This window comes from Oncorhynchus mykiss, chromosome Y (genome assembly GCF_013265735.2).
Source record: "Oncorhynchus mykiss isolate Arlee chromosome Y, USDA_OmykA_1.1, whole genome shotgun sequence".
NCBI classification, from domain to species: domain Eukaryota; kingdom Metazoa; phylum Chordata; class Actinopteri; order Salmoniformes; family Salmonidae; genus Oncorhynchus; species Oncorhynchus mykiss.
This window is the reverse complement of record NC_048593.1, coordinates 393,897-682,254: the sequence shown is the minus strand read 5'-3', so window position 1 is coordinate 682,254 and position 288,358 is coordinate 393,897. Positions and strand designations below refer to the sequence as shown.

General features: G+C 43.1%; 8 protein-coding genes and 1 pseudogene across 16 annotated transcripts; 4 read left to right on the top strand and 5 right to left on the bottom strand.

The window, feature by feature from the left end:
• Positions 1–32,128: 32,128 nt before the first annotated feature.
• LOC110509496 (phosphatidylinositol 4-phosphate 5-kinase-like protein 1) lies at positions 32,129–50,234 on the bottom strand. 2 transcript variants are annotated; one of them, XM_021590391.2, is made up of 10 exons: positions 49,686–50,234; positions 48,453–48,653; positions 46,461–46,511; positions 43,588–43,742; positions 43,287–43,411; positions 36,873–36,907; positions 36,711–36,766; positions 36,494–36,606; positions 34,173–34,335; positions 32,129–33,565 (listed from the first exon to the last, which is right to left on the bottom strand). In XM_021590391.2, the coding sequence occupies exons 1-10, from the start codon at positions 49,698–49,700 to the stop codon at positions 33,103–33,105; spliced, it is 1,377 nt and encodes a 458-aa protein (XP_021446066.2). In that variant the 5' UTR covers positions 49,701–50,234; the 3' UTR covers positions 32,129–33,102. The 2 variants fall into 2 exon arrangements, with proteins under 2 accessions (XP_021446066.2, XP_036824079.1); XM_036968184.1 differs by lacking the exon at positions 32,129–33,565 and adding an exon at positions 33,830–34,055.
• A 3,023-nt stretch (positions 50,235–53,257) lies between these two features.
• Positions 53,258–62,466, bottom strand: LOC100305272 (dolichol-phosphate (beta-D) mannosyltransferase 2). The gene is given in 4 exon segments (NM_001165177.1): positions 53,258–54,607; positions 61,579–61,681; positions 61,891–61,980; positions 62,429–62,466. Coding segments are annotated over 4 exon segments (252 nt in total). The 5' UTR covers positions 62,432–62,466; the 3' UTR covers positions 53,258–54,551.
• Positions 62,467–67,671: 5,205 nt separating this feature from the next.
• Positions 67,672–145,997, bottom strand: LOC110509291 (protein FAM102A). Of its 2 annotated transcripts, none has more exons than XM_036967675.1 (12): positions 145,249–145,997; positions 144,353–144,702; positions 97,687–97,807; positions 96,383–96,412; positions 80,123–80,239; positions 73,991–74,037; positions 73,539–73,711; positions 73,187–73,294; positions 72,318–72,546; positions 71,867–71,991; positions 71,467–71,536; positions 67,672–71,346 (listed from the first exon to the last, which is right to left on the bottom strand). In XM_036967675.1, exons 2-12 carry the CDS (start codon positions 144,496–144,498, stop codon positions 71,301–71,303), a joined length of 1,212 nt encoding a protein of 403 aa, XP_036823570.1. In that variant the 5' UTR covers positions 144,499–144,702; positions 145,249–145,997; the 3' UTR covers positions 67,672–71,300. The 2 variants fall into 2 exon arrangements, with proteins under 2 accessions (XP_036823570.1, XP_036823571.1); XM_036967676.1 differs by lacking the exon at positions 145,249–145,997 and adding an exon at positions 144,900–145,233.
• A 6,159-nt stretch (positions 145,998–152,156) lies between these two features.
• Positions 152,157–154,188, bottom strand: LOC110509495 (nuclear apoptosis-inducing factor 1-like). Its single transcript, XM_036968301.1, has 3 exons — positions 153,591–154,188; positions 153,312–153,359; positions 152,157–153,049 (listed from the first exon to the last, which is right to left on the bottom strand). The coding sequence occupies exons 1-3, from the start codon at positions 153,799–153,801 to the stop codon at positions 152,586–152,588; spliced, it is 723 nt and encodes a 240-aa protein (XP_036824196.1). The 5' UTR covers positions 153,802–154,188; the 3' UTR covers positions 152,157–152,585.
• Positions 154,189–154,522: 334 nt separating this feature from the next.
• On the top strand, positions 154,523–199,629 carry LOC110509494 (calcium-binding mitochondrial carrier protein SCaMC-2). Of its 2 annotated transcripts, XM_021590387.2 has the most exons (10): positions 154,523–155,498; positions 177,182–177,308; positions 177,601–177,688; positions 178,401–178,409; positions 178,817–178,928; positions 180,105–180,263; positions 180,911–181,063; positions 181,333–181,608; positions 186,987–187,137; positions 195,500–199,629. In XM_021590387.2, exons 1-10 carry the CDS (start codon positions 155,142–155,144, stop codon positions 195,682–195,684), a joined length of 1,617 nt encoding a protein of 538 aa, XP_021446062.1. In that variant the 5' UTR covers positions 154,523–155,141; the 3' UTR covers positions 195,685–199,629. The 2 variants fall into 2 exon arrangements, with proteins under 2 accessions (XP_021446062.1, XP_021446063.1); XM_021590388.2 differs by lacking the exon at positions 178,401–178,409 and having other exon boundaries at positions 154,524–155,498.
• A 26,124-nt stretch (positions 199,630–225,753) lies between these two features.
• On the top strand, positions 225,754–236,035 carry LOC110509493 (annotated as a pseudogene).
• A 1,237-nt stretch (positions 236,036–237,272) lies between these two features.
• Positions 237,273–244,118, bottom strand: LOC110509491 (probable palmitoyltransferase ZDHHC12). Its single transcript, XM_021590385.2, has 5 exons — positions 243,613–244,118; positions 240,762–240,901; positions 240,552–240,644; positions 239,703–239,869; positions 237,273–239,501 (listed from the first exon to the last, which is right to left on the bottom strand). Exons 1-5 carry the CDS (start codon positions 243,707–243,709, stop codon positions 239,186–239,188), a joined length of 813 nt encoding a protein of 270 aa, XP_021446060.2. The 5' UTR covers positions 243,710–244,118; the 3' UTR covers positions 237,273–239,185.
• A 689-nt stretch (positions 244,119–244,807) lies between these two features.
• LOC110509492 (D-dopachrome decarboxylase-A) lies at positions 244,808–256,528 on the top strand. Its single transcript, XM_021590386.2, has 3 exons — positions 244,808–245,058; positions 254,644–254,819; positions 255,378–256,528. The coding sequence occupies exons 1-3, from the start codon at positions 244,951–244,953 to the stop codon at positions 255,448–255,450; spliced, it is 357 nt and encodes a 118-aa protein (XP_021446061.1). The 5' UTR covers positions 244,808–244,950; the 3' UTR covers positions 255,451–256,528.
• A 370-nt stretch (positions 256,529–256,898) lies between these two features.
• On the top strand, positions 256,899–283,744 carry LOC110509490 (outer dense fiber protein 2). 6 transcript variants are annotated; one of them, XM_036967659.1, is made up of 20 exons: positions 256,899–257,065; positions 257,299–257,376; positions 268,894–269,007; positions 270,619–270,732; positions 270,927–271,079; positions 271,239–271,429; positions 272,152–272,299; positions 272,532–272,657; positions 272,995–273,069; positions 273,209–273,280; positions 273,391–273,507; positions 275,467–275,652; positions 279,302–279,411; positions 279,553–279,688; positions 280,054–280,164; positions 280,370–280,633; positions 280,806–280,906; positions 281,163–281,325; positions 282,325–282,450; positions 282,659–283,744. In XM_036967659.1, exons 1-20 carry the CDS (start codon positions 257,063–257,065, stop codon positions 282,827–282,829), a joined length of 2,559 nt encoding a protein of 852 aa, XP_036823554.1. In that variant the 5' UTR covers positions 256,899–257,062; the 3' UTR covers positions 282,830–283,744. The 6 variants fall into 6 exon arrangements, with proteins under 6 accessions (XP_036823554.1, XP_036823553.1, XP_036823555.1 ...); XM_036967658.1 differs by having other exon boundaries at positions 256,900–257,065; positions 270,927–271,100; XM_036967660.1 differs by lacking the exon at positions 257,299–257,376 and having other exon boundaries at positions 256,900–257,065; positions 270,927–271,100.
• Positions 283,745–288,358: the final 4,614 nt, after the last annotated feature.

Below are 288,358 nucleotides of genomic sequence, written 5' to 3'. Positions count from 1 at the left end.
AGAGTAACCAAATTTCATGAAGCTTTCAACAAAACTTTGTTGTGCTGGCGTTGCTTCCAGAAGCAGTTTGGAACTCGGTAGTGAGTGTTGCAACAGAGGACAGACAATTTTTACCCACTATGCGCTTCAGCACTCGGCAGTCCCGTTCTGTGAGCTTGTGTGGCCTACCACTTCGAGGCTGATCCGTTGTTGCTCCTAGACGTTTCCACGTCACAATAACAGTACTTACAGTTGAATGGATCAGCTCTAGTAGGGCAGAAATTTGACAAATGTACCTGTTAGAAAGGTGCCACGTTAAAAGTCACTGAGCTCTTCAGTATGGCCATACTACTGCCAATGTTTGTCTATGGAGATTGCATGGCTGTGTGCTTCATTTTATACACATGTCAGCAAAGGGTGTGGCTGAAATAGCCGAATCCACTAATTTGAAAGGGTGTCCACATACTTTTGTGTATACAATACCAGTCAAAAGTTTGGACTCATTCAAGGGTATTTCTTTATTTTTATTATTTTCTACATTGTAGAATAATTTTAGTTATTTATTTTATTTCACCTTTATTTAACCAGGTAGGCAAGTTGAGAACAAGTTCTCATTTACAATTGCGACCTGGCCAAGATAAAGCAAAGCAGTTCGACACATACACCGACACAGAGTTACACATGGAGTAAAACAAACATACAGTCAATAATACAGTATAAACAAGTCTAAATACGATGTGAGCAAATGAGGTGAGATAAGGGAGGTAAAGGCAAAAAAAGGCCATGGTGGCAAAGTAAATACAATACAGCAAGTAAAACACTGGAATGGTAGATTTGCAATGGAAGAATGTGCAAAGTAGAAATAAAAGGAGCAAAATAAATTAATTAATTAAATACAGTAGGGAAAGAGGTAGTTGTTTGGGCTAAATTATAGGTGGGCTATGTACAGGTGCAGTAATCTGTGAGCTGCTCTGACAGTTGGTGCTTAAAGCTAGTGAGGGAGATAAGTGTTTCCAGTTTCAGAGATTTTTGTAGTTCGTTCCAGTCATTGGCAGCAGAGAACTGGAAGGAAAGGCGGCCAAATAAAGAATTGGTTTTGGGGGTGACTAGAGAGATATACCTGCTGGAGCGTGTGCTACAGGTGGGAGATGCTATGGTGACCAGCGAGCTGAGATAAGGGGGGACTTTACCTAGCAGGGTCTTGTAGATGACATGGAGCCAGTGGGTTTGGTGACGAGTATGAAGCGAGGGCCAGCCAACGAGAGCGTACAGGTCGCAATGGTGGGTAGTATATGGGGCTTTGGTGACAAAACGGATTGCACTGTGATAGACTGCATCCAATTTGTTGAGTAGGGTATTGGAGGCTATTTTGTAAATGACATCGCCAAAGTCGAGGATTGGTAGGATGGTCCGTTTTACAAGGGTATGTTTGGCAGCATGAGTGAAGGATGCTTTGTTGCGAAATAGGAAGCCAATTCTAGATTTAACTTTGGATTGGAGATGTTTGATATGGGTCTGCAAGGAGAGTTTACAGTCTAACCAGACACCTAATTATTTGTAGTTGTCCACGTATTCTAAGTCAGAGCCGTCCAGAGTAGTGAAGTTGGACAGGCGGGCAGGTGCAGGTAGCGATCGGTTGAAGAGCATGCATTTAGTTTTACTTGTATTTAAGAGCAATTGGAGGCCACGGAAGGCGTTGAAGCTTGCCTGGAGGGTTGTTAACACAGTGTCCAAAGAAGGGCCAGAATTATACAGAATGGTGTCGTCTGCGTAGAGGTGGATCAGAGACTCACCAGCAGCAAGAGCGACCTCATTGATGTATACAGAGAAGAGAGTCGGTCCAAGAATTGAACCCTGTGGCACCCCCATAGAGACTGCCAGAGGTCCGGACAGCAGACCCTCCGATTTGACACACTGAACTCTATCAGAGAAGTAGTTGGTGAACCAGGCGAGGCAATCATTTGAGAAACCAAGGCTGTCGAGTCTGCCGATGAGGATGTGGTGATTGACAGAGTCGAAAGCCTTGGCCAGATCAATGAATACGGCTGCACAGTAATGTTTCTTATCGATGGCGGTTAAGATATCGTTTAGGACCTTGAGCGTGGCTGAGGTGCACCCATGACCAGCTCTGAAACCAGATTGTATAGCAGAGAAGGTATGGTGAGATTCGAAATGGTCGGTAATCTGTTTGTTGACTTGGCTTTCGAAGACCTTAGAAAGGCATGGTAGGATAGATACAGGTCTGTAGCAGTTTGGGTCAAGAGTGTCCCCCCCCTTTGAATAGGGGGATGACCGCAGCTGCTTTCCAATCTTTGGGAATCTCAGACGACACGAAAGAGAGGTTGAACAGGCTAGTAATAGGGGTGGCAACAATTTCGGCAGATAATTTTAGAAAGAAAGGGTCCAGATTGCCTAGCCCGGCTGATTTGTAGGGGTCCAGATTTTGCAGCTCTTTCAGAACATCAGCTGAACGGATTTGGGAGAAGGAGAAATGGGGAAGGCTTGGGCGAGTTGCTGTGGGGGTTGCAGTGCTGTTGACCGGGGTAGGAGTAGCCAGGTGGAAAGCATGGCCAGCCGTAGAAAAATGCTTATTGAAATTCTCAATGATGGTGGATTTATCAGTGGTGACAGTGTTTCCTATCTTCAGTGCAGTGGGCAGCTGGGAGGAGGTGTTCTTATTCTCCATGGACTTTACAGTGTCCCAGAACTTTTTTGAGTTAGTGTTGCAGGAAGCAAATTTCTGCTTGAAAAAGCTAGCCTTGGCTTTTCTAACTGCCTGTGTATAATGGTTTCTAGCTTCCCTGAACAGCTGCATCTCACAGGGGCTGTTCGATGCTAATGCAGAACGCCATAGGATGTTTTTGTGTTGGTTAAGGGCAGTCAGGTCTGGGGAGAACCAAGGGCTATATCTGTTCCTGGTTCTACATTTCTTGAATGGGGCATGTTTATTTAAGATGGTTAGGAAGGCATTTAAAAAAAATATCCAGGAATCCTCTACTGACGGGATGAGATCAATATCCTTCCAGGATACCCCGGCCAGGTCGATTAGAAAGGCCTGCTCGCTGAAGTGTTTCAGGGAGCGTTTGACAGTGATGAGTGGAGGTCGTTTGACCGCTAACCCATTACGGATGCAGGCAATGAGGCAGTGATCGCTGAGATCTTGGTTGAAGACAGCAGAGGTGTATTTAGAGGGCAAGTTGGTTAGGATGATATCTATGAGGGTGCCCGTGTTTAAGGCTTTGGGGAGGTACCTGGTAGGTTCATTGATAATTTGTGTGAGATTGAGGGCATCAAGTTTAGATTGAAGGATGGCTGGGGTGTTAAGCATGTTCCAGTTTAGGTCGCCTAGCAGCACGAGCTCTGAAGATAGATGGGGGGCAATCAGTTCACATATGGTGTCCAGAGCACAGCTGGGGGCAGAGGGTGGTCTATAGCAGGCGGCAACGGTGAGAGACTTGTTTTTAGAGAGGTGGATTTTTAAAAGTAGAAGTTCAAATTGTTTGGGTACAGACCTGGATAGTAGGACAGAACTCTGCAGGCTATCTTTGCAGTAGATTGCAACACCGCCCCCTTTGGCAGTTCTATCTTGTCTGAAAATGTTGTAGTTTGGGATTAAAATTTCAGAATTTTTGGTGGTCTTCCTAAGCCAGGATTCAGACACAGCTAGAACATCCGGGTTGGCTAAAGCAGTGAATAGAACAAACTTAGGGAGGAGGCTTCTAATGTTAACATGCATGAAACCAAGGCTATTACGGTTACAGAAGTCGTCAAAAGAGAGCGCCTGGGGAATAGGAGTGGAGCTAGGCACTGCAGGGCCTGGATTAACCTCTACATCGCCTTAGGAACAGAGGAGGAGTACAATAAGGGTACGGCTAAAAGCAATAAGAATTGGTCGTCTAGAACGTCTGGAACAGAGAGTAAAAGGAGGTTTCTGGGGGCGATAAAATAGCATCAAGGTATAATGTACAGACAAAGGTATGGTAGGATGTGAATACAGTGGAGGTAAACCTAGGTATTGATTGATGAAGAGAGAGATATTGTCTCTAGAAACATCATTGAAACCAGGAGATGTCATTGCATGTGTGGGTGGTGGAACTAATAGGTTGGATAAGGAATAGTGAGCAGGACTAGAGGCTCTACAGGGAAATAAGCCAATAAACACTAACCAGAACAGCAATGGACAAGGCATATTGACATTAAGGAGAGGCATGCTTAGTCGAGTGATCAAAAGGGTCCAGTGAGTAGAGTAGTTGGTTGGGGGTCACGGCGATTTAGACAGCTAGCCAGGCCATCGGTAGCAAGCTAGCATAGGATGGAGGCCTGTTATTAGCCACCTCTTGCGTTCCGTTAGTAGATTAGTGGGGTTCCGTGTGGTAGAGGGGATTCATCCAAATCACACAACAACAAAAAAACAATAGATATAGTGATAGAGGCCCAAGAAGAAAAAAATAAAATAAAGAAATTCTCCGATTGTCTATTCAGATAGCAGCCGATAAGACAGCTAACGGTTAGCGGGCCGCAGATGGGCGTTCAGCTAACGTCGCAACGGAGGAGCCAGCCGGATAACTCCTTCGGGTAGATAACGTCGGCAGTCCAGTTGTGAAGGCCCGGTGGGGCTCCGCGTAGGCAGTAAAACTGGTCCGGATAGGTGATTGTAGCCCAGGAGTGATTGATGGAACTCTTCAGCTGGCTAGCTCCGGAATAATTGATGTTTGCTCCGGAATCGACGAAAGCTGATAGTCACACGGATAGCAGCTAGCTAGCTGTGAGATCCAGGTATGAATGTCCAGAGTTAGCGGTTGAAATCCAGGGACATGGAGAGAAAAATTGGTCCGGTATGTTCCGTTCCGAGCCGCGCTGCGCCGTACAAAACAGGCGATAGATTTTCGAGCTAAAGGATAGCTGATGACCACAAACCGTGGTTAGCTGAATACTAACGATTAGCCAGTAAAGAAGCTAACTAGCTTCTGATTAGCTTCTGATTAGCTTCTGGGTTAGCTTCTGGCTAGCTCCTGGTTAGCTTCTGGCTAGCTCCTGGTTAGCTTCTGGCTAGTTTCTGTATAGCTTCTTGGAGGATTACAGATCTGAGGTACATAATACTTTTTTTTATAAATATAAATTGGTGAGGCGGGTTGCAGGAGAGTGTTTTGAAGATGAGTTTATGGAAAAATTTTAAAAAATGTATAAAAAGGTATGTGAAAAAAGTTGTATATATATATAGATACGGGACACGACAAGACGAGGACAAAAGACGTCTGAACTGCTATGCAAAGTTTCCTAAGGACTAGAAGCGAGGTAGCCCGAACAAGGAGAGGGACCAACTTCGGCGGAAGTCACGACAGTGGGGGAAAAAACGATTTAATACATTTCAGAATAAGGTTGTAATGTAACAAAATGTGGAAAAAGCCAAGGGGTGAGAGTACTTTCAGAATGCATTGTATGTGTGGCCGATCAGAGGCTGTTATCGCTGGACCACACAGGCAGTAGGACAACCAACAATTTATTTGGCCTATTTGTTGCCTTAAATATATAATAAACCAAATGATCTGAAAAAATATGCCCCGTAGTGATGTAGCCTACACTAGGCTACTTGAGCTGATGCCCAGTGAACCTGCAGTCTATGTTATATAGCCTTCAAACACCGCTTCCAGCTTCCCCCTGACGGCGATTCAAAATATTCAATTTATTCATTATTGCTCCTGCTGCAGGATAATTTTCCTCCTGCGGCGAAATGGGTCAGATTAAGAACTGACATCTGTAATGTAGTGAACGGCGAGCCAGGGAAGCAAACCCTAGTCTCCGGCGTGACCCTGGTTTCCCTACGCATCGCGCCAATAGGGTTAACCCACTTTGTGGGAATTGTATTGTGGCTCATATAGCGAGGGTCGCTACACTGGCCCTCAGAACGGGAAGGCATATCCCCATGTTTTGACTTACTTCACATGTCCAGGCTCTGCGTCCTGATGGCCTCACAGCAGGGCTGCGAATCCCGGGTCTTCGGTGTGAAAGCAAACACCCTACGCATCGGGCCAATAGGGTAAACCCACATAGGAATTGTTACGTGGCTCATATAGCGAGGATCACTACAATCGTAATACTATACTGCAGGTAGTATGTATTACGGATTCAGTATTAATTGTTTATAAAGTGTCCACACTATAACAATGTCCTTGGAAATAATTGCGATAATAGTAATAAATAGCCTAATTTTAGAAGCAATTTGTCAAAGCTCAGTCTATTAGAACCCATTAAGTTTGTCCTCACTTGACCCTCTCCTGGTACAAACTATTATATTCTGGCATAGTGGGAATGCTCCTGTAAAAAAAATTATCTAGTTTCTGTTGCAATCAAAAGATCAGGTTCCTCATGACAGATAATTGCTGACCTCCAGACAACATGATGATTCTAGCCTGTGGAGGGTGATTTTAAGACCACATAAACCTTAATTGCGAAACAGGGTGTTTCAGTGTTTTAATCAGAGATTTGGTAATAGTAAATTTAGTATAGTGTAATTTATGTTTTATCAGCATTTAAACCATTTTGCAAAATCTATCCACCTGGTCCTAGTTGGACAAGCATCAACAGCTTTAAAAATACATAAAATAACTTTAAATAGACTTTAAATAGACATATAATAGTGGTGGCGGTAATCCGTGCATGCAAAGCAGGAACTGACTATGGGGCAAATCCTAACTTCCACTTTCAGGGTATGATGATGACTTTGTTACCATGAGGACATTTTGTCTGCTCAACAATTTGTTGCTTTTTACATGAATAAGATTGCACAAAAGATAATGTATTATGTAGCAATAGGCAGCATATTAGGATTTAATTCAAAATAGGTATGACATTCTACTGACAGGGACATTTAGGTTAGTCACAATGGCATTGCCTTTCTTCACGGGACTCGTAGGTTGGTGTGATGCACCTGAATGGCACACAGGCTATTTTTATATACCTATTCACAATCTTATGTATTTTGTTCAAGTCAAGTAAAAATGTATTTGTCACATACACGTGTTTAGCAGATGTTATTGCGGGTGTAGTGAAATGCTTGTGCAGTAATATCTAACAATTTCACAACAATAGACACAAATCTAAGGTAAAGGAATAGAATTAAGAATATATAAATATTTGGGTGAGCAGTGTCAGAGCGGCATAGACTAAGATACAGTAAAATAGGATAGAATACAGTATATACATATGAGATGAGTGGAGGGCTGGTAGTTTGCCCCTGGTGATGCGTTGGGCAGACCGCTCCACCCTCTGGAGAGCCCTGCGGTTACAGGCGGTTCAGTTGCCGTACCAGGCGGTAATACAGCCCAACAGGATGCTCTCATTGTGCATCTGTAAAGGTTTGTGAGGGTTTTAGGTGTCAAGACAAATTTCTTCAGTCTTACCACACTGTCTGTGTGAGTGGACCATTTCAGTTTGTCAGGGATGTGTACGCCGAGAAACTTGAAGCTTTCCACCTTCTCCACTGCGGTCCTGTCGATGTGGATAGGGGGTGCTCCCTCTGCTGTTTCCTGAAGTCCACGATCAGCTCCTTAGTTGTGTTGACATTGGGTGAGACGTTATTTTCTTGGCACCACACTCCCAGGGCCCTCATCTCCTCCTCATCTCATCTCATCATTGTTGGTAATCAGGTAATTTGTCATCTGGAAACTTGAGGATTTTGTTGATAGAACTTCGGGAGCGTTTTACATAATTTGCTGTAATTTTTTGTAAATTGTATTAGTGGTAGGATTCCAAGACAGTTAATTGTTTATGGCTTTGTCCAAGTAGCCTACAGTACCTACACTTATGAATTGATGTCAATGTGATTTAAAGGGGCAATCTGTGATTTAAAGGGGCAATCTGCGAATGGTTCTAACATTTTTGGACTTTTAAATTAATGATATACAGTATAGTTATATTAATTCTTAAATAATAAAACATAGCTTAGTTCAGCTGTCGTACCATGTCATATTGGCCTAAGCTTGTTTTACTTGTAAAACTCTATTGTTTGTAAATAACGTGAATGTAAACAAACACTGGCTGTGTATAACCTCAAACATGGTTAACACAATAATGTTTAGGTTATGGATGGTCAGTCCTTGCACCCAAAGATCTGTCTATGAATTTGAGTGTGCTTACATTTCTCCAGCCCTATCCAGCCCTATCCATCCCTCAGCTGTTTACCAAAACAGTGGCCAAGTGTCAGCTTAGTTTGTTTGACACTCAGATTTCCCCTTTAAATGGAAGTTAGGGTTGCCACTAACTTCCTGTTTCTAATTATGTGGGCTAAAAGATTGCATAGTGTATACAGTTGTAGCTGCATAGTGTATCCTACAGTTGTAGCAACAGGCCTACATTCTGCAGTCTTGTAGGCATGGCAGCTGTAGAGACGTTTTGTCCATATTATGAGTAATAGACCATGGTAGGGACAAATATAGTTTATTAGATATGCAATACTTCTGATTTTCCCGGGGCACACATGTAGGGAATGGCACTATCAAGGCAACCGAGAAGTGTAGGTGGTACCATAACTGTATAAATTCGGATGCATTACATAAAAAAGTAATTTCGCTACTTTAGTCTTTATAGTTGTGTTCTGATATGGAGACGTGCACGCTGAATAGCAATATCCCCCAAGACGCAGTGATTTCAATATTGCAGCAAGAGTCCATTCTTGTCTTGCTTAAACACTGTCAAGAGATGAGGAGACATGAGTCTCTTGTGTTTTTGGTTCTGGGTTGTGCAGCTGTATTTTTCTTTACGCAACATGTGATCAGAGACTGAATCAGAAGGTAAGCATTGCAGGGGAATCCAGATGCTTGGGTGCTTTGGCATTGGTTTAAGTTTAATTCACTTCTGTCGATCACCATTAATTGATAACTCGTCTCTGTGTTTGTATATATTTCACAGGTATGATATGTGTTCCAGATAGCACAGGTCTGACAGCAAACATGTGCTGATGATTTTGTTTTCCTTTTTTTCTACCAGATCGTCAAGGACAGAATCTGAAGAAGCCAAACGCTCACCTGACAAGTAGGTTAATTTAATTTGGTTTGCATGTACTGTAGGTATTTGCAACTTAGCTACAATGGATTTATTGATGATTAATACCAGTTCTTCTTTTATATAATTTTATTCTCAGGAAGAGAATGATGCCCTCATCTTGCAGAAACCACATGCTTTTTGGATTTCACTGTTCTTCACTTGCCTAATCTAACTTCCTACTGAGTTTGCTAATATGGTGTGGTGTGCCTAGTGTATGTCTGTGGTAATATTGTGTGAGAGCCTCTGTCAGGAAGGTTGTGTTTTTTAAATATTAAGTGTGTATATATTTCTATTTTCTCTGACCCTTTCCATCTTCTCCTACCTCCAGCATCAACAAACTGCAGCAACTCAGTGCCTGCAGACTACATCCAATGGGAACACCAGGAAATCGGCTTGGTGCACATGCAGGATTTCACCTATGACTAGAAGAGGCACTCTCTGGTTGTTCCTCGGGAAGGCCAATACTTTGTCTACGTGGGGATCAACTTTAGAATGCCGGATAAGGTCGAGGTATCTAGAGATGTCCAATTTCTTAGCCTGAAAGTCCTGAGATACTCCAAGAACTACAAAGATTATAACCCTATCATTGATAGTTTACCAGACAATGGGAGAAGAGAGAGAAGGACAGTGTACACAGGACAGGTGGTCACTCTGGATGAAGGGGACCTCCTGTGGGTGTCGATTGATAAAGACAACTATGAACTGATTGACTGTTCGGCAGAGACCACCATGTATATTGGTGCTTTTCTCCTCTAGACAAGGAGAATGTGTCTATGCCAAAAATATGCCGTTTGTGAGGAATTTTATTTTATTTCCATGCATACTTTTAGTAAGATTAGTGCATGTATGTTCCAAGGCACATTTTGAAATCCTTGTGGGTTTAGGGATACAATACACCTGTAACATGCAGGTATTAGTTTGTAAGGTCTTTCCATATGACAAAGCTAAATTTTATAATTCATTTATTAATACATTGATTTCATAGTATGTACCGTTTGCTACACATGTCCCTTCTTTATCAAGATGAATTGTATTGTTGTTCAATATTAAATACTGTATTATGGCTTTATAGAGTGTGGAGTGTATTCAAATCCTAACTAGAGATACAAGCACATCTCAAACTTTTACTTAACTCTTAAATGCAAATTTTGTGCAAGGGTCAATGTAGGATTTGACCTGTAGGCTACAGCTACACAGAGACAAAGGAAGATGTATGAAAATGCACGGGTATTCATTTTCCTTTTTGGTCCATTAAAAGCTTCATTCCAGTCAACTGTTGTTACATGCCCAAAAGATTGATATACTGTGCGTTCTCTGTTGTCCATCACCTGTTAACGGATTACTTCCATAGAAAACCCATTGGCTGTAAGCAGTCTTACCTTAGACTGCTTATAGGGTAAGGAAACCAATATGTATTTTTGTAATTGGGGTGATGTATCCCTTTTAAATATACTGTGTGTTACGAAATCAAAGTTTCATATTGACTTTTCAGTGAATAAAGTATTACATTTTTTTTCAACAATCTTATTTGGGGTATGGGATTCTTCCTTGAATGAAAACAGAAACCAAAGACAAAGCAGTGAAAGTTGGATATATGGCAACTAAACTATCCCTGTGCATGGAAGCCTAAGGGTGAATCCTGACCTGTGTAACGAGTGCCTTGAGAGTCCGGAAGCAAGGTCATGGAGTGAGTGTTTTTAATAAATTAAATTAACACGAAAACACAAACAACGCACCAAAAACACCTGAGGCAAGAACCAAGGGGAGTGGCAGGATGATAATCAAGGAGCTGATGGAGTCCAGGTGAGTGTCATGGGGTGCAGGTGCGCGAGACGATGGTGACAGGTGTGCCGGATAATCAGCAGCCTGATGACCTAGAGAACAGAGAGAGTATATGGGACAGTACCCCCTCCGAAGCTCAGCTTCAGCCGCAGGACGCAATCAAAGGGGACAAACCCAGGGATCAGGAGCAGACCGGTCACCCCCTGCTGATGCGAGAGAACTGGGGAATGGGGAACCAATTATTTGTCTCCACAATGTCTGTGCGCCAGTCACTCCCTCCTTTGGCCTTGGGGAAAAGAAAATACGTGTGGGGTAGTCTGGAACCATTGTATGTCATCTCTGATGTTGAACCTATCCTGGGGTAGTGTATGACCTAGAGGCTCACTCCCCTCAGTGAGCTTGTCCAGGTGTGTGGTCAAGAAGAGGTTTTACTTGAGATGGGAGTATCTGGAGTTGACAATTGATTTATGCCATAAAGTGAATTGGTGTTTCTGTGCTATGAAGTACCAGGAACGAGATCGGAGCCTCGTCTTAGGGGCCAGACTGAACAAAGTCTTCATAGCAAATGCTATCTGGCTGCAGGATACTCCTTTCTCATATATCAACTTTCACCTTGTGACTCATTCCATACGTCTGTTGTTTGTCATGAAGACTAAAAAGGACGTATCTTTTCTATAAAAGATATTTGTATTCTTCGTATGTCAGAGCTACTCGCCACAACACTTGGAAGTGTTGAGCCGACCAGCCTCATCATTATAGAAGCAATTGCTCTATGCTTTCCTTATTAACAAGTTTTGAATCAAATAATAATGATTGACCTTGTCTCTCCTCATTATTGATTAGAATTTCCACGACACTCGCTTGAGGCAAGATGAGCTGTCATCTTGGTATATTGGACTATTCTACTTATCTAACTAGCAACCATAAGCAGTACGAGCCCAGCTGACGCACTGCCAGGTGCTCTCACTGAAATTAAATGAGGAATCATCTGGTAGGTCTACATTTAAATACAGTGCCTTTAGTAAGTATTCACAACCCTTAACTTTTTCCACATTTTGTTGCATTACAAAGTGGGAATAAAATTGATTGAAGGGTCATTTTTTGTCATCGGCCTACACAAAATACTCTGCCAAAGTTAACATTTATGAAAAACGTATGAAAAATAAAACAGTAATATATCTTGATTAGATTAGATTAGAGTATTCAACCCCCTTAGTCAATACATGTTAGAAACCCCTTTGGCAGCGATTACTGTCCTGCTGAAAGGTGAATTAGTCTCCCAGTGTCTGTTGGAGAGCAGGCTGAACCAGGTTTTCCTACAGGATTTTGCTTGTATTCCATTTATTTTTATCCTAAAAAAACATCCTAGTCCTTGCCGATGACAAGCATACCTGTAACATAATGCAGCCACCACCATGCTTGAAAATATGAAGAGGGGTACTCAGTGATGGGTTGGATTTGCCCCAAACAACACTTTGTATTCAGGACAAAAAGTTAATTTCTTTGCCAAATTTTTGGCTGTATAACTTAAGTGCCTTGTCACAAATAGGATGCATGTTTTGGAATATGTTTTGTTCTGTACAGGCTTCCTTCTTTTCACTCTGTCATTTAGGTTAGTATTGGGGAGTAACTACAATGTTGTTGATCCATCCTCAGTTTTCTCCTGTCACAGCCATTAAACCCTGTAACTGTTTTGAAATTACCTATGGCCATGGTGAAATCCCTGAGCGGTTTCTTTCCTCTCGGCAACTGAGTTAGGAGGGACGTCTGTATCTTTGTCGTGACTGTATGTATTGATACACCATCCAAAGCCAAATTAATTATTCAGTGCCTGCATTTTCTTTGTACTCCTGAACTTATTTAGGCTTGCCATAACAAACGGGTTGAAAACTTATTGGCTCAAGACATTTCAGCTTTTCATTTTAGTAGTATGTTTTAGTAAATAGTATGAGCCCGCCTGCAACCAACCGCCTGCAATATAGATGCACTGCTGGGTGGCTTCGCCGAGGTAGTAATCAAATCAAATCAAATGTATTTGTCAAATACACATGGTTAAAAGATGTTAATGCGAGTGTAGCGAAATGCTTGTGCTTCTAGTATGCGCTGTCGTCTTGGTATATATGCCAGAATGTCCACTAGAGCTGTTGCAAGAGAATTCAATTCTCATTTATCTACCATAAGCCACTTCCGTTGTTTTAGAGAATGTGTCCGTACTTCCAACTGGCCTTACAACCGCAGACCATATTTAACCATGCCAGCCCCTCCACGCCTGGCTTCTTTACCTGCACCATTGTCTGAGACCAGCCACCCAGTCAGCTGAGGAAACTGTGGGTTTGCACAACTGAAGAATTTCTGCACAAACTGTCTCAGGGAAGCTCTTCTGCATTTATTTATTTTATTTAAGTAGGCAGGTCAGTTAAGAACAAATTCGTATTCACAATGACAGCCTACCCCGGATGACGCGGGGCCAATTGTGCACCACCCTATGGGACTCCCAATCACAGCCAGATGTGATGCAGCCTGGATTCAAACCAGGTACTGCAGTGATGTCTCTTAGACCACTGTGCCACTTGGGAGCCCATGCATGTGCATCGTCCTCACCTGGGTCTTGACCTGACTGCAGTTTAGCATCGTAACCGACTTCAGTGGTTATGATGCTAAACTCTGTGAGGCATGTGCGAAGGAGATGTGTTGTGCTGCATGAGGCAAATGGTGGTCACACCAGATACTGACTGGTTTTCTGATCCATGCCCCTACCTTTTTAAGGTATCTGTGAAATCCATAGATTAGGGCCTAATGAATTCAGTACATTTTTCAATTAACTAATTTCCTTATATGTAAAAAATTGTTATGTTACATTTCTATTTTTGTTCAGTATACATCTTCAGGGCCAGTTGAAGTGGACAATGTCAGAGGTGATTGTGATTAATGATCGTAGTTTGCTGGAAAAATACTATTTTGTTTGTTTCATTACCTACTTCACATTTGTCCAGGGAAGTGACAGTTGGCCATCGTTACTTTCCCATTGTTAAACAATTATATAAGTGAAAGGCTATAGTAAATGTCTAGTTTTGATAAAAATTTGGCTGAGTTGTGAATTCAAGGGGAAATCAACATATCACTCGATTTAAGTTAAAAGTTGGGTGACAAAAGCACGAAATGCCTTGCCATCAGAGTCCCGGGTTGGATGCGCGCTGTGTTAAGAAGAAGTGCGGCTGGTTGGGTTGTGTATCGGAGGACGCATGACTTTCAACCTTCGTCTCTCCCGAGCCCGTACGGGAGTTGTAGCGATGAGACAAGACAGTAGCTACTACAACAATTGGATATCATGAAATTGGGGAGAAAAAGGGGTAGAAAAATAAATAAAAAAGGTCCTGGAGTGGCCTAGCCAGTCTCCAGACCTTAATCCCATAGAACATCTGTGGAGGGAGCTGAAGGTTGGAGTTGCCAAACGTCAGCCTCGAAACCTTAATGACTTGGAGAAGATCTGCACAGAGGAGTTGGACAAAATCCCTATGTGTGCAAACCTGGTGGCCAACTACAAGAAACGTCATGTTTTGCAGAGGGGTCCAATACTTATTTCCCTCATTAAAATGCAAATTAATTCATAACATTTTTGACATGCGTTTTTCTTTTTTCTTTTGTTATTCTGTCTCTCACTGTTCAAATAAACCATTAAAATTATAGACTGATCATTTCTTTGTCAGTGGGCAAACGTACAAAATCAGCAGGGTATCAAATACTTTTTTCCCTCACTGTATATACAGAGAAAAGAGTCGGCCCGAGAATTGAACCGTGTGGTACCCCCATAGAGACTGCCAGAGGTCCGGACAACAGGCCCTCCGATTTGACACACTGAACTCTGTCTGAGAAGTAGTTAGTGAACCAGGCGAGGCAGTCATTTGAGAAACCAATGCTGTTGAGTCTGCCAATAAGAATACGGTGATTTACAGAGTCGAAAGCCTTGGCCAGGTCGATGAAGACTGCTGCACTGTCTTTTATCAATGGTGGTTATTATATCGTTTAGGACCTTGAGCGTGGCTGAGGTGCACCCATGACCAGCTCGGAAACCAGATTGCACAGTGGAGAAGGTACGGTGGGATTCGAAATGGTCAGTGATCTGTTTATTAACTTGGCTTTCGAAGAATTTAGAAAGGCAAGGCAGGATGGATATAGCTCTATAACAATTTGGGAAGGGAGACGACAGCGGCAGCTTTCCAGTCTTTAGGGATCTCGGACGATATAAAAGAGTGGTTGAACAGACTGGTAATAGCGGTTGCAACAATGGCAGCGGATAATTTAAAAAAGAGAGTGAGGCATGTTTGTCTAGCCCAGCTGATTTGTACAGGTCCATGTTTTGCAACTCTTTCAGAACATCTGCTATCTGGATTTGGGTGAAGGAGAAGCTGGGGAGGCTTGGTCAAGTAACTGCGGTGGGTGCGGAGCTGTTGGCCGGGGTTGGGGTAGCCAGGAGGAAAGCATGGCCAGCCGTAATGAAATTCTTATTGAAAATCTCAATTATTGTGGATTTATCGGCGGTGACAGTATTACCTTGCCTCAGTGCAGTGGGCAGCTGGGAGGAGGTGCTCTTATTCTCCTTGAAATGTACAGTGTCCCAAAACCTTTTGGAGTTAGAGCTACAGGATGCAAATTTCTGTCTGAAAAAGCTAGCCTTTGCTTTCCTGACTGACTGCGTGTATTGGTTTCTGACTTCCCTGAAAAGTTGCATATCGCGGGCCTATTCGATGCTAGTGCAGTCTGCCACAGGATGTTTTTGTGCTGGTTGAGGGCAGTCAGGTCTGGAGTGAACCAAGGCCTATATCTGTTCTTAGTTCTACATTTTTTGAAAGGGGCATGCTTATTTAAGATGGTGAGGAAATTACTTTTAAAGATCGACCAGGCATCCTCGACTGACGGGATGAGGTCAGTATCTTTCCAGGATACCCGGGCCAGGTTGATTAGAAAGGCTTGCTCGCAGAAGTGTTTTAGGAAGCATTTGACAGTGGACCCATAGCGGATGCAGGCAATGAGGCAGTGATCACTGAGATCCTGATTGAAAACAGCAGAGGTGTATTTGGAGGGCAAGTTGATATCTATGAGGGTGCCCATGTTTATGGATTTGGGTTGTACCTTGTGGGTTCCATGATAATTTGTGTGAGATTGAGGGCCTCTATTTTAGATTGTATGACGGCCGGGGTGTTAAGCATATCCCAGTTTAGGTCACCTAACAGAACAAACTCTGAAGATAGATAGGGGGCAATCAATTCACATATGGTGTCCAGAGCTCAGCTGGGAGCTGAGGAGGCTCTATAACAGGCGGCAACAGTGAGCAATTTATTTCTGGAGAGATTCATTTTTAAAATTAGAAGCTCAAACTGTTTGGGCATGGACCTTGAAAGTATGACAGAACTTTGCAGGCTATCTCTGCAGTAGATTGCAACTCCTCCCCCTTTGGCAGTTCTATCTTGACAAAAAATGTTGTAGTTGGGGATGGAAATCTCAGAATTTTTGGTGGCCTTCCTAAGCCAGGATTCAGACACGGCGAGGATATCAGGGTTGGCGGAGTGTGCTAAAGCAGTGAGTAAAACAAACTTAGGGAGAAGGCTTCTGATGTTAAGGGTATGGCTAAAGGCTATCAAAACTGGTCGTCTAGTGCTTTGGGGACAGAGAATAAAAGGAGCAGATTTCTGGGCGTGGTAGAATAGATTCAGGGCATAATGTATAGATAGGGGTATGGTGGGGTGTGGGTACAGTGGAGGTAAACCCAGGCATTGAGTGATGATAGAGAGGTTGCATCTCTGGACACAGTACTTATTCTGGGTGAGGTCACCGCATGTGTGGGAGGTGGGACAAAAGAGGCATGTTGAGTGGGACTAGGGGCTCCGCAGTAAACTAAAACAATGATAACTATCCTGAGCTAGCTAAGACACAACGGGTAAGACAACAACAGCTAATCAGCTAAGACAACAACAACAGGTTAAATGGAGATGAATGGGTGGAGAGGGTCGGTTAACTACACACAGGGCCTAAGTTCGATGACATGCTTGTTCTTGTCGCTCCGATCTCCAAGTCTGTGCACTTGGTGGAAAGCGACATTGTTTACAGTCTCTAGAGTAACTTTCAAGACGGACTGTATGAACTCTTTGACCGTACCCTCTGGATAATTGGATGCAATTTTCACGCATGTGTCGAGTTTGTATGTCCAGTAGCGACTGCTTGGAGTGTGACTAAACTCTTAACTAAACACCAAGCTCCCCCTCAGCCCTGCTACTTCCTTAAGCAACTTTTCAAGTGTTGCATGGATTCCTTCAAGAGCTCGAGCCTCTACTTCAACGGTAAGTACATCCGTTTCTGTTGATGAATCTGTCTTTCTTTTTTTTGTTGGGTTAAAGTTATTTTGTGAGGTAGCGGGATCTATCCACGATGAAAAATGTTGTTCCTCCATAGCATAAAGCTGTTGGTACTCATCGACTACTTCCCTCAGAATCTCCTTAGTATCCAGGTTGGCTCAGAACTGCAAGCAGTTGTTGAATTTTTTTTCTTTTTTAATAATCCTGTTTATTGTTGGAATGGTTATTTTCATCAGAAGAAAATAATTTTCAGCCTCTAGCAGCTTGCCACTATCTTGTTCTTGTTGTCTTCAAATCCGAGAAATGCCCCTGACATTTTGGCCTTGTGTTTTAGATAATTATCCTGCTGAAGGTGAATTTGTCTCCCAGTGTCTATTAGAAAGCAGACTATCCTAAAGAACTCCCCTGTCCTTGCCAACGACAAGCATACTGTTAGATTCTAAATGAACCTATTAAAACTCACAAACGATTAGTAAAGCTTAAACCAAGTTTATTCACCCATTGTGTAACATCTGTTCCTGCTACGCGCTCTTGTGTTCATCCGGTGTCTTCTTGACCTGCAGTTACTCCCCCAGTACACTCTCTCCCTCTCGGTGTGATTGTGTGGTTGGAGACAAGTGTGCTGGAGTCAGAGCAGATCGCTACCAGCTACAACTCGTTCCATAATCAAGACCTCTACAAATACTCAGTCCTGACACTTCCACTCTGCCAGATCGTAATCTCTGCTCAGTCAGTTCATACTTCTAGCTATTAATGATTATTCAAGATCCTGTTACTCTACTGTGCATGTTTCCCTTCCTGACGTTGTTTATCCTCTCATTGCAGTTTACCGCTCTGTCTCTGGCTCCTGTCCCCCGTTCCACATCTCACCACCCTACTGCCCTGTTCTGGATTTAGCTCACCACCACTACTTTGGATTCCCGTCCGGACCTGTTTACCTGGTTTTACCCAGCTCACTCCAACCTCAGTCTCCACATCTGGTTTTATACAACTAATCCGAGCTTCCCCGGATCTGCACTCCATATCTCCCTGTGCTACAATAAATATATTGGTTCATTCATCCCCGTTTCCTCGTCTGAGTCTGCTCTTGGGTTCCCCTGTGTCGCTCCGCCTAACACATTGGGTCATACAGCTGCATAAGACAAAAATAAACATATTCAAACAAGCACTGATATTTAAACCCTTTCTCCTATGCTGAGCCTCTCCTTACACATCTGAACAGCCAATACACGTCTGTTGCTAACCAGAATATTAGTGATATATGTTCTTCCTCACTTCATCTAACCTGACCTCTGCCCCAAAGTGCTCACTCCTCCCCAGCTCACAGCCAGACTGTGTCTCTTCTCCTCCCATAGGATCCCTGATGGCTAACAACATATCCGGACAGAATGTGAAAGTTATACATTCCCCTCTCTCCCTCAGTGACATCATATTTTCAGAACCCAACAATACCCATAACACAATGCTTGAAAATATTAAGAGTGGTACTCAGTGATGTGTTGTGTTGGATTTGAGCCCAATATAACATTGTATTCAAGACATAAAGTTCATTTCTTTGAGAATTGTTTTGCAGTTTAACTTTAGTGCCTTATTGCAAACAGGATGCAAATTTTGGAATATTGTTTTATTCTGTACGGGTTTCCTTCTTTTCACTCTATCATTTAGACTAGTATTGTGGAGTAACTACAATGTTGGTGATCCTTCCTCAGTTATTTCCTATAACAGCCGTTAAACTCTGTAACTGTCTTAAAATCAGCATTGTATAACGGCTGTCTGTGGTGGAAGAAGAAGACCAAGTTGCAGCGTGGTAAGTATTCAGAATACCCTTTAATCAACACGAATACAAAAAACGACAAAACGACAAACAAACAGTTCTGCAAGGTGCAATACACAAAACAGAAAACTACCCACAACCCATAGTGGGAAAACAAGTATGGTTCTCAATCAGAGACAACGATTGACAGCTGCCTCTGATTGGGAACCATACCAGGCCAAACACCTAGAAATATAACACACAGGACAAAACATAGAATGCCCACCCCAAATCACGCCCTGACCAAACTAATATAGAGACATAAAAAAGGAACTAAGGTCAGGACGTGACAGTACCCACGCCCAAAGGTGCGGAATCTGGCCGCAAAACCTAAACCCATAGGGGAGGGTCTGGATGGGCATCTGGAGGCACAGGATAGACCAGGCCGTGGAGGCGCACTGGAGGTCTCGAACTAAGGGCCTGCACAACCTGTCCTGGCTGGATGGTGATTTTAGCCCGGCACGTGCAGGCACAGGACGCACTGGGCTGTGCAGACACACGGGAGACACAGTGCGCAGAGCCGACGCAGGATATCCTGGCCCGAGGAGACACACTGGCTGTCTGGAGAGCAGGACTGGCACCATCTGCCCTGGCTGGATCCTAATCCTCAAAAATTGGGGGGCGTCCTTGCCAGCCGTGTTTGTGTCGCCAACTCCATTCTCTGGTATCGCTCCTCGCACTGTTCTAGAGAATCCCAGGCGGGCTCCGGCACTCTCCCTGGGTCGACCGACCACCTCTCTATCTCCTCCCAAGTTGTCTCATACACATGATAGCGCTGCTCACCTGTCCAGGAGTCCCTTTCACCACGCTGCTTGGTCCATTGGTGGTGGGTAGTTCTGTAATGGCTGTCTGTGGAAGTATTCAGAATACCCTTTAATCAATACGAATACTTGAACAAAAAAACGACAAACGAACAGTTCTGCAAGGTGCAATACACAAAACAGAAAACTACCCACAACCCATAGTGGGAAAACTGGCTGCCTAGGTATGGTTCTCAATCAGAGACAACGATTGACAGCTGCCTCTGATTGGGAACCATACCAGGCCAAACACCTAGAAATATAACACACAGGACAAAACATAGAATGCCCACCCCAACTCACGCCCTGACCAAACTAAAATAGAGACATAAAAAAGGAACTAAGGTCAGGACGTGACACATTGGCCTCATGGTGAAATCCCTGAGCGGTTTCCAGCAACTGAGTTAGGAAGGGCGCCTGTATCTTTGTAGTGACTGGGTGCCTTGATACACCATGCAAAGTGTAATTAATAACTGCACCATGCTCAAGTGAAATTCAATGTCTGCTTTTTTTTACCCATCTACCAATAGGTGCCTTTGTTTGCGAGGCTTTGGAAAACCTCCCTTGTCACTGTGGTTGAATCTTTGTTTGAAAAACACTGCTCGACTGAGGGACCTTACAGATACGTAGATAATTGTATGAGTGGGGTACAGAGAGGAGGTAGATTCAAAAATCATGTTAAACACTATTAGTGCACACCGAGTGAATCCATGCAATTTATTATGTGACTTGTTAAGGACATGCTTTACTCCTGAACTTATATAGGTTTACCATAACAAAGGGGTTGAATAGTTTTTAAAATGTATTTTTTTTCAATCTCAATTTAATCCATTTTAAATTCAGGCTGTAACACAACAAAATGTGGAACATGTCAAGGGGTGTGAATACTTTCTGAAGTTACTGTATGTGCTGTGATTTGTTAATTCAACTCAACAAATGAGAAATGAGCCCCCATCAGTTATCATTTCAATGAATATTCTACGTCACCATGGAAATTGCATCATATTACCAGGACGCCATTGGGAGTCAGTGTACCCTTGAGGTCACCAGGGCTGCCGGATGCTTGGATGCCCTATCTTTAGTTAGTTGTTCTTTCCATAAAACTCCTGAACATCTAATCAAATGGCTACCCAGACTATTTCCACCGATGATGGTCCTCTCCATCTGAGGGAGGCCAGGGAGCGAGCGCTCGACCCCGGTCCCGGCAGGCTGATCCTGGGTGTCATAGGTCTGGTTGTCCCCTGTCTGACCCAGATGCTGGTGGAGGTCTTGTCACCACACACATACAGTGCTTTCGGAAAGAAATCAAACCACTCGACTTATTGCACATTTTGTTGTGTTACAGCCTGAAAATGTTTTTTCTCATCCATTAGAAATGTTTGCTAATTTATTGATAATGAAATACCAAAATATCAAATGTACATAAGTAGTCACAACCCTGAGTCAATGCGTGTTAGCATCACATTTGGCAACAATTACCTACAGCTGTGAGTCTTTCTGGGTAAGTCTGTGAGCTTTGCACACTAGGATTGTATAATATTTGCACATTATTTTTTTATTTCTTCTTCAAGCTCTGTCAAGTTGGTTGTTGATCATTGCTTAACAAGCATTTTCAAATCTTGCCATATATTTTCAAGATGATTTAAGTCAAAACTGTAACTAGTTCACTCAGGAACACTCAACGTTGTCTTGATAACCAACTCCAATGTATATTTGACCTTGTGTTTTAAGCTATTGTCCTGCTGAAGGATGAATTTGTCTCCCAGTGTCTGTTGGAAAGCACACTGAATCAGGTTTTCCTCTTGGATTTTGCCTGTGTTTAGCTCTATTCCATTTCTTTTAATCCAAAAAATCTTGTCAGTAAGCATTTAACTGTAAGATGTATTCGTCGTATGTGACAAATACAATTTGATTTAATTTGAAAAGCGTTTCTTTTTTTTAACTGTTATGATGATTATTTTATTTTCATAGCAGTCTTCCCCCATAACCGTTGGTTACACGGTAATACTGTAATTGTGCCAGCCCTAATCAATACATTCTGTAGATTTCAATTATTACTATGGTTCAGGAATACTGACTTGCAAAACCAAGAGGGTGTTGCAGAACAAATAGCACAATAGTCTTATTGCACCCTTTTGTTTGTAAATGCATGTTTGACAGCTGTGACAGAACGACACAAGCAAAAGTCACATCCACCAGTTCCACCTCCCATATGGGGTCCCCGGGCCAAAATCCTTAGCAGTGTCCAGCATATACTGTCCCAGCATCTCTCCATTGGTGGTCCTGGATGGGATCTTCTTGTCTAACTTATCATAGAACTCCTCTATATGCGAACCTGTGTAAACATAGATCGTTCACACCAGACAGCAATTAGCAATAGGCCTATAGGCTAATAATAATTTGTGCTAATTTGTGCCAAATAAATGAATATGCTAGAAAATACACGTTTCAAGGCACAAATAGGCACAAGTGAGAAAGCATAATGATGTACCCCCCAAAAAAGAAAAAACACACAATAAAGTAGCTATCAAAATAGCCTATATTAATCACCTGTATTCTTAAGCCTTTACCTATGCCCTTTCAGAGGCATTCATTAATTACATATTTTAATTTAACCAGGCAAGTCAGTTAAGAACAAATTCTTATTTACAATGACAGCTTAGGAAAGCTAAGCCGTCATTGTAAATAAGAATTTGTTCTTAACTGACCTGCCTAGTTAAATAAAGGTTAAATAAAAAAACTTAATTTAATATATTTATTGTTCCCTGGACAGCAGATAGATGTCAGTATAGCGCTGCTGTTGAACAGAAAGGCCAAAATAGAACGTTTCCCGAAATAGAACGCAACTGCTCAGCTATAGCGACCAACACATTTCAGTTTGCTATTGGCTAATTTTGCAGTCTGGTCGACATGAATCGATGTATTGTAAAAAAGAAACGTAAATCTATTGACAATGAAAATGAGGGGGAAGAGCTGGAGGACAAGGTGACAGCTATGAACGAACAACCACAGGAGAACCAGGAAAAATCAGGAAGATGGCGGCGGGAAAATGCAGCTAGCTAACGTGGCTAACGTAGCTAACGTGGCTAACGTAGCTAACGTGGCTAAGATAAGGCTACTGAAAGTTCCAAGAGAAATAGGCAAGTATTTTTTTGTACTCTGCATAATGGGACTATTTCACTTTGTCTTATTTGCCAGAAGGTAGTCAATTGTTTTAAACAATCAAATTTAGAGCGTCATTTCCAGTCACACCATGCCCACTTTGACAAAACATATCCGCCACAAATCAACCTCAGAAACAACAAAATAGCGCAACTCAAAAGACAACAACAAATGATGGACAGATCTAGCACTGTTGCAGAGAAAATGACAGAGGCAACGTAGGAGAATGCTTGGATACTCGCGAGAAACAAGAAGGCCTTCACAGACGCAAATTTCACAAACAAGCAAGAAAGCTATTTTGAAGAAAATTAAGACTGCAACTCTCAGACTTTACCATAACAAGACGCATAGAAGACATCAGCGAGGACATCGGTAAGTAACTATTACTGACATATCCGTGGCACGTGTTTTAGTATTGTGCTTGAGGAAAGTGCTGATGTAAGTGACATTGTCCAATTATGTGTTTGGGTCCGCTTCCCTCAAAATGAGTCGTTCAGAGATTAACTTCTATGTTTACTGCCCGTTCAGGGACAAACATGAGGAGAGGATATTCTGAAAGCCCTTGTTACATTTTTTGCTGATAATAATATTGACTGGTCAAATCTGGTATCTGTGTGCACTGATGGCGCCCTAAACATGCTCATAGGACTGATGAGAAAGATAGAGGATATTCCCGAATTTGTTACGTTTCATTGATTCATTCATCAGGAAGCACCTGTGGCTAAATTCAAAGACTGTGACTTACAGAATGTGATGCAGCAAGTTGTGCTCATGATGAACATTATAATTGTGAGGGCACTGAATCACAATTCCGCAAGTTGCTGGAGGAATACCAGACAGAATATGGCGACTTGATATTTCACAATGAGGTGAGATGGCTGTCTTGTGGCAGTTTTGGAAAGATTTCTCTCTCTCCTCCCTCAAATCCATGAATTTGTTGCAAGCAAGGGGAGAGAGGAGCCAGAGCTGGCTGACCACAGTGGACATTAAAGCTGGGTTTTTTAACTGACATCACCTGCCACCTGAACATGCAGAATCTCCAGCTCCAAGGGAAAGCTACAACTCCGGACAAAATGCTGCGTATGGTCACAGCATTTCAAAATAAAACCACCACACTGTTCATACCTGACAGACAGTTTGTTCATTTCCTCAAACTCAGAGCAGTCACCACATCCAACCCAGACATACTGCAACATTTGAGCTATGATGCATTTGTGCGTGTGTTGGAAGAGTTGAAGTTGGAGTTTGAGTCAAGATTCAAGGATATCATGGAGTACAAGGAGTTTTTCAACTTCACTGAGAACCCCTTTCATGTGCCAGCGTTCTCTGACCCTAGTCCGTCCTGAACGTGCTGGAATAGAGAGTGATATAGTGGAGCTGCAGGCAAATGACACATTGCAACAGACTATACATTTAGAGTGAATTCAATCAAGGAGCAGAAGGGATATTTTCGCTAATCCAACTACTGAGGTAACCCGTAATATGGGTCTTATATATGTGATGTAGCCTATGTGATGTGTGTATGTTTATTTGTGATGTGCTGTACATCAAATCAATTGCATGAGCTCTATTGCTCTGAATTTGCCCTCAATTGACAAATGATATTTGAAGAAAAAGTACAGCAAATTAAAGATCTGTGCGGCCCTCTGAATGATTGTCTCAACCCAAAGTGGCCCCCTTACAAACATTTTTGAGTAACACTGCTGTAGAGCAACATATGGGGAATGGCAGCAGCAGCACCAACTTGTATTGTGATCACCTCACCCTCCAGATCAGTGGTTCCCAAACTTTTTATAGTCCCGTACCCCTTCAAACATTCAACCTCCAGCTGTACCCCCTCTAGCACCAGGGTCAGCTCTCAAATGTTGTTTTTTGCCTGCCACACACACACACTATACAATACATTTATTAAAAATAAGAATGAGTATGAGTTTTTGTCACAACCCGGATCGTGGGAAGTGACAAAGAGTTCTTATAGGACCAGGGCACAAATAATATCATAATAATAATCAATCATTTTGCTCTTTATTTAACCATCTTACATTTAAAACCTTATTTGTTCATCAAAAAGGGTGAATAACTTACCACAAGTTAATGAGAAGGGTGTGCTTGAAAGGATGCACATAACTCTGCAATGTTGGGTTGTATTGGAGAGAGTCTCAGTCTTGAATCATTTTCCACACACAGTCTGTGCCTGTATTTAGTTTTCATGCTAGTGAGGGCCGAGAATCCACTCTCACATAGGTACGTGGTTGCAAAGGGTATCAGTGTCTTAACAGCGCAATTTGCCAAGGCAAGAAACTCTGAGCGCAGCCCTATCCAGAAATCTGGTAGTGGCTTCTGATTAAATTCAGTTTTCACAGAACCGCTTGTTGTAATTTCGATGAGGCTCTCATGTTCAGATATTGGTAAGTGAACTGGAGGCAGGGCATGACAGGGATAACGAATCCAGTTGTTTGTGTCATCTGTTCCGGGAAAGAACCTGCATAATTGCGCACTCAGGTGCTTCGCTGTATCACATTTGACATTGTCCCTAAGCTTGAGTTCATTTGCACACAAATCATACAATAATGGAAAGACCTGTGTGTTGTCCTTGTTAATACAGACAGAGAAGAGCTCCAACTTTTTAATCATAGCCTCAATTTTGTCCCGCACATTGAAAATAGTTGCGGAGAGAATCTGTAATCCTAGATTCAGATAATTCAGGGGAGAAAAAACATCACCCAGATAGGCCAGTCGTGTGAGAAACTCGTCATCATGCATACGATCAGTGAAAATGATGGTCAGTAAAGAACTTTAAGCTCGTCTCTCAATTCAAAAAAACGTGTCATTACTTTGCCCCTTGAAAACCAGCGCACTTCTGTATGTTGTTAAAGCACTACATGGTCGCTGCCCATATCTTTGCGTAATGCAGAAAATACACAAGAGTTCAGGGGCCTTGCTTTAACAAAGTAAACCATTTTCACTCTAGTGTCCAAATGTCTTTCAAGCTGTCAGGCGTTCCCTTGGCAGCAAGAGCCTCTCGGTGGATGCTGCAGTGTCCCCAAGTGGTGTTGGGAGCTACAGCTTGCACGAGTGTTACCACTATTTCTCCCTGTCATGGCTTTTACGCCATCAATACAGATAGCAACACATCTTGACCACCAAAGTCAATTTGATGTCACAAAGCTGTTCAGTACTCTAACCACGCTCTAACCACTAGGCTACATGCTGGTTACTAGTCCAACGCTCTAACCACTAGGCTACCTGCTGGTTACTAGTCCAACGCTCTAACCACCAGGCTACCTGCTGGTTACTAGTCCAACGCTCTAACCACTAGGCTACCTGCTGGTTACTAGTCCAACGCTCTAACCACTAGGCTACCTGCTGGTTACTAGTCCAACGCTCTAACCACTAGGCTACCTGCTGGTTACTAGTCCAAAGCTCCAACCACTAGGCTACCTGCTGGTTACTAGTCCAAAGCTCTAACCACCAGGCTATCTGCCGCCCCAATGTGACTTGTAATAACCTAAATCACATAAACATCAATAATCACTTCTATAGTTAAGATTAGGTCATTTGGTATATCATAAGTATTTAGATTGTCATTATGATGACACCTATTGGATAAATGTGCAAACCTTTAGGGCTAGTTTCAGGCCTTGTGGGTAGGTTTTGCGTGGTCATTGGGATAGAAATGTTAGCTTGACCTGGCAACACAGGTTAGAGGATGCCACTGTCACATGCACACCTCGGCAGCCGAGAACAACCATGAATTATGGAGTAGGGCTTAACCAGATTTAACTGCGAGAAATACCTAAACGAATAATGTTTGACCTGACAGTTTTTGTTTGGTGTTTGCAACGTTATTTGGACGGCCGACCCGTTATTTGGGAAGGGCGACCCATTAGAATTCCTTTAGCTTCAGAATAAAATAGGCCTAATTAAAGCATACGCACTTTATCGGTCAGAGCACGACAAAAACAATTATTCATGGAATTTAAAATAATATATACATGTAAATGCTAAATACATGCAATGCACAGGTGAAGACGCCTGCGTCAGAAGAAAGCTTTTTGAGATTGAAATCCATCGTATCAGTGTGTGCACAGCTACATTGGCTTGTTTGTGTCCAATGCAAAGGGAATCCTCTCGCGATGATGTAGTATACAAACCCAGGACTAGCCTCTAAATAGATTGGCTTTTTTCTCAGAAATCTACAATTTATCTTCTTAAATTTAGATTTTAAACCTAACCTTAATCACACTGCTAACCTTACGACTAACCCTAACCATAAATTAAGACCAAAATGCACATTTTTGTTTTCATACATTTTTACAATAGGCTTTAACCAATTTTCACTTTGTGGCTGTGCTATCATGTATAAAAATGCTGGGCAGGCCATTATTTTGGCTACAATGCCTATGCCCCAATAGGATGACAATGCACCCATCCACAGGAAATGAGTGGTCACTGAATGGTTTGATGAGCATAAAACCGATGTAAACCATATGCCATGGCCATTTCAGTTGCATGATCTCAACCCAATTGAACACTTATGGGAGATTCTGGAGCGGCACCTGAGCCAGCGTTTTCCACCACCATCAACAAAACACCAAATTAGTTTCTCATGGAAGAATGGCGTTGCATCTCTCCAATAGAGTTCCAGACACAGTTCCCAAGGGTTCCCCGAGCAGAACTAGTTTTTTTGCATTGGATGCATCTCAATCAACCGCACCCACCTATATCGCAATTCTTCATCTGTGGTGAAAGGTGACAGAGCTGGAGCGGTGTTTGTCAGACCATGAGACATCCTGAAAATGGTTCTTCTCACAAAAACAGTTCAGCCTACAAACAATTATGGAAAGATGAGACGATGGGGTTCTCCGTTTTTTTCTCTACGACCCCCACAAGTGTCTTGGGACTCGTCTGAAGTCGGGTTCAGCCGATCTGCCAACTTCTAGCTGTAGAGTCCACACAGTTTGAGCTACACACTAATATGACCCTTCTGTGGAGAGGTGAGACTCTCACGAACACGTACATGTCGGTTGATTGCGCCACAGGCCTCACAAGGTACCCCGATACCAGTTGAAAATATGAATGGAAATACAGTATATATGGAGACAGTTTAGTTGCAAAAAATAATGGGTTGTACAAAACATGTACAAAAAAAAAACCCAATCCTGATCTTTTTTATATCTCTCATATATAGGACAGACAATTCGGGACAAACTTCCTTTAGATTTTTTTGTGAGGACTATTTGTTGTTCCATGTAAGTGAATCTGTTATTCAATGCATTTATATGGGCTAATTGCAGTAAGGCCAAATGAATTATTATTATTAAAACAATTCCGTATAGCTTAGCAGAACCCCCACTGCCCCGGCTTAGACTGTTTAGACTGAACCCGACTTATAGAATCGATGCCAAGGTGCATTGAAGCTGTTCTGGCTCGTGGTGGCCCAATGCCCTATTAAGACACTTTATGTTTGCGTTTCCGTTATTTTGGCAGTTACCCGTATATCTGTAGTGTAGGATATACTGTTTGAATTGTGCTATTGTGTTTTTCTTTTCTTCCACTAGCTTAGTGGAAAAGTTTGGTAACAGAATGATGGCACATTCTTACAAAATTTTGCATCTGCGCTGTTCTTCAAGTAAATGTGTTTTTGTTTAATTTGCAGTATAAATGGTTTGTTTAACTTGGCAATCATTGATTTTTGTTTGACATACATTTTAATGTGAACAATCTTAGTCTCATCATCACTCTGTTACCGTGGAATTGACCAGTATAGGATTAGAGAGGGTAACAGAGTTAGATACAGCCCAGTAAGCAAATAAGCAAACTTTACACACAACTTAACTCGTAAAAGTTATTTATGCATTGAGAAAAGGTTTCAGCACATACCATTTGCAGGCAGAAGGCACAAACATGACTTAGGGGTAGGGTTAAACAAGTTGAGCCAGGAGAGAGTTGGAGTTGCCAATCCACACCCTTACTGTATCAATGAAGTAGGCTACATTAGTGAACATGTGGTCACCACATATCCCAGTCCTTAAATCAGGGTATTTATAATTTTTTCCAGAGACAACTAAAACCCTGTAAATACAGTGCCTTACTTTGAAAAACAATTCTGACCCATTCAATGTGGAAAACCTCCAAAATCCACATATTTCCCTGACTGACACTGGGTGTCCCAGGTGAGGTGCAGAATGGAGAGCACCTAAGCAGGTGTAAATCACATTTGGGTTATATTTTCAACAGCAAATACTAAGAACTCGAGGCCCCAAGTGTGTAGCCTGCATTTTGCTGTAAATTGGACAGTGTAAGTAATATCTCTGCTGAGGCAACATTAAAGGGATAGTTCACAAGTTTTAGCTTATTTTCAACTTACCTAGGGTGTCCCAAGTCAAAAATAAGCTAAAACGTAAAAACCATCAGAATAACAATTTGTATTTATTTATTTAACTAGGCATGTCAGTTAAGAACAAATTCTTACTTACAATGATGGCCTACCCCAGTCAAACCCGGACGATGCTGAGCCAATTATGTGCCGCCCTCCGTGACTCCCATCACGGCCGGATGTGATAGAGCCTGGATTCAAAACAGGGACTGTAGTGACGCCTCTTGCACTGAGATGCAGTGCCTTAGACCGCTGCGCCACTAGGCAGTCGTATAAAATGACAGCTGTTTGTCGGCATTTTGAAACATTACCCCTTTATGCTGACCTTGCCATAACTGCATAAAGAATAAATAAATAAACAATATACTGCAGAACCACAGTCATGCACAGTGGTATCAGGAGAGTATATTCACTTGGGGGCGGAATTCTGACCAGAGTTATGCGCGCGTAAATTGAACAATTTGCATTTTTCTCTCTATATGTATTCTGACATTGAACTTAAAGGGATACTTCGGAATTTTGGCAATGGTGCAGTTTGAAGGAAGTTACTAACTAGCACTAGTGCAATTGCTAACTAGCATTAGCGCAATGACTGGAAGTCTATAGGTAACCTGTTTGCTCGACCTTATCCATGGTTTCCATGGTTTCCTCCTGCATAAAGGTGGTGAAATTATGAGTTGAGTTAAGTCAAGCTCAGAATATGGTGTATCTGTAGACATACCTCCGCCACACCTTCATTTCTTAGATCTGCACCCTGAACGAATAGCGGGTGAATAGCATGCTATTCTCATGCTTAAGGGGATACCTCGGGATTATCTACTTGCCCAGAGTCAGATGAACTCTGTGTCTAGTACGGAAGTTAGAGGTCATTTTGTGAGCCAATATGCTAACTAGTTTTAGTGCAATGACTAGAAGTACAGTATATGGGTATCTACTAGCATGATAGCAGATACCTATAGACTTCCAGTCATTGCGCTAATGCTAGTTAGTAACTTCCTTCAAACTGCACCATTGCCAAAATTCCGAAGTATCCCAAGTGGAAAAAGCATTTACTTTCTTTTTGCGAATGAAATAACAGCATTCTCCATGCACTGTAATTTGGAAATTGATAAGAGCTATTGATCAGAGGTAAGTAAATGAGTTAACCATTTGGATAAGGGGATTGTAAATATAAATTACACTTGTTTTAGATCTATATTGTCTTATTATGAGCACTGGAGACAAATGTGAAACCAGTCATGCCAGCAAACTGAAGCATATCAACTTTCACATAGTGAAGTTTATAAAAGGATGGCCTTATAACTTGCAGGAATTAAGTATAGACACCCAAGCTTTAGTATAGGTTGGTTTTTATAGCCAATGCGCAAATGACAGTATAGCACACAACCTACCGAATTGGTTTATGATTCTAGTTTTAATTCTTTGCCCATGCTTTTCTACGTTTTGGTTTAGAATTTGTATCGGGTTAAATATTAGCCACAATTGGGAGCCATCATCCATAATACCCACAACATTTCTAACTGTCAATTTCCTACATTTTGCAGCATTCCATTCCGTTGACCTTTCTTTCCTCTGTCACATCCGTGTAGTTGTTCCTGAGGGTCGCCAGCATTAGTGGATTATATTAGGCTAACACTGTGCAATAATTTGGAACATTTTAATCATTATGGAACTCAGGCCACTCGTAGCAGGTTAATCCTGTAGCCTGGTGCACGGTCTACCATGACTGGACCATTGTCATACAGTTCCACGATTAGTGATGATGGTGTAGATATATAGGGCTATTGTTCAACCCCTATTGTACACCCTTTTTTTTTTTACACCTTCCAATATTTCATGGGTTGAACTTAAACTTTCACGATGAATCAAACCACTGTATTTTTTTATCCATCAATATACAGTGCATTCAGAAAGTATTCAGACTCCTGGACAATTTCCACATTTTGTTACAGCCTTATTCTAAAATGGATTAAATTACAATTTTCGCTGATCAATCTTTAGTTTGATTTTTTTAAATCTTTATTTAACTAGGCAAGTCAGTTAAGAACAAATTCTTATTTTCAATGACGGCCTAGGAACGGTGGCCTGAATGCCAAGCGTCACGTCTAGAGGAAACCTGGCACCATGCCTATGGTGAAGCATGGTGGTGGCAGCATCATGCTGTCAGGATATTTTTCAGCGGCAGGGACTGGGAGACTAGTATGGATGGAGGGAAAGATGAACGGACCAAAGTAAAGAGATCCTTTATGAAAAGCTGTTCCAGAGCGCTCAGGACCTATCTCTGACGTTTCCCCTTCCAACAGGACAATGGCTCTAAGCATACAGCCAAGGCAATGCTGTAGTGGCTTCGGGACAAGTCTCTGAAAGTCCTTGAGTGGCCCAGCCAGAGCCCGGACTTCTCTGGAGAGACCTGAAAATAGCTGTGCCGCAACACTCCCCATCTAGAGCTTGAGATGATCTACATAGAACAAATGGGAGAAACTCCCCAAATACATATGTGCCAAGCTTGTAGCGTCATACTCAAGAAAAGTCGAGGCTGTAATCACTGCCAAAGGAGCTTCAACAAAGTACTGAGTAAAAGGTCTGAATGCTTATGTAAATATGATATTTCAGGTTTTTTTTGTTGACATTTTGCAAAAATGTCTTTTAAAAACCTGTTTTTGCTTTGTCATTATTTATTTTACTTGGCAAGTCAGTAAAGAACAAATTCTTATTTTCAAAGACGGCCTAGGAACAGTGGGATAACTACCTTGTTCAGGGGCAGAACGACAGATTTGTACCTTGTCAGCTCAGGGATTTGATCTTGCAACCTTTCGGTTACTAATCCAACGCTGTGCGTAGATTGTTTTATCCATTTTAGAATAAGGCTGTAATGTAACAAAATGTGGAAAAAGTCGAGGGGTCTGAATACTTTCCGAATGCACTGCATTTAGTGTGTCAAAGCTCTCCAAACCCTGTACTTTTTTATGATTCATACATACTTTCTTAACCCAAAATGTGCCTAAATAAATATAGTTGGTCGACTAGTTGGTCCTGAAATGGACACGAATATGCATATCTTTAGATGGGTTTCATTCATTGATCCTTATATTCTGAACCCATTCTAGTGAATGTCGTCAAAATGAAAGGTACACCGTATTTAAAGGTGTATGTATTCAGCGCGCGCGCAAGTGAACCACGACTGCAAAGCCCGTTACGCACCTGCATAAGTAAGTCTGAATACCAACTACTGAGAAGTGCCTAAGAAAGGCACTTAAAAAAACATACAACAATATACAACATTTATCAAAACGTCAAAGTTAAATTAGGAGAAAAAAAATCCATAGGAGTCAAACGTAAAAAAATATTTTTTAAAAACAGATGGCAAATTTGAAAAATAATTTTGGTTTTCATTACTGATTCACAAACTAAACTTCAACCATTCAAAAACGATTATACTTTGGAAAATCAGCTAATCAATTCATAGCACTAGATTTTAAATGTTGCACCTTTTTCTTTGTTACTTAAAAAAAATGTGAGAATATGAAGAGGGAGAACCCATTTATCCGCTGTGGTGAATAATATATTTCAATATAATGGTTTCTGTTCGTTTTGGCTTTGGTCTGGACATGTGGAAACATGAAAATAACTGCCTCTTGGTCAATCTGAAATTACAGTGCTTTAAAAGAATAGCTTTATGTCTCTGAACAGCGGCACAGTTGCTAGTCTTTGTGTGTGTATTTGCGTGCGTGTGTGTCCCTGGGCAGACAGCGTGCTAGTGGGAGTAACCATTCTCATCCTCCCCTCTTTCTGAGTCTACCTGGTGTGGTCCTGTACCCACTGGCAGAGCCTATGGCAGTAAGCGGGGGGGCTGACGGTGGAGAAGGCCTGCCCTGGGTGCCGCAGTCTCTTCCACCAATGCTCCAGCCTCTTCTTGAAGCTGTAGACAGTGAAGATGTCGATGATGCCCACAAAGTAGCGATGCTCCGGTCCGTCAATGACGTGCAGCGGGTTTCTGAAGTTGGGCAGCAGCCGGCGGTTCTGGGCCTGGAAGTCTTGCAGTTCCATCGAATCCGTGACCGTTCCCACCGGCTGCTCAGTACAGGGTCTCCTGGAAGGGGCACTGCCCAGGCCACTTCCTACCCGTGACTCAGTAACGCTGCAACTTCCTGTCCCGCCGTCCATCTCTGATACCAACAGGGCGGAATCTTCCTCTGGGACCGCCCCCGGAACAGTGGGCATGCCCGCATGGGTGGGGCTTGAGCATGTGATCACTGACCTGAGAGGTTAAAGCGGAGAGGGGGTACCCAGAGTTATTAGAGACAACATGGCCACCTGAAAGGTTAAAGAGGAGAGGGTAACAGATATAGAAATAGGGCACACTTATCTTTGCCATGAACACTTCTGTGATAGCCCTCAATGGCACTGCCCATGCTATCTCTATTAAAAATAGGCAGTTCCATTTTCTTCCACTCAATGGCGCTGCCCATGTTAAAACAGGCTTTGTGGTAAGTAAAGCCTCTATCCATCTCTATGAAGGGTAACAAAGTTATTAGAGCCAGCATGTCTACCTGAGAGGTTAAAGAGGGGAGGGTAAGAGCCAAGAGTGAGGCAGCATGGCCAACCTAAAAAAAATACCACAGTTGACTGTGACAAATACTAGATAGTTGCTCGTGGTGGTTATGCATGTTATTGTATAGCCAAGAAGTATATTTGTGGTAACTACATGCCTGGAAGTCATTGGTTTTGTCCTGAAGAAAGACCAGGACCTGGGGAAAATATTGATCTCGACATTACACCACTTTTGAGGCCTGAATATGTCACTAAAACATAAAGAAAGAATCAAAGACAGAAAAAAATAATACAAAAATAAAAATCCCACCCACTTTTTAGTGCGCATGATAAGGGTGGCGAAGGACAGGCACTGGTGGCGTTCATCCTGGTGCAGGGGCTGATGAGCCACCAGGAGGCTGTAGTCCAGCACGTTGAGTCTCTGCAGGAACGACGTGTCAATCTCCACCTGCCGGAGCAGCCATGGACGGTGCTGGTCTATCAACACAAACACATATATTGCAAAACTGGTTTGGACTCTATAACTGTATGTACCACTTACTACCCCGTTACAGTGTCATTACCAGTGCCGCCCATCATTTTGAGCCCCACCTTTTTTGGGGGTGGGGGGTGGGGGGGGTGCTTGTTTTGCATGTTATTTTGGCATTAATACGTGTTACATATCAGTTTGCAAACAATGTAAAAAAATATATATAATTATCATTGAGTCAATAAAGCCACATTTTGGGGTGGCAGGTAGCCTAGTGGTTACAGTGTTGGGCCAGTAACCGAAAGGTTGCTGGATCAAATCCCCGAGCTGGCAAGGTAAAAATCTGTTGTTCTGCCCCCTAGGCCCCTAGGTATTTTAAAAAAAACATTGGTCAACATACATTCTTATCAAGGGTGACTTTCAGTAAAATACAAACATGGTCTCTTTTTTGCTTTTTTTAAGGCAACTCCAAAATGTAGGTGTTTCAACCTAGCTCAGTGCTTTCTGTGCTGGTGGGGCAGCCAGCGGAAAATACAGAGTGTAGGGTTGGGCTCAGTGTTCTGTCACTCATTGGGACACTACGTCACTGCCAAATCTAAGGGTAGAGCTCAAAAATTTGATTGGACTCATGTCAACATCATACTTTCAAAATCTTAGCTAGCAGTCATCATCAGGAATCAAGTCGACAATCTACTGGCAAATCCTTTTTAGTCCTTGTCATATAAAGATAAATAATGAAGAGAAATTATAGATAAAACATATTGGTGCTCATCGACCATTGAACATAAACATTACACAAAAAGTTAGAAATCGCAAATTCAACAGTGAGTGGTTTGGAAGGAATCTGTGGCTAACTGCAAGCATTGCAAAGCAATCACTAGCCTGCTATTCAGTGGAGTGGGTGTGTGGTCCCAAGTCTGGGTTTAAGAGTCTCTTCCAACGCTGTCAATCCAACTCCAATTCTGTCGCGCTCAAAACAACTGGAAACTCGGAATTGGCAAATCTGATTTCAGTGAGTTCAAGACAACTGGGAACTCGGGGAAAAAACAGGCTCCTACTGGGAAAATACATCCAACTCGGAATTGTAAATCGTGAATTCAGGTCTCATTCTAGAGCTACGACCGGAAGATCCCTGACGTCATCATGATTCAAGCTTGTTTTTTTCTTATTTCCCAGTTGTCTTGAAAGCACCATAAATCCAGAGAATGACAGACAAAAATGTTCCACTTAACAAAAACTCTTTCTGTTCAAGTGAGCACAACACACAACAAAGTGTGTCCAAAAATGTATTGTATGCTGCTGCATTAATTATGTAATATGCCAAGGAGACATGTCTACTGTAGCTAAGAAAGTAATACTAAGTGTATGTTGTGTAGTAAGATGTTAGTAGCCAATGTGCCTCAATATAATAAGTTGGTCCCTTTTCCCCTCATAATTTTGCCTACTATTTCAGACTTGCACATGTGGCCTATAGTCTGTTTTAGAGAAATGTAATCATCGAATATTGTAAGAGCTTTCATTGTCTGCTTATATGCCTCCTTTATTTATTCTATGGTCAGACTTGGTGTAAATGGAGAATGCTGTAAGAACGGCCCATGTTCTGAATTCTGCCGCTGTACATTTCAAAAGTGCTGAACAAATAGTTATATTGTCAGTCCTACCTCACTCATTAATGTCTAAATCGAAATTGCCTCTTATCTGCTCGTCGTCCCCTTATGCCATAGTTTGTAGATCTCAATTGTCAGTAGAAACCACATTTGTTTAACCAAGTCAGCCATATCTGCTATGTTTTTTTAAAGGCAATAAATGTGGCTGAATGTCGCTGCCAGACAAGGCTCCGCTGATTGTCTGCCAGTTGTAGCAATGGTAAGTTGTTGGGACTACTATTGGGACAGCTTTATGTACACCCTAAAAGTTTGTGGGCATCGTTTGTCACCGTTATAGTGCAATTAATGTGTTGTTTAGTGTTGTGTAGTGTATTTGCTGGCATGTATCCCCTCAAAAGTTTTTGGGGTTTGCCCCACCAAGATTTACATGCTAAAAATTGCCAAATTGGCTTACCTCAATTACTAAAACAAGGTAAGGTATTTCCTTTCATTGTAATCAGTACTCATGAATAACATATCTCATTCTGTAACATACTATGACAGGATTCGTTACCCTTACCCAAAGTGATGTACTGGCCCTCGAAGTTCAAGTCCTTGAGAACAACGATAACCTGACTTCCCTCTGGAGCTGGGTCTGTCCACCGGCTCACCTCACAACCCTTGATGTCATACCTGCAACAACAAGCAACAAAGTCAGTTTAACAGTGTTGTTACCACAGTGCCTGTAATACATTTCTCACACCAGACTGTTTTGTTTTACTCTGAAACAGGCTTACCTGGCATTTATTCGATCGTCAGGGTAAAAAACACTCTGCATTACAATAAAGTACTTCTGTGAAAAAGGTAAGACAAGGCATGAACAAACTAAGTTATAGCTAATAAATAATGATAATAATAAACAATATGGCTATGAATAACAATCCATAATCAGTCAGTACCTTCCTCCTATGTGGAATTTTGATCCTGTGGACACCTTGAAAGCAAAAAAAATGTATACTTCAGTCAACTACAAACATGGTCCAGCAGGCCAAATTTCACATATTTGTCCACTTTGCGGTGGCAAAGAATAATAAAAGGGGGTAAAATGTAGAAGTGTTTAGAAACATATTATATTCTTATTTACAATAAAAAGTTCATCCAAAATGACACAATACAAAATTTACCATTGATTTTTATTGAGCAGAAAATAATCTGAAACACAACCAAAACAAACAGCAAATGTATTCAACACGTTTGTAGAGTCACATTGTGTGCTCGGACTACGGGACCAAATACTAAACTTTTGACTACTTTAATACACATACACTACCGGTCAAAAGTTTTAGAACACCTACTCATTCAAGGGTTTTTCTTTATTTTCACTATTTTCTATATTGTAGAATAATAGTGAAGACATCAACACGATGAAATAACACATATGGAATGATGTAGTAACCAAAAAAGTATTAAACAAATCAAAATATATTTTATATTTGAGATTCTTCAAATAGCCACCCTTTGCCTCGATGACAGCTTTGCACACTCTTGGAATTCTCTCAACCTGCTTCATCTGGAATGCTTTTCCAACAGTCTTGAAGGAGTTCCCACATATGCTGAGCATTTGTTGGCTGCTTTCATTCTGCGGTCCAACTCATCCCAAACATCTCAATTTTGTTGAGGCCGGGGGATTTGGGAGGCCAGGTCATCTGATGCAGTACACCATCACTCTCCTTCTTGGTCAAATAGCCCTTACACTGCCTGGAGGTGTGTTGGGTCATTGTCCTGTTGAAAAACAAATGATCGTCCCACTAAGCCCAAACCAGATGGGATGGTGTATCACTGCAGAATGCTGTGATAGCCATGCTGGTTAAGTGTCCCTTGAATTCTAAATAAATCACAGACAGTGTCACCAGCAAAGCACCACCACACCATAACACCACCACCTCCATGCTTTACTGTTGGAAATAGACATGCGAAGATCATCCGTTCACCCACACCGCGCTCACAAAGACACGGCGGTTGGAACCAAAATCTCCAATTTGGACTCCAGACCAAAGGACTAAATTCCACCGGTCTAACGTCCATTGCTTGTGTTTCTTGGCCCAAGCAAGTCTCTTCTTATTATTGGTGTCCTTTCATAGTGGTTTCTTTGCGACAATTCGACCATGAAGGCCTGATTCACAGAGTCTCCTCTGAACAGTTGATGTTGAGATGTGTCTGTTACTGAACTCTGAAGCATTTATTTGGGCTCCAATTTCTGAAGCTGGTAACTCCAATGAACCTATCCTCTGCCTCAGAGATAACTCTGGGTCTTCCTTTCCTGTGGCGGTCCTCATGAGAGCCAGTTCCATCATAGTGCTGGATGATTTTTGCGACTGTACTTGAAACTTTCAAAGTTCTTGAAATGTTTTGTATTGACTGACCTTCATGTCTTAACGTAATGGACTGTCGTTTCTCTGTGCATATTTGAGCTGTTATTGCCATAATATGGACTTTTACCAAATAGGGCTAACTTCTGTATACCCCTCCTACCTTGTCACAGCACAACTGATTGGCTCAAACACATTAAGATGGAAAGAAATTCTACAAATTAACTTTTAACAAGGCACACCTGTTAATGGAAATGCATTCTAGCTGACTACCTCATGAAGCTGGTTGAGAGAATGCCAAGTGTGCAAAGCTGTTGTAATGAACACGAGGGGAGACAGAGAGCTGGTTTCAAGCAGGGCGCAGCAGGTGTTTATTGTACAGGACCACAGGAGGATGCAGGTAGCTGGGTCCAGGGGCAGGCAGAAGGTCATACACAGGAGGAGGCAGGTAGCTGGGTCCAGGGGCAGGCAGAAGGTCATACACAGGAGGAGGCAGGTAGCTGGGTCCAGGGGCAGGCAGAAGGTCATACACAGGAGGAGGCAGGTTGCTGGGTCCAGGGGCAGGCAGAAGGTCATACACAGGAGGAGGCAGGTAGCTGGGTCCAGGGGCAGGCAGAAGGTTATACACAGGAGGAGGCAGGTAGCTGGGTCCAGGGGCAGGCAGAAGGTCATACACAGGAGGAGGCAGGTAGCTGGGTCCAGGGGCAGGCAGAAGGTTATACACAGGAGGAGGCAGGTAGCTGGGTCCAGGGGCAGGCAGAAGGTTATACATAGGAGGAGGCAGGTAGCTGGGTCCAGGGGCAGGCAGAAGGTTATACACAGGAGGAGGCAGGTAGCTGGGTCCAGGGGCAGGCAGAAGGTTATACACAGGAGGAGGCAGGTAGCTGGGTCCAGGGGCAGGCAGAAGGTTATACACAGGAGGAGGCAGGTTGCTGGGTCCAGGGGCAGGCAGAAGGTTATACACAGGAGGAGGCAGGTTGCTGGGTCCAGGGGCAGGCAGAAGGTCATACACAGGAGGAGGCAGGTAGCTGGGTCCAGGGGCAGGCAGAAGGTTATACACAGGAGGAGGCAGGTAGCTGGGTCCAGGGGCAGGCAGAAGGTTATACACAGGAGGAGGCAGGTAGCTGGGTCCAGGGGCAGGCAGAAGGTCATACACAGGAGGAGGCAGGTAGCTGGGTCCAGGGGCAGGCAGAAGGTTATACACAGGAGGAGGCAGGTAGCTGGGTCCAGGGGCAGGCAGAAGGTTATACACAGGAGGAGGCAGGTAGCTGGGTCCAGGGGCAGGCAGAAGGTTATACACAGGAGGAGGCAGGTAGCTGGGTCCAGGGGCAGGCAGAAGGTTATACACAGGAGGAGGCAGGTAGCTGGGTCCAGGGGCAGGCAGAAGGTCATACACAGGAGGAGGCAGGTAGCTGGGTCCAGGGGCAGGCAGAAGGTTATACACAGGAGGAGGCAGGTAGCTGGGTCCAGGGGCAGGCAGAAGGTTATACACAGGAGGAGGCAGGTAGCTGGGTCCAGGGGCAGGCAGAAGGTTATACACAGGAGGAGGCAGGTAGCTGGGTCCAGGGGCAGGCAGAAGGTCATACACAGGAGGAGGCAGGTAGCTGGGTCCAGGGGCAGGCAGAAGGTTATACACAGGAGGAGGCAGGTAGCTGGGTCCAGGGGCAGGCAGAAGGTTATACACAGGAGGAGGCAGGTAGCTGGGTCCAGGGGCAGGCAGAAGGTCATACACAGGAGGAGGCAGGTAGCTGGGTCCAGGGGCAGGCAGAAGGTTATACACAGGAGGAGGCAGGTAGCTGGGTCCAGGGGCAGGCAGAAGGTTATACACAGGAGGAGGCAGGTAGCTGGGTCCAGGGGCAGGCAGAAGATCATACACAGGAGGAGGCAGGTAGCTGGGTCCAGGGGCAGGCAGAAGGTTATACACAGGAGGAGACAGGTAGCTGGGTCCAGGGGCAGGCAGAAGGTTATACACAGGAGGAGGCAGGTAGCTGGGTCCAGGGGCAGGCAGAAGGTTATACACAGGAGGAGGCAGGTAGCTGGGTCCAGGGGCAGGCAGAAGGTTATACACAGGAGGAGGCAGGTAGCTGGGTCCAGGGGCAGGCAGAAGGTCATACACAGGAGGAGGCAGGTAGCTGGGTCCAGGGGCAGGCAGAAGGTCATACACAGGAGGAGGCAGGTAGGTGGGTCCAGGGGCAGGCAGAAGGTTATACACAGGGGGTCAAAAAGGGCAACAGTACAGGCAGGGAAAAGGCTCGTAACGTAGTCCAGGAGATCAGACAATAGGTAGATAACAGGAAATCTGATAGGCTAATGTACAGGCAGGAAATAGACACAAAGGCATCGTTAGTGAGGCAGGCAAAAACTATCATACACAGGAGGAGTAAATCACAGAGACAACAGTGCTCTGCAAGCCGTGTGACACAAAACAAACAATACCTCACAGTGATGGGGTGCAAAGAACTGAACTAAATAGTGTGATAATGACATACAGGTGTGTGAACAGGTGATTAGAATTCAGGTGATTGGGATCTGGAGAGTGAGCTGCTTTCAGGGGATCTACGTGTTTGAGGGTGTGAGTTGGAAGCAGACGTGACAGCTGTCATTGAAGCAAAGGGTGGCTACTTTGAAGAATCTCAAATATAAAATAGTTTCATTTGTTTAACACTTTTTTGGTTACTACATGATTCCATATGTGTTAGTTCATAGTTTTGACATCTTCACTATTATTCTACAATGTAGAAAATAGTAAAAATGAAGAAAAACCCTTGAATGAGTAGGTGTTTCTAAACTTTTGACCGGTAGTATAAGTGAATTTGTCCCGATACGTTTGGTTCCCTAAAATGGGGGGACTATGTACAAAAAGTGCTGTAATTTATAAACACCCAATATGGATGAAAATACCCGCAAATTAAAGCTAACAGTCCGCACTTAAATGTCACAGTCATCGTATCATTTCAAATTCAAAGTACTGGAGTACAGAACCAAAACGTCCCAATACTGTTGGAGCTCACTGTATATGTATTTAGCAAAATATTACCAGAAGTGGTAAAAATATGACAAAAAAGCAGTCAGAATTGAGTTTTGAAGCCGTTTCAAATATATTATATTAAAACACATAGAAAATGTTCTAAAAGTATTCACCATGTGATTAATATCTATTAATTAAAATTATATTAAATATCAAGAAATGTGATGTGAAACCTTCCCCGTATATGACATCCCATAGGAATGCCTTACATCCAGCAATGAGATACAGGTAATCCATTTTCACAAAATGCCTACATAAAACTAGAAAATAAGTCTAAACAAGGATGCCTAGCTATTGCTGATTTAACCATAGGCTATAGGGTACACATTTTCCAATATGGCCACCAACCAGTTCCATTGTTCTAACTTGGATTGGTCTGACATTGCCACGCCTCTTTTAATAATAAGTAGAATATGCCTAATGATAATAAAAACATTTATTATAGTTATCAAGATAACACAACCAATTTAGCCAGGTTTGCAAAATGTATCATCTTTGTAAAATATTTGTAAAATGTGCCAAAAACTCTATTTATATGACTGTTTTTGGTCAGTATTTGCATCCCTAATTTCTATGTTTTATTTTCAAACAATAAAAAATGTATCTATAATATTCCTAAAGGGATATATTACTAGTTTGTAGTGATAATACTGATATGCAAAATGATGCTATAATTGTTAAATATAAAATATATGTCTTGAATCCTGTCATATACACAGCATTCCAACATAACATTCTAACCAATCGTCTGATTATGAGGGAATCAACCAGGGCTGGGGTCAATTTGAATTTCAATTTGAATTTAATTTGAATTTAAGGCAGTCAATTCAGGAAGTTATTTTAATTACAAATTAAAAATGTAAAAACTGACTCCTCATTGAAAATAGATGCTGTTTTTTTTCAAATGTTCAATTTAAGTTAACTTCCTGAATTGATTGCCTTCAAATTCAAATTGAACCCAGCTCTGGAATAATTCAAATGAGAAAAACTTGTCGTTTTTAGCAGACACTTATCCAGAGTGACTTACAGGAGCAATTTGGGTTAATTGCCTTGCTCAAGGGCAAATGAACCAAATCCCATTGGTTATAAATAAGCCCCCCCCCCCCCCCCTCCCCCCTGCAAACCTTCTATTGCTTAGACTCACATACAACATGCTGATTACATGCAATCAGTTACTCCCCAGCCCTGTCAATGTCACATCCTGATCATAGAAAGCCTTTATTTTCTATGGTGGCGTAGGTCAGGGCGTGACTGAGGGGTCAGTCTAGTTTATTATTTCTATGCGGGGTTCTAGTTTTGGTTTTTCTATGTTGGTGATTTTGTATGATTCCCAATTAGAGGCAGCTGTTAATGGTTGTCTCTAATTGGGGATCATATTTAAGTAGTGTTTGTGGGATATTGTTTTGAGTTAGTGTACGTAGCACCTCTGTAGTCACGGTTCGTTGTTCGTTTATTGTTTTGCTAAGTTTCACTAAGTTTCACTTTTAATAACTGATGTGGAACTCAACATCAGCTTGGTCCGTCTCTACACACGAACGTGACAGTCAATCAAGTTAGAGTAGCTAGCTACTCTAACTATCTTAGCTGGCATGCCTGCTGGCAAGATTGGTATACTTTAGAAAAGCAAGCATAAACAAATGTACTGAATAAGACTCACACTCTTTAACCCATATTTTAGCAGTGATGAAGAGAAGCATATTTAGTTTCTTTAAAAAATAACCACCAGTCAAGAGGATACATAAAGCTCAAGAGGTATGCTTAGATAAATAGACATCTTTTTACAAAGAATTAAGATTATGGCTCTACATTGCAGGAAAAAAGTTGTTTCAGGTGTTTGAAAAATGCTAAATTCTCACCCCAGCCATTCTAACATACTTGATGACCCCTTAGATCTTTGGGGTCCATGCCACCCCTGCCAAAGTGAACACATTTTCCCGCTGGCCAATGGACTATAAGATCAGAGTCCTGTGTCTTACCTAAGAACTTGACCAGCAGTGAATGAGGATACTTCTCTAGGTGCTCCATGTAGATTCTTAGGTTGGACAGGAGGAATTGCACCTCTCTCTTGTTCTGGGTCTTCAGAAAGAACCGCTTATCGTTCCTGGATGAGAAAGAGAAATGCATTGTGTTTGAGCATATACTTTGGCCAGATAAGAGTAAGAAAGTATCTTTCCTATATTTGCACTATACAGTGGGGCAAAAAAGTATTTAGTCAGCCACCAATTGTGCAAGTTCTCCCACTTAAAAAGATGAGAGGAGTAGAATATGCCTACGCACGTGAGAAAGAAGTCGGCCTTGCTTTTGGAGTTGCTGATGAACTGCAGGTAGGAACCGTCGTTGGAGAGAGAGTGCTGATACTCCTTTTCTGTCATCCCCAGGGAGCGACGCAAGCTGACAAACACTGGCCCTGCAAACGTCTCCATTCTGAAGGCCTTCAGAGAGAGGGGGAGAGAAAGAGAGAGTTCTTATGAGTTCAAATCATATTGGCATGAGCAAACAGTAGTAGATACATTTATGTAGGTAAGAAACAACAAAGGTCCAACAATTGATACTTGAAGAACTCTACAATATATTTTAGCCATATTAAATACCGGCTGTTTGCACAGACAAAATTGTTGTTCAATATTTTGTTTATCAATAGATCATTGTGTTTCTATGTCTGTCCTGACTTAGTATAGGCTCTGTGATGAAATAGGCTTATGATGTTGCGCTGTTATCGAACAGCAGTACTGTAGCCTAGGAATATGGTCAAATATCTTACATAAGCTACTGGTCAATTTACTGTGTTGGCAGAATGTAAAAAAACAACAACAGTAATTTATGCTGAAATTTGACAAAGGAATGTGACAGTTTCTGAAAGAGGAAACAATGAAACATTGTTGTGGACCTGTCAGCAGAACAGTTGAATTCAACAATGTTTTGCATGGACTTTTGCCCTCCAACCTTAATATGCTGGACTGCCCATGAATTCTGAAACATTCTCTAGGCTACTCAAAACCAATTGAAATTCAAATTACAGTAGGCTACAAACAGGAAAGTATTCAGACCCCTTGACTTTTTCCACATTTTGTTATGTTACAGCCTTTTGTTACGTTTTTCTAAAATGGTTTAAATTCATAGTTTTCCCCATCAATCTACACACAATACCCAATAATGACAAAGCAAAAACAGGTTTTTAGAAGTTTTTGCAAATCTATTAAAAATAAAAATCAGAAATACCTTATTTACACAAGTATTCAGGCCCTTTGCTATGAGACTTGAAATTTAGCTCAGGTGCATCCTGTTTCCATTGACCACCCTTGATGTTTCTACCACTTGATTGGAGTCCACCTGTGGTAAATTCAATTGATTGGACATGATTTGGAAAGGCACACACGTGTCTTTATTAAGTCCCAGTGCATGTCAGAGAAAAGACCAAGCCATGAGGTCGAAGGAATTGTCCGTAGAGCTCCGGGACAGGATTGTGTTGAGGCACAGATCTGGGGAAGGGTACCAAAACATTTCTGCAGCATTGATGGTCCCCAAGAACACAGTGGTCTCCATCATTCTTAAATGAAAGATGTTTGGGACCGCCAAAACTCTTCCTAGAGCTGGCCACCCGGCCAAACTGAGCAATCCAACATCTCTGGATAGACCTGAAAATAGCTGTGCAGCAACGGGTATGACGCTACAAGCTTGGCACAGCTGTATTTGGGGATTTTCTCCTATTCTTCTCTGCAGATCCCCCTGAGGAGTGGCTTCAGTCTGGCCATTCTACCATAATGCCTGATTGGTGGAGTGATGCAGAGATGGTTGTCCTTCTGAAAGGTTCTCCCATCTCCACAGAGGAACTCTAGAGCTCTGTCAGAGTCACCATCGGGTTCTTGGTCACCTCCCTGAAAAAGGCCCTTCTCCCTGAATTGCTCAGTTTGGCTGGGGGGCCATCTCTAGGAAGAGTCTTGGTGGTTCCAAACTTCTTCCATTTAAGAATGATGGAGGCCACTGTGTTCTTAGAGACCTTCAATGCTGTTTTGGTACCCTTTCCCAGATATGTGCCTCGACAGAATCCTGTCTCGGAGTTCTATGGACAATTACTTCGACCTCATGGCTTGGTTTTTGCTCTGACATGCACTGTCAACTGTGGGACCTTATATAGACAGGTGTTTATGCATTTGCAAATCATGGCCAATTAATTGAATTTACATGTCTAATCAATTGAATTTGGACTCAAATCAACTTGTAGAAACATCTCAAGGATAATCAATGGAAAAAGAATGTACCTGAGCTCAATTTCGAGTCTCATAGCAAAGGGTCTGAATACTTATGTAAATAAGGTATTTACATTTTTAATCTTAATAAATGTGCAAACATTTCTAAAAACCTGTTTTCACTTTGTCATTATGGGGTATTGTGTGTAGATTGCTCTGAGGATTCTTATTTTATTTAATCCATTTTAGAATAAGGCTGTAACATTACAAAATGTGTAAAAAGTCAAGGGGTCTGAATACAGCGTACTTCAAAAGTAAAAGATCAACTGTCTTGATGTTCACCTATTAAATTCATCTGTAGGTTATAAACTGTGCTGCCTATGGGATCACATGTAGCAAAACTGGAAATAGGCCTAGATATTCTATATCTACATAGGTCCAATTAAATGAGAAATGCGCATGGTCATTTGTGGTAGGCTACTTCAGGAATATGAACCCATCACGGCCAGAAAACGTGAGGAATTTATTCTGTAATGGTTATGAAAATTAAATAAGTAGGAATTAGATTCCTATGTCTAATTATTTTAGATTCCAAAAATAAAACACGTGATTTTTGCTCTTCTCACTAACGGCAAATGGATGCATCTTATTATGAATTTGTTTATGAATAAGCGTGTCATATCCTCCATTTGCACAAAATATTTAGGCCGACTTGCAATACAATACATCAACCAAAAGAAGATGGTCTGAAGTTTGCGTGGCGGTCAAGTTCAGCTGTTGAGGTAACTGGCATTTTGTGGTATATTTTGTATGTACGCATGGTTTATAAATGAGGCCCCATGTCACTATAAGGAAAAAAGTTGTTTGTTCACATCTTTTTGAAGACTGAAATTGTGAGATATGAATTTCCCGATTTGTACCTTTTGTGTTGCAACTGTGTTACATTTTTTTAAATCAACATACCTTATGTATTTGAGTGACCTCCAATCTGTAGTCATCTTCCGACAATTCATCCTATGATAAAAGAAGAAAGGGAATAATTACTACTTGGAAAATATACTAATTATGCAGTTATCTTTTGAGAAGGGTTTGGGGCCCAATTAAATGACAAATGGTCACCTAGAAACACCTTCCAAATATTGAGTTGCACCCCCTTTTGCCCTCAGAACAGACTTAATTTGTCAGGGTATGGACTCTACAAGGTGTCGAAAGCAGTCAACAGGGATGGCGGCCTGTGTTAACTTCAATGCTTCCCACAGTTGTGTCAAGTTGTCTGGATGTCCTTTGGGTGGTGGACCATTATTGATACACATGGGAAACTGTTAAGTGCGAAAAACACAAAAGACCATTAACAGCAATGACAGTCCACAAACAACAAAAAATTACAGATCCCTTTTCTGTCGAACTCAACTGAACATTTCAGGAAATATAAACATGGCACCCCAGCCAAAAGTAGGCTAACATGCTACAAGAGGTGGATCAACAAGAAGTGTGTGTGTGTGTAAGGGAATATGTGAGTAAGAGACAACCATGTATCACAACGCTGAGTCAGTAGGCTCCGTTTCAATGGGTCTGATGCTGTGTGTGTGTGTGTGTGTGTGTGTGTGTGTGTGTGTGTGTGTGTGTGTGTGTGTGTGTGTGTGTGTGTGTGTGCGTGTGCGTGCGTGCGTGCGTGCGTGTGTGAATAACTCCCTTGTGACCTCTTATTCACCACCATAGGATCCGGCAGAGTAACCAAATACCGATTGACAAAATAATGGTTGCTGCAAATTAGATCATGAATACACCTACATCAAATCAAATTTCCTTGGAATATAAAATGAGGTGTTTGTGTAATTTTCCACAATCCAAACAACTACGTTCCACTTGGCTCTAATATCAGCCTGTGTTCTGTATCCCTTCTCCTCTGTAGGGACAACAATGGGGTTGGTCAGACAACCCCACATTGCCTAGGGAACATTGGGGAACATCTAGCACTGCAGGCAGAAGGCTAAACAAAGAGCAAGCCACTAATAGCCACCTCCCATAGCTCAGTCAAATACTCCGTTGCAAACTGTAAACTTACCCCCATTCCCTCTGCCCTTGATGCGGATGACTTTTATGGTCTGAGGCCACCAGATAGGAGTAAGCAATATGGTAACGTCTCAAAACTTTCTCAGATCCACAAGGGCAAGTTATTAAGGACAGATAGAAGGGAGCAGGTTTTCCGTTTGAAATCCAAAGACTCCTCAATGATGTAAAGTCTAAATGGGGCTTAATGTCTTTAACAAAATGGTTGTTTCAGAGATCTTTTGACAATGGGAAAACAAATGAGGATGACAATAACAGGTTAGAATCCAGCCTTAGCCTGAGCCATGTTCATTAGGGCGCGCAACAGAAAACGGTGCAAAACGTTTTGCAAAAGAAAACACGGCTCTCTCTGATGAGCTCCTTTTGTTCATGCCTCAGCCCCACTCTTGGCCTTCTCATGGCCCTCTTGGGGAACACGATAGGTGATGCAAATTGAGGAGGAATTGAGAGGCATCAGCCACCACGGTAAATGAAACCAGTTTGCAACCAATCATTTTAAATGCTGGCAATGGCACATAATAGATGTCTGCATTTTTGTTTGTTTGGTCCATTCAGTTAGCTTTAGACCACTATGTGATTGCACAAGCTAAAGATACTGCTCAATTCAAACTACTTATCCCTTGTAAAAAATCCTGCTCTGTGAGGTGTTTGAACCGGGTGTACCCCTGTGCAAGTTTGTACAATAGCTGTTATTCCCATAGGGCATTAAACACAGAGGGATGTACCAAAAACAAGCAAAGGAGGTGTGAAGGATGACAGTCTCTTGTCATGCCTTTGTTTTGAGTGTTTTATCCCCTACGTAAAAAAAAACAGGTGTGAACTTTTGCTTAGTAAAAAGCAACGCATATTTACTTGCATGACATTTAATGACCTGTGGGTGCTCACCGGTGGTGGGTTGTCGATGGTGTTCTGCACGGCTGCAGAGAGGCCTTCCTTCATCATAGAGGTGAGGCTGTAGAAATCGTGCTGCTGGTCGATCTCAAACAGGCCCAGTAGCTTCCACTGCTGCCTCAGACCCCCCCACATCTTCCTCTTCACCGTACCAGTCCTGTGCGTGCCCTCCGCTGGACCCGCAGACATCTCCATCTGGGGTGGGGATGACACACACACACACACACAAATGAGTACTCAAGATCCAGCACTTGCAACCATCTCCGCAAAATGCCACATCAATGATAGGGCTTTTTTCCCCCCGATTCCAATTGAGTGCCATAACAAAGCACATACACCGGTAAGACTATGTAGGTTAGTCTTCCTATCGATTAACATGACCCACCAGTGATCACGGATAAACCCATAGAAATCCTATTAAATTACATGAGTTAATTAATTAGTATTCCGATTCCTAATTCTATGGATCAACCAGCTGTGTCATTGACAAGAAGCAGGAGAGGAACAAGTATTTTCAAGTCCCTAGGACCTAGATGTTGCTGTTCACTCTCAATGCAGCAGGACAAGCCCTTCATTATCTATTCAAGGGCCTGTAACTAAAGAGGTCCTTGTTGTGGAGCATATATATTAGTAACAGTCTCAATAGTAGTTTAATGTTAAATCATGATGAATCGAGGATAAACCATTGGTAAAACATGGGGAAGAAAATAGGTGATTTTTCTCAACGTGTCAGAATCTTTGAATAAGGACTCCAATTTGAGAATCTGCACTGCTCCATACTGACCGACTAACCAGTGGAACCGACTTGACACCACACCCGCAGCATAATAAAGTAGGGACTCTTTTGCCATATATAGGGTATACAATAAAATATAGGCTATATAACAGGCTATCCAATAAAAGGTTATTGCATGCGCATAACGGTAATATCGCCACTAACAATTCTGAAAACAATGTTGGGTAGATGGTTTGAATATGATCCCTACGCCTGCTGACTAAATTACACTTTTCACACACAAATCGGATACATGTCGCCTATCCGGTGCCCTGTCATTTTCATTGCGCCCATGGAATACACATTCTGACGGTAAGTGTACAACGCGTAAAAGAACTACAGCAAGCTACACCCATTTGGTCAAAACATATCCTAACAAAACAAGCAATATCCAAATAATATTTGCGTCAACATTAGTAGGCTAATATAGACCATAACACGAAGATACTTGCCTCAGTTTGGCTCATCGATGAGGCTAATTTAGGCCCTCCTGTGTCTGCTCTATAGTTCCCGAGATCAGCGCATTCCTCCGATTGACATTGCAATCCGTTCTTTCAATAAATGCATGCAAGCGGTAATGTAGTGACACTGACACTGCGCGAAACCCCCAACATGCTGCACCAGAAATCTCAACGTTTCACAAAGCATTAGCGCATGTTTGTAGCTGAAAACACTTGGGCGCACAGTATATATTCAAAAGCCATTTACAGTAGATTATGAGGAATTGTTTGATATGATCAACGATGACCTGGATACACAATTCAAATTGATTATTTGAATCAATGCATATTGATTATGGACCATATTCTAAACATTCTATACCAGAACTATCAATATAAACATTTATTTGTTGACCACAAATAACTCTTAGCCTATATACCTTCCATTAGACAGCTGAGCATGCTATACTGAACAAAAATATAAACGCAATATGTAAAGTGTTGGTCCCATGTTTCTTGAGCTGAAATAAAAGATCCCAGAAATGTTCCATACACACACAAAAAAAACGAATTTCTCTCAAATGTTGTGCACAAATTTGTTTACATCCCTGTTAGGGAGCATTTCTCCTTTGCCAAGATAATCCATCCACCTGACAGGTGTGGCATATCAAGAAGATTATTAAACGGCATGATTATTACACAGGTGCACCTTGTGCTGGGGACAATAAAAGGCCACTCTAAAATGTGCAGTTGTCTCACACAACATATTGCCACAGATGTCACAAGTTTTGAAGGAGCGTGCAATTGGCACCAGAGCTGTTGCCAGAGAATTTAATGTTAATTTCTCTACCATAAACCGCCTCTAATGTCTTTTTAGAGAATTTGGCAGTACGTCCAGCCGGCCTCACAAACCGCAAACCACATGTAACCACGCCAGTCCAGGACCTCCGCATCCGGCTTCTTCATCTGCGGGATTGTCTGAGACCAGCCACCCGGTTAGCTGATGAAACTGAGCAGTACTTCTGTCTTTAATAAATCCCTTTTGTGGGGAAAACTCAGTCTGATTGGCTGGGCCTGTCTCCCCAGTGGCCCTCCCATGGCTGCACCCCTACCCATTCATGTAAAATCTATAGATTCATGTCTAATTAATTTATTTCAATTGACTGATTTCCTTACTGTAACTCAGAAATTGTTGCATTTATATTTCTGTTCAGTATATTTTGTACTTGAACTACCAAAGTGTTGAATAGTATTTTCATATAGATAGATATAGGACTCCAGTGCCCAAAATGCTGTTTTAACATTGGCAACACCATTGAAGACTTTCACCATCTTGAAGTAGTCAACTGGGTGGGAACTTCCTATGGGTTAAGTTTTTATTTATTTAACTAGGCAAGTCAGTTAAGAACAAATTCTTATTTACAATGAAGGCCTACACCAGCCAAACCCAGACAACGCTGGGCCAATTGAGCGCCGCCCTATGGGACTCCCAATCACTGCCGGTTGTAATACAGCCTGGATTCGAACCAGGGTGTCTGTAGTGACGCCTCAAGCTGCGCCACTCGGGTGCCCACATAAGGACCTAATTCCATCCAAGTCATCTGGAGGGATTAGCCAATAAATTAGCCAATTAATTATACACCTGAGGAAACATTCCATAGCTGTAGGTGGCAGTAAATCGTCAACCGTGGGTTTATACCTGTTCAAACAATATACTCCAGGTGGCAGTATTGTTTAGCAACTCATAGAAGTGGTGGGAGAAGAAAAAGTACTACTTCAAACTGGAGATGGCCTCAACCGCGCTGCACATGCTCTCTCAGACGCCCTAATAGGACAGATACGATATTTCAGACCATGCCAGATTCCCTCATTTGCCACACAGAGCAGCCTATCTACAATACTTCTATGGACAAAGTAAATATGCTTGGATTTCAAACATTTTACATGAATCAATTGGGCCTTTTCATTCTGTGTAGACTACAGTTAATAAACAATTGATATGTATCATTCTTAGCAACTCCATTAGAACTCAACAGACCTTTAAACGGTGTTGTAGTACTCTCGGTCTCGTCTCGGATACATTTGTACTGGTTTTGACTCTGTCTCGGGACAGTGAGGACTCATAATTTATTCCCGAAACCAGCGGAGTAAAAAACGAAGAAGAGTGCAGCTGTCAACTGGTTTTGGCATGGAGCAGCTAACAGACATTGAGGGGGGGGGGGGGGGGGGAGTGCCCCTGTGACAACAATTTTGGACCCCCTTGTGGCCCCCCTAAATGTGGAGTATGAAATAATTTTTCCATGACAAATTTTTGCTATCGCTCTGTTTTTACCTCCGTTATTAGACAGTGGCAACGATGGGTAGCCTAGTGGTTAGAGCGTTGGACTAGTAACCGAAAGGTTGCAAGTTCGACTCCCCGAGCTGACAAGGTACAAATCTGTCGTTCTGCCCCTGAACAGGCAGTTAACCCACTGTTCCTAGGCCGTCATTGAAAATAAGAATTTGTTCTTAACTGACTTGCCTAGTTAAATAAAGGTAAAAAAAAATGATGAACATGATCTGCAATGCAGTGCTGAAAAAGATATGACAACAACAACGTCTAATGCAACTGCCCCCCCCCAGTTGAAATGGTCTAGAACCGCCACTGGTTTCATCTAATTATATGTACCAGTAAATGCTAACCAATGCAACAATATGTGCTGAAAAAGTTACACACATGCAAACCATGTATTGAACAAGTTTAGTCCGACATGTTGGTTAGTGGGCTTTTTGTGACTCATGATTGTCCTGATGCACTGTTTGCATCAGGGGCGTAGACATGGATGGGCCTGGGTGGACAGAAGCCCACCCACTGGGGAGCCAGGCCCTGACAGGCCCACCCAATCAGATTGATGTGGTTTCAGCATTGTTGTGGACTTAGACCATCAATTGATTTATATATAAAAAATGTGATTTTGAGTGAAAATCCAAAAATGTTCCTTTGTGAACTTTTTTGCCAAATTAGAGTATACCCACTTCTCCAGGCACCACTACACCACGGCATAGGGCCAATGGAAAGACAGCAGTCACACACAGTATGAGGGGGTGGCATGTAGCCTAGTGGTTAGAATGTTGGACTAGTAACCGAAAGGTTGCGAGATTGAATCCCCGAGCTGGCAAGGTACAAATCTGTCGTTCTGCCCCTGAACAAGGCAGTTAACCCACTGTTCCTAGGCCATCATTGAAAATAAGAATTTGTCCTTAACTGACTTGCATAGCTAAATGTTAAATAAGATGTTAAAGGATAAGCAGTCCATAAACTCAGACATAATAAGCCAGTCACAAGAATATAAAAACAACCATTAAGCATTTCCTAATTGAAATGTACAACTATTACTTCCCATTGCAAAAAACATTTCATGTTTGCATACAAAGTAACCAGTGACCTAAAGAGGCACTGACAGCGTTTTAACTACTTCGCAGATATGAAACAGACAATCATAAAATCTGTCAAAAATATAAAATTCCCAGTTTATGCTACAAAACCATCTTTATAAGAGGTTTTAAAAATAGGTTATATTTGACTCAACGTACCATACCATAATATAATTCACCAATAAATTTATATTGCTATCAGATTGTGCATCACAGCTGGCCTTGTACATAGTTCTGTGTCTCCATTCAGGATGTACGGTTTCAGTTTCAAAGACTCAATAATCTGGACAAAAACATATGAATGTAACTAAGGCGAGGAATTTCAATACAATCAAACGAGCAAGGGCAATGACCACAAGTCAGTCATAACGTGGCTAATAGGCTAGCATGTATCTTTATGTATCAAGTTAAAAACACAGTAACATTAGCTAGATAGCTAGCTGCTAGGAGGATGTCATGTCATTGGAAGAGTAGGTGAGTGACTGACTTTTGCTTTCCCAATCTACATTGCTATAGAATTTTCTCAAATGCCTTAGTATACAGAATTCCCAAACATTCTAAGAATTTATGAAAAGGACCATATCTAAGTGGTCGCTTTTCAGGATACATTGTTTTTTTAAAGTGTCATATTATTCCTGGGTGTGTATCTGAACAGATTTTAATCAAATGTTATGTTGCTAAAATGCTGTTAGTTCCACTTTAAACCACCACAATGTTTCACACACAAGTTATTTTCAAAGAGATGGCTAACAGCAAGCACAGCAATAAAACACACAGTTCCACACACCAGATGATGAGTTTTTGACAGAATTTCAATCATGGTCTTGAATTGGACTCGCATCCTTCTGGTCTCAGTCTTGGACCCCTTGTCACCCTCCCGGTCTTGACTCAGTCTCAGTGGTCTCGAACACAACACTGCCTTTAAGGGTGACCACTCCAATTTATCTTAAATTGAGATGTAAAACAGTGCCTGAAAACTAAATCCAAGATGTGATGAAAAGGGATGCCAAAGTGAAACTTTGATCAGATCTGATATAGTACACTCAACAAAATCAGCAAATCTTTATCCCCTCCACATTATGAAGCCAGGTTTTATCTAGTTCTGACCACATACAGTAACAGTGAATACCGACTCATTGATTTTAATCTCTGGCAAAATGACAATGCACCTTGAGGACAAATATAGCATCCGGAGCCATGCATTGCCAACGGCAAGGTTAAGGATTTCACATAGTGGGTCTGAATGGAGATAAGGGATAGAAGGTTGTGGACCGCAGCTCTTCAAATCTTATGTCTTTCAGTCATTAGATGTTTTCATCAGCTGTCCCAGAGAAGCAGTCCAGACTTTATTTTTAGTTTCTTCAGCTGAACTGTTGGAAAGATGTTGGAACCAGGGAGGTTCTATGGAAGCTTTAGTTCTAGCTCTACATCCTCAACCGTCTAACCTCTGTGATACCATCCCTCTTAGTCCACCTTCTTAGGCTTGCGATTCTTCCAGGTGACCACGCCAATGAAGGTGCCTGAGGAGGAGAAGAACATGTCTGTTAAAGGAGAATAATATGTTCATTAAGGCCAGACTAAAATACAGTAGATGCCACACACAGAATCACCAATGTGTGTACTGCATATGGATCTGTAGTTAAAGTGGAAATGCCAGAATTTTAGAAACATTAAATCCCAACAAAAAAATGTTATTACATTTTCTGACAGGCGAGCACTTCGATTTGGTCATTTTCACATTTTCATTTAAAAAAAATGTATAGTAAGGAAATTGTGAAAATTATACAGCAATATAGGAGTGGGAAAGTGACTGTAGGTTTGTACAATTAAGACACTGCAGTAAAAAAATAAAAAATAAATCATCTGTCCAGAACCGGCGTCTACGCAGACCGGTGCGCCACAGCCAATCAGACCTATAAGCAAATAGCCATTTACACATCTAAATATTGCACTTGGGAAAAAAACATCTTAAAGTGGAAATATAATGAAACAAACAGGCATCCTATTTTGGCTCTATAGACATCGATCAAGTGCACAAGGCAACGTGTGCAAAAATAACGTTCACCGAGTTAAAACCCTGACACACACACGTTACTGTCAAGTTCAACACAACAAAAACAATATCTTTGGGCTACACTGCAAATTATACACGTTCTGCCTATGTACATCCATCTACAATGTGCCAGCAAAAGTGAGAGAGGGAAAGTGTGTGGTGTTTCTTTCACCTCTATAGTGGCATCCAGCTTAAGCCAGGCCCTGAATCCACTTGTTTAAACAAGCAACCCTTCATTTCTCACCTAATTCTCTCATTCTGAAAATTAACCACGTACTGTAGAGGGAAAACATTAGTTAACGGATAGTGGTTAGTTCATTAGCTAGTTAACGTTTCACACAGATTGCCAGGGTTCAGTAAGCAACTAACACGTTATAACTTGAACGGCAAGGAGTCGTATACCAGTTCATATTAAATCACATTTTATTAGTAGCATGTGCCAAATAGAATGTGGTGTAGACCTTAGTGAAATGCTTACTTACGAGCCCCTAACCAACAGTGCAGTTTAAAAAAAAAATACAGATAAGAATAAGAGATAAAAGTAATTAAAGAGCAGCAGTAAAAAATTATATATACAGGGGGGTACCAGTACAGAGTCAATGTGTGGGGGCACCGGTTAGTTGAGGTAGTATGTACATATAGGTAGAGTTAATTAAAGTGACTATGCATAGATGACAACAGAGTGGCAGTGGTGTGGAGGGGGGGGGGGGGGGGGGGGCAATACAAATAGTCTGGGTAGCAATTTGACTAGATGTTCAGGAGTCTTATGGCTTGGGGTAGAAGCTGTTTAGAAGCCTCTTGGACCTAAACTTGGTGCTCCGGCACCTCTTGCCGTGTAGTAGCAGAGAGAACAGTCTATGACTAGCGTGGCTGGAGTCTGACAATTTTTAGGGCCTTCCTCTGACACCGCCTGGTATAGAGGTCCTGGATGGCAGGAAGCTTGGCCCCAGTGATGTACTGGGCCGTTCACACTACCCTCTGTAGTGCCTTGCAGTCGGAGGCCGAGCAGTTGCCATACCAGGCAGTGATGCAACCAGGCAGTGATGCTCTCGATGGTGTAGCTGTAGAGCCTTTTGAGGATCTGAGGACCCATGCCAAATCTTTTCAGTCACCTGAGGGGGAATAGGTTTTGTCATGCCTGTTTCACAACTGTCGTGGTGTGCTTGGACCATGTTAGTTTGTTGGCGATGTGGACACCAAGGAACTTGAAGCGCTCAACCTGCTCCCCTGCAGCCCCATTGAAGAGAATGTGGGCGTGCTCTGTCCTCTTTTTCCTGTAGTCCACCATCATCTCCTTTGTCTTGATCACGTTGAGGGAGAGGTTGTTGTCCTGGCACCACACGGCCAGGTCTCTGACCTCCTCCCTATAGGCTGTCTTGTAGTTGTCGGTGATCAGGCCTACCACTGTTGTGTCATCAGCACCTTTAATGATGGTGTTGGAGTAGTGCCTGGCCGTGCAGTCATGAGTGAACGGGGAGTACAGGAGGAGGCTGAGCACACACCCCTGAGGGGTCCCTGTGTTGAGGATCAGCGTGGCGGCTGTGTTGTTACCTACCCTTACCACCTGGGGGCGGCCCGTCAGGAAGTCCAGGATCCAGTTGCAGAGGGAGGTGTTTAGTCCCAGGGTTCTGAGCTTATTGATGAGCATTGAGGACACTATGGTGTTGAACGCTGAGCTGTAGTCAATGAATAGCATTCTCATTTTGTCCAGGTGGGAAAAGGCAGTGTGGAGTGCAATAGAGACTGCATCATCTGTGGATCTGTTGAGGCGGTAGGCAAATTGGAGAGGGTCTAGGGTTTCTGGGATAATGGTGTTGATGTGAGCCATGACCAGCCTTTTAAAGCATTTCATGGCTACAGATGTGAGTGCTACGGGGTCAGTAGTCATTTAGGCAGGTTACCTTAGTGTTCTTGGGCACAGGCACTGTGGTGGTCTGCTTAAAACATGTTGGTATTACAGACTCGGACAGGGAGAGGTTGAAAATATCAGTGAAGACACTTGCTAGTTGGTCAGTGCATGCTAGCAGTACACGTCCTGGTAATCCATCTGGCCCTGCGGCCTTGTGAATGTTGACCCGTCTAAAGGTCTTACTTACATCGGCTGCGGAGAGCATGATCACACAGTCTTCCGGTACAGCTGGTGCTCTCATGCATGTTTTAGTGTTATTTCCCCTCGAAGCGAGCATAAAGTAGTTTAGCTCATCCGGTAGGCTTGTGTCACTGAGCAGCTCTTGGCTTTGCCACATCCGACGAGCGTCAGAGCCGGTGTAGTACGACTCGATCTTAGTCTTGTATTGACGCTTTGCCTGTTTGATGGTTTGTTGGAGGGCATAGAGGAATTTCTTATAAGCGAATTGGTTAGGTTACTAATGTTAGCTCATCTGATGTTGTAACGTTAGCTAGCTGTCTGACTATTAGCAAGCTAATTGTCACACCATAAACTTTTGATCAGATGAGTTGGCTAATTTTGCTCAACATTTCTCTGGCTAGTTAACAAATTCAATCCAGCTAGCAAGATACTTAACAAAGCTAATACTTGTTCCACCACACTAACTTTCCAAATTCCTGTTGTTTTTTGGTTACAGGTCATGAAGTACGCTTTATCACCTTCTCATCACCTTCTCACCCCCGTCTCCGTGGTCAGGCTTCTCACCTAACGTTACCTCTTCATTAATCGTTCAGGAGACACGCTGCTGCAACTGCCTTTCTACTCTATGCTGTCTTTCCAGAGCACGCGCTGATGCTGTAACTAGCAAATTGGTTGTCTCTTCTCTCTTCAGTCGCTTGCTGCACTGCATTCTTGCATTCTGCTGTTATGTGAACGATTGGCTGAGCCTTGGATACAGCCAGTATTGCTCCAAACGCGCATTACTCATCCGTTTACAGCCAGTAGTGATCCAAACCACTTCCCATCCCAAACTTTTCTCATTGGATCTACACGAATCTATGTCACCTATTTTGGATTCAAAACTACGAATTTCGCTGAAAGGGGAAAATGCATCCCCTGTGCATCCCTGCTAATGAGAAAACATTAGATAAACCCTCTTAAACGGTTTCAGCTAGTTGGCCTTCAAAATTGCACTGATAAACGATGGGGATAGTAGCCTGCTCGTACTTCTGCAATGCATGCTTGTCAGAACCCATATTTTGACAACTGAATGAGAACTTGCCTACCCACCGATTTGATCTATGCCAAATCAATTTGATTGACAACTAAGATATGTTAACTGTGGATAAGTAATTCAAGTTCAGCATAGTTAGCTAGTTAGGAAAGTGATCTCTAGCTGTAGCCAACGAAAAACGGTATGATTGGGAAAAGTCACTCACCCACTCCTCCAATGACATGATATCCTCCCAGCAGCTAGCTAACTTTAGGTTCCGTATTTTTAGCATGCTAAATAAATAGCTAGCTATATAAATAGAGTTTGGGGTGTCAAACTCAATCAGTGCATGGGCCAGATAAAAAAAAATAAACTAATTTGTGAACCAGACTTAGACATTTCTTTTTACAAAATAAACAAAAAAACTTAACTGCGAACCAACCACTGTATTATTTTGAAAAAAATATGGCCCTTTATAATGTCCACTTACGTACATAGGATACTGAAAATAGCATTTTAACAATAAAACAAAAGAGATAAATACTATTTGTTGCCTTTTCTGCTATGCTTGCATAATATGCCGCGACCCTAATCAAAAGGCATTTAATAACAAAAACAGAAGTTGTTGTAACATTTAAACTTAAAACATGTTTATTTTTGTTCCAATGCATGGATCTCCGGTGTGGTTAAATGCAGCATTGCTGTATGGTGCACTCAACACATATTGTAGTTGAATAGCCAGCTTAGGCTACTGCTCTGATTTTGCTGTAATAGGCTTACAGTGCCTTGCAAGTATTCGGCCCCCTTAAACTTTGCGACCTTTTGCCACATTTCAGGCTTCAAACATAAAGATATAAAACTGTATTTTTTTGTGAAGAATCAACAACAAGTATGACACAATCATGAAGTGGAACGACATTTATTGGATATTTCAAACTTTTTTAACAAATCAAAAACTGAAAAATTGGGCGTGCAAAATTATTCAGCCCCCTTAAGTTAATACTTTGTAGCGCCACCTTTTGCTGCGATTACAGCTGTAAGTCGCTTGGGGTATGTCTCTCAGTTTTGCACATCGAGAGACTGACATTTTTTTCCCATTCCTCCTTGCAAAACAGCTCGAGCTCAGTGAGGTTGGATGGAGAGCATTTGTGAACAGCAGTTTTCAGTTCTTTCCACAGATTCTCGATTGGATTCAGGTCTGGACTTTGACTTGGCCATTCTAACACCTGGATATGTTTATTTTTGAACCATTCCATTGTAGATTTTGCTTTATGTTTTGGATCATTGTCTTGTTGGAAGACAAATCTCCGTCCCAGTCTCAGGTCTTTTGCAGACTCCATCAGGTTCTTCCAGAATGGTCCTGTATTTGGCTCCATCCATCTTCCCATCAATTTTAACCATCTTCCCTGTCCCTGCTGAAGAAAAGCAGGCCCAAACCATGATGCTGCCACCACCATGTTTGACAGTGGGGATGGTGTGTTCAAGGTGATGAGCTGTGTTGCTTTTACGCCAAACATAACGTTTTGCATTGTTGCCAAAAAGTTCAATTTTGGTTTCATCTGACCAGAGCACCTTCTTCCACATGTTTGGTGTGTCTCCCAGGTGGCTTGTGGCAAACTTTAAACAACACTTTTTATGGATATCTTTAAGAAATGGCTTTCTTCTTGCCACTCTTCCATAAAGGCCAGATTTGTGCAATATACGACTAATTGTTGTCCTATGGACAGAGTCTCCCACCTCAGCTGTAGATCTCTGCAGTTCATCCAGAGTGATCATGGGCCTCTTGGCTGCATCTCTGATCAGTCTTCTCCTTGTATGAGCTGAAAGTTTAGAGGGACGGCCAGGTCTTGGTAGATTTGCAGTGGTCTGATAGTCCTTCCATTTCAATATTAATCGCTTGCACAGTGCTCCTTGGGATGTTTAAAGCTTGGGAAATCTTTTTGTATCCAAATCCGGCTTTAAACTTCTTCACAACAGTATCTCGGACCTGCCTGGTGTGTTCCTTGTTCTTCATGATGCTCTCTGCGCTTTTAATGGACCTCTGAGAGTATCACAGTGCAGGTGCATTTATACGGAGACTTGATTACACACAGGTGGATTGTATTTATCATCATTAGTCATTTAGGTCAACATTGGATCATTCAGAGATCCTCACTGAACTTATGGAGAGTTTGCTGCACTGAAAGTAAAGGGGCTGAATAATTTTGCACGCCCAATTTTTCAGTCTTTGATTTGTTAAAAAAGTTTGAAATATCCAATAAATGTCGTTCCACTTCATGATTGTGCACCACTTGTTGTTGATTCTTCACAAAAAAATACAGTTTTATATCTTTATGTTTGAAGCCTGAAATGTGGCAATAGGTCGCAAAGTTCAAGGGGGCCGAATACTTTCGCAAGGCACTGTACATGTTCTTCCTTTGCATGGTGTTTTGTTGCAGGTTGTTTTTTAGTTATTCATTGTCAAGCTTTAAAAAACAAAACCATACAGCAACAATTTAGTAGCCTAGCTAGGACTGTGGCATGCGTCTGTACTCTATCCCTCCACTGTGCCCTGTAAATGGAACACAAAATGCAGGGCAATTGAAGTTGAATTCACCTATGCAACCACATCAGGCAGTAATTTCATAAAGTAGATGACTGACTCATTTATACTCGCTTGTGCGTAATATTCAGACTGCGGGCCTTGTGTTTGACACGTGTGCTAGCCTCTTACCCACGTTATGACTGACTTTGCCCTTGCTAGTTTGATTGCACTGACATTCCCAGCCTTAGTTACAGTCGTCCATTGTTCCCCAAAAATATTTCTGTAATTACAACTGAAACAGAGCATCCCGAATGGGTGGAGGCAGCAAACAATGTACCAGGCCAGCTGTGATTTGCAACCTGATAGCAATATTTTTTTAGACTACCAAGAAATGTATTGATGAATTATATTAAACATGTATTGAACTGCATCCATCTATTTTGCCAACAATGCATTACTGTATGTCATGGAATCTTGATTCAAATATAACCTCTTTTTAAAACCTCTTATTGAGTTGGTTTCAAAGCATAAACTGGGAATTTGATATTTTTTGACTGATATTATGTTTGTTTCATATTAGCATAGTAGTTAAAACACTGTCAGTACCACTTTAAGTTCTGGTGATTTGTAGACCACCAGATAGACATCACAGAAGCACCTAGCTCGGGGAGATCCTTGTGAACAAACAGAATGCCCTAGAATACATAGATCCTATGTCTATCCAGTTCTTTCGGATCTACAGGCAGGGAACAGGGAAGGGACCAAAACACTGGATTAGAACCCATCCAATGAATGCAGCATTCCAGAACTCACCTACACTGAGCAGCAGTATCAATGCTGCGATCCCAGGTAGAATGACAGAATACTCCCGTTGAAGAAAATACTGGTGGGCCACATGATCGCTGTCCACGAACGGCTGGAAAAGGTACATTAACAGTCAAGTTAGTCAGTGGACACAAAAACAATTTCAGGCAAAAAGTTTAATTTGCAGATCTAATCTATAGCCTGGTCCCAGAAAGGATTGTGCTGTCTTGGAAAACCATTGGTATGCCATGGCAGGTGTTGGCAAAACAGCACAAACAGATCTTGGACCAGAATAGCAGATCTAGGCTATAAATTACCTACCAGAATGATTACCCATATTGTGTAGTATGTAAACAACAGGAGGCTGAAGCCAACAAGGCCCATGCCAACTGCTTGGTCTGCCCCTGTGGCCTACAAGAAAGTAAGACCAGATGTATGAGTGTGAGGTTAAAAATAGCTAAAGCATCATATGAATAGCTATTATTACTAATAATAAGAACATTTAGCTAGATAGCTATAAAGTGATTCATATAGCTAACCAGGTAAGCTAGCTAACACTACAAAGTTTAATTTGATAATCTGGCAAGGTGATAAATATACCCTGCATGACACAAAAAAAGACAATAGTGTGATAGATTGCTGTAACTACTATACAGTACAGACAGGTTTGAGAGATTATCTAGGAAGCTAGCTAGCTAATTCAGTTTAACATACACTTTTTCTGGCTTTGACATGGTCTCTGGAGCTTTCCTAACGACATTTTACCAGCTAATCCGTATATAATTAAATATATTTGTGGATATAAATGAAAATGGCAGCATTATACAGGGTAAATCACAACTTTGTGTATTTCTCTCACCATTTCTGACGTGTTGTTTCCGCGTATGAATCACTTCCGTAAACTGCGAGGTGACCCGGATGTGGAAGAACATATATATTTTTTTCATTGTCACGTGGCCATTACGGTGAAATACCTTTCTTGCATGCTCTTTCCCAACAATGCAGTAATCAATGTCAGTAGTACTATAACGAAAAAGTTAAGTAGAACAAAAACACATAATGAATAGAAATAAGATGACCACGAGAAAGTAAGTAAGCTATATACAGGGTCACGCTATATACATGGTTTTCTTGTGAGTTGTAGTTGTATTAAAAAGGTTTCCCACTCTTTGGTTGTATGCCAGCATCTATAAAGGTTTTCTGTACAAATCAGGCAGACTAGAGCATCTTGCCAAATGGTGATTCAAATAGAAAATAAGGATGCTATCATAATTTACTACTAGGCCTGCTACATACATAACTGTTCTTTCATTTGTCAGTGGTGTAAATTACTTAAATAAAAATACTTTAAAGTACTACCTAAGTAGTTTTGGGGGGTATCTGGACTTTACTTTACTATTCATATTTTTGACAACTTTTACTTTTACTTCACTGCATTCCTAAAGAAAATGATGTACTTTTTACTCCATAAATTTTCCCTGACACACACATGTACTTGTTACATTTTGAATGCTCAGCAGGACAGGAAAATGGTCCAATTCACGCACTTATCAAGAGAACATCGCTGGTCATCCCCTGCCTTTGATCTGGTAGACTCACTAAACACACATGCTTAGTTTGTAAATGATGTCTGAGTGTTAGTGTGCACCTGGCTATACATAAATAAAACACATCTAGAAAATGTTGCTGTCTGATTTGCTTAATATAAGAAATTTGAAATGATTTATACTTTTACTTTTGATACTTAAGTACAGTTTAGCTATTACATTTACTTTTGATACTTAATTAAGTATATTTTAAACCAAATACTTTTAGAGTTTTACTCAAGTAGTATTTTACTGCGTGACTTTCACTTTTTTTATTACGGTATCTTTACTTTTACTCAAATATGACAATTGGGTAGTTTTTCCACCACTGCAAATACTTTTAGACTTTTACTCAAGTAATATTTTACTGGGTGACTTTCGCTTTTACTTGAGTAACTTTCTGTTAAGGTATTTTCACTTTTACTCAAGTGTGAAAATATGGGTACTTTTTCCACCCCAGCACTGCCATTTGTCCATTGCTGTTGGGTTACCGCTCAAATTAGTAGGCCTACCCATAATAGAGTAATACCACCTATGAATCTATTTCAACATCCTCCTTGGTAAATGTGAATGTGGCCACCCAACATCTTGTCATAGTTGTACCAGCTGGAGGATTCATGACCAGACATCTCGATCACATGTAAGTGATGGGTGTGTCCTTGAGATCCTAGTGTACACATGTAACTCAGACATATTTACACTACAAGATGGAGTCAAAGTAACAGCATGATCATCACCGAGGTATAGACTCCTATATGAAATTATGAGCTACATTGTATTATGGATGTGTAATAAATCAGCCCAAAAGTTTTTCAGATGCCCAACAATAATTTTATTTCCACAAAATATGACATTCACACTGTTCCACTAGACATTTACAATCTAAAATAGGAAACATTAGAATAGTGTGTAGAAATATAGTTCCAATTCATCATGCCACAGTGTACCTCCACATGTGAGTTTAAAGTGATAGAATAAATACATTTTAGGAGAAAAAATGAAGATGAGAAAACTTTGGCGCAATCCTGTAAGTGTGTGTGTAAAATAAATATCTCACAATAATTCTGGAAAATCTGAAAAAAATGTAATTTCAATAGTCAAGATAGTTGTCCAGACCTATGTGCTGTTATGAATCTTGGAATAGCATATCTGGTCCCTGTTCAATCATGGTTCCTCTAACTACTGAGCTGATGAGCCTCAGGAAAGGCCCAAGTGAGGTTCTGAACCATGAAAGTGATTTACAGTACTCCCCCTCTGTCTTTCAGAGAGCAATCTCAGAGTGTTGACTGCCATCCTCTACCTACTGTACCAAGTTCTTCAACCCACAACATGGAGGGGATACTCTGGCTGATTTAAAATGCAATGACACATATCTGATGATGTGCTGCACCAGAGATCAGTAGCAGGAGAATCAGAAACAATCAATTATTTTAACTCTAGAGAAGACCAAAAAAAATGGTATACTAGATTTTTTAGTGTTACAAAGAAGAGCACAGGTTTTCCCATACATCTCTGCTGCATACAAAAAGTAAACCAGCCAGCTGGTTTGGAAATACAAACAACTAAAATATGAATTAAGTGTTTGACATTAGAACTATTATCAGTTTATCATTAATACAAATGATTATACTACTAAGAGACAGTGTAATGTAATGAGAGGCAGAGTGAAAGAAAGAAAGCAGTTTTGTTGTAAAAGCCCCTGTTAAAATACACAGATTCAGTGTCTTACTTATATCAAGTTAATGAAATAGAGGTGAATGGTCCACATCAATGTGACACATTAAAATAAAGCTAAGAATGTCTGTGTCGTTTTCCCATGCATGTGTATTCATGTCAGAGGAGTTGTAGCGTATGCATTTAATGTTTCCCACGCAGTATAAACAGCAACATCTACAATGTCAATGATGCACATTGGAGAGTGAAACAAAAACACATTGGAGAGTGAAACAAAAACAAAAACACATTGGAGAGTGAAACAAAAACAAAAGCACATTGGAGAGTGAAACAAAAACACATTGGAGAGTGAAACAAAAACAAAAACACATTGGAGAGTGAAACAAAAACAAAAACACATTGGAGAGTGAAACAAAAACACATTGGAGAGTGAAACAAAAACAAAAGCACATTGGAGAGTGAAACAAAAACAAAAGCACATTGGAGAGTGAAACAAAAACACATTGGAGAGTGAAACAAAAACAAAAGCACATTGGAGAGTGAAACAAAAACACATTGGAGAGTGAAACAAAAACAAAAGCACATTGGAGAGTGAAACAAAAGCACATTGGAGAGTGAAACAAAAACAAAAGCACATTGGAGAGTGAAACAAAAACACATTGGAGAGTGAAACAAAAACAAAAGCACATTGGAGAGTGAAACAAAAGCACATTGGAGAGTGAAACAAAAACAAAAACACATTGGAGAGTGAAACAAAAACAAAAGCACATTGGAGAGTGAAACAAAAACACATTGGAGAGTGAAACAAAAGCACATTGGAGAGTGAAACAAAAACAAAAACACATTGGAGAGTGAAACAAAAACACATTGGAGAGTGAAACAAAAACAAAAACACATTGGAGAGTGAAACAAAAACAAAAGCACATTGGAGAGTGAAACAAAAACAAAAGCACATTGGAGAGTGAAACAAAAACAAAAACACATTGGAGAGTGAAACAAAAACAAAAGCACATTGGAGAGTGAAACAAAAACACATTGGAGAGTGAAACAAAAGCACATTGGAGAGTGAAACAAAAACAAAAACACATTGGAGAGTGAAACAAAAACAAAAGCACATTGGAGAGTGAAACAAAAGCACATTGGAGAGTGAAACAAAAACAAAAGCACATTGGAGAGTGAAACAAAAACAAAAACACATTGGAGAGTGAAACAAAAACACATTGGAGAGTGAAACAAAAGCACATTGGAGAGTGAAACAAAAACACATTGGAGAGTGAAACAAAAGCACATTGGAGAGTGAAACAAAAGCACATTGGAGAGTGAAACAAAAACACATTGGAGAGTGAAACAAAAACAAAAGCACATTGGAGAGTGAAACAAAAGCACATTGGAGAGTGAAACAAAAACAAAAACACATTGGAGAGTGAAACAAAAACACATTGGAGAGTGAAACAAAAGCACATTGGAGAGTGAAACAAAAACAAAAACACATTGGAGAGTGAAACAAAAACACATTGGAGAGTGAAACAAAAACAAAAGCACATTGGAGAGTGAAACAAAAACACATTGGAGAGTGAAACAAAAACAGGAGCACATTGGAGAGTGAAACAAAAACACATTGGAGAGTGAAACAAAAACAAAAGCACATTGGAGAGTGAAACAAAAACAAAAGCACATTGGAGAGTGAAACAAAAACACATTGGAGAGTGAAACAAAAACACATTGGAGAGTGAAACAAAAACAAAAGCACATTGGAGAGTGAAACAAAAGCACATTGGAGAGTGAAACAAAAACAAAAGCACATTGGAGAGTGAAACAAAAACACAATGGAGAGTGAAACAAAAACAAAAGCACATTGGAGAGTGAAACAAAAACAAAAGCACATTGGAGAGTGAAACAAAAGCACATTGGAGAGTGAAACAAAAGCACATTGGAGAGTGAAACAAAAACAAAAGCACATTGGAGAGTGAAACAAAAACAAAAGCACATTGGAGAGTGAAACAAAAGCACATTGGAGAGTGAAACAAAAACACATTGGAGAGTGAAACAAAAACAAAAGCACATTGGAGAGTGAAACAAAAGCACATTGGAGAGTGAAACAAAAACAAAAGCACATTGGAGAGTGAAACAAAAGCACATTGGAGAGTGAAACAAAAACACATTGGAGAGTGAAACAAAAACAAAAGCACATTGGAGAGTGAAACAAAAACAAAAGCACATTGGAGAGTGAAACAAAAGCACATTGGAGAGTGAAACAAAAGCACATTGGAGAGTGAAACAAAAGCACATTGGAGAGTGAAACAAAAACAAAAACACATTGGAGAGTGAAACAAAAACAAAAGCACATTGGAGAGTGAAACAAAAGCACATTGGAGAGTGAAACAAAAACACATTGGAGAGTGAAACAAAAGCACATTGGAGAGTGAAACAAAAACAAAAGCACATTGGAGAGTGAAACAAAAACAAAAGCACATTGGAGAGTGAAACAAAAACACATTGGAGAGTGAAACAAAAACAAAAGCACATTGGAGAGTGAAACAAAAGCACATTGGAGAGTGAAACAAAAGCACATTGGAGAGTGAAACAAAAACAAAAGCACATTGGAGAGTGAAACAAAAACAAAAGCACATTGGAGAGTGAAACAAAAACAAAAGCACATTGGAGAGTGAAACAAAAACACATTGGAGAGTGAAACAAAAACACATTGGAGAGTGAAACAAAAACAAAAGCACATTGGAGAGTGAAACAAAAACACATTGGAGAGTGAAACAAAAACAAAAGCACATTGGAGAGTGAAACAAAAACACATTGGAGAGTGAAACAAAAACAAAAGCACATTGGAGAGTGAAACAAAAGCACATTGGAGAGTGAAACAAAAACACATTGGAGAGTGAAACAAAAGCACATTGGAGAGTGAAAGAAAAACAAAAGCACATTGGAGAGTGAAACAAAAATACAAATGTTATTTTTCAAGGGCCAAGATTTTGGACATTTTCTCTCTATGCCTCTGAATGTCAAATCTCAGTACGCTATGAATGTCCGGTGTGGTGTAAATAAAACATCCTTGTTAGGAAGACACAGTATGTAGATGCTACATGTGGGTAGATAAAAGCCCATTGTCACTTTTTCCTTTGAAAGACATTTTAATTAAGCAGACTAAGGGCGAAAAGACAGGCTATGCATTAGGTCCGTATTCCTGCTGAGTTGACTCAGATCAACTGAAAGGATACTCAGGGGTCAAGAACCGTAAGACAGGCGATGCATTAGGTCCATATTCCTGCTGAGTTGACTCAGATCAACTGAAAGGATACTCAGGGGTCAAGAACCGTAAGACAGGCTATGCATTAGGTCCATATTCCTGCTGAGTTGACTCAGATCAACTGAAAGGATACTCAGGGGTCAAGAACCGTAAGACAGGCGATGCATTAGGTCCATATTCCTGCTGAGTTGACTCAGATCAACTGAAAGGATACTCAGGGGTCAAGAACCGTAAGACAGGCGATGCATTAGGTCCGTATTCCTGCTGAGTTGACTCAGATCAACTGAAAGGATACTCAGGGGTCAAGAACCGTAAGACAGGCTATGCATTAGGTCCATATTCCTGCTGAGTTGACTCAGATCAACTGAAAGGATACTCAGGGGTCAAGAACCGTAAGACAGGCGATGCATTAGGTCCATATTCCTGCTGAGTTGACTCAGATCAACTGAAAGGATACTCAGGGGTCAAGAACCGTAAGACAGGCTATGCATTAGGTCCATATTCCTGCTGAGTTGACTCAGATCAACTGAAAGGATACTCAGGGGTCAAGAACCGTAAGACAGGCGATGCATTAGGTCCATATTCCTGCTGAGTTGACTCAGATCAACTGAAAGGATACTCAGGGGTCAAGAACCGTAAGACAGGCTATGCATTAGGTCCATATTCCTGCTGAGTTGACTCAGATCAACTGAAAGGATACTCAGGGGTCAAGAACCGTAAGACAGGCTATGCATTAGGTCCATATTCCTGCTGAGTTGACTCAGATCAACTGAAAGGATACTCAGGGGTCAAGAACCGTAAGACAGGCTATGCATTAGGTCCATATTCCTGCTGAGTTGACTCAGATCAACTGAAAGGATACTCAGGGGTCAAGAACCGTAAGACAGGCTATGCATTAGGTCCATATTCCTGCTGAGTTGACTCAGATCAACTGAAAGGATACTCAGGGGTCAAGAACCGTAAGACAGGCGAGTGGCAAGCTGTTCTGATTTCAGCACACATAAACAATTCGACTTGCACACGCACATTCGTTTGCAGCACAGACATACACACATGCACAAACATGCATGTGCAGACAGACACACACACGCACACACGGACATACACACGCACAATATGCAGACGTACACACACAAACGCCCACATTTTCGTTCCCTCTCCCTCCCCCACAAAGACGTACGCAGGCACACAGGCACAAACACGCATACAAAAGGACATTGTCATTTGGGGATGAGGGTGGAGCTTCTTCTGAAAACCCTCCGTTGTTAAGCCAGTGCACACCAGGTGCATTGTGCCACATGGGGCAGCTGCATGAGACTGACTCATTGGCTCTGATTGGCTCTGACTACACCATACCTACAATGCAATGTTCTTCTAACACATTCAAGATCCGGGGGCGACAGAAATGAAATGACATTTCCCCCCAGGAAATAGAATAGCTTGGTCATTTTGGAGAAGATGACCAGATACTGTCAGTTGTATCATTACAGCCCTTATTCACTTGTTAGTTGATTTTGCTTGATAACGAGTCAACATCTCGGGTGATATTGCGACTTAAGTGGAACGGCAACAGTTGGACAGCTCATGTGGCCAAGGCCACATAGAAAGTACCTCACAAAGAAGGACTATGATGTTAGCTGGCTAACTTTAGTACCCCACTTCAGCAACTTAACAACATATTATGGGCCCCAATTCAATCAAAATCAGTAACCAGGTTTAAAAAACAATACTCTTCCCTTGCAGCGAGAAAGCAAGTTTGAAATAATATGCGGTCGAGTTTCCTTTTGCATCACACTGTAAACATTGGTTTGTTGAGAACACCAATCCAAAAGTGATTTGGATGGGTGTAACCTGGTAACGGACAGCTCCTGTCCTTGAGAACACGGACTGATGTCATGGGCGTGGTGACTCAAATCAATTAGGTGTGACATACATGACAGGCCAGGGACAAAACAGTACAGGGTAACCCACCATCCATATATCCTGAGACAGACACATGACTAACAACAAAAATAGAGAAACCAAGAAAAGTTGAGTCTGATTTTCCTACTTTTACAGTATAGACACCAAGCCAGCTGGTGAACTTCAGGATAGTATTTTACTTTAAGGACGTAAAGCAGACTATGTAAAAGAGCCAAGGGAGGAGGACCAAGGGCGTAGACTAGACTCATCGATTACCAACCCTACCTGCATTTACCGAGAGTAATTGATGAATCACACATAGACAATGGCAGTATGTACAGTTGCATATGGCCAGCCACATGTGTATACCTTTCTCTTTCTCAGGTCCGTATATACATATTATCTATTGTCATATGACATATTTATATGCATATATTCTATAACTTTATAATTCTATGACATGGGTTATTTGGGCTATACAGTAACTTTAGCCCCAGGTCTAGTGCTGTTGTTCTGTTGTTCTGGAATCTGAGGATTGCAAGGGGTTCATCGCAAATAGAACATTTCACATTGAAAACCACCCATTGAAGCCTAGTTCAAATGGTCTGTTCAATTTCTCCACATCTTTCTTGGTTTTAGCACGCTCCCCTCATTTGAATTGATACACGAAATGATACACATGGGGTAAACCATAACGTTCCAACTTGAGGCAGCCACATTTGACTCCAATGCCTTTTCCTGGTTTTCAGTGTTGCACTACAATTTCCACGATGCGATGGTTTCCCATTTCTCTCTCTATCAAGTACTTTGCACACTTTACACCTACGGCCCCCAGACGAAAGCATTGATTTTAAATATTTGGGCTTTGTTTTTGTTCGAACTGCAGATTGCCCCTTTAATAAATTTTCAGCAATCAGATGTGATTCACTGTCATACCAGAGTTGAGAGGAGCTGAGGGGAGTCTGGGTTTGAGGGGTCGTCCTGATTTTAAAAGCTTTTCTACATTAATGGATTATTCATACGTCGCACCTCCCACCTACATCACCTTAAACATCTGCTTAAACATCTGCTTAAAGGGTTACATCTGTTGTCTAGTGGTGTTTGTTGAAATGGTGTAGATCAAAAGGCAGCCAGTCATGTGTGCGCGCGCACACACACACACACACACACACACACACACACACACACAACAGTTCAAAACAGTGGAGTTGTCTGCAGTGTCCCTCATGTACCCTTTTCCCACCAGCTGAGGGAATGAGTGAGATGGAGGGAGGGGGGTAGAGTGATTTGACATCCATCAATCTTCATCGCTAGTGGCTCTCGATCACTACTGGCTCAAAGACACCAGCAATCACACTACAGCAAACACATAAGAAGAGGAAGGGGTTCATTTCTTTCTTTTATTACCTTAACAAATGATATGTTCTTGATCCTCATAACATACTGTACACAGATAATCTTGCATGCACAAATCACCTGTTTCCCAGTTGTATCCCACTCAGGGCTGTAGTCCCATCTTTGCTGACAAACAGTCTGAGGTTGCTGTCTGTGTGTGGAAGCAGGAATGAAAGACAAGAAAGAGAGAGAGGGCACACAGAAGGATAAAATAGTGAGAAGAAGAGCGAGAAGCACAATGTTATCACTGTGTGGTCATGCTCACTGTTGTCATTTTCTATGAGCTATTCCATCAACACAATTGGCCCAGAGTCATCCGGGTTAGGGTTTGGCTGGGGTAGTGATGATGGCCATTGTAAATAAGAATTTGTTCTTAACTGGCTTGCCTAGTTAAATACAGGTAAAAACAATATACAAAATAAATACACAATCTTCACAGCTAGTCTTCACCGTTCCATCATGGCTACTCCCCTCCACATACCTTCTTTATGGTTGTTGACATCAGCAAAGTTCTGGCTCTGGATGATCTTGTCCACAATGTCGTCGGCGTCGATGCGCGTGTCGTCCACCCAGGTGGGGTGGCTTTCCACAGAGTCCTTCTTCCTCCTGGCAGGTCACATGACATGGTTACCCAACAACACCTGATTGAGGCTCTCTCAGTCATCAGTGATTGTGGTGCAGTTAACCAGTAACACCTGAGCAAGGCTATTACTGTCAAATACTTTTTAGGTCGTAGTCGTCTCATTATATGTCATATCAAATACTGTTCTTTGACGCGTATCTATTTGACACGGTACGCCGAAACAGGCTTCGATATGTTACTGTGGAAAAGTAACCAGCAACAGATTGGATATTTGGGAATAAATGTAATGACCTCGAAAAATATAAATGTGTGTCTGTGTGTTTGTATGTGTGAGTGTGCTGTGGCTTGCCTGGAGGGTCTATTGGAGAGCAGGACAGGGCGTAGGGGCCGTATGGGTCTCTGAGGCTTGGTGCCTGGCTCTCCTGGTGTCTGGGGGTCTGCTGCGAGGGGGTGGGCGAAGACGTGGGGGGTCTGGGTAGGGGTGCCCAGGCTCCCGGAGGTACTGCTGCTGGTTGAGGCATTGCGGCGGTGGGTGAGGTCTGTCAAGCTGGAGGAGCGAGAGTGTTCCGTGCTGTAGCCTGGGAGAGAAGGGGAGGGCATACAAGTATATTAGACCCCCAGACGCACACTGTGCATGCACATACAGCATACACACACAGGATTGTCATATAACCCTATGACAGGTATTATTTATCCATCATTCTCCTCCCCAGTCATGAAATCAAGGAGTCTTTTAGATCAACTCAATCAAACCATATTGAGTTAGTCCAAGGCTAAGATGAACACCCTGACTTACATTTTTACATTTAGCAGACGCTCTTATCCAAAGTGACTTACAATTTGTGCATTCATCTTATGAAAGCTGGGCGAGAGAACCACATATCACAGTCGTAGCAAGTACATTTTCCCTCAATAAAGTAGTAGTTATAAAGAAAGTCAGTGCATTTTTTTTTGGGGGGGGGGGGGGGGGGGGGGGGGTGACAGGACAGGTGACGGGACGGGGGACTTGAGTAGCTATGGCCCTGTGGCAACATGCTCCAGCACAGAAATTCCCCTTGGTACAGATCTACAATCAGCTTCCCCTCCACCAATCCTAACCTTAACCATTTGTGGGGAAAATGACAATCTGATCCAAGATCAGAGCCTAGGGGCCACTTCACCCTACTCCTGCCAACATACACAATAGTAAGTTTGGCAATCTTAAAGAAGTTAACTGACCTGATATCTTGCTCTGCTGGCTGGCGTAGCTGGAGTTCCGGGAGTGTCCTGTGTGAAACACTTCATCTGGGCTGGACAGGTTCTGCTCCAACTGCTCCCTAGGTAGACCTGAGCCACAAAACAACACACAAGATGATGTGGCATGAAATTCAACAAATGGTGCCCCACATGGACAACAGGAGAGTCAACGTATTTAAAAATACACAAATAAAGGATTAAATAGATAATACAAAGATAATAAATTAAAGTGAAAATCTGCTTTGGGTATATATATTTGGGCTTTGTTTTTGTTCGAACTGCAGATTGCCCCTTTAATAAAGTTTCAGCAATCAGATGTGATTCACTGTCGTACCAGAGTTGAGAGGAGCTGAGGGGAGTCTGGGTTTGAGGGGCCGTCCTGATGATGTCCTGGTGACGGCCCCTGGGGGAGGGTTATAGTTGGCATTGGTGCCCTCGCCCTTACAGTCCAGCTGCAGGGAGGGGTCCTGGCCCGGGATAGAGACGGACTTGGCCGTGCTGGGGGGCCTACAGGATCAAAGGTCAAATAAAAATAAACCATTCAATCATTTCGTAGTTATATTATGAAGTAATCATAGTAAGCACTAAATACACATTAATTGGATCATATTTTATATCATTTTAACCAAGAGCCCCAAAAGACATAAAAGACAATGAATGAGGAAAACTCTTTGGGATGAGAGCGAAAGAGAGTAAAAGGAGGAAATCCTGACTATCCAGAATCTGAGGTGACTTATTTTATGATATCAATTTTGGCCAAAAGGTGGCGCCAGAGGTCCAACTCACGTTTTAAAGCAGGGATCCCCTGACAAAAGGGTGATTCCAATAGTAACCTAGAAAAAAGACAACAATATTATAATTGTTATCATACATCATCTTTATTGATATTATTGTAAAATGTTACAACAGAACACTTTAACTAGTGTTTTTCCCCCCCTCATTGCATTCAAAACTACAGCACGTATGGTAGCTAAAAACTGTCAGGTTAAAAATAAGCCAAAAGGGAGCACGTGATGCCGCGGAGCTGAGCAGACGTTGACAAACCGAGCTCTTCAAAGTTATTCTTATTTGACCTAAATAACAACGTTGAAACAATATTCTAACATCGGCTGATAAATTGTCAAGTACCTACCTTCCTAAAGAGCCATGGACCTCCGACCGAGAGGCAAGAAGGACGACCAAAACGTTGTTGATTCCCAAGATAACGATAACGCTACAGCTAGCAAGATTAGCATTAGCCCTCATAACTCAGACGACAGTTCCAGACTGTTGCTCTCAGCAGCCTCTTGCGAGCCTGCCGACATGCTGGCTACTCTCCTCCGGGAAATTCAGGATGGTAACAGAGGTCTTTCTCTGAAAATTTATAAGAAAGCGGCTGAACTCCATTCTTCCATTGACGACCTGAAATCCTCCATGAATGATCTCCTTTTGAGAACGACTGAGGCAGAGTTGCGCATTAGCACAGTTGAAGATACCATCACTAGACATGACCAGGTCTTGATACAAAAGGACAATGCCTACCTCAAAAACAAGGTAGATCAGATGGAGAACCAGAGTAGACGTAGTAATATCCGTGTGGTGGGATTGAAAGAGGACAGCGAGGGTCGTGACCCGGTCCGTTTCTTCACTCAATGGATCCCGGAGGTCCTAGGCATAATCCACTTCACCAAGCCGCTGGAAATCCAACGCGCCCACAGAACATCAGCGCCGAAACCCCGGCCAGATGAGCCCCCACGAGCCGTCCTGATCAGGTTCCTCCGTTTCCAAGACAGAGAGAAGATACTGCAACTCGCAAGAGCCAAAGGGGACATCACCATCGATGGAAAAGAGGGTCAGCCTTTTCCCAGATATGAGCGCGGATCTCGCCAGACGTCGCAAGCAGTTCAGACCTGCCGCCAAAGCCCTGAAGGAGAAGAACATCACCGGCTACCTCATCCACCCTGCGTGGATGAAAGTTCAGTACCAAGGCCGAAGCCATCTCTTCAACACACCGGGAGAAGTGCACACTTTTCTCAAAGAACTGAGCAACGTCTGAGCCAGGACGGTCTCTCTGGGGGATAAAATACGGTTAGTTTGTTTTCTCTTATCCGGATTGAACTGCTGGTATCTCCCCATAATTGATTTGTACATTTTCAACTAACCGTATCTTTCTGGGGTGAGTTTTATTACATTTACAGGAGAGTATATTTTTGGTTTAGTCCATATCTACTGGGCGAAGCAAATAAGTGGGCTTAGGCCCACTGCTTTCCCCCTCATTTATGTTAATCTTTCGAAAAGAGACTCAAGCATCCCTTACCGTGGGAAGTAAATATTCAGCCATAAATATCTATTCACAACGTTTGTTTTAAATTTAGAGAGCTCGCAGGTTTTAGTTTACGCCAAGTTTTAGCTAGTAAGAGCAAGATGGAAAGCGAGCAGCAACGTATCTCTACAAGTGTATTCATGTTTGATTGTTGGGATTGTTGTTTTAGTCTGACAATCGGGGTGGGTGGGATTTTTTTTTTTTCTTCCTTTTTTCTATGTTTATTGTTTCCTTCCTAAAGAGACACACAGGTCACTTTTGTGCTCAAACCAAAGTTGAAACATTTCCTAATTATCTGCATATGATAGATTTCTATTCAGTTACATATTTGAAACCCAACGTATGATAAATCCACTAAAATATGTCACATTCAACGTAAAAGATCTTAACAGCCCGATTAAAAGGAAAAGAGTATACATACCTTAAGAAATTAAAGGCTGACATTGTGTTTTTACAAGAAACACATCTTACAGCCAGTGAACACAAGAAATTGAAGAGGGACTGGGTAGGACAAGTTTTTGCATCCTCTTTTAACTCCAAAGCAAGAGGAACTGCAATTTTGATAAGTAGACACATCCCCTTCTGCGTCAACAACACCATCTCTGATCCCTCTGGCAGGTTTGTTTTGGTGCAGGGGATTATGTTTTCAGAGTCTTGGACCCTATTGAATATTTATGCTCCTAACTTCGATGACCATATGTTTATTCAGAATGTCTTCCTTCAGGTCGTTCAAGCACCACCAGGATGGCTACTGGTTGGAGGAGATTTTAATTTTTGCTTAGATACAGTTCTTGATAGGTCTTCTGATAAACCCTCACTTCTTACCAAAGCCAGCAAGCTCACCATGTCATTCATGAAATATCTCAATTTACTAGACATCTGGAAACAGTTGCACCCACAGGATAGGGACTACTCTTTTTATTCACACCCACACAAGACACACACACGCATAGATCACTTTTTACTTTCGACACAAGTGTTTCATAGAGTGTTAGATGTCGAGTATCTCCCCAGATTGCTTAGTGACCATTCTCCTCTGGTATTATCAATCTCCATACCTACCAAGGTAAATGGAGCATATAGATGGAGACTAAATTCTACACTCCTAAAGCAACCTGAATTTTGTGCATTCATCAAAGAGCAGATCAATATTTTTACTTCGACAAACAAACCCTCTGCTCCTGACAGCTTCATTCTTTGGGACACATTGAAGGCCTATCTGAGGGGACAGATAATTTCCTATACTAAAGGGCTGAAGAGAAAACACGGTGCGGAACTGAGTGCCCTTGAATCTGAAATCTCCGAGCTAGAGAGAACCTACCAAAGAGGCCCGACTAAAGATCTATACAGGCTTTTGGTAAATAAACTGAAATATAATATTCTGAACACATATCAAGCTGAGAGGGCCATCACTAAATCAAAACAGCATTATTACGAGCTTAGAGAGAAAGCTCACAAAGTATTGGCATGGCAACTGAAAGCAGAGGAAAGTAAGAGGACAATTAATGCCATAGAAACTCTTACTAAGGAGATATCTTTCGACCCTACTGAAATTAATAATACTTTTAAGAAATACTATGAAGACCCCAACACTTCCCAATCAAGCGATGATCTATCAGAGATCGACTCCTTTCTCTCCTCTCTCAACCTCCCATGCCTGTCAGGGGAAGACAGCGAGCGCCTGAGTGAACACTTCTCAGTTCCTGAATTGTTGGAGGCCATTAAATCCTTACCTTCTAATAAATCTCCTGGGGAGGATGGCTTCCCTCCAGAGTTCTATAAAGAATTTAGGGAGCTGTTGGTCCCCTACCTTATGGAGGTACTTAAAAAAGCCAGAGAAGACAACTGCTTTCCAGAGTCCTTCTCTCAAGCAGTGATTACTGTAATCCACAAGAAAGGGAAAAACCCGCTTAAGTGCGCCTCCTATAGACCAATCTCTCTCCTTAACACAGATTGTAAACTGGTCACCAAGATGCTATCTAAGAGACTGGAGTCATGTCTTCCCCTGTTGGTCAACCCAGATCAGACTGGCTTCATAATTAATAGATTGTCCTCCAATAATCTCAGAAGGTTTTTTGATATAATTCACCTTGCTAACAAAAACAAAATACCTAGTGTCACAGTCTCCCTCGACGCTGAAAAGGCCTTTGATAGGGTTGAATGGCCATACCTCTTTCGCGTCTTGGAAAAGTTTGGTTTAGGTTCCGTGTTTGTAAATTTGATAAGATCACTCTACAAATCTCCTAAAGCTAGGATTGCTACCAATGGGATTACTTCCTCCTATTTCCCTCTTTATAGGGGGAACAGACAAGGTTGCCCAATTAGCCCCCACCTCTTTGCCCTGGCCATCGAACCGTTGGCTGAGGCTATTAGAACGTGCCCTGACATACATGGCTTTGAGGTGGGCCCCCATACCCATAAATTATCACTTTTTGCGGACAACCTTATTTTATTTCTAACAAACCCAGAACACTCCCTCTCTCACTTGCAGATCCTACTACAGTGTTTATAGTTCTTTCTCTGGATATGAGGTAAATTTTGATAAAAGCGAAATCTTACCGTTGTCTGTCTTTGACCATCATACCATCAAGCACAAGTTTCCTTTTAGATGGTCACCTATGGGCTTCGCATATTTGGGCATAATGGTGGATGGTAATCTGAACAACCCCTATAAACTCAATCTGGCCAGTTTGTTGCAAAAGGTGGAGGTTGACCTTTGTAAATGGATGGACTTACCTCTCACTCTACTGGGTAGAATCAATGTAATTAAAATGAATGTCCTGCCCAGATTTCTATATCTGTTTCAATCTCCCCCTTATCCCTGTTCCCGCAGCATTTTTTCCCTCTCTCGACAAGCTGACCAGACGGTTTATCTGGCATGGCAAAACCTGTAGGGTTGGCCTGGATAAACTGACCCTTGATTACAGTCAAGAGGGCTTAAACCTCCCCAATTTTAGAATGTACTACTGGGCTGCACAGTCTAGGTTTCTGGCTCAGAGGTTTGACAATGGTCCCTCTCCCTCATGGTTGAACATTGAAAAGCTTGAGGTAAATGATGACACTGGGGCAGAATTGTTTTACAAATGGGACAGAAAATCTATAAAAACCATCACAGACAACCCTTTAACCATGTCCTGGCATGGTGCAAACTGCATGAGCAGTTCGGACGAGGGGGATTCCTTTCCCCTAAAACCCCTTTATGGAACAATAGATTGATCCCTATGTTTTTCCAGAATAGTAACTTTAGACCATGGTCTGATAAGGGGATCACTCTTCTGGAACATTGTTACGAGGAGGGAGTTCTTATGTCTTTTGATCAGCTGAAACAGAAATACCACTTCCCTAACAGGAACTTCTTTAGCTACCTACAACTATGAAACTTTATTAGGGTGACTCTCAAGGGACAATGGAACCTACCTAAGATGTCACCTATTGAACAACTCTGCCACGCAGACCAACCACTGTTCAAGACCATTTCCCGTGTATACGATGCTCTTATGTCAGGACTAACACTGCCTGGGCTAGATAAACCCCGACTTAGATGGGAAAAAGATCTGGGTATTGATCTTGATGAGGATCTATGGAGTGACCTATGCAGGGATGGTGTTACATCCACATTGAACTCCAGATACAGACTGATCCAGTTTAATTTCCTCCATCAGCTCTATATCACCCCATCTAGACTACACAAGTTCAACCCAGATATCTCCTCCCTATGTTTTAGATGTGGCTCAGATGAAGGAACATTCCTCCATTCCACTTGGCAGTGTTCAAAACTACACGGTTTCTGGCAGGGGGTATGCAATACCATATCCTCAATTCACGGGGTTGCATTCCCTTTAGACCCGGATGTCTGTCTACTGGGTAACTTTACTAACACCAATCTTAGGCAAAGCCATACTATAAAGCTAACAGAAATATTGCTAGCGATTGCCAAGAAATGTATTGCCTTGAAATGGAAATTGGATTCCTCCCTGCCAGTTGCAATGTGGCTATCGGAAGTTAATAGTTGTATCCCTTTGGAGAAAATCACTTACTGCTTGAGGAATAAGATAAAGACATTTTACAGAATTTGGCAACCTTTTATTGACTATATGGAGAATCTCCCCCCACATCTCATTGATTGAATCTATATATAATCCCCACACAATGTTTCACACGTAATGTATAATATGTAGCCTACGGTGATCCAATGTCTCGTTATTATTTTTTTTCTTATTGTATGTTTGTTTATATAATTATTAGTATTTTTTTTTGTTTTGTTACGCTCGTCTGTTACTGTCACTTTGTCCTATCGGTGTCTAATAGCTTTTCACTTTGGTTTTGAATGTTCTTAATTGGAAAATGCAAAAATAAATATTCAACCAAAAAAAAGGGCAAAAAAATCCAATAAAAAATAAGCCCCTGGCAAGATCAGTCTATTCATCCATTTACTGTGCAAATAACTGTCCACTCTAAATACCTAGTGGGAAAGCTAACCGTTCATTCAACCTGAACAATTCCTGAACAAATCTCAGCATGGCCTTGATCTCTCTGTGCAGAGTGCAGAGGACATGTCTTTGCACATGGGGCTTTGATGAGCTCATCTGAACGTGTGTGTGTGTGTGTGTGGTTACCTTGAGAATGGAGTTATCCTGTCGAGTGTTCTTGGTATCGTAGCCCTCGAGAATACAGCAGTGCACGGTGGAGCCTGAGCCAGCAAACTCTGCCATGTTGAGGTCAGCAAAGCCCAGCTGCAGGGAGGGTGAACGAGAGAGAGAAACAGAGAGAGAGAGAGAGAGAGAGAAAGGGAGAAGAGAGAGGGAAGAAAGAGAGATGATGATGATGATGATAACAAATTGTGTATAGAAAATCTGTATAATGTTATCAGAATAGAATGTCAATTCTCTGGTATACCGGTACTCATGTGGTTACCAACTATCCATTAAATACACCTGCCCCCATTGTAATAAGGCTTTCCCTTGCTATTGCTGTACTTAGGCATGCTTCCTTTCAGTGTGAGATGGGTGGTTTCAAACCAGCTCCCCAATGAGAATGGCGCATACACACATCATGCATTTTGTATAAGCATGACGTGTATTCTCGCTTTCGGCATGCCATTCCAGTATTTTTACTCTACTGGGTGGGAGGTGAGCGAGGGGCTAACACACACCACCCTCCCAAAGAGCCGTTACATAACTATCCATGTGAGGCTGGCGAGGTCACCCAACCGTGAAGCCTCTCACTCGATTAGGGACAACTAGCGCTCCCTCACCTACTTCTCTCAGTCTCCTCTCTTCTTCCCTTTTTTCTCTCTGTCCCCTTATCTCCCTATTCTCTCTCTCCTTCTTCTATCCATTTAATCTCACCCTCTCTTTTCTCTCTCAGCCTCCAGCCAATCCGGAAGAACACAAATATGCCATAACATAATATGTGACCAGCCAGCAAAACCATTGCTGACAGGGTATGGTGCTGTTGTAGCGTTGGTTCAACTAAGAGGGAATTACAGCAGGATTTCAACAGCATACTTTACTTATAGAGGCTTAAGATTTTCCTGCTAGATGTTGTCTTCGCTATGCTCCATATTGATTCGTTTAGCATTCAGGAATCGACTCACTCAAATCTTAATCAATCTCAAAACGGATCCGAAGGTCTTTATTATAATGGTATATTGACTTATATGAATGTTCCACTCCAAAGATGATGTTCAGTGCGGCGATAGCTAATATACAAAACGACTAAGTAACTAAATGCAGCCCCAAACATTGTGACAACATTCACAACCACTACACAAACAAGCACAATCTTGGGTAAACATGACACTGACCTTTTTACTGTTTCCCTGACAACGTAGAGCCTTTGAAGTCATGTGACTACCTCCCTAGTGACAAGATTACGCAATTTGGCGTCATGGTTGCTTATGACACCACATCAGACACCGAAACCATGACAGAAACTTCAGAAACTTCATTGTAGGTTCTCTTCTAGGCCTTAGTTTTATTGACGAAATATAACGCTAATCATGTCTATTAAATAAACTTATTTGGGTATAAAAAAATATGAATAAAAGTTGTTAGGTGTCATATCCTGACAGAAATTGTTATTAATGGTATCTGTCATGCTTACGGCAGTGTAAAGTTGTATTTATGACTAGCAAATACAGCAAATAAAGCCATCAGCTTCACTTTTTCCCACTGTATTCAATGTCACCTAATTAATGGTCATTAGTCGGTAAGTGTAACTCACCACAGTTTAAGGACACGTATGGTGACAGGCGAAAGACTATGGGTAGATTTCTAGCTTTCTAGCAGAAAGCAGCTTTAAAACTAGATTGGGACTAAATGCACTCAACACACTCATAATCTTGTCATAGCAATACAGTCGAGATGCCAAATTATTTGGTTGAAGTTCGACTGACTCATGGTCACCACCAGTAAAAGTACTGTATTCATTTTTTTCACATTTGTTTTTTACTCCCCCAGACTTTTGCCTTTGAGGGCTTTAATCAACCAGTCATCTAAACTGTGAGTCACATTAGAATCAACATATTATCCTACTGCTTTGACGTGGTCAGAAGACAAGGTTTCACAACCAATGTGTGGATCACAAACCTTTTCTCATTGGATCCACAATAGTTGTATGTATTGGAGCATTTTCATTCACAAACTGTTAGCTTAGTATCTTCGCACAGACACAGCCACTCCATCTCTGACACACATCTCTGGGCTGGAGTGCCATGAGTCTGAGTGACAAGCTAGACTACTGTTAGTTGGACAGACATTGTCCTGTACTACTGAGAGGAAGCAGGACTGGGCAAACACATCAGAACTTAGAGAACTAATAGTCCTTTTCCACAGTCATCCTTCCTCTTGCCCTCTGTGTCAAACACCTACAGACCCAGAGATGCCAAAGACCTCCTACACTCCCCTGCCACATGCCCTGCGGCTAGTGAATTGCAGAGCAAGCTGACCGAGGGTATCATTATCTCTCTCTTTATCTCTAATCAAATCTAATTTTACTTGTCACATACACATGTTTAGCAGATGTTATTACGGGTGTAGCAAAATGCTTCTGTTTCTAGCTCCAACAGTGCAGTAATATCTAACAATTCACAACAATACACACAACATAAAACCTTTCTTCTCTCTCTCTCTCTCTCTCTCTGCTAATTCAGAGGACATTCTGGTACAGTGCCTTTTTCCCGGATAAACGGGATCAGCAAATATGGAGGAAATAAGGGGAACAGGGAAGCACAATCTCAATGATAACATCCACACAGACACAGGCAGGCAGAGACGCAGGCCAACACACACATCACACACACACACACACACAAGCATGCACACATTTCCTTCTTTAATGGACAAGGGGAGGTCCATGTCCAAACACTTTCCTTTTAGATAAAGAAACTGGTGCCTTAAGGCCACCAGTCACATGCCTTTTAATCAGCACTAGAATCATGATTGGCCTCTGCCCTGTCTCTTCCCACTATGAGTGCTTCCCAGTTCCCATGCACTGTCTTCAATGTCAAAAAAGACAATCAATTTTCCTACTAAACAGTGTGTGGCAATAGACTAAAGATTTTATAATATCTTAATGCAGTACTTCTTCTGAAGCACAAGTATAAATTATGAATAGGCTACCATGTGTCAGTAATTTCTCGAAATCCGAAGTGCCTGTTGGTAATGGTGCCACTATCCACAGTACTTAGTTACGGTTTTGACTGGATAGAATACAGCTTATTTAAAATGGACTTTTCGTAGCAGGTTAGGGGAACTTACGCAGCAGGTTAGGAGAATAAAAGTAAGAGGTAAGGAGAATTAGGTTAGGGTTCGCATAAATGCTATATTTTCCAACTTCAATTTGACATGTGCTGTATCCAATCCAGACATCACCTTTAGTTACCTGTGTTAATCACTGGCTGGGTTACTTGGTAGGTCACACCTACAAACTTAGGTCAGGGTCACTGAAGAGCTAAAAAGGTACTTCACACAGTTTACTATAAACACTATGGATGGAAAATAAGGCAGGGGAAAAGTAGTCCATGTTACTGTCCTATTTTCCCAACAAAAGTCCCATCCTGTGTCACAATTTTTTGTCACATGTATGTCATACTACAGTTAGTTGGCTTGAGCTATGGACCTAATTTACAATTACCTTACTTTTACCACAGCGGTTTTACCATTATTGAGGCTGTAAAATGTACTGTAAAACACTCTGTAACACACAAACACTGCTCCAGATATACTGTACAAATGGTATGCCAACTGTAAGACATGCCCAAACGGGCATCCACACAAACGTAGTGGAGCCTTCAATTTTGTGCAGATATGGGTTATTCATTTTAAAATAAATTCTAAATATAGTTGATTTATTTATTGCCCTGTCATGATGGAACGGTCCCCAACGCTATACCCTAGACACTCACCTGAGCGAACCACACACTAAGGAGAAGTCCATGTTTGTTTTATAGTCCTACTGCAAGTAGCCGATACGCAGCCAAGACAGAAAGAGTAACACGGTCAGAGACCCACTAAAGCAGCACTGGCACCTCAAGAGTCTGTGCCTGCCTGGCAGGGTTGGTCCAACAAAGCCAAAGTCCCCGGATGGGTGAGAATAATATACAAGGAATTTATCAAAGCTGCTAATGAGAACCTTGATGATCTTGTACCTTGTCGGTGGGATTTTCAGTTAGGTGCCCCCACCCAAGTGGCAGTGATGACTACACTAGCTGCAGTAACCCATGGGGAGGGGGTCACACTGTCACGTTCTTTCAAAATCGAACCCAGAAGCAGACCAGGACAAGGAGAGTAGGAAGAAGGTGAGTATTTATTTACAAGTGAATGTGAATGGGTAGATATATCCAGGTGGCGTAGCGGGCAGCGGTGGTGAGTTGATGGGAGTAAATAGGTGGATCCAATGGGGTAGCGGAATCCTCCGACGACCAGACGGGAATGGGGTAAATGATCCGGGTGAGTAACTGAAGACAGAACAAACGGAGGTAAGTTTAAGGCAAGCAATACGTAAAAAAACAACAAAACAAATTCCATCCAACTTGAGGCTGATTCTATGGCACAACATACTGTTCATGGCTAACGATCCGGCAGGGAATGGATGTCAGGTCAGAGCTTTTGAAGGGGAGAGGTGATGATCAGGACAGGTGTGCAGATTACTGATGGGATACAGGTGCAGGTGAACATCGATCTCCCAACAAGCTAATTCGCCCGGCAACCAGACAGGGTGCGTTCCAGGACACCGGAAACACACTCCAGGACAGAAACACAGGCAAACACAGACTCAGGAAGCGGGATTCGTGACACACACTTGGACAATTAGAGAGGGGGCAAATTATTGCACAAAATAATCAAAATGTCGGACTGCACAGAGATACTTGGGAAAATGGTCACAACGGGGGACCAGCGTGTGTGTTTTAGGGTAGAGGGGTATCTGAGCTCCATCAGCTAGGACTTGGTATTGGTTAATCAAATCTCCCCAATCTTGCATTCCTTCTCAACAGCTACAACTGTATATGCATTCGCACATCTAGTGCTCCCTCTGCTGTTCCCTGAAGTCCACGATCATCTCCTTTGTTTGTTTGACATTGAGTGTGAGGTTATTTTCCTGACACCACACACCGAGGGCCCTCACCTCCTCCCTGTAGGCCGTCGCTGTTGGTAATCAAGCCTACCACTGTAGTGTCGTCTGCCAACTTGATGATTGAGTTGGAGGCGTGCATGGCCACGCAGTCATGGGTGAACAGGGAGTACAGGAGAGGGCTGAGAACGCACCCGTGTGGGGCCCCAGTGTTGAGGATCAGCGAGATGGAAATGTTGTTTCCTACCCTCACCACCTGGGGGCAGCCTGTCAGGAAGTCCAGTTGCACAGGGCGTGGTTGAGACCCAGGGTCTCAAGCTTAATGAAGAGTTTGGAGGGTACTATGGTGTTAAATGCTGAGCTGTAGTCGATGAACAGCATTCTTACATAGGTATTCCTTTTGTTCAGATGGGTTAGGGCAGTGTGCAGTGTGATTGCGTCGTCTGTGGACCTATTGGAGCAGTAAGCAAATTGGAGTGGGTCTAGGGTGTCAGGTAGGGTGGAGGTGATATGGTCCATGATTAGTCTCTCAAAGCACTTCATGATGACGGAAGTGAGTGCTACAGGGCGATAGTCAGTTAGCTCAGTTACCTTAGCTTTCTTGGGAACAGGAACAATGGTGGACCTCTTGAAGCATGTGGGAACAGCATACTGGGCTAAGGAATGATTGAACATGTCCGTGAACACACAAGCCAGCTGGTCTGTGCATGCTCTGAGGATACGGCAAGGGATGCCGTCTGTGCCGGCAGCTTTGCGAGGGTTAACACGTTTAAATGTTTTACTCACGTTGGCTGCAGTGAAGGAGAGCCCGCAGGTTTTGGTAGCGGTCCGTGTCGGTGGCACTGTATTGTCCTCAAAGCGAGCAAAGAAGTTGTTTAGTTTGTCTGGGTGCAAGACATTGTGGTCCACAACGGGGCTGGTTTTCTTTTTGCAGCCCGTGATTGACTGTAGACCCTGCCACATACCCTCTCGTGTCTGAGCAGTTGAATTCGCGACTCTACTTTGTCTCTATACTGACGCTTAGCTTGTTTGATTGCCTTGCGGAGTGAATAGCTACACTGTTTGTATTCAGTCATGTTTCCGGTCGCCTTGCCCTGATTAAAAGCAGTGGTTCGCGCTTTCAGTTTTGTGCGAATGCTGCCACGGTTTCTGGTAGGGGAAGGTTTTAATAGTCACTGTGGGTACAACATCACCAATGCACTTGCTAATAAACTCGCTCACCGAATCAGTGTATTCATCAATGTTATTGTACGACGCTATGCGGAACATATCCCAGTCCACGTGATCGAAGCAATCTTGAAGCATGGAATCTGATTGGTTGGACCAGCTTTGAACAGACCTGAGCAAGGGCGTTTCTTGATTCAGTTTCTGTCTATAGGATGGGAGCAACAAAATGGAGTCGTGGTCAGATTTTCCGAAAGGAGGGCGGGCGAGGGCTTTGTATGCATCGCGGAAGTTAAAGTAACAACGATCCAGGGTTTTTAACAGCCCGGGTCGTGCATTCGATATGCTGATAAAATTTAGGGAGCCTTGTTTTCAGATTAGCCTTGTTAAAATCCCCAGCTACAATAAATGCAGCCTCAGGATATGTGGTTTCCAGTTTACATAGAGTCCAATGAAGTTATTTCAGGGCTGTCGATGTGTCTGCTTGGGGGGAATATACACGACTGTGACTATAATCGAAGATAATTCTCTTGGTAGATAATGCGGACGGCATTTGATTGTAAGGAATTCTAGATCAGGTGAACAAAAGGACTTGAGTTCCTGTATGTTGTTATGATCACACCACGTCTCGTTAATCATAAGGCATACACACCCCCACCCTTCTTCTTACCAGAGAGATGTTTGTTTCTGTCGGCACAATGTGTGAAGAAACCAGGTGGCTGGACCGACTCCGATAAACGTATCACGAGTGAGCCATGTTTCCGTGAAACAAAGAACGCTACAATCTCTGATGTCTCTCTGGAAGGCAACCCTTGCTCGGATTTCGTCTACCTTGTTGTAAAGAGACTGGACATTGGCGAGAAGTATACTCGGGAGCGGTGCGTGATGTGTCCATCTACGGAGCCTGACCAGAAGACTGCTCCATCTGCCCCTTCTGCGGCGCCGTTATTTTGGGTCGCCGGCTATGATCCGATCCATTGCCCTGGGTGGTTGACCAAACAAAGGATCCGCCTCGGGAAAGTCGTATTCCTGGTTGTAACGTTGGTAAGTTGACGTTGCTCTTATATCCAATAGTTCCTCCCGGCTGTATGTAATAAAACGTAAGATTTCCTGGGGCAACAATGTAAGAAATAATACATAAAAAAAACAAAATACTGCATAGTTTCCTAGGAACTCTAGGTGGGGTGGATTTCACATGACTGGGCAGGGCTGCAGCCAAGGGTGGGCCTTGGAGAGCATAGGCCTACCCATGTGGCTGCCATGCCCACCCCTGAGGAGCCAGGCCCAGCAAATCAGAATGAGTTTTTCCCAACAAAAGGGCTTCATTACAGACAGAAATACTCCTCAGCTCCTCAGCTTGTCGCCTATGTGGTTTTCAACAGAGTTGCCCGGGCACAGTTCCAGGTACGGCGATAGCGGCAGATGGACATCAGGGCAGAGGGATTGCTGACTTCCTCCTCTTGCTCGGGGAAGAGGAACACTTGAAGGGCGAGAGACCCATGGCAGAGAAAGGAAGGGTGTTGCGGGCGAACTCAACCCATACCAGTTGCTAAATACAGGTGGTAGGGTTGGCGGAAACTAGGCAGCGAAGAGTCGTCTCTAAGTCCTGGTTCGCTTGCTCTAACTGGCCGTTGGACTGGGTTTTTGAATCCGGAGGACAGGCTGGCCGATGACCCAATGAGCGAGCTAAACACCTTCCATAACCGGGACAAGAACTGAAGACCCCGGTTGGAGACCATGTCCAACGGGAGTCCGTGGATCTGGAAGACGTGCTGGGCCGTCTACTTGGCCGAGGGTAGTTTATGAAGAGAAATGAAGTGGGCGGCTTTGGAAAACCGGTCGACCACAGTCAGGATGGCAGTGGGATATATGGGACCAGGGACAGTGAGGGACAGGCAGTGGTTGGAGAAGACCAGCCAGAGCTTGCAGAGGAGTCTTGTTCTGTGCACAGACTGTGCAGGCGGCGACAAACGCAGCAACATCCGGGAACCATAGTAGGCCACCAAAAGCCTTGTCGCGCGAAGGCCAGGGTGCGGCAAGAGCCCGGGTGACAGGCAAGCCTGGAGGAATGGGCCCACTCCAGGACCGTGGAGTGGACAGTGTCAGGCACAAACATCCGGTTATCTGGGCTCCCCCCCCCCCCCCCACCTGTTTCCCTATACCCCAGATGAGTGCCGTCACCATGCACAAGGTGGGTAGGATGATCTCGGGCTCTGGGGTGGTAACCATGGGGTTATAGCGGCGAGACAGGGCATCCGGCTTGACGTTCTTGGGCATCCGGCTTGACGTTCTTGGACCCCGGCCGGTAGGAAAGGAAAAAGTTGAACCGTGTAAACAGCAGGGCCCATCTCGCTTGCCTGGGGTTGAGGCGCTTGGCGGTGCGGAAATACTCCAGGTTTTCTGGTCGGTCCACACAATGAACGGAAGTTCCACCCCTTTTAGCCAGTGCCTCCATTCCTCCAATGCCATCTTCACCGCAAAAAGCTCCCGATTCCCCACATCATAGTTCCTCTCCGTGGCATTGAGGCAGTGGCAGAAGAAGGCGCAGGGATGTAGCGTAAGGTCCAGGGCAGAAGGTTGGGACATGACAGCCCCCACTCCGACATCCGAAGCATCGGCCTCCACCATGAACTGACAGGAAGGTTCAGGATGAACCAGGATAGGATCAGTGGAGAAGTGGTGTTTTAGGTCCCAGAACTTTGGTAAAGGTGAGTGCAGACAGGGGGAAGGCCAGGGTGCTGTAAACCAGGATACAGTGGCGATAAAAGTTGGCAAACCCCAGGAAGCATTGCAGCTGCACCCTGGAAATAGGTTGAGGCAAATCCTCCACCGCTCTCACCTTCTTGGGATCCATCTGGACACTCCCGGCAGAGATGATGTAGCCCAGAAAGGGAATGGTGGAGCGATGGAACTCGCACTTTTCGACCTTAACAAACAACTGGTTCTCCGGAAGGCGCTGGAGAACCTGTCGGATGTGGAGCACATGTTCTTGGGGGGAGCAGGAGAAGATGAGGATGTCATCAATGTAGACGAAGACAAACCGGTTCAACATGTCGCGGAGAACATCATTCACCAGAGCCTGGAACATGGCAGGGGCATTGGTGAGGCTAAAGGGCATGACCAGATATTCGTAGTGGCCGCTGACCGTGTTGAAGGCGGTCTTCCACTGATCCCCCTCTTGTATCCCGACCAGGTGGTATGCGTTTTGCAGATCCAGCTTGGAGAAAACAGTGGGCCCCTGGAGCGGCTCGAAAGCAGAGGAAATTATTGGTAGCGGATAACAATTCTTCACAGTAATGTCATTGAGTCCCAGATTGTCAATGTACGGGCGCAGGGTCTTGTCCATTTTCTCCATGAAGAAGAACCCTGCGCCAGCGGGAGAGGAAGAGGGACAGATTAATCCTGCAGCTAGGGAGTCCCCAATGTAGGTCTACATAGCCTTGGACTCTGGTCCGACAGAGAGTACAGACGTCCCCGGGGCGGCGTGGTGCTGGGGAGAAGGTCATTCCCGCAGTCATAGGAGTGGTGCAGCGGAAGGGAAGTAGCCCGGGACTTGCTGAACACCTCCCAGAAGTCCTGGTACTCTGCGGGAATGGCAGAGAGGTCTGGAGCAGCTTCCGAGCCCCCAGGAAGACATTCCAGGGCAAGTTGCGCCGACTTCAGGCAATGGCGTTAGCAGAACGGACTCCAGCCCATGATAGCACCCGTAGACCAATTGATGAGGGGATTGTGTCACTGGAGCCAGGAGAATCCCAAAACCACGGGAATCTGGCAGGACTTGATGAGAAGGAATTGAATGGTCTTGTTGTGATTCCCTGACACACGTAGGTTGATGGGAGTGGTGTTATGGGTGACCTGACCTATAGCGCGCCCGTCCAGCACTCTAACATCCATGGGAATGGAGAGGGGTTGAGTGGGGATGTTCAGCTCAGAAGCCAGCGTGGCGTCCAAAAAGCTCTCATCGGCCCTAGAGTCAATGAGAACCCCTGAGAGATTTGGACTGGTTTCCCCACAGCAGATAGACATGAAAAGGGGTGCGAGTAAGGGAAGCAGAAAGTTCTCCATATGGCCCACCAGAGTACTCGCTCCTACCGGTGACCCTGGTCTTTTACCGGCCAAGAGGACACAAAATGACCAAAAGTCCCACAATACAGACAGCTCCTTGTGTTCATCCTGTGAGGTCCCAATCGCACACTCCCTAAAAACTTGAGACATCTGTGGCATTGTGTTGTGTGACAAAACTGCACACTTTAAAGTGGCCTTTTATTGTCCCCAGCACAAGGTACACCTGTGTAATGATCATGCTGTTTAATCAGCTTCTTGAAATGCCACACCTGTCAGGTGAATGGATTATCTTGGCTAAGGAGAAATGCTCACTAACAGAGACGTAAACACATTTGCGCGCACAATTTGAGAAAAATACGCTTTTCGCGAATATGGAACATTTCTGGGATTTTTTAATTTAATTTTATGAAACATGGGACCAACACTTTACAAGTTGCGGTTATATTTTTGCTCAGTGTATATATACAGTTGAAGTTGGAAGTTTACATACACTTATGTGGGAGTCATTCACTCCACAAATTGCCTTTAAATTGTTTAACTTGGGTCAAACATTTTGTGTAGCATTCCACAAGATTCCCACAATAAGTTGGGTGAATTTTGGCCCATTCCTCCTGACAGAGCTGGTGTAACTGAGTCAGGTTTGTAGACCTCCTTGCTCGCACACGCTTTTTCAGTTCTGCCCACAAATTTGCTATAGGCTTGAGGTCAGGGCTTTGTGATAGCCACTCCAATACCTTGACTTTGTTGTCCTTAAGCCATTTTGCCACAATTTTGGAAGTATGCTTGGGGTCATTGTCCAGTTGGAAGACCCATTTGCGACCAAGCTTTAACTTCCTGACTGATGTCTTGAGATGTTGCTTTAATATATCCACATAATTTTACTCCCTCATGATGCCATCTATTTTGTGAAGTGCACCAGTCCCTCCTGCAGCAAAGCACCCCCACAACATGATGCTGTCACCCCCATGCTTCACGGTTGGGATGGTATTATTCAGCTGTTACGCACGCCTCTATGAAGAGGGAACGCAACACCCTGCTACAACTAAACTCTCTGTGAAGTGAAAAAGGTATGGACTGTAGGTGCGAGTAAGAATGACAACAGACAGAATGTGGTACCGTTTACAAGGACTTTATTCCTTTACACGGTAATATGGGGAAAAGGGGCTGGACGGAACCAAAGCAAAGAAAGTAAATCTCAAAGCCCCCCCTCTCCTTATCTTACCTGCCTAACCACTTTTACCTAATTTAGCACCACCTGGTGCCCTAACCAAAATAGAGGGGGTGGTCCGCCCAGGTCTTACCTAGTGTGCCTAGACAGTGAATATACTACGGGTATATGTATGCCCGCGGGCCTCTTGCCTAAGCACTCCCAAGGTGCCTTCCCCTTTCCCCCTGGGAACAAATGAAACAGAATATTAAACAATTTCACAAACAAACTAAGAAACAAAGTACATCAAATAAGCTCTATCTGAGCAACAAACTCACAAAACATACCAACTTCCCAGCAATGAACTCCCATCAAAATCAACCTCTAGCAAAATCTCTCTGCAATGACCTCCAAGCAAATCTCTCTCAGTAATCCCTACCTCCAAAATCTCTCTCTCCTGAACAGAACACTGGCTTTTATATAGCTTCAGAATGAATGTAACTGGAGACAGCTGTGTCTTGACGAGGGGGCGGGGTCAGCTCTCCAATTAGTCGTGGAGTTGACCAATCAGCTGCTTGAGGGATTTCAGGAAGCTATTTCCTGAAATAAAACACATGCAAATACACAAACTACAACACATAAACTGGGGAACGTAACATCAGCTTACAAGCCTCCCCCTTTTTCCTCCAAACATAACGATCATCATTATGGCCAAACAGTTATATTTTTGTTTCATCAGACCAGAGGACATTTCTCCAAAAAGTACGATCTTTGTCCCCATGTGCAATTGCAAACTGTAGCCTGGCTTTTTTATGGCGGTTTTGGAGCAGTGACTTCTTCCTTGCTGAGCGGCCTTTCAGGTTATGTCGATATAGGACTCGTGTTACTGTGGATATACATACTTTTGTACCTGTTTCCTCCAGCATCTTCACAAGGTCCTTTGCAGTTGTTCTGGGATTGATTTGCACTTTTCGCACCAAAGTACGTTCATCTCTAGGAGACAGAACGCGTCTCCTTCAAATCAAATCAAATCAAATCAAATCCTGATTCCTGAGCGGTATGACGGCTGCGGGGTCCCATGGTGTTTATACTTGCATACTATTGTTTGTACAGATGAACGTGGTACCTTCAGGCGTTTGGAAATTGCTCCCAAGGATGAACCAGACTTGTGGAGGTCTACAGCTTTTTTGGGGATGATTCATTTTGATTTTCCCATGTCAAGCAAAGAGGCACTGAGTTTGAAGGTAGGCCTTGAAATACATCCACAGGTACACTTCCAATTGACTCAAATGGTGTCAGTTAGCCTGAAGAAGATTCTAAACCATGACATAATTTTCTGGAATTTTCCAAGCTGTTTAAAGGCACAGTCAACTTAGTGTATGTAAACTTCTGACCCACTGGAATTGTGATACAGTGAATTATAAGTGAAATAATCTGTCTGTAAGCAATTGTTGGAAAAATTACTTGTTTCATGCACAAAGTAGATGTCCTAACCGACTTGCCAAAACTATAGTTTGTTAACAAGAAATGTGTGGTGGTTGAAAAACAAGTTTTAATGACTCCAATTGTATTTAATAATTGATCATCCCTACAAGCAATACAAGACTCTATTATTATGGTGGGAGATTATAATATGGTTTTAAATACCTCTATGGACCGTAAAGGAAATCACACAACAAACTATCACCCTTGTGAATTTAAGGAAATCACAAATATCATGGATATATTGGAACTAGTGGATATATGGAGGCTTAAATATCCTGACCTAGTTTGATATACATGGCTGAGGCTCAATAAAGCTAGTTGTCTTGATTACTTTATTATGTCATTCACACTGGCACCAAAAGTTAAAAAATGTGTTGATAGGGAACAGGATGCGGTCGGACCATCACATAATTGGCATATACAGTGGGGCAAAAAAGTATTTAGTCAGCCACCAATTGTGCAAGTTCTCCCACTTGAAAAGATGAGAGAGGCCTGTAATTTTCATCATAGGTACACTTCAACTATGACAGACAAAGTGAGAAAAAAAATCCAGAAAATCACATTGTAGGATTTTTAATGAATTTATTTGCAAATTATGGTGGAAAATAAGTATTTGGTCACCTACAAACAAGCAAGATTTCTGGCTCTCACAGACCTGTAACTTCTTCTTTAAGAGGCTCCTCTGTCCTCCACTCGTTACCTGTATTAATGGCACCTGTTTGAACTTGTTATCAGTATAAAAGACACCTGTCCACAACCTCAAACAGTCACACTCCAAACTCCACTATGGCCAAGACCAAAGAGCTGTCAAAGGACACCAGAAACAACATTGTAGACCTGCACCAGAATGGGAAGACTGAATCTGCAATAGGTAAGCAGCTTGGTTTGAAGAAATCAACTGTGGGAGCAATTATTAGGAAATGGAAGACATACAAGACCACTGATAATCTCCCTCGATCTGGGGCTCCACGCAAGATCTCACTCCGTGGGGTCAAAATGATCACAAGAACGGTGAGCAAAAATCCCAGAACCACACGGGGGACCTAGTGAATGACCTGCAGAGAGCTGGGACCAAAGTAACAAAGCCTACCATCAGTAACACACTACGCCGCCAGGGACTCAAATCCTGCAGTGCCAGACGTGTCCCCCTGCTTAAGCCAGTACATGTCCAGGCCCGTCTGAGGTTTGCTAGAGAGCATTTGGATGATCCAGAAGAAGATTGGGAGAATGTCATATGGTCAGATGAAACCAAAATATAACTTTTTGGTAAAAACTCAACTCCTCGTGTTTGGAGGACAAAGAATGCTGAGTTGCATCCAAAGAACACCATACCTACTGTGAAGCATGGGAGTGGAAATATCATGCTTTGGGGCTGTTTTTCTGCAAAGGGACCAGGATGACTGATCCGTGTAAAGGAAAGAATGAATGGGGCCATGTATCGTGAGATTTTGAGTGAAAACCTCCTTCCATCAGCAAGGGCATTGAAGATGAAACGTGGCTGGGTCTTTCAGCATGGCAATGATCCCAAACACACCGCCCGGGCAACGAAGGAGTGGCTTCGTAAGAAGCATTTCAAGGTCCTGGAGTGGCCTAGCCAGTCTCCAGATCTCAACTCCATAGAAAATCTTTGGAGGGAGTTGAAAGTCCGTGTTGCCCAGCAACAGCCCCAAAACATCACTGCTCTAGAGGAGATCTGCATGGAGGAATGGGCCAAAATACCAGCAACAGTGTGTGAAAACCTTGTGAAGACTTACAGAAAACGTTTGAACTCTGTCATTGCCAACAAAGGGTATATAACAAAGTATTGAGATAAACCTTTGTTATTGTCCAAATACTTAATTTGCAAATAAATTCATATAAAATCCTACAATGTGATTTTCTGGATGTTTTTTTCTTCTCATTTTGTCTGTCATAGTTGAAAATTACAGGCCTCTCTCATCTTTTTAAGTGGGAGAACTTGCACAATTGGTGGCTGACTAAATACTTTTTTGCCCCACTGTACATTATTCTTACAGAATTTCCACGTGGGCGAGGATATTGGACATTTTACCAAAGCCTTTGGATGACAACTTGTTTTTAACGAGGACAGAATCATTTATTACTGACTTTTTCCTACATAACATAGGTACAGCTGCGAAGAGACAGAATCATTAGATAATTTGTTTTGGTACTGTCCATATGTAGCTTGTTTTTGGTCGCAGGTTCAGGAATGGCTGAAGAATTGTAACATTTACCTGGAGCTAACTCTGCAAATAGCACTGCTGGGTGATTTAAAAAGTTATAGTCAATCGATCAATTATATAACAATGTTTATCATTAATTTACAATCTTTAGAAAATGTTTGTTAAACTTCTGTGAAGTTTTGTGAAACATCACAGTAGTGTTGAAAAATATAATGCAAATATAAATAACAATAGATAGATGGGAGTGCTGAGTGGAGCTGAAGGGGGGAACTAAAAATAATAAGATAACTAATGTAAAATATACGGTGTCCGTAAAATATATATAAGTTCAGAACTGGATGGTCTGGATGGTCTTCAGCGATATATAGGAGGGGTTGAAAGAGGGATTGGACTAAAAAACAAAAAAGATAACCATACTGCGTCCATAAAATGTATATAGTATGTATGAACTGGAAGTAGAAGACTAAGCGTTGTTGTCCATTTGTTTACTCCAATTAGGGGAGGGGTGGTAGGGTTAGGGGAAAACCCAATCAAAAGCCTGGAACACCTACTCGTTCAAGGGTTTTTCTTTATTTTATTATTTTCTACATTGTAGAATAATAGTGAAGTCATCAAAACTATGAAATAACACATATGGAATAATGTAGTAACCAAAAAAGTGTTAAACAAATCAAAATATATGTGGGAACTCCTTAAAGACTGTTGGAAAAGCATTCCAGGTGAAGCTGGTTGAGAGAATGCAAAGAGTGTGCAAAGCCGTCATCAATGCAAAGGGTGGCTACTTTGAAGAATCTCAAATCTAAAATATATTTTCATTTGTTTTTTTATTTATTTTATTTTGTATTTAACCTTTGTTTAACTAAGCCAGTTAAGAACACATTTTTATTTACAATGACGACCAAAAGGCAAAAGGCCTCCTGCGGGGCCTGGGATTAAAAATGGGGAAAAAAAACTATATAAATTGCAAATTACATTATTCCATATGTGTTATTTCATAGTTTTGATGTCTTCATTATTATTCTACAATGTAGAAAATAGTATATTAAAAAAAAAACATGGAATGAGTAGGTGTGTCAACTTGACTGGTACCGTATATTTACAAAAAATATATATGGGGTATTGGAAATGATGTAGACAATAACATTGATGGAAGCCACAATCTATCAGCAATGTTAAAGCGGATCTACCCGCTAAAGATAAAGTAGCGGAGGTATGCTGAAAAATTAGATGGCAACATTTTTTTTGTTTTGTCTTCATACCTTTGAAAACGCCTTTCCTCCTTTAAGCTCCTGCAATGACAAGAAGAAGCAGATTAAATACCTGAAGCACAAACTCATGTGTGCTACTTTCAGAAGAAACACACTTTCTTTCCTTCTATAGTCTATTCTACAGCATATGACATTAAGTGGCTAGGATTCATATTTGAAGTGCATTCAAACACTAGGAGACTAAACAAATTAAAGGAAGGAACTACTTGAAAAGTTTGACTATAAACGATCGTGTTAATCTTTTCATTCTGAATAATCTTACAGAATGTGGTTTTAACAGTGGGCTCTTGTATGCTACACTAGAAGAAAAGGTGCCTTATAAAACCACAAAGTGTATAGCTGAGACGCTAACAACAGTTTACATGCATTACATTAGTGTCCCCACTCCCTACAGATGAACTGATCTGAGTTCTGAGGACTCCATGTCATAGTACCAGATACTGAGCTGTGTGATTCTAGCCACACCCTGATCTCCAATCAGTTATTACTGATACAATAAAGGTAGAGTCACATTTCTCAATCCTCATATTTGCTGATACCATGGTAACACCACAGGGAGGAGTACAGTACAGTAGATCCCGTGTAGCTCAGTTGGTAGAGAAAGGCACTTGCAACACCAGGGTTGTGGGTTTGGGGGACCAGTATAAAAAAAGTATGTAAATGTATGCACTCACTACTGTAAGTCACTCTGGATAAGAGCGTCTGCTAAATGAGTCAAATGTACTGTAGCTAGCATTGTCGCTAATAAGAGCGTAAAGTAAACAACAAAAAATATAAAAGAGTCCATAGAACTTCTACGCTGACTGAAAAAAATACATCGGAAAACACCTGTCAAAGTTGATCTAGTGTGTAGTAGGTGTGTGAAAAGTCTGGGAACGTCTCATTTACATCAGAGTTGGAGATAAAAAGTAAGGGAGAAGGTTTCCATTAACAAGGTATGCTTAATACCAGAGTAACTACAGATTAATTTTCTTATAAAAGGTTAATAATGTAACTACGCGGCACTTTTGAGACAGAGAGAGCCTGGGCAAAAAAGCTTACGCAATAAGTAAAAGTTGCCCAAAATAAAATAAGCATAACATTTTAAAAAGACGCTACAGCAGGGCAACATTTTCTCACTGCTGTTTTGAAAATATCTCCTCAATGTTGTCTACACGATACCATTATTTGGTATGGTAAAACACTAGACAATTGATAGTACCACTTTTTGGCAGGTTAAAACACTACAGAATGGACAGTACCATTAATTTGTAGGGTAAATGACTAGAGCATGGGTTGATGGGAGATGTAGTTACCTTGCGTACAGAAACCCTGCAGATGGATCGGTCCAGGACTCCAGTGGTAGGATTGGCACTCATTTTACAGACGAAGGAGAACTTCTTTTTCCAACGAACACAGTTCTGCTGAACCTCCTCCCTATAAACAGACAGAGATCATCATCACGATCATCATCATCAATCATTATCCTCATTAGAGGTCGACCGATTATGATTTTTCAACGCCGATACCGCTAACGATTATTGGAGGACCAAAAAATCCGATACCGATTAATCTTCCAATTTTTTTATTTGTAATAATGACAATAAGAACAATACTGAATGAACACTTATTTAATATAATACATCAATAAAATCTATTTAGCCTCAAGTAAATAATGAAACATGTTCAATTTCGTTTAAATAATGCAAAAACAAAGTGTTGGAGAAGAAAGTAAAAGTGCAATATGTGCTATGTAAGAAAGCTAACGTTTAAGTTCCTTGCTCAGAACATGAGAACATATGAAAGCTGGTGGTTCCTTTTAACATGAGTCTTCAATATTCAAAGGTAAGAAGTTTTAGGTTGTAGTTATTATAGGAATTATATGACTATTTCCCTCTATACCATTTGTATTTCATTAACCTTTGACTATTGGATGTTCTTATAGGCACTTTAGTATTGCCAGTGTAACAGTATAGCTTCCGTCCCTCTCCTCGCTCCTCCCTGGGCTCGAACCAGCAACACAACGACAACAGCCACCATTGAAGCAGCGTTACCCATGCAGAGCAAGGGAAACAACCACAGGCTCAGAGCGAGTGACGTTTGAAACGCTATTAGCGCACGCTAACTAGCTAGCCATTTCACTTCGGTTACACCAGCCTCATCTCGGGAGTTGATAGGCTTGAAGTCATAAACAGCGCAATGCTTGACGTACAACGAAGAGCTGCTGGCAAAACACACGAAAGTGCTGTTTGATTGAATGTTTACGTGCCTGCTTCTGCCTACCATCGCTCAGTCAGATACTTAGATACTTGTATGCTCAGTCAGATTATATGCAACGCAGGACACGCTAGATAATATCTAGTAATATCATCAACCATGTGTAGTTAACTAGTGATTATGATTGATTGTTTTTTATAAGATAAGTTTAATGCTAGCTAGCAACTTACCTTGGCTTACTGCATTCGCATAACAGGCCTCCTTGTGGAGTGCAACGAGAGAGAGGCAGGTCGTTATTGCGTTGGACTAGTTAACTGTAAGGTTGCAAGATTGGATCCCCCGAGCTGACAAGGTGAAAACCTGTCGTTCTGCCCCTGAACGAGGCAGTTAACCCACCGTTCTTAGGCCGTCATTGAAAATAAGAATGTGTGTTACGGTGCGTGAATGAGGACCCAAAAGCGAATTAACTTAAACAGAGCTTCTTTAATTACCAAACATAGGTAGGCTCAGACGGACCGGCAGATTCCGACAGGACAAGACAAGGTTACAGCAAACATGACGACAGTCTGGTTCAGGCATGAAACACAACAAACAAGAATCCGACAAAGACAGGAGCAGAAACAGAGAGAGATATAGGGACCTAATCAGAGGGAAAAAGGGAACAGGTGGGAAAAGGGGTGACGAGGTGGTTAGGAGGAGACAAGGCACAGCTGGGGGAAAGAGGGGGAGAAAAGGTAACCTAACAACGACCAGCAGAGGGAGACAGGGTGAAGGGAAAGGACAGAGACAAGACACAACATGACAGTACATGACAGTACCCCCCCACTCACCGAGCGCCTCCTGGCGCACTCGAGGAGGAAACCTGGCGGCAACGGAGGAAATCCTCGATCAGCGCACGGTCCAGCACGTCCCGAGAGGGAACCCAACTCCTCTCCTCAGGACCGTACCCCTCCCAATCTACGAGGTACTGGTGACCACGGCCCCGAGGACGCATGTCCAAAATTCTACGGACCCTGTAGATGGGTGCGCCCTCGACAAGGATGGGGGGGGGGGGGAAAGACGAGCGGGGGCGCGAAGGACGGGCTTGATGCAGGAGACATGGAAGACCGGGTGGACGCGACGAAGGTATCGCGGAAGAAGAAGTCGAACTGCGACAGGATTAATGACCCGAGAAATACGGAACGGACCAATGAACCGCGGGGTCAACTTGCGAGAAGCCGTCTTAAGGGGAAGGTTCTGAGTGGAGAGCCAAACTCTCTGACCGCGACAATATCTAGGACTCTTAGTTCTACGCTTATTAGCAGCCCTCACAGTCTGCGTCCTATAACGGCAAAGTGCAGACCTGACCCTCTTCCAGGTGCGCTCGCAACGTTGGACAAAAGCCTGAGCGGAGGGGACGCTGGACTCGGCGAACTGAGATGAGAACAGCGGAGGCTGGTACCCGAGGCTACTCTGAAAAGGAGATAGCCCAGTCGCAGACGAAGGAAGCGAGTTGTGGGCGTATTCTGCCCAGGGGAGCTGTTCTGACCAAGACGCAGGGTTGCGAAAAGAAAGACTGCGTAAGATGCGACCAATAGTCTGATTGGCCCGTTCTGCTTGACCGTTAGACTGGGGGTGAAAGCCGGAAGAGAGACTGACGGAAGCCCCAATCAAACGGCAAAACTCCCTCCAAAATTGAGACGTGAATTGCGGACCTCTGTCCGAAACGACGTCTGACGGAAGGCCATGAATTCTGAAAACATTCTCGATGATGATTTGTGCCGTCTCTTTAGCAGAAGGAAGCTTAGCAAGGGGAATGAAATGAGCCGCCTTAGAGAACCTATCGACAACCGTAAGAATAACAGTCTTCCCCGCTGACGAAGGCAGTCCGGTGACAAAATCTAAGGCGATGTGAGACCACGGTCGAGAGGGAATAGGAAGCGGCCTGAGACGGCCGGCAGGAGGAGAGTTACCGGACTTAGTCTGCGCGCAGACCGAACAAGCAGCCACGAAACGACGCGTGTCATGCTCCCGGGTGGGCCACCAAAAACGCTGGCGAATGGAAGCAAGCGTACCCCGAACGCCAGGGTGGCCGGCTAACTTGGCAGAGTGAGCCCACTGAAGAACGGCCAGACGAGTAGGAACGGGAACGAAAAGAAGGTTCCTAGGACAAGCGCGCGGCGACGGAGTGTGAGTGAGCGCTTGCTTTACCTGCCTCTCAATTCCCCAGACAGTCAACCCGACAACACGCCCCTCAGGGAGAATCCCCTCGGGGTCAGTGGAGGCTACTGAAGAACTGAAGAGACGAGACAAAGCATCAGGCTTGGTGTTCTTAGAGCCCGGACGATAAGAAATCACGAACTCGAAACGAGCGAAAAACAGCGCCCAACGCGCCTGACGCGCATTAAGTCGTTTGGCAGAACGGATGTACTCAAGGTTCCTATGGTCAGTCCAAACGACAAAAGGAACGGTCGCCCCCTCCAACCACTGTCGCCATTCGCCTAGGGCTAACCGGATGGCGAGCAGTTCGCGGTTACCCACATCATAGTTACGTTCCGACGGCGACAGGCGATGAGAAAAATACGCGCATGGGTGGACCTTGTCGTCAGAGAGGGAGCGCTGAGAAAGAATGGCTCCCACGCCCACCTCTGACGCGTCAACCTCGACAACGAACTGTCTAGAGACGTCAGGTGTAACAAGGATAGGAGCGGATGTAAAACGATTCTTGAGGAGATCAAAAGCTCCCTGGGCGGAAACGGACCACTTAAAGCACGTCTTGACAGAAGTAAGGGCTGTGAGAGGAGCTGCCACCTGACCGAAATTACGGATGAAACGACGATAGAAGTTCGCGAAGCCGAGAAAGCGCTGCAGCTCGACGCGTGACTTAGGGACGGGCCAATCAATGACAGCTTGGACCTTAGCGGGATCCATCTTAATGCCTTCAGCGGAAATAACAGAACCGAGAAATGTGACGGAGGAGGCATGAAAAGTGCACTTCTCAGCCTTCACAAAAAGACAATTCTCTAAAAGGCGCTGGAGGACACGTCGAACGTGCTGAACATGAATCTGGAGTGACGGTGAAAAAATCAGGATATCGTCAAGGTAAACGAAAACAAAGATGTTCAGCATGTCTCTCAGGACATCATTGACTAATGCCTGAAAGACAGCTGGAGCGTTAGCGAGGCCGAAAGGAAGAACCCGGTATTCAAAGTGCCCTAACGGAGTGTTAAACGCCGTCTTCCACTCGTCCCCCTCCCTGATGCGCACGAGATGGTAAGCGTTACGAAGGTCCAACTTAGTGAAAAACCTGGCTCCCTGCAGGATCTCGAAGGCTGAAGACATAAGAGGAAGCGGATAACGATTCTTCACTGTTATGTCATTCAGCCCTCGATAATCTATGCAGGGGCGCAGAGACCCGTCCTTCTTCTTGACAAAAAAAAACCCCGCTCCGGCGGGAGAGGAGGAGGGGACTATGGTACCGGCGTCAAGAGCTACAGACAAATAATCTTCGAGAGCCTTACGTTCGGGAGCCGACAGAGAGTATAGTCTACCCCGGGGGGGGGGGTGGTTCCCGGAAGGAGATCAATACTACAATCATACGACCGGTGTGGAGGAAGAGAGGTGGCCCTGGACCGACTGAACACCGTGCGCAGATCGTGATATTCCTCCGGCACCCCTGTCAAATCACCAGGCTCCTCCTGTGAAGAAGAGACAGAGGAAACAGGAGGGATAGCAGACATTAAACATTTCACATGACAAGAGACGTTCCAGGAGAGGATAGAATTACTAGACCAATTAATGGAAGGATTATGACAAACTAGCCAGGGATGGCCCAAAACAACAGGTGTAAAAGGTGAACGAAAAATTAAAAAAGAAATGGTTTCACTATGATTACCAGAAACAGTGAGGGTTAAAGGTAGCGTCTCACGCTGAATCCTGGGGAGAGGACTACCATCCAGGGCGAACAAGGCCGTGGGCTCCTTTAACTGTCTGAGAGGAATGTCATGTTCCCGAGCCCAGGTCTCGTCCATAAAACAGCCCTCCGCCCCAGAGTCTATTAAGGCACTGCAGGAAGCTGACGAACCGGTCCAGCGTAGATGGACCGACAAGGTAGTGCAGGATCTTGAAGGAGAGACAGGAGTAGTAGCGCTCACCAGTAGCCCTCCGCTTACTGACGAGCTCTGGCCTTTTACTGGACATGAAGTGACAAAATGACCAGCGGAACCGCAATAGAGACAGAGGCGGTTGGTGATTCTCCGTTCCCTCTCCTTAGTCGAGATGCGGATACCTCCCAGCTGCATGGGCTCAGCACCCGAGCCGGCAGAGGAAGATGGTAGTGATGCGGAGAGGGGGGCAACGGAGAACGCGAGCTCCTTTCCACGAGCTCGGTGACGAAGATCAACCCGTCGCTCAATGCGAATAGCGAGTTCAATCAAGGAATCCACGCTGGAAGGAACCTCCCGGGAGAGAATCTCATCCTTTACCTCTGCGCGGAGACCCTCCAGAAAACGAGCGAGCAAAGCCGGCTCGTTCCAGCCACTGGAGGCAGCAAGAGTGCGAAACTCAATAGAGTAGTCTGTTATGGATCGATTATCTTGACATAGGGAAGACAGGGCCCTGGAAGCCTCCTCCCCAAAAACAGATCGATCAAAAACCCGTATCATCTCCTCCTTAAAGTCCTGATACTGGTTAGTACACTCAGCCCTTGCCTCCCAGATTGCCGTGCCCCACTCACGAGCCCGTCCAATAAGGAGAGATATGACGTAGGCGACACGAGCAGTGCTCCTGGAGTAAGTGTTGGGCTGGAGAGTAAACACAATATCACACTGGGTGAGGAACGAGCGGCATTCAGTGGGCTCCCCAGAGTAACACGGCGGGTTATTGATTCTGGGCTCCGGAGATTCGAAAGCCCTGGAAGTGGCCGGTGGATCGAGGCGGAGATGGTGAACCTGTTCTGTGAGGTTGGAGACTTGGGTGGCCAGGGTCTCAACGGCATGTCGAGCAGCAGACACTTCCTGCTCGTGTCTGCCTAGCATCGCTCCCTGGATCCCGACGGCTGAGTGGAGAGGATCCGAAGTCGCTGGGTCCATTCTTGGTCGGATTCTTCTGTTACGGTGCGTGAATGAGGACCCAAAAGCGAATTAACTTAAACAGAGCTTCTTTAATTACCAAACATAGGTAGGCTCAGACGGACCGGCAGATTCCGACAGGACAAGACAAGGTTACAGCAAACATGACGACAGTCTGGTTCAGGCATGAAACACAACAAACAAGAATCCGACAAAGACAGGAGCAGAAACAGAGAGAGATATAGGGACCTAATCAGAGGGAAAAAGGGAACAGGTGGGAAAAGGGGTGACGAGGTGGTTAGGAGGAGACAAGGCACAGCTGGGGGAAAGAGGGGGAGAAAAGGTAACCTAACAACGACCAGCAGAGGGAGACAGGGTGAAGGGAAAGGACAGAGACAAGACACAACATGACAGTACATGACAATGTGTTCTTAACTGACATGCTTAGTTAAATAAAGGTATCAAAAATAAAAAAAATACCGATTTCCGACTGTTATCGGCCGACCTCTAATCCTCATACCATTATCATCGTCAATATTATCAGTTTCTCTAGCTCTGTTTTGGGCATCCCTGTGGCCAATGCTTATTGTACAGTACATAATCAAGAGCCAGGCTCAAAAGTACAGCAAATGAAAACCACCTGCTCTAATGTAGCACAGACAGAAGCGGTAACCCAGACACGTCACAGGGGCTATAAAGCTGAAGCATCCGTTTAGAAAGTTTTCTCACTACCAAATATTGTAGTTAAAGGAAGTCCAGTCGCGGGTAGTGGAAGAGGATGGAACTAGGTGAAACTGGGCCGACATTCTGCTAATGTCTCATCGATGAAACATCTGATCTCAATACATTTTTCTGCTCCCAAAACTAGAATCTGTTATGAACACAGTGCACAAAGTTTTATAGACTTGATACTTTGCCAGTTTTAAAAAATTGCGTTGTTTAGAAGAGGTGCAAGGTCGAATTGAGTTTGTGCACACGCGCACTTCACAGAGGTGGCGTTCCCTGACGGAAATATGCAAATACATGTTACAAAGCGCCAATAGGATCTCACTAGCTTGTGCTTGGCTTTTCCCACCTCCTTGCTTGTTCTGCCTACAAAGCTTAATTTGCTAGCACTGTAAATGACACAGATGATCTATCTTGGGTTAGTTATAAATATCTTTGGTAATAAAGGGACTATTACACACATCAGATACATTACACTGCCAAAGACAGAGTTATAATGCTTGGAAAGACCCTTACCTTCAATGCTCAATGCTACTACACTGCCACCAATGACTAACTAGAGAATGAAAACAAAAGTCAGATTGTAAGTGTGTGTGTGTGTGTGTGTGTGTGCGTGCATGCTTGGTGCATAGGTATGAAGTTACTTTCTGTATATGATTCCTCTTTTCGATGCCAAACCCACCACTGGTCTATATTATTCGTAGCCGTCTATTTACCACCACAGACCGATGCTGGCATTAAGACCGCTCTCAACAAGCTGTATAAGGCCATAAGCAAACAAGAAAATGCTCACCGAGAGGCGGCGCTCCTAGTGGCCGGGGACTTTAATGCAGGAAAACTTAAATCAGTTTTACCAAATTTCTACCAGCATGTTAAATGTGCAACCAGAGGAAAACAAATCCTAGACCACCTTTACTCCACACACAGAGATGCATACAAAGCTCTCCCCCGCCCTCCATTTGGCAAATCTGACCATAATTCTATCTTCCTGATTCCTGCTTACAAGCAAAAACTAAAGCAGGAAGTACCAGTGACTTTCTCAATACGGAAGTGGTCAGATGACGCGGTTGCTATGCTACAGGACTGTTTTGCTTGCATAGACTGGAATCTGTTCCGGGATTCATCCAATGGCATTGAGGAGTACACCACCTCAGTCATCGCCTTCATCAATAAGTGCATCGACGACGTCATCCCCACAGTGACCGTACGTACATATCCCAACAAGAAGCCATGGATTACAGGCATCGAGCTAAAGGAAGGCTTGAGCTGCCGCTTTCAAGGAGCGGGACACTAATCCGGACGCCTATAAGAAATCCGGCTATGCTCTCAGACGATCCATCAAACAAGCAAAGCATCAATACAGGATTAAGATTGAATCCTACTACACCGGCTCTGATGCTCGTCGGATGTGGCAGGGCTTGAAAGCTATTACAGACTACAAAGGGAAACCCAGCCGCGAGCTGCCCAGTGATGCGAGCCTACCAGACGAGCGAAATGCCTTTTATGCTCGCTTCGAGGCAAGCAACACTGAAGCATGCAAGTTGTTACGGATGACTGTGTGATAATGCTCTCGGTAGCCGATGTGAGGAACACCTTTAAACAGATCAACATTCACAAAGCCGCGGGGCCAGATGGATTACCAGGACGTGTATTCAAAGCATGTGCGAACCAACTGGCAAGTGTCTTCACTGAAATTTCCACCTCTCCCTAACTAAGTCTGTAATACAAACATGTTTCAAGCAGACCACCATAGTCCCTGTGCCCAAAGAAGCAAAGGTAACCTGCCTAAATGATTACCGCCCTGTAGCACTCACATTGGTAGCCATGAAGTGCTTTGAAAGGCTGGTCATGGCTCACATCAACAGCATCCTCCCGGATACCCAAGACCCACTCCAATTTGCATACCATCCCAACAGATCCACAGATGACGCAAACTCAATCACACTCCACACTGCCCTTTCCCACCTGGACAAAAGGAACACCTATGTGAGAATGCTGTTCATTGACTACAGCTCAGCGTTCAACACCATAGGGCCCACGAAGCTCATCACTAAGCTAAGGACCCTGGGACTAAACACCTCCCTCTGCAACTGGATCCTGGACTGGCAGTGTGGTGCCAGGTCAACAACCTCTCCCTCAATGTGAGCAAGACAAAGGAGCTTATCGTGAACTACAGGAAAATGCGAGCCGAACAGGCCCCCATTAACATCAACGTGGCTGTGGTGGACCGGGTCGAGAATTTCAAGTTCCTTGGTGTCCACATCATCAACAATCTAACATGGTCCAAACACACCAAGACCGTCGTGATGAGTGCACAACAAAACCTTTTCCCTCTCAGGAGACTGAAATATTTGGTATGGGTCCCCAGATTCTCAAAAGGTTCTACAGCTGCACTATCGAGAGCATCAGATTGGTTGCATCACCCCCTAGTATGGCAACTGCTCAGCATCTGACCGTAAGGCGCTACAGAGGGTAGTGCGTATGGCCCAGTACAACAAGCTTCCTGCCATCCAGGACCTCTACAATAGGCGGTGTCAGAGGAAAGCCATAAAATTGTCAGAGACTCTTGTCACCCAAGTCATAAATTGTTTTCTCTGCTACCGTTAAGGCAAGCGCTACCGGAGCGCCAAGTCTAGGACCAAAAGGCTCCCCCAAGCCATAAGACTGTTGAACAATTAATAAAATGGCCATCGGACTATTACATTGACCCCCCCCCCCCACCTACCTACACTTCACCCCTACCTACATGTACAAATTACCTTTTAACCTGTACCCCCGCACACTGACTCCGTACCGGTGCCCCCTGTATATAGCCTTGTTATTGTGTTACTTTTTATTATTTTTTACTTTAGTTTAACTCTTCTTGAACTGCACTGTTGGTTAAGGGCTTATAAGTAAGCAATTCACAATAAGGTCTAAACATGTTGATTTCGGCGCATGTGACAAATAAAGTTTGATTTGATTTTGATTTGATGCTGTTGTCAGGTGACATGAAATTAGAACTCTTTGGCCACGCACACCAGTGGTGGGTTGGGCATCGAAAAGAGGCATCATATGCTGGGAAAAAAACATATCTACTATACAATATGCTGGTGGATCTTTGATGTTGTGGAGCTATTTTGCTTCCACTGGTCCTGTGGCTCTTGTTAACGTCAATGGCATCATGAACTTTATCCAGTAGAATAAACGTTTTAGCCCAAAACCTGGTTGCCTCTGCCAGGAGGCTGAAACTTGGCCACAATTGGATCTTCCAGCAAGACAAAAACCCCAAGCAGATGACCTCATGGCGCCATGACAACCATGGAACACACAGTAGTCATGAAAGACAGTAGTGAATGAAAGAAGGAGGAGAAGAAGACTATTTGGTACTACACAACCAAACTTGACAACAACGGGATGTCCATACAAAGGCCATACTTTCTTGTTGCTCACAGGCCCCCCTTTTTTTTATCAGGAAATGTAAACTTTCACTACTCCACCTATGTCAGCAGAGTGCTACAAGTTCCCTGTTCATTTAAGTGAGATTTTTTAGTCAGAGAATCTTTCCCCTTTTGTTTGGTCTAGACTACCGGCAACGTGTCATCAATGTCTCTCTCTGTCTCGGTCTCACTGTCTTCCTCTCTTTCTCTTTCTTTTTCACTTCCTCCTTGAGCTATCCATGACTATCCATGACTAGTTTAACTCAGGAAAGGAAGAGTGTAGGGGTTATAAGCTAACACACAACACTAGAAAGAGAGATAGAATAGAATTACTGAGCCAAAATGTATTTTCAAATCTTGAGGTAAATTCAGTTACTATAACTTTTTCAGGCCATGGAAACAATTCTAGAATTACACATTCTAAATTATACAGATTCAACATTCCCTTCATAACCAGCCTGGAGGTCATGGAGCACAAACAACATGGGATCAAATCAAAATCCTCTAAGAGGAAGTCAGTAGTCAAGGTAGTATTAACCCCTAAAATGCTCTAAGGGCAGCTGACCCTGTGTTCCTGCTAAAAAGTGTGTATTTGTGGTATCTGTGCGAGTTTGGACTGGGAGCATAGCAAAAGATAAATGTCCTTAAATCACTTAAGTACCATTCTATGTCTCTGTAGTGCCAAAGGCCTGCCTTAGCAGAGCTGTAGAATCATCCACTTCTAGCCACCCTGGAGGCTCCAGGCCCAGAGAACACCAGAGGCCCTAAGAACACCAGAGGGCCAAGCAGGGTCTCACCCAGGCAGGTCCCAGATCAGCGAGAGTGCCAGCGAGGGCACATCCTAAGACAGCGGTTCTCAACCAGGGGTAATAGGACCCTTGGGGGTACTTGGCCTATCCACAAGGGGTACATAAGAAGAATCATGAGACCATAGACTTCCTGGTAAAACGCATGAGGGGATTTTACCGCTCATGGGTAAACAGAAAGGGAACAGAAACCGTTTGACAACTACTGCTCTAAGAGTAAGAGACCAGAGGACGATATTGGTAAGTAGCCCAGTTAGTTCCAGGGCCCCTGTGCTCCTGCCTAAAACTATCTAATGTGTAATTTCCTTTGTGAGATGGACAATAAAGTAATATTCTATTCTATGTCTCTGTCTCTGTATTGCCAAAGGACACTGTGACAATGACTACTGTAGAGCCACGGAAGAAAAATACTATTTCTCGGGAAGCTCCAACTCTGAGTCCGATGGCGCCTCATTGAAGAGAAAGACGGTCCAGTTAGGAGAGTGCCCCGACGCAATCAAAGTCAACCAATCTCAACTGAACTTGAAGTACTGTTGTTGAGTGTTATGTGTTGATGTTGTTGTATTTGTTTTTCTGTACGTCCGAGTAAAACCAACTATGGTCCACATACAGTACCAGTCAAAAGTTTGGACACACCTACTCATTCAAGGGTTTTTCTTTATTTTTACAATTTTCTACATTGTAGAATAATAGTGAAGACATCAAACTTTGAAATTACACATATGGAATCATGTAGTAACCAATTTGTTTTTAAACAAATCTAAATACAGTGCCTTGCGAAAGTATTCGGCCCCCTTGAACTTTGCGACCTTTTGCCACATTTCAGGCTTCAAACATAAAGATATAAAACTGTATTTTTTTGTGAAGAATCAACAACAAGTGGGACACAATCATGAAGTGGAACGACATTTACTGGATATTTCAAACTTTTTTAACAAATCAAAAACTGAAAAATTGGGCGTGCAAAATTATTCAGCCCCCTTAAGTTAATACTTTGTAGCGCCACCTTTTGCTGCGATTACAGCTGTAAGTCGCTTGGGGTATGTCTCTATCAGTTTTTGCACATTTTTTCCCATTCCTCCTTGCAAAACAGCTCGAGCTCAGTGAGGTTGGATGGAGAGCATTTGTGAACAGCAGTTTTCAGTTCTGTAGTTCAGTAGTATTGTTCTGAGAAATGAAGGCTATTCTATGCGAGAAATTGCTGAGAAACTGAAGATTTCGTACAACACTGTGTACTACTCCCTTCACAGAACAGCGCAAACTGGCTCTAACCAGAATAGAAAGAGTGGGAGGCCCCAGTGCACAACTGAGCAAGAGGACAAGTACATTAGAATGTCTAGTTAGACAAACAGACACCTCACAAATCCTCAACTGGCAGCTTCATTAAATAGTACCCGCAAAACACCAGTCTCAACATCAACAGTGAAGAGGCGACTCCGGGATGCTGGCCTTCTAGACAGAGAAAAAAACATATCTCAGACTGGCCAATAAAAAGAAAAGATTAAGATGGGCAAAAGAATAGAGACACTGGACAGGGGAACTCTGCCTAGAAGGACAGCATCCCAGAGTCGCCTCTTTACTGTTGACGTTGAGACGGGTGTTTTGCGAGTAATATTTAATGAAGCTGCGGGGATCTAGACAGTCACAAGCTGGACAATCCGTGGTCCCAGCCACAAGGGCTAACCGCGTCACAGGCTACGTTAGTATACTGCAGTAAATACTGCAATCTGCAGTCAAACTACAGTAAAGTCCGCAAAAGCACTACAGTGAATACTATAGTATTTACACAATAGTATACTATAGTATTTTTTACGTGGTTAGGAGAGAGAAAGAGACAGAGAGAGCAATAGAGTGGGAGAGAGAGAAAGCAGAAATACAGAGTATAGGGAAAGAGAGAAGTGAGAGGAAAGACCTGTTTACAAAGTCTCTCATTAACAATGCAGACGAGTTCCAGGACCCCATCAACGGTAACCAGAGCCAGACTGAAAAACATGATGAAAACATAACGGGCGGAAGCAGATCAGGAAAATCCAATAGAGTGCTCACACATCACCCAAACATCCGTTCAGAACGTTGCAGAAAGAAATGCAGTGAATAGCGCTGACATGATGCGCAATTCTGCACAACAGAGAATACACAATATTTTTGACTGTGTAACGTTAAACCCTTCTGAACAGACCCCCAAGGAATCCTTTCAAGTGAGGGGGGTCATGGAAGAGATTGAAATCACTCACTATTATCTTCAAATGTGATTGTAAGAGAACCATGGATTTTAGAAATTTGGAAAACAGGAAAGATACTTACCGTACCAGTCAAAAGATTGGACACACCTACTGATTCAATGGTTATCTTTATTTTTACTGTTTTCTACATTGTAGAATAATAGTGAAGACATCAAAACTATGAAATAACGCGTCATGTAGTAACATCTATAATGTAGAAAATAGTAAATAATAAAGAAAAACCCTTAAATGAGTGTGTCCAAACTTTTGACTGGTATGTATTGTTTTATTGCTCTGCAATTCTGCATCTTTCTGTTCGGAACAAAGATGGTGGTGGATGGAGGGAAAGATTAAGTGAGTGAAATAACGCATAACTGAAAAGCAGGGGAGTGTCACGGTGTGGTCTGCTGAAACTTCTTTCCTTTCTTATGCTCCTTTGAGACGAGGGTACTCGGCTTGGCACGAACACTATACAGGTATGCTAGCTATGCAGCTTGAGTGAGTGTTAAAGCATGCTACATAAACACTGCCACGCCCACCACTTACAGGATGGCTACAGCACATTCCTAATCTTGACCTATATGATAACACACCAGGTGTCTCACACACCGAGACACCAAGACACACACGCATGTGGGCACACACACTCATGCACACAGACACACACCTGCCAAAATAATGTGTCTGTGTGTCCAAGAAAAGCATAGGAGTAAAAAGAAAGGAAGAGTACAAGAAGTGAATGTGTGTGTGTCTGAAGAGAGTGCATTAGTGAGACAGAAGTAAACATCTGGTGAGAAATAAGGCTTTTTCCCACCTCCCTCATCCCCATTTACCATAATTTACCCAACGTCCCCCAAGAGGACTTGGGCTACCCCAACAAAAGAAAAGAAAGATAGGGGAACCTGAGAGGAAATTAGAAGGGGACAGAGAGAAAAAAAGAGAGAAAGAGAGAGAGTGCATGAGCCACAAGACTGTGAAGCTATCACATCTGCTCAAAGTAGACACATTTTTGGCACTGAATTCTCTGAAGCACAGAACCAGGGAAAAAAACGTGAGACTGACCTAGATTTTTTTATTCTATTAAAAGTTTAATTAAGTTTTCTTGTTTTTCAATCAACAAAGAAAACACATTCCACATTCACAGATGACACAGCGGTCTAAGACACTGCATCTCAGTGCTAGAGGTGGCACTACAGACACCCTGGTTTGAATCCAGGCTGTATCACAACCGGCTGTGATTGGGACATAGGGCGGCGCACATAACTCATCACTGATAGTAAGACCAAGGTCCTTTTCCCAGATTATTTTCAGAGGAGTAAAGGAGGAGCCTCCTTTCTCAGAAAGGACTCTATAGATATACTGTAGAAGATTTTGCCTTTGATGGATTGTGCTGTAGCAAGAAGGGTCACAACTTCACTCAGCTGAGCTTTAAACCTCCCCTTGGAAGTAAATGAGGAAATTACGTGTCTAATTTGAAGATATATATGTTTTTAATGATTTTGGCACATTGAATTCACTGCAAAGCTCTTGAAAGGATTTCACTGTAGTTGTGTTTGGGTGAAACAGGTCTGAAAAGGACCTGGTCCCTAGAGCATGCCACAGATTAAAGTTCATCGCTCAGGGCTTTTGGCAAGTCTGGGTTGCATACTACAGTATAGGCGAGTATTTGGGAGGAAATGCCAAGGTATTTCTTACAGTCCCTCCACGTTAGTAGGGTTCTGTAAATAACAAATAACAAAGGTTTTGGCTATGCTGACCACTTCACTAAAGTTATTAATTCATATAATTGAGCTTAGGGGCAATGAACCACAGGATTGGGCCAAAGCTGGGGCCAAAAACCTTTGTAGAACTCTCTGGGAAATTCCATCTGAGCCTGGGGACTTGTTAGGTGGCATGGAGATAACTGCATCTAGAACCTCCTCAGAAGTGAAGGTGGAGCTGAGATCTGTTTGGTAGGTCTCTGATAGTTTCGGTAGCAAGATTCCCTCTAGGAAGAGAATGGAGTCCTGCATCCGTATGTTTTCTCCCAGAAGTATATCATTTGCAGTAAAAATCATAAAAAGTTAAATGCTTCTTATTTGGATCCGATGTGGCCTCGTCATCTGCTGTTCGGATGGCCACGATTGTACACTCTGACTGCTTGCCTACCAATTAAAAAATGAGCAATCTGCTATGCCTATTGCTATAATCATGGTATTTCTGTTTAGTAAAGACGACTTTTTGTATCTCCCGAGTATAGTCCATGTTTAGTTTGGCTTTGGCTGCTTTAAGTTGACGCCAGGAGGTGCTGTCTGGGGATTGTTTATGTACCGTTTCACAGCGTTCCAGCTCCCCCTCAAGATGTAACTTGTGTGCTTCCATTGCTTTTTTATTAGAGGACGCAAATGCAATTATATGACCTCTTAGTGTGGCTTTGGCAGCGTCCCACATTGTGGCCGGAGAAACAGGAGTCTTTGTTGTCTTGTGTGTAGTTGTCTATCCATGCAGTTACCAATGTATGGAATGATTCATTTGATAACATGGAGGTGTTGAATTTCCAGCTCTTTGACTTCCGGATGTTTTTTACAGAGGTCAAAGTGGAAGCTGACAAAGGCGTGATCTGAAAGTGCTATGGGAACAATTGTACAAGTGGCAGAATTTATGAACATTTTTGTGATAAAATTTAATCTGTCACACCCTGATCTGTTTCACCTGTCTTTGTGATTGTCTCCACCCACCTCCAGGTGTCGCCCATCTTCCCCATTATCCCCTGTGTATGTATACCTGTGTTCTCTGTTTGTCCGTTGCCAGTTCATCTTGTTTGTCAAGTCAACCAACATTTTTGATATCAGCTCCTGCTTTTCCCAGGCACTCTTTTTCTCCCCCGTCCTGGTTTTGACCCTTGCCTGTCCTGACCCTGAGACTGCCTGCCGTCCGGTACCGTTGCCTGACCTCTGGTTTACTGACCCCTGCCTGCTTTGACCTGTCTATTGCCTGCCCTGTTGGAATATTGAACCATTGTCAATTCGACATGTCTGCATTTGGGTCTTACCTTGATTCCTGATAGTAATCTATATGAGTAGGTGTTATGGACATTGGAGTAGTATGTATAGTCCATAGATGAGCTATTAGTCACATCTCTTTAGAAAGAGAGTTCAACATCTTTGCCGATATAGGGTTTGAGGTGGGGGCTTGAGATGATTTGTTCAGAGTTGAGTTGAGGGTACAATTAAAATCTCCAGCCAGCACTCCAAAGGAAACACAATGCTCATTGAACAGGGTTATCATTTTTGACACGAAAGCAGGAGTATCTGTGTTAGGGGTGTAATATATTTAAGATAGTAATTGGTTGTCCCTATAGTGACCCAGTTATGAGAATAAATCTCCCCTCTGGATCAGATATGTTTTTGTCAAATATGAATGGAACATGCTTGTGGATATGTTTGGCTGTGCCTCTACTGTTAGATTTGAAAGATGAGAAATACACCAGTCCCACCCAAGCTCTGCGGCATCACAGAGGTGTGTCTCTTGTAATAGCGCAATGCCTGTATTTTTGTCCGTTTTATTGCATGACCTAGCCCATGACAGTTCCATTTCAGTAGATTTAAGGTACTAGTCAACGTCATCGAACAGTAACCGAATGAGAGTGAGAAATAAAATCAATAAAATCAATAGCCCAGCCTACAAATACATCCCCCAAAGGACATAGTCAATAATCATTTGGACTAAATAAAAGTGAAATGAGGGAGCAAATCCCTAAGAGGATAAGTTGTTTGTTATTATTAAAATAAAATATCAACAGGATAAGGCGGTCATAACCATAGGCATAAAATTGACACACTGAGCCTCTCCGTAGGTCTGTAGACGTGTCGTAATTGACAGGCTATCAGTGGTGAAGGCCTATGTGAAAATGATAAATACAAATAAAAAAGTAGGGTAGAGGCGTAATATAAATTGACAGTATCTGATCACCTTGTCTGCCAATTAGCCTATGTTCTATGGACAAGATCACAGACTGAAATGGTTAATTTTCTCACTTGACATAAAAAGGGGAAATAAAAGCAGGCTTAAACATTAGTAGGCCTAGGTTAGGCTATAGGGCCTGTCCCTCTTACAGCCAAAATAAATAAAAAATAAAAAAAATAGACAGCTATAATGAAATTTAGCGGGGTGGGTGGGTCATTGGATGGCGGCTATATGTTGTCTTACCTCCAATATTATTAACAGTAATAGCTTTCAGTCATTGGAACATTTCTCAGTGGCCAGGATTGTTCTTCAAAAAGCTTTTTGGCTCTTCGGGAGTTTTGAAGTGTCACAAGGCTTGGTGAAGAATCCTGAACTCATTTGGGTATTTGAATCACCTGAAGATGCCTCGGTCAATGAAGTGTTTCTTCACCTCGTCAAACTTTCGGCGCTTCAGCGTATTCCAGCTGACATGTCCTGGTGTAAAGTGAGTTTGGCATTTCCCACTGTAAATGGTGTTGATTTTCTCCTCATGTCGGAATCGTTCCTTGTCGGTGAATCTCAGGAAACGTATGATGATTGGGCGAGTGGTTTACTGGCTGCTGGTGGGAGCCTCAGTGCTCGGTGCTTGTCTTGCAGGTAGCGGATCAGTGGCATGTTTCCCTCTTCTTTTTTGGTCAGGTTTAATAGAACACAGTTATTCCTTCGCCCCCTATTTTCCAGGTCCTCTGTTTTCTCTTCCAGATGCTCTATTTTCTTTTTAGCAGATGCTATTGTTTCCATGGCGTCTGCCAGTGAGTTTTCCACAGATATGATTTGCCCCTCTGCCTCATCCAGGCACCCCGTGTTGATGCTTATCTTGTTATTGATGTCAGGCGTTTTCCAGGGTTGTCACCTATCGCACTGAGCTTAGAGTTAATGCCATTTAGTTTGATGTTAAGTACGTTGGGATCTCAGATCAGAAAGGATGTCTTAGACAGAGGATGAGGCAGTTGTTGGGCCTCGGGACGGGACGGGTCCTCTTGCTCTTGGCTAATGGCGCTAGCTTTTTCTGAAGATAGCTGTTTGTTGGAAGCTTTTTCCATGGCTATTGCTCGAGCCAGGGTAAAAATGCCACATGTAATGTCGCATTTTGTAGCCGCCATGGATTTTTTGGTTAAAGCAAATGGGGTTTAACATGAAGTGGAGGTAAGATTAAAACTTGGAAATTACTTGTACAAAGCTCTCAGTTCATGGGATGTTGACAATTTCCTATAACCTCATTGGTGGATGATTCTGTCATAGGCTGTTGTTGTGGGTAGGGCTGTGGCGGACATTACATTTTGTCAGCCGGTGATTGTCAAGCAAATAACTGCCGGTCTCACGGTAATTGACCATTAATTAACATAAACATATTTAGCATCTCCTGGCTTCCACACATAACCTACAAGCCACCGATGCAGACCTTTGGAACATCTACATTTAAAAAATAATAAATCCATGTAATATAGCCTACACCATCACAATAAATGCATTATTTATTTTACACAGGTCTTTGTCAGGAAACTGACCAAGAACCCGATGGTCACACTGACAGAGCTCCAGAGTTCCTCTGTGTTGATGGGAGAACCTTCCAGAAGAACATGCCATCTCTGCAGCACTCCACCAATCATTCCTTTATGGTAGAGTGGCCAGACGGATGCCACTCCTGAGTAAAAGGCACATGACAGCCGCTTGGAGTTTGCCAAAAGGCACTTAAAGGACTCTCAGATGATGAGAAACCAGATTCTCTGGTCTGATGAAACCAAGATTGAACTCTTTGGGCTGAATGCCAAGCATCACGTCTGGAGGAAACCAGGCACCACTCATCACCTGGCCAATACTATCCCTACGGTGAAGCATGGGGGTGGCAGCCTCATGCTGTCTGATATTCGGCCGCAGAGACTGGAAGGCTAGTCAGGATCGAGGGAAAGATGAACGGAGCAAAGTACAGAAAGATCCTTCATGAAAACCTGCTCCAGAGCACTCAGGACCTCAGACTGGGGCAAAGGTTCACCTTCCAACAGGACAACAACCCTAAGCACACAGCCAAGACAATGCAGGAGTGGCTTCGGGACAAGTCTCAATGTCCTTGAGTGGCCCAGCGAGAGCCTGGATTAAACGTCTCTGGAGAGACCTGAAAATAGCTGTGTAGCGACGCTCCCCATCCAATCTGACAGAGCTTGAGAGGATCTGCAGAGAAGAATGACAGAAACTCCCCAAATATAGGTGTGCCAAGCTTGTAGCGTCATACCCAAGAAGACTCAAGGCTGTAATCACAGCCAAAGCTGCTTCAAAAAAGTACTGAGTAAAGGGTCTGAATACTTATGTAAATAAGATATCTGTTTTCTTATTTTTAATAGATTTGCAAAAATGTTTTTAAAAAATGAAAAACTGTTTTTGCTTTGTCATTATGGGGTATTGTGTGTATATTGATGACGGAACAAAAATATTTGACCGCAGGTATGGTGGTAATATGGTCACCGTAACAGTCCTAGTTGTGGGTGTCTTGTTCTCTTCCCAGGGTTGGTCAGGCAAACTGGCCTTGATAGACCAAGACATGGTCCTAGGAGCACATGACTGTTGCATAATGTAGGCTAGGTCATACTGTAACTCCAACCTCTGGTGCTATATAGTGTTACAGTGACGGTAATGGATGACATCCGACACAGAACAGTTAGAACCACAGGCAGCCAAGACTGTGTCTAATACAAAACATGGAGAGATGGAGAGAAGAGAGACAAAGAAGACAACAGGAGGATGGATAGATAGAGAGCACAGACAGGAAGGAAAGATAGAGATTAGATAGATGGAGCGTTTGGGAAAAACCGAAAGAGGAGATAGCAAGTCAAAAACAAAAGAGAAAGCACAAGAGCACCCAGAGACTGAGGGAAGGTATACCAGTCTATGCCAGTGTGCACTGCAGCCCAATGCCAATGTGGGCACTACAGGACATAGGTACATGACAATCTTATCCAACTAAGGTCATGCCAAAGGCTACCAGCCATCTGTGACTCAACTAAATCATGAGAAATCTGATCTGCACCCCATATTCCCATTCGCTGTAATTAAATGCTAGACATATTGGACATTGTTCAATGTAAACACACCATGGAAATAACAACATGGTATGGTTCTTCGATCAGCTGTCTTCAAGTAGAAGTTGATAGTCAACATTGGATACATATGGATTATGATGCAATCCACTTATAGCCATAGGAAAAGGATGGATAATTCTCTGACTATTCTACTTTTTATGACGCATTGGGTTGAATATAGCCTGGTACCAGATCTGTTTGTGCCTTCTTGCCAACTGCTACTGTCATTGTCACACGGTAATACCATAGGAGTTGGTAAGACAGCCCAAACACAGATTTAGGACCAGGCTAGGGTGAATTGGAAGACCGTTACAGAAAATGCCTGTGTGTGTGTTTTTTGTGGTGCTGATGTACTTCCTTTCAAAGCCTCCCTGCCTCCCAGTAGTCCCTTCATTAACCTTTGGTGATCCTCGAGTCACACACACACACACACACACACACACACACACACACACACACACACACACAGGACGGCAGAGCAGAACAACCCACGTGGCTGGCTGATTGATTACTTCATTAGAGACACACTCCAATAGATCCCAGCCTGGGCGCTAGGAAGGAAGAGGACACACACACACACACACACAGAAAAACGGAGACAGACCGCAACAGGTAAGGTAGAGATAGAGAGTGTGGGAATAAAGAGAAAATATAATACTAGGGTAAGTTCATTATAACCCTACAGTATGTATTTGACCTTACTTCACTTGTGTAATCTAATCATCATAGGACCTGTGATAGTGTGCCAGTAGTTCAATTTCATTTAACTTCCTGAATTGAATTTAGAATTGACCCATATCGTTGTTATTGAAATATCTCTAGCTAGAGTAAAGAGGGAGGGATTTGTGTTCACTTGAATAATTATACTTTTTGCCATTCTTGGGGGTGGCAGGTAGCCTAGTGGTTAGAGCGTAAGACCAGTAACCGAAAGGTTGCTTGATTGAACTCTTATCAAGGGAGACTTTCAGTAAAATATTGATGAGTGTCGCAGCGGCCGAAGGCACTGCATCGTAGTATTGCGGTGTCACTACAGCCTGGGGTTGTACAGGCTGTGTCGTGACCGGCCGCACAATTGGCCAGTGTCGTCCGTGTTAGGGGAGGGTTTGGCCGAGGGGGCTTTCCTTGGCTCATCGCGTTCTAGCACCCTAGCGGCTCCTTGTGGCGGGCGAGCGGTTGTTAACTAAGAAGTGCAGCTTGGCGGGTCATGTTTTGCCTTTTGGTAGACTGTCATTGTAAATAAGAGTTTGTTCTTAACTGACTTGCCTAGTTAAATAAAGGTAAAATCAAATAAATGAAGAATATAAAGATAAGCCCAGGGATTGGAATCGGAGCGTGCCGGTTCTGACTGGGAACGGGAGAGGAGAATTCAAATTAAAATAAAATATTATATGTCACATGTGCCGAATAGTTAAATACAACAGGTGTAGTACTGTGAAATGCTTACTAACAAGCCCTTAACCAACAACACAGTTCAATAAATAAACTACAGTAAAAAATGAAATAGAAAATTAAAAGAAAACACAATAAAATAACAATAACGAGGCTATATACAGGGGATATTGGTACGATTGTTCAGCAGTATTGTGGCTTGGGGGTAGAAGCTGTAAAGGAGCCTTTTGGTCCCAGACTTGGCACTCTGGCACCGCTTGCAGTGCAGTAACAGAGAGAACAGTCTATGACTTGGGTGACTGTAGTCTTTGACAATTTTTTGGGCCTTCGTGTGACACTACCTAGTATATAGGTCTTGGATGGCAGAAAGCCTGGCCCCAGTGATGTACTGGGCCATACTCACTACCCTCTGTAGCGCCTTGCGGTCGGGTGCCAACCAGTTGCCATACCAGGCGGTGATGCAACCGGTCAGGATGCTCTTGATGGTGCAGCTGTAAAAGGATCTGGGGACCCATGCCAAATCTTTTCAGTCTCATGAGGGGGAAAAGGCGTTGTCGTGCCCCTTTGAACATGAACATGCACGCTTTCTATGATTAGATAAGACAATTTACTGTTACAGTAACCTCAATGTGACCATGGATGTGTTGTTGATTTTAAAGTTGAATAAATACTGTTACATTAGTTTGTAAGATAGCCCTAACTTTAGGCTATTTACTGTATCACAAAAGTAATATTGAATTGTGTTTGGTTGACAACGCAATCAAATATCAACATTTATAGGTGATGTATCTACTGCTTGGATAGTTCCATCTGAGCCACTGGCTTAATCCTATTCTTTTTCTTTTATTATTGGTTGAGATGGAGACAGGAATCCAACATATAATTTGTTAACAAGTTAACTCTTTAACGCATACCAACACACGGGTGTGATCATTGTAGTGGTCCCTGCAGCGTACGCTCAAACTGGTGTGATTAGAATGCTTATTTAGAACATCCAGTTTCGATTGACACAACAGTCAGCGTTTGAGCCGGCCACACTGTTTTTTTTCACAGAAACATTTTGCACAAACACAGTCCTTACAACATTATGTCCCAAATGTGACCAGGTTATTTTTGGATGCAATGGTGACATTACACAAGCGTTCATATTTAGCTAACTCTCCTCTGACAGAAACCACATATGAATTCGCTAATAGAAAATACTATTTACAATTTATCACATCACCACTGATCAGACGATGGGTAGTTTGTGCATGCTGCCATGTTTTGTGGGAGGGGGTCAACTAAAGATAAGAAGAGGAGACAAGATGAGTTTGGTCTGTTTGCAGTATGCATGTTGAAGGGGGTGTGTCGTCTACCATCATTCACTTCCCATTATTCACTTCCGTAAGTTTACTCGAAAGATGAGTGAACCATCCCTCACCTCATTTTGTTATAACATCTTTGATCTGACAGATGTTTACGTGACACCCAGAATGCATTGTTATAATGTCAACAAACATGGCACCACACACTGGAAAATAGCTTAGCATTAGCGCATCATAATCAGTACAACCTTTAAAAAAATATTTTACACACATCATACAGTATGTGTCCATTACAATCTATACAAGTATCAGAATACATGATTTGTCACCAATACTTGAAAATGTGAATAAAACAGTACATACATACTGTATGCTACAGTAGAAATAACAATGCGATATACAGAAAATAAGGCACTTACTTTTATTGGAAATCACACGTCCACAATTATTATTTGTAAGCAAAACAACAATGAAGGCAATGCGAGCACCAGCCAGAAAATGTGCCAAGGGGGAAAATTTTGTGCCAGACTGCACAAATGTCTGCATACTTGATCTTGGGAAACACTGGGGAGGTGCTTGGGCTCTCATTGAAGAGAGAAGTTTTTCCAGTTTGGTAAAGCCTCAAACATAAATTGTCCGCAACACTGAAATGGGCAACTTCTATGTGAGTTAATGAGGAGGTGGAACACATCTAATTTCAAACTGTTGTTTGGAAATAAAACTTGTTAGAAAATAATTTAAAATTGCCAAGTTGAAATATAGCCTATAGATAATTAGCAGGCAGCATGTGTCTCGGTTTGAGGGCACCGCGGGTTAACTGTCCCGTTGCGTAACAATCACATTTTGTAACACACACATTAAAAAAACTCACGCTGGGGCGACCGTTAGAGATATTTGGAACTCACACGTGAAAAGGTTAATAGGCTATTTACTGTCATACAAAAGTGAATTTGAATTGTGTTTGGTTGTCAACGTAACCAAATATCAACATTTGAAGGAGGCTGCTTCTTCTGCTTGGATAGTTCCATCTGTGCCACTGAGTGTGGCTGTAATTCCAGTTTGTCAACAAATTAATAATTTATATGTTGAATTCACATCTCCATTTCAACCAAAAAAACGAAGTTAAAGAATAGGACTAAATCAAATCAAACTTTAAGTGCACTTTAAATACAGTTTGATTGATTTAGTCATATTATTTCATTTTGATGGAGATGTGAATCCAACATGTGTTTTATTAACTTATAGTTTCCATTTGCATTGTCTATGTTTAGTTGAATCCTGGGTTGAATTTAAACAATAGCTGTCCATGACTTCCCAAATGCTATTTAGGCCTAAATTGCATCATTGATGATATATGATTGATAAAGTATGGTTACATTTCATTTGCTCTGTTAAACCTACCATTTGGAATGACTTCAATAGCAACAGCCCACTGGGAAAAAACTGGTTGAATCAACTTGTTTCCATGTCATTTTAACAACAAAATAATCTATGTGATGACATTGAATCAACGTGGATAATTGCATTTGCAAAAAGTCATCAAAAATTATTTTTTTTTCATTGTAATTTTAACCTAAATCCAATGACATGTTGAATTTTTTTGTTGAATTCACATCAGTTGACAACTCAACCAAAAAAACAAAACAAAAAATCAGAACTAGACGTTGATGTTTGTGCCCAGTGGGAATTAATCTAGATTGAGATTTCTCAAAAATCATTCTCGCGATAGCACATTGGTAAGAGGCAGTGGCAAATATCAAAGCTGGCTTGGTTAGAACCCTGGATGGGAGACCAAAAGAATAGCTGTAGATAGATCAACTCTCCAGTAGGAGGTGCTGTAGATAGATCAACTCTCCAGTAGGAGGTGCTGTAGATAGATCAACTCTCCAGTAGGAGGTGCTGTAGATAGATCAACTCTCCAGTAGGAGATGCTGTAGATAGATCAACTCTCCAGTAGGAGGTGCTGTAGATAGATCAACTCTCCAGTAGGAGGTGCTGTAGATAGATCAACTCTCCAGTAGGAGGTGCTGTAGATAGATCAACTCTCCAGTAGGAGATGCTGTAGATAGATCAACTCTCCAGTAGGAGGTGCTGTAGATAGATCAACTCTCCAGTAGGAGGTGCTGTAGATAGATCAACTCTCCAGTAGGAGATGCTGTAGATAGATCAACTCTCCAGTAGGAGGTGCTGTAGATAGATCAACTCTCCAGTAGGAGATGCTGTAGATAGATCAACTCTCCAGTAGGAGGTGCTGTAGATAGATCAACTCTCCAGTAGGATATGCTGTAGATAGATCAACTCTCCAGTAGGAGGTGCTGTAGATAGATCAACTCTCCAGTAGGATATGCTGTAGATAGATCAACTCTCCAGTAGGAGGTGCTGTAGATAGATCAACTCTCCAGTAGGAGATGCTGTAGATAGATCAACTCTCCAGTAGGAGATGCTGTAGATAGATCAACTCTCCAGTAGGAGGTGCTGTACATAGATCAACTCTCCAGTAGGAGGTGCTGTAGATAGATCAACTCTCCAGTAGGAGGTGCTGTAGATAGATCAACTCTCCAGTAGGAGGTGCTGTAGATAGATCAACTCTCCAGTAGGAGGTGCTGTAGATAGATCAACTCTCCAGTAGGAGATGCTGTAGATAGATCAACTCTCCAGTAGGAGGTGCTGTAGATAGATCAACTCTCCAGTAGGAGGTGCTGTAGATAGATCAACTCTCCAGTAGGAGGTGCTGTAGATAGATCAACTCTCCAGTAGGAGGTGCTGTAGATAGATCAACTCTCCAGTAGGAGGTGCTGTAGATAGATCAACTCTCCAGTAGGAGGTGCTGTAGATAGATCAACTCTCCAGTAGGAGGTGCTGTAGATAGATCAACTCTCCAGTAGGAGGTGCTGTAGATAGATCAACTCTCCAGTAGGAGAGGCTGACCAGCCTTTTGTTTATTTTCTTATAGTGCATATTACATTGAAGATCTGACGTTGTTTCAAGGTACAAATTCAATGTATTTTAAAAGGTTTGTCTATGTTGAAAATTGGTTACCATGATGACATAATCCCGTGGTTGAGATTTCACCCTCAAAACTTTTTTTTACGTTGATACATTTTTTCTAATCCAATGTATTTTTCACATAGATTCCACATCACAATACGTTGTCAAATTACGTTGAAACAATGTTGATTTAACCAGTTTGTTCCCAGTGGGTAAATACCTTCAGTGTAGCTTCAGTAGGCTGAATGTAAAAAAAAGAGTGGTGCCGACAGAGAGCTGATAGCTTGGCACTTCCTAAGTGAAAGGGAGTGTGTGTTAATGCAGTCAAGAGAAATGAGTAGACAGGGAGAGGGATAACAGAGCAGTAAAGGGAAAGAGCGAGGCCAGCCTTGTGGAATTCTCCAAGACATCATAACGACAGACACAAAAAAACACAAACACTGCACATTCCCACACACAGAGACTGGACATTCCCACATGCTGACATTCCCACCTTCCTAGTGCAACGGGACACCGACTGGACAGTGGTGCTGATTGACCACCTCACCCCTTCACCTCTGACCTTTGAACCGAACCGTGATTGAGTGAAGCGCAGCACGGCGCAGACAAAGGCCCTGTCCAGTAACAACACCTAGTTCCTTTTCCCTAAAAACCTAAAGACTTTTTAGATATAAGCACTACAGCAAACTTTCCACCTAGCTTAGCCAAGGTGGATCTACTGTAATACCAAATTGATTAGTAACCAGACCTAGTTGTTGGTCTGACTTCTAGGCTGAAGTTCCTGGGTGTAGGTTTTTAGGCTTCAAGCCCCTAGTCCTATCCCTTTCAGACATACATGAAGTGCCTCAGGGGGAGAGGGTAGGGGTAGTTTCTGGAAGGGGCAATAACTCTGAGGAGGAATGAGGGCTGAGGCAGAGCAGCTGGGAGACAAAAGGGAACCTCCAATACCTCAGAACCTGAGAAGTCCCTAAACAACAGAACAGACAGGGAGAAGCCATGAAGCCATGATGACTCAGCTAATATAGGCCTAAAGGCAAAGGACGGCAGGGAAGCACACAGTAACTCCTCACATTCTGAGAGAATGGATTCACATAGGAGTGGAGCTAATCAAATGAGGTTGCCATAAAGTTGCTCTGAGGGAAACACTTTGTGATATCTTTTTGTGTGCGCTAAGAGTGTGCTGTTGTGTATGTGTTACTGTTGTGTGTGAGCATATAGGGGAATGACTGTGTGTTTGAAGCGATTGCAGAGAAGAGAGAGAAGAGAGAGCAAGAGAGAAGTGGAGAAGAAAGTCTGTGGGCATAACTGAGCTTTCATATTGGCACACAGGGTAAGGATCCCCATCAGCAACGAGTAATGGTGAGATAATGATGAGGTAATCAACTTGCTTGACAATCATAGTAGCCTCAGAATCATAGACTCAAACATACACACACGCACACACCTGTTCCACTACAACACACTTTAGCCTCTTTAGTGCACTAGGGTAGAGCTGGGACGATAAACCGAAAATGATCGACACCGACCAAACCGATCACTTTTCACTGGCATTTTGATGATATCATTCATTATGATAAGTAGCCAAAACTAGAGTTCGAAATTAAATAAGTTTGCTAATATGGGTGATTGTTAATGGGACAATTGATGGCTACAACTATCAAACTACTAGAAGTTTAAAGGAAAATAAAAAAAAACTGGTGTACATTAATGATAAACGTATCATTCTATTTATCAGGCAATTTATCGCAATATGAATGTTGGTCCATATCACCCAGCTCTACAATCTGGCTTAATAAATAGCCTGCCACCTCACACTACCCTACTAGCATATATGGTTCCTTGGAAGTTGTGGGTATGTGCTTTTTTATGTTTCCCTTTGGTTCTGGAAACGAAGCCATACGTTTTCTGACTGTAGCCCTTTCCTGCAGTCAATGACCAAAGGCGGCCTTATGGCTGGAACGTACGAACATATCTTTCATAATTAATGAAGATTAATTCAAAAATAAATGATGAAAATCCAGTGTTTCTATGTAAATCAGTTTTGTTATATTTCAGTCTTCTGTGATGTATATAAAGTGGGTTGCAAGGAGGTTCTGAGGACGTTTTACTATGGTTCCCTGAAAGTTTTAATTAATGTTTCAATTAGACTGCAAGGTTAACTGTTTTGAACTCCAAGCACAGATAGGACACATGCAAATCAATTTGCTTTGGCATTAATCATGCAAACACATGTATTTTATATTGTGACTCGGCGTCAGTGAAATTCAAACCTATGATTTTCTGTTGTCTATCCATGGAATTAATCCACTGTGCCTCCAGGATGGAGCTACCATTTTAAACTCATACAAAGCTGTTCATTTTAGTCTATTCAAATAGACCCCCGTTCAAAGGAAACACGCACTCATTAAGCTCAAGTGTGGTCAATTAGTGTGCGCAGCCTACACACTTAACATGAAAGTGGATAAAGAGAGTTTTGTAGATGCTGAGAAAGGAATGTATATGTTTGTAAATAACATTCTTAGAACAATCTTTGAACTAGAGGTCGACCGATTAATCGGAATGGCCGATTAATTAGGGCCGATCTCAAGTTTTCATTTTTTTTTTTTACACCTTTATTTAACTAGGCAAGTCAGGCAAGAACACATTCTTATTTTCAATGACGGCCTAGAAACGGTGGGTTAACTGCCTTTTCAGGGGCAGAATGACAGATTTTCACCTTGTCAGCTCGTGGGATCCAATCTTGCAACCTTAACTAGTCCAACACAATAACGACCTGCCTCTTTCTCGCTGCACTCCACAAGGAGGCCTGTTATGCGAATGCAGTAAGCCAAGGTAAGTTGCTAGCTAGCATTAAACTTATCTTATAAAAAACAATCAATCATAATCACTAGTTAGCTACACATGGTTGATGATATTACTAGATATTATCTAGCGTGTCCTGTGTTGCATATAATCTGACTGAGCATACAAGTATCTGACTGAGCGGTGGTAGGCAGAAGCAGGCGGGTAAACATTCATTCAAACAGCACTTTCGTGCGTTTTGCCAGCAGCTCTTCGTTGTGCGTCAAGCATTGCGCTGTTTATGACTTCAAGCCTATCAACTCCCAAGATGAGGTTGGTGTAACCGAAGTGAAATGGCTGGCTAGTTAGTGCGCGCTAATTGTCGTTGTGTTGCTGGTTCGAGCCCAGGGAGGAGCGAGGAGAGGGACGGAAGCTATACTGTTATACTGGCAATACTAAAGTGCCTATAAGAACATCCAATAGTCAACGGTTAATGAAATACAAATGGTATAGAGGGAAATAGTCCTATAATTCCTATAATAACTACAGCCTAAAACTTCTTACCTGGGAATATTGAAGACTCATGTTAAAAGGAACCACCAGCTTTCATATGGTCTTATGTTCTGAGCAAGGAATTGAAACGTTAGCTTTCTTACATGGCACATATTTTACATGGAACATATTACACTTTTATTTTCTTCTCCAACACTTTGTTTTTGCATTATTTAAACCAAATTGAACATGTTTCATTATTTACTTGAGGCTAAATTGATTTTATTGATGTATTATATTAAGTTAAAATAAATGTTCATTCAGTATTGTTGTAATTGTCATTATTACAAATAAATACATTTTAAAAAATCAGCTGATTAATCGGTATCGGCTTTTATGGTCCTCCAATAATCGGTATTGGCGTTGAAAAATCATAATCGGTTGACATCTACTTTGAACATTACCAATGTTTTGTTGTGGTTTTTTAGGAAAGTGTCTTAATGTTCTGAGAACATGACTTAAATAAAATCACGAGGAAACCTGCAGAAAACTTTATGCTGAAGTACTGTAATTCCCACAGAAGCACATTGTTTCTTAACATTCTCGGAGCTGAGAACATCACTTTAAATAGAACCAGGAGGAAACGTTAGTTATGCTGAAGTACTGTAATTCCCACAGAAGCACATTGTTTCTTAACATTCTCGGAGCTGAGAACATCACTTTAAATAGAACCAGGAGGAAACGTTAGTTATGCTGAAGTACTGTAATTCCCACAGAAGCACATTGTTTCTTAACATTCTCGGAGCTGAGAACATCACTTTAAATAGAACCAGGAGGAAACGTTAGTTATGCTGAAGTACTGTAATTCCCACATAAGCACATTGTTTCTTAACATTCTCGGAGCTGAGAACATCACTTTAAATAGAACCAGGAGGAAACGTTAGTTATGCTGAAGTACTGAAATTCCTACAAGAAGAACATTGTTTCTTAATGTTCTTGGAACAATTTGAGAACATTCCTTTATGCTGAAGTGTTAAAGTTCCCACAGCTTGAAAGTTGTTTCTTAAAGTTCTCTGAACTAATTGAGAACATGTCAATGTCAAACCAGTTGGAGAATGTTCCTAGAACATTATCAAAAATGCAATTAAATGTCACCATGTTTGAACTTTTAGGAAACGTTCTCTTAAAGTAATGAAATACCAAGAAAATAACGTTATTTTGTCAAGTTACTTAAATTTGCTTAGAATGTTCCAAAGCTAAGCAACTATCCTGCACCATTCCCAGAACGGTCTGGGAAGGTTGTATGCAAAATAACTATAGGACAGCCATGCTCTCACCAAGCACTAAGAAACATATGGTTCTCAGAACGTTAGGTGCTAGCTGGGTAAGGTCTTAGGACCTCACTTCAAACTTAATTCACACTTTTGTGTGTGTGTGTGTGTGTGTGTGTGTCAGTTAAGGTTAAGACCAACTATTTTCAGACGGGGGCGAAGACAAAATATAATTGAATTACCACCCAACCGTAGCTACTAACCACGCACAAACACAAACGTTGATGTCTATTATTTAATTATTCCTACTTCCTTCCTTTTTGTGTATATTCTCACACCTTTCATCTCTTCCTCTTTTCTGTCCTGTGGATGGCGTGACGACCCTTTCATCTTCTTCATCCCTTCTTCTACCCCTCCTAAAGTTCCTGGGGCACCGGCACTACCCTCCTTCTTGATGCTGGGATAAGATGGAGGGAAATACAGGGAAATACTTTTTGACAATATATTGTATTGTTTTGACAATATCGCAATATTATTTTTGCATTTGTACCAGCACCAAACTCCAATATTTTTCATTCATAGCTTGTTTTCCATCTTCTTTTTAAATTAGGGAGCCAATTTGTTTTCAGCACTTTTATTTCCATGAATGATCTTTCTTGTCCCTCTCCAGCAGACATATGTTGTGCAATATGTTTGGAACATCAAATCGCAATAAAATTAGAATTGTGAGAATCGCAATACATATTGTATCGGCACCTAAGTATCGTGATAATATTGTATCAGAGGTCCCTGGCCATTCCCAGCACTAGTTCACACCCACTAGTTCACACCCACCCAAAAACTGTTTCCAGAGGGTCACTGGAATCAAAAGTCTAAGGCCAATCATTATGCTTGTGCATTAGTGACTGAGCATCAATAATGTGTCTCTCAAAGGATCACAAGACTGATCAATAAGGTATTGAACAACACTGGTCAGTAGAGATAATTCAGAGAAGTTACTACACTGTGTGTGTGTGTGTGTGTGTGTGTGTGTGTGTGTGTGTGTGTGTGTGTGTGTGTGTGTGTGTGTGTGTGTGTGTGTGTGTGTGTGTGTGTGTGTGTGTGTGTGTGTGTGTGTGTGTGTGTGTGTGTGTGTGTGTGTGTGTGTGTGTGTGTGTGTGTGTGTAGTTGTACCAACGATTGTTGCCAGATGAAGAAAATGCGATGCATTGCCTCCTCCCTTAGATCCCCTTCAGAGCTGATGTAAATATCCCCTCCTCTACTCTCCCCCTGTTCTCATCCCACTTATCCCCTTATCCCATCTTCTCCGTAGCTCATGCTAGCTCTCGTAGCCATGCTAGCAATCAGGACAATCTGTCTCTCCATGAGCAATATCAGTGTGTGTGTGTGTAACGGATGTGAAACGGCTAGCTTAGTTAGCGGTGCGCGCTAAATAGCGTTTCAATCGGTGACGTCACTTGCTCTGAGACCTTGAAGTAGTAGTTCCCCTTCCTCTGCAAGGGCCGCGGCTTTTGTGGAGTGATGGGTAACGATGATTCGTGGGTGACTGTTGTTGATGTGTGCAGAGGGTCCCTGGTTCGCGCCCGGGTATGGGCGAGGGGACGGTCTAAAGTTATACTGTTACGTGTGTGTGTGTGTGTGTGTGTGTGTGTGTTTGTGAAAGGAAAAAGGCAGACCGCTGACCAACAAGCCATCAACATTAATAATCAGACTTCATAGATGCCAATCTGAACTCACAGTATCGAATCACAAATATAATTGTGAGATTTCATTTTTTTTTGAATACATTTGTTTTATGAGTAGTGCATGACCCTACGGTGGCAACAAATCAAATCAATTGCAAGTGATTTGAATGGGGCTTTCTCCATTCTGATTGCTTTATACCAGGGGTGTCAAACTCAAATACCCAGTGGGCCAAAATGTAAAACCTGAACAAAGTCACGGGCCAACATTGAACAAATTAACCTTTTAATATGGACCCAAACAAGTTTTGCTTTAACATTGAATATGGAACAAGCATCGCTTATTACCATACAATATATAATTTAATAGTGGAGACATGCAAAATCGAATTTCAAATGAAAAAACACAATGGCATTCATTTATTAAATAAATAAAATGTAAATAAAAATTGTATGCCTCTTTTCTATTTGCAGCCTTCTGATTTAAATACCAAAATAAACTTTTTCCACTGGCTAATAATTTTACAAATAAAATGATAATAAATCAATCAACCATTCAAGCCCATGCCTTGTAGCAAGAAAAAGTGCATAAAGAAAACGTTAAATATTGCACACTGGTCTAATCTGATGTGCCCAAGCCAGATACCTGGCATCTCTTCTTGGATGCTAGTTCATCAATGTCTGGGCTCAAGCTCTGAGCTGAAGAAATCCTCAGTATCGAGCGAAGATGTTCATCAGTCAGACGTCTCCTGTGAGTTGTTTTGGTCATCTTCATCGAGGAGAAAAGTTTCTCGCATAGATAAGTGCTGCCGAACATGGAGAGCATCTGAGCAGCTTGGGTGCGGAGCTGAGGCATTGTGTCAGGGATGAACCGTGGAAACTGTGCGGCGCCCACAGCATCATACTTTGACTTCAGCGTGTCGTTGCACTGGAGTTCAATCAGCTCCATTTGGATGTTGGTTGGTGCATTTTCCACATCAACTGCGAAGGGATTACTAAGCAGTTCAAACTTGCATTTCTGGGCATCGAAGTCGGCAAATCGCAGGCTAAACTCAGCGGCGAGAACACTGAGTTTTTCAGCAAACTGTGCGCATGGGAACACGGCGGTAGAGATCTGTGCTTTTATGGATTGTCAGCAGGGAAAATGGCAAGGGTTTCCTTGCAGCATCTGATTCTCCCACAGGCACAGTTTAGTTTTGAAGGCCCTCACTGCAGCGTACATGTCTGTGATGATGCGCCCCCGCCCCTGAAGCTGCAGGTTCAGCGCATCGAGATGGCTCGAGATGTCACAGAGAAAGGCCAGCTCACACAGGAACTTTGCTCCCGGAGCTCTGCTGTATCCTTCCCTTTGGTTTCCAGGAATTGACATATTTCCTCACGCAGCTCGAAACATCTGTTCAGTACTTTTCCTCTGCTTAGCCATCTCACCTCTGTGTGATACGGCGTATTCCGAACCACACTCCTCCAAAAAAGATTTAAACTGGCGGTGATTTAGACCTTTGGCTCTTATAAAGTTAACTACCTGTGTTACTGTGGTCATAACATGTTCCATCTTTAGGGCTTTGGCACACAGTGCTTCCTGATGTATGATGCAGTGGTAAACAGTTAGCTCACCTGCACAGTTCTCTTCCCGCATCTTCTCCCGAACCATGCCCACCAGTCCACTCTTTTTACCGCACATCGCTGGCGCACCATCTGTCGTTAATCCAACGGCAGCTTTATTTCAGTTACACATTTGGAAACCTCCTCAAAGATTTCCTTTCCTGTGGTTGTGCCATGCATTGATTTGAATCCTAATAGCTCCTCCGTAACACACAGATTTGAGTCCACTCCACGGATGAAGACTGACAGCTGAGCAGTATCAGATGCGTCGCAGCTCTCATCCACAGCGAGGGAGAACGCAACAAAATCTTTTCCCTTTTCCATCAGCTGGTCATACAGATTGGTGGCAAGATCACATGTGCGATCAGCTACTGTGTTCCTGCTCAGGCTCACGTTTGAAAATGCTTGTTTTTTCTCTGGGCATACGAGGTCACAAACCTTCATCATGCACTTTTTCATGAACTCTCCCTCATTAAAGGGCCGGGCTGATTTTGCGATCTCTGCTGCCACTATATAACTAGCCTTTACAGCAGCCTCGCTTCGTTTTGTTGCCTTTTATGAACGAATGTCATACAATTCTACATAATTTACACGACAGAAGGCATTAGCAGAATCTTTTTTAATACCACACAAGCGACTGAAATAAGTGGCTACTCTGACAAACTGAGATCAATAAAAACGACCTGGTCTTGAATGCAAACAATAGCCCAGGCCAATGAAGAGACACAGATTATTAGGAAGAAATATATATTATAGGCTACAGTAGGCTACTAAATAAACATTCCAGTGGCACCGACTCACCCAATGATGAAGATGAAGCCTAGGCTACTCACCAGTGATAGCCGATGCACTCACGCCAATAGCCTATCTCAAACAAGCTACCTTGTTTCCACTTCATTCCAACAAAAAAATGCAATGTGAGTACCTTGAATTAATGTGGAAAACTGATTGGATTTGTCATCAACCTACAGAAATGTTTTTTTTAAACCCGCTTTTAACCTAAATCCAATGACATGGTGACATGTTTTTTGTTGACCTCACGTTAGTTTGACAACTCAAACAAATGTAAATCAAAACTAGACATTGAAATGACATCTGTGGCCAGTGAGTTGTTACTTCTGTTAACACTCATTATCTTCCCTCCTCATGAGGGAGAGAAATTAGTAACGGAATTACAAGGCATAAGGCAATGTTGATTAAACTTACAGAAGGCTAATCATTTCTCCAAAACAAAATATAAGTGTTGATATTAGTTGACAGGGGTCTTAACTTCAACATTATTGTGTTTTGATGTACTTCTAATAACTCTGAAGACTTTTTCGGTAGATGTTGTTTAAGTCCCTAGATGGAAATGCCCACACACACTGTTATGCAAAATACTCAAAAGATGTCAAAAGTCAGTATCTGTTATCTCAAATAAACTAAGTTCATTAAAAAAAATTACTCATGGTATGTTTGTACATGGTATTTGTGTAAAAAACGTTTTCTACACACCCCATGAGGTCTGTCCAACACTCATAAAATGACACAACTAACTGCTAACTAATTGGTGGGAACATTTTCTTTATTTTTTACTATTTTCTACATTGTAGAATAATAATGAAGACATTAAAACTGCACTTGAAGAATTCCAAGAGTGTGCAAAGCTGTCATCAAGGCAAAGGGTGGCTACTTTGAAGAATCTCAAATATAAAATATATTTTGATTTGTTTAACACTTTTTTGGTTACTACATGATTAATGTGTTATTTCATAGGATTGATGTCTCCACTATTATTGTACAATGTAGAAAATAGTAAAAAATAAAGAAAAACCCTAGAATCCAAAACTTTTGACTGGTAGTGTTAATTTAACACAATATGAACTATTATTTCTTGGATGGATGGGAAGGGAAAATCTAAGAAAAAAACAAACACAGATGTGGATCATTTCTTTTCACTCAAGCTGGAAAACATTAAGCATTCAGCGGAAACATATTTCCTGTGAGAGTGGAGGAAAGGGGTCAGACAGAAAAAGAAAGAGAAACACACAGAGAGGGCAAAGAACAAGAAAGAAAGGGAGGGAGGTAGAGGAGATTTCAGCCCGGGGGAGTGACACTGACAATGCACAGGTGTCTCTATGGTAACTTATCCCCGTTGACCCAAACATATCACCAAGCACGCCGGGGAACAACAAACACGACCAACTCCAAAACAAATAACAGGTCATTTTTTTCCCCTTGTGCACAAACTTCTTACAACTTTAAACTTTTTACAACAACGTAATAATAATGTAAGTAAACAAAGCGTGAGAGAGCCCTTCCCAAAGGAACAGCAGGAGAGAGCCAGCTAAAGGGTGACAGAGTGCGGTGACCTTGGCACAGTAAATGTCGGGAACAAAGTGTGACATAACAGCAGGGCCAGGGGCTAACATTAACTCCCCCAATGCTAAATACTGTAACACCCCTCGCCTGCCACTCCAGTGGTTTTCAGCCACCCTCAAAACATTAATGAAGGCGCCAGCCAGCGGGTATTGTAGTTTGTTTTGCTTTCTGAATTTGATGATTGGTGCCATGATACCCTCATTATATGGAATCTGGGAACAGTCGAGCGGAACACTGCGACAACCATTCACAATGAAAAGATTCATTAAAACAGTTTTAAGTTCAAATCAGTCCCTCCACTCTGCCCATAGAAGAGAAATAGCGTTTCAGACAAGTTTCCTTCATATCCAGATGCCCTGTTCTACTCAATAACTTTAGGCTGAATTCAATCAATTGCCACTGTGCTGGATTGGCTACTGATGCACCACCAAGCATCATGTATGCACTATGCATAGGAGAAATCACCAAAAGCACCAAAAGCACTCACAAACTTCTACAGATGCACAATCGAGAGCATCCTGGCGGGCTGTATCACCGCCTGGTATGGCAACTGCACCGCCCTCAACCGTAAGGCTCTCCAGAGGGTAGTGAGGTCTGCACAATGCATCACCGGGGGCAAACTACCTGCCCTCCAGGACACCTACACCACCCGATGTCACAGGAAGGCCATAAAGATCATCAAGGACATCAACCACCCGAGCCACTGCCTGTTCACCCCGCTATCATCCAGAAGGCGAGGTCAGTACAGGTGCATCAAAGCTGGGACCGAGAGACTGAAAAACAGCTTCTATCTCAAGGCCATCAGACTGTTAAACAGCCACCACTAACACTGAGTGGCTGCTGCCAACACACTGACACTGACTCAACTCCAGCCACTTTAATAATGGGAATTGATGGGAAATGATGTAAATATATCACTAGCCACTTTAAACAATGCTACCTTATATAATGTTACTTACCCTACATTATTCATCTCATATGCATACGTATATACTGTACTCTATATCATCGACTGTATCCTTATGTAATACATGTATCACTAGCCACTTTAAACTATGCCACTTTGTTTACATACTCATCTCATTTATACATACTGTACTCGATACCATCTACTGTATCTTGCCTATGCTGCTCTGTACCATCACTCATTCATATATCCTTATGTACATATTCTTTATCCCCTTACACTGTGTACAAGACAGTAGTTTTGGAATTGTTAGTTAGATTACTTGTTATTACTGCATTGTCGGAACTAGAAGCACAAGCATTTCGCTACACTCGCATTAACATCTGCTAACCATGTGTATGTGACAAATAAAATTTGATTTGATTTGAAATCGACAGGGGCATAATTTCGTGTTATTATGTCAATCAAAAGTCACGGTACACCGTCAATGTTTGCAGTGTAGTTTCAGCATAAGATACACATTATATTCACAAAAGCATTTGGCTTTAGTTAAAACACATAACAAATTACACTGAGCTAGTGTCTTCCTTCTATTGACTGTACTGTTGTGAGAGCCAGAGAACAAGAGAAGGAGAGCAAGAGAGCAGTGACTTGGAAAACAAAAACCTGTCTGTCAGTGTCTGCAGTATCAGTTTTCCCATCTCATTATTTCTCGCTCTCTATTTCTCCCTCCACACTTGTCGCTATCTCTCATCTCTGTCTCTGAATACAGACTGGCAATGTTCTGGAACATTCATAACTCATACGACACACACACACACACTTGTTGAGACCAAGAATTGACTCAGGGTACAATGGGACTGCCAGTGCCTGGTACAAGGAGATTGGGCCAATTCTACCACGGGACTTGACAAACAGCAGTGCCCACTGTCTTGCTCACACACACAGTTCTGGAAAAAGTCATTGAAGCAGACAAATAAATTGAAATAGACACTGACTCAAGAACATGCTCCTCTCAGACTATTAAAAGCAACAGGCTCAAGATAGAAATTGCAATACAAGCGATGGGCGGCAGGTAGCCTAGTGGTTAGAGCGTTGGGCCAGTAACAAAAAGGTTGCTAGATCGAATACCCGAGCTGACAAGGTACAAATATGTTGTTCTGCCCCTGAACAAGGCAGTTAACCCACTGTTCCTAGGCCGTCATTGTAAATAAACTTGTTCTTAAGTGACTTGCCTAGTTAAATAATAAAAAGACTTGCATTATTTGAGAAAAACACCTCTGTGGATCATACTGTCATATTTTCCACCTTCAAATCTTTTCAAATATACACACTTATTCAGATGGTGCAGTGGGCCACATGCACAACACACATTCAGTCATTGACAACACCTCTGCATTGGAGGATATAAACATTTACAGCTATACCCATGATAAACAACCAAATTTGAGAAGTGTGTTTGAGTTCCAAGTTCCTGTGTGCACACAAGGAATATGCATGGCTGTGTTAAACCATGACTGCTGCATACGCATGATAGGTCAATAAAGCTCTGGTCACTGACCCCCCCAGTATTCAAACTACAAAACGGATAGACCAGACAAGACGGTGTGCTCCTCTTTCAGAGGACATTGCAGTTCTCTATTGTAACTGTTATTCGCATTATGCCCCGTATTCAAAACCCCAGCCACCACACTGGGCTACTACGGGACAGCCAATGGACACATGTCTGTGTGTCAGAGAGCTTAACAGGTTAGGCTAAACCAGTGGTTCTCAACCAGTAGGACGCCTGGGGGTACTTGACCTATCCACAGGGGGTACTTGAGAAGACCCATGAAACAATAGGCTTACTGGGAAAATGCACACAATGTCATGTACTGTCATGTTGTGTCTTGTCTCTGTCCTTTCCCTTCACCCTGTCTCCCTCTGCTGGTCGTTGTTAGGTTACCTTTTCTCCCCCGCTTTCCCCCAGCTGTTCCTTGTCTCCTCTAACTACCCATTCACCCCGTTTCCCACCTGTTCCCTTTTTCCCTCTGATTAGGTCCCTATATCTCTCTCTGTTTCTGTTCCTGTCCTTGTCGGATTCTTGTTTGTTGTGTTTCATGCCTGAGCCAGACTATCGTCATGTTTGCTGTAACCTTGTCCTGTCCTGTCGGAATCTGCCGGTCTATCTGAGCCTACCTATGTTTGGTTATTAAAGAAGCTCTGTTTAAGTTAGTTCGCTTTTGGGTCCTCATTCACTCACCATAACAGAAGAATCCGACCAAGAATGGACCCAGCGACTTCGGATCCTCTCCACTCAGCCGTCGGGATCCAGGGAGCGATGCTAGGCAGACACGAGCAGGAAGTGTCTGCTGCTCGACATGCCGTTGAGACCCTGGCCACCCAAGTCTCCAACCTCACAGAACAGGTTCACCATCTCCGCCTCGATCCACCGGCCACTTCCAGGGCTTTCGAATCTCCGGAGCCCAGAATCAATAACCCGCCGTGTTACTCTGGGGAGCCCACTGAATGCCGCTCGTTCCTCACCCAGTGTGATATTGTGTTTTCTCTCCAGCCCAACACTTACTCCAGGAGCACTGCTCGTGTCGCCTACGTCATATCTCTCCTTATTGGACGGGCTCGTGAGTGGGGCACGGCAATCTGGGAGGCAAGGGCTGAGTGTACTAACCAGTATCAAGACTTTAAGGAGGAGATGATACGGGTTTTTGATCGATCTGTTTTTGGGGAGGAGGCTTCCAGGGCCCTGTCTTCCCTATGTCAAGGCAATCGATCCATAACAGACTACTCTATTGAGTTTCGCACTCTTGCTGTCTCCAGTGGCTGGAACGAGCCGGCCTTGCTCGCTCGTCTTCTGGAGGGTTTCCGCGCAGAGGTAAAGGATGAGATTCTCTCCCGGGAGGTTCCTTCCAGCGTGGATTCCTTGATTGAACTCGCTATTCGCATTGAGCGACGGGTTGATCTTCGTCACCGAGCTCGTGGAAAGGAGCTCGCGCTCTCCGTCGCCTCCCTCTCCGCATCACTACCATCTTCCTCTGCCGGCTCGGGTGCTGAGCCCATGCAGCTGGGAGGTATCCGCATCTCGACTAAGGAGAGGGAACGGAGAATCACCAACCGCCTCTGTCTCTATTGCGGTTCCGCTGGTCATTTTGTCACTTCATGTCCAGTAAAAGGCCAGAGCTCGTCAGTAAGCGGAGGGCTACTGGTGAGCGCTACTACTCCTGTCTCTCCTTCAAGATCCTGCACTACCTTGTCGGTCCATCTACGCTGGACCGGTTCGTCAGCTTCCTGCAGTGCCTTAATAGACTCTGGGGCGGAGGGCTGTTTTATGGACGAGACCTGGGCTCGGGAACATGACATTCCTCTCAGACAGTTAAAGGAGCCCACGGCCTTGTTCGCCCTGGATGGTAGTCCTCTCCCCAGGATTCAGCGTGAGACGCTACCTTTAACCCTCACTGTTTCTGGTAATCATAGTGAAACCATTTCTTTTTTAATTTTTCGTTCACCTTTTACACCTGTTGTTTTGAGCCATCCCTGGCTAGTTTGTCATAATCCTTCCATTAATTGGTCTAGTAATTCTATCCTCTCCTGGAACGTCTCTTGTCATGTGAAATGTTTAATGTCTGCTATCCCTCCTGTTTCCTCTGTCTCTTCTTCACAGGAGGAGCCTGGTGATTTGACAGGGGTGCCGGAGGAATATCACGATCTGCGCACGGTGTTCAGTCGGTCCAGGGCCACCTCTCTTCCTCCACACCGGTCGTATGATTGTAGTATTGATCTCCTTCCGGGAACCACCCCCCCCCCGGGGTAGACTATACTCTCTGTCGGCTCCCGAACGCAAGGCTCTCGAAGATTATTTGTCTGTAGCTCTTGACGCCGGTACCATAGTCCCCTCCTCCTCTCCCGCCGGAGCGGGTTTTTTTTTTGTCAAGAAGAAGGACGGGTCTCTGCGCCCCTGCATAGATTATCGAGGGCTGAATGACATAACAGTGAAGAATCGTTATCCGCTTCCTCTTATGTCTTCAGCCTTCGAGATCCTGCAGGGAGCCAGGTTTTTCACTAAGTTGGACCTTCGTAACGCTTACCATCTCGTGCGCATCAGGGAGGGGGACGAGTGGAAGACGGCGTTTAACACTCCGTTAGGGCACTTTGAATACCGGGTTCTTCCTTTCGGCCTCGCTAACGCTCCAGCTGTCTTTCAGGCATTAGTCAATGATGTCCTGAGAGACATGCTGAACATCTTTGTTTTCGTTTACCTTGACGATATCCTGATTTTTTCACCGTCACTCCAGATTCATGTTCAGCACGTTCGACGTGTCCTCCAGCGCCTTTTAGAGAATTGTCTTTTTGTGAAGGCTGAGAAGTGCACTTTTCATGCCTCCTCCGTCACATTTCTCGGTTCTGTTATTTCCGCTGAAGGCATTAAGATGGATCCCGCTAAGGTCCAAGCTGTCATTGATTGGCCCGTCCCTAAGTCACGCGTCGAGCTGCAGCGCTTTCTCGGCTTCGCGAACTTCTATCGTCGTTTCATCCGTAATTTCGGTCAGGTGGCAGCTCCTCTCACAGCCCTTACTTCTGTCAAGACGTGCTTTAAGTGGTCCGTTTCCGCCCAGGGAGCTTTTGATCTCCTCAAGAATCGTTTTACATCCGCTCCTATCCTTGTTACACCTGACGTCTCTAGACAGTTCGTTGTCGAGGTTGACGCGTCAGAGGTGGGCGTGGGAGCCATCCTTTCTCAGCGCTCCCTCTCTGACGACAAGGTCCACCCATGCGCGTATTTTTCTCATCGCCTGTCGCCGTCGGAACGTAACTATGATGTGGGTAACCGCGAACTGCTCGCCATCCGGTTAGCCCTAGGCGAATGGCGACAGTGGTTGGAGGGGGCGACCGTTCCTTTTGTCGTTTGGACTGACCATAGGAACCTTGAGTACATCCGTTCTGCCAAACGACTTAATGCGCGTCAGGCGCGTTGGGCGCTGTTTTTCGCTCGTTTCGAGTTCGTGATTTCTTATCGTCCGGGCTCTAAGAACACCAAGCCTGATGCTTTGTCTCGTCTCTTCAGTTCTTCAGTAGCCTCCACTGACCCCGAGGGGATTCTCCCTGAGGGGCGTGTTGTCGGGTTGACTGTCTGGGGAATTGAGAGGCAGGTAAAACAAGCGCTCACTCACACTCCGTCGCCGCGCGCTTGTCCTAGGAACCTTCTTTTCGTTCCCGTTCCTACTCGTCTGGCCGTTCTTCAGTGGGCTCACTCTGCCAAGTTAGCCGGCCACCCTGGCGTTCGGGGTACGCTTGCTTCCATTCGCCAGCGTTTTTGGTGGCCCACCCGGGAGCATGACACGCGTCGTTTCGTGGCTGCTTGTTCGGTCTGCGCGCAGACTAAGTCCGGTAACTCTCCTCCTGCCGGCCGTCTCAGGCCGCTTCCTATTCCCTCTCGACCGTGGTCTCACATCGCCTTAGATTTTGTCACCGGACTGCCTTCGTCAGCGGGGAAGACTGTTATTCTTACGGTTGTCGATAGGTTCTCTAAGGCGGCTCATTTCATTTCCCTTGCTAAGCTTCCTTCTGCTAAAGAGACGGCACAAATCATCATCGAGAATGTTTTCAGAATTCATGGCCTTCCGTCAGACGTCGTTTCGGACAGAGGTCCGCAATTCACGTCTCAATTTTGGAGGGAGTTTTGCCGTTTGATTGGGGCTTCCGTCAGTCTCTCTTCCGGCTTTCACCCCCAGTCTAACGGTCAAGCAGAACGGGCCAATCAGACTATTGGTCGCATCTTACGCAGTCTTTCTTTTCGTAACCCTGCGTCTTGGTCAGAACAGCTCCCCTGGGCAGAATACGCCCACAACTCGCTTCCTTCGTCTGCGACCGGGCTATCTCCTTTTCAGAGTAGCCTCGGGTACGAGCCTCCGCTGTTCTCATCTCAGTTCGCCGAGTCCAGCGTCCCCTCCGCTCAGGCTTTTGTCCAACGTTGCGAGCGCACCTGGAAGAGGGTCAGGTCTGCACTTTGCCGTTATAGGACGCAGACTGTGAGGGCTGCTAATAAGCGTAGAACTAAGAGTCCTAGATATTGTCGCGGTCAGAGAGTTTGGCTCTCCACTCAGAACCTTCCCCTTAAGACGGCTTCTCGCAAGTTGACCCCGCGGTTCATTGGTCCGTTCCGTATTTCTCGGGTCATTAATCCTGTCGCAGTTCGACTTCTTCTTCCGCGATACCTTCGTCGCGTCCACCCGGTCTTCCATGTCTCCTGCATCAAGCCCGTCCTTCGCGCCCCCGCTCGTCTTCCCCCCCCCCCCCCCCATCCTTGTCGAGGGCGCACCCATCTACAGGGTCCGTAGAATTTTGGACATGCGTCCTCGGGGCCGTGGTCACCAGTACCTCGTAGATTGGGAGGGGTACGGTCCTGAGGAGAGGAGTTGGGTTCCCTCTCGGGACGTGCTGGACCGTGCGCTGATCGAGGATTTCCTCCGTTGCCGCCAGGTTTCCTCCTCGAGTGCGCCAGGAGGCGCTCGGTGAGTGGGGGGGTACTGTCATGTACTGTCATGTTGTCTTGTCTCTGTCCTTTCCCTTCACCCTGTCTCCCTCTGCTGGTCGTTGTTAGGTTACCTTTTCTCCCCCGCTTTCCCCCAGCTGTTCCTTGTCTCCTCTAACTACCCATTCACCCCGTTTCCCACCTGTTCCCTTTTTCCCTCTGATTAGGTCCCTATATCTCTCTCTGTTTCTGTTCCTGTCCTTGTCGGATTCTTGTTTGTTGTGTTTCATGCCTGAGCCAGACTATCGTCATGTTTGCTGTAACCTTGTCCTGTCCTGTCGGAATCTGCCGGTCTATCTGAGCCTACCTATGTTTGGTTATTAAAGAAGCTCTGTTTAAGTTAGTTCGCTTTTGGGTCCTCATTCACTCACCATAACACACAAGGGGGAACTTCAGGGGTTCTCTTGGTAGAGCCAAATTCAGTTGGTGGTACAGTAAGAAAAAAGGTTGGGAACCACTGGGCTACACAAACTAGGTCGGTAGTAGTGGCATACGGTGAAACATCTGTCTCAGAGTCCACCTGACCTTCGTTACTATTGTCAACAAATCCTTTGTTTTACTTTACAGAGTCCATAGAGTCAAGGATGTCAATAATGACACCAAGACTTCTACAACTACTGATACATCATACTTTGACTTATGTATCTACTGTATACGTACGTGGTGGTTGGGTGCTTTGACATATTTACAGTCTGCACCCAAACTAGGAATCTGGTTGGTTGGTTTGCAGAGCTGACAATCCAAGAGGAGCAACGTTAGGTCAGGGTCTTTTGATTCAGCGTTGCCTTGTCGACATTATAGCAATGTCTCGTCAAAGTTGCCAACTCAGTCTCTTCCAGATTTGAGACGCAAATCAATGTCTCTTTTTCAATTCAGGCCCTTTCATACAAGCAACATATGCATGAGAATGAGGGATGTAACAACAACCCTTGTAACACAGTCCCTGGGGATGACAATAATGTTGGCCAGCACTGTAGAATCTAGCCATTTATCTAATCCACTATTTCAAACCCTACACCCTGACAATATTAAATGAAGTGCTTTGACGACAGAGTTCTCTTCATTAAGCAAGGCAAATGCCCACCCAGCCAACTACGGCTCATTTACAGTCACGTCAAACAGAGCAGCCAGAATAAAAACAAAGTAGCAGCATTTGCATTTGTTTAAGCTGTTTTCTAGTGACATTTATTTCAATACATCCATAACGCTGGGCTAATGAGGCGTGATTTAGCCTGGCATAGAAAATGTGCTCACTCGTCAGGATACTGTTGTTCAGAGGAGCTAGCCAACAACACAGCTAACACAATCCCTTCAAACAGAAGCTGGAAAGACTGCAAACTAACTTCACTTAGTTTTGTTTGACCTTTTTTCTAATGACATTTCTTTGTATATATCAGTAAAAATGATGCGTTCATCACTATGGGACAACTGAAAATCGAATTTGAATATTGAAACAATGTTGCAAATGTCAGAGACAGACAGTAAGGTTTATACAAATCTCTGCTGATGAAAACTAAATGTTTGTCTAAAAGAAATGTGAGATCATTTCTAGATGCTTTTTATAGTGGAGACCAAGTTTATAAATTGCCTGGCTGGGCTGGTGAGACAGTGGATTGCGCAGTCAGATGGAACAGAGTAAATATGCATTTTAACGCCATAGCTGGTGGTAACTTGTGGAATAGATACCAGCTGGAATGCAGTTTTAATCAATCAGCATTCAGGATTAGACCCACCCGTTGTATAAACCTGCATAATACCCTGACAGATCTCCCACCCTCTCTCTGCAGGCTAACTAGACCCTGGTGTCTTAATCAAAGACAGTAATTCCTGGGAGACAGTGGATGAGATCATTACCCAAAACGTGATGAGAGGGGGAAGGAGAAAAACAACTGTAGCAGAGAACTAGGGCTGTAGCCTAGTGTAAATAGACTAGGGCTAGACCTGTGCTAATGTGAAGGGTTAGAGTAAGTGGCCAAGTGCAGGAATATAGTCAAAGGGTTACGTTAGAGTAAATACAGGGGATGCTACACACTGGTGGGGGGGTTGCTGCTGATCATTTTTGGTAGACGGTGGGACGGGGCACCACTTAACAGACCGCTACTATAGATCGATTAACCACCCTGTCTGGTGGACATACAGCTCTAGGAGGATTACAACTGTTATGAGAAGGACTGTTTTGCTTTGGAGTACTAGAGGCATCCATGGATTTCCACATTTCCCCCATGCCTGAACATATCCCCCATGCTGAGATATAAACACACAATTACAAATGGAGACTCCCAGATGGTGTAAGATGAGTGTAGGAATGCAATTAATTGAAATGAACCAAGCCCGTGAAGGATAACTGTCTACAAAAGCACTTGTTTCCACCTTGTCAGTCCACATTTGATATTTAACTCAAAACAATTTATGGGGGAAAGAATTGCTTGGAAAGGTCACTGCCACCCCCACTGTCTGCCAACTTCGAGCGCTGAGTGTGATAGGGAAACGATAGGAGCACTCACACACAATCACAGCAAGCAATTTGACGCAATACAAATACAAAATAGGCCTACTTAAACATAAATGCACAAATACATCCATGTCTTGGAAAATCATTGTTGCCAAAAAAGGATAAAATGGAGATATCCCTATATCATTCCATTAAACAAACTGCTAGAATTATTATTTGGTGTCTGCACACAGAAAAGTGATTTAAAAAAACAGGCAGAGTGACACATGTGCAAAAAGCAACAAATATAATGCACAAAACCTAAATATAAAATTGTTATTACATTTGCTGCAACTTTTGGCAGGGATCCAAGTAGCCAATTCACAGAGTGCAAGATCCTATTATTCTCGGGATCCTATTATTCTCTTAAAGAAACCTCGCTTATAATAGCTACCTAATAATCCTCTGTTTATAATCCTAATAGGTGTGTTCCACTTGTCATCTATTGTGTAGGCCTACTCAGGCTAATCCTTCTTGTGCCTACATTGATAAAACTATTGTGCCAACCTACATTGATCAAATCAAGCTTTCAGGACATTCAGGCAATAGCCTAGCCTGGGTGCCAGCCTGTTCCTGCTTTCTTGCAAACCCCTTACAGAATTGTCATGTAAAACAGACTGGTAGCCAGGTTAGCAATAGCCTACACTACCCCATGTAAAAAAATGCATTAACATGATAATTGTTTTTACCTGGATGATGAGATGGCAAAGTCCCCACCATCCAACAATCGGATCTTGCAGAAAAGTACCCCATTGACAAACGGCACGGCTGTGAGCTCCTCCAATGTAAAATTGATTTGAAACTTGAACTTCTTCTTTTTCATTAAAAACGCCATTGAGATGGTTGAACTGGTGAACTTGAAATATGTCAATAATTGATAGGTTTATGCAGCAGAAATATTCCTAAATTAAACCTTTGGGATTGACCAACAAAAAGGATAGGAAATGAAACAAAGTAAAAATGTCGTTTTCAATCAGGAGCTTGGAAGTCCTTGATATTGTTGGCTCAGTATCTCTGATGACCCCGTGTTGATTCGGACCTGGAGCAGGGAAAAAAAATACAATAATAGGTGCTTTATTACGATCATATATGCTGGAGATGATTACAAACACATCTCACATGTTATCCCCAATTTATCTCAAATAGGTTATAAGCCTTTCATTAAATATCTATAAAAAAAACTTTATTACGGTATTCAATTTGGCCAACTCGAAAGAAAATATTTTGAAGGCATACCCTACACAGAATAAATGCTTTGTAAAGATGTGGCTTTTCTTTACTCCGTGTTGGTTATGGGATTTGGAAATTACAATAAACTACACCATTCCCCAAACAATTTAATGCACACATTTATTCGCTAATCGGTGATTTCCAGGAGTCAGCATCCGTCAACAATAACAAGAAAAGATAGTTCGTTCGTCCCATGACCAATTCGACTCTTCTGCATACATTTTACCAAGTATTTCTTGTCAACCCTCCACGCAAACACAATCGCATTCACCCACAGGCCGACATTAATTCACCAAAGTGATACACAACACAAGCCCAACTCGAAGGCAGTGAAATTATGTCAAAGTCGTTTTACCTCATGTTCAACGAAGACAACAGGACATCTCCCCAGGCCAATTAAACGGACATTCATACTTTACTTTGAATCGGGGTGGGCTGGTCCGGTCCCTCCTCTCTTCCAAACAGAGCTGCTAAGCACCGCCTTTGGCTTAGGGAAGCGTGTAGGTTGCGTTTTGCATTATGTTTAATAAGTCACCTGACTTGATACAGTCTTTACATATATAAACATCTTAAACATTAGAATCCATTTATTTGTATCCAATCAAAAGTAATATCATTTTCGGTTCATTAATACACCTCAATCAACATTTTAGGCAAATTTAATTGTTTTAAACGATGTAAGAAAATTGTTGCGTTCCTCTATAGACCTACTCTCAACATATGACTATTATGTGAAAACATCAACGTAGGTTTGTTTATTTGTAGTCCTGAGAAATCACTAAAATAAGTCATCTCCACGCTGTAACGTCAAATTGTGATTTAAATCTTAACATATACCGCCATCTGCTGGTAATAGTAACATTGACGTTGCATCCCCAGATTCGTATTGCATTAAAGGACACATTTTACAGTAAGTGGTATCAGCATCAACTAACTGTATTTTCCCATCAGATCCCCAATATTTCAGTTAATGAAATAGTGACACAATTTAAAACACTACAGAGATAATAACAACTGAAATAATACAACAGATTGCTCCAAGATGGCATAGCAGTCAGTCAGATGTCTTTTGTCCTCGTCTTGTCCCGTATATATATATATTTACAACTTTCCTCGCATACATTTTTATATATATTTTTTATTTTCCATAAACTCATCTTCAAAACACTCTCCTGCAACCCACCTCAACAATTTATATTTTTAAAAAAGAAAGTATTATTTACCTCAAATCTGTAATCCTCCATAGAAGCTAATCCAGAAGCTAGCCTGAGGCTAAACAGAAGATAATCAGAAGCTAGTTAGCTTCTTTACTGGCTAATCGTTAGTATTCAGCTAACCACGGTTTGTGGTCATCAGCTATCCTTTAGCTCGAAAATCTATCGCCAGTTTTGTACGACGCGGCTCAGAACATACCGGACCTATTTTTCTCTTCATGTCCCCTGATTTCAACCGCTAACTCTGGACATTTATACCTGGATCTCGCAGCTAGCTAGCTGCTATCCGTGTGACTATTGGCTTACGTCGATCCCGGAGCAAATATAAATTATTCCAGAGCTAGCCAGCTGAAGAGTTCCATCAGTCACTCCTGGGGTACAATCACCTATCCGGACCCGTTTTACTGCCAATGCGGAGCCCCACCGGGCTTTCACAACTGGACTACCGACATTATCTACCCGAGGGAGTTATCCGGCTGGCTCCTCAGTCGCGACGTTACCTGAACGCCCATCTGCGGTCCACTAATCGTTAGCTGTCTTATCGGCTGCTATCTGAATAGACCTTACGGACAATTATTATATTTTTTTTTTTTTCTTGGGCCTCTATAACTATATCTATTATTTTTTTTGTGAATTGGATTGATCCCCTCTACCACACAGAACCCCACTAATCCTACCGACGGAAACGCACGAGGTGGCTAATAACAGACCTCCATCCTATGCTAGCTTGCTACCGATGGCCCGGCTAGCTGTCTGAATCGCCGTGACCCCAACCAACCTCACTACTCACTGGACTCTTTTGATCACTCTACTAAGCATGCCTCTCCTTAATGTCAATATGCCTTGTCCATTGCTGTTCTGCTTAGTGTTTATTGGCTTATTTCACTGTAGAGCCTCTAGTCCTGCTCACTATACCTTATCCAACCTAGTGTGGCAAAAAAGTATTTAGTCAGCCACCAATTGTGCAAGTTCTCCCACTTAAAAAGATGAGAGAGGCCTGTAATTTGTCATAGGTACACTTCAACTATGACAGACAAAATGAGAGAAAGAATCCAGAAAATCACATTGTAGGATTTTTTATGAATTTATTTGCAAATTATGGTGGAAAATAAGTATTTGGTCACCTACAAACAAGCAATATTTCTGGCTCTCACAGACCTGTAACTTCTTCTTTAAGAGGCTCCTCTGTCCTCCACTCGTTACCTGTATTAATGGCACCTGTTTGAACTTGTTATCAGTATAAAAGACACCTGTCCACAACCTCAAACAGTCACACTCCAAACTCCACTATGGCCAAGACCAAAGAGCTGTCAAAGGACACCAGAAACAACATTGTAGACCTGCACCAGAATGGGAAGACTGAATCTGCAATAGGTAAGCAGCTTGGTTTGAAGAAATCAACTGTGGGAGCAATTATTAGGAAATGGAAGACGTACAAGACCACTGATAATCTCACTCGATCTGGGGCTCCACGCAAGACCTCACCCCGTGGGGTCAAAATGATCACAAGAACGGTGAGCAAAAATCCCAGAACCACACGGGGGACCTAGTGAATGACCTGCAGAGAGCTGGGACCAAAGTAACAAAGCCTACCATCAGTAACACACTACGCCGCCAGGGACTCAAATCCTGCAGTGCCAGACGTGTCCCCCTGCTTAAGCCAGTACATGTCCAGGCCCGTCTGAAGTTTGCTAGAGAGCATTTGGATGATCCAGAAGAAGATTGGGAGAATGTCATATGGTCAGATGAAACCAAAATATAACTTTTTGGTAAAAACTCAACTCGTCGTGTTTGGAGGACAAAGAATGCTGAGTTACATCCAAAGAACACCGTATCTACTGTGAAGCATGGGGATGGAAACATTATGCTTTGGGGCTGTTTTTCTGCAAAGGGACAAGGATGACTGATCCGTGTAAAGGAAAGAATGAATGGGGCCATGTATCGTGAGATTTTGAGTGAAAATCTCCTTTCATCAGCAAGGGCATTGAAGATGAAACGTGGCTGGGTCTTTCAGCATGACAATGATCCCAAACACCCGGGCAACGAAAGGGTGGCTTCGTAAAAAGCATTTCAAGGTCCTGGAGTGGCCTAGCCAGTCTCCAGATCTCAACCCCATAGAAAATCTTTGGAGGGAGATGAAAGTCTGTGTTGCCCAGCAACAGCCCCAAAACATCACTGCTCTAGAGGAGATCTGCATGGAGGAATGGGCCAAAATACCAGCAACAGTGTGTGAAAACCTTGTGAAGACTTACAGAAAACGTTTGACCTCTGTCATTGCCAACAAAGGGTATATAACAAAGTATTGAGATAAACTTTTGTTATTGACCAAATACTTATTTTCCACCATAATTTGCAAATAAATTCATTAAAAATCCTACAATGTGATTTTCTGGATTTTTTTTCTCATTTTGTCTGTCATAGTTGAAGTGTACCTATGATGAAAATTACAGGCCTCATCTTTTTAAGTGGGAGAACTTGCACAATTGGTGGCTGACTAAATACTTTTTTGCCCCACTGTATTAGTTCCACCACCCACACATGCGATGACATCTTCTGGTTTCAATTATGTTTCTAGAGACAATATCTCTCTCATCATCACTCAATACCTAGGTTTACCTCAAACTGTATTCACATCCTACCATACCTTTGTCTGTACATTATACCTGGAAGCTATTTTATCGCCCCAGAAACCTCCTCTTACCTCTGTTCCAGACGTTCTAGACGACCAATTCTTATTGCTTTTAGCCGTACCCTTATCCTACTCCTCCTCTGTTCCTCTGGCGATGTAGAGGTGAATCCAGGCCCTGCAGTGCCTAGCTCCACTCCTATTCCCCAGGCGCTCTCTTTTGATGACTTCTGTAACTGTAATAGTCTTGGTTTCATGCATGTTAACATTAGAAGCCTCCTCCCTAAGTTTGTTTCATTCACTGCTTTAGCACACTCTGCCAACCCGGATGTTCTAGCTGTGTTTGAATCCTGGCTTAGGAAGACCACCAAAAAAACTGAAATTTTCATCCCAAACTACAACATTTTCAGACAAGATAGAACTGCCAAAGGGGGCGGAGTTGCAATCTACTGCAAAGATAGCCTGCAGAGTTCTGTCCTACTATCCAGGTCTGTACCCAAACAATTTGAACTTCTACTTTTAAAAATCCACCTCTCTAAAAACAAGTCTCTCACCATTGCAGCCTGCTATAGACCACCCTCTGCCCCCAGCTGTGCTCTGGACACCATATGTGAACCGATTGCCCCCCATCAATCTTCAGAGCTCGCGCTGCTAGGCGACCTAAACTGGAACATGCTTAACACCCCAGCCATCCTACAATCTAAACTTGATGCCCTCAATCTCACACAAATTATCAATGAACCTACCAGGTACCTCCCCAAAGCCTTAAACACGGGCACCCTCATAGATATCATCCTAACCAACTTGCCCTCTAAATACACCTCTGCTGTCTTCAACCAAGATCTCAGCGATCACTGCCTCATTGCCTGCATCCGTAATGGGTCAGCGGTCAAACGACCTCCACTCATCACTGTCAAACGCTCCCTGAAACACTTCAGCGAGCAGGCCTTTCTAACCGACTTGGCCGGGGTATCCTGGAAGGATATTGATCTCATCCTGTCAGTAGAGGATGCCTAGTTATCTTTTTTAAATGCCTTCCTAACCATCTTAAATAAGCATGCCCCATTCAAGAAATTTAGAACCAGGAACAGATATAGCCTTTGGTTCTCCCCAGACCTGACTGCCCTTAACAAACACAAAAACATCCTATGGCGTTCTGCATTAGCATCGAACAGCCCCCGTGATATGCAGCTGTTCAGGGAAGCTAGAAAACCATTATACACAGGCAGTTAGAAAAGCCAAGGCTAGCTTTCTCAAGCAGAAATTTGCTTCCTGCAAAACTAACTCAAAAAAGTTCTGGGACACTGTAAAGTCCATGGAGAATAAGAAAACCTCCTCCCAGCTGTCCACTGCACTGAAGATAGGAAACACTGTCACCACTGATAAATCCACTATAATTGAGAATTTCAATAAGCATTTTTCTACGGCTGGCCATGCTTTCCACCTGGCTACTCCTACCCCGGTCAACAGCACTGCACCCCCCACAGCAACTCGCCCAAGCCTTCCAAATTTCTCCTTCTCCCAAATCCAGTCAGCTGATGTTCTGAAAGAGCTGCAAAATCTGGACCCCTACAAATCAGCCGGGCTAGACAATCTAGACCCTTACTTTCTAAAATGATCTGCCGAAATTGTTGCCACCCCTATTACTAGCCTGTTCAACCTCTCTTTCGTGTCATCTGAGATTCCCAAAGATTGGAAAACAGCTGCGGTCATCCCCCTCTTCAAAGGGTGGGACACTCTTGACCCAAACTGCTACAGACCTATATCTATCCTACCCTGCCTTTCTAAGGTCTTCGAAAGCCAAGTCAACAAACAGATTACCGACCATTTCGAATCTCACCATACCTTCTCTGCTATGCAATCTGGTTACAGAGCTGGTCATGGGTGCACCTCAGCCACGCTCAAGGTCCTAAACGATATCTTAACCGCCATCGATAAGAAACATTACTGTGCAGCCGTATTCATTGATCTGGCCAAGGCTTTCGACTCTGTCAATCACCACATCCTCATCGGCAGACTCGACAGCCTTGGTTTCTCAAATGATTGCCTCTCCTGGTTCACCAACTACTTATCTGATAGAGTTCAGTGTGTCAAATCGGAGGGTCTGCTGTCCGGACCTCTGGCAATCTCTATGGGGGTGCCACAGGGTTCAATTCTTGGACAGACTCTTCTCTGTATACATCAATGATGTCGCTCTTGCTGCTGGTGAGTTTCTGATCCACCTCTATGCAGACGACACCATTCTGTATAATTCTGGCCCTTCTTTGGACACTGTGTTAACAACCCTCCAGGCAAGCTTCAATGCCATACAACTTTCCGTGGCCTCCAATTGCTCTTAAATACAAGTAAAACTAAATGCATGCTCTTCAACCGATCGCTGCCTGCACCTGCCCGCCTGTCCAACATCACTACTCTGGACGGCTCTGACTTAGAATACGTGGACAACTACAAATACCTAGGTGTCTGGTTAGACTGTAAACTCTCCTTCCAGACCCACATCAAACATCTCCAATCCAAAGTTAAATCTAGAATTGGCTTCCTATTTCGCAAGAAAGCATCCTTCACTCATGCTGCCAAACATACCCTTGTAAAAACTCCTACCAATCCTCGACTTCGGCGATGTCATTTACAAAATAGCCTCCAATACCCTACTCAACAAATTGGATGCAGTCTATCACAGTGCAATCCGTTTTGTCACCAAAACCCCATATACTACCCACCATTGCGACTTGTACGCTCTCGTTGGCTGGCCCTCGCTTCATACTCGTCGCCAAACCCATTCGCTTCATGTCATCTACAAGACCCGGCTAGGTAAAGTCCCCCCTTATGTCAGCTCGCTGGTCACCATAGCATCACCCACCTGTAGCACGCGCTCCAGCAGGTATATCTCTCTGGTCACCCCCAAAACCAATTCTTTCTTTGGCCGCCTCTCCTTCCAGTTCTCTGCTGCCAATGACTGGAACAAACTACAAAAATCTCTGAAACTGGAAACACTTATTTCCCTCACTAGCTTTAAGCACCAGCTGTCAGAGCAGCTCACATATTACTGCACCTGTACATAGCCCACCTATAATTTAGCCCAAAAACTACCTCTTTCTCTACTGTATTTATTTAATTAATTAATTAATTTTCCTCCTTTGCACCTCATTATTTTTATTTCTACTTTGCACATTCTTCCACTGCAAATCTACCATTCCAGTGTTTTACTTGCTATATTGTATTTTCTTTGCCACCATGCCCTTTTTTTGCCTTTACCTCCCTTATCTCACCTCATTTGCTCACATCGTATATAGACTTGTTTTACTGTATTATTGACTGTATGTTTGTTTTACTCCATGTGTAACTCTGTGTCGTTGTGTGTCGAACTGCTTTGCTTTATCTTGGCCAGGTCGCAATTGTAAATGAGAACTTGTTCTCAACTTGCCTACCTGGTTAAATAAAGGTTAAATAAAAAAATTAAAAATAAAAACAACTGTGCCTGGGTCAATTTAGCTCTTCTAAGAAGAATACATTTTTGAAGATTTTATATACTCTTTTTAGTAAGTATGGCTATGGTCAATTATACAAATCCATAATGGAAAATGTGAACTTCATTTTACAACCTTTACAGCAACTTATTTCTATCTAGAACTATAACACTAAACCTCTGTGCATGCTCATTCTGAGGGAACTCATTACAGTTATCTTTCTCTCAAAGTTCTCATATTTCATACAAGCATGAGCAAGCTCACAAACACATTTCATACACACACACACACACACACACACACACACACACACACACACACTCTCTCACACACACACACTTTATTGTTCATCCTCGGCTGGCTGTGGCAACGGGATCTTGGGCCTCTATTGCGCGCCCTCAAGAGTCCCCGAGTTGTTGGAGTTGTCAGTCCCGCTCTGCAGGAACTTCCTCGGGTCTTTGAGAGCCGGCCTCATCATCTGAACCAGGGCCAGCAGGGCTGCCTGGGTGCACTCCAGTGCCTGGGCCTGCCTCTCCTGGGCATAGGCCTGCGCCTCCTGGGACCTACGGATCATCTGAAGTAATTGGTTCTGTCCCTCCAGATGCTGAGCGATCTGCCTCACGTGCACATTGGTGACCCGCTGTTCCTGGAGGAGCCGTGCCGAGTTGAGGGCAATGCGGCTCTTCAGCTCCTGGGGCTTGGCCTGGCTGGGCGGTCGGGTCGAAGACATTGCAGTCAGCATTACCACTGGATGCAACTCCATGGCGGTCACCACGGTGGGTGTGGCCTCGGTGGTGGTGCAGTACTCCACCATGCCGCCTTCCTCCAGAGTGTGGTACGTGGTCTCGACTGGTGGAAAAAAAGACAGACAGCTTGTTAGAAAAGGATTCTTCACTCCTGGTCCCAGAGAGCTACAGGCTGTGTAAGATTTTTCTCCAGCCTAGCACGAACACTTCTGATTCTACTATTAAAATTAAGACCTTGATTAGCTGAATCATATGTGTTAGTGCTGGGCTGTAAGAAAAGCCGGCTCATCCTGTATAGTTCACCTTGCAACTGCCTCCATAACAATTTACAGAACCAGACACTTCAAACCGAATAAACGACTTACCATCTAGGGATTTCGTCTCCTCGCATGATGCTGAAGCTGTCTGAAGGCCTACAAATATCAGAAACTGTGTTTTGAATAGGTTAAGCAATGTATTAAAGCAATGTTTTCCCTTTCATTTGGAGTGGCAACCTGAATAAATGGTTATTGTGACATAAATAAATAACGTCATCATCTTTATACTACTAATGTGGAAAATTGGAGCTTTGAAAAACTGGAATTTGCTCTAGCACTCCTTGCCAAAGTCATTGCAGCCTGGTTAGAAACGTATGACAAACGTACTTTCCGTGAGTGTCACGGTGGTGACTGAGCTCATAGTAACAGGTAAAGTTATCTCAGCATTTGGGTCTCCAGCAGGTAAACTGATGATAGTCGCCTCTCCCAAGAGGTTACAAATACGCTGCTGCATAGCAGTGAGGATAACGGGAACCGAAGTGCAGTCGGTAGTGGTATCCTCAATTGCCGCCCTCGCCTGTGCCACCTCGGTCTTCATATCCGACCACTTCTTCTTGACCTCCGCCAATTCTCTTGGGCAGGTTGTTACAGCGTTCACCTTCTTCAGGATTTCTATCCACGCGTTATTCTTTACTATGTGAGTGTGAACGAGTATGTGCTTTTATTTCTCAATTTCCTCCACAGTAATTTCGACCTCTCTCTCAGAAAAATTCATTTTTCTCTTTTTGCCATTCGATGCCATATTTGCATAAATTGCTGTTTCTTTTAAATAATTGTGCGTATTGTACGTAAAATAGTACTATTTACTCAATTGATCTGCGCAACGTAATGGCTTCCAGAATCGGCTTCTTCTTCCTACAAACAACGCTTACGTTCGTTGTGATTAGAACTCCGCACAACCAACCAACGTAGCACTGTGGTTGGTTACATTCCTCCCATTTTGCCTGCTGCGGTTGGCTAAACCAAATGCCAATTGTTTATCCCAATTAAAGTAATTATCTCGCTCCATGTAGTAAAAAACATAATCAAATTGACAAAATGTCAACATTGCATCAATATGAATGTAGGCTGTGTTATAATGTGGATGTTTTTTCATGAGATTAGTTTATTTTCATTTATGGATTCATTTTAACCGGTTTCGTTCTGGGTTTCGCAAATTTACATCAACGATGGTGATTGGCTACTGGACCTATCCATCATGCACATTCCAACACCCTCCCTATTCACTCTCCACTAGTCATTTCCTGGCAGGAACCCTAGGTTGAAAATGCTAAGTAGGCAGGAAGAGTCCTTTACGGCACCGGCTTTTTTTGGTTTGTGGTATCACTTATCAATCCAACTGCCAAGTCAAACGGGAGGAATTCACCGGCTATAGCCAAGAAAGGGCAGTGGACATCTTCAATACCAGTAGAAGGTATCACTGAAGTGACTTTCGTGGCACATTACAGCAAAAACTTGTTGAAATTTACAGTATATTGACTAAGTTACATTGTAACGCGGCTCAGCATCCACCTCATCACTTCTCAGCTGGCAGACGTAGCTAAAATAGCTAACGTTAGCTAGCTAGCTATTTTGCCGGTTGCTAGTACGCCAACCGAGTTAGCAGATAATTAAAGAAGTCAACCGTTATGGGCCAAACCTGGATAACGGTGGAATGAGATAGTTAGTTACATTGCAAAGTTTACATTTTATTGTTTAGTCTGCACTACTTTTAGCAGTCCTTCTGAGCAATTTAGTTAGAACGCACGTGACGTGGTGGCTAAAACAGACTTGTCCATATTTGGCAGCTTGCCAAGCTACCCCAATTTACATTACATTTAGATATAGTAAAATATCGGCTATCGATTGTAATAGTTTGATAATATTGGTTCCATCCGTATGATGCACAAGCAAGGGTCGTTCGTATCCCCCTTGCTCAGCGGGGTCTTTTGTCAATGCCAAGCAGATGAGGCGCACCGGGGTTCTGACCCAGGTGGCGGGGTCGAGGATACTGGGGGTCCATCCTTCCCATCCCCACCTCGGGCTTGGCCGTTGTCAGGGGTGAACACAGGTTCCTGTGATGACTCCTGTGAACCATCGTATCTATGCGAACTTTGTGGTGGACCCGAGCAGGACCACAGACTGAAAGTGCTGTTTCAAGTCCTGGACGTGAATGGTGATGGGGGCATCTGCGTCAACGACCTGTCCATTGGGCTCAAGAAACTGGGCGTTCATCGCACAGAACTCGAGCTTATGGTAAGTGTGTCGTTTTATTACAGTGCCTTTGGAAAGTATTCAGACCCTTAACATTATTCAGTTTGTTAGTTAGCCTTATTTTAAAATGTATTAACCTTTTTTTTTAAACCTACATAACATACCTCATAATGAAAGCGAAACAGGTTCAGATTTTTTTGCGAGTTTATTATAAATAAGAAACATAAATACCTTATTTACAGAAGGATTCAGGCCATTTTGCAATGAGATTTGAAATTGAGCTCAGGTGCATCCTGTTTCCATTGATCATCGTTGAGATCCTTGAGTCCACCTGTGGTAAATTCAATTGATTGGACATTATTTGGTAAGGCACACTCCTGTCTAATATAAGGTCCCATAGCTCAAGCCATGAGGTCGAAGGAATTGTCCGTAGAGCTCAGAATTGTGTTGAGGCACAGATCTGGGGATGGGTACCAAAATATTTCTGCAGCATTGAAGGTCCCCAAGAACACACTGGCCTCCATTCTTAAATGGAAGAAGTTTGAAACCACAAACTCTTCCGATAGCTGGCTTCCTGGCCAATCTAAGCAATCCGGGGAAAGGGCCTTGGTCAGGGAGGTGACCAAGAACCCAATGGTCACTCTGACAGAGCTCTAGAGTTCCTCTAGCGATGAGAGAACTTTCCAGAAGGACAACCATTTCTGCAGCACGCCACCAATCAGGCCTTTATGGTAGAGTGGCTAGACGAAAGCCACTCCTCAGTAAATGCTCATGACAGCCCGCTTGGAGTTTGCCAAAAGGCACCTAAAGACTCTCAGACCATGAGAAACAAGGTTATCTGGTCTGATGAAACCACTATTGAATTTTTTGGTTTGAATGCCAATCGCCAGGTTTCCTCCAGACGTGACACCATCCCTACGGTGAAGCATGGTGGTGGCAGCATAATGCTTTGGGGATGTTCTTCACTGGCAGGGACTGGGAGACTAGTCAGGATCGAGGCAAAGATTAACAGAGCAAAGTACAGAGAGATCCTTGATGAAAATCTGCTCCAGAGCCATCAGGACCTCCGACTGAAGCGAAGGTTCACCTTCAAACAGGACAACGACCCTAAGCACACAGCCAAGACAACGCAGGAGTGGCTTTAAGACAAGTCTCTGAATGTTTTTGTGGCCCAGCCAGAGCCCAGACTTGAACCCGATATACCATCTCTGGAGAGACCTGCAGCAACGCTCCTCATCTAACCCGACAGAGTTTGAGAGGATCTGCAGAGAGAAATGGGAAAAACTCCCCAAATACAGGTGTGCCAAGCTTGTAGTGTCATACCCAAAAAGACTTGAAGCTGTAATCGCTGCCAATGGTGCTTCAACAAAGTACTGAGTTAAAGGGTCTGAATACTTATGTAAATGTGATATTTCTGTTTTCCATTTGAATACATTAGCGAAAATTTCTAAACCTGTTTTCCTTTTTCATTATGGGATAGTGTGTTTAGATTGAGGGGGGGAAACAATTTTAACCAATTTTAGAATAAGACAATGTGGAAAAAGTTAAGGGGTCTGAATACTTTCCGAGTGCGCTATATCTTTCTAAAGATTAATAACTTAAGGACAAGGTGAAACTCAATAAGTTCAAGCAAGCTCATTAACACTGTGACAGGATTAACTGATTTAATGTTGACTCCCTGTTCAGTGTTTACATAATAATCTAATCTATAACACTGGGCAAAAGCTCGTAAGTAAAGCAGTAGTCAGCAACCGTTTCTATCACTTTCGGTCGTTAAAAACCAAGCCAATATTTACCACTCATAACTTTTTAAGTCATATTTTAAAAAGTTTTTCACCTATACAATATTACCCTAATAAAAACTGTTCTGTAGGGATGAGGTTTGTGCAGTAGCCTAATTGCTTGACCTGACAATATTGTTATTCTCAGACCATATTATATTTCAAAACGTAAATAAATCAGTTGTGTTACTAAAGAGGCACAGCTGAGCATAAATACAAATAATTATCTTTTTTGTTTTACTGGATTTTTCTGATGGTCAGTCTCAGCGACTGGAGGGATAGAGCAGCAGAGGGCCTGTCTCTCACAGTCCCTGCTCTCTCCCGTCCTCCAGTAAGACTGACCAGAGAGAGTGGGAACCGTCTTGCACCTGATGTCAACTCAAGTCGCACTGCATTATTTTTGCCTCATGCACAAATATTCCTTTATATTAAAATAGAATTGATGAACCGCAAATAATAAAACGCAGGCTTATCAATAGGCTACGTTTGGCTGCTCATTCCTTGCAGCTGCAGTGTGTTGGTTGGTTATAGGGAGAAGCATGTTTTATGGTTCGTAAAAGTGTTAACAGTGCTGAATGAAAACTTCAAAATGAACTCAGTCATAAAAACAGCAGCTCTTTGCTGCATTCTATGACAGTCTCTCTGGTCATGGTTTTAAAAGTTATGAATAGTATCTAACTCGCGTAGTATCTAACTTTGATGTGGGGTCGTGGAAGCTGCAGGCACAGTGATTTGAGCTATACAATTAGCTTCTCAAAGGAATGTTTTCTTCACCTTAAACAGCAAACAAACTGTTTTGAGAATGACAATATTTAAAATACATTGAGGAACTCTTTCCAGCTCTCGCCCTTTCGATAACCACTCAGCTTGAAATGGGAAAACTGTCATGCTCTGATCCAGTGGAAACATCATAAAATAGGCCTACCAGATTACTTCTTATCCCTTGACACCAAATAGCCTATAGCTGTGTCTGTCTGGAGCTCACTGACTGGGAAACTCAGAATATTTTATCCAATTACAATGTTGCAAGTTTGCTAGGGCAAGCTTCAGCTGGACCCAAGTTGATACAATGTTTCAAGTTCTTTGCAGACAGGCCATACATATCCAATAAATAAGTCTATTTATTTTTATCAGGATATTTTATGCCTGCTAATGTTATTCGTGGGCTTTATGTAGGCTATTTTTACATTGTCGGCAATGGCGATAGTAACTTTTTAGGTTTAGCATTTTCATTTAGATTTGGATAGAATTTTGATGAACCACATGAACCAGCTGTGTTCGAATATCCATACTAACATATACTGTATACTACAGTACATACTTAATGAGTAAACAGTACCATTCAAAAGTTTCGACACCTACTCATTCAAAGGTTTTTATTTTATTTTTCACTTTTTTTATACATTGTGGAATAATAGTGGAGACATCAAAACTATGAAATAATACGTGGAATCATGTAGTAACCAAAAAAGTGTTCAACAAATCAAAATATATTTTAGATTCTTCAAATTATCCATCCTTTGCTTTGATGACAGCTTTGCACACTCTTGGCATTCTCTCAACCAGCTTCACCTGGAATGTTTTTCCAACAGTCTGGAAGGAGTTCTCACACATGCTGAGCACTTGGTGGCTGCTTTTTCTTCACTCTGCGGTTAAACTCGTCCCAAACCATCTCAATTTGGTTGAAGTCGGAGGATTGTGGAGGCCAGGTCATCTGATGCAGCACTCCATCACTCTCCTTCTTTGTCAAATAGCCCTTACATAGCTTGGAGGTGTTTTGGGTCATTGTCCTGTTGAAAAAAAAAAATGATAGTCCCTCTAAGCACAAACCAGATGGGGTGGTGTATCACTGCAGAATGCTGTGGTAGCCATGCTGATTAAGTGTGCCTTAAATTCTAAATACTTCACTGACAGTGTCACCAGAAAAGCACCATCATACCACCACCTCCATGCTTCACGGTGGGAATCTAAAATACAGAGAATCTTTTCACCTTCTCAGCGGTTGGAACCAAAATGTCTCAAATTTGGACTCATCAGACCAAATTACAGATGATAAAATCAAATGTATTTATATAGCCCTTTGTACATCAGCTGATATCTCAAAGTGCTGTACAGAAACCCAGCCTAAAACCCCAAACAGCAATGCAGGTGTAGAAGCACGGTGGCTAGGAAAACTCCCTAGAAAGGACAAAACCTAGGAAGAAACCTAGAGAGGAACCAGGCTATGTGGGGTGGCCAGTCCTCTTCTGGCTGTGCCAGGTGGAGATTATAACAGAACATGGCCAAGATGTTCAAATGTTAATAAATGATTGCATGGTCAAATAATAGGTCTGGGACAGGTAGCACGTCCGGTGAACAGGTCAGGATTCCATAGCCGCAGGCAGAACAGTTGAAACTGGAGCAGCAGCACGGCCAGGTGGACTGGGGACAGCAAGGAGTCATCATGCCAGGTAGTCCTGAGGCATGGTCCTAGGGCTCAGGTCCTCAGAGAGAGAGACAAATAGAGAATTAGAGGGAGCATACTTAAATTCACACAGGACACCGGATAAGACAGGATAAATACTCCATGTGTGCTGTTTTCTGTACATTGTTTCAGAATGGTTGCTTCAACTGCTGGACAGAGTTTTCATGCACATGAAAAACACAATGGTCCTTGGCTCCAGGCGATGAGATGATCTGGGAAGATCTAAGCTGGTTTCTCAAATCAAAACAACTAGCTAGTTGATTGGAGAAGTAGTCAAATATCCAAACCAATTCAATGTTGATAACCAACATTTCTGTATTCAAAACATGAATAGCTATCAATATATTTTTTTTAAGGTTGATTTTAAAAACCATGCACATAAACACTTGAAACAAATAATTATTGAGAAATTACAGGAGTAAACTACCAAGGCTGCCACTAGGTGCCACATCAACCATGGATGTTGGGGTGGTGCTGACGATGACGAATATGAAGTTGACAAATTGTGAAATTTCATAGTCATCTGGTGGTCAAAGCAAGAATGTGAAAAGTCTGGACATCCTCTCCCTGCTCTTACAGACACCTACCCATGAGCCCCCTCTCTTTTCAGTTACTGTAACCAGCATCGTCACCCACTGAGCACCAACCGACACCGGACGTCCATGGACGTTGAAAGGTAGATTAAATTAGGTCAGTCGCCCTGGCCTTGATTTCAACATCCACAAGCGTTGTTTTTTGATCCGGTCCGGACCAGCCTTGATTTCAATGTCCACAGATTTCTGGACCCTACTTCATTTGGCCCAAACATCAACCTCCATGACTGGTTCAGACTTGGTCCGATCTAGACGAGACCAAATCTGAACCATTCATAGACGTCTGTTTCACACGTTTTTGTAGAATAGAGTGGAGTAGAGTTCAGTAGAGCACACACGTTAAGTACACTATAATGTACTTGTTAAAGGAATTAAATAGCTCTATGTTTTAATACCCAATTAAAAATAAACACTCTGTCAATTCATAAGGATTTGTAATTCCCTTATTCTATAATGATAGACAGAGCCCAGTCTTAAAATCAGACAGCAGAGTTTATTCAAGAGAGTACTCCCACAATACAGGTTTACCACAGGTTATAAACTGAAAATGACGTCCTTAGTTCCAGCCCCAATCTGTGCCATCTCCGTTCCAGTACAAAGGCTGTATCTCCAGCCTTCCCACATCCGCCTCCCTACCAATTTAATATAATTTACGAGTCAAGGTTTTCTCGTGTAGATAAGCATTCAAATAGCAGTCTGAAGATTTGTACCAAGGAACAGACTGTCATTGTTCTAACGGAGCTCATTAAAAGAACAGCATATTTCTACCTTTTTGTGTACCTATTTAGGGCACATCACCATAATGAGCATGACATTCATATCCATAATAATGCTTTTCTGTGTAGTACAGATCATTGACCCATGATGAAATTATGTTACTGGTGTAAATCCACTTCACTTGCTGTAGTTCAATAACCAAAATAGATTTTCTCAAACTCTGTGTTATGTCAGCTGACACCCCATTCATTCAGCAGACATCTTTGAATCTAGATTCTGAGCAGATATTCAAGAGTTTTTAGAAAATGTGGTCCCATAAAAATATATAACATTTCCCCAAAATTCTGTTACCGAACTTTGCATTTGCACAGTTCTTCCAGTAAATGCTTTTGTAAAATGTTCAGTGTAAATTGTTAAAAGTAGTCCTTAGAATTGTATGGTTTGTTAAACTTTGAAATCAGTGTTTTTTTGTTTGGAATACATTTTAAGTATGACATCAGTCGGCACTATTTTACAGGCCAGTAACACCATCTGAAATATCAAGGTTTCATACAACACTGCTCTTTGAACACCCTTCTTTAAATTAGGCTACTCTTATTTTCCAACCTCATTCACTTATTTGAACCAAAGTTATTATACCCAGGTTGTTTATTTTATTTTCAGTTAGAGGATTCACTTTTTTTATTTGGCATTTGCATCTGTCTGCTGATTTGGGTTTATGGCAAACTGACATCCATTTTTGTTTGTAGGCCTAAGCTACTAACACAAGACAATTGTATTTCTTCAAGAATGTCAGCTTTGCCAGGGTTTACTTTAAGATAAAGATAATACCATTTTAAATTGCCATCCAAAAATAGATTTGTCCTCCTACACATTTCTGGCCATGAAGTAATAGTTACAGAACTAGGACGTTGACACTGACAGCCAGTCATGACTCATATCCATCAGATCTGGTGCTGGGATGGCGACTGGGGCAGGCAAAGGGCGCTGATATGGTAGAAACAAGTCAGGTGCTAGGAGACCATCTCACAGGAGAAGCAGAGGTTAGGCAATACGAGAGGAAGATAAACAGGAGGGTACAAGGGCTTCCCTAGAGGGAATATGGGGAAAATTGGAGATAATTACAGATAGTTGGATAAGGAAGGACTGGTTCTCACAGCAGTAAGGAGACAACAAGTTAAACAAAATAAAAAATATTCTAGCGAAGTCCAATAGGCAAATCAAATGTTATTAGTCACATGTTCCGAATACAACAGGTAGACCTTACAGTGAAGTGCTTACTTACGAGCCCCTAACCGACAGTGCAGTTTAAAAAAATATGGATAAGAATAAGATAGAAAAGTAACAAGTAATTAAAGAGGAGCAGTAAAAAAATAACAATATATACAGGGGGGTGCCCGTACAGAGTCAATGTGCGGGAGCACCGGTTAGTTGAGGTAGCATGTACATGTAGGTTGAGTTAATTAAATTGGCTATGCATAGATGACAACAGAGAGGCATTGGTGAGGGGGGGGGGGGGGGTGAATAGTCTGGGTAGCCATTTTGACTAGAAGTTCAGGAGTCTTATGGCTTGGGGGTAGAAGCTGTTTAGAAGCCTCTTGGACCTAAACTTGGTGCTCCGGTACCGCTTGCCGTGTAGTAGCAGAGGGAACAGTCTATGACTAGGGTGGCTGGAGTCTTTGACCATTTTCAGGGCCTTCCTCTAACACTGCCTGGTATAGAGGTCCTAGATGGCAGGAAGATTGGCCCCAGTGATGTACTGGGTCGTTCGCACTACCCTCTGTAGTGCCTTGCGGTCAGAGGCCGAGCAGTTGCCATACCAGGCAGTGATGCAACCAATCTTTTCAGTCTCCTGAGGGGGAATAGGTTTTGTCATGCCTGCTTCACGACTGTCGTGGTGTGCTTGGACCATGTTAGTTTGTTGGCGATGTGGACACCAAGGAACTCTCAACCTGCTCCACTGCAGCCCCGTCGATGAGAATGGGGGCGTGCTCTGCCCTCTTTTTCCTGTAGTCTACAATCATCTCCTTTGTCTTGATCACGTTGAGGGAGAGGTTGTCGTCCTTGCACCACACGGCCAGGCCTCTGACCTCCTCCCTATAGGCTGTCTCGTCGTTGTCTGTGATCAGGCCTACCACTGTTGTATCATCTGCAAATTTATTGATGGTTTTGGAGTCGTGCCTGGCCATGCAGTCATTGTTATTACCTACCCTTACCACCTGGGGGTGGCCCGTCAGGAAGTCCAGGATCCAGTTGCAGAGGGAGGTGTTTAGTCCCAGGGTCCTTAGCTTATTGATGAGCTTTGAGGGCATCATGGTGTTGAATGCTGAGCTGTAGTCAATGAATATCATTCTCACATAGGTGTTCCTTCTGTCCAGGTGGGAAAGGGCAGTGTGGAGTGCAATAGAGCCTGCATCATCTGTGGATGTGTTGGAGCGGTATGCACATTGGAGTGGGTCTAGAGTTTCTGAGATGTTGGTTTTGTGAGCCATTACCAGCCTTGCAAAGCACTTCATAGCTGCAGACGTGAGCTCTACGGGTCGGTAGTCATTTAGGCAGGTTACCTTAGTGTTCTTGGGCACAGGCACTATGGTGGTCTGCTTAAAACATGTTGGCATTACAGACTCGGACAGGGAGAGATTGAAAATGTCAGTGAAGACACTTGCTAGTTGGTCAGCGCATGCTCGCAGTACATGTCCTGGTACTCCGTCTGGCCCTGCGGCCTTGTGAATTTTGACCTGTCTATAGGTCTTACTCGCATCGGCTTTGGAGAGCGTGATCAGTCACCCGGTACAGGTGGTGCTCTCATGCATCTTTCAGTATTATTTGCCTCGACGCGAGCGCGGAAGTAGTTTAGCTCCTCCGGTAGGCTCGTGTCACTGGGCAGCTCTCGGCTGTGCTTCCCTTTTGTAGTAGAGGTCGACCGATTTATGATTTTCAGCGCCGATACCGATTTATTGGAGGACCAAAAAAAAGACAATACCGATTAATTGGATGTTGTTGTTTTTTGTTTGTTTTATTTGTAGTAATGACAATTACAACAATACTGAATGAACACTTATTTTAACTTAATACATCAATAAAATCAATTTAGCCTCAAATAATGAAACATTTTCAAATGTGGTTTAAATAATGCAAAAACAAAGAGTTGGAGAAGAAAGTAGAATTACAATATGTGCTATGTAATAAAGCTAACGTTTAAGTTCCTTGCTCAGAACATGAGAACATATGAAAGCTGGTGGTTCCTTTTAACATGAGTCTTCAATATTCCCAGGTAAGAAGTTTTAGGCTGTAGTTATTATAGGAATTATAGGACTATTTCTCTCTCTACCATTGGTATTTCATTAACCTTTGACTATTGGATGTTCTTATAGGCACTTTAGTATTGCCAGTATAGCTTCCGTCCCTCTCGTCGCTCCTACCTGGACTCGAACCAGGAACACATCGACAGCCACCCTCGAAGCAGCATTACCCATGCAGAGCAAGGGGAACAACTACTCCAAGTCTCAGAACGAGTGACGTTTGAAACGCTATTAGTGTGCACCCCGCTAACTAGCTAGCCATTTCACATCGGTTACACAAGCCTAATCTCGGGAGTTGATAGGCTTGAAGTCATAAACAGAGCAATGCTTGAAGCACAGCGACAAGCTGCTGGCAAAACGCACGAAAGTGCTGTTTGAATGAATGCTTACCAGCCTGCTGGTGCCTACCATCGCTCGGTCAGAGAGCTCTATCAAATCATAGACTTAATTATAACATAATAACACACTGAAATGCGAGCCTTAGGTCATTAATATGGTCGAATCCGGAAACTCTCATCTCGAAAACAAGACGTTTATTCTTTCGGTGAAATACGGAACCGTTCCGTATTTTATCTAACGGGTGGCATCCAATAGTCTAAATATTCCTGTTACATTGCACAACCTTTAATGTTATGTCATAATTATGTAAAATTCAGGCAAATTAGGTGGTCCAAACTGTTGCATATACACTGACTCTGCGTGCAATGAACGCAAGAGAAGTGACACAATTTCACCTGGTTAATATTGCCTGCTAACCTGGATTTCTTTTAGCTAAATATGCAGGTTTAAAAATATATACTTCTGTGTATTTATTTTAAGAAAGGCATTGGTGTTTATGGTTAGGTACACATTGGAGTAACGACAGTCCTTTTTCACGAATACGCACCGCATCGATTATATGCAACGCAGGACACGCTAGATAACTACACATGGTTGATGATATTACTAGTTTAACTAGTGATTATGATTGATTGTTTTTTATAAGATAAGTTTAATGCTAGCTAGCAACTTACCTTGGCTTACTGCATTCGCGTAACAGGCAGGCTCCTCGTGGAGTACAATGTAATCAGGTGGTTAGAGCGTTGGACTAGTTAACTGTAAGGTTGCAAGATTGAATCCCTGAGCTGACAAGGTAAAAATCTGTTGTTCTGCCCCTGAACAAGGCAGTTAACCCACTGTTCCTAGGCCATTTCAGAACCTGTTTTTGCCTTGTCAGTATTGGGTATTGAGTGTAAATTGAGATGTTAAAAATAAATAAAAAATAAACATTTAGAATAAGAATGTGACGTGTATGTCCAGGCTGTATCACATCCGGCTGTGATTTGGGGACTACATTGACTGGTTTCCTGTGGTGGTTGCACACCAGAAATATTTGTCTTTGAGCGTTGTGAACTGAGCAATGACACAGCAATCTGTTTGGCTATCTAGTTAGGTGAGTCGCATTTGCAAGGTAAAATTATGCTCAAATTAGGGCTGGGCGACATATTCGAGTTTGTTTTGGCGCCGTATGGAAAATTCCTTTATCGCAAGAATCGAGGTTCTGTTATGTTGTAATGTTTTACAATTGCAGCATCTCACTGTCTCTTCTCTGTCAGCCCAATGTCGAATCATGTCCCAATTGCGTGACAACACGTGCAGAGGTTATCCACCAATCACAACCCTAGACAGCCTTTCACAAGTTGTAACCACGCTGGAGAAGTGTAGCGGCGGTAAAAGTTCCACCAAAATGGAAAGGGAGGAAGCCAGCTCAGCCTCTCGTGAGGATGAAATCATCCCCAAAAAGGGCAGCAATGTTTTATCAGTAATATGGAAGTGGTTCGGGTTTGAGTTCTGATGTTCAGCAAACGAATGTCCTGTGCAAAATGTGTCGAAAGACAATTGCTACAAAAATCAGCAGTACAACCAACCTCTTCCATCACCTGCAACTGAAACACACAGTGGAATGCGAGGAATATGTGAGACTACGCAATGCCGATTCCAGTCGCCCGATTCCCAAAACGTCTGCTAAAAGACAAACTACCATCGGTAAGTGTGACATTGGATAATTAAAGTGCATTCAAAAAAGTTATGTTCAGGCCAGCTGTAGGCTGTGTTAGTAGTTGTGGCATTCTGCCAATCCAATAGCAAATTACCACAGGCTGTTTTAATTATAACAACAAATTAACTAATACATTTTCAATAACAATGATTATATAAATGACATATTCAAACAGCTAGTGGTCTAACATTCCTAAACAATAGAATAGACGTGTGGGTGGGTGTGTTAATTTGTGTTGCATAAAGTAGGACTTGAGGCCTTGTGTATTTTATTTTAATAAAGGAATTTCAGTTAAGACTTGTGTTGGCCTTTTAATTTGTTAAGAGAAAAACAAGAAAGCAAGATATATAAACTATAAAAAGAAACGTCCCTTTTTAGGACCCTGTCTTTCAAAGATAATTTGTAAAAATCCAAATAACTTCACAAATCTTCATTGTAAAGGTTTTAAACACTGTTTCCCATGCTTGTTCAATGAACCATAAACAATTGATAAACATGCACCTGTGGAACGGTCGTTAAGACACTAACAGCTTACAGACCGAAGGCAAATAAGTTCACAGTTATGAAAACTTAGGACACTAAAGAGGCCTTTCTACTGACTCTGAAAAACACAAAAAGAAAGATGCCCAGGGTCCCTGCTCATCTGTGTGAAGGTGCCTTAGGCATGCTGCAAGGAGGCATGAGTCCTGCAGATGTGGCCAAGGCAATAAATTGCAATGTTTGTACTGTGAGACCCCCAAGACAGCACTACAGGATGGACAACTGATCGTCCTCGCAGTGGCAGACCACGTGTAACAACACCTGCACAGGATCGTTACATCTGAACATTACACCTTCGGGACAGGTACAGGATGGCGGCAACAACAACTGTCCGAGTTACACCAGGAACGCACAATCCCTCCATCAGTGCTCAGACTGTCCACAATAGGCTGAGTGGCAGGTCCTCACCAGACATCACCGACAGCAACGTCGCTTATGGGCACAAACCCACCATCGCTGGACCAGACAGGACTGGCAAAAAGTGCTTTTTTTTTTGAGTTGCGGTTTTGTCTCACCAGGGACGATGGTCGGATTCGCATTTATCGTCGAAGGAATAAGCGTTACACCGAGGCCTGTACTCTGGAGCGGGATTGATTTTGGAGGTGGAGGGTCTGTCTTGGTCTGGGGCGGAGTGTCACAGCATCATCGGACTGAGCTTGTTGTCATTGCAGACAATCTCAACGCTGTGCGTTACAGGGGAGACATCCTCCTCCCTCATGTGGTACCCTTCCTGCAGGCTCATCCTGACATGACCCTCCAGCATGACAATGCCATACTGCTCATTCTGTGCGTGATTTCCTGCAAGACAGGAATGTCAGTGTTCTGCCATGGCCAGCGAAGAACCCAGATCTCAATCCCATTGAGCACGACTGGGACCTGTTGGCTCGGAGGGGAGGGCTAGAGCCTTTCCCTTCAAAAATGTCCAGAAACGTGCAGGTGGAAGAGTGGGGTAACATCTCACATTAAGAACTGGCAAATCTGGTGCAGTCCATGAGGAAGAGATGCACTGCAGTACTTAGTATCTGGTGTGGCCACCAGCTACATTGACTGTTGCTTTTGAGGTACACATTATTCCACTGCATTATTCCACATTATTCCACTGCAGCAGACTCAGACACTGTTCTATGCACATTTTCTTGTACAATTATCTGGTCAAACTCCAATACCCTCTATTCAAGTGACTAGGGGATGACTGAGTGAAACAAGATTGTTGTGAAGACATGATCTCAAGACGAATGCTGAGACCATCCAGCCGCAATGATAACTTCTAAGTTGGTTCATAGCAATAATAGCCAAATATGTTCTTACCACCATTTTAAACAGGATTATTAGCCTGTTTTAGAACACAAAATTCTCACATTTACATTTGAACATTATTGGCCTATGTGAAGTTACATGATGAACAAAACCAGCTCCCCGCGTGCGTGCGCCATCGAGCGCATGTTGATTTTGTCTATCCCCACCAGACGCATTCATGACACGCACGTTAAAGTACCAAAAACAACTGTGAACCAACTACACTGCTCAAAAAAATAAAGGGAACACTAAAATAACACATCCTAGATCTGAATGAATGAAATATTTTTATTAAATACTTCTTTTTTCTTTACATAGTTGAATGTGCTGACAACAAAATCACAAATTATCAATGGAAATCAAATTTATCAACCCATAGAGGTCTGGATTTGGAGTCACACTCAAAATTAAAGTGGAAAACCACACTACAGGCTGATCCAACTTTGATGTAATGTCCTTAAAACAAGTCAAAATGAGGCTCGGTAGTGTGTGTGGCCTCCACGTGCCTGTATGACCTCCCTACAATGCCTGGGCATGCTCCTGATGAGGTGGTGGATGGTCTCCTGAGGGATCTCCTCCCAGACTTGGACTAAAGCATCCGCCAACTCCTGGACAGTCTGTGGTGCAAGATGGAGCGAGACATGATGTCCCAGATGTGCTCAATTGGATTCAGGTCTGGGGAATGGGCGGGCCAGTCCATAGCATCAATGCCTTCCTCTTGCAGGAACTCCTTGACACACTCCAGCCACATGAGGTCTAGCATTGTCTTGCATTAGGAGGAACCCAGGGCCAACCGCACCAGCATATGGTCTCACAAGGGGTCTGAGGATCTCATCTCGGTACCTAATGGCAGTCAGGCTACCTCTGGCGAGCACACGGAGGGCTGTGCGGCCCCCCAAAGAAATGCCACCCCACACCATGACTGACCCACCGCCAAACCGGTCATGCTGGAGGATGTTGCAGGCAGCAGAACGTTCTCCACGTCGTCTCCAGACTGTCACGTCTGTCACGTGCTCAGTGTGAACCTGCTTTTATCTGTGAAGAGCACACGGCGCCAGTGGCGAATTTGTCATTCTTGGTGTTCTCTGGCAAATGCCAAACGTCTTGCACGGTGTTGGGCTGTAAGCACAACCCCCACCTGTGGACGTCGGGCCCTCATACCACCCTCATGGAGTCTGTTTCTGACCGTTTGAGCAGACACGCGAGTCCTGCTGCTGGGTTGTTGCCCTCCTACGGCCTCCTCCACGTCTCCTGATGTACTGGCCTGTCTCCTGGTAGCGCCTCCATGCTCTGGACACTACGCTGACAGACACAGCAAACCTTCATGCCACAGCTCGCATTGATGTGCCATCCTGGATGAGCTGCACTACCTGAGCCACTTGTGTGAGTTGTAGACTCCGTCTCATGCTACCACTAGAGTGAAAGCACCGCCAGCATTCAAAATTGACCAAAACATCAGCCAGGAAGCATAGGAACTGAGAAGTGGTCTGTGGTCACCACCTGCAAAACCACTCCTTTATTGGGGGTATCTTGCTAATTGCCTATAATTTCCACCTGTTGTCTATTCCATTTGCACAACAGCATTTGAAATTTATTGTCAATCAGTGTTGCTTCCTAAGTGGACAGTTTGATTTCACAGAAGTGTGATTGACTTGGAGTTACATTGTGTTGTTTAAGTGTTCCCTTTATTTTTTTGAGCAGTGTATATTAATTTGAGGACCGGTTGAAATATTCATGGACATTTAGCTTGCTTGCTGTTGCTAGTTAATTTGTCCTGGGAGATGCATTATTTTATCTGAAATGCATATGTTACATTTTTTTGTTGGATCTTTGTAGAATTGAGTCACAATTGTGTGTTCTCTACACCAACAATTAATTCAGATACATTTATTTTTAGTTTTTTTCTTTGATTAATCTCTCCTTGTTCATTCTTCTGTGACTTTTATATGGTCGTTTGCTACCAACTTTAAGGAACATTACCGCCACCAACTGGACGAGTGTGGACCTCGTTCATCTTTCAACCACCCACATGGGTAGATGGGAGAGGAGGGACTTGCAGTGCGTCAAGCGTCTATTTTAGCGCCTGGCTACGCAAATGCCCACGAGGGGTTTGGATGAAAATATGGAATAACATTTAACGCGGGTAGTTTGTTCAGCATGTTAGGCTATATGTAATGGCGAGACCCCATTGTTTTCCCCAGTAGGATATGTGGCCTTTAACGTCATGCCGTGTGTATCAATGCTGTTTAATTTCAGGGATTCCTTTTGGCTCACGAGCGCCCCTAGAAGCAAAAATAGAGGTTATCCTATCATGTAGTGCATCATTTATTGAATGGAAAAGTAGCCTAAGCCCAGGAAATGGCTAATGGTTTTGACACTTAGCCTAACCTTCACGGTAATGAGATTTGGGTTGATGGGGGATTATTGTTGAAGGAAGTGTGGTGATTCTCCCAGATGGGAAACTTGACACACAGACATCATTCTGTCTCTAAATCTCATTTATTTCTGTGAATGTCAATGGGATTTCACAGCATTTTCTCATCATGATGTACATGTGGCTCTTGTCTTGTGACTCTTAATGAAAATATTTTCTGGTACTTCTTATATTGTCCAACAGGGGATGCACCATGTTTCTGACTCATTATTTTATTCAAAGCAGGGACATGCTGCCTTTTGTCCGAATGCAAGCATAATGTCCAGAATTTAGACATGGAACCTTACTATTAATGTCTATGTTCAGGACTGTAATTATGAGGGGGTTACAACTTTATTGTGTGGCGATGAAGAATAGTAGTATTCTGTCAATACAGTTATTTCCTTGACATTTAGAGACCTTGGGACTATAAGGTTCTATCTGCGCAAAGCATAATTCAAAGATATGTTGAGAATCAAAGTTTTCACATCCCAGATCTCAGAACTGTTTTGTAGTGAATTCTTCTTTCATAACCCATTAAGGCCCGCACCTATTAAAGGTACATAAAGTGCAGAGTATCAAAATCCTAAGACCTTTGTAAAAACATGTTAGGGGGGGGTGTGATCTCCGATAGAAACGTACGGCTCTGAAATGTAACTCTGGGTTCAGCCTTAAGGTTCTATCTGGCACAGATTTCAAAAGAAAAGTACAGACATGTAATAATTAAATTAAAATAGCCTTCCTCCTTTCTGATCACATCAAATGTATAAATTAATGTTCATCACACATTTGTCAAAGCGTTAGTTCAATATGACAAACACTATCGTTTGGATAACTAGCAACATTGTTAAAGCTTAGCTCTGGATGAGTAAACTGATGTTTCTGGTTTCTGACACCCACAGTCAGTAAAATGCTTACTATTAATCAATAAAATGTAATTTTAGTAAAATACCCCCAGCCATAGAGGTATTGATACAAGACAAAAACAGCCATGCTTCTTTAATGGCCTAAAACATGCTCCAAGGCACCTGTATTTATTTGTTTTTACCATTCTTCTGAAAAAGGGGTGTGGAGAACTCTGAGTAACAGAAAAAGAGGACCAGAACCCATAATGAGTAATCAAGGACTTTGGGCTTTAAGGTTCTATCTGCAAAATGTCTAGTTTTGAGATTAGTATTTTTCAAGTCTCCGCTGTTTTGTGATGTCTTCCTCTTTCCTGACCAGTGGTGATTTTTAGCCTGTAAATCCTGGTGGGGCAAACTCGAATATATATTTTTAATGAATGCCAACAAAGCCATTACACTACATAACACTAAACAATACATTCACTGTGACCAGTGGTGTAAAAAATAATTTAAAGTACCCCAAAAAAACAAATTAAGTAGTATCTTTACTATTTATATTTTTGACAACTATTACGTTACTACATTGCTAAAGAAAATATTGTACTTTTTAGTCCATACATTTTCCCTGACAACCAAAAGCACTTGTTACATTTTGAATACTTAGCAGGACAGGAAAATTGTAAAATTCAAGCACTTATCAAGAGAAGACATGGTCATTCCTACTGCCTACCACTAACAGTGACAAATGGTGCCCACAAACTGTTAGGGCCTACATAAAGCTGTCCCAATAGCAGAGCTTTCTTTCCAGCACCATGGAGTGAATCCTTACCACTGCTACACCTGGCTATCAGTGGAGCCTTGTCTGGCAGTGAAACAGTTCATTCAGCCACATTTATTGCCTTTTTAAAAAATAAAAAAAATGGCTGATATGGCTGACTTGCTTAAACAAATATGGTTTCTACTGACAATTGAGATGTACAAACTATGGCATAAGGGAACGATGAGCAAAAAAAGAGGCTGTAATCTGTAATTTGGATTAAGACATTCAATAAGCGAGCTAAAACGGACTTAGTCAATATAACTTTGTTCAGCACTTTTGAAATGTACAGCAACATAATTCAGAACCTGGGCCGTTCTTACAGTATTCTCCCTGTACGCCAAGTCAGAACTCATCGTTGTGCTGTGCTCACTGTTGTGCTGTTCTCAATTGAACAGGAAGGTGGCCTTTCGGTCCCTGTGTGCATATTTTGTCATGCACTCTGAAAAAAACAAGGTGGAATCATGACGTCAGTGATCTTAAGGCCGGAGCTCTAGAAAGAGGCCCGAGTTCCCGACTTGGAATTCCGAGTTGGATTACCGTTCAAAACATATTTTCCCAGTCGGAGCTCATTCTCCCCCTCTCCCAGTTGTCTTGAATTCACTGAAGTCTGAGATTTCTCAGTTGTTTTGAACACGGCAAAAGTCATGTTGGATTGACAGCATTATTGGATGGCTGGGTGCCAGCAGTATTTTGCATGCGCAACAGAGTGGAGCAGACATTTTCTCTCTCCTATTGAAGAAATTTTAGTCATGTTGAAATATTATCGATTTATATATTGTAAAAACAACCTGGGGATTGATTTATAAAAAACGTTTGACATGTTTCTACGAACTTTACGGATACTGTTTGGAATTTTCGTCTGCCCGGTCGTGACCACTCGAGCCTGTGGATCTCTGAACATAACGTGCCAACCAAATGGAGGTATTTTGGATATAAAAATTATCTTTATGGAACAAAAGGAACATTTATTGTGTAACTGGGAGTCTTGTGAGTGCAAACATCTGAAGATCATCAAAGGTAAGCGATTCATTTTATTGCTTTTCTGACTTCCGTGACCAATCTACTTGGCTGCTAGCTGTTTGTAATGTTTTGTCTACTGAGAGAGATGTCCTTACATAAACGCTTGGTATGCTTTCGCCTAAATGCTTTTTTGAAATCTGACACGCCAGGTGGATTAACAGCAAGTTAAGCTGTGTTTTGCTATATTGCACTTGTGATTTCATGAAAATTAAAAACTTTTAGTAATTTAATTTGAATTTGGCGCTCTGCAATTCAGCGGATCTTGACGAAAATGGTCCCGCTAACGGGATGGGTGCATCAAGAAGCTAGCAGAGCTTAAATACCCCAAAGCCACAGGCCTGGATAATATTCCTGCAAGGTTTCTCAGATTCTGCTGAGCAAATTGGCCTTTGTATTACAGATATTGTTAATCTCTCTCTTGAACATGGCATCGTTCCCAGAGACATGAAGCAAGCTAAAGTTATACCTCTGTATAAGAAGGGGATAAAGTCTGACCCTGGAAATTATAGGCCTGTATCTATCCTCATTGTAACATCAAAGATCCTGTAGAGAGTTGTGCTTGAGCAAATGAATATATGAATATATCAACAAACATTCTAATGCATGATTTTCAGTTGGTTTTTAGAAAAACATACTCCACTGATTCATGTCTACTTCACTGACATCATCAGGAAAAAGATTGATGAGGGAAATCTCTGTGGAATAGTACTAATTGACCCATAAAAGGCCTTTGATACAGTTAACCAAAGTCTCCTAATCTCCAAACTGGAGGCACCGGGGTTACGCAGTATCCCTCTAGGCTGGGTAAAGTCTTATTTATCAGGAAGAGAGCAAGTAGTAGAGGTTAATGTGTCACTGTCTCAGGCAAACCAATGAGTTGTGGCGTTTCGCAGTGGAGCTTGCTTGGGCCTCTAATGTTTTTACTGTATATTAACGATATGAAAGATGCTTGTTGTTGCCCTCTTTTCGTGCGGATGACTACACTTCTGGTGTCTCACAAAAGTTAACTATGTTGGAGAGCATACTTAGCACAGAGCTTAGAGGAGTAGAGGTTGACCGATTATGATTTTTCAACACCGATACCGATTTTATTGGAGGAACAAAAAGGCCAATAACGATTAATCTACCAATTTTTTTTTTTTTTTTTTTGTAATAATGACAATTACAACAATACTGAATGAACACTTATTGTAACTTAATATAATACATCAATAAAATCAATTTAGCCTCTAGTAAATAATGAAACATGTTCAATTTGGTTTAAATAATGCAAAAACAAAGTGTTGGAGAGGAAAGTAAAAGTGCAATATGTGCTATGTAAGAAAGCTAACGTTTCAGTTCCTTGCTCAGAATATGAGAACATAAGAAAGCTGGTGGTTCCTTTTAACATGAGTCTTCAATATTCCCAGGTAAGTTGTTTCAGGTTGTAGTTATTATAGCAATTATAGGACTATTTCCCCCTCTCTACCATTTGTATTTCATTAACCTTTGACTATTGGATGTTCTTATAGGCACTTTAGTATTGCCAGTGTAACAGTATAGCTTCCGTCCCTCTCCTCGCTCCTCCCTGGTTTCGAACCAGCAACACAACGACAACAGCCACCATCGAAGCAGCGTTACCCATGCAGAGCAAGGGGGAACAACTACTAAAAGGCTCAGTGAGTGACGTTTGAAACGCTATTAGCGCGTGCTAACTAGCTAGCCATTTCACTTCGGTTACACCAGCCTCATCTCGGGAGTTGATAGGCTTGAAGTCATAAACAGCGCAATGCTTGACACACAACGAAGAGCTGCTGGCAAAACGCACAAAAGTGCTGTTTGAATGAATGTTTACACGCCTGCTTCTGCCTACCACCGCTCGGTCAGATACTTAGATACTTGTATGCTCAGTCAGATTATATGCAACGCAGGACACGCTAGATAATATCTAGTAGTATCATCAACCATGTGTAGTTAACTAGTGATTATGATTGATTGTTTTTCATAAGATAAGTTTAATGCTAGCTAGCAACTTACCTTGGCTTACTGCATTCGCGTAACAGGCGCGACAGTCTCCTTGTGGAGTGCAACGAGAGAGAGGCAGGTCGTTGTTTCGTTGGACTAGTTAACTGTAAGGGTGCGAGATTGATCCCCCGAGCTGACAAGGTTGAAAATATGTCGTTCTGCCCCTGAACAAGGCAGTTAACCCACCGTTCCTAGGCCGTCATTGAAATTAACAATGTGTTCTTAACTGACTTGCCTAGTTAAATAAAGGTATTACATTTTATTTTTTATTTTTTTTTAACGGCAAATCGGCACCCAAAAATACAGATTTCTGATTGTTATGAAAACTTGAAATCGGCCCTAATTAATCGGCCATTCCGACCTCTAGCTTGGAGATAATAAGCTATCTCTGCACTTGGGTAAAACTGAGGCAATTATTTTTGGATCCAGGCCGACATTGAGTAGGTCCACTGAAATCAGAGTCGAGTTAGGGGGTGAGGTGCTGACTAAAACTAAAACCTATGTTCGCTACCTGAGATGTATCCTTGATGGAAGCTTGGTAGGTGTGAGCATGGCCAATAAAGTTCTAGGGAAGGTTTATGCCTGGACTAAGTTTTTGGCTAGAAAGTCCAAACGGCTTGAAAAGGACTCCATGAAAGAGCTAGCCACAGCCCTCCATTCAATGCCATTTTGACTACGCTATTACTTCCTGGTTTGGGGGATTATCTAAATAGCCCAGAATAAGCTGATCAGGGTGGTAATTGAAGGCGAGTCCATGTATCCACATAGGCAGGAGCTGCTTTCAGGAACTAAACTGGCTGCCTGTTGAGGCTAGGGTGCCCAAGATTAGACTATGTTTGGTTTACAGGAGTATTTATGGTCCTGCGCCCAGATATCTAAGTGATTACTTTCCTCGTGTTAGGGATGCACACAATCACAGCACCAGATCAGGTGTTGCTGATGTGTGCTTATGCAGGTTCAGGAGTAATGCTGGGAAAGGGTACTTTCTTGTATAATGGAGCCTCAGAATGGAATGAGTTGCCTCTGCCTATAAAAACAATGTCCTCTCTGGGCAGCTTTAAAAATAAAGTGAAAATATGTTTGTCTTCTGTGCCCATGTGAATAACCCCTACGATGTAACTGCAATGATGAGATAGATGTTGTTCTTTGTTTTTTTATGTTTTATCTCAATGCCATACTGTGTTGGATCTTGCCTAGCCATCTTGTCTCAAGAGGACCACCATGGAAATAAGTCCCAGGCTTTATTATGTGTTATCCTCCATGTGCATGTTTGGCCTTTTCATGTTTTTATGTGTACTTAAAAAAAAAAGAAATGGTCAAATTAATAAACTAAACTAAATGGATTGAACAGCCTGTGTGCTCCTTTTAGCTAGGCCTGAGCTAGAGTTCAACATGCCTGTGAGGGTCTAAACCAGGACTGCCCAATTCCAGTCCTGGAGGGTTTTCATCCTCTCCTTCTAATCAGGGATTCATTCAAACCTGGGACACCAGGTGAGTGCAATTAACTACCAGGTAGAAACGAACTGAAATTTAGGCTGCCCTGGTCTAAACACTCCACACTAATGGAGCAGGTGGACCAGGTGATGTCCACTATGTGACCACTCTGGAGCAAACAAGACCCAGGTGGCTTGTGGTTGTAACCTTCCCTCACTGATCTACACTCCTGTCCTCAAATAAACTCAGTCCATCTCTTTGTCTTGGTCTCCTTATCCAAATGTAACAGGCTCACCTTTTGTCATACTTTTAACTGAACATAGGCTTTAATTTCCCTTGAGAATCGTCAATTTTCTTTTTAAACCTACAGTTATATCCTTGCTACTCTTCAGCCTGTATCTAAATTGATATTTAAATTCTCATCGAAGTGTAAAAATCCTCTCCTTATTTTCTGACAGAAAATAGTTAAAGCGGGAGATAAGGACCTGGACGGCCAGTTGGACTTCGAAGAGTTTGTCCACTATCTGAGAGACCACGAGAAGAAGCTCCGGCTGGTCTTCAAAAGCTTGGACACTAAGAACGATGGTAGGAACACAGAGAGGTGCCGCATAGGCCGGAGCCACACAACCACTGAATGCATTCACTTGTATCACTATGTTTATCTTAAACCACAGTTTAGCCTACAAAGTGCTATGCTGTACTATTCACTTGGGGGGAAATTATGCATTGGGGTTGGCTGTGCATGCACAATGACATTAACTGAGGAAATTCAGCCTTTAGGTCTATTACATTGAGGTACTATTTTATAAGCTGGTAGTAAAAACTTTTATATAATATCCGAGTGGCTGATGTTGATGTTTACTCTTTTGCCCCGCAGGTCGTATTGACAAGCAGGAAATCATGCAGTCCCTTCGAGACCTGGGGGTTAACATCTCCGAGCAGCAGGCAGAGAAGATCCTCAAAAGGTAAGGCTGTCAACCTGGGCCGACGTGTCTCCCGTCTCACCAACACTCTTGTCTAAACCATTAGCTCTAAGTGTCTGTCTGTGTTAGTCAGTCCAGCATGCATTTTGTCTCTTCTCTACCTCATACTCCCTCTACTTCTTACTCTCTCTACCTTTTTGCCCCCTTTCTCCGTTTCACCTCTAATTCTTGACTGTTTGCAGTCAGTGTCGTCTTTTTACCACGGCGGTTAGCTAGATGCTTGAGTCAACTATCTCAAGTCCACCAGAACCTTCCACAGAAGTGTTTCCCTCCAAGCACCGGGATACTGCCTGCTAGCCCTGGTCAGAGCTGCCATTCCTATGCTGTCATGGCTTTTTTTGGGGCTTGGCCTTTTATAGATATAAGGAAGCACACTTTTTAGGCATATTGGTTTCAGGAGGAAACTATAATTTACTCTGGTTAATATAAACCTAGTGTTATTTTCTTCTCTGACTGAAGTGAAGCGTTGCATCTTTGTTTTAATACCAATATGTAGATTTAATTGTATTTTTGTTACATATTAAGCCATTTACCACCATGTCCAATATGGAATCACTGAATCACTAAGATTCCATGATATCCCCCTTCTTTCTTTTTAGTTCTAAATGTGTGTGTGTGCTTCTCCCTGTCCTCTCATTTTCTGTGCCTCCCCTCTCCCTTTTCTCTCTCTCTTTCAACCTCTTGCTGGTCTCAGAATAATGTAGTAAGTAATGGAATCCTCTCCGTCTGCTTGCCCTACTACTACCCTACTACAAACCAATGCATCGTCTTCGCTTCTTATTCTACTGTGTTTCTGCCCTCAAAGTTTTCTTTCTCATCTCATTATTACAAAGAAAGCGACAGAAAAAGCTGCATCCCTTCAATTGCTTGTGAAAAATCCAAATTAAGAAGAGTACTGAATGATTCCCAACACACAAAATGCTCATTTCATGCTTCAATTCAGAAAGGTAAAAAAGCAGCACTTAAAGGCTTTTTACCTTTTATCCAAAAGGTGTGCATGTGTGAGCATACTGCTTCTGAATTCAGGTGGTCTGGTGAAACAAAAGAGAATATGCGCTGTAAAAAGCTACATTGTAATGGTTCTGGTCTTTTCTGTTTCTCTGTCAACAGCATGGACAAGAATGGCACGATGACCATCGACTGGAACGAGTGGAGAGACTACCACCTACTGCACCCGGCCGATAACATTCCCGAGATCATCCTGCACTGGAAACACTCAACGGTAAGGCTAGGTTAGAAAGAAAAACAGCACTTTTTCTCTCAGGGTTGTTCAAAATAACAAGCTTTGGTTGTTTTTCATCAAGTAAAAACTACCAGGATAGTATGAAACACATTTGTATCACTGTCTTCAGCTATTAAAGCTTTGAATGACAAATACTGTAAACAAAGGAAGGAATTTTTAAGGGCTGTTTGTCCTTTTTTTCTTTATAGAAAAGCATAGTTGTGTTCATATATTGTTAATGGTCCCACAGACACTCTCCATGCCCCAGCCGTATTAGCCGTCTAGGCCCTGACCAGGGTTCCCGGAAATACTCCCTGAAGGAGCCAAACGGGTCACTGTGATCCTGTTTAATCCCCTTGAACAGATCAACCAACCACCTTCCGCTGACGTCAATCAGCAAGCTTTTCCACAACCTGTTAGGCCAGGAGGGCAGACAGCCGTTCCTGTAGATCATAGTGGAGATTCAGATCACACACTCGTCGTGTTCATAAAGGTCCATTTTTATATTCGAGTGACACGGGACCATAAGAAGTACTGTTGCTTACATGAATTTGAGTTTTGGAGCAGGATGCCTTTTTATTTGATTCCCCCGGTGAATGTTATATCCTCATCGGTTCGACCAGCTATCACGGTACGTTTGCGCGTGCCACAGGGGGACCTGTTTAAATTGGGAGACTACCACTCTCTAAGTGGACTTGAACTTAAGGGTATTTGAATGGGTTAAAAGCGGCTCTCGCAGCTGAAACACAGTTGGTGCTCTCACGATTTGTCGTGACCCCCAACCCCCTTCTAAGACCGCAAAGTTAATGTCAAGAGACATTCCTGTTTAAATTATCGTGGGCCACCGACTGGCTGATCCCCTGCAGGAGGTGGAACTGTTTTGTAATACCGGTTTACATACTGTAAACTTGTGATGATCCTCTGCCTTATTGGACCCCCCTCTACAGTTGTCAAAACAAAGCTTTCAATTATATCCCAATGGGATGCCTATATGTGTTGGCTTATGATTTCATAATACTGTTGGTCACAGGTTAGAATCAGGAAAATTGACCCACCAACTTTTTATGTCAATCGTGTGTGTGTGTGTGTGTGTGTGTGTGTGTGTGTGTGTGTGTGTGTGTGTGTGTGGGGGGGGTCCTCCTTCCACTGCCCTGACCTGCTCCTGTCTGTCTGTAGATATTCGATGTGGGGGAGAGTTTGATGGTGCCAGATGAGTTTACAGCCGAGGAAAAGAAGACTGGGATGTGGTGGCGACACTTAGTGGCTGGAGGGGCAGCCGGCGCCGTGTCTCGAACCTGCACCGCACCCCTGGACCGGCTCAAAGTGCTCATGCAGGTAAGGGCACTCCCAGGAGAGAATTTTTAAAAAGCTGACCTCAGTTAAGAATGAAAAGGACAAAAACTCCAGTTATTTTTGTGTTCACACTGCAAGTGAACCCCGATCCTCTTTAATGCAACCATTCTTAGTTCACTTCAACTTTAAACAGCTAGCTCACATTAAAAACAAGCTTAAAACCTCACCCCACCTTTAGCTTATAGACTATTAATATAACATATGTATATATCCTATTGCAGAGAGACAATTGCATAAGTCCTTAGGACACTTTCTGCCAGTGAGTGCAATTCCACTGATAGCACCCGCAATGATTGAGACGCACAGAACAGAAGCACTCGTGTCAGCAGAAGCCCACTGGGATAGATAACTCAGTTTGTTCTTCTTTATCTTTTCATCCCATGCTCCATCTATCTGTGTCCACTCATTCCCAGTGTTTTTTTTTATGAGCGGATAGATGGAAACGGAGCACTATAACAGTAAAATGACATGAAACCATGAACAATGTGTTGACACATTCCATCAACATTATAGAGAGGAGAAAAGGTGGCTTACGGTTCCTCCTTGTTTCAAGTCGGTTAAAAAACTTGTTCACCTGCCAACATGGCGATTGAATGACGTAACGATCTGTCTTACGGTCTCATTGCCAGGTCCACGCCTCCCGTACCAACAGCATGTGCATTGCCGGCGGCTTCACCCACATGATACGCGAGGGCGGTATGTGGTCACTATGGCGAGGCAATGGCATGAACGTCATCAAGATCGCCCCTGAGTCAGCCATCAAGTTCATGGCTTACGAGCAGGTAACCCTATTGTTCAGCACCTTTACTTTAATATGACGAGACCCTTTCTAGTGCTGTCAAGTTGGAGTCAATGAACGTTTTGCTATTAACTGCTCTGTAGTTTACTGTCCTTCTGTAAAAAATGTCTCCTTCAGACTTTGTCTAGGAACATACTCAGAGGAAATACCACTATAAGCTCCTGTCACTTACCAAGTTGGTTTTGACTATGGCCTCTCACAGTTGAACTCAAATACTCTTGAGGACTGTCACTAACCAGAGTTGTTGTCCAGATCAAACGTTTGATAGGCAGCAACCAGGAGACACTGGGTATCCTGGAGAGGTTTGTGGCGGGATCTCTGGCTGGAGCCATCGCCCAGAGCAGCATCTACCCCATGGAGGTGTTGAAGACCCGCCTAGCCCTGAGGAAGACGGGACAGTTCTCTGGCATCGCTGACTGCGCCAAACACATCTTCCGGAAGGAGGGCATGGCCGCCTTCTACAAGGGCTACATTCCCAACTTGATAGGCATCATCCCCTACGCTGGCATCGACCTGGCTGTCTACGAGGTGTGTGTGTCAAGGTTTACTTTAGGAAAACGTGACACCGGTCAACGTGACCGGGTAGATTTAAATTAACTGTCCGTTATGGGAAATTTAGGGGACCCATATGCATTGGGTATTGTAACCCATTAGCGTGTTTACCACAGTGCTCAAAATGACAGAAATCACATTTAGATTATGGGTGATGCATCATAACAGAACATGCAACTCCTGTAAAGAAGCCGCCAATTAAACATTATTTTCAAACATTTGCCAAAATGCAATAAGTGGGAAAACAACATTCTGAACAGAGCCCCTGATGGGAGCGGATCCATAAGCCTATGTGACAGATGAAAATCTCAGTTACAAATGGGTTGCTAATATGACTGACTATTCTTCTGCACAACGAAAGACAGTAGATATTAAAACCAATAGAACAGAAGAGAAATGGCATATAAGGAATTCTTTCATAGGTGGCGTGTTCAATTTCCCCTAAAGTAAATTGAAATAAATTTGCCCAAAATTTAAAATCACTCCTGTCTATTCAAAATACTTCACCAGAGAGCATGACTTAGCAACATAGGAATCAAGAATCATTAGCTTCTTTAAAAATAAATTTGCTGTGGATTGTTTCAAATCACAAGCTTGTGTAGGCTTATGCCAATATGGGCAAAACGTGTGGCAATTGGCCAAGCTGATGAGCTGTCAGTGAATTGGCAAAGCTGATGAGCTGTCAGTGAAAAGCATCTAAAATATGTGTGAAGATAATATATCTTGAGTATAATTTAAAATGTTTCGACAAGAAGGGGGGTGATGTGTGGTGACGATATAGGAACGTCCCTCTCCAGAATGCGCTCAGCTCTCCAGAATGCACTTAGCTGTCTCTCACCAATTCTTGCGCATTCATTGTGTGAATTGGTTTTCCCCCTTGTTTATTTTTATACATTTCCATTACATACAGTAAGCTCAAAGTATTGGGACAGTGACAATTTTGTTTTGGTTCTGTACTCCAGCACTTTGGATTTGAAGTGATACGATGACTGAGGTTGAAGTTCAGACTGTCAACTTTAATTTGAGGGTATTTTCATCTATATTGGGTGAACCGTTTAGAAATTACAGCACTCTTTGTGCGTAATCCCTCCGTTTTAGGGGACCAAACGTATCGGGACAAATTGACTTGTGTGTTAATGTGGTGAAAGTTTAGTATTTGGTCCCATATGCTTAGCATGCAATGATTACTTCAAGCTTGTGACAACCTTGTTGGATGCATTTGTTTTGGTTGTTTCAGATTATTTTGTGCACAATAGAAATTAATGGTAAGTAATGTACTGTTATTTTGGTGTCACTTTTATTGTAAATTAGAATATGTTTCTAAACACTTCTACATTAATGTGGTTGCTTCCATGATTAAATAATTGGGAATAATAATGAGTGGGGAAGATAGAAGCACAGATATCATACCCCCAAGACATGCTAACCTCTCACAATTACAATAACAGGGGAGGTTAACATTTTTTTTGGGGGGGGGGGGTATGATATTTATGCCACTAACTTTCTCACTCATCGTTGCTGCTTATCGAATTTGGCCCGCAGGTGATTTTATTTGGCCACCTAAGTGTCTGTATATACGGTGCATTCGGAAAGTATTCAAACCCCTTCCCTTTTTCCACATTCTGTTACGTTATAGCCTTATTCTAACATTGATGAGTTTTATTTAATCCATCTACACATAATACCCCAAAATGACAAAGCGAAAATAGGTTTAAAAATAAAGTACTTAAATACCTTAACACCAGCAATTGAGCTCATACTCCAACGTATCCCCACACATAAGTGCGATATACTGTATGTGATCGACCCGCAAGTTCGCTAGTGACAACTTCAGCCAACCCAGTTGATTGATATGATGCAATGTTGCACTTCACTAGCAATAGCTCAAGTCAAGACCGATAAAAAGGGAGGCAGACAGGCTGAGTAGAGAGATGAAAGCGATAGAAATAACCTGAATTTCTTCAGGATATTTTGTACTGTTTGTGTCGGCTTAATGTACAGTGCATTCGGGAAGTATTCAGACCCCTTGACTTTTTCCACATTTTGTTACGTTACAGCCTTGTTATAAAATGGATTATATACATTTTTCCCACATTAGTCTACACACAATACCCTATAATGACAGTGAAAACAGGTTTAGAATTATATTCAAATGTATTAAAGAAAAAAACGGATCACATTTACATAAGTATTCAGACCCTTGACTCAGTACTTTGTCGAAGCACCTTTGGCAGCGATTTACAGCCTTGAGTCTTCTTGGTATGATGCTACAAGCTTGGCACACCTGTATTTGTGATTTTCTTCCATTCTTCTCTGCAGATCCTCTGGATGAGGAGCGTCGCTGCACAGTTACAGTGCCTTGCGAAAGTATTCGGCCCCCTTGAACTTTGCGACCTTTTGCCACATTTCAGGCTTCAAACATAAATATATAAAACTGTATTTTTTTGAAGAATCAACAACAAGTGGGACACAATCATGAAGTGGAATGACATTTATTGGATATTTCAAACTTTTTTAACAAATCAAAAACTGAAAAATTGGGCGTGCAAAATTATTCAGCCCCCTTAAGTTAATACTTTGTAGCGCCACCTTTTGCTGCGATTACAGCTGTAAGTCGCTTGGGGTATGTCTCTATCAGTTTTGCACATCGAGAGACTGACATTTTTTCCCATTCCTCCTTGCAAAACAGCTCGAGCTCAGTGAGGTTGGATGGAGAGCATTTGTGAACAGCAGTTTTCAGTTCTTTCCACAGATTCTCGATTGGATTCAGGTCTGGACTTTGACTTGGCCATTCTAACACCTGGATATGTTTATTTTTGAACCATTCCATTGTAGATTTTGCTTTATGTTTTGGATCATTGTCTTGTTGGAAGACAAATCTCCGTCCCAGTCTCAGGTCTTTTGCAGACTCCATCAGGTTTTCTTCCAGAATGGTCCTGTATTTGGCTCCATCCATCTTCCCATCAATTTTAACCATCTTCCCTGTCCCTGCTGAAGAAAAGCAGGCCCAAACCATGATGCTGCCACCACCATGTTTGACAGTGGGGATGGTGTGTTCAGCTGTGTTGCTTTTACACCAAACATAACGTTTTGCATTGTTGCCAAAAAGTTCAATTTTGGTTTCATCTGACCAGAGCACCTTCTTCCACATGTTTGGTGTGTCTCCCAGGTGGCTTGTGGCAAACTTTAAACGACACTTTTTATGGATATCTTTAAGAAATGGCTTTCTTCTTGCCACTCTTCAATAAAGGCCAGATTTGTGCAATATACGACTGATTGTTGTCCTATGGACAGAGTCTCCCACCTCAGCTGTAGATCTCTGCAGTTCATCCAGAGTGATCATGGGCCTCTTGGCTGCATCTCTGATCAGTCTTCTCCTTGTATGAGCTGAAAGTTTAGAGGGACGGCCAGGTCTTGGTAGATTTGCAGTGGTCTGATACTCCTTCCATTTCAATATTATCGCCTGCACAGTGCTCCTTTGGATGTTTAAAGCTTGGGAAATCTTTTTGTATCCAAATCCGGCTTTAAACTTCTTCACAACAGTATCTCGGACCTGCCTGGTGTGTTCCTTGTTCTTCATGATGCTCTCTGCGCTTTTAACGGTCCTCTGAGACTATCACAGTGCAGGTGCATTTATACGGAGACTTGATTACACACAGGTGGATTGTATTTATCATCATTAGTCATTTAGGTCAACATTGGATCATTCAGAGATCCTCACTGAACTTCTGGAGAGAGTTTGCTGCCCTGAAAGTAAAGGGGCTGAATAATTTTGCACGCCCAATTTTTCAGTTTTTGATTTGTTAAAGTTTGAAATATCCAATAAATGTCGTTCCACTTCATGAATGTGTCCCACTTGTTGTTGATTCATCACAAAAAAATACAGTTTTATATCTTTATGTTTGAAGCCTGAAATGTGGCAAAAGGTCGCAAAGTTCAATGGGGCCGAATACTTTCGCAAGGCACTGTATTTTCAGGTCTCTCCAGGGATGTTCAATCGGGTTCAATTCCGGGCTTGAGGACTGGAGCAGGTTTTCAACAAGGATCTCTACTTTGCTTCGTTCATCTTTCACTTGATCCTGACTAGTCTCCCAGTCCCTGCAGCTGAAAAACATCCCCACAGTATGATGATGCCCCCACCATGCTTCACCGAAGGGATAGTGCCAGGTTTCCTCCAGATGTGACGCTTTGCATTCAGGCCAAAGAGTTCAATTTTAGTTTCATCAGATCAGAGAATGTTGTTAATCATGGTCTTTAGGTGCCTTATGGAAAACTCCAAGCGGGCTGTCGTGTGCCTTTTACTGAGGAGTGGCTTCTGTCTTGCCACTCTACCATAAAGGCCTGATTGGTGGACTGCTGCAGAGATGGTTGTCCTTCTGGAAGGTTCTCCCATCTCCACAGAGGAACTCTAGAGCACCGTCAGTGACCGTCGGGTTCTTGGTCACCTCCCAGACCAAGGCCTTTCTCCCCCGATTACTCAGTTTGGCCGGGCAGCCAATTTTGCGCTACTCCCAATCACGGTCGGTTGTAATACAGCATGGAATTGAACAAGGGTCTGTAGTGACGCCTCTAGCACTGAGATGCAGTGGCTTAGACCGCTGTGCCACTCGGGAGCCCAGCTTTAGGAAGAGTCTTGGTGGATCCAAACTTCTTCCATTTAAGAATGATGGAGGCCACTGTGTTCTTGGGGACCTTCAAAGCTGCAGAAATGTTTTGGTACCCTTCCCCAGATCTGTGCCTCGACACAATCCTGTTTCTGAGCTTTACAGACAATTCCTTCGAACTCTTGGTTTTTGCTCTGTCCTGCACTGTCAACTGTAGGACCTTATATAGACAGCTGTGTGCCTTTCCAAATCATGTCCAATCAATTGAATTTACCACAGGTGGACTCCAATCAAGTTGTAGAAACATCACAAGGCTGATAAGTGGAAACAGGATGCCCCTGAGCCCTATTTCGAGTCTCATAGCAAAGCGTCTGAATAAAAGCACATGTTTTACAGCCGCAACCAACTGGGGAGACGCAGAAGAAATCCAGTTGAAAATAGGCTTTGTAGGCCTGTGCTGTGCGCATGTGATAGTTGTTCGTCATCATGCATCTTATTTACCTAACGAAGACACACACTCGACTGGTATTTCCATCAATGAATCAATTTGGCCGGCAATTAAAAAATAAATATTGGCCAAAAGCCAGCAATTACTGTCTAACGGAAATTGTGTGTGTTGCTAGGAGGCTTTGTAATAATATTAGGACATAAGTCTCCTCTCTGGTGTTATCAATCAGGACCACACATTTTCTCTCTTCAACTAACCATTTTCTCTATCTTTCTTTTTCCCACTCTTTTGTCTCCATCCAGACTCTGAAGAACTCATGGCTGCAGCGCTATGCCACAGACAGTGCTGACCCGGGGGTGTTCGTGCTGTTAGCCTGCGGTACCACCTCCAGCACCTGTGGACAGCTGGCCAGCTACCCCCTGGCCCTGGTCAGGACCCGAATGCAGGCTCAAGGTACACCCACTGCCAAAACCTATTTGGAGTTTCATTAGATAACTTGCATAGAATTAGTTAGTGAAAGGTTTGTTTCATGGACCCACCAAAATCTGTGGTACCAAGGAATTTGTTAATCTGGGATGTATAATGTCTGCCTTCATATTGGTAGTGAGGTACAGGGGTATTGGTATTTTATTACATATACAGTGCCTTGCGAAAGTATTCGGCTCCCTTGAACTTTGCGACCTTTTGCCACATTTCAGGCTTCAAACATAAAGATATAAAACTGTATTTTTTTGTGAAGAATCAACAACAAGTGGGACACAATCATGAAGTGGAACGACATTTATTGGATATTTCAAACTTTTTTAACAAATCAAAAACTGAAAAATTGGGCGTACAAAATTATTCAGCCCCTTTACTTTCAGTGCAGCAAACTCTCTCCAGAAGTTCAGTGAGGATCTCTGAATGATCCAATGTTGACCTAAATGACTAATGATAAATACAATCCACCTGTGTGTAATCAAGTCTCCGTATAAATGCACCTGCACTGTGATAGTCTCAGAGGTCCGTTAAAAGCGCAGAGAGCATCATGAAGAACAAGGCACACACCAGGCAGGTCCAAGATACTGTTGTGAAGAAGTTTAAAGCCGGATTTGGATACAAAAAGATTTCCCAAGCTTTAAACATCCCAAGGAGCACTGTGCAGGCGATAATATTGAAATGGAAGGAGTATCAGACCACTGCAAATCTACCAAGACCTGGCCGTCCCTCTAAACTTTCAGCTCATACAAGGAGAAGACTGATCAGAGATGCAGCCAAGAGGCCCATGATCACTCTGGATGAACTGCAGAGATCTACAGCTGAGGTGGGAGACTCTGTCCATAGGACAACAATCAGTTGAATATTGCACAAATCTGGCCTTTATGGAAGAGTGGCAAGAAAGCCATTTCTTAAAGATATCCATAAAAATTGTTGTTTAAAGTTTGCCACAAGCCACCTGGGAGACGCACCAAACATGTGGAAGAAGGTGCTCTGGTCAGATGAAACCAACATTGAACTTTTTGGCAACAATGCAAGACATTATGTTTGGCGTAAAAGCAACACAGCTGAACACACCATCCCCACTGTCAAACATGGTGGTGGCAGCATCATGGTTTGGGCCTGCTTTTCTTCAGCAGGGACAGGGAAGATGGTTAAAATTGATGGGAAGATGGATGGAGCCAAATACAGGACCATTCTGGAAGAAAACCTGATGGAGTCTGCAAAAGACCTGAGACTGGGACGGAGATTTGTCTTCCAACAAGACAATGATCCAAAACATAAAGCAAAATCTACAATGGAATGGTTCAAAAATAAACATATCCAGGTGTTAGAATGGCCAAGTCAAAGTCCAGACCTGAATCCAATTGAGAATCTGTGGAAAGAACTGAAAACTGCTGTTCACAAATGCTCTCCATCCAACCTCACTGAGCTCGAGCTGTTTTGCAAGGAGGAATGGGAAAAAATGTCAGTCTCTCGATGTGCAAAACTGATAGAGACATACCCCAAGCGACTTACAGCTGTAATCGCAGCAAAAGGTGGCGCTACAAAGTATTAACTTAAGGGGGCTGAATAATTTTGCACGCCCAATTTTTCAGTTTTTGATTTGTTAAAAAAGTTTGAAATATCCAATAAATGTCATTCCACTTCATGATTGTGTCCCACTTGTTGTTGATTCTTCACAAAAAAATACAGTTTTATATCTTTGTCTGAAGCCTGAAATGTGGCAAAAGGTCGCAAAGTTCAAGGGGGCCGAATACTTTCGCAAGGCACTGTATATAGTAAATCAAAGGTTTTGTCATGTGCGCCGAATACAACAGGTGTAGGTAGACCTTACAGTGAAATGCTTACTTACAGGCTCTAACCAATAGTGCAAAAAAGGTATTAGGTGAACAATAGGTAAGTAAATCAATAAAACAACAGTGGAAAAACAGTAGCAAGGCTATTATCGTGTCTTTGACTATGCCAGATTAAGTGATAGGACATGCTATTCTATAAAATAATTTCTCTGTAATTAATTTCACCTGATTTAAGCTATTCAGGTTAATGTAATTAACTAGAAAGTCGGGGCACCACGGAATAATGTTTATAGAGCTGTTATCTTCCGAATAAACTCTTAAAGACCTAGTAATATTTTACATCAATAGCAGTCAATATTTAATCGTCACTTTATTTAGTCTCATCTGAAAGTTGTAAATTCTTGGTTATCTTCACGAACCCTGGCTAACAAGTTGAATCAGCAATACCAAATTTGGTTTAATTATTTATTTACTAAATACCTAAATCACACAATTACATCTACACAGAATGGATCATACATTGATTACAAATGATGTTATAATGGAAAACGTCCCTAGCGGATGGAACAGATATGACAGCTGTTTCACAGAGGGGGGGGGGGTTGGGTTTGAGTGAAAGAGCGGGAAGACTGAGTAACGAAGGGAGAAGCTATGCTATCGTAAATACATTATCTTATGCATTCTAAATTACTGCCCATTTGAAAAAGGAAAATGCAATAAATATTTACTCTGAGCTACGCTTCGGTACATTGGTCGTAGATCGGGTGGTCCAGCATGGATCTCTGGTCCGCTGAAGACTGTCTAGTGGTGAACTGGATCGTGGTAGAATTTATACTCTGTCTGTCCTCTCTTAGCCCACGTTTAGCGGGCGGAGGGTGTAGCACTTCTTTAGTGAATAAGAGTTCAAAGTTCATACCAAGTTGCCATTCTTTAAGCTCATGCTATATTCTGGATGGTATAGTCGAAATTCATCCTTCCGGCATGTAGGTCATCACCTTCACATTGAAATTCGATGCCAATTGCGTTAGGTTCTTGCTGATGTTGGATTAGTTCTGTAGGTGGTCTTTGTCCTTTCAACGTGGGGACTGCCAGTCCGCACGTCCCTGGAACAGAAAGTTCTTCAAGGGGCTTATATAGGATTGGGAGAGAGGGCCGTGTTTCATAGTTTACAACCCATGTCTGTTCACTTGGGCGGGGCCTCTGAGTGGGCAGAGTGGTGTTATGACAAATCGTTCTCTCATTTAAGAAGCTAAAATTACATTTCATATTTTCACAGTTTCATATTTAAACATTTAAATTGCACAACAATTCCATGTGAATCTGATAACTAGAATGTGTAGACTTTCCAAGATACAGTTTGTCGTCCTATCATCAGTAATAATGTCTCCGACGCCAACTGATCTGTCATGTTCATTAAGTACGCATATTTTCAACTGGTTGGATTACTGAAATATGGTTCCGTTTCCCATCTTTTGATGTCACCAGACTCTCAATGTTAACAAAAGGATTTTCAATAGTCACATCGGTAAAGTAGAGGAAAAAGGGGGAAGGTATTTATGGGGGTCCTAAACCTCCCCCTCAAGCCAACGTCATGACACTATATACAGTAGCGAGGCTACATACAGTCACCGGTTAGTTAGGCTGATTTGAGGTAGCATGTACATATGGTTAAAGTGACTATGCATATATGATGAACAGAGTAGCAGTAGCGTAAAGAGGGGTTGTTGGGTGGCGGGACATAAAGCAGATTTCCCGGTAAACCAATGTGCGGGAGCACTGGTTGGTCGGGCCAATTGAGGTGGTATGTACATATCTTGTCTCATCGCTACAACTCCCGTACGGGCTCGGAAGAGACGAAGGTTGAAAGTCATGCGTTCTCCGATACACAACCCAACCAAGCCGCACTGCTTCTTAACACAGCGCGCATCCAACCTTGGAAGCCAGCCACACCAATGTGTCGGAGGAAACACCGTGCACCTGGCAACCTTGGTTAACGTGCACTGCGCCCGGCCCACCACAGGAGTCGCTGGTGTGCGATAAGACAAGGATTTCCCTACCGGCCAAACCCTCCCTAACCCGGACGACGCTAGGCCAATTGTGCGTCGCCCCACGGACCTCCCGGGCGCGGCCGGTTACGACAGAGCCTGGGCGCAAACCCAGGGTCTCTGGTGGCACAGCTGGCGCTGCAGTACAGCGCCCTTAACCACTGCGCCGCCCGGGTAAACTGTTGAAGCCTTTTTGTCCTAGACTTGGCACTCCGGTACCGCTTGCCATGAGGTAGTAGCTGGAACAGTCTATGACTGGGGTGGCTGGGGTCTTTTGACAATTTTTAGAGCCTTCCTCTGACACCACCTGGTGTAGAGGTCCTGGATGGCAGGCAGTTTAGCTCCAGTGATGTACTGGGCTGTACTCACTACCCTCTGTAGTCCTTGCGGTCGGAGGCCGAGCAATTGCCGTACCAGGCAGTGATGCAACCAGTCAACATGCTCTCGATGTTGCAGCTTTAGAAACTTTTGAGGCTCTCAGGACCCATGCCAAATCTTTGTAGTTTCCTGAGGGGGAATAGGCTTTGTCGTGCCCTCTTCACAACTGTCTTGGTGTGTTTGGACCATTCTAGTTTGTTGGTGATGTGGACACCAAGTAAGCTCTCAACCTGCTCCACTACAGCCCCGTCGATGAGTATGGGGGCATACTCTGTCCTCCTTTTCTCTGACCTCCCTATAGGCTGTCTCGTCATTGTCGTTGAACAGGCCTACCACTGTTGTGTTTGCAAATTTAATGATGGTGGAGTCGTGCCTGGCCAGGGAGTCGTGGGTGAACAGGGAGTACAGGAGGGGACTGAGCATGCACCCCTGGGGGACTCCAGTGTTGAGGGTCAGCGTGGCAGATGTGTTGCCAGGAAATCCAGGATCCAGTTGCAGAGGGAGGTGTTTGTCCCAGGATCCTTAGCTTAGTGATACTATGGTGTTGAATGCTGAGCTGTAGTCAATGAATAGCATTCTCACATAAGTGTTCCTTTTGTCCAGGGGGGAAAGGGCAGTGTGGAGTGCAATAGAGATTGCATCTGTGGATCTGTTTGGGCGGTATGCAAATTGGAGTGGGACTAGGGTTTTTGGGATAATGGTGTTGTGAGCCATTACCAGCCTTTCAAAGCACTTCATGGCTACAGACGTGAGTGCTACGGGTCTGTAGACATTTAGGCAGGTTGCCTTAGTCCCTGTGCCCAAGAACAATGTTGGTCTGCTTGAAGCATGTTGGTATAACAGACTCAATCAGGGACATGTTGAAAATGTCAGGGAAGACACCTGCCAGTTGGTCAGCACATGCCCAGAGCACACGTCCTGGTAATCCGTCTGGCCTTGTGTATGTTGACCTGTTTAAAGGTCTTACTCACATCGGCGTGATCACACAGTTGTCCGGAACAGCTGATGCTCTCATGCTTGCCTCGAAGCGAGCATAGGTGATTTAGCTCGTCTGGTAGGCTCGTGTCACTGGGCAGCTCTCGGCTGTGCTTCCCTTTTGTAGTCTGCCACATAAGACAAGTGTCGGAGTCGGTGTAGTATGATTCAATCTTAGCCATGTATTGACGCTTTGCCCGTTTAATGGTTCGTCGCAGGGCATAGCAGGATTTCTTGTAAGCTTCCGGGTTAGAGTCCCGCACCTTGAAAGCAGCAGCTCTGCCCTTTAGCTCATTGCAAATGTTTCCTGTAATCCATGGATTCTGGTTTGGGTATGTACATACAGTCACTGTGCGGATGACGTCCTCGATGCACTAAAGCCAGTGACTGATGTGGTGTACTCCTCAATGCCATCGGAAGAATCCCGGAACCTGTTCCAGTCTGTGATAGCAAAACCGTTCTGTAGTTTAGCATCTGCTTCATCTGACCACTTTTTTATAGACCGAGTCACTGGTGCTTCCTGCTTTAATTTTTGCTTGTAAGCAGGAGGATAGCGTTGTGGTCGGATTTACCAAATGAAGGGCGAGGGATAGCTTTGTACGTGTCTCTGTGTGTGGAGTACAGGTGATCTATAATTTTTTTCCCCCTCTGGTTACACATTAAACCTGCTCATAGAAATGTGGTAGAACTGATTTAAGTTTCCCTGCATTAACGTCACCCGGCCACTAGGAGCGCCGCCTCTGGGTGAGTGGTTTTCTGTTTGCCTATTTCCTTATACAGCCGACTGAGCCGATTGCGGTCTTAGTGCCAGCATCTGTCTGTGGTGGTAAATAAACAGCCACGGAAAGTATAGCTGAAAACTCTCTAGGCAAGGTGTGTGTGGTCTGTAATTTATCACAATATACTCTACATCAGGCGAGCAAAGTCTAGAGACATCCTCAAATTTCATGCACCAGCTGTTTACAAATATGCACAGACCGCCCCCTGTCGTCTTACCGGAGAGTGCTGTTCTATCTTGACGGTGCAGCGTATATCCCGCTAGCTGAATATCCATGTCGTCATTCAGCCACGATTCCGTGAAACATACGGTAGTACAGTTTTTGATGTCCCGTTGGTCGGATATTTGTGATCGTACCTCGTCTAATTTATTGTCCAATGATTGCACGTTGGCGAGTAGTATTGATGGTAACGGCAGCTTTCCCACTCGCCTTCTGTGAGTCCTCACGAGGCATCCCGCTCTGTGTCCCCTGTACCTGCGTTTCTTCCTCTTGCAAATAACGGGGATGTTTGGACAGACCTACTCATCCAAGGCTTTTTCTTTATTTTTACTATTTTCTACATTGTAGAATAATAGTGAAGACATCTAAACTATGAAATAGCACACATGAAATCATGTAGTAACCAAAAAACAAATCAACATACAGTTGAAGTCGGACGTTTACATACATCTTAGCCAAATACATTTAAACTCAGTTTTTCACAATTCCTGACATTTAATCATAAAAAATTACCTGTTTTAGGTCAGTTAGGATCACCAATTTATTTTAAGAATGTGAAATGTCAGAATAATAGTAGAGATTTATTTCAGCTTTGATTTATTATGTCACATTCCCAGTGGGTCAGACGTTTACATACACTCAATTAGTATTTGGTTGCATTGCCTTGGGTCAAATGTTTCGGGTAGCCTTCCACAAGCTTCCCACAATAAGTTGGGTGAAATTTTGGCCCATTCCTCCAGACAGAGCTGGTGTAACTGAGTCAGGTTTGTAGGCCTCCTTGCTCGCACATGCTTTTTCAGTTCTGCCCACAAATGTTCTATATGATTGAGGTCAAGCCTATGTGATGGCCACTCCAATACCTTGACTTTGTTGTCCTTAAGCCACAACTTTGGAAGTATGCTTGGGGTCATTGTCCATTTGGAAGACCCATTTGCGACCAAGCTTTAACTTCCTGACTGATGTCTTCAGATGTTGCTTCAAAAACTTTACTCCCTCGTGATGCCATCTATTTTGTGAAGTGCACCAGTCCCTCCTGCGGCAAAGCACCTCCACAACATGCTGCTACTACCCCCGTGCTTCACGGTTGAGATGGTGTTCTTCGGCTTGCAAGCCTCCCCCTTTTCCTCCAAACATAACAATGGCCATTATGGCCAAACAGTTCTATTTTCTAAATCAAAATATATTTTATATTTGAGATTCTTCAAAGTAGCCAACCTTTGCCTTGACAGCTTTGCACACTCTTAGTATTCTCTCAACCAGCTTCACCTGTAATGCATTTCCAACAATGTTGAAGGAGTTCCCACATGCTGAGCACTTGTTGGCTGTTTTTCCTTCACTCTGCGGTCCAACTCATCCCAATCCAACTCAATTGGGATAAGGTCATATGATTGTGGATGCCAGGTCATCTGGTGCAGCACTCAATCAGACTTTTTTCACATATGGACTTTTTTCCCAAATAGGTCTTTCTTCTGTATACCACCCCTACCTTGTCACAACACAACTGATTGGCTCAAATCCATTAAGAAGAAAGTAAATTCCACAAAGTACAGAGATCCTTGAACAGGACAAGGACCTAGGCACACAGCAAAGACAATGCAGGCGTGGCTTCGGGACAAGTCTCTGAAATGTCCTTGAGTGGCCCAGCCAGAGCCCGGACTTGAACCCGATCGAACATCTCTGGAGAGACCTGAAAATAGCTGTGTCGCAACGCTCCCCATCCAACCTGACCGAGCTTGAGGGGATCTGTGGTGATGAATGGGAGAATCTCCCCAAATAAAGGTGTGCCAAGCTTGAAGCGTCATACCCAAGAAGACTCAAGGCTATAATCGCTGCCAAAGGTGCTTCAACAAAGTACTGAGTAAAGGGTCTGAATACTTATGTAAATGTGATTTTCCAGTTTATTTTTGCTTTGTGATTATGGCGTATTGTGTGTAAATTGATGAGGGGGGAAAACACTATTTTAATACATTGTGGAATAAGTCAAGGGGTCTGAATAGTTTCCGAATGCACTGTATATAGTTGCCACATCAGCATTGACCAGCATGGCTAATAATATTGACCATGACCCAGTTTCCAGAGTGGTGCATCCCTAGTGTTGATGTGTATTTCATGTCGCTCATCTTCTCATGTTTTTTCCCCTCAGCCACCATCGAGGGCGGTCCCCAGATGACCATGTCGGGGCTGTTCAAACACATTGTGAAGACTGAGGGTGCATTCGGGCTTTACCGAGGCCTGGCCCCAAACTTCATGAAGGTCATTCCAGCGGTCAGCATCAGCTACGTGGTCTACGAGAACCTCAAGATGAGTCTGGGGGTGGTGTCACGTTGAGGCCTGGGGGGAGAAGGAGGTGTCACCTCCCCTGAAGTCCAAATTGTTCATTTGTGTTTTGCCAAGCAACGGTGCGGGTGACTCGGAATAAAGGGAGGAATCTCAGCAGACAGAGCTGGGGTTGTTAGAGACAATCTCATTCTGTAAATGTTATGAAGACAGATGGGGAGAAATATTACAACACTAAGGACAAAAAAAACGATGGAGAGATGGGAACGGACACTATGACTGGAAGGGAGGTGGGGATGGAGATCCTCTCACGTAGCTGTAATCTTAAAGTATCATTATGTAAGGAGTTATTTTGTTATCAATCCAGAGGCACAACACCATGAGTCCACTGTTGGCTTTTTATTATCAAATTGAAGACCCAGGTTAACTGAAAAGCAATCTCTTCACTGGAACTCCAGTATTCTCCAACTTGCTTGAAATTTGTTAACGGAAATGTATTTACTGTTATGTTCACTCAATAGTACTATCCTATAGGTGGCAGTATTAGTCAACCTATCTGGCTTGTGAAAGACTACTTTTCTAATTGTCATCTAAAGTTGTCCTATGTAATATGTATCCGCCTTAATGCAGCATTCATTAACACGTAAGAGGCTGCAACTATTAGGGCATTAGCTGTTATTTGTCTGGAGGGAGCAAAACCTCAACTCACAATTTTGATTAATCTGGTTAATTCCATATTTTTCCGTTTTCTCATTGTATAGCTTGATGAGAATGTTAAACAACTGATTTGAACAGAAAGGGCAATGCAGGTTGGATGCCCATAGTGTATTATTGTCCACTTAGTCTTAAAAACGCTGGTAAGAAGTGTGTATGTCTTGATGCTAATACATTTTTTGTATTGTAACCAGATATTTAAATAAATATGGTCCAAGACAGGCAACGCTCAAAGAATAGATACTGTTAGCAGATGTTTAGTTACGATACTATAACATATTCAGAAACTGTTCAAATATTGTTTTCCAAGATACAATGCAACACATAATGATACCTACTGATCAAGGTTTGAGACGTTACGCTGTCACTTCCTGTGTAACATTTCAGACAGGAAGATGGCGATATTGAGTCGTTTCTGGGGGAGGGGGGGAACAGGGAAAATGTGCATGTTTCATTTTGAAAGACCATTTTCCACCATCATGCTACAGTGGCTAATTCTAGCCCCGGTCCACAGTAGCATTTTGAAACTATAGCGGTTTTTGAATGCCCATACTAACATACTATATACTTAGTTAATTTTAGTATACGGTAAACAAATGGTATCGTTTCAGTTGAGCGTACTAGAGCATCGCCTGTCTACCGGAAGTTGATGCTGTTGCTATGGAACCTTTTGCTAGCTTGTTAGCATAACAATCGGGTGTGTTTGTAAATTCAATCTGGAGTGATAGTGCGCTCTGTGCGTTCGTAAATCCAGAGTGTTGTCCCTTTTGTAAATTCATCATATTCTGTGCGAGAGTGCTCTGAAATCGGAGTAGATAATGATGTAAATAATCATGTCACTAAATGTTGGGTGGGTAGTTAGATAGCTAATATGCTGTCTGGCAAGTTTGATGTTTTAGTAACTAGTTAACATACCTGTACATACTGCTGTAAGCTATATGGTTCGTTATTAGAAAAGTCATTACATTGCTCAACATTTGTCAAAATTAGTTAAAGCAATTAATTTGTATCTGCTCTCGTCGTACTTTGGTTACATATTTTATGCCATTTTCTTTAAATCTGAACAGTTGAAGCCACGCACATTTTCTGAATTGCATTATGGGCCCTAAAAGCATCCACTGCATGTATACTTGGTATTTTGGCGAACTTTTGGCATATTATGACCAATAAACATACTATATACTCAATTCATGTCACATAGTACAGTTAGTGCGGTTAGTATCAGTATTCGAACACAGCTCAGGGGTGAAAAGACAGACTGCTGCAACCCGATACGCAACAACTAGCATTATTCACTGTATCATGGTGGTTGGAAAATGGTGTTTCATAAAGATGCACAGACATTTTCCCTGTTTTTTTCGGTCTTCTCTCCATTCAATCGAGTTAAGGAAGGAATTGACTCCTTTGCAGCCTGAATGGAGAATGATTTCTGTACAATCCGGCCCACGGGGATACGAGTAAAAAGACGGCTGCATAGATTTTCTTTGGACGGTAAAATGAAATTACTCAATATCAACATCTGACAGTCTTTGAGCTAGTATTTCTTGAGTTTGGGACTTGTTTGTTTTGAGTTTAGTCAGTTGTCACTATTTAGCTAAATGCTTTTTCTAGTTGGTGCAGCTCCACAAAATAAGTACTAATCTTTTGCACTTTTGCTTTAGAGCAAATACCGGAGCCCGAATCCATATATTCTCTCCACAAGAGGATGGAAAAGGCTGTGTCTGTATTATTGTACCCCACCTAAGGATACCACTCCATACTGCCTGAAGTGTAGCGCCTTATTTCCTGCATTGACGAGCAGGAAATCAGACTACGCTTTTGTGAACTTGAAATTCATATTGTCCCCCTATATCGCTGAAGGCTAAAATGTATAGTGTAGCTATACACAATACAAAACATTAAGAACACATTCTTTTTCCATGATGTAGACTGACCAGGTGAATCCAGGTAAAATGATCCTTATTGATGTCACTTGTTTAATCCACATCAGTCGTTGAAGATGAAAGGGGGCAGACATGTTAAATAAGGATTTTTAAGCCTTGAGACAATTGAGTTATGGGTTGTGTATGTGTGCCATTCAGAGGGTAAATTGGAAAGACAAAAGATTTAAGTGCCTATGAACGGGGTTTGTTAGCAGGTTTCAAGTGCACCAGTTTGTGTTTAGAACTCCAACGCTGCTGGGATTTTCATGCTCAACAGTTTCCTGTGTGTATAAAGAATGGTCCGCCACCCAAAGGACATCCAGCCAACTCAATATTGGGAAGGTTTTCCTAATGTTTGGTATATTCAGTAGTCTTTAGGTGGTCTCTTGAATCAAAACAGCCCATTCACTGTATTGAAATATTTTGCAAAACATATCCAGACTAAATCCTGATTTACAGTGAGCTACAAAAGTATTGGGACAGTGACATGTTTTTCTTTTTTGGTTCTGTACTCCAGCACTTTGGATTCCTAATGATACTATGGGGTTAAAGTGCAGACTGTTATCTTTAATTTGAGGGTATCTTTGTCCATATTGGGTGACCGTTTAGAAATTACAGCACTTGTACATAATCCCTCCATTTTAGGGAGTCGAAGGTTTAGTACAGTATCTGGTCCCATATTCCTAGCACACAATGATTACATCAAGCTTGTTACTCTACAAACTTGTTGGATGCATTTGCTGTTTGTTTTTGTTGTGTTTCAGATTATTTTGTGCCCAATAGAAATGAATGGTAAATATTGTGTTAGGTCATTTTGGAGTCACTTTTATTGTAAATAAGAATAGAATGTTCTAAACACCTCTACATTAATGTGAATGCTACCATGATTACAGATCATCCTGAATCGTGAATGAGTGAGAAAGTTACACAAACATCATACCGCCCCCCCCAAAAAATACTAACCTCCCCTCCCGTTATTTTAATGGTGAGGTGTTAACATGTCTTAAGGGTATGATATTTGTGTAACTTTCTCACTCATCATTATTTACGATACATTCAGGACTATCCGTAATCATGTAAAAGTGTTTAGAAATAATAATATATTCTTATTTACAATAAGTGACTCAAGTCTCTATACATTATTTACCGAAGTGCTGGAGTACAGAGCCAAAACAACAAAACAATTTGTCACTGTCCCAATACTTTGAGCTCAATGCATTTAGAAAAGTATTGGATGTATACAACTATGTAAATGAACCATTGTTGTCCTTTGTAGAAGAATGCATCTATTGAATGAATGTAAAGCTAAATGTATTTATGCTTATATGGGAACAACTGTTAATAAAGTAACTCAATATTATACTTTTGTATTGAGTCATGGTTTGAATTGCCCACATCTTGAGCACTATATACTAATATTTCATAGCAAATGGTGGATCAATGTCTGTCCCAGCCTCTGCCAATCAGGCCTCATTGACATAGTTGGAGAGGGAGTTAGATTGGTCTTGGAAGACCATAGTGAAAATTTGTCAAACTATATTTTAACTCTGCTTTTGTCACTGTTGCACTGGGATGGCAGTTGACAAAAGCAACCGGCAGAGCATGTATAACTATGAAAAGAGTGAGCCTTCACCCTGTAGTACTAATCTCATATGGGTGGCAGTATTGGTCAACCTGTCTGGCCTGTGAAAGGCTACCAAATTAACCACCACAAACTTCACACAACATTATAAGGAAAAATGCAATGTAGACTACAAAATACAATCTCCAAAGGCGTTTTGCTTAGGGGAAAAATGTAAATGCACTGAACAAAAATGTAAACACAACATGCAACAATTTCAATACCAGATACTGACTGGTTCTGATCCGTGCCCTTACCTTTTTTTAAGGTATCTGTGACCAATATATGCATATCTGTACTCCCAGCCATGTGAAATCCATAGATTAGGGCCTAATTAATTTCCATTAACTAATTTAGTAAAATCTTTGAAATTGTTGCATGTTGTGTTTATATTTTCGTGTGACCACCATTTGCCTCATGCAGCGTGTCTTCTTCATATAGAGTTGATCAGGCTGTGGATTGAGGCCTGTGGAATGTTGTCCCACTCCTCTTCAATGGCTGTGCGAATATAGTTGCTGGATATTGTCGGGAACTGGAACACACTGTTTGATCCAGAGCATACCAAACATGGAGACATCTGGTGAGTATGCAGACCATGGAAGAACTGGGACATTTTCAGCTTCCAGGAATTGTGTACAGATCTATGCGACTTGGGGCCATCCATGCATTATCATGATGAAACATGAGGTGATGGCGGCGAATGATTGGTACGACAATGGGCCTCAGGATCTTTTCACAGTATTTCTGTGCATTCAAATTTCCATGGATAAAAAGTCATTGTCGCTTATGCCTGCCCATAACAACCTCATCGCCAGAGGGGCACACAACACCTTACATGTGGTTTGTGGTTGTGAGGCAGGTAGGACGCATTGCCAAATTCTCTAAAACAACGTTGGAGGCAGCTTATGACCGCTCTGGTGGACATTCCTGCAGTCAGCATGCCAATTGCACACTCCCTCAAAACTTGAGACATCTGTGGCATTGTTTCGTGTGACAAAACTGCACATTTTAGTGGCCTTTTATTGTCCTCAGCACAAGGTGCACCTGTGTAATGATCGTGCTGTTTAATCAGTTTCTTGAAATGCCACACATGTCAGGTGGGTGGATTATCTTGGCAAAGGAGAAATGCTCACTAAAAGGAATGTAAACAAATTTGTGCACAACATTTGAGAAATAAGCTTTTTGTGTGTATGGAACATTTCTGGGATATTGTATTTCAGCTCATGAAACACAGACCAACACTTTACATGTTGCGTTTTAGATTTTTGTAAAGTGTAAATTGAAACCGAAAAAAAAAATGGTGATATGGTACACTTATAAGAATGCTAATTACTACTACAACTATCAATCGGTTAGAGCTACCTCACAAATGTCTGTGTCAGCGTTGTGTGTGTGTGTGTATAGGTGGCAGGGAAGTCAGGCGCAGGAGAGTCAAAATGGAGTCTTTTAATAAATGTCCACGGAACATGCTCCATAACACAAAAAGTACAGACATGAACAAACATGGGTAGGAGGACCCGTCGCGCACCAACACAACAATAAACAACACTGACAATAAAACAAAGACATAAGGGGAAACAGAGGGTTAAATACACAACAGGTAAATTAATGGGATTGAAAACAGGTGTGGGGGAAGACAAGACAAAACCAATAGAAAATGAAAAATGGATCAATGATGGCTAGAAGACCGGTGACGTCAAACGCCGAGCACCGCCCGAACAAGGAGAGGCAACGACTTCGGTAGAAGTCGTGACACTATGCCTCTTGTAGTTGTGTACATTCCTCTGTCATGCGGTAGGTCGGTGTGTATCAGTCCGGAAACAGGCGCAATGGATTCTACTGTGGATTTTATATTACAGTTGGCAACAAACTTTAAGGTGCATTACCACCACCAACTGGACTGGGAGTGTGGACCGACAGGGAAGGTGTAAATCCTATCCATTATTCTTGAAAAATGAATAGATAATTAAATACTACATCCCCTGAAGATTTTACCAGCAGTTAATTTAAGCTTGGCTCTTCAACACCATTACTCCTTAAATCTAACAACAATCTCTCCCTTTCCCTCCCATATTGCTGGCACTGAAATAGAATGTGTTCCACTCATATACAACGCACTTGGAAAAACTTTTCCAAAGTTTGTTACGTTAGACTTGCTCTAAAATTGATCAAATAAAAAAAAACTCATCAATCTAGACACTAATGTGGATAAAGTGTTACCTGTCTACCAGAACACAGAGGGTGTTCTTCAATGGAAGCCTCTACAACATAATCCAGGTAGAATCAGGGAGGGTAGCTGAGGTGACTCAACACTATACACGTCAGTTACTGAAATGACTGCAACACTCAACAAAGAGCTGAAGGTAGTTTTGGAATGGTTAGCAAGGAATAACTTAGTCTTAAATATTTCCAAAATTAAAAGCATAGTATTTGGGACAAATCATTCCCTAAACCCTAAACCTCAACTACATCTTGTAATGTGGAAATTGAGCAAATTGAGGTGATTAAACTGCTTGGAGTAACCCTGGATTGTAAACTGTCATGGTCAAAACATATTGATACAACAGCAGCTAAGATGGGAAGTCTGTTCATAATAAAGTGTTACTCTACCTTCTTAACAACACTATCAACAAGGCAGGTCCTACAGGCCCTGGTTTTGTCGCACCTAGACTAATGCTCAGTAGTGTGGTCAGGTGCCATAAAGTGGGAATTGGGAAAATTGCAGTTGGCTCAGAACAGAGCAGCACGGCTGGGCCTTAAAAGTATATGGAGAGCTAACATTAACAACATGCATGGGAGATGCACAGTACTACAAAGAGCCATGACTACATGGAACTCTATTCCACATCAGGTAACTGATGCAAGCAGTTGAATCAGATTTAAAAAAGCAGGTACAAATACACCTTATGGAACAGCGGGGACTGTGAAGCAGCACAAACATAGACACATGCGTACACATGGATTTTGTGTTGTAGATATGTGGTAGTGGAGTAGGCACACACTTAGTGTGTTGTGAATTCTTTAATGAATGTATTGTAAACTTTTTTTTCAATTGTATAATTGCCTTAATTTTGCCGGACCCCAGGAAGAGTAGGGGATCCATAATGATGAGGAACAAATGATTGATGAGGAACAAAAACAATTTAATCAATTTTAGAATAAGGTTGTAACTTAACCAAATTTGGAAAAAGTCAAAGGCGTCTGAATACTTTCAGAAGGCAAAGTGGATATACACATGGCCAAAAGTATGTGGACACGCTTTCAAATGAGTGGTTTTAGCTATTTCAGCCACACCCGTTGCTGACAGGTGTATAAAATAAAGCACACAGCCTTGCAATCTCCATAGACAAATATTGGCAAATGAATGGCCTTACGGAAGAGCTCGGTGACTTTAAATGTGGCACCGTCATACAATAGAATGCCACCTTTCCAACAAGTCAGTTAGTTAAATGTCTGCCCTGCTACAGCTGCCCCGGTTAACTGTAAGTCCTCTTATTGTGAAGTGAAAACGTCTAGGAGCAACAACGGCTCAGCCGCGAAGTGGTAGGCCACACAGCTCACAGAACGGGACTGCCGAGTGCTGAAGCGCATAGCGCGTCAAAATCGTCTGTCCTTGGTTGTAACACTCACTACCTAGTTCCAAACTGCTTCTGGAAGCAACTTCAGCACAATAACTGTTCGTCTGGAGCTTCATGAAATGGGTTTCCAAGGCGGAGAATCCGCACGCACACAAGCCTAAGATCACCATGCATAATGCCAAGCATCGGCTGGAGTGGTGAAAAGCTCACCGCCATTGGACTCTGGAGTAGTGGAAAAGCGTTCTCTAGAGTGATGAATCACACTTCACCATCTGGCAGTCCGACGAATGAATTTGGGTTTGGCCAGGAGAATGCTACCTGCCCCAATGCATAGTGCCAACTGTAAAGTTTGGTGGAAGAATAATGATCTGGGGCTGCTTTTCGTGGTACCTGCTTGGCCACATACTTCCAACTGTGTTCAAACTGTTATGCATGCTGGAGTATAAAAAGTTGTTGAATTGTACTTTTTCTTTTCTTTCACATACACTGTGTTCACAGAAACATTGTTCGGATCTTGTCCCCTGGACCGTGGATGACTTTTGGTGTGGATGATCAGGTTAGATATTCCTTTAAATTATTCCACTGAACTGTACCTTTTGATTGTCAGTCCTTTATTGAGAACTGTACGACTTCTGCCAAAGTCAGTCCCTCCTCCTTGTTCGGGGGGTGTTCGGCGGTCGACGTCACCGACCTTCTAGCCATCACTGATCCATTTTTCATTTTCCATTGGTTTTGTCTTGTCTTCCTTCACAACTGCTTCCAATCCCATCAATTACATGTTGTGTATTTAACCCTCTGTTTCCCCTCATGTCCTTGTCGGAGATTGTTTATTGTAAGTGTTTGTGTACGTCCGTACTGGTGTGTGTCGGGTTATGTTACCCATTGATTTTTATTATTATGTTTTCCGGTGTTTTTTTTTTGTAATAAACTGCGCCCTTGGAAACAGTTATTTCTCTCCTGCGTCTGACTTCTTTGTCGCCAGTTAAACACTCCTGACACTTGTTCACACCACAGGGCCTACCAAAGCAAGGTTTCTCAAACAACCATTTGTTTAGATGGTAAGATGCTATTCAGTATATTATATTTGTCCTATTTTCTGTTATAACATATGAAGTTATTATTTCTGTGCTAGCAGCATGCAAAGCACACTTGTTATTGCTCAAACTTTTTCTTGTTTATTATTCTTGACACAGTTTTTTACACTCCATACACAATTCATACATCAAACTCCTGCAGAGCTGGAAGCTGATGTGACATGCTGTGACTTCTTGGGAGGGGATGTCTTCTACATCCTGAAATATATTCCTGGTGGGGGGGGGGGGGGTATTATTATTATTTATTTGTTATCATATCTATCCAACTTAACAACCTACTCTTTTTTAACTTACAGTACACTCTTGTACATTGCAACAGAAGAACAGTGTGAGTTCACTGAGTTACATATAAATGATGAAATTCTCATCATTACTTGAAATAATGTCTTTTTGGGATACCCTTTCGATTGTATGATTTTATTTTTCAAAGGAAAACATTCTCCTTTAGAACTTGCTGTAAGTCTTGAACATTATAGATATGTTTTATTTGAATCTTTAAAATCACTTGTTTCAATGTAGCCAGACAGACCTGAATATATGTTCAATATGAATGTATGTCATTCACTCACTAAGGTCTGAAGAAGAGACGTTGAAAGATGGAAAAGGCGGCGAAAACTAAACACACCACAGGTAGGAGGTGTCATATGATGAGTGGTATAGTCTTAAACCAATGTTTAAAGACTTAACCCCCCCTCTCTCCAATATATTTCAGCATGATGTAGAAGACCCCCCCCCCCCCCCCCAAGAAGTCACAGCGTGTCACATCAGCATCTAACTTTGCAAGAACAGGTACTGCATAGGCTATTAACTAAAGAAAGTAAGGTACATTCTTGTACACACATCCTGCAGTCTGTTTTCTTTCTAAAAGATACTTAAGACAAAATGCAAGGCGAACTGGGATCTGTGAACTGGGTATGTAGTCTACTGTGTGTAATACTGAAGGCTTGATGCATGGCAAGATATAATAGTTGTGATGACTTGTTGAGTAGTTATAGATATCCCTGAAAACCCCTTTAGTAATAGTGGCTTTTGTTTGCATGGTGGTATTGTAAAAGTGGGGTGTGGGTTTGTCTTGATCACCCAATGAGGCACTACTCTTAATATTTAATCTTCCTTTTTCTTCAAGGAAGCAGATGTTCTTCTAAGGGACACCCTAGAGGCAGCAAGGTGGTGCGAACGCCAAACATTTAAAGGCACTGTTTCCCTCCTTAGTGTAATTGGGATGGACAGGGAAGACTGCATTACAACCCTTAAAGAACTACGGTTGTATGATGGCCTGGATGAAGAGGAATATATTCTCCTCAAGGAACCATTCATGTTCCAGTTACAGAGAGATGATGACATGTTCTACGTGGAGGAAGTTTATGTTCTACGTGGAGGCAGTTGACAACAAGAAAATGACTGTCTGTCTCTTTTGAGGAGCAGGAGTGAAGCCATTTTTGAGGAGTGGTCAAACCTGGTTTTTGTCTGATGTGTTAATTGTTTCAATTGTTAATTGTGTTTATGTTGTTTAGTAAAGATGTAGAAGTCACCCGAGTCTCTGATCTCTTTACTGGAGCTGGTATAAGTTAATGTAAAAGCACATTCAGCTTGTCAGTATGATATAGTCTGTCTCCATTCTCATGAGGAAAGTAAATAACATTATAAATCAGGATAGGTAGTAACTGTATATATATGCTCAATTAAATAATATAATTTCAAAGTTATAACATTTATCAACACAATTTTAACAGTACATGACATACGTAACAAGTATGTTGTTCACTGCAACAGTATCAGTAGCTTTTCTCAAATATAGCATGTAGCAAAAAGTGTTTCACCACATGTGCTGGTACCACTTTATATAATATTTCTTACGAGCTTCAAACATGAAATACGTTTGTCTTCAACGTGTGCCTTGCACAAACGTTTGTTATTTGTATTCAGTGTGAGACTGTCAAACCTCAGATGGACAAAAAAAAAACGGTGGGCGGGGTCAAACGGTTGACTCCGAGCACATTGCACCCCGAACCGAATTGCACACTGCAGTCGGGGGTACTTGTTGAAAGCTGCAGGTGCTCAGCACCATCGCCTCCCAGATGATAATCATGACTGGTCTCAGACTTGTCTGTGTTGTAAAGCCAACTTCTATGGTCATACCAAACATGACAATGACTATGGACATAGGAGTTGGCTTTACAGCACAAACAGGCTAGTATTAATCATGATGACAATATGATTTTTAAATGTTTTATTATTATTATTTTATTTTTTTTACAAATGATGCCCACTCTACCAGTGTTTTCCACTAGCGCCGGCTGTCAGTACTTTTTCCTCCTAAATTAACGATGTTATTTCTCAATTCGCTAGTCAGAATAAAGGTCTGCCAAGCCCTCTCCCGCTAGAATGAACTATGTGCAATAGAATGAACTATGTGCAATATATTGATAGGACAGGCGTCTGTCAGTCACAAAGTGAGCGATGACAGGGAAACACTGCTGGCTTGACAGTCTGCTGACGGTTCTGCCTCTCCGTACGTACCTGAGTGTCGAATTTCTACATAGAGGGAGAGTGCATGAATTTGCAAGTCCCATATAATGTGGTAATGAGTCAAAATCCACTTAGCGAATTGTTTTCTGGCATATTTTAATGTATTTTCTGCGTGCAGAGTCCGACGTTAATGGCACACCTGGGCCAGTAAAAACATGTCAGTAACTTTCAACGCATTTTTGCATTCCTGTTCAACAATTGAAGCCTACACGCGTAAATGTCATGATATTTGTATTCAATTTGATTGGCCGTTCATTCAAGCACCGCCACGCTCCTGCGAGTCACAACTCAAAACGGTACACGAGTTGATGCCTTCCAGAGCAAAAATAACCGCACATCGCTGAGTTTATTTTAGGGAAAGTCCTTCAATAGTGAACATACTAGCAATATGGTGACTACTGTTGACAGTCTGCAAAAAGAAAGCTAGAAAAAGACTCCTAAGCATTAGTCTTGGCTAGCCAACTGTAGCCATGTCTATCTCTTTTTGAACGTTTGTCTTAAAAGGGGCAGCGTGTGGTGGCACAGGCTATTTACTGTGCTTTGATTGGCGTGCAGCAACCTTCACTAGTTTAGAAAAGGTGTCGGACTAACTGAATAAAGTTGATCTCATATATCCTTGCCATTCATAAACCACACAACGTAATTATATGTCCGTGGCATCGCATCAGGACAAGTAAACTAAAGATATCGTTTGTATTTTACATATGAAGTACATCAGGACTTGCCAGACAGTGACATTAAAGTGAGTGACTCGTCAGTAGCCAGCGGATTTGCATCGGTAAGAGAGCTGTACATTTGGCTCCCTAATTTGCTTACTGGTAGCCTTGTTGGCTATTATCTGCATATAAATTATGAAAACATTCGATGAAGATGGTGAATCCTCCTCAGTGCAGGAAAAATAAGTAGGCCAGTGGAGAGATCGTCTCACCCTGGTCCAAAATATGATAAAATAAAAAACATTTGTTTTTAAAGCTAATGATACTTATATGATATTTTCAAAGATATTGGTATAGGTCTACTGATTTAATCAATGTTGACAATGGAGTAGTCAACTTCTGCTTTCTGTGTAGCATGTTTAACTTTTGCTTCTGTCATACCTGTATTGCAGATAGTTTATAAAATGGCTCTTGAAAAAGAGTCAGCAGAATCTTACAGGATTCTTTAAAGGCCCAGTGCAGTTTTACCATATTGCACAACAGCTGAATAAACTAACACTGTAAAAGTGTGAAAACATTTGAGCATTGTTATCTAGGGATAAGGGACACCAAAATAGAGCTTGTTGAGCAAAACAAATCTTGACACCCCCTAGCCGGGGGGAGCCTGGCTACCTGCTTTTTCGATTTTGCTGGCTATTCCATGTGCTTTTGGATAAAAACATCTAAAACATACTATTAGCAGTAGGAACGAGTAAGGGTAAGGTTGATGTTTTAATATATATATATATTCTAATTCCTAAACCACATCAGGAGACCAGGAGACGTTTGAGGTCTGGAAAAAATCTGTGAAATGTAGATTTCTGGGTATAGTTACCCTGTAATTCAAGTGTGCATCTATTAAGAGGCTGTTGTTTAGCTGTATTTTTGTAGCACACGTGATCTTAGATTCAAAACAAATACCCAGTGGATTTATTAAAATAATCATGATATCTGCCATCTAAGCAGAGGCTACTTTGGCCTAATTTCAGTTTATGTGACAAAACAAGCAAGTATAGTGTAAATAATCATTTTACCATCTAAACAGCTGTGAAATCTTTTCCATAACCAAAAATATTGTATTTTCAGCTGTTTGAAGCTTGTGTGCAAAGGTAAAAGATGCAAAACTGAAACTTAAGAACGGGATGCATAGAAATGGCGCATATAGAACATATCTACTGCTTCTTAGACTTGCCTTCAATGAGTGAAAGATCTATAACACATTCTATTTGAATTTGGTAAGGTCGCACAAAAAGTTACATATTGTAGCTTCAACATTTAAGTGAGACATTTTTTGGGAAAGCCTTTTGATCTACCAGAAGACTGTTTTCATTAGCAACATTGCTAACGGCTACACAAAGTGCAAGGCGCGCACAGCGTACACACAGATGGGCATTCTCGTTGTTTCTTCAGAAATACGAATCCCTGATTAATTGTATTCATGATTATCATATTTGAACCAGAATGAGGCTCTCCACTACCTATTGTTCCTGCAGTTATGATTCAAAGTCTTCATTGACTGTTTTCATAATTTAACTGCAGATAATAGCCAAAAATCCTAGGCCTACCGGTAGCCTATGAAAAATAGGCAGCCAAATAAACGGCTCTCTCACTGATGCGATTCGGTAGGCTACACTGACTGATGAGATGAGAGTCACTCACCTTAGCGTCACTGTTTAGCAAGCCCCAACATCCTAGGAAAGGAAACCTAGAAAATCATTTGGTTTTACTTGTCCCGATGCGATACCATGGACATATACTTAGTGGCCAGTTTATTATTTACACCACTCCGTTCATGAAAATGGTTCACTCCTACAGATAGTGAGTCATGTGGCCATGGCTTGCTATATAAAGCAGGCAGACAGGCGTCAAGGCATTCAGTTACTGTTCAATTTGAACGTTAGAATGGGCAAAATTAGTGACCTAAGCAACTTTGAGCGTGGTATGATCGTCGGTGCCAGGAGCGCCGGTTCCAGTATCTCAGAAACAGCCGGCCTCCTTGTCTTTTCATGCACGACAGTGTCTAGGCAATCAAATGTTTTGAATATAAAGCTAATAACAGCGCAGTACAACAGCGGTGTGCAGAATGGCATCTCAGAATGCACAACTTGTTGGTCCTTGTCACGGACGGTTATTGCAGCACACGACCACACTGGGCTCCACTCCTATCAGCTAAAAACAAGAAAAAGCGGCTCCAGTGGGCACGCGATCACCAACACTGGACAATGGAGTGAAAAAACATAGCCTGGTCCGACAAATCCCAGTTCCTGTAGAGTCAGGATTTGGCATAAGCTGCATGAGTCCTGACAGGTGTCAACAGTACAGTTTGGTGGTGTGTAGGTGCGGGGAATGTTTTCCTGGCATACGTTAGGTCCCTTCATACCAATTGAGCAATGTTTAAACTCTACACCTTGTAGAATCCATGCCCCAAAGAATTCAAGCGGTTCTGTATGCAAATATCCCATGTTCCATGAGCTGAAATAATATATTTTCCATACACACAAAAAGCTTATTTCTGAATGATGTTGGACATCTCCTTAAGAGTCCAAATCTTTCCATAATTTACCTAAGGAGGAAAAACAAGCTTTGCTTGATTTACAATCTGATACGTCAGTCCTTGTTCGTCCTGCTGATAAGGGTGGGTCGGTTGAACTCATGGATAGGACAGCTTATGTAAATGAGTGTCATAGACAGCTGCTTGACAACACCTTTTACAAAAAACTCAGAAGTGACCCCACTTCCCAATTTCAGAATACTATCTTTACTGTCCTAGATGGGTATTTAAGTTCTGGTCAGATAACCAAAAAATAACATTACTTTTTGGCTATTCAACACCCTAAAATTGTCACTTTCTATACTTTGCCGAAATGACACAAGAATGTTACAAAACCTCCAGGGCGCCCTATTGTAGAGGGGTCGTTACTGCATCAATGCCCGCTATCTACTTTTGTTGACTTTTTTATTAGACCACTCGCAGAACAGGTTCCCTCCTTTGTAAAGGACAGCAGCAGTATGATCTCTATTATTGAATCTCTTGATCCTCTCCCTGAGAATACTTTGTTAGTTGTTGAGTCGTTATACACAAATATTCCACACGAGGGCGGTATTGAAGCTATGGAACATTTTCTTCTGAATCGTGACACTGATGAACTACCTTCCAGTGCATGCATTGTAACATTGGCTGAAATAGTACTCACACACAACTACTTCATGTTTCTAAATTATGTCTTTATTCAGATGAAGGGTACTGCTATGGGATCCCCCATGGCTCCTAACTATGCTAATTTGTATGTGGGTTACATGGTGAAACAGTCCATTTTCAATCCTATCAACAACAAAAAATCTGGCTGAGACGCAAAGAAAATTCAAGAAGAGGGGGTTCAAAAATGATCAGATTAATATTGCCGTTGAGAAAATTCAAAACAAAACGAGACATGATGTTTTTCAAGGTCAGTCTCGCAAAAAGACGCATTCTTGCATTCTAACTACCCGCTATTCAAAGTGTTCTGAACAAATTAAGGGAATCGTTCACTAACATTGGCACATCCTAAAATCTGATGATCGTCTGGGTAATATGTTTTCGGACCCTCCCTTGGGTATATAATTTTTTTATATTTGCAAATTAACCAATGATATCAGGCCACATCTGGCCATGATTACAGACACCTGTGTGTGTCCTTTGACACAATATAAACTAGTCACCACACAGTTGGATATTAGGTTATACAATTATTACATCTGAGCTCCTAGAGTGTGCGGCTCTCCTTAAATTTTTCAAGTGTTCTACTCCGCTAGCCAGCAGCTCGCCTAAATAGGTGTGTGTTTCTTTTGCCTCTACATTACACAGGTGCACATTGTGCTGGGGACAAAAGGCCACTCTAAAATGTGCAGTTTTGTCACACAACACAATGCCACAGATGTCTCAAGTTTTGAGGGAGCGTGCAATTGGCATGCTGACTGCAAGAATGTCCTCCAGGGCTGTTGCCAGACAATTTAATGTTAATTTCTCTACCATAAGCCGGCTTCGTCGTTGAAGAGAATTTGGCAGTACGACCAACTGGCCTCACAGCCGCAGATTACATGTAACCCCAGGACCTCCCCATCCGGCTTCTTCACCTGCAGGATCGTCTGAGACCAGCCAACTAGACAGCTGATGAAACTGTGGGTTTGCACAACCGAAGAATTTCTGCATAAACTGTCAGAAACCGTCTCGGGAAGCTCATCTGCATGGTCGTCATCGTCCTCACCACAGTCTTGACCTGACTGCAGTTCGGCGTCGTAACTGACTTCACTGGGAAAATGCTCACCTTCGATGGCCACTGCCAGGCTGGAGAAGTGTGCTCTTCACAGATGAATCCCAGTTTCAATTGTACCGGGCAGATGGCGTGTATGGCGTTTGTGTGGACGAGTGGTTTGCTGATGTCAACATTGTGAACATTGTGCCCCATGGTGGTGGTGTTGGGGTTATGGAATGGGCAGGCATAAGCTACGGACAACGAACACAATTGCATTTTATGGATACTGTGATGAGATCCTGAGGTCCATTGTCGTGTCATTCATCCACCACCATCAGCTCATGTTTCAGCATGATAATGCACGGCCCCATGTCGCAAGGATCTGCACACAACTCCTGGATGCTGAAAATGTTCCAGTTCTTTCATGGCCTCCATACTCACCAGACATGTCACCCGTTTAGCAGTTTGGGATGCTCTGGATCGACGTGTACGACAGTGTGTTCCAGTTCCCGCCAATATCCAGCAACTTTGCACAGTCATTGAAGAGGAGTGGGACAACATTCCATAATCAACAGCCTGATCAACTCTATGCAAAGGAGAGTGTTGTACTGCATGAGACAAATGGTGGTCACAAGAGATACTGACTGGTTTTCTGATCCGCGCCCCTACTTTTTTAAAGGTATCTGACCAACAGATGCATATCTGTATTTCCAATCATGTGAAATCCATAGATTAGGGTCTAATTCATTTGATTCAATCAACTGATTTCCTTATATGTACTGTAACTCGATCAAAATTGTTGCATGTTGCGTTTTTAAATTTTTGTTCAGTGTAGATTGGTGTACCTGCTAAACTGGTGTATAACCAGGTTGCGTGATTTAACAATGGCAAAGGGATATAGGAGATCGACTTTATACAGTCAGTTTGACACCTTTTTATAAACCAGTCAACACTTGCTGTTCAGTTGTCAATCAACGCACAGTAAATAGTCTATGTGTCACGACTCCGCGTGGCTGGCTTTGTGAAATACACAAAAGAAAATAAATGAATGTGTCAGAAAACAATCATTAGGCTAAGTCATTAGACTCAGCGTTACCACTTACATTACATGGGACATGTAAATTCATGAGATCTGTAGGACTATAATGACGAGATGCTCATGTTTCCTTCTTAACAATGGGAGTCGTTGTCCCAACGGTGGAAGGCAGGTGACAAGCTTAGGTCCAAAATAAACCCGTAGAAGCGCATTGTGCTTATTTTGGACAGATTTTGGTGAGTGAAACCTCTCACTTCGCCTCTTCACCTATGCTGATTTTTCCTGTCATCGCACGCGTTATGACTGACAGGCGCCTATCCTATCGATAGATCGCTAGCAGGTGCATATCTAGCGGGAGAGGGCTCAACGGACCAGCCAATTGAAACTTTGAAATGAAAAGTAGCCTAGTTAATATGACTTGGAAAATGTAACCGGGTGAAAATCACTCTGCAACCGAATGATTAGCCGACGCTTATGGAAAACACTTATCACGATACTTAGGTGCCCATACGATATCTATTGTGATTCTCACGATTCTATATGAATTACGATTCGATATTGCGATTTGATGTTCCAAAGACATTGCTCTGTATATGAGAGCATAAAAAATGTAGTTCCAGTCATGGAAATGAAAGTGCTGAAAACATGTTGGCTCACTATTTTCTAAAGAAGATGGAGGATGAAAATACACAGAGTTTTAGCGCAGATACAGCCTACTAACGCTAGCTAACTATACCTAGAACAATTTTATTTTAGTATCAATATTACGATATGTAAATTTTTTTTTATTTGTTTCATCACTAGTTATTACACCACTTCCTTTCCCCATTCATGACCATGGAAGAATTGGATAGGTTCCACCACCTTGATTCGATTTCAATCTGATTTCTCCCACTGCTCTATATTTGATACATATTTCAGTAAGACTGCCATCGTTGAAGTCGTTTGTGGTGACGTCAAAATTACGGTTGTTGTATAAAAGTCATCAGCGATTTGGATCATCTTTAACCAATCAAGAGTATCAAAGCCAATGACACATTTTCAAAATGCCACTTTACCCACCATGTGTTGTGGCTCTGGCACAACCCATCCGTTTCTGGGACCAATCAGAACAGTTAGAATGTGTTTGCGTTCTAGAAATCGTTGGGGTTGGTACTCAGATCCAGGATCACTGCGGAGAAGAATCTTACTTCCGTGGCGTAGCGAATGGCCAGAGCAAGGAGTTTGGGTAGCCAGGCAATGTAAAGGCTTGGCCGCACTGTCAACTAAAACTGAGCTCTCAAGGGGGCTTGATCCCAATTCGTCATGCTGTCTTGGACTTTGACTGAATGCAGGCCAGGGAAGGTGTGTTAGTGGTAATGGGTGCAGGCTAGCTGTAACGGTTTTCTTGATGAGAAGGAGAGTCGGACCAAAATGCGGCGTGTCTATTGCAATCCATGTTTAATGAAGTAACACACTAAACACAAACACTACCAAAACAATAAACTTAACATAAACCGAAACAGCCTATACTTGTGTAACCTAACACAGAACAATGACATCAGGACACTAAGGACAATCACCCACAAACACACAGTGAAACCCAGGCTACCTAAATATGGTTCCCAATCAGAGACAATGACTAACACCTGCCTCTGATTGAGAACCATATCAGGCCAGACATAGAAATAGACAAACAAGACATCCAACATAGAATGCCCACCCAGTTCACGTCCTGACCAACACTAAAACAAGGAAAACACACACGAACGATGGTCAGAACGTGACAGTACCCCCCCTCCAAGGTGCGGACTCCGGACACACAACTTAAACCTATAGGGGAGGGTGTGGGTGGGCATCTGTCCGCGGTGGCGGCTCTGGCGCTGGACGTGGACCCCACTCCATAATAGTCTTTGTCCACCTCCTTAGCGTCCCTAGATAGGTGACCCTCCTAAGAGACAGCTCGGGACAGAGGGGAAGCTCGGAACAGAAGGACAGCTCGGGACAGAGGTAGCTCGGGACTGATGGGTAGCTCAGCACTGAGAGGAAGCTCAGCACTGAGAGGAAGCTCAGGCAGGTGGTTGGATCCGGCAGATCCTGGCTGGCTGGCGGTTCTGGAAGATCCTGGCTGACTGGCGGATCCGGAAGAGTCTGGTCGACTGGCAGATCTGGAAGAGTCTGGTCGACTGGCAGATCTGGAAGAGTCTGGTCGACTGGCAGATCTGGAAGAGTCTGGTCGACTGGCAGATCTGGAAGAGTCTGGTCGACTGGCAGATCTGGAAGAGTCTGGTCGACTGGCAGATCTGGAAGAGTCCGGTCGACTGGCAGATCTGGAAGAGTCCGGTCGACTGGCAGATCTGGAAGAGTCCGGTCGACTGGCAGATCTGGAAGAGTCCGGTCGACTGGCAGATCTGGAAGAGTCCGGTCGACTGGCAGATCTGGAAGAGTCCGGTCGACTGGCAGATCTGGAAGAGTCCGGTCGACTGGCAGATCTGGAAGAGTCCGGTCGACTGGCAGATCTGGAAGAGTCCGGTCGACTGGCAGCTCTGGCTGCTCCATGCTGACTGGCTGCTCCATGATGACTGGCAGCTCTGGCTGCTCCATGCTGACTGGCAGCTCTGGCTGCTCCATGCTGACTGGCTGCTCCATGCTGACTGGCAGCTCTGGCTGCTCCATGCTGACTGGCTGCTCTGGCTGCTCCATGCTGACTGGCGGCCCTGGCTGCTCCATGCTGACTGGCGGCCCTGGCTGCTCCATACTGACTGGCGGCCCTGGCTGCTCCATGCTAACTGGCAGCTCTGGCGGCTCCTTGCAGACTGGCAGCTCTGGCGGCTCCTTGCAGACTGGCAGCTTTGGCGGCATCCTGCAGACAGGCAGCTCTGGCGGCTCCTTGCAGACTGGCAGCTCCTTGCAGACTGGCAGCTCTATGCAGACTGGCAGCTCCTTGCAGACTGGCAGCTCCTTGCAGACTGGCAGCTCCTTGCAGACTGGCAGCTCCTTGCAAACTGGCAGCTCTATGCAGACTGGCAGTTCTGAACAGGCGGGAGACTCCGGCAGCGCTGTAGAGAAGGAAGGCTCTAACAGCGCTAAACAGGCGGGAGACTCCGACAGCGCTGGAGAGGAGGAGGGCTCCGACAGCGCTGGACAGGCGAGGCGCACTGTAGGCCTGATGCGTGGTGCTGGCACTGGTGGTACTGGGCCGAGGACACGCACAGGAAGCCTGGTGCGAGGAGCTGCTACCGGAGGGCTGGGGTGTGGAGGTGGTACTGGAGCTCTTGAGCACCGAGCCTGCCCAACCTTACCTGGTTGAATGCTCACGGTCGCCCTGCCAGTGCGGCGAGGTGGAATAGCCCGCACTGGGCTATGCAGGCGAACCGGAGACACCGAGCGCAAGGCTGGTGCCATGTAAGCCGGCCCAAGGAGATGCACTGGGGACCAGCTGCGTAGAGCCGGCTTCATGGCATTAGGCTCGACGCTCAATCTAGCCCGGCCGACACACGGAGCTGGAATATACTGCACCGGGCTATGCACCTGCACTGGAGAATAACACGGTGCCTGTCCGGTCTCTCTAGCCCCCCGGTAAGCACAGGGAGTTTGCGCAGGTCTCCTACCTGGCGTAGCCATACTCCCTGTTAGCCCCCCCCCCAAGAAATTTTTGGGGCTGGCTCTCAGGCTTCCATCCGCGTCGCCGTGCTGCCTCCTCATACCAGCGCCTCTCTGCTTTCGCCGCCTCCAGTTCTTCTTTGGGGCGGCGATATTCTCCTGGCTGAGCCCAGGGTCCTCTTCCTTCTAATTCGTCCTCCCATGTCCATACCTCCTCTTTGGGCTGCTCCTGTTGCCTCTTCTCCTGCTGCACCTTTGGGCGGCTACACTCCCCTGGTTTAGCCCAGGGTCCTCTCCCGTCCAGGATTTCCTCCCATGTCCAGAAATCCTTATTGCGCATCTCCTCGCGCTGCTCCTGCCTGTTGACACGCTGCTTGGTCCTTTTGTGGTGGGTGATTCTGTAACGGTTTTCTTGATGAGAAGGAGAGTCGGACCAAAATGCGGCGTGTCTATTGCAATCCATGTTTAATGAAGTAACACACTAAACACAAACACTACCAAAACAATAAACTTAACGAAAACCGAAACAGCCTATACTTGTGTAACCTAACACAGAACAATGACATCAGGACACTAAGGACAATCACCCACAAACACACAGTGAAACCCAGGCTACCTAAATATGGTTCCCAATCAGAGACAATGACTAACACCTGCCTCTGATTGAGAACCATATCAGGCCAGACATAGAAATAGACAAACAAGACATCCAACATAGAATGCCCACCCAGTTCACGTCCTGACCAACACTAAAACAAGGAAAACACACACGAACGATGGTCAGAACGTGACACTAGCACCATGCATGTCAATGAATAAGGGCACTAAGACTGATGGCAGTGTCCAATGCTGTTAAGGGCTGGTCTATCATGGACTAAAGGATGGAAGTAAATCAAATCAAATCAAATCAAATGTTATTTGTCACATACACATGGTTAGCAGATGTTAGTGCGAGTGTAGCGAAATGCATGTGCTTCTAGTTCCGACAATGCAGTAATAACCAACAAGTAATCTAGCTAACAATTCCAAAACTACTACCTTATAGACACAAGTGTAAGGGGATAAAGAATATGTACATAAAGATATATGAATGAGTGATGGTACAGAGCGGCATAGGCAAGATACAGTAGATGGTATTGAGTGCAGTATATACATATGAGATGAGTATGTAAACAAAGTGGCATAGTTAAAGTGGCTAGTGATACATGTATTACATAAGGATGCAGTAGATGATATAGAGTACAGTATATACATATACATATGAGATGAGTAATGTAGGGAACATTATATTAGGTAGCATTGTTTAAAGTGGCTAGTGATATATTTTACATCATTTCCCATCAATTCCCATTATTAAAGTGGCTGGAGTTGAGTCAGTGTGTTGGCAGCAGCCACTCAATGTTAGTGGTGGCTGTTTAACAGTCTGATGGCCTTGAGATAGAAGCTGTTTTTCAGTCTCTCGGTCCCAGCTTTGATGCACCTGTACTGACCTCGCCTTCTGGATGATAGCGGGGTGAACAGGCAGTGGCTCGGGTGGTTGCTGTCCTTGATGATCTTTATGGCCTTCCTGTGACATCGGGTGGTGTAGGTGTCCTGGAGGGCCGGTAGTTTGCCCCCGGTGATGCGTTGTGCAGACCTCACTACCCTCTGGAGAGCCTTACGGTTGTGGGCGGAGCAGTTGCCGTACCAGGCGGTGATACAGCCCGACAGGATGCTCTCGATTGTGCATCTGTAGAAGTTTGTGAGTGCTTTTGGTGATAAGCCGAATTTCTTCAGCCTCCTGAGGTTGAAGAGGCGCTGCTGCGCCTTCTTCACGATGCTGTCTGTGTGGGTGGACCAATTCAGTTTGTCTGTGATGTGTATGCCGAGGAACTTAAAACTTACTACCCTCTCCACTACTGTTCAATCGATGTGGATAGGGGGGTGTTCCCTCTGCTGTTTCCTGAAGTCCACAATCATCTCCTTAGTTTTGTTGACGTTGAGTGTGAGGTTATTTTCCTGACACCACACTCCGAGGGCCCTCACCTCCTCCCTGTAGGCCGTCTCGTCGTTGTTGGTAATTAAGCCTACCACTGTTGTGTCGTCCGCAAACTTGATGATTGAGTTGGAGGCGTGCCTGGCCACGCAGTCGTGGGTGAACAGGGAGTACAGGAGAGGGCTCAGAACGCACCCTTGTGGGGCCCCAGTGTTGAGGATCAGCGGGGTGGAGATGTTGTTGCCTACCCTCACCACCTGGGGGCGGCCCGTCAGGAAGTCCAGTACCCAGTTGCACAGGGCGGGGTCGAGACCCAGGGTCTCGAGCTTGATGACGAGCTTGGAGGGCACTATGGTGTTAAATGCCGAGCTGTAGTCGATGAACAGCATTCTCACGTAGGTATTCCTCTTGTCCAGATGGGTTAGGGCAGTGTGCAGTGTGGTTGAGATTGCATCGTCTGTGGACCTATTTGGGCGGTAAGCAAATTGGAGTGGGTCTAGGGTGTCAGGTAGGGTGGAGGTGATATGGTCATTGACTAGTCTCTCAAAGCACTTCATGATGACGGAAGTGAGTGCTACGGGGCGGTAGTCGTTTAGCTCAGTTACCTTAGCTTTCTTGGGAACAGGAACAATGGTGGCCCTCTTGAAGCATGTGGGAACAACAGACTGGGATAGGGATTGATTGAATATGTCCGTAAACACACCAGCTGGTCTGCGCATGCTCTGAGGGCACGGCTGGGGATGCCGTCTGGTCCTGCAGCCTTGCGAGGGTTGGCACGTTTAAATGTTTTCCTCACCTCACGGGTATCTCCAAGATCGCATAGCAGTTCAGACGTCTTTTGTCCTCGTCTTGTCGTGTCCTGTATATATATATATTTACAACTTTTTTCACATACATTTTATTTTTATTTTCCATCAACTCATCTTCTAAACACTCTCCTGCAACCAGCCTCACCAATTTATATTTATAAAAAAGTATTATTTACCTCAGATCTGTAATCCTCCAAGAAGCTAGCCAGAAACTCCAAGAAGCTAGCCAGAAACTAGCCAGAAGCTAGCCAGGAGCTAGCCCAGAAGCTAATCCAGAAGCTAATCAGAAGCTAGTTAGCTTCTTTACTGGCAAATCGTTAGTATTCAGCTAACCACGGTTTGTGGTCATCAGCTATCCTTTAGCTCGAAAATCTATCGCCAGTTTTGTACGGCGCAGCGCGGCTCGGAACGGAACATACCGGACCAATTTTTCTCTCCATGTCCCTGGATTTCAACTGCTCTCTGGACATTCATACCCGGATCTCACAGCTAGCTAGCTGCGATCCGTGTGACAGTCGGCTTTCGTCGATTCCGGAGCAAACATCGATTGTTCCGGTGCTAGCCAGCTCCGTCAATCACTCCTGAGTTCCATCATTCACTCCTGGGCTGCAGTCACCTATCCGGACCCGTTTCACTGCCTACGCGGAGCCCCACCGGGCCTTCACAACTGGATTGCCGACGTTATCTACCTGAATGAGATCCGGCTGGCTCCTCTGTCGCGACGTTACCTGAACGCCCATCTGCGGCCCGCTAACCGTTAGCTGTCTTACCGGCTGCTATCTGAATAGACAATCGGACAATTTATTTATTTTTATTATTATGTTTTCTTCTCGGGCCTCTATAACTATATCTATTGTTCTTATTTTTGTTGTTGTTGTGTGATTTGGATTAATCCCCTCTACCACACGGAACCCCACTAATCTACTGACCGAACGCAAGAGGTGGCTAACAACAGACTCCATCCTATGCTAGCTTGCTACCGATGGCCCGGCTAGCTGTCTAAATCGCCGTGACCCTCAACCAACCTCTCCACTCACTGGACCCTTTTGATCACTCGACTAAGCATGCCTCTCCTTAATGTCAATATGTCTTGTCCATTGCTGTTCTGGTTAGTGTTTATTGGCTTATTTCACTGTAGAGCCTCTAGTCCTGCTCACTATACCTTATCCAACCTATTAGTTCCACCACCCACACATGCAATGACATCTCCTGGTTTCAATGATGTTTCTAGAGACAATATCTCTCTCTTCATCACTCAATACCTAGGTTTACCTCCACTGTATTCACATCCTACCTTACCTTTGTCTGTACATTATACCTTGATGCTATTTTATCGCCCCCAGAAACCTCCTTTTACTCTCTGTTCCAGACGTTCTAGACGACCAATTCTTATTGCTTTTAGTCGCACCCTTATTCTACTCCTCCTATGTTCCTCTGGCGATGTAGAGGTGAATCCAGGCCCTGCAGTGCCTAGCTCCACTCCTATTCCCCAGGCGCTCTCTTTTGACGACTTCTGTAACCGTAATAGCCTTGGTTTCATGCATGTTAACATTAGAAGCCTCCTCCCTAAGTTTGTTCTATTCACTGCTTTAGCACACTCTGCCAACCCGGATGTTCTAGCTGTGTCTGAATCCTGGCTTAGGAAAACCACCAAAAATTCAGACATTTTAATTCCAAACTACAACATTTTCAGACAAGATAGAACTGCCAAAGGGGGCGGTGTTGCAATCTACTGCAAAGATAGCCTGCAGAGTTCTGTCCTACTATCCAGGTCTGTACCCAAACAATTTGAACTTCTACTTTTAAAAATCCACCTCTCTAAAAACAAGTCTCTCACCGTTGCCGCCTGCTATAGACCACCCTCTGCCCCCAGCTGTGCTCTGGACACCATATGTGAACTGATTGCCCCCCATCTATCTTCAGAGCTCGTGCTGCTAGGCGACCTAAACTGGAACATGCTTAACACCCCAGCCATCCTACAATCTAAACTTGATGCCCTCAATCTCACACAAATTATCAATGAACCTACCAGGTACCTCCCCAAAGCCTTAAACACGGGCACCCTCATAGATATCATCCTAACCAACTTGCCCTCTAAATACACCTCTGCTGTCTTCAACCAAGATCTCAGCGATCACTGCCTCATTGCCTGCATCCGTAATGGGTCAGCGGTCAAACGACCTCCTCTCATCACTGTAAAACGCTCCCTGAAACACTTCAGCGAGCAGGCCTTTCTAATCGACCTGGCCGGGGTATCCTGGAAGGATATTGACCTCATCCCGTCAGTAGAGGATGCCTGGATATTTTTTTTAAATGCCTTCCTAACCATCTTAAATAAACATGCCCCATTCAAGAAATTTAGAACCAGGAACAGATATAGCCCTTGGTTCTCCCCAGACCTGACTGCCCTTAACCAACACAAAAACATCCTATGGCGTTCTGCATTAGCATCGAACAGCCCCCGTGATATGCAGCTGTTCAGGGAAGCTAGAAACCATTATACACAGGCAGTTAGAAAAGCCAAGGCTAGCTTTTTCAAGCAGAAATTTGCTTCTTGCAACACTAACTCAAAAAAGTTCTGGGACACTGTAAAGTCCATGGAGACTCTCCTCCCAGCTGCCCACTGCACTGAAGATAGGAAACACTGTCACCACTGATAAATCCACCATAATTGAAAATTTCAATAAGCATTTTTCTACTGCTGGCCATGCTTTCCACCTGGCTACTCCTACCCCTGTCAACAGCACTGCACCCCCAACAGCAACTCGCCCAAGCCTTCCCCATTTCTCCTTCTCCCAAATCCATTCAGCTGATGTTCTGAAAGAGCTGCAAAATCTGGACCCCTACAAATCAGCCGTGCTAGACAATCTGGACCCTTTCTTTCTAAAATTATCTGCCGAAATTGTTGCCACCCTTATTACTAGCCTGTTCAACCTCTCTTTCGTGTCGTCTGAGATTCCCAAAGATTGGAAAGCAGCTGCGGTCATCCCCCTCTTCAAAGGGGGGGACACTCTTGACCCAAACTGCTACAGACCTATATCTATCCTACCATGCCTTTCTAAGGTCTTCGAAAGCCAAGTCAACAAACAGATTACCGACCATTTTGAATCTCACCATACCTTCTCTGCTATGCAATCTGGTTTCAGAGCTGGTCATGGGTGCACCTCAGCCACGCTCAAGGTCCTAAACGATATCTTAACCGCCATCGATAAGAAACATTACTGTGCAGCCGTATTCATTGATCTGGCCAAGGCTTTCGACTCTGTCAATCACCACATCCTCATCGGCAGACTCAACAGCCTTGGTTTCTCAAATGACTGCCTCGCCTGGTTCACCAACTACTTCTCTGATAGAGTTCAGTGTGTCAAATCGGAGGGTCTGCTGTCCGGACCTCTGGCAGTCTCTATGGGGGTGCCACAGGGTTCAATTCTTGGACCGACTCTCTTCTCTGTATACATCAATGAGGTCGCTCTTGCTGCTGGTGAGTCTCTGATCCACCTCTACGCAGACGACACCATTCTGTATACTTCCTTCTTTGGACACTGTGTTAACAACCCTCCAGGCAAGCTTCAATGCCATACAACTCTCCTTCCGTGGCCTCCAATTGCTCTTAAATACAAGTAAAACTAAATGCATGCTCTTCAACCGATCGCTACCTGCACCTACCCGCCTGTCCAACATCACTACTCTGGACGGCTCTGACTTAGAATACGTGGACAACTACAAATACTTAAGTGTCTGGTTAGACTGTAAACTCTCCTTCCAGACCCATATCAAACATCTCCAATCCAAAGTTAAATCTAGAATTGGCTTCCTATTTCGCAACAAAGCATCCTTCACTCATGCTGCCAAACATACCCTTGTAAAACTGACCATCCTACCAATCCTCGACTTTGGCGATGTAATTTACAAAATAGCCTCCAATACCCTACTCAACAAATTGGATGCAGTCTATCACAGTGCAATCCGTTTTGTCACCAAAGCCCCATATACTACCCACCATTGCGACCTGTACGCTCTCGTTGGCTGGCCCTCGCTTCATACTCGTCGCCAAACCCACTGGCTCCATGTCATCTACAAGACCCTGCTAGGTAAAGTCCCCCCTTATCTCAGCTCGCTGGTCACCATAGCATCTCCCACCTGTAGCACACGCTCCAGCAGGTATATCTCTCTAGTCACCCCCAAAACCAATTCTTTCTTTGGCCGCCTCTCTTTCCAGTTCTCTGCTGCCAATGACTGGAACGAACTACAAAAATCTCTGAAACTGGAAACACTTATCTCCCTCACTAGCTTTAAGCACCAACTGTCAGAGCAGCTCACAGATTACTGCACCTGTACATAGCCCACCTATAATTTAGCCCTATCAACTACCTCTTTCCCAACTGTATTTAATTTATTTATTTATTTTGCTCCTCTGCACCCCATTATTTTTATTTCTACTTTGCACATTCTTCCATTGCAAAACTACCATTCCAGTGTTTTACTTGCTATATTGTATTTACCTTGCCACCAAGGCCTTTTTTGCCTTTACCTCCCTTCTCACCTCATTTGCTCACATTGTATATAGACTTGTTTATACTTTATTATTGACTGTATGTTTGTTTTACTCCATGTGTAACTCTGTGTTGTTGTATCTGTCGAACTGCTTTGCTTTATCTTGGCCAGGTCGCAATTGTAAATGAGAACTTGTTCTCAACTTGCCTACCTGGTTAAATAAAGGTAAATAAATAAAAAACGTCGGCTGCAGTGAAGGAGAGTCTGCATGTTTTAGTTGCGGGCAGTGTCAGTGGCACTGTATTGTCCTCAAAGCGGGCAAAAAAGTTATTTAGTCTGCCTGGGAGCAAGACATCCTGGTCCGTGACGGTGCTGGTTCTCTTTTTGTAATCCGTGATTGACTGTAGACCCTGCCACATACCTCTTGTGTCTGAGCCGTTGAATTGAGATTCTACTTTGTCTCTATACTGACGCTTAGCTTGTTTGATTGCCTTGCGGAGGGAATAGTTACACTGTTTGTATTCGGTCATGTTTCCAGTCACCTTGCCCTGATTAAAAGCAGTGGTTCGCGCTTTCAGTTTCACGCGAATGCTGCCATCAATCCACGGTTTCTGGTTTGGGAATGTTTTAATCGTTGCTATGGGAACGACATCTTCAACGCACGTTCTAATGAACTCGCACACCGAATCAGCGTATTCGTCAATGTTGTCGTCTGACGCAATACGGAACATATCCCAGTCCACGTGATGGAAGCAGTCTTGGAGTGTGGAATCAGATTGGTCGGACCAGCGTTGAACAGACCTCAGCGCGGGAGCTTCTTGTTTTAGTTTCTGTCTGTAGGCAGGGATCAACAAAATGGAGTCGTGGTCAGCTTTTCCGAAAGGAGGGCGGGGCAGGGCCTTATATGCGTCGCGGAAGTTGGAATAGCAATGATCCAAGGTTTTTCCCGCCCTGGTTGCGCAATCGATATTCTGAAAAAAATTAGGGAGTCTTGTTTTCAGATTAGCCTTGTTAAAATCCCCAGCTACAATGAATGCAGCTTCCGGATAAATGGATTCCAGTTTGCACAGAGTCAAATAAAGTTCGTTCAGAGCCATCGATGTGTCTGCTTGGGGGGGAATATACACGGCTGTGATTATAATCGAAGATAATTCCCTTGGTAGATAATGCGGTCTACATTTGATTGTGAGGAATTCTAAATCAGGTGAACAGAAGGACTTGAGTTCCTGTATGTTGTTTTGGCCACATCACGTCACGTTAACCATAAAGCATGCGCCCCCGCCCCTCTTCTTACCAGAAAGATGTTTGTTTCTGTCGGCGCGATGCGTGGAGAAACCCGCTGGCTGCACCGCCTCCGATAGCGTCTCTCCAGTGAGCCATGTTTCCGTGAAGCAAAGAACGTTACAGTCTCTGATGTCCCTCTGGAATGCTACCCTTGCTCGGATTTCATCAACCTTGTTGTCAAGAGACTGGACATTGGCGAGGAGAATGCTAGGGAGTGGTGCACGATGTGCCCGTCTCCGGAGTCTGACCAGAAGACCGCTTCGTTTTCCCCTTTTTCAAAGTCGTTTTTTGGGGTCGCTGGCTGGGATCCATTCCGTTGTCCTGGGTGAAAGGCAGAACACAGGGTCCGCTTCGCGAAAGTCATATTCTTGGTCGTACTGATGGTGAGTTGACGCTGCTCTTATGTTCAGTAGTTCTTCTCGACTGTATGTAATGAAACCTAAGATGACCTGGGGTACCAATGTAAGAAATAACACGTAAAAAAACAAAAAACTGCATAGTTTCCTAGGAACGCGAAGCGAGGCGGCCATCTCTGTCGGCGCTGGAGTACACGACATGGTTGACTTGTGCACTAGATGCGTACCATTGACGTAGAACTCTTGTGTCTGGTCTACCCTCCCTAGGACCGTATGATGCTGTCCACAGCCCAGCAGATGCTTCAGGACAGCCGCACCAAGATTGAGCTGCTCCGCATGCAGATTGTCAATCACCCGGGCTAAAGAGGGGGAGCGGGAAGCCACTGAGTGTGTGTGTGTGTCCTTTGCCATGTCATTGTTTTGGTTTTATGTGTGTGACTGTGTTTTTCCCAGGGCCATTTCTGTGTTTGTTCATTGGTCCCTGCAGGCCGACCCTCTGAGACGATCAGTCCTCTGGATCTACGTGTGGTTGAGCTCCGGCACCACCTGTAGATCGAGGCTGCCGTGTCAGGGGTGGCCAGGAAAGTGGGCAAGCAGCTGGGGAGGCACAAGGTGCAGGACCGCCGGGCACTGGCAGAGGTAGGTGGGCACCAGGATATAAGTGAGGTCTTGGGGGATCTGGTTAATGCAAGTCTGATTCTTTTTGGGTTGCAGGTTAAGACACCTAGTTAATGTTTTCATGGCTGGAAACATTCGTTATGCATACCTGGTGGGTCACAGAGACACTCTAAAAGTGTGTGTGACTGAGTGTTCTCCAGGCCAAGGCTGCAGGTGTCATGCCAGAAGCTGGACCTGCTGCGTCTGTCTCTGGAGCGCTGTCTAACCGAGCTGCCCGGGGTCACTCTGACAAAGCTTCAGAGTTCCTCTGTGGAGATGGGAGAACCTTCTAGAGTCTAGAAGGACAACCATCTCTGCAGCACTCCACCAATCAGGGCTTTATGGTAGAGTAGCCAGACAGAAGCCACATCCTCAGTAAAAGGCACATGACAGCCCGCTTGGAGTTTTCCAACAGGCACCTACAGTAAAGGACAGACCATGAGAAATAAGATTATATTGTCTGATGAAACCAAGATAAAACTCTTTGGCCTGAATGCCAAGCGTCACATTTGGAGGAAATCTGCCACCATCCCTATGGTGAAGCATGGGGGTGGCAGCATCATGCTGTGGGGATGTTTTTCAGTGACAGGGACTGAGAGACTAGTCAGGATATAGGGAAAGATGAACGGAGCAAAGTACAAAGAGATCCTTGATGAAAACCTGCTCTAGAGCGCTCAGTATCTCAGACTGTGGCAACAATCCTAAGCACACAGCCAAGACAAAGGCAGGAGTGGCTTCGTGACAAGTCTCTGAATGTCCTTGAGTGGCAAAGCCAGAGCCCGGACTTGAACCCGATCGAACATCTCTGGAGAGACATGAAAATAGCTTTGCAGCAACGCTCCCCATCCAACCTGACAGAGCTTGAGAGGATCTGCTGAGAAGAATGGGAGAAACTCCCCAATTACAGGTGTGCCAAGCTTGTAGCATCATACACGATAAGACTCAAGGCTGTTATCACTTCCAAAGGTGCTTCAACAATATTTCATTTTTTTTTTTTTTTACATTTGCAATGAATTCTAAAAACCTGTTTTTGCTTTGTCATTATGGGGTATTGTGTGTAGATTGATGAGGGAAAAACAGATTTAATCAATTAATATAAGAAAATGTAATATAAGAAAATGTGGAAAAAGTCAAGGGGTCTGAATACTTTCCGAATGCACTGTATGTGTAACAGTATAACTTTAGTCCGTCCCCTCGCGCATACCCGGGCTCGAACCTGGGACCCTCTGCACACATCAATTACTGACACCCACGAAGCATCGTTACCCATCACTCCACAAAAGCCGCTGCCCTTGTAGAGCAAGGGGAACCACTACTTCAAGGTCTCAGAGCAAGTGACGTCACCGATTGAAACGCTATTAGCACGCACCACCGCTAACTAGCTAGCCATTTCACATTGGTTACATATGCACTATATGATCTGACAGCCAGTGTGTGTATGTGGAGGTGTACTGACTGATTATCTGTCCCACTGTATGTTGTCCACAGCGGACATCAGTGCAGTGCTAAAAGTGGACAACAGGATGGTGGGCCGGACACACTGGAGAGTTCTGGGACCAGAGCTTCAGTATCGAGCTGGAACGGGTTAGTGTTCTCCTTAGCACCAGTAGGAGTAGTTCAAGCATTATTTTTATTTTCTCAGATAACATCCTGGAGTTGCCAGGAGTCATGTTAAATTGTGTAAAAAATGCAAAATGTTTACCCCCCCATCAATACTTAAATCTTCAGTTGGAAGACAATTTTTCACCCCATAGTGATAGTAAATATTCAAGAGGGGTAGGATTTAAGTGTCTGCTGTTGGAAAGCAGTCTGCTACAGACATGACCATTTTGTGCCAGCAGCTTTCCTCCTTGATAATCTCCAGATAGACGAGTAATGACCTTCAGCTGCAACCATCAAGCTCCAGCATTCTCAGACAGAAACTCTCACCGTGGCCATACAGAGTCTCTGCTGTTGGGTAGCAGAGAGAAATCACCCCTCTCTCACGCCCCCACTCCCACTCTGCAGATGTAATCCCACTGCTAATCCTAACATTTTCCACTAATCTCAATCCTTGCCTCCAAAAGCCTAACATGGGGCTATGATTCAACTCCAAGACTACTTTCAGCTGAGCTGCTGCTCCTAGCGCGAGGGCACACACTACTTTCAGTTCCAAGCTCTCAGCCTAGGTCTTTAAAGATCGTGCTGCACTGTTCTTTTGGGTTGTGGGGCTGAAAGCCTCTGGCTGATACTATTTCAAGGGAAGTGAGAGAAACTGTTTTTCTTGTAGAGGAAGATAAGGGAAGACAGTGTTGCAATCTGTTAAAGATGGTCCATCTTTTTCAATTTCTTCCCCTGGCATTCTAAAAACATGTCCGTGGAGCTGGAGATTGGGGTGTACTGGCAGGATTGGAGGGCTCTGTGCTTATTCAAATTTCTGCGTCTAGAGGATAATTAGGACAACCAGCGCCACTGCATGTGTCTCTATCTGGAGCCCCAGGGCATGCTCTTCGCTGAGTTCAGTAGGACCCTTATTTCACAATCACCCTTCATTTCACAAGCACCATTAAACATGTCACAATCACTAATATCAACAAGCACCATTAAACATGTCACAATCATTAATATCAACAAGCACCATTAAACATGTCACAATCATTAATATCAACAAGCACCATTAAACATGTCACAATCATTAATATCAACAAGCACCATTAAACATTTTATATAAAGTGCCTTCGGAAAGTATTCAGACCCCTTGACTTTTTCCACATTGTGTAACATTACAGCCTTAATCTAAAATGTATTAAATTGTTTTTTCCCCTCACCAATCTACACACAACACCCCATAATGACAAAGCAAAACCGTTTTTTTTACATTTTTGTATGAAAAAATATAAACTGAAATATCACATTTACATAAGTATTCAGACCCTTTACTCAGTACTTTGTTGATGCACCTTTGGCAGCGATTACAGCCTCGAGTCTTCTTTGGTATGACGCTAAAAGCTTGGCACACCTGTATTTGGGGAATTTCTCCCATTCTTCTCTACAGATCCTCTCAGGTCTCTCCAGAGATGTTCCATCGGTTTCAAGTCCGGGCTCTGGCTGGGCCACTCAAGGACATTTAGAGACTTGTCCCGAAGCCACTCCTGCGTTGTCTTGGCTGTGTGCTTAGGGCCGTTGTCCTGTTGGAAGGTGAACCTTCACCCCAGTCTGAGGTCCTGAGTGCTCTGGAGCAGGTTTTCATCAAGGATCTCTCTGTGCTTTGCTCTGTTCATCTTTCCCTCGATCCTGACTAGTCTCCCAGTCCCTGCCGCTGGAAAACATCCCCAGAGCATGATGCTGCCCCCACCATGCTTCACCGTAGGGATGATGCCAGGTTTCCTCCAGACGTGACACTTGGCATTCAGGCCATAGGGTTCAATCTTGGTTTTATCAGACCAGAGAATCTTGATTCTCATGGTCTGAGAGTTTTTAGGTGCCTTTTGGCAAACTCCAAGCGGGCTATCATGTGCCTTTTACTGAGGAGTGGCTTCTGTCTGGCCACTCTACCATAACGGCCTGCTTGGTGTAGTACTGCAGAGATGGTTGTCCTTCTGGAACGTTCTCCCATCTCCACAGAGGAACTCTATAGCTCTGTCAGAGTGACCATCGGAGTCACCTCTCTGACCAAGGCCCAGTTGCTCAGTTTGACCGGGCGGCCAGCTCTAGGAAGAGTCTTGTTGGTTCCAAACTTCTTCCACCTAAGAACAATGGAGGCCACTGTGTTCTTGGGGATCTTCAGTGCTGCAGAAGTGTTTTTGTACACTTCCCCAGATCTGTGCCTCGACACAATCTGGTCTCGGAGCTCTACGGACAATTCCTTCGACCTCGTGGCTTGGTTTTTGCTCTGACATGCACTGTCAACTGTGGGACCTTTATATAGACAGGTGTGTGTCTTTCCAAATCATGTCCAATCAATTTAATTTACCACAGGTGGACTCGAACCAAGTTGTAGAAACATCTCAAGGATGATCAATGGAAACAGGATGCATTGTGTGTAGATTAATAAAAAAATGACAATATTTCATCCATATTAGAATAAGGCTGTAATGTAACGAAATGTGGAAAAGGTCAAAGGATCTGAATACGTTCCTAATACACTGTACTATGGTTCATGAGTGTCCGAAATTGTTCTTGTTGTTTTTCTAATCATTACAAAGTCTCCGCTCATAGTTTCACTCCTAAAAATAGGATTTGGTTCTAGCCATTTTATTTATGTAGTCTCACTTTCCCAGTGAAGGTGCACAATGTTTAGGGGCTCGTCAAATGTCTGTCTTCATGGTTATTTTTGTTCTCTCCTTTCCCTAACTCAGACCTCCAAATATACTTCAGCAGAGGACAACAGGTCAACACCCAGGCCAACTCCTAAACATGTCCCTCTCACTCACAATAACCACCTCGCACGCACGCATGCACTCACGCACGCACGCACGCACACACACACACACGCACACACGCACGCACGCACACACAAAAGTAACTGAAATCCACAACGTATTATTTAAGCACCCTCAGGACTGGAAATGGTGTTTGTTACCATCTGCTTTCTTCTGTTTAGTGCCTAATGAACACGACCCTGTTTACTGTGTTGCACCTAAAGCCTTCCCTCCACCCCTCAAGAGGTCATTCAAATGCAACCAGAGGGAAAAAACTCTAGACCACCTTTACTCCACACACAGAGACACGCACAAAGCTCTCCTGCACCCTCCATTAGGCAAATTTGACCATAATTCTATTCTCCTGATTACGAGCAAAAATTCAAGCAGGAAGCACCAGTGAATCGGTCTATAAAATAGTGGTCAGATGGAGGGGATGCTAAACTACAGAACTATTTTGCTAGCGCAGACTGGAATATGTTCCGGGATTCTTCCGATGGCATTGAGGAGAACACTACCACATTCACTGGCTTCATCAATAAGTGCATCGAAAACGTTGTCCCAAAGTGACTGTACCCCAACCAGAAGCCATGGATTACAGGCAACATACGCACTGAGTTAAAGGGTAGAGCTGCCGCTTTCAAGGAGCGGGACTCTAATCTGGAAGCTTATAAGAAATCCCGCTATGCCATCTGATGAACCATCAAACAAGCAAAGCGTCAATACAGGACTAAGATCGAGTCGTACTACACTGGCTCTGATGCTCGTCGGATGTGGCAGGGCCTGCAAACAATTACAGACTCCAAAGGGAAGCACAGCCGCGAGCTGCCCAGTGACAAGAGCCTACTACACAAGCTAAATAACTTCTATGCCCGCTTTGAGGCAAGTATCACTGAAACATGCATGAGAGCATCAGCTGTTCAGGACGACTGTGTGATTACGCTCTCCGCAGCCGATGTGAGTGAGACCTTTAAACAGATCAACATTCACAAGGCCGCAGTGCCAGATGAATTACCAGGACGAGTACTCCAAGTATGCGCTGACCAACTGGCAAGTGTCTTCACTGACATTTTCAACCTCTCCTTGTCTGAGTCTGTAGTAACATGTTTCAAACAGACCACCATAGTCCCTGTGCCCAAGAAGTCTAAGGTAACCTGCCTAAATGACTACCGACCCGTAGCACTCAAGTCTATAGCCATGAAATGCTTTGAAAGGCTGGTCATGGCTCACATCAACACCATTATCCCAGAAACCCTAGACCCACTCCGATTTGCATACCGCCCCAACAGATCCACAGATGATGCAATATCTATTGCACTCCACACTGCCCTTTCACACCTGGACAAAAGGAACACCTATGTGAGAATGCTATTCATTGACTACAGCTCAGCGTTCAACATCATAGTGCCCTCAATGCTCATCATCAAGCTAAGGACCCTGGGACTAAACACCTCCCTCTGCAACTGAATTCTGGACTTCCTGACAGTCCACCCACAGGTGGTAAGGATAGGTATCAACACATCTGCCACGCTGATCCTCAACATGGGGGGGCCCTCAGGGGTGCGTGCTCAGTTCCCTCCTGTACTCCCTGTTCACTAATGACTGCGCTGCCAGGCACGGCTCCAACACCATCATTAAGTTTGCCGATGACACAACAGTGGTAGGCCTGATCACCGACGACGATGAGACAGCCTATAGGGAGGAGGTCAGAGACCTGACCGTGTGGTGCAAGGAAAACAACCTATCCCTCAACGTGATCAAGACAAAGGAGATGATTGTGGACTACAGGAAAAGGAGGACCGAGCACGCCCCCTTTCTCATCGATGGGGCTGTAGTGGAGCAGGTTGAGAGCTTCAACCTAACATGGTCCGAGCACACCAAGACAGTCGTGAAGAGGGCAAGACAAAACCTATTCCCCCTCAGGAGACTGAAAAGATTTGGCATGGGTCCTCCGATCCTCAAAAAGTTTTACAGCTGTAGCATTGAGAGCATCCTGACTTGTTGCATCACTGCTTGGGATGGCAACTGCTCGGCCTCCCACCGCAAGGCACTACAGAGGGTAGTGAGAATGGCCCAGTACATCACCGGGGCCAAGCTTCCTGCCATCGAGGACCTCTATACCAGGCGGTGTCAGATGAAAGCCCTAAAAATTGCCAAAGACTCCAGCCACCCTAGTCATACACTGTTCTCTCTGCTACTGCATGGCAAGCGGTACCTGGAGCACCAAGTCTAGGTCCAAAAGGCTTTAAACAGCTTCTACCCCCAAACCTTAAGACTCCTGAACATCTAATCAAATGGCTACCCAGACTATTTGCATTGCCCCCCTCCACACCCTTTTCTACGCTGCTGCTACTCTCTGTTATTATCTACACATAGTCACTTTAATAACTCTACCTACATGTACATATTACCCCAATTACCTCGACAGCGGTGCCCCCATACATTGACTCTGTACCGGTTCCCCCTGTATATAGCCCCGCTATTGTTATTTTACTACTGCTCTTTAATAGTTATTTTTATCTATTACTTTTTTGTTGGTATTTTCTTAAAACTACATTGTTGGTTAAGGGCTTGTAAGTAAGCATTTCACTGTAAGGTTGTATTTGGCGCATCTTACTAATAAAATTTGATTTGATTTTGAAATGGTATGCCATCAAGGCCTTGAAGAAAGGAGATGTGACACGGATGAAATGGACAGGTGAGAGCGAACCGTGAGTGAATTTAGACAAAACACATGTCGAGGGAACTGGATTTGAAAGACACTAGCAGTTGCATTCCACCTGAAATATACTATTATTGTGTGTTTGCTCTTTCGTGTGTGTTTGCTCTTTCGTGTGTGTTTGTTCTTTCGTGTGTGTTTGTTCGTGTGCATTTCTGTGATTTTAGTTTGAGACGATCAACTCCTCCCACCATCCCTTCCTGGTGAATACGCATGACTGCTTCCAGACGGCGGACCATGTGTGCTTTGTGATGGAGTACTCCCCCGGGGGAGACCTCATGACCTACATACACATCAACATCTTCACTGAGAGACAGAGCTCAGTAAGCCTTACACAACACACACAGGCCCCATTATGACAGCATGTGAAGCATTGCAATTCCAGCCTGTAAGGCAACAAAATATGCAAATAATGCAAGGGTTGTGTATACTATCTACAGGCACGTTAAACATGTACCAGTGAGTGACTACAAATGGTTAATGCAGGCTTGTCTAATTCTCCTTCAAGCCTTAGAGTTGGTGATACATCAAAACTCACTATTATATGTGTGCCATTTTGTGCCCTGTTTAGGTTCTATGCCTCGTGCGTGCTGCTGGGACTAGAGTTTCTGCACCAGAACAAGATAGTTTACCGTTAAGTAAGATATCTCAGTACTGTTTTCCAGCCCTCTGCCTTCGCACACCTAATAACCTGCCTGTCAGTCATTATTTTTCTAATTTCATCCAGTCATCTCTTTTTCTACCTCTCAGGGATCTGAAGCTAGACAGCCTGTTGATGGAAGCAGATGGCTATGTGAGGATAGCAGACTTTGGATTGTGCAAGAAAGGTACGGTACATTATGGTTATGGCTTCTGGAACATTCCCTTTGAGACCCACTGTCCCTCCCACTTACTTGGTTTATTAAATGAACATTCAGTGTTATTAATCAATGATTTATGTTGCTCTTTAATTTAAAGTTATTCGCTTTTAGCCCTGGGCTAAGGAACACCTCATTATTGAAAGTGGGACAACAGTGTCAAGCTTGCTGCACGAAGTAAGGTCTTAGGTGATGGGCGTGGCAGGGGGCGCGGTCGGTCCGGCTGAATATGAGAACATTTTAGAGAATCCCATCTTGGCGTGTAGTTTTTAAGCTAATTTTCTGCAATTCTACATATTCTGCCATGGAGCTGAGAGAAAATACTGCAGTTTTATATACTTTTTTGTGATGGTTAGTTCTCAAATATTTTATTGGTCTTAGGCAACCCCCCCAAAAAATGCTTAGGCGGCCAACCCAAGGATTTCAATGGCAGAAAAATCCCTGGGTACACACTTCCATCCGTCTAAAAAGTTATATTTTCCCCTACTTTAAATAAGTTATATTTTCCCTGTGTGTATCTGCAGGTATGGGTTACGGAGATCGCACTGCCACATTCTGTGGCACACCAGAGTTCCTGGCCCCGGAGGTGCTGACGGACAACTACTACACCCGCTGTGTGGACTGGTGGGGCCTGGGTGTCCTCATCTACGAGATGCTGGTGGGAGAGGTCGGTAGCAAAGAGATTAATCAAATAACCTATAGCAGAGATCTCAAACTGGTGGTGCGCGGGCCATATGTGTCCTGTTTAGCTCTGTGGTGTATCGTCTTCTATGAGATGCTGGCAGGTCAGTAGAATAGAAATACCTAGAGGATGTCTCCAATTAGTAGGCTCACAAGGTCCACTCCTATGGTGAACCAACCAAGTATTTTGAGTTGTAGGTCTCGGTTGAATTTAGATGTTTGGACCAGAGAAATTAATCGAGAAACATAAATGATCTTTCTGGTCAGTTGGCTCACAATATCCACTCATATGGTGAACCCATGAAGTTTTATTCTGATGTTTGTTCTTGGTTGAATAAGGATTTTTGGTCTTGTATGAATGAAGATGTTTTCGTCTGGTATCATGATAGGAATGAGGTTGTTTGGACTTTCATTGCAATGGCGTCTCTCTCTCCTCTCATCTGTGGCAGTCTCCCTTCCCTGGTGACGATGAGGAGGAGGTGTTTGACAGCATAGTAAATGATGAAGTGCGCTATCCGAGGTTCCTCTCCCCAGATTCTCCATCATCCAAAAGGTATGTGGGCAAAAAAGGTATGTGGGCCATCCTCTCGGTATACTGCCTTGTACAGAATACTGCCTCCTTACACAGTCGGAATCAACAACAAGCTGCATTGCAAATACAGAAAATGAAAACTGTGTGGAAATAATATACAAAGATGTATAGTGGGATGAATACTGAGCCAGACTTTCGTATTGTGCTGCAGCTACTACAGAAAAACCCTGAAAGGAGGCTGGGATCAGGAGAGCCGGGCCCAACGAGGTCAAGAAACACAGGTACTTCCAGGTAAAAACTGGCCTCATTTGTGGCCTGTGGGTCATTTTCATTTCAGTTGAGCATCACCAAGATTGTTGTTGTAGCGCCTTTGCCAACTTTCCTACAATGTTGAAACGAAGGCGATCATCCAATGAAATGTATAATAATTTGATGTATACTTTTGTTCATCCCAGGGACTGGACTGGAAGGCTTTGCTTTAGAAAAAAGTGGTTCCCCCGTTCTTCCCACAGATCAGTAACTTTGACAGGGAGTTCACAAAGCTCAAGCCAGTTCTCACCCCCCCCCCCCCCCCCCCCCCCCCACAGACACCCTCCTTCCTCACTGCCGACCAACAGGAGATCTCTGCCGACTGACTTCTCCTCGCTGCCCTGACCTTAAACATACACATGTATACAATGACGGCCAGACAGAGGGACGGACGGACAGGACTAAAATCCAAAATGGTTGCTGCTCCACTGAAGCTGGTTCCTTTACTTCACTGTGGCTGAATAAGTACTGACCAGATAGGCCACTGTGATGTTCTCTTGGGCTTGTCATCTCTCCTCAGGGCCATTAATGTTCTGTGGGTGATGATGAGCACTCCACCTGAACCTCTACAGCCTATCAGAACTCGGAGCTCGGCCTGCCGATGAGACCCCAGTCAGTTACACTGAGCTGTAGAGAGGGGACTCCTCATCCATGGGAGTGTCAGCCACTCTTCTGTTTCTCTCTGCCTTGTTCAAATCTTTATTTGTATGTCAGTGTCTATATTTGTATGTTGGTGGTCAATATTGACTAATCTAGTTTTGCCTTGTTTTTGTTTATTTGTCAACTCCATATTGATATTGCCAAATGAATACTTGACATGCCACTGTTTTGTTACTGTGACAACACGAATTAGGTAATTTGCTGCACTTTCTTATTCATTTGTGAAACTAAGAGGGCTTTGTTTCAAACATTGGCACCAGTGCAATAATGAGCTTTTAAATGAGTTCTAATCCAAAGGATATTGGACAGACCAGCGCTTCATAACACTACACTTCCAATCATAAGAACCTTTACTGTAAATTATGTTTTTACATGTATTGTATTGTAACCCTATTACGGTCTTGGCTCTATCCAATTACTAACACTGATTATAGCTACTGATGTTTGTATATTTAGCCTGGGAATCCAAATTGAATCGCCATACACTAGCCTAGGAATACAGGAATGTCATCTTCATGGAGGAAACAGTCCCTGAAGATTTTTTAAAACCCTTTGATGTGCATTGTGCTGCTGTGTAATCAACATATTCCATGGGTCCATCTTGGGCTGCTTTGGGCCACTTAAACATTTGAATGTCAAGTTGAAACTGACATGTTCCTGAAATACCTTTTCTAAAAGACTAAAAATTGTAAGTTAAGAATGATACAGTTTGTAAGTATTTCTAGGGAGTCATTTTAATTCCATTCCAGTCATGAATATGAATGTACATGCTTTGCTACTAAAATAAATATGCTGTGCAATACAATGGGGAAAAAATACTATTGTGTCTAGAGATGAGACATGTTTTTCTTGACACAACATGAAGGAAATGTAAATTAATAAATATATCTACTGGACTCGAAGCATTTTTCTGAAATAAACATTTCAATTTATTGATAGGTCTACTGCATTTCAAACAATTTCTTAAAAACTAAAATATTGCATTAATTACTTTGTTCATAAACAGTTCACACTGAAATCACCAAACAAATATATATAAAATCACATCACTTATCTTTAAATTCTACTGGAAGAGCCAGAAAGATTTTCTGATACTATAAAAAGATGACAATATTACCATTATTGCTCATTTCTGTCATGTTTTTCTATGCTCTCCTATTGCACAGAGAATAAGCTAACGATTAAGTTAGGGAACACACACAACATTGCACTCCTTTAAATAAGTTCTCTACGATTATTCCTAAAGTTACAAAAAACTAGATGTAAAAATCTCATGCAAACTTTTTATGTTCCAAAATGGACGTTCAAAAAGGTTGATTTGCATCAAGAGCGATAAACCTGTTTACAAAAATAGTATGACATTCTGTCAATTGAAAAAGTGAGAAATGATTTAAGTGAATGATTAAACATGTTTGGAGTTTCACCCAAGATCAGATCCTTTTTCAAACCACGGATGGTGCAAATTGTGTGCTTTTCACATTTACTATACTTTATAGTAATAGATAATACAATTGCAAATAAAACGCCTCTCTACCATTTTATAAGAGGTGCAATAATTTGTCGACGGATCATGGTACTACCAAAAATATATTGATAACTGAATTACCATTTTATTTACTTATTAATTTGCCAACACTTGGCTGACCTTTGCCTTCATATTAACCCTGTTGCCAGGAAGCTTTGAGCTGTAGTGCAGCCTTAAAACCTGACATTCCTTTTTGTACAGATTCAATTAAACTAAACTATTACAGTAAACCAGGCATTGAAAATGTGATATTTGTAACAATATTTCAATATGCAAAAATACTCAAATGGTTAAGAGGAATGTTCTTCTGGAAATCTAAGGCTGTGTAAACACAGGTAGCCCAATTCTGATATTTTGCCAATAATTGGTCTTCTGACCAATCAGATCATATCTTTGGCCCATAATTGGGCAAAAGATCAGAATTAAACTGCATGTTTAAACACAGCCTAAAGACTTGATTGACTGAGTCAATCAGCCACTTGGTCGCTACAGAGCCTCTGTCAATGCCGAGTCAATATTGGGGAAAATACACCAACAAGGAATCAAATCATGCTCTCAAGTATAGACAGTTTTACATCAACAATAGTATATGAAAGTACCTTTATCCTGTATAAAACAACAGTTAGCTTATAGTGTGTTATAGCTTAGTAAACTCAGGGAATAGAAAAACAGGCCATACGTGAATTGCCTTTCTGTTAATCTAACTGTCAAGGAATTATGTGATTTATTGATCTATTCTGTAAATGTGTTCCCTTCAACACATAAGAGTTCCCTTAGCTCAAATTCCTAATACTTCAGTGATATTTTTTACTCTTCACTCTTAGATATTATTCTTTGGACAGAAGAAGGTATTGGAGTGGGTGGGAGTGTAGTGGTTGTCAAAGGCAATGGTAAGTTGGAAGGATAGGAAATAAACAGAGCAACACTAAGAATCGCGCTACTATTCACAGGCTCACTGCAATTACCTTTATTACCAAGACTGAATAGCTGACCTATTTGTTCCAGTAAAACTTTTCCTGTCTTCCTGACAAATGTTTTTTTATCATGTCACTAGTCAACTGAAATAAATACCAGGATTGCGCTCAATTCCATTGAAATCCACTTACATACTAAACTGAACTTGCAAAGTTCAGTGACCAACTGAAGTAATGAGAGGAGTTCATAGTTCATTTGGATGTCTTTCTCATATAAAGATACTTCTAGAAAGGAGGATGTAAACTCAATTCTAGGGAATTCTAGGGAAGGAATGAAGAACTTGAGTAGACGACGAGTTAGTTAGCTTGTTTGCTAATCAGATGGGGTCGTTGCCCTCTCTGAAGTACACCTGTTCCCACACTATGGCGCCCCAGTTGCAGAAGAAGCCCCAGAGGTTGCGCAGCGCACCACGGTCAAACGGGTTCTCTTCAGAGCCGCAGTGCTTGAGGTAGGAGATGCGGTGGCGCGACATGAACTCCCAGGTGGTGGTGTTGAGGGAGACTAGGTAGAGGTGGGAGCCCAGGAGTAGGAGCACGGTGAGGGAGAGCACCGCCACCACCGCCACTGTACCCAGCAGCACGCCATTGCCGCGCAGCCACAGCTGCCAGGTGGGTGCCGTGGTGAAGCCCGACCTGCGTCACAGAACAAGTGAGATTGGCCACACTTCTGAAACAGTGCATCATATGATAAATTGAACAAAAATCATTAAGATCTTCGATCCTGGTTGTGGTGACCCACGGGGTGTGCAAATGTTTTTGTAAACCCTGCATTGCATACCCTGTGGGTCACCACAACCATGTATGAATGGGCTCTGAAGACCCATCTTCACTTACCAGGCCATGTGGAGGCCCCACAGCAGCACCAACAGCTGGACAGCCAGGTAGAGCACGAACCAGCGGTGGTTCCTCTCACCCACGCAGTTCTCGATCCAGGGGCAGTGGTGGTCGTAGCGACGCACGCAGTGCTGACAGGTCTGACAGTGCTTGGATCTCATTGGCTGCTGTTTGGGCACATGAATGGGAAAGGGGGGAAGGAGGAGTTACAGAAAGCTCTTTCTGGTCATAAACTAGTCCACTGACCTGTACTCATATCATATGCCAGCAGCTTATCTTGCCATGACCATAATTGAGTGAGAGAATCTCTTAACAGAGTGAGAGAAGATGGTGTGTCTGTCAGCATCCTAGGATTACATTATCCATCCTAATGTCACCTCAGGAATACATACACACTAAATATACATGTAAACAGGTGTACAAGGCTCAATACTAGGCCCTTTACTGTTCACTATTTACATGAATAATGTTGGTTTGTCTCTGAATAATAATAATAACTGGGGCCTACATATCTAAGCAGTTCTCCAGAAACTCTCATACCACCTCACCTCACTTTTTAATTGGAAAGCAACCCACCATCAGACTCGCTCTCAAGTTTTTAGAGGTTCTGCGGGTCTCCAGAGTCCAGGAAGATTGCTTTTAGTTATTGTGCCCCTAGCGCATATACATGTTATCTGTCGCTTTTGAATTTGACTTGTTGTGATGTGTAATTGAAAATATATTGTATTGAGACTAATCATGTTAATGTATTGTTCCCAGGGCACCCTTGTAAATGAGACGCTGGTCTCAATGGGTTTCCACTGGATAAATAAAGGTTAAAGATAAATACTACAGTAGCCCACTCCATACCTGGAGCAGACAATGACCACAGCGCCGCTGTCGCAGAGACTTGGTTGTTGGGGGAATCATGTCCTGCGTCTCCTCAGCGATGCCAAGGGTGAACTAAAAATGCAGTACAAAGTGCATCGTTTTTTTGTGAGCTGTAATGCATTTCCTGAGCATTGATATGCATTACTGTGTTCGTGTGTTGTGAAGTAAGCAAAACTTGGTTTGACGCACCTGTAAGTCACTACCGTCAGATAGGACAAAGCCAGGATCCATGAGTGAGACAGCAAAGTACAGCAACACCGACACAAGGACCAGCAAGACAAAGAGCACAGGTTGGATGAGCTCTCCCCTCTCCTCTTGCTTCCTCAGGTCTGCAAAACAAGAATAAATTAGCAATGTTTACTAACTAGTAGCTACTACTAAAATGTTGGATAATGAAATACGATCAAATAAATGGCCATCAAAAAGGTTAATAATGGAGCCTATGCATCCCATGACATTTTCACTTGCAAATAGCAATTGCTTTGTGTGACACTGCATGAAGTGCTCTAGGAATGACATACCAAGCTATACAGGATCAGGCAAAGGCTTACTAGGTCTATGCCAGCAGAGAGTAATAGGTCATAAGATATGATAACTGTAAGGCAGTTGTATTTATCTAATTTATAAGTAATAGACTATTCATTCAAATCAATGTAACCGAAAGGTCGCAAGATCGAATCCCGAGCAGACAAGGTAAAAATCGTTGGGGGGAAAAAAGTAGTTCTGCCCCTGAACAAGGCAGTTAACCCACTGTTCCTAGACCAGTTAACCCACTGTTCCTAGACCAGTTAACCCACTGTTCCTAGACCAGTTAACCCACTGTTCCTAGACCAGTTAACCCACTGTTCCTAGACCAGTTAACCCACTGTTCCTAGACCAGTTAACCCACTGTTCCTAGACCAGTTAACCCACTGTTCCTAGACCAGTTAACCCACTGTTCCTAGACCAGTTAACCCACTGTTCCTAGACCAGTTAACCTACTGTTCCTAGACCAGTTAACCCACTGTTCCTAGACCAGTTAACCCACTGTTTCTAGGCCAGTTAACCCACTGTTCCTAGACCAGTTAACCCACTGTTCCTAGACCAGTTAACCCACTGTTCCTAGACCAGTTAACCCACTGTTCCTAGACCAGTTAACCCACTGTTCCTAGACCAGTTAACCCACTGTTCCTAGACCAGTTAACCCACTGTTCCTAGACCAGTTAACCCACTGTTTCTAGACCAGTTAACCCACTGTTCCTAGACCAGTTAACCCACTGTTCCTAGACCAGTTAACCCACTGTTCCTAGACCAGTTAACCCACTGTTCCTAGACCTGTTCCTAGACCAGTTAACCCACTGTTCCTAGACCAGTTAACCCACTGTTCCTAGACCTGTTCCTAGACCAGTTAAACCCACTGTTCCTAGACCAGTTAACCCACTGTTCCTACACCAGTTAACCCACTGTTCCTAGAACTGTTCCTAGACCAGTTAACCCACTGTTCCTAGACCAGTTAACCCACTGTTCCTAGACTTGTTCCTAGACCAGTTAACCCACTGTTCCTAGACCAGTTAACCCACTGTTCCTAGACCTGTTCCTAGACCAGTTAACCCACTGTTCCTAGACCAGTTAACCCACTGTTCCTAGACCTGTTCCTAGACCAGTTAACCCACTGTTCCTAGACCAGTTAACCCACTGTTCCTAGACCTGTTCCTAGACCAGTTAACCCACTGATCCTAGGCCGTCATTGTAAATAAGAATTTCTTCTTAACTGACTTACCTAATTAAATAAAGGTAAAAGAATATATTAAAAAATGAGTACATTTCCCTAATTGGAATATAGTCTTATCTTACACAGACTGTGGTTTATGAGATTAGTCCAACTATCTTGACCAATAAGAACCTTAGTTACTTTTATCAGCTACCTAATTGGCTGCTTTGTTGATCGTGTTGGTGGCACTTCGATCAAAGATACAGGTAAATAACTAACCTACGATTTATCATCATCGTTTCCAAAGGGAGCAAATAAAGCACAGCGGGCAGAACAAGCAAGGAGTTGGGCAGAGCCACGCACAAGCTAGAAAGATCCAATTGGCGCATTTTAGCATGTACTTAGGGCACAGATACTCTGAAAAGTGCGCCTGTGCAATAACTAATTTTGCTGTCGCATTCCTTCTACACTAAGCAAATTTGGCAAAGTGTTAAGTCTACAAAACTTAGCGCGCACTCTGTTCGTAACTGCCCTTTCCCACGTGGACAAAAGGAACACCTATGTGAGGATGCTATTCATTGACTACAGCTCAGCGTTCAACACCATAGTGCCCTCAAAGCTCATCACTAAGCTAAGGACCCTGGGACTAAACACCTCCCTCTGCAACTGGATCCTGAACTTCCTGACAGGCCGCCCCTGGTGGTAAGGGTAGGTAACAACACATCCACCACACTGATCCCCAACACGGGAGCCCCTCAGGGGTGCGTGCTCAGCCCCCACCCCTGTACTCCCTGTTCACTCATGACTGCACGGCCAGGTACGACTCCAACACCATCATTAAGTTTGCTGATGACACAACAGTGGTAGAAATTGTCAAAAAGACTCCAGCCACCCTAGTCATAGACTGTTCTCTCTGCTACTACAAGGCAAGTGGTACCGGAGCGCCAAGTCTAGGTCCAAAAGTCTTCTTAACAGATTCCAACCCATAAGACTACCGGGCAGCTAATCAAATGTCTACCCAGACCACCCCCCCTCTTATTTATGTATTTTTTACTTAACACTTTATTTTATTTTATTTAACAGATTCTAGTTTTGGGAAACTGTACTGAAATCAAATTTCATTGATGAGAAAATACAGCAGATTGTCAGCCAAGTTTCATCTAACTCCATCTTCTCCCACTTTCCTCCACGCAATGGCACTGGACTTCCCCACAACACCATATTTGGTGATAAGTGGAAGTGTGGTTTGATGGTATGCATTACAGTGTAATAATGCATATGCCATCTATGCATTACAGCCGTGCAACGGATACTGGCATCTGAAAATGAATTTAAATTCAGTGCACTTACCTGTATCATGTAGGAAGAGTATCAGTGTTATTACCCATGTCAGGATAACGTGCGCGGTTCTTACAATAAATCCTGACCCGAACACATTTTTGAACATCCTAGCATTTTTCAACACGTAGCAATAGACTGGTACCGGTATGCATCAGGTTACGAGAACTGGCCTACTATAGTTAGCTAACAAAATGCATTTAGCTAACTAGCCTTTATCACTATCGTCCCACATAACCGTAGCTAGCGGTCAGCGTTACTGTATCCAGTTATCTTGCCAACTAACCCAACAGCTCGAGGTTTCTCTCCAAATGGCGACTGGAATGGTCTAACATGAACTAAATTCCGAAATTAACATGCCAAGCTTGCTGGTTAGACACATACAACCTTAAAACTAGTGTGCTAGCTACATTTATTCCTAATCACCAAAATAGCATTCAATCATTTCCGCTCTAATAAATATGACCAGAACGTCTCTGAAGGGCTGCAATATTATTGTCCAGGGTTGCTGGCGTGCCTTTGGATACGCTCATTCTATTGGTCATTGCATTCACGTGGTATATGTATGACATCATTGTGTACATATATTTTTGTTGTGTTCATGTGCTCTCAGAAGTTCAGAACACTGACTGGGAAAGTCGTGCAGCATTCATGTACTATCTAAAATAGCTCCAATGCTGTTTTTATAAACTTCAAAATCAGAAATATGAGTTGAACATACCAACAACAATAAAGTGTAACAGTAGGCTACTGTACTGGAAACTGAATCATCATCTGAATGTTTAACAGAGACGAAGCCATGGCAGGGCAAGGCTGGGCAGAGGCCCTGCCAGATTGAACACTGACTTTAAAATATATATACAAAATAAAAATAATAATTTGATTTGTTGTTTGTATTGTCTCCTGACTAATCAGACATTTTGAAAAATGCAGTAGAAGGTTCCTGGGATCTAATTGGTTATATCACACTCATATGGTACCACTACCCTTAACCACACCGCGAACCTTATGCCTAATATACAGTGATTCATATTGGAGGCATTTCCACTTACCATATTTGACCTTAGAACATATTTTTTAATTCAAATGTAATGCAAATGTCACCTAAATATGAAAAAGTATGAATCATTGTTAATGTTTAGACAATTTTTCCTATATCATGAATACATTCAAGTTACTGAGACTTTTTGCTAGTGGGGGACTTTTATTTTGAACATTTCCGAAATTCCGTGACACGGAAGTACTTTTTTCCCTCCAATGAAGAGACATACTTTCCGGAGCAAAGTCAAATTTGCTGCAAATTGACCTCCCTAGCCTTCTCATCTGAAAGAACGACCTCTTTACAAAATCATGCCGTTCATTGATTTAGAAAGTAATTTACCTGAGAGTACGTTTTCTGAGGATTTCTTGAAAAAGCTGTGCTCCAAAACAGCCGCTGTTCTAGGGAAACACGAAGAGGTGAGTAGGTTACTGCATCAATAATGTTACTGAGTGAAGTTAAGTTTTGCCTCACTCCATATGTCTGCCTTTGATACATTACATTGTTGAGATTACTGTCAGCTAGCTGTAGCCTAGTTGTCGAACTCAAGCCTTGCCGTCTACAGTATTGAATGGGCTAGCTGTAGCCTTGCTCACGAGAACTCAAGGCCTTATCCCAAGGGTTCTCAGCTATAATCACCGTTTACCAGTGGGACCATGTGAATTACAATCCCGACGCTCTGTTTTAACATTTGGAAACGTAAATAATAATTGCGTGCAATACTTTTCACGAAACATGGAACTTGTCTTTCATATAAGCGAGAAATAATCTTTAAAAAAACACTTACTGTGTAGCAGGTTTGCACATATCCATACGGCTGTGTGCATCGAGCTGATGAACAAGGCTTCTGCTACACTTCCTCCATAGTTACACTTACACACAGCTGTTCGATCATGCAAGATCGCTTATTAGCGCAAGTGTTCGCCTCTGTCTTGTCGGTCTTCCGTCAACAAGCGCTGTAAAATAGATGTCCGTGTGCGAACACTAACTCTAACTCATTTTTAACCATAACATGTTTTATATTTGTTGTATACAATCTAAATGGACCAAAAAGAGACAATATAAAAAACTGTCAATGGCAATGTGAGAAAATGATGGTAACTAGTCTGGCCCTAATTCAGGTTGTCTTTTTTCCCCCCAGACCCCCCTCACAGAAAGAATGGATCATCCTCATGTTAGTCAAGGCTCTCTATGGCAGGTTCAGCAACTGATGGAGCTGACTTAAATTAGTAAGCAGCTGATGTGCCAAAAAGCCACAAAACATTATCAGCCAGCTGGTGCTCATAGCAAGCCTCACCAGACCGCTTCAGTCCATATCGAATGTACAGGATGGAGTTAAGGGTCTGCAAGGACATCCGATTTTCTAAGTTTGCTTTTTACCACACTCATCTGGCTAAATACTCTCTCGACTTCAGCATTCGAGTGTGGCAAGGACAACACAGACACAGCAGCCATGGCAAGTTCTTGAAACGGGTTGATATCAGCTGCACCCCTGAACTTCCAAATCTCACTCCAGAAGCCCAGTGTGTTGTTTGTCTCATTCCATTTACTAAGATGGATGGCACGCCATTGCTGGACCATCTTGTCTATCTCTGCAGGGGAGTAGCCAAGGAGCTTGGCTATTTTTTTTTCTATTTCTCCAGGGCTCTTATTGTGCTTTAGAGTTTCCTCCACATTGAAAGCTGACATGTACTGCAATGCTTCGATGTTGTCCGGCAGTCTCACCCTAAACTCATTAGTGAGGGAGATGGTGAAGGCTACACAATGCTTTGATGTTGTCCGGCAGTCTCACCCTCAACTCATTAGTGAGGGAGATGGTGAAGGCTACACAATGCTTCGATGTTGTCCGGCAGTCTCACCCTCAACTCATTAGTGAGGGAGATGGTGAAGGCTACACAATGCTTCGATGTTGTCCTTCAGTCTCACTCTCAACTCATTAGTGAAGGAGATGGTGAAGGCTACACAATGCTTCGATGTTGTCCGGCAGTCTCACCCTCAACTCATTAGTGAGGGAGATGGTGAAGGCTACACAATGCTTCGATGTTGTCCTTCAGTCTCACTCTCAACTCATTAGTGAGGGAGATGGTGAAGGCTACACACCATTTTCAGACATTGTTTTCATCCTTAGGCACAAGGTGGAGCTCAGCTGCCTTTGACTCAAAAAGGTAACCAAGGTACAGTTTGGGACTGATGTATCCATCTATTGGCCCTTTGAGTACATCAACATTTGCCAGTGGATTCAGCACCCTGCTGCTCACAGACTTGATCAGGCTAACCAAGCTGTCAAGTAGCTTAAGAGGATCTACTTGCTCTCCCTCAAAAGCCTTGATGGCCAACTGTACCTCACCCAGCACAACTGTACCTCACCCAGCACAACTGTACCTCACCCAGCACTACTGTACCTCACCCAGCACTACTGTACCTCACCCAGCACTACTGTACCTCACCCAGCACTACTGTACCTCACCCAGCACAACTGTACCTCACCCAGCACTACTGTACCTCACCCAGCACTACTGTACCTCACCCAGCACTACTGTACCTCACCCAGCACTACTGTACCTCACCCAGCACTACTGTACCTCACCCAGCACTGACTTCAAAAAAGTCAGATCCAACATGTTTTGAGGATCACTGTACATGGAGTATAAAACCTCAGCCATGTTGCAGTGTTCACTGGACTTGGTGACTGCGAAATGCAGCCTCCTCCCACTGGTCCAGAATGCGTGAAATCACGGGTTCAATGGAGAGCCAACGTGTGGCACACACCTTGGTTATCTGTAAAGGTTTCTCCCCACAGTTGATGGTCTCATATTTGGCCTTGTAGGCCTCCCTGCGCTTTGGAGACCCTGACAATAAATCTCTCGTACCAAGTACTGATGATGTCATTGGAAGCATGACTTACAGCAAGCTGCAGAGTGGCACACACAGCGAATAAGAACCAGATATATATAAGAACCAGATACTCCTCCTTCAGCACTTTTATGACGGGGATTAACAATGGGGTCCATACAGAGGCATTGTCAGTCCTTATCCCAAGGAGTTTCTCTTTTTTAAGACGACACTTCTCGAGGAAAGCCACAACCGCACAGGGCTATAGATTTGGCATCTCCTCCCTCCAACTCAACAAGCCCCAGAAATGTTGATAGAATTGTCTGCTTGGTGTCACTAAAGTACCTTATCACAACCCCCAGGTACTTAGAAACACTTACATCCGTGGACTCATCGAGGAGGAGGCTGGTCACCCACATCTGCGACCAACTTTTTCAGAAAGTATGGTGCTAGAACCATTAATCATTTCTGTGCACGTTGTCCTGTGCATTTTGAAGTGGGTAGCAGCAGTGGAGTCTGAGAAAGCAGCTCTACATGCTCCAATGTGATCACATGCCAGCATGGGACAGTGTTCAGTGATAGCTAATGCCATGGTGTCTTCAGCCTTTTTTGCAGGGTACATTTTTTAAATCATAAATGGCAGCTTGTTTTGGGTGGAACTGTTATAAGGCTTTGCCTTTTGAGTATGTTTTTGAGTTGTCATGTGTTTTTTTTACATCACTGTTTGGTGTAGATATCAGCCTTACAATACAGGCAGTAGGCTCGTGTATCATCTCCAATAAACGGCTTCAGCCAGCCTTTGAATTCAGGGTTTGATTCCCACTCCTTTCTGTATTTTTGAGTGTACAGTTTAGACTGAGACATGATAAGCTAGCCAGCTAGATGTTTAGCTTATGTCACAGAGAGGCACACACACAGTGGACAAGGTGAGTAAGTGAGTAAATTACTGAGGCTGTGTTAGTCAAATGCAGTGATTTATTTTTGTGCAGTGATTTATTTTAGAGAAATATTTTTTTTACATTTACATCCCGCCCTGAATGTAAGCAAGCGGGCGCTTTCCGAATGCGCAATTCATTTGCAGTCTGGACGCGGAGGGGTGAACATCTCCTGCTCTGACTGCAGCTGGGAGGGCCTCCTGCGCGAGGACTGGGCCTCCTGCGCGAGGACTGGGCCTCCTGCGCGAGGACTGGGCCTCCTGCGTGAGGACTGGGCCTCCTGCGCGAGGACTGGGCCTCCTGCGTGAGGACTGGGCCTCCTGCGTGAGGACTGGGCCTCCTGCGCGAGGACTGGGCCTCCTGCGCGAGGACTGGGCCTCCTGCGCGAGGACTGGGCCTCCTGCGCGAGGACTGGGCCTCCTGCGAGTGCTATGGGACGGTGGTGGGGCCCACGGCAGCATCCGCTGCTCGTTGAGAAGAGTAAGAACGATACGTGCTTTCACGTCAGAGTCTCCAAAAGTCTCCAATAACGCTAGATTTGTCGCTAGTCGATATTTTTGAAAATGTGTTGCTAGAGGGATCTGAATACTCGCTAAATATAGTGACGAAGTTGCTAAGTTGGCTACACTGAGCGTCAGGGCTCTTAAATAATCACACCCCCTTGACATAACACATTTTGTTGTGTTACAAGGTGGATTAAAATAGTTTTAATTTAAAATGATAAACGATAATCTAAACGATATACACTAAATACTCGGATGGATTCAAACTTTTGTCAAATAATTATGAAAAATAACACTCATGTTTACATAAGTATTCATCCCCCTGAGTCAATGTGACAAGTTAGAATCACCTTTGAGTCTTTCTGGGTAAGACTCTTAAGAGCTTTGCACATCTGGGTTTTACAATATTTGCACATTATTCTTTAAAAAAATTATTCAAGCCCTGTTAAGTTGGTTTTTCATCATTGCTCGACAGCCATTTTAAGTCTTGCCATAGATTTTCAGGCCACTCAGGAACATTCAGTCATCTTGGTAACCAACTGTATATTTGACCTTGTATTTTCGGTTATTGTCCTGCTGAAAGGTGAATGTCTCCCAGTGTCTGTCGGAAAGAAGACTGAACCAAGTTTTCCTCTAGGATTTTGCCTGTGCTTAGCTCTTTTCCATTTATTTTTATCCTAAAAACTCCCTAGTTCTTGCCGATGACAAGCATGCCCATAACATGACACAGCCACCACCATGCTTGAAAATATGAAGAGTGGTAGTCATTGATGTGTTGTGTTGGATTTTCCCCAAACATAACGTGTTGTATTGAGGACATGAAGTTAATTTGTTTTCCCAATTTATGGTCGTTTTTCTTTAGTTCCTTTTAGGGCTGACACCAATTAGTCGATAAGCTGTTGGTCAACCAAGATATTTTGTTAGTCGAGCAGTAGCATATATTCTACATTACCAAAAGTATGTGGACATCTGCTCTTCAAACATCTCATTCTAAAATCATTGGCATTAATATGGAATTGGTCCCCCTATTTTCTGCTATAACAGCCTCTACTCTTCTGGAAAGGCTTTCCACTAATGTTGGAACATTGCTGCAGGGACTTGCTTCCATTCAGCCACGAGCATTAGTGAGGTCGGGCACTGATGTTGGGCGATTAGGCCTGGCTCGCAGTTGGCATTCCAATTCATCCCAAAGGTGTTCGATAGGGTTGAAGTCATTGCTCTGTGCAGGCCAGTCAAGTTCTTCCACACTCATCTTGACAAACCATTGCTGTATGGGCCTCGCTTTGTGCACGGGGGCATTGTCATGCTGAAACAGGAAAAGATCTTCCCCATGTTGCCACAAAGTTGGAAGCACAGAATCGTCAAGACCCGCCTTTCTTAAAGTATGGGACCTGTTAATTTTTTACATTTTAAAATTTTATTTCACCTTTATTTAACCAGGTAGGCTAGTTGAGAACAAGTTCTCATTTGCAACTGCGACCTGGCCAAGATAAAGCGTAGCAATTTGACACATACAACAACACAGAGTTACACATGGAGTAACACAAACATACAGTCAATAATACAGTAGAACAAAAATAAAACAAATTCTATATACAGTGAGTGCAAATGAGGTAAGATAAGGAAATAAATAGGCCATGGTGGCGAAGTAATTACAATATAACAATTAAACACTGGAATGGTAGATCGGCAGAAGATGAATGTGCAGGTAGAGATACTGGGGTGCAAAGGAGCAAGATAAATAAATACAGTATGGGGATGAGGTAGGTAGATAGATAGGATAAGTACATGTGCAGGGATCTGTAAAATGCTCTGACAGCTGGTGCTTAAAGCTAGTGAGGGAGATGTGAGTCTCCAGCTTCAGAGATTTTTGCATTTCGTTCCAGTCATGGGCAGCAGAGAACTGGAAGGAAAGACAACCAAAGGAGGAATTGGCTTTGGGGGTGACCAGTGAGATATACCTGCTGGAGCGTGTGCTACGAGTGGGTGCTGCTATGGTGACCAGTGAGCTGAGATAAGGTGGGGCTTTACCTAGCAGAGACTTGTAGATAACCTGTAGCCAGGGGGTTTGGCGACGAGTATGAAGCGAGAGCCAACCAACAAGAGCGTACAGGTCGCAATGGTGGGTAGTGTATGGGGCTTTGGTGACAAAACGGATGGCACTGTGATAGACTGCATCCAGTTTGTTGAGTAGGGTATTGGAGGCTATTTTATAGATGACATCACTGAAGTCAAGGATCGGTAGGATGGTCAGTTTTACGAGGGTATGTTTGGCAGCATGAGTGAAGGATGCTTTGTTGTGATATAGGAAGCCAATTCTAGATTTAATTTTGGATTGGAGATGCTTAATGTGAGTCTGGAAGGAGAGTTTACAGTCTAACCAGACACCCAGGTATTTGTAGGGGTGCAAAGGTGGGTTGTGACGTGTCAGTGTACATTTTATAAACGTTTAATTAATTACTGTAATTGATTTGGCCATGTGCATCTGTGCTCTCTGTTCAGTGCGCTTTCTGCTTTACACAGAATTTCTCATTTGGATCCCATGATTAAAAAGTTAAGAACCCCTGGTCTAGACTGTCATTGTACCATGACAGTCAATGTGCCTGAACCATGAAAAACAGCTCAAGACTATTATTCCTCCTCCAACAAACTTTATAGTTGGCACTACATTCAGGCACATTGAAAGTCACTGAGCTCTTCAGTAAGGCCATTCTAATGCCAATGTTTGTCTATGGAGATTGCATGGCTGTGTGCTCTTAAAAAAATATATTATACACCTGTCAGCAACGGGTGTGGCTGAAGTAGCAGAATCCACTCATTTGAAGGGGTGTCCACATACAAAGTACGTGTAAAATATACAGCACCAGTCAAAAGTTGACACACCTACTCATTCCAGGGTTTTTCTTTATTTTTACTATTTTCTACATTGTAGGATTGTAGGATAGTGAATGTTTAACAAAAAAAATACACTGCTCAAAAAAATAAAGGGAACACTTAAACAACACAATGTAACTAAACTCTAAGTCAATCACACTTCTGTTAAATCAAACTGTCCACTTAGGAAGCAACACTGATTGACAATACATTTCACATGCTGTTGTGCAAATGGAATAGACAACAGGTGGAAATTATAGGCATTTAGCAAGACACCCCCAATAAAGGAGTGGTTCTGCAGGTGGGGACCACAGAGCACTTCTCAGTTCCTATGCTTCCTGGCTGATGTTTTGGTCACTTTTGAATGCTGGCGGTGCTTTCACTCTAGTGGTAGCATGAGACGGAGTCTACAACTCACACAAGTGGCTCAGGTAGTGCAGCTCATCCAGGATGGCACATCAATGCGAGATGTGGCAAGAAGGTTTGCTGTGTCTGTCAGCGTAGTGTCCAGAGCATGGAGGCGCTACCAGGAGACAGGCCAGTACATCAGGAGACGTGGAGGGGGCCGTAGGAGTGCAACAACCCAGGAGCAGGACCGCTACCTCCGCCTTTGTGCAAGGAGGAGCACTGCCAGAGCCCTGCAAAATGACCAACAGCAGGCCACAAATGTGCCTGCAAATGTGCTCTGCAAAATGACCAACAGCAGGCCACAAATGTGCATGTGTCTGCTCAAACGGTCAGAAACAGACTCCATGAGGGTGGTATGAGGGCCCAACGTCCACAGGTGGGGGTTGTGCTTACAGCCCAACACCGTGCAAGACGTTTGGCATTTGCCAGAGAACACCAAGATTGGCAAATTTGCCACTGGCGCCCTGTGCTCATCACAGATGAAAGCAGGTTCACACTGAGCCATGTGACAGATGTGACAGTCTGGAGACGCAGTGGAGAACGTTCTGCTGCCTGCAACATCCTCCAGCATGACCGGTTTGGCGGTGGGTCAGTCATGGTGTGGGATGGCATTTCTTTGGGGGGCCGCACAGGCTACCTCTGGCGAGCACATGAAGGGCTAACTGCCATTAGGTACCGAGATGAGATCCTCAGACCCCTTGTGAGACCATATGCTGGTGCGGTTGGCCCTGGGTTCCTCCTACTGCAAGACAATGCTAGACCTCATGTGGCTGGAGTGTGTCAGCAGTTCCTGCAAGAGGAAGGCATTGATGCTATGGACTGGCCCAACCGTTCCCCAGACCTGAATCCAATTGAACACATCTGTGACATCATGTCTCGCTCCATCCACCAACGACACAGACTGTCCAGGAGTTGGCAGATGCTTTAGTCCAGGTCTGGGAGGAGATCCCTCAGGAGACCATCCGCCACCTCATCAGGAGCATGCCCAGGCGTTGTAGGGAGGTCATACAGGCACGTGGAGGCCACACACACTACTGAGCCTCATTTTGACTTGTTTTAAGGACATTACATCAAAGCCTGTAGTGTGGTTTTCCACTTTAATTTTGTGTGACTCCAAATCCAGACCTCCATGGGTTGATAAATTTGATTTCCATTGATAATTTCCATTGAAAAAAGTATTCAATAAGAATATTTCATTAATTCAGATCTAGGATGTTTTATTTTAGTGTTCCCTTTATTTTTTTTGAGCAGTGTGTATATACACACACACACACACACACACACACACAGTTGAAGTCGGAAGTTTACATACATTTAGGTTGGAGTCATTAAAACTAATTGTTCAACCACTCCACAAATTTCTTGTTAACAAATTATAGTATTTTACCTTTATTTAACTAGGCAAGTCTGTTAAGAACAAATTCTTATTTTCAATGACGGCCTAGGAACAGTGGGTTAACTGCCTGTTCAGGGGCAGAACGATAGATTTGTACCTTGTCAGCTCGGGGGTTTGAACTTGCAACCTTCCGGTCACTAGTCCAACGCGCTAACCACTAGTCATTTTTCCAACAATTGTTTACAGATTATTTCACTTATATTTCACTGTATCACAATTTCAGTGGGTCAGATGTTCACATACACTAAGTTGACTGTGCCTTAAAAAAATTGGAAAATTCCAGAAAATGATTGCATGGCATTAGAAGCTTCTGAAAGGCTAATTGACATCATTTGAGTAAATTGGAGGTGTACCTGTGGATGTATTTCAAGGCCTACCTTCAAACTCAGTGCCTCTTTGCTTGACATCATGGGAAAATCAAAAGAAATCAGCCAAGACCTCAGAAAAAAAATTGTAGACGAAGTCTGGTTCGTCCTTGGAAGCAATTTCCAAATGCCTGAAGGTACCACGTTCATCTGTACAAACAATAGTACGCAAGTATAAACACCATGGGACCACGCAGCCGTCATACCGCTCAGGAAGGAGATGTGTTCTGTCTCAGAGAGATGAGGGAACTTAGAGATAATTGTGGGGTACAGAGGTAAGGTAGTCATTCAAAAATAATTTTAAACACTTACTGCACACAGTGAGTCCATTCAACTTATTATATGACATGTTAAACACAGTTTTACTCCTGTACTTATGCCTCATGCCGTAACAAAGGGGTTGAATACTTGTAAAAATGTCTAAAAACATAATTCCACTTTGACATCAGGGGGTATTGTGTGTAGGCCAGTGGCACAAAATCTCAACTTAATCAATTTTAATTTCAGGCTGTAACACAACACAATGTGGAAAAAGTCAAGGGTGTGAATACTTTCTGAAGGCACTATCGTTAGCGGCTATCAAGGTTTTAACTCCAGTGTCCATATTTAAATACTTAGATATAGCTTAGCTAGCTAATTCTATTCAAAAATGGTGCTTGTGTGTATTTTATGTTGTCTGTTTTCCATGCAGAGAATGATGCTGGTGGTGAAACCAGGACTGCCAATGCTCATGGGTGGAACTTGTGCTCCTTGCGTGATACTGTCCGTGTCCGCCATCGGTGTCACTGACACTGCTGAGAAGAACAAGGAACACAGTGCCAATATCTTCCCTTTCCTTACAGGAGAACTTGGACTTACTGAAGACCGGTTAGAAGCTGACTATGCTACAAATCATTCATTTATTTTACCTTAGTACTATCCTCTATTGCAGAGCTTTGGCTCTGTTCTAATGATAGACAAATATGTTTTATGCATAAGATAAGAGGATTTTGCATTTCTGCATTGGTGTGGATAAAGGGCAGTATGTCATATGATACCTTCTCAGATTGAAAGATGGAGTGTCTCTGTATGTCAGTTCCTGTACCCGGCCTGCCTGCAGACTCTTTAAAGCCCAACTCAACTTTGACTCAAGAAACAGATGAAAAATTCTAGTTATCTGTTATACCATGGTGTGTCTGGATTTATGGACAGTTCATATGTCTAGGTTATTACTACCATGAGGTATTGATTACAGCCTAACTACCTATGCTTGTAAGGGGTTGCACAGGATATCTTGCAACACCATATAGCATTCAAAGTATGTATTGACTTTATATTGCATTAAATAGAATATTGCATTTAGTAGATTTAAATTATAGCCACATGGTCTTATGTATTGAAAACCATATACAGGAATCTAATTGTAGGTGAACTTGTATTCCACAGGGTCATGATTAGGTTCTATGTCCTGGAGCCACATCAGGTTGGAAAGAAAGGAACTGTTATGAGTTACCTGTAGGAGGAACTTTCTGCACCAGAATGACTTCACACATCTGTTCCACAACAGTTACCAAACCCCGGCAGTGGGTTTCCACCACTCAATTGGACATGACATACCATATGACAAAGACCTGTATTGGATTTTATCACTATGGTATTTGACCCCGTGAATCTATGTCCTGGAAATGCATTCATTTATATTGCGACAGTAAACCAGAACCTCACATTTGACAAGCTAGATGATATAAGAATATATTCATGTTTGATTAGAGGAAATGTAAACCAATTGACCTTTTTTCAAAGCTATTACTATGTAAGTTCATCTATTCATGTCATATCTCAACCATCTGATAATGTGGTTGAGATGTTTTTTTCTGCTATGTTTTGTTAGTAAGAACCACAATGACTAGCATAGATGATGGACTAGTATTAACAGTAAATCTTTAAGTACGTACTGTGCAATGGAATTCAGGTAAATGTCAATGGCCGCTGTGAAACACCATTCTATGCATTTGTTAAGAGTATAGAAGTAGATAAGGACATAACAGTGTTGCATTAACTAACATGCACTCTGTATTTGTGAAGGACTATGCTTAGTAAATTGACATGTAATATATTCCTTTCAATTTCAGTCCTTTTAATATATGAGTATCAAGTAAATGTTGTGAAGGCTTTGCTGTACTGGATAACTTATTTGTATTGCTTTTAATCTTTTTAAATGAATATCTTATTAACACTTTGTTCTAGCTAGCTATTTGTGTAGGTAGCTATCAAGTAAACCCAATGATAATAGTGTAGGTGATAATGATAATAGTATATATATTTAAGAAGTGTCTAGTCATACTAGAAGTAAAAGTACTTAAATTATTGTGTCCCGCATGACTAAATTATTTACTGGATTTAATGTCTTGCCAATATTTCTTTACACTCAACACGAAGAGTGGAAGGGTTTTAAAATAATACAAGGTGCAAATGTGACATTGAATGTAAAACCAATGTAAAAATGTAGCTATCTTTCCATGTGATACAGCCCACTGAAGGCAACAAAAAAAATAAACATTTAGGATGTGTGCTTTCTGTCCATACATTATTGTTCGTCTTGAAAAGTTTGCCTTGCAACAGCACCTGCTGGGTCAGTTTATTAGTATAATGTAATTTTGTTTAAAATGGCAAGGAACATGTCAATGATACTTATGCTATGATGCTGGTAAACTTGTCTCGCGCACCTCTTTTTTTATTTATTTGTATTTTTTTTTTAAGTCTTATTATTCTTAAAACTGCATTGTTGGTTAAGGGCTTGTAAGTATGCATTTCATGGTAAGGTCTACCTACACCTGCGGTATTCGGCGCGTTTGAAAAATAAAATGTGATTTGATTTGTAGGGACCCGTTGCTACGGACAACGTGGAACATAACTCCACCAAAGGTCAGCTCTTTGCTCCATTCACAGATCAGCAAAGTTTTGAATGAGCCAATCACCTACCGGAACGCTGCTACCGGAAGAAGGGTGTTTTGGAGGACGCTTTGCCCACTGTCTTTGCTTTGCCTTTTGAATGAAATGGTAGCTAGCCACGTAAACTATATGTCACAATATCCATAAACCACAATTTCGACGAATATTTGGATTCTCACATGGTGAGTTACTTCTGGTGTTCTTAAAAAGGTACTTAAACAATTGGTTATTTTTGCTAATCAATTTGTACACATCGCAGTCTCCTTAGCATAAATTCTGTTTAGCCAAAGCCCGTGGTTTAGCTTGCTATCTAACGTTAGCTAGCTACAATACATAACTGCATTTGTTTAGCTATTTATATCTTAGCTTACTAGATAGCCACTATCTTACTAACTACTTATATTTTGATTGGCAGTTACAAGCTCCTGCTCAACAAGTTGCAGCTTCAGCCTGGCAAATTGTATTGGGAAGGAAGAGGTGGAACTACAGTAACGTTAGTACACTGGCTTCAGTTTACTCTGAAGACAAATCAAACGAAAAGTGTTTATTTTTACGAGCGTTTACACGCTGGAATTAGAATGCACCGAACTGAATGAGAGAGAACAGACGGGCCGCGAGCGTCAACGCCGCCATGTTTAACGTTACTTGAAATTAGAAAGTCTATTTCTCTCGCGTCAACGTAAAGCAACGCAGGCAAAGTGAGCGGATACATGGCCAGAAAATATATATTGTGCATTGTTATGTCTGGAATTGTGAAATATATATTTAAGAAGTGTCTATTTAGTGTTGATAAGTTTAGCTGCCAGTGCCAATAATATATATTTTAAAGCAATAAATGTGTGCCTATGTCGATATTGAGCACAGGCATATGGCCTAGGCAGGTGTAACAGTATAATTTTTAAACCGTCCCCTCGCCCATACCCGGGCCCGAACCAGGGACCCTCTGCACACATCAACAGTCACCCTCGAAGCATCGTTACCCATCGCTCCACAAAAGCCGCGGGCCTTGCAGAGCAAGGGGAACTACTACTTCAAGGTCTCAGAGCAAGTGACGTCACTGATTGAAACGCTATTTAGCGCCCACGCTAACTAAGCTAGCCGTTTCACATCCGTTACACTCACCCCCCTTTTGACCTTCCTCCTTTTTCCGCAGAAACCAGTAATCCGGGTCACGGCACCAATGTAACAGTATAATTTTTAAACCGTCCCCTCGCCCATACCCGGGCGCGAACCAGGGACCCTCTGCACACATCAACAGTCACCCTCGAAGCATCGTTACCCATCGCTCCACAAAAGCCGCGGCCCTTGCAGAGCAAGGGGAACTACTACTTCAAGGTCTCAGAGCATGTGACGTCACTGATTGAAACGCTATTTAGCGCCCACGCTAACTAAGCTAGCCGTTTCACATCCGTTACACAGGCTAGGGCAGGGAAACTCGAGGAACTCCGTTCAAGAGAGAATACTGTTATGTAGAAAGAACAAGACTGTCTATGTTCTTTATAAACTGCTATAAACTGAGTCAACATAACAGGAGACCGGTACAGTGGCGGTCGGGGGCGTTTAAGATGAGGGAGAACAAAACAAATTTTATGAGCATGACCTTATTTATATTACAGCATATTGGATGACTGTCATTCATATCCCATTCACTCAGTTCGATGTAAAAGGTTTAGGCTACTACATGATACTGAAATTATCCCTATACCCATCGAGGTTGCTACAACCTAGCCTATGAATGAAAGTTTACAACGTAGGTAAACAAAGGTAGAGAGAAACATTGGAGTTGACAGACAGTGACACATGGACAGATGGTGACACATTCAATACTGCCTTGCACACTCTTGCCTGCATCTAGCTGATCTAGAGTGTAATCATTAGTCCAACAGTTGCAAGAGTTTCCATTGGACAAATTCAGGTATATTTATCTCAGTTTTGTTCCGTTTGCATTCGTTTAAGAAACGTTTTTCAACAGAATCGGAGGATTGAATACTCCCCTGATAACGTAAACACAGTGCACTTTCATAGCAGCCACATTGTGTTCCTTCTCGCATCTATGCGCTCTCTTCCTGTCACCTTTTCCCTTCACTTCTGGACTTCAATGCACAACACATATAATAAATACACAGAAATATGATCCTTTGGTCATTAATATGGTCAAATCCAGAAACCTTCATTTCGAAAGCACAGCGTTTATTCTTTCAGTGAAATACGGAACCGTTCCCTTTTTTATCGAACGGGTGGCAAGCCTAAGTCTAAATATTGCTGTTACATTGCACAGCCTTCAATGTTATGTCATAATTATGTAAAATTCTGGCAAATTAATTATGGTCTTTGTTAGGAAATGGTCTTCATACAGTTCGCAACGAGCCAGGCGGCCCAAACTGTTGCACATACCCTGACTCTGCTTGCACTGAACGCAAGAGAAGTGACACAATTTCCGTAGTTAATATTGCCTGCTAACATGCATTTATTTTAACTAAATATGCAGGTTTAAAAAAATATATACTTCTGTGTATTAATTTTAAGAAAGGCATCGATGTTCGTGGTCAACGATTGTGCTTTTTTCACAAATGTGCTTTTGTTAAATCACCACCTGTTTGGCGAAGTTAAAGTAGGCTGTGATTTGTTGGCAAATTAACAGGCACCGCTTTGATTATATGCAACGCAGGGCAAGCTAGTTAACCTAGTAATATCATCAACCGTGTGTAGTTAACTAGTGATTATGTGAAGATTGATTGTTTTTTATAAGATAAGTTTAATGCTAGCTAGCAACTTACCATGGCTCCTTACAACCACAAGGTCCTTTTGATGCTGGACTCGCGTCACAGGTGGTCAGCCTGCCACACAGTCTCCTCGTGAATTGCAATGTAATCGGCCATAAGGGTAGATTACCGATTGTTATGAAAACTTGAAAAAGGCCATAATTAATCAGCCATGGCGATTAATTGGTCAACCTTTAGTCTCAACGTCAACAGTGAAGGGATGATTCGAAAAGTTACACAACTGTCTATATAAGTTCCCATTGTTGACCGTGTATGTCCTTGCAAAACCCAAGCCATGAGGTCGAAGGGATTGTCCGTAGAGCTCTGAGACAGGATTGTGTTGAGACACAGATCTGGGGAAGGGTACCAAAACATTTCTGCAGCATTGAAGGTCCCCATAAATACAGTGGCCTCAATCATTCTTAAATGGAAGAAGTTTGGAACCACCAAGACTCTTCCTGGAGCTGGCCATGTGGCCAAACTGAGCAATCGGGGGAGAAGGGTCTTGGTCAGGGAGGTGACCAAGACCCTGATGATCACTCTGGCAGAGCTAAATAGTTCCTCTGTGGAGATGGGAGAAGCTTCCAGAAGGACAACCATATCTGTAGCACTCAACCAATCCGGCCTTTACGGTAGAGTGGCAAGACAGAAGCCACTCCTCAGTAAAAGGCATATGACAGCCCACTTGGAGTTTGCCAAAAGACACATAAAGACTCAGACCATGAGAAACAAGTTTCTCTGGTCTGATGAACCCAATAATGAACTATTTGGCCTGAATGCCAAGCGTCACGTCTGGAGGAAACCTGGCACCATCCCCAGCATGGTGGGGGCAGCATCATGCTGTGGGGAAGTTTTTCAGCGGCAGGGACTGTGAGGCTAATCAGGATCGAGGTAAAGAGTACAGGGAGATGCTTGATGAAAATCTGCTCCAGAGTACTCAGCACCTCAGACTGGGGCAAAGGTTCACCTTCCAACAGGACAACGATCCTAAGCACACAGCCAACAGAACGTCACTTCGAGGGATCCAATCTTGCAACCTTAGTTAACTAGTCCAACACAATAACCACCTACCTCTTGTTGCACTCCACAAGGAGACTGCCTGTTAGGCAAATGCAGTAGAAGCCAAGGTAAGTTGCTAGCTAGCATTAAACTTATCTTATAAAAAACAATCAATCAATCATAATCACTAGTTACAGTGCCTTGCGAAAGTATTCGGCCCCCTTGAACTTTGCGACCTTTTGCCACATTTCAGGCTTCAAACATAAAGATATAAAACTGTATTTTTTTGTGAAGAATCAACAACAAGTGGGACACAATCATGAAGTGGAACGACATTTATTGGATATTTCAAATTTTTTTAACAAATCAAAAACTGAAAAATTGGGCGTGCAAAATGATTCAGCCCCTTTACTTTCAGTGCAGCAAACTCTCTCCAGAAGTTCAGTGAGGATCTCTGAATGATCCAATGTTGACCTAAATGACTAATGATGATAAATACAATCCACCTGTGTGTAATCAAGTCTCCGTATAAATGCACCTGCACTGTGATAGTCTCAGAGGTCCGTCAAAAGCGCAGAGAGCATCATGAAGAACAAGGAACACACCAGGCAGGTCCGAGATACTGTTGTGAAGAAGTTTAAAGCCGGATTTGGATACAAAAAGATTTCCCAAGCTTTAAACATCCCAAGGAGCACTGTGCAAGCGATAATATTGAAATGGAAGGAGTATCAGACCACTGCAAATCTACCAAGACTCTACCAAGTATTCGGCCCCCATGAACTTTGCGACCTTTTGCCACATTTCAGGCTTCAAACATAAAGATATAAAACTGTATTTTTTTGTGAAGAATCAACAACAAGTGGGACACAATCATGAAGTGGAACGACATTTATTGGATATTTAAAACTTTTTTAATAAATCAAAAACTGAAAAATTGGGCGTGCAAAATTATTCAGCCCCGTTAAGTTAATACTTTGTAGCGCAACCTTTTGCTGCAATTACAGCTGTAAGTCGCTTGGGGTATGTCTATCAGTTTTGCACATCGAGAGACTGAAATTTTTTCCCATTCCTCCTTGCAAAACAGCTCGAGCTCAGTGAGGTTGGATGGAGAGCATTTGTGAACAGCAGTTTTCAGTTCTTTCCACAGATTCTCGATTGGATTCAGGTCTGGACTTTGACTTGGCCATTCTAACACCTGGATATGTTTATTTTTGAACCATTCCATTGTAGATTTTGCTTTATGTTTTGGATCATTGTCTTGTTGGAAGACAAATCTCCGTCCCAGTCTCAGGTCTTTTGCAGGCTCCATCAGGTTTTCTTCCAGAATGGTCCTGTATTTGGCTCCATCCATCTTCCCATCAATTTTAACCATCTTCCCTGTCCCTGCTGAAGAAAAGCAGGCCCAAACCATGATGCTGCCACCACCATGTTTAACAGTGGGGATGGTGTGTTCAGGGTGATGAGCTGTGTTGCTTTTACGCCAAACATAACATTTTGCATTGTTGCCAAAAAGTTCAATTTTGGTTTCATCTGACCAGAGCACCTTCTTCCACATGTTTGGTGTGTCTCCCAGGTGGCTTGTGGCAAACTTTAAACAACACTTTTTATGGATATTTTTAAGAAATGGCTTTCTTCTTGCCACTCTTCCGTAAAGGCCAGATTTGTGCAATATACGACTGATTGTTGTCCTATGGACAGAGTCTCCCACCTCAGCTGTAGATCTCTGCAGTTCATCCAGAGTGATCATGGGCCTCTTGGCTGCATCTCTGATCAGTCTTCTCCTTGTATGAGCTGAAAGTTTAGAGGGACGGCCAGGTCTTGGTAGATTTGCAGTGGTCTGATACTCCTTCCATTTCAATATTATCGCTTGCACAGTGCTCCTTGGGATGTTTAAAGCTTGGGAAATATTTTTGTATCCAAATCCGGCTTTAAACTTCTTCACAACAGTATCTCGGACCTGCCTGGTGTGTTCCTTGTTCTTCATGATGCTCTCTGCGCTTTTAACGGACCTCTGAGACTATCACATTGCAGGTGCATTTATACGGAGACTTGATTACACACAGGTGGATTGTATTTATCATCATTAGTCATTTAGGTCAACATTGGATCATTCAGAGATCCTCACTGAACTTCTGGAGAGAGTTTGCTGCACTGAAAGTAAAGGGGCTGAATAATTTTGCACGCCCAATTTTTCAGTTTTTGATTTGTTAAAAAAGTTTGAAATATCCAATAAATGTCGTTCCACTTCATGATTGTGTCCCACTTGTTGTTGATTCTTCACAAAAAAATACAGTTTTATATCTTTATGTTTGAAGCCTGAAATGTGGCAAAAGGTTGCAAAGTTCAAGGGGGCCGAATACTTTCGCAAGGCACTGTATAAGAACATCCAATACTCAAAGGTATATGAAATACAAATGGTATAGAGAGAAATAGTCCTATAAATACTGTATTAACTACAACCTAAAACCTCTTACCTTGGAATATTGAAGTCTCATGTTAAAAAGAACCACTAACTTTCATATGTTCTGTGCAAGGAACTCAAACGTTAGCTTTTTTACATGGCACATATTACACTTTTACTTCTCCAACACTTTGTTTTTGCATTATTTAAACCAAATTGAACATGTTTCATTATTTATTTGAGGCTTAATTGATTTTTATTGATGTATTATATTAAGTTAAAATAAATGTTCATTCAGTATTGTTGTAATTGTCATTATTACAAATACATTTTTAAAAATCGTCCGATTTAATCGGTATCGGCTTTTTTTGGTCCTCCAATAATCGGTATCGGCATTGAAAAATCATAGTCGGTCGACCTCTATTTGGTAGCATTGCCTTTAAATTGTTTAACTTGGGTCAAACGTTTCGGGTTGCCTTCCATAAGCTTCCCACAATAACCTGGGTGAATTTTGGCCCATTCCTCTGACAGAGCTGGTGTAACTGAGTCAGGTTTGTTAGCCTCCTTGCTCGCACGCGCTTTTTCAGTTCTGCCCACAAATTTTCTATGGGATTGAGGTCAGGGCTTTGTGATGGCCACTCCAATACCTTGACTTTGTTGTCCTTAACCCATTTTGCCACAACTTTGGAAGTATGCTTGGGGTCATTCTCCATTTGGAAGACCCTTTTGTGAACAAGCTTTAACTTCCTGACTAATGTCTTGAGATGTTGCTTCAATATATCCACATAATTTTACTCCCTCATGATGCCATCTATTTTGTGAAGTGCACCAGTCCCTCCTGCAGCAAAGCACCCCCACAACATGATGCTGCCACCCCCGTGCTTCACGGTTGCTATGGTGTTCTTTGGCTTGCAAGCCTCCCCCTTTTCCTCCAAACATAACGATGGTCATTCTTTTTTATTAATTTACTTTATTTCACCTTTATTTAACCAGATAGTTGAGAACAATTTCTCATTTACAACTGCGACCTGGCCAAGATAAAGCAAAGCAGTGCGACACAAACAACAACACAAGAGTTACACATGGAATAAACAAACATACAGTCAATAACACAATAGAGAAAAAGTATTTACAGTGTGTGCATGAGGTAAGATAAGGGAGGTAGACAATAAATAGGCTAAATAATGACAATTGAGCAATTAAACACTGGAGTGATAGATGTGCAAAAGATGAATGTTCAAGTAGAGATACTGGGGTGCAAAGGAGCAAGATAAATAGATACAGTATGGGGATGAGGTAGTTGGATGGGCTATTTACAGATGGGATATGTACAGGTTCAGTTATCTATGAGCTGCTCTGACAGCTGGTGCTTAAAGTTAGTGAGGGAGATATTTGTCTCCAACTGCTATGATTTCTGCAATTCGTTCCAGTCATTGGCAGCAGAGAACTGTAAGGAGAGGAGGCCAAAGGAAGAATAGGCTTTGGGGGTGACCAGTGAGAATTCCTTGCTGGAGTGCCTGCTACGGGTGGGTGCTGCTATGGTGACGAGCGAGCTAAGTCTGGGCTTTACCTAGCAGAGACTTGTAGAGGACCTGGAGCCAGTGTCTTTGGCTACGAATGTGAAGCAAGGGCCAGACCACGAGAGCATGCACTGGTGGGTAGTATATGGGGCTTTGGTGACAAAATGGATGGTACTGTGATGGACTGCATCCAATTTGTTGAGTGGAGTGTTAGAGGCTATTTTGTAAATGACATCGTCGAGGATCTGTTGGTTGGTCAGTTTTACGAGGGTATGTTTGGCAGCATGAGTGAGGGATGCTTTGTTGCGAAATATGGAAGCCGATTCCAGATTTAATTTTTAATTGGAGATGTTTAATGTGAGTCTGGAAGGAGAGTTTACAGTCTAACCAGACACCTAGGTATTTGTAGTTGTCCACATATTCTAAGTCAGAACCGTCCAGAGTAGTGATGCTGGATGGGCGGGCAGGTGCGGGCAGCGATCGGTTGAAGAGCATGCATTTAGTTTTACTTCCATTTAAGAGCAGTTGGAGGCCACAGAAGGATAGTTGTGTCGCATTGAAGCTCATCTGGAGGTTAGTTAACAAAGTGTCCAACAAAGGGCCAGAGGTATACCGAATGGTGTCGTTTGCTTAGAGATGGATCAAAGAATCACCAGCAGCGAGAGCGACATCATTGATGTATACAGAGAAGAGAGTCGGCCTGAGAATTGAACTCCCCAATAGTGACTGCCAGAGGTCCAGACAACAGGCCCTCCGATTTGACATACGGAACTCTATCGGAGAAGTCGTTGGTGAACCAAGCGAGGCAAACATTTGAGAAACCAAGGCTGTTGAGTCTGCCAATAAGAATGTTGTGTTTGAAGGAGTCGAAGCCTTGGCCAGGTCGATGAATACTGCTGCACAGTAATGTATCTTATCGATGACGGTTATGATATCGTTTAGGACCTTGAGCGTGGCTGAGGTGCACCCATAACCAGCTCTGAAACCAGATTGCATAGCGGAAAAGGTACGGTGAGATTCGAAATGGTCAATAATTTTTGTTAACTTGGCTTTCAAAGACCTTAGAAATTCAGGGTAGAATAGATATAGGCCTGTAGCAGTTTGGGTCTAGAGTGTCGCCCCCCTTGAAGAGGGGGATGACTGCAGCAGCTTTCCAATCTATGGGAATCTCAGACGATACGAAAGAGAGTTTGAGTAGGCTAGTGATAGGGGTTGCAATAATTTCGGCTGGTACTTTGAGGTCAATGTCATTCCAGGATACCCCGGCCAGGTCAATTAGAAAGGCCTGTTCGCAGAAGTATTTTAGGGAGCGTTTGACAGTGATGAGGACCGCAGACCCATTACGGATGCAGGCAATGAGGCAGTGATCGCTGAGATGCAGCAGAGGTGTATTTGGAGGGCGAGTTAGTTAGGATGATATCTATGAGGGTGCCCGTGTTTACGGATTTGGGGTTGTACCTGGTAATTTGTGTGAGATTGAGGGCATCAAGCTTAGATTGTAGGATGCCCGGGATGTTAAGCATGTCTCAGTTTAGGTCACCTAGCAGCACGATCTCAGAAGATAAATGGGGAGCAATCAATTCACATATGGTGTCCAGGGCACAGCTGGGGGCAGAGGGTGGGTCAAAAGCAAGCGGCAACGGTGAGAGACTTGTTTCTGGAAAGGTTAATTTTTAGAAGTAGACGCTCAAATTGTTTTGGTACAGACCTGGATAGTAAGATAGCCTTCAGAGTTCTATCTCTGCAGTAGATTGCAACACCTCCCCCTTTGGCAGTTCTATCTTGGTGGAAAATGTTATAGTTAGGGATGGAAACTTCAGGGTTTTTGTTGGTTTTCCTAAGCCAGGATTCAGACACGGCTAAGACATCCGAACTCAGTATAGAGGTCCTGGATGGCAGGGAGCTCGGTTCCAGTGATGTAATGGGCCGTACAAACTACCCTCTGTAGCGTTTGGATGCCAAGCAGTTGCCATACCAAACAGTGATGCAGCTATCAAATACGTTTTTGAGGTTTTAAGGGCCCATGCCAAATACTTTCAGCCTTCTGAGGGGTTATAGGGGTTGTCGTGCCCCCTTCAAGACTGTTGGTGTGTGTGGACCATGATTGATCCTTAGTGATGTCCACCGATGAACTTGAAGCTCTCGACCCGCTCCACTACAGCCTCATCTATGTGAGTGGGTTGTGTGCTCGACCCCTACATTTTTCTGTCGTCCATAATCAGCTCCTTTGTCATGCTGACGTTGAGGGAGAGGTTGTTGTTCTTGCACCACACTTCCAGGTCTCTGACCTCCTCCCTATAGGCTGTCTCATCTTCATCGGTGATCAGGCCTACCATCGTCATGTCGTCGGCAAACTTAATGATGGTGTTAAGGCATGCTTCCCAGCCGAAACAGTTTTGGTGAGTTTGTGCATATATTATGACGACATTTTGTGACCTTCTGTTCTACTCTGAACAGAGTTGCAACCTCAACCTATCTCTTGCACCGGCACTGGCACGGTAACATGGGCACCCCCACAATTGAAACACACTGTTTTTTCCACCGATACTACACATTCCTTTTTTCCATGCCCTCCTGCACACTTCTCACATCTCGGAATTTCCCTCCCACACACTGCTGCAACATGACCATACGCTTGGCATCTAAAACACCTTAGTGGGATCGGCACAAAAACTCTCATGGGATAACTGACACATCCTACCATGACTTTGTCAGATAAAGACTTTGCTTCAAAACTCAAAAGGACAGACAGTATCTTCTCAGTTTCACCACGCTCGCCACTGTGTCAGCGGGTGTCACAGACACAGGGAATCTTACATTTCAGTTGCTCCACCTCAACACTTAACGCCACCCCAGTAATCATTCTTTTCAAAGGCACTCTGCTCCGGAGAGCAAAGCAAGTCACAGGTCTTGTCCCGAGGCGCGTGACGCGAAGTGTCAACTCCCTCTGGGCGGAAGATAACAGAAAATTACAATTCCACTTTGAGCTACCTTCACCGATTTAACCGTACCCAAATTAAATGGGTCAGCCAAAAGTCAGGGATCCACTTTCTATAAAAATGTCACTCCCACTGTGCCAGAATCATCCTTTGCATGATCATCGGGGCATTGTTCAGAGGTCTTCACCACACGCAATTCACTCTCGTCAAGTTCAATTTCTGAGCCATCAGAGTACGGGTTGTACTTGGCGCCATTCTTCCTCAACACACGTCCTCCCTCTGTTCTTCTCCTACCTTGCCACTCTTCGTTCACCACACTCATTTTACCAGGTAAGTTGACTGAGAAGAACACATTCTCATTTACAGCAACGACCTGGGGAATAGTTACAGGGGAGAGGAATGAGCGAATTGGAAGCTGGGGAAGATATGAGGCCCAGATTGGGAATTTAGCCAGGACACCAGGGTTAACACCCCTACGATAAGTGCCATGGGATCTTTAGTGACCACCGTGAGTCAGGACACCTGTATTAATGTCCAATCCGAAAGATTGCACCCTTCACAGGGCAATGTCCCCAATCACTGCACTGGGGCATTAGGATATTTTCTTATTTGACCAGAGGAAAGAGTGCCTCCTACTGCCCCCCCCCCCCCCCCCCCCCCAACACCACTTCCAGTAACATCTGGTCTCCTATCCAGGAACCGACCAGGACCAACCCTTCTTAACTTCAGAAGGTATGCTCCTGCCGTGCCTTCATTCGCTAAAAGTATACCTTTTTTGCTACTGCTCTGACATATGATCCTAGTCAGGGGCAGACTGGGGCCAGAAATCATCTCTGGTATTTCTAACACACCAGCCCATTTTCTTCCTTGAGGCCCCCACAATGGCCCATTGTTTTCCTCAAGGCCCGCACTATTAGCCTGATAATTATAACTTTGCACAAAATTAACAAGTTATACAGGCCCATTAGGCAAAAATTTAACCAGCCAGTCCACTCTTGATCTAGTAATTGTACATCACCCAGGTAAAATGATACACCAGCCATGTGTTGTCTACACTGTAAACAAGGACGGACTTGGATGATCACTACATATCAGCTGCCAGTTCACATCTGACAGTCAACCAACCTGTTTGTTTACACTTCCTCCTCCTTTCATTTCTATGTTTGTGTTGATGATTGAACCATGGAATCTGTCCCTATCAAGTCCTGCTTTGCACCATTTACTCTGTTCCTAACAGTGCATATAATTCAGTCTCCTTTGAAATTACTTTGGTTGTGTTTGTTTGATGGTGTGGTAGTGATGGACAACAGTATAAAGGCTAATATGATACGGGAGAAAAGGGGGCCTATATTGTGGCTTTTGCCTAGTTGACTCACTGCTCTTTTACAGAAAAAAGCAATGAGGACCCGGTCAATCTCACCGCCCCTACATGTGCATGTGAATGAGACTACGCCTGTGCATGTGCATGTGAAGAAGAGCAGGAGCCCTTCCAGGACACCACAGGTTGGAAAACCCTTTTCAGGAAAACATATTTGAAACAGTTAATTAAATGTCCTAATTTCATATCAATGCCCTTCCGATTCAGGGTCTAAGGTGCTGAACAGAGCGGAGAATACTTTCCAAAGGTCTCTGAATGTACACTGCTCAAAAAAATAAAGGGAACACTTAAACAACACAATGTAACTCCAAGTCAATCACACTTCTGTGAAATCAAACTGTCCACTTAGGAAGCAACACTGATTGACAATACATTTCACATGCTGTTGTGCAAATGGAATAGACAACAGGTGGAAATTATAGGCAATTAGCAAGACACCCCCAATAAAGGAGTGGTTCTGCAGGTGGTGACCACAGACCACTTCTCAGTTCCTATGCTTCCTGGCTGATGTTTTGGTCACTTTTGAATGCTGGCGGTGCTTTCACTCTAGTGGTAGCATGAGACGGAGTCTACAACCCACACAAGTGGCTCAGGTAGTACAGCTCATCCAGGATGGCACATCAATGCGAGATGTGGCAAGAAGGTTTGCTGTGTCTGTCAGCGTAGTGTCCAGAGCATGGAGGCGCTACCAGGAGACAGGCCAGGACATCAGGAGACGTCGAGGAGGCCGTAGGAGGGCAACAATCCAGCAGCAGGACCACTACCTCCGCCTTTGTGCAAGGAGGAGCAGGAGGAGCACTGCCAGAGCCCTGCAAAATGACCTCCAGCAGGCCACAAATGTGCATGTGTCTGCTCAAATGGTCAGAAACAGACTCCATGAGGGTGGTATGAGGGCCCGACGTCCACAGGTGGGGGTTGTGCTTACAGCCCAACACCGTGCAGGACGTTTGGCATTTGCCAGAGAACACCAAGATTGGCAAATTCGCCACTGGCGCCCTGTGCTCTTCACAGATGAAAGCAGGTTCACACTGAGCACATGTGACAGTCTGGTGACGCCGTGGAGAACGTTCTGCTGCCTGCAACATCCTCCAGCATGACCGGTTTGGCGGTGGGTCAGTCATGGTGTGGGGTGGCATTTCTTTGTGTGCTCCATGTCCTCCATGTGCTCGCCAGAGGTAGCCTGACTGCCATTAGGTACTGAGATGAGATCCTCAGACCCCTTGTGAGACCATATGCTGGTGCGGTTGGCCCTGGGTTCCTCCTAATGCAAGACAATGCTAGACCTCATGTGGCTGGAGTGTGTCAGCAGTTCCTGCAAGAGGAAGGCATTGATGCTATGGACTGGCCTCATTTTGACTTGTTTTAAGGACATTACATCAAAGTTGGATCAGCCTGTAGTGTGGTTTTCCACTTTAATTTTGAGTGTGACTCCAAATCCAGAACTCCATGGGTTGATAAATTTGATTTCCATTGATAATTTTTGTGTGATTTTGTTGTCAGTACATTCAACTATGTAAAGAAAAAAGTATTTAATAAGAATATTTCATTCATTCAGATCTAGGATGTGTTATTTTAGTGTTCCCTTCATTTTTTGAGCAGTGTATTTTCCTTTTTCTTATGCTATCTAATACTGTATACCCAGCTTGTGTGAAAACTGCTGGATTTACCTGCACATGAATGCATTACATGTGGGCCTAAATGTGTTTCATTTGAGTTTCATGCTGTCTGCTTTGCAGGGTAAGACCAAGGGTGATGGAGGGATCCTGCGACCTACTGCAAAGGTGAAGACACGGGTGCCATGGATACCACCTGGGAAGGCCTCAATGCGGGATGCCTCTTACAAATGGGAGGTCTGACATGCTATTCATTCCTTTTATCTCATCTCCACTAATGCAATGTATTCATACTGCACCTATTGAAGCAATATCTTATGAAAGCACTCATATCAACACTTTCCTATCAGCACTTTCATTAATATGGTATAAAATGGATCAAAAGAAGCCATATATATAGTCTGTGGTCACTGGACCTGTCCATGTCTTAGGGGCCGACTCATCGCCTGGAGATCACACCATTACCTGAGCCCGAGACCTCCCACTCTCCACTGCGATTAGCCGACCTGTCGTCAGAGGAGGAGGAAGTGCTGCATGGACGAATCAACCAGTACGAGAGGAAGATTGACAGCCTGATGACTGAGGTCAGCTCGTTGAAGAGTGAGGTCTGTCCCTCCCATTTAATTCTCCTTAGAACCGGTTCCACATGTTGCCCTAGTCCCTCACCCATTGATACATTTATTAATCTTCTAAGTGTGTGATTTTGTGCGTATGTGTATGTACATGCCTGTGTATGTGTGCAGGTGGAGCTGCGGAGGAAGGAGCAGCTGTTGGAGCGCCAGTCGGAGAAGCTGAGCGCCTCCCAGCGGGTCATCGAGGAACAGGAGGAGGAGCTAGCCGAGGTGTCCAAGGAGCTAGAGGTCACGGAGAGGGAAAACTCCCGCCTGCGCCACTCCATGGAGAAGATGTTGGAGGAGACGGACTGCACCAGCAGGTAAGGCCCAGACAGACACACCAGCAGGTATGGCCCAGACAGACACACCAGCAGGTATGGCCCAGACAGACACACCAGCAGGTATGGCCCAGACAGACACACCAGCAGGTATGGCCCAGACAGACACACCAGCAGGTATGGCCCAGACAGACACACCAGCAGGTATGGCCCAGACAGACACACCAGCAGGTATGGCCCAGACAGACACACCAGCAGGTAAGGCCCAGACAGACACACTTGAAGCCATAGTTCATTCAAATTGTATTTAATTGTCTTAGTCAGAAAGTAGAGAGGGCGACCGATACAGAGTGGCAGGCAGAAAGGAAGGGCCCTGGTGGGATTCATAACCCCGTCGCCAGCAGGTAAGTGTTGTCAGGAGTCTGCAGCGCTACCACTAGACCAGACTCCAGTACAACTTCTCATGACTGTAATAAGCCTTAATTCTCAGATGCCTTTAACCCAACAACAGTCCTAGCAGTCTATCACACTATGGCCTATTTGGTAGTTTTTCATAAAATCTGATTGTCAGAAGTTGCAAAATACAAGTTGTCAACAGCCCCCAGTGACTCACGCAAAATAATATAATTGTCCTACTTAATAATATACAGAGGTGCTAAATAAACGTGAAACTATAAAACATCTTTCCTGTACCCCTTATTCAAAATCTTCCATCCCTTTGCCTCTCTCCTGTTGTGTCTGCCATAACCCCCCTGTACGTACAGAGTGGAGAGGTCTATGGAGTCGATTCAGCTGGAGAAGGACACCCTGCTCAGGAAGCTGATGGAGGCAGAGATGGACGGGATGGCTGCTGCCAGGCAGGTGTCAGCCCTGAGAGAGACCGTCACCAAGATGAGGAGCTCCAGCGCCAGTGTGAGTGTCAGCAGAGACATGGTTGGCGGTCAATACCATTTCTATTCAGGGGATGGATTAAAATGCCAATGCACAGACCATTTATCAATTGACTTCCAGGGTTGACTGAATTGAACTGGAATTGACCATGCAAAGATACCAATATAGGCTTTCAAAATACATACGGTAGGTGTAACCTCAAGGATATACAGTAGGTATTGATATCTGAAATGCTTTATTTTGATTGGAAAAGAGAATGTCGGGGTCTGAGTCTTCATTCCTGGCGCGTCAGAAGGAGTTGCTGCTCCAAAAACTGGAAACATTTGAGTCCACCAACCTCACTCTCCGCCACCTACTGAGGGAACAGCATGGACGTGAGGTACCGGTACACCCTCCATGCCAGTAGAGGGCAGACTAAGAGTAGAGCAACTCACTTTAATCCATAACACCGGCCTTGATTTGGGGCCACAACATGATTAGCGAAGTAAGCAAATTTCCTTATCTTGAAACCTAACCCTACTTGAACCCAAAAGTTTCAAAAACTTCCAGGATGGTAATTGCTGACATGATGAATAACCATGGGCGTTCGGAACTAGGATGAGGCAGCAAGCCAATTAGATCTCACAATCTAATCATGTTGTGGCCTGAAATACGGGCCTCTTATAGCTACACTTTTACCTGTTGTGGTGGTGGCAGTTTTTTTTATTTTTGAACAGATGGAATCCATGAGGATTTCAGAGCAGAAAGATGTACTTCTGAAGAGGCTGACGAACACAGAGGCAGAAAACTCGGTGTGTTTCTGTCAGTCAACAAAATATTCAGTGAATCATGAATCCCCAAAATGTCCTCTTCAAAATGGTTTATGCTTATTGGATGGCTGATGGATAGAAGGTTGTACTTAATGACATTTCTGTGTCATTCCTCACGCAGCATCTTGTTTTGAAACTTCAAGAGAAAGAGAGGGAGGTTAATCAACTGACTACACTTATGGACACTGAGAAGGTGAACTATAGTTGCTGTATTTTACATCCCACACACTAACAGCGTGTTCAACAAATGTTTCATTATTTGAATGATTTGATTAATTTATTTGCTTTCTGTTGTTGTTCCAGGAGAATGCTAAGACCACAGGCGAGCTGTCTAAAGTACTGGAGTCTACTCGGGCCCATTTGCAGAGCCAGTTACGCAGCAAAGAGGCCGACAACAACCGTCTTGCTGTGCAAATCAAGGTAAAGTGACGTTATATGGCTTCCATTTGGACACAATTCAACTTGCAGCTTAATTTCACTATACTGATGTACTTTGCCTGTGCCTTATGTGCATCTTTTCAAGCATACCCTTCTCATTAACCTGTGGTGAGTTATTCACAGTTTTCGATTAACAAATAAGGTTTCATATGTAAGATTGTTAAATAAAGAGAAAAATGATTGATTATTATTTGTGCCCTGGTCCCAAACTGAGCAATCGGGGGAGAAGGGCATTGGTCAGGGAGGCGACCAAGAACCCGATGGTCACTCTGACAGAGGTCCAGAGTTCCTCTGTGAGGATGGGAAAACCTTCCAGGACAACCATCTCTGCATCACTCCACCAATCAGGTAGAGATGGTAGAGTGGCCAGATGGTATCCATTCCTCAGTAAAAGGTACATGACAGCCCACTTGGAGTTTGCCAAAAAGGCACCTAAAGATTCTCTCAGACCATGAGAAACTAGATTCTCTGGTCTGATGAAACCAAGATTAAACTCTTTGGCTTGAACGTCTGGAGGAAATTTGGCACCCTCCCTACGGTGAAGCATGGTGGTGGCAGCATCATGCTGTGGGGATGTTTTTCAGTGACTGGGAGACTAGTCAGGATCAAGGGAAAGATGAACAGAGCAAAGTACAAAGAGATCCTTAATGAAAACCTGCTCCAGAGCGCTCAGAACCTCAGACTGGGGCAAAGGTTCACCATCCAATAGGACAAAAAAAACTACATACACAGCCAAGACAAATGTCCTTGAGTGGCAAAGCCAGAGTCCAGACTTGAACCTGATGGAACATCTCTGGAGAAACTTGAAAATAGCTGTGCAGTGTCTCTCCCCATCCAAACTGACAGAGCTTGAGAGGATCTGCAGAGAGGAATGGGAGAAACTCCCCAAGTACAGGTGTTCCAAGCTTGTAGCGTCATATACAAGAAGATTCGAGGCTGTAATCGCTGCCAAAGATGATTCAACAAAGTACTGAGTAAAGGGTCTCCATGCTTATGTAAATGTTGTATTTCAGTTTTAAATTTTTATTACATCTGCAAACATTTCTATATTCAATTTAATCCATTTTAGAATAAGGCTGTAACTACAAAATGTGAAAAAAGTCAAGGGGTCTGAATACTTTCCAAATGCATTGTATTTCCATGGCTGAATTTCTGTATTTTTGCCTCCCCCTTCTGGCTATTGGGAAAAAATCCATAGAAAATCCATTACAATTTTTAAACTACTTAACTTGGAATCAAAATGGCATGCCCATACTCCAATATTTCACAATAATGCCTTGAGGTCTGGAGTGCAGCCTTTTACTAAATTAATTTAGAAGTGCATGAATGTAAATATTCAGTTCTTTGCATCTACTATGTTACTTAACGATGATAGCTCCTTGAATCTCAATAAATCAGAGAGACGATTACTGCTGCCAGGTAGCACTGCTGCAAAAAAGATGTTGGCTCTTAGATGGCAATCATCTCACTCTCTCCCAGTTTGCCAGTGAATACAGTTATTATTAGAAGTCATAACTTTAGAATTATCGACAGCGAGAATTAATGTATTTTTTTTTATTGAGGCCTGAAAAAGTACACTTGACTATGTAAAGAATAATCTCAGCTAAAGCCCAACACATACAAATAAACAATCTATAAAGCCCAAACATATAAACAAAATATACCGTATTTACCTATTTTCATTATTATATATATATTTTTGCTTTCAGGCCCAAGGGTAAGTGGGGGGGTGGGAAGGAGTTGAAAACATGGTTTCCAGGAGGGGGGCAGGAGGTGGGTGGTTGTAGGGAGACATGGGGTTGGGGGAATGGGGCAGGAGATTGTGGGTGGAGGCTCACTTGTTTTTTTCTCTTTCTTTGCATACAAAATGTATTGTTACTTTTAGGTTCTGCAAACAAAATGTATTCCTGTTTTTTATCCACTCCTTTCTGATTGGTCCAGAACTTGGAGCGTGCGGCCAACCAGCAGCAGGGAGAGATGGATCACCTGCTGGAGCAGCTGCGGGGTCTGAAACTTCAGGCGGAGTCCAACAAAGAAGCCCTGAAGAGGGCTACGCGGGCCCAGAAACACCGGGCGGAGCGCAGTGAAGACACCGCCGGTCAGCTCAGAGCTCAGCTACTGGACATGGTAGGTGGAAGAAGGGAGATGGTGACCTACCTCTTAGAACAGATCTAGGACCAGTTTGGTCTAATCCTCGTTTCAACTCAAAAAGGACAAGAAAGAATTTTGACACTCAGCATCTCAGATTATTTTGAAATAATTTCTGTTGTTAGAAACAGATAAGATTAGCATTCTTGCAACATTATTTTGTTGAAATATAATTTCTCTGAGAAATTAAGATAATTGATTGCATCCAAATTGGCAATTTAGTGTGTAGAATTCATATAATATTCAATACATTTGCAGTGCATTTAGGAAGTATTCAGACTTTTTCCACATTTTGTTCTGTTACAGCCTTATTCTAAAACTGATTAAGTTGTTTTCATAAATCCACACACAATACCCCATAATGATAAAACAAAAACAGGTTTTTATACCACATTTACGTAAGTTTTCGAACCCTTTACTCAAACCTGGTACCAGGTTTTGTCCAAACTTTGCATTCAGGCCAAAGAGTGCAATCTTGTTTTCATCAGACCAGAGAATCTTGTTTCTCATGGTCTGAGAGTCCTTTAGGTCGCTTTTGGCAATATCCAAGCTGGCTGTCATGTGCCTTTTACTGAGGAGTGGCATTGTCTGACCGCTCTACCATAAAGGCCTGATTGGTGGAGTGCTGCAGAGATGGTTGTCCTTCTGGAAGGTTTTCCCATCTCCACAGAGGAACTATGGACCTCTGTCAGAGTGACCACTGGGTTCTTGGTCACCTCCCTGACCAAGACCCTTCTCCCCCGATTGCTTAGTTTGGCCAGGCGGCCTGCTCTAGGAAGAGTCTTGGTGGTTCCAAACTTCTTCCATTTAAGAATGATGGAGGCCACTATGTTGTTGGGGACCTTCAATCAACCTCATGGCTAAGTTTTTGCTCTTAACATGCACTGTCAACTGTGGGACCTGATCTAGACAGGTGGGTGCATTTCCAAATCATGTCTAATCAATATAATTTACCACATGTGGACTCCAGTCAAGTTCTAGAAACATCTCAGGGATGGTCAATAGAAACAGGATGCACCTGAGCTCAGTTTCAAGTCTCATAGCAAAGGGTCTGAATACTTATGTAAATAAGGAATTTCAGTTTTTTAAATGTTTTATACATTTACAAACATTGTAAAAAATTGATTTTGCTTTGTCATTATGGGGCATTGTGTGTAGATTGATGAGGAAAAAGTGAATTTAATAATTTTTTGAAATAGGCTGTAATGTAACAAAATGTGGAAAAAGGGAAGGGGTCTGAATACTTTCCGAATGCACCGTATAGTATCAGTTCTCTTTGTTTGACATGTACTATGGAGTTGCGGCTTGAAAATATTGATTCTTCATCCTTTGTATTATATTCCCAGTGAATTTGGTGATGGTGTTTTCCCCATTCAGAGAAATTAGTCATTTGAGTTGTTAGCTACGTGCCTCATCCTGCGTTCTGATATTACCAGGTTCTGACCACTAGATGTCGCTGTTCCTGTTATTAGGTGAAAAAAGTTGGAAGATTGTTTAAGGGATTCTTCGCCCAAATTACAAAATTACATTGGTTTCCTTACCCTATAAGCCGTCTATTGACAAGGAATGACAGTAACCCATGCTTTCGTTTTATTGGCCACTGTTTCAATTGCTATCTTTTTTGCATTTTTGTACAAATCCATTGCAAGTCATTGGTACATATATTAGCATTATTACTCTTCATTTTCAAATCATGAAATTATTTTAAAAAATGTATTGTTTAACTCAATGATGTTACTTGTGGATGATTTGGAAATTAAGCTCAAAAATGGTAATATAGGTACCATTGACTTGAATTGGATTTGCATGGGTTGCTGTCATCTTGTCCACAGGGTAAGGAAACCAAAATGCAATTTTGTAATTTGGGTAACAGTTTTATTTCATTTGCATTTTTATATTTAACCTTTTATTTAAGTGCAAGTCAGATAAGAACAAATTCTTATTTACAATGACGGCCTACCAGGGAACAGTGGGATAACTGCCTTGTTCAGGGGCAGAATGACAGATTGTTACCTTGTCAATTCGGGGATTCGATCTAGCAACCTTTCGGTTACTGGCCCAATGCTGTAACCACTAGGCTACCTTCCGCCCCGATCAACTCAAATGTAATTGGTCACACACATATTTAGAAGATGTTATTGCGGTTGTAGCGAAATGTTTGTAATGCTTGGGGGAAGGTGGGGGATTATATATTTTTGTCACTTAATAGCAGGAGCAACAACATCAAGTGGTCAGAACCTGGTAATATCAGAATGTTGGCTGGGACATCAACCAAACAACTTGAATGACTAATTTCACTGAGCAGAGGAAAGAAATCACAAAATTAACTGAGAATTCATTACATAGGATGAAGAAACAATACTCCATACTACTTGTCTGACATAGAGAACTGATACTGTATACTCGTTGTTAGGTTTGGATTGGCGTGGGGGGCCCGTGGGTGGCTTTTTACAATTTCTTTGGTCCAAAATTGGATGTTAGGTATTATATTTATTGATTGTTATCCTATACATTAATATTGTTGCTGGAATGCGAATCTTATCTGTATTTACACTGAACAAAAATATAAATGCAACATGTAAAGTGTTGGTTTCATGAGCTGAAATAAAAGTGGGTTTGCACAACCAAAGAATTTCTGCTAAAACCGTCAGAAACCATCTCAGGGAAGCTCATCTGCGTGTTCGTCGTCCTCACCAGAGTCTTGATCTGACTGCAGTTCGGCGTCGTAAACGACTTCACTGGGCAAATACTCACATTTAATGGCCACTGCCAGGCTGGAGAAGTGTGCTCTTCACATTTGAATTCCGGTTTCAATTGTACCGGGCAGATGGCAGACAGCGTGTGGGTGACAAACACAATTGCCATTTTTCAGTGGCAATTTGAATGCATAGAGATACCGTGACGAGATCCTGAGACCCATTGTCGTGCCATTCATCCGCTGCCATTACCTCGTTTCAACATGATAATTCACGGCCCCATGTCACAAGGATCTGTACACAATTCCTGGAAGCTGTTCTAGTTCTTCCGTGGCCTGCATTCTCACCAGACATGTCACCCATTGAGCATGTTTGGGTTGCTCTGGATTGAACAGCCTGTTCCAGTTCCCGCCAATATCCAGCAACTTCGCAAAGCCATTGAAGAGGAGTGGAATAACATTCCACAATCAACAGCCTGATTAACTCTATTCGAAGGATAGCGCTGCTTGAGGCAAATGGTGGTCACATCAGATACTGACTGGTTTTCTGATCCACACCTTTTGTTTAAGGTATCTGTGACCAACAGATGCATATCTGTATGCCAAGTCATGTGAAATCCATAGATTAGGGCCTAGTGAATTTATTTAAATTGGCTGATTACCTTATGAACTGTAACTCAGTAAACATTTTGAAATTGTTGCATTTATATTTTTGTTCAGTCTAACTACAGAAACAATTTGGCTTGCTGATTTGACATGGAACAACTCATCAATACTTAGGAACAAGATGTTCCAATGAAAAACTTCTTGATGATTAGTCGAATTACGTTTGTTAGTATTGGGCTAGAACAATAGCCAGATGTACCATGTTGCTCACCAGGACCAGGTTTAAATACTTTTTACATCTATTGGATGATGTTGCTACCTACACAGGAGAACCAGATGGTAGAGGCCCTATCAGCAGCAGAGAATTGGCGTGGTCGCCACGCCCAGGAAATGAAGGACAAGACTCAGCTAGAAATGGAGGTCTCAGTCCTCAACAGGTGAGAGAAGGAGAGTTGCTTCAGTTTTTCTCAGAATAATAGGGAACACAGCATCATGAGCAATCATGAATATGGTTGAATTGTACATTTATGGTCTAACATAAAAACCTTTATAATCCTGACCATACCCTATGCGTGCAGCCGAGTGTCAGACCTGACAGAGCAACTCCATGGGACAGAGGACAAGGCCCGGGCCGAGAGAGAGGGGCTCCTGGACCGCCTGCACAGCCTCACCACAGAGGGCACCCACGCCAAGCTAGAGAACCAGAGCCTCAAGGTCAGTGATGACAATGGACTCTTGGAATTATTAGGCCAGTTTTCACAGACGCAGATTCATTTTAGTTGGACAAAAAATCACTTTGAATGGATGTTCTTCATTGACTTTTTAAATCATGCATTAGGCTTAATCTGTGCCTGGGAAATAATCCATTTATCTGGTTCTTTGTCATTTACAAGAATTACATCTGTACCCGGTACCAAATAGTAGGTGTTGTTTCTGGTTCTAGTAAATTACAAAGATTTGAAAGTAATTCAATATGCATAGATTTAACCGACCAGATATTGGATTGCATCATAACATGGACTTGGACACATACACAGTGCTATACTGTAGGCTGACAGGCATATGTTCCCCTCTTTCAGGCCATGTTGTCTGCAGTGGAGGAGAAGCTGACTCTGTCCCAGTCAGAGGTACAACACGTCAAAGCCTCTGTGAAGCAATACGAGAGCCTAGTGGACAACTACAAGACCCAGGTAAATAGACACACACACAGGTATACACACAGGTATGCACACATGTTGTACCCACATACAGACTCTTAATGTGCTGAAAGCAAACATGCAATAATAGGCTAAATGAAAAGGAGAATTATAGTCCATAAATTACAATGTGTGTGTAAATTGTTTGTGCGTGCCTCATGTGTTTTCTGTGTAATGCTACCCATCACCCACCACCCAGGTGGTGAAGACACGGGCGGAGGCGGACGAGTACTGTGCCAGGCTGGGACAAGCAGAGCGAGAGGCGCGGGAGGCCCGGGACCAGCTGGAGAGCGAAGTGGAGGTGGTGCGCAGGGAGCTGCTGGGCCGGCTGACAGAGCTGGAGCCTCTTCCTGAGGCACTGCGGCGCTCTGAGGTCCTACTGGAAGAAGCTCAGGATAGAGAACATGCCCAGGAGAGACGTAGCACTGAGCTGAGTATCGTCCTGGCTGACCTGCGCATAAAGGTGTGGGGGTTGGGGGGGGGGAGTTTGTGTGGGGGGGGGGCGTGCCTGTGTGTGGTGGGGGGGTGGTGTATGTGTGCTGTACACAATGTGATGGTATGCACATCTTCCAAACTGGCTTTATCAATTTAATAATATGGTAATAATAGTATAATGGTTTATATTTTGTGTCAAGGTGGAGCAGCAGGGCAGCCAGGTGGAGCTGCTGAGACAGAAAAAGTCTGTCCTGTTGGAGGAGAACAAACAGCTGCAGCACCGTGTGGAGAATCTGGAGAGGTCAGATTGTCATGGCCATTCCAGAGCCAATATCATAACGCGCTGAACAGAGTGTGTGTGTGTGTGTGCGTAGTATGATACATAATATATACCGACGCTTTTATCCAACTTACAGTACAGTGAGCTCATACGTTGTTAGTTTGTGACCTGGCAGAAACATGTGACCCCCTGTGTGTGTGTTTATGTATACCGTGTTTGTATGGTGTATGTGTGAACATACCTGGGCTTGAGAGCCCATCCCATCTCTCCCTTACAGGAAGCTAGAGGAGGCCACTTGTCAGAACAGAGACCTGGTGGGGGTGATCGCCAAGCGGGAGGAGACCATCCATGGCAATCAGCTCCGGCTGGAGGAGAAGTCCCACGAGTGCACGCACCTGACCCGCCAGCTGGAGGAGGCCTTGGATGATGCCCGACGCCAGGTCTGTCTGGGGCACCCGGGCATGGGGAGAGTGGGGCTGGGGATTGGCTACTTGGGGAATAACTGGGTGGGAGGGAGCATTGCAGCTTGAGATCAATATGTGCATCAGATTATGTTCACTGGTGTTAGGTTCTAAATGAACCTATTAAAACTCACGGACGATTAGTAAAGCTTAAACCAAGTGTATTCCCCCATTGGGTCATACAGCTGCATAAGACAAATACATTGTTCCACAAGTGGTAGTATATATACCCCAATTTGGGGTGGAATCTCCTCCTTCTCTCTAAACATTACATCTTTGTTGCTAGGCAGGAAATGAAGTTACGCGGGCAATAAACTGTTCCTTCTCCCTTAACCTGACCTGACCTCGGCCACCTTCCTCACTTAACCAATTCTCTCCACCCTTATCAGTGCCTGCCAAGATGTGATCGTCTTTCCTTCACTCAGTACATTCCAAGCTTAAAGGCCTCCACCATATACATTCCTCCTACAGATACCCATTAACTCCTGGTGTAGAAACCAGACTATGGCACTCTTCATGTCTCTAGTATAACTGATTATTAACCATATTTAAAGTTTAGAAATCCGAACCAATCCCTGGTAATTTAAAAGTCGTAAAAATGATTACTGCTTTTTGCATGGACATTGTAAAATTGAGATGCAAGTATTGCATTGAGTGATTTGGTTGTTTTACGTTTTAGCATTGTGAATACTCACAGAATAACATTAGTTTACACTGACTTTGTCATTTTCTTCCCATGGGGTGCACAGCCATTTTGTTTTATGCTTGTTGTAACAAGTCAGTTGCTCTGTCTGATGGAGTATCACGGTCCTGGTGTATAGGTGGTCCTCTGTAGCTCTGTTGGTAGATCATGGCGCTTGCAACTCCTGGATAGTGGGATCAATTCCCTGGACCACCCATACATAAAATGTATGCACGCATGACTGTAAGTCACTTTGGATAAAAGTGTCTGCTAAATGGCATATATTATTATATTAGGTGTCCCAGACCCGGGAACGTGCGATCACCAAAGAGCACTCCACCCAGTCCAAGGTGGTGGACCTGGAGACCCAGCTAAGCAGGACCACCACAGAACTCACCACCCTCCGCCGCAGCAAAGAGGAGGTGAGGGAGAGTGTTTTAGAAATACACATCTCTAGCGTCAACTCTGATTATAATCTCTCATAATCTCTAAAACTATTGCGGTCAAAGACATAGTAACAATACACATCTTGGCACACACACTCTTTAGAAATCAAATGATATTTCATTCTAATAATAGAATTGCTGTGGTGTGTGTCTGTCTGCGTGTGTGCACCTCCGCCACCCTCAGGCAGAGCGGCGGTACCAGTCCCGTCTTCAGGATGTGAAGGATCGTCTGGAGCAGTCGGACAGCACCAACAGGAGTCTGCAGAACTACGTCCAGTTCCTCAAAGCCTCTTATGCCAACGTGTTCGGAGACTCGGCCCTCACCAGCACTCTGCGGGCCCCTTCTCCCATCTGAGGGGACTCTCCCCAAAGATTCTCTCAGAAAACACACACCTACACTATGCACACGCACACACAAATACACACACCCCATTTGAGGGAACTCTTCCCCAAAGATTCTCTCGGATCACACACACATCATTATCCAGGTCTATACTCAGAGCTCTTTTCAACTATATTCAATGTTGATTTTGTGGGTGTATATGTTCCAATTATACATTATATCAATATGGTTCCAATTATACAATATCAATAATGTTACAATATAAGACATCAAGTTTACACAGCCTTTACTTCCAGCTTGTCTGCATTAATTACAGTTGTCCTATAGTTGTTCACGTCCTTCTGACTTCATTATGTTTTCAGTTCTACTGTTAATGTCTCTGCATACTGTATCATTCTGTACCTTACTATACAACAGCATGTAACCAACCACCTAACAGATGTAATGTACCAAAACATAGCTGTCCAACAGATCTGGGACTTGTCATATTAGAGTTATATATCTTGGCTATTTTTCATCTTATCATACATATTACGGAATTGTTCCAATGGTGCTATGATTGGTTAGCCTTGACCCAGATCTGTTTGTGCTATCGTGTCAACTCCTGTTTGGAATGACAAGGAGTGGCATGATGACACAAACAGACTGGTACCCAGGCTAATGATGGTGCTATCTGCTAAACAGAGCCATATCAATGAAACCAGTTATTTCGTTTGGTTTGTTTGCTGTTTATTTGTGTCAGTATTTGTCTAAAATGTGATACCCATGAGAGGAATCAACAGTGAAGGAGTTGTGCTCTTGTCAATAATTTAAATATTTCTGCTTTAATTATGAAATAGGAGATATATATTTGTAATGGCCATTTTATATACCTTGAACATGTATAAAGTTGTATTGAGTTGCAATAAAGCAATTTCATCAACAATATTTCTTTCTTTCTGGTTATAGCCTCATAAAACTGTGGACCTGTTCAACATCAACTGCATAGCAGTCAACTACAAATCACCTTGCATAAAATAACTACCTTTTTCTTGCCACATACTAGTCCCAACATCACATCCTCCAGTTTCAGACCCAAATCAAGTAGCTGGCCTGAGGTCACACAGCATTTGGTTCTTCAGGGTTGTCGAGATTACGGTAACTCGATGTCTCTTAAAGATCATTTATGCTTGATCTGAGGCTACGTACGGAAGGTGTGATGCAATTGCGGAGCCTATGAGTGCATGCAGAGGCCAATTCAAGCTCCGTACAGCATCGACAAGCGCCTCTCAAATTTTGTCACAATGCGGAGGACTCGGTATGGCTCCGCATTGACATGATTGGTTGACCGTAGGTGGGGGCGGGAGGTCATGTATAAACACAAACTCACTTCCTTGACAACTTCCTTAACAGCTACTTAACAGCAAGTAGTATAAATGCCCTGCCTTCTACAGAGGCAGTATCACTCTAAATGCTGCACGGCCCGGCATCTCATAGGCGAATGCTGATGGGGGCAATAGGTTGGCCAACAAGAGCAGTGTCACCATGGCCTGGCATAGCATTGTTCTGAGATTCTCAAACAGTTATTTTCAGGATAGGCATTCTAGCCTGTTCATGCAGTTCCTGCAAGAGATCAAAATAAAGCAAAAAGTTCTGCATCTAATTTCAACACATGATTGACACATAAATCTGGCCTTCATTGTGTTCTTCCACAAGGAATGTTCACCGCATTTGCCTTTAGCTTTCAGTATCTGTACAAAAATACAGCCCTACCTACACAGCCTAATCCAGCAAGAACATGTAGACCTACCTGTAATTGTCTGCTGTAGGTGACAAAGTTGTTTAAGATTTTTTTTTTAAGGGGGAAAAAGAGAAAGGGATTAGTTCAAAAGGTTCTTTAAAAGGTTCTTCGAGGATGCATTAAAAGGGGTTCTTCAAAGAATTTATAGGGGTTCCCCCCCAGTTTCCATTTGAAGAACCCCTAATGGATAGTCCAGGAACATTTTATTTTTTAGAGTGTGTTGGGGAACCTCTATAAGTTCTTCGAAAGAACCCTTTTAAAGGGTTCTTCAAAGAACCCCCTTTAATGGTTCCTCAAATATATTTTGGGGGTTAATCTTTAATTATTATAATTATTAATAATCAGCATAAAAATAACACAATATTTTAGATGTCAGTGTTTATTAGTGGCAAATCAGAATTCAATGTAACAGTAATGTAAGCTTTTTTACAGAATAGTGTAGGTTGACGGGAAGAATAAACCAAAATCACTATATACCTTGCTCGTATCAATATCTAACGGTATCGATATCATATCAAATGATTAATATTGGTGCCCACAACTACATTAAATTAATAACACATTTACAGTACCAGTCAAAAGTTTGGACACACCTACTCATTCAAGGGTTTTTCTTTATTTTTTACTATTTTCGACATTGTAGAATAATAGTGAAGACATCAAAACTATGAAATAACACATGGAATCATTTGAGATTCTTCAAAGTAGACACCCTTTGCCTTGATGAGAGCTTTGCACACTCTTTGCATTCTCTCAACCAGCTTCATGAGGTAGTCACTTGGAATGCATTTCAATTAACAGGTGTGCCTTGTTAAAATGAATTTATGGAATTTCTTTCCTTCTTAATGCATTTGAGCTAATCAGTTGTGTTGTGACAAGATAGGGTTGGTATACAGAAGATTGCCCTATTTGGTAAAAGACCAAGTCCATATTATGGCAAGAACAGCTCAAAAAAACAAAAAGAAATGACAATCCATCATTACTTCAAGACAGTGGTCACCAACCTTTTCTGAGTCAAGATTCACTTTCGTAGTCAAAAAGCAAGCTGAGATCTATTGCTCAGATAACATTTTTTTACATGAATTAACCTCACACAAACAGTTTTGTAGGAATGAGGTTTGGGCAGTACATTATCACAGCATATTGGCTATATGATTGGCCTGCCAACATTGTTAATCAGACCATATCATATTTCGAGCTCTAGAAAGATGCCAGTTTCCGACTTGGAATTCCGAGTTGGATGACCGTTCAAAACGATTTTTCCCAACCGTCTCTCACGGTCCCTGCTCTCTCCATCCTTTCCTCCCGTGAGACTGACCAGAGAGAGGGGACACCGTCTTCCACCTGACGGCGAAACTCGAGTCGCACCGCATCTGCCTCATGCACAAATTCATGATGTTCCTATAACCAGAGAAAGTTAAATATTCCTTAATATTAAAATCGATACGACGAGCTGCTAATAATAATAAAACACAGGGCTATCGATACTTGGCTACTCATTCATTGCAGCTGCAGCCCGAGCAGAAGTACGAAGAAGCACGTTTTGTAATAGTGTTGAATAAAAACAGTGACAGTGCTGAATATAAACATGAACTCACTCATAAAAACAGCACCTATTCGCTGTATTCGTTGACAGTCTCTCTGTTGACATGGTTTTAAAAGTAATTAAATCTTACGTAGGCTAGTAGCCTATTAAACTTGGCTGTGGCCAGGGTCATTGAAGCTCTGTGGCCAGGGTCATTGAAGCTCTGTAGCCATGGTGATTTGAGCTATCTGATTGGGCAGCGCAGTAGGTGCTCTCGATTAGGCACAGATTTGCCGGTCCGCCGGGTAGGCGGAGTTTGTCTCATGGGAACACTTTGCTTACCTGGTGCGCAGGACTGTTTAATTAAGTGCACCTACCGGCAACAGTTCAAAACGATTTTTAAAAAGGAGCGCAAACCTTTATCGGTCGTTGGCTTTTCTACAGAAAAATTTGGTGATCGACTAGGAATGCCTTGACGATCGTGATCGACTGGTTGGCGACCACTGCTTTAAGACATGAAGGTCATGAAAATGGAAAATGTCAAGAACTTTAAAAGTTTCTTCAAGTGAGTCCCAAAAACCATCAAGCACTATGATGAAATTGGCTCTCATGAGGACCACCAACGGAAAGTAAGACTCAGAGTTACTTCTGCTGCAGAGGATAAGTTCATCACAGTTACCAGCCTCAGAAATTGCAGCCCAAATAAATGTTTCACAGAGTTCAGTAACAGACACATTTCAACATCAACTGTTAAGAGGAGACTGCGTGAATCAGGCCTGGTCGAATTGCTGCAAAGAAACCACTACTAAAGGACACCAATAAGAAGAAGAGACTGGCTTGGGCCAAGAAACACGAGCAATGGACATTAGACCAGTGGAAATCTGTACTTTGGTCTGATGAGTCCAAATTTGAGATTTTTGGTTCAAACCGCTGTGTCTTTGTGAGAAGTAGAGTAGGTGAACGGATGATCTCTGCATGTGTGGTTCCCACCGTGAAGCATGGAGGAGTATGTGTGATGGTGTGGGGGTGCTTTACTGGTGACACTGTTGGGGAGTTATTTAGAATTCAAGGCACACTTAACCAGCATGGCAACCACAGCATTCTGCAGCGATATGCCATCCCATTTGGTTTGCGCTTAGTGGGATTATTATTTGTTTTTCAACAGGACAATGACCCACACACACCTCCAGGCTGTGTAAGGGCTATTTTACCAAGGAGAGGGATGGAGTGTTGCATCAGATGACCTGGCCTCCACAATCACCTGACGTCAACTCAATTGAGATGGTTTGGGATGAGTTGGATTGCAGAGTGAAGGAAAAGCAGCCAACATGTGCTCAGCATGGTTGAGTATCAGCTGGTTGAGATAATGCCAAGAGTGTGCAAAGTTGTCATCAAGGCAAAGGGTGGCTACTTTGAAGAATCTAAAATCTAAAATATATTTTTATTTGTTTAACCTAGCGACGAGCAATCCCGTATCCGGGAGCGTAATCATAGCCTCAAGCTCATTACCATAACGCAACATTTCCTATTCATGAAAATCGCAAATGAAATGAAATAAATATATTGAAACACAAGCTTAGCCTTTTGTTAACAACACTGTCATCTCAGATTTTCAAAATATGCTTTTCAACCAAAGCTACACAAGCATTTGTGTAAGAGTATTGATAGCCTAGCATAGCATTAAGCCTAGCATTCAGCAGGCAACATTTTCACAAAAACAAGAAAATAATTCAAATAAAATCATTTACCTTTGAAGAACTTCGGATATTTTCAATGACGAGACTCTTAGTTAGATAGCAAATGTTCATTTTTTCCAAAAATATTATTTGTGTAGACGAAATAGCTCCGTTTTGTTCATCACGTTTGGCTAAGAAAAATACCGGAAAATGCAGTCACTTACAATGCCAAACTTTTTTCCAGATTAGCTCCATAATATCGACAGAAACATGGCAAACGTTGTTTAGAATCAATCCTCAAGGTGTTTTTCACATATCTATTCGATAATCTATCAGTGGTGGCAGTTGCCTTCTCATCAGAAGCAAACTGAAAAATACTGCAGCTGGAGATTACGCAATAATTGCAACGGAGGACACCAAGCGACCACCTGGTAGATGTAGTCTCTTATGGTCAATCTTCCAATGATATGCCTACAAATACGTCACAATGCTGTAGACACCTTGGGGAAAACGTGGAAAATGTAAGCTGACTCCTAGCTCCTTCACAGCCATATAAGGAG

Bases quoted from the DNA above. Each gene is read 5' to 3' on its own strand.
- LOC110509491 (XM_021590385.2), bottom strand. From the start codon at position 243,709: ATGTTCAAAAATGTGTTCGGGTCAGGATTTATTGTAAGAACCGCGCAC. The intron at 240,902-243,612 runs GTAAGTGCACTG...CTTGTTTTGCAG, and splicing joins ACTCTTCCTACATGATACAG to ACCTGAGGAAGCAAGAGGAG. The intron at 240,645-240,761 runs GTGCGTCAAACC...CTGCATTTTTAG, and splicing joins CTGACGGTAGTGACTTACAG to TTCACCCTTGGCATCGCTGA.
- LOC110509496 (XM_021590391.2), bottom strand. The intron at 46,512-48,452 runs GTGAGCACCCAC...CTTTTATCATAG, and splicing joins CCATCGACAACCCACCACCG to GATGAATTGTCGGAAGATGA. The intron at 36,767-36,872 runs GTACTGACTGAT...CCTTTTTCACAG, and splicing joins AAATTCCACATAGGAGGAAG to AAGTACTTTATTGTAATGCA.
- LOC110509291 (XM_036967675.1), bottom strand. From the start codon at position 144,498: ATGGCGTTTTTAATGAAAAAGAAGAAGTTCAAGTTTCAAATCAATTTT. The intron at 74,038-80,122 runs GTAACCACACAC...TCTTTTTTCTAG, and splicing joins AGGATAACTCCATTCTCAAG to GTTACTATTGGAATCACCCT. The intron at 73,712-73,990 runs GTGAGTTGGACC...TTGATCCTGTAG, and splicing joins GGGGATCCCTGCTTTAAAAC to GCCCCCCAGCACGGCCAAGT.
- LOC110509494 (XM_021590387.2), top strand. From the start codon at position 155,142: ATGATGCACAAGCAAGGGTCGTTCGTATCCCCCTTGCTCAGCGGGGTC. The intron at 155,499-177,181 runs GTAAGTGTGTCG...ATTTTCTGACAG, and splicing joins GCACAGAACTCGAGCTTATG to AAAATAGTTAAAGCGGGAGA. The intron at 181,609-186,986 runs GTGTGTGTGTCA...GTCTCCATCCAG, and splicing joins TCGACCTGGCTGTCTACGAG to ACTCTGAAGAACTCATGGCT.
- LOC110509495 (XM_036968301.1), bottom strand. From the start codon at position 153,801: ATGAAGACCGAGGTGGCACAGGCGAGGGCGGCAATTGAGGATACCACT. The intron at 153,360-153,590 runs GTACGTTTGTCA...TGATATTTGTAG, and splicing joins CACCGTGACACTCACGGAAA to GCCTTCAGACAGCTTCAGCA. The intron at 153,050-153,311 runs GTAAGTCGTTTA...TTTTTCCACCAG, and splicing joins GGAGACGAAATCCCTAGATG to TCGAGACCACGTACCACACT.
- LOC110509492 (XM_021590386.2), top strand. From the start codon at position 244,951: ATGCCGTTCATTGATTTAGAAAGTAATTTACCTGAGAGTACGTTTTCT. The intron at 245,059-254,643 runs GTGAGTAGGTTA...TTTTCCATGCAG, and splicing joins TTCTAGGGAAACACGAAGAG to AGAATGATGCTGGTGGTGAA. The intron at 254,820-255,377 runs GTTAGAAGCTGA...TGTATTCCACAG, and splicing joins CTTGGACTTACTGAAGACCG to GGTCATGATTAGGTTCTATG.
- LOC110509490 (XM_036967658.1), top strand. The intron at 272,300-272,531 runs GTGAGTGTCAGC...TGATTGGAAAAG, and splicing joins TGAGGAGCTCCAGCGCCAGT to AGAATGTCGGGGTCTGAGTC. The intron at 273,508-275,466 runs GTAAAGTGACGT...TGATTGGTCCAG, and splicing joins GTCTTGCTGTGCAAATCAAG to AACTTGGAGCGTGCGGCCAA.